The sequence below is a fragment of the Marmota flaviventris genome, chromosome 7 (assembly GCF_047511675.1).
Source record: "Marmota flaviventris isolate mMarFla1 chromosome 7, mMarFla1.hap1, whole genome shotgun sequence".
Taxonomy (NCBI): domain Eukaryota; kingdom Metazoa; phylum Chordata; class Mammalia; order Rodentia; family Sciuridae; genus Marmota; species Marmota flaviventris.
In genome coordinates, this window is record NC_092504.1 from 128,732,630 (window position 1) to 128,952,696 (window position 220,067).

General features: G+C 38.3%; 4 protein-coding genes, 1 long non-coding RNA gene and 1 other non-coding gene across 9 annotated transcripts; 3 read left to right on the top strand and 3 right to left on the bottom strand.

Annotated features, from left to right (window-relative positions):
- Positions 1-16,501: 16,501 nt before the first annotated feature.
- Rab33b (RAB33B, member RAS oncogene family) lies at positions 16,502-32,655 on the bottom strand. 2 transcript variants are annotated; one of them, XM_071614657.1, is made up of 3 exons: positions 32,495-32,655; positions 32,008-32,275; positions 16,502-18,882 (listed from the first exon to the last, which is right to left on the bottom strand). In XM_071614657.1, exons 2-3 carry the CDS (start codon positions 32,254-32,256, stop codon positions 18,442-18,444), a joined length of 690 nt encoding a protein of 229 aa, XP_071470758.1. In that variant the 5' UTR covers positions 32,257-32,275; positions 32,495-32,655; the 3' UTR covers positions 16,502-18,441. The 2 variants fall into 2 exon arrangements, with proteins under 2 accessions (XP_071470758.1, XP_027782598.1); XM_027926797.2 differs by lacking the exon at positions 32,495-32,655 and having other exon boundaries at positions 32,008-32,377.
- Positions 32,656-68,960: 36,305 nt separating this feature from the next.
- Positions 68,961-138,894, bottom strand: Naa15 (N-alpha-acetyltransferase 15, NatA auxiliary subunit). 3 transcript variants are annotated; one of them, XM_027926631.2, is made up of 20 exons: positions 138,592-138,894; positions 117,814-117,898; positions 115,691-115,795; positions 113,415-113,572; positions 111,985-112,119; positions 110,697-110,850; positions 105,264-105,383; positions 103,702-103,797; positions 103,459-103,565; positions 102,124-102,196; positions 99,374-99,543; positions 97,982-98,134; positions 97,299-97,427; positions 95,781-95,994; positions 90,207-90,400; positions 86,343-86,451; positions 83,619-83,717; positions 77,020-77,163; positions 73,715-73,812; positions 68,961-71,835 (listed from the first exon to the last, which is right to left on the bottom strand). In XM_027926631.2, exons 1-20 carry the CDS (start codon positions 138,643-138,645, stop codon positions 71,635-71,637), a joined length of 2,598 nt encoding a protein of 865 aa, XP_027782432.1. In that variant the 5' UTR covers positions 138,646-138,894; the 3' UTR covers positions 68,961-71,634. The 3 variants fall into 3 exon arrangements, 2 of the variants coding, with proteins under 2 accessions (XP_027782432.1, XP_071470759.1); XM_071614658.1 differs by lacking the exon at positions 138,592-138,894 and adding an exon at positions 117,039-117,128 and having other exon boundaries at positions 117,814-117,840; XR_011708034.1 differs by lacking the exons at positions 68,961-71,835; positions 73,715-73,812; positions 77,020-77,163; ... (3 more) ...; positions 95,781-95,994; positions 97,299-97,427 and adding an exon at positions 100,335-100,429 and having other exon boundaries at positions 98,049-98,134.
- A 5,692-nt stretch (positions 138,895-144,586) lies between these two features.
- Ndufc1 (NADH:ubiquinone oxidoreductase subunit C1) lies at positions 144,587-149,962 on the top strand. The gene is made up of 4 exons (XM_027926635.2): positions 144,587-144,696; positions 145,091-145,194; positions 148,273-148,355; positions 149,827-149,962. The coding sequence occupies exons 1-3, from the start codon at positions 144,630-144,632 to the stop codon at positions 148,330-148,332; spliced, it is 231 nt and encodes a 76-aa protein (XP_027782436.1). The 5' UTR covers positions 144,587-144,629; the 3' UTR covers positions 148,333-148,355; positions 149,827-149,962.
- Positions 149,963-158,810: 8,848 nt separating this feature from the next.
- Positions 158,811-174,101, top strand: Mgarp (mitochondria localized glutamic acid rich protein). Its single transcript, XM_027926736.2, has 4 exons — positions 158,811-158,938; positions 164,487-164,590; positions 171,548-171,641; positions 173,119-174,101. The coding sequence occupies exons 1-4, from the start codon at positions 158,857-158,859 to the stop codon at positions 173,547-173,549; spliced, it is 711 nt and encodes a 236-aa protein (XP_027782537.2). The 5' UTR covers positions 158,811-158,856; the 3' UTR covers positions 173,550-174,101.
- Positions 173,396-176,067, bottom strand: LOC139706541 (uncharacterized). Its single transcript, XR_011708158.1, has 3 exons — positions 176,034-176,067; positions 174,388-174,430; positions 173,396-173,569 (listed from the first exon to the last, which is right to left on the bottom strand). It is a non-coding gene; the product is annotated as an uncharacterized lncRNA (long non-coding RNA).
- Positions 176,068-184,082: 8,015 nt separating this feature from the next.
- Positions 184,083-184,188, top strand: LOC114085611 (U6 spliceosomal RNA). The gene has a single exon (XR_003581501.1). It is a non-coding gene; the product is annotated as a U6 spliceosomal RNA (small nuclear RNA).
- Positions 184,189-220,067: the final 35,879 nt, after the last annotated feature.

Sequence of the window (220,067 nt, forward strand, 5' to 3'; positions counted from 1 at the left end):
AGAATAGCACAGTTATTAATAATACCCAGCCTACATGATAAATTTTCCAGTAGTACTATAGAAAGAGATTCCAGGGGATTAGGCTCCACAGGTGTAGATTGGGCTATGCTGTCTTTAAATTTAGATTCTCGCCCCATGCTAAAACTAAATATTCAAGGACATGAATTTAATGGGCTACTGGATACAGGTGCAGACCTTAGCATCATATCTCGTCAAGAATGGCCACAACATTGGCCATTACAACAAGCCACTCAAATGCTTCGAGGCCTAGGAGTGGCAACTAATCCCAATAGAAGTGCAATGGTATTAGATTGGAAGGATCCTGAAGGATGCGAAGGAACTATACAGCCATATGTATTGGATCATCTTCCTATAAATTTATGGGGACGAGATGTCCTAGATCAATTAGGTTTGACATTAACAAATAACATCAATCCAAATGCGCCCACTATTAGGGCTAGACAAGGTTTCAGGAAAGAAAAAAGATTAGGAGAACAAGGCATAGCAGCACCCATTCAAATAGATCAGGGAATAAATAGACATGGACTGGGTTTTCAGAAGGGGTCACTGAGGCAATAAAAATTACTTGGAAATCAGATAGACCAGTATGGGTTCCTCAGTGGCCCCTGACTAAAGAAAAGATACAAGCAGCCCATGACCTGGTCAAACAACAATTAGCGGAGGGACATATACAACCTTCCGTATCTCCTTACAATACTCCCATTTTTGTCATTAAAAACAAATCTGGTAAATGGAGATTATTGCAAGATTTAAGAGCCATTAATAATGAGATGGTTATTATGGGACCTGCTCAATCGGGGATTCCTCAATTGTCTGCTTTGCCAAAAACCTGGTACGTTTTAGCTATAGATATTAAAGATTGTTTTTTTTCAATTCCAATTCATCCTGAGGATAGTCCACATTTTGCATTTACTATCCCTGCACTGAATCATGAAGGTCCTGATCAGAGATATGAATGGAAAGTACTCCCTCAAGGGATGGCTAACAGCCCAACTATGTGTCAAATTTATGTTAACAAAGCAATCCAGCCACTTAGAAATCAAAATCCTAAACTACAAATATTTCACTATATGGATGATGTATTGTTAGCACACAAAGATAAAAACACATTGCTAGAATGTTATGCCACACTTACAAATTTATTAAAAAATTATAATCTAGAGATAGCAATAGATAAAGTACAATTAAATTTTCCAATTAATTATTTAGGAGTTCTATTATCCTCAACCATGGTCCGTCCACCAAAAATTCAAATACGAGTAGATCAACTCCAATCACTTAACGACTTTCAAAAGTTATTAGGAGACATAAATTGGATAAGGCCTTATCTAGGCATACCAACAGGAGAGTTGGGACCTTTATTTGATATTCTAAAAGGTCCATCAGATCCAAATTCACCCCGCATGTTAACGCCTGCAGCAAGAAAGGCATTAAAAATTATTGAAACATATATGGAAAATATGCATTTGGATAGAATTGATATAACTTTGCCTTTATTATTTATTGTAATACCAACAAAAAATATTCCTACAGGAGTATTTTGGCAAGAAGGTCCATTATTGTGGATACATTTATCTTATTCTCCTAACACTATTCTTACTAGGTATCCTGAGGCTGTAGGACAATTAATACTCAAAGGAATAAAAGCAGCAAAGGGAGTGTTTGGAATTTCTCCCAATAAAATTATTACTCCATATACTATGGATCAAATTGATGAGTTAGCTAATGAGTTAAATACTTGGGCAATAATCATGTGTAAATCTAATGTTTCATTTGATAATCACTTCCCATCTAATCCTTTGTTGTCTTTTTGGTCTTCGCATCCTGTAGTTTTTCCAAAAATGACAAGAAAAACCCCTATCATGAATGCTCCAAATGTATTCACTGATGGGTCAAATAATGGTACAGCAGCAGTAGTTACCCCTGATCAAACTTTTACATTTTTAGTACCCAAACAATCAGCTCAAAAGGTAGAGCTTAATGCAGTTTTACAAGCTTTTGTGATGTTTAAAGATTCTGTATTTAATTTATTCTCTGATAGTCAGTATGTAGTTAATGCTATAGTATCCCTTGAAGATGCTGGCAGGATTTCCCCTTCCTCTACTGTTTTCTCTTTGTTTTCTGCTATACAAAGTCTAATCTGGGACAGAAAAGATCCATTCTTTATAGGACATATCAGAGCACATACAGGATTGCCTGGAGCCCTTAGTTTGGGCAACGATTTAGCAGATAAAACTACACATGACATACATATTTTCTCTACACTAGAAGAAGCTACACATTTTCATAAAAGGTTCCATGTCAATGCTAATACTTTACAAAAGCGTTTTAAAATAACTAAGGAACAAGCTAGACAAATAATAAAACAATGTCAAAATTGTGTGACCTTTTTACCACAAGTTAATCTTGGAGTCAATCCTAGAGGATTGATACCTAACCATATTTGGCAGATGGACGTCACACACTTGCCACAATTTGGAAAATTAAAATATTTGCATGTTACAGTTGATACTTCTTCCGGATTTTTGATGGGCTCCCTTCATTCCGGAGAAAAAACTAAAGATGTTATAGCTCATTGCTTACAAAATTTTGCCACTGTGGGCGTTCCAAAACAGTTAAAAACAGATAATGGTCCTGGTTATACTTCTACCTCTTTTAAACAATTTTGCTCATCATTTGGCATTACTCATATAACAGGAATTCCATACAATCCACAAGGACAAGGCATAGTTGAAAGAGCTCATCAAACTATTAAAATGTACTTACTAAAGCAAAAAGAGGGAATTGGAAAGGGGTATATGTCACCCAAAGATAAACTTAAAATAACCCTTTTTACTCTAAACTTTTTAAATTTGGATTCCTCAGGGCTTAGTGCTGCGGAAAGGCATATGTGTCCAAAAAATGTACATAAGCCTAAGGTACTTTGGAAGGATATTCTAACAGGACAATGGAAAGGTCCTGACCCAGTGATTGTCTGGAGTCGGGGTTCTGTTTGTGTTTTTCCACAGGGAGAACAGCAGCCGATTTGGATTCCAGAGAGATTAACTAAAACAATTTCTACAGACCAAAAGGAAGATGATTTGACTCAAATCCATAACAGCTGATATCCAGAACTCCAGTTTGGCTATTCTTACATCTACGACAGTGATTAACCAGGATGCTTTTTTCAATATTTATTTTATTATTTGCCTTTTCCCACATCATAAAGTTTTATTTTATTTTTGAGCTCATACAGACCTAGGTTAATGTTTTTCTGATCAGTTTTATTTTTTGACTGTAGAGTTTTTAAGCATTGCAATGGAGATTTCACCTAGGTAAAGCTTCAAGGCCTTTACTATTGTCTTAAGTGTTGTATGTTATGTGTGCACACTTCTGTTTTGTGTTGTATGTCTGTATGTGCGTATGTCCATATATCATATATGAGGAGCGCTCATGAATAAATGGATCCGAATTTTTTTATTCACGTGATTTTAATGGTTTAATTTAGATTGGGTAAACAGCTGTTGAAAATTGTTTTAATATGTGAACAAATAAGGAGGTTAACAGATCTGTTTGTTTACTTTCACCTTTCCTTCTCATTATATTTAATAATTCTGTTCAGGATAATGTAAATTGTTCAAAAAATTGTTTTCTTAGTGCCTGTTGGAATGTTACATAATTTTTTTCTTAGCATCATTGCCAGAATTCCTATCTTCATCCCAGTGCCGGTGAAGACAAAGATAAAACCAAACTACAGCTTCTTCGATAGTTATCACAGCAAACTGTAAAAACTGATGCATCAATGAATAATAACTCCACAAGTAATGCTCAATTAAGGAGTCGATTTACTTTGGGAGGAAATGGACATATTGACAGATTCCTCTGCTTTGAATTGCTTGCAGACCTTGCCTGGACTATGTATCACTTGTATGCATTGTGAACTATCTGTTGGTACAGCGAATTGTGGTAGTGCTGGAGTATTTTTGCTGATGGTGTCACCGGTGGTACAATTTTTCAAAGGAGCCCTCAATTGGCTTAGTGTCATGGCATTTTGCATCCTCCTCCCTTCTACTAGTGATGGTCTAAAATTTGGGGGCCAACAGAGGTGAGGCGAAGAACCTCACCCCCCCACTGGTGCAAAGGCCTCTCCACAAGTATGGCTGTATGCTGGACCGGTAGTCAGTGACGGGTATGATCCAATTGCAGTGGTACCAACCTAAGACAGGAGGCTGACGCCTAGAGGTCAGTTCATCCGATGACGGGTAAGGACCATATGTTGAATTGGACTGCCTAACAGGCACGGTCCCTAAGCCACATTGCTTGTTGTTTAATTAAACAAAAAGGGGGAGATGCTGAGAGCCACGGCTGAGTCTGTATGGCCCCTGGCATTTTGCCAACAGTATTGATTGACAGGCGAGGCATTACTATCCGCCTCTGCCGCAACTTTTGAGTTCTCGCACTATTTTGGAGTTCTCGTGGGGATTTCCGGGGATTCCCCGAGAGTTCCCATTGGTTGGGGAAGTGCAGGAGGAGGTATTTCCGGGAGAGATTTTCCGGCTGGGGGTTCCTGGACAAGCCTCGTGGTGCGTTCGGGAGGATTCCCCGGGAGCTGTGTGAAGTGTTTTCCTGCAGTTTAAAAATAAAGTTTGTTCCTGCTTAAGTGGCTCGTGATTTGTGCCCAGCCAGACTGCGGCATCTAGGGAGGCCTGGAGCAGGGGGAAGCTGCCTAATGTTCGTCCTCAAGCACAGGCCCTTGGCCCTGCCTCTTCCCGCACAGCCAGAGGGTGTGGCCACAGGGCCACAAAGAAGACTCACCTGCCCTCTGCCAAGGCTGGTGCACAGACCACCAACAAAAGTGGTGGTGTCAGTAGCCTTCTCACCCCCATCAGAAAAGTGTGTGAGTACTGATTGGTTACACCTCTGATTGGTTCATATGAAATTATAATCACAAACCACTAATCAAATTAAGTAGATCAAACACCACTTACAAAATAGAAATTAGAAGAAGATAAAGAATTTTTAAAATAATTTTTATTTCTTTTTCACTTAGTCCTAAAAAAAACCTGTTTATCACACACACACACACACACACTGAACTATTTTGCTGATATCTTAAAATCAAAGTCATGAATTAGATATGCTTCATCATTTTGAACACCTTGATTTAACGCTTCATGATAAAGCAAGGTGAAGTTCTATTTGTATATGGTGTTCATGTTGTTACTCGCATTTAATGTCTATCAAAGCTAAAAAAGAAATGACCTTAGAAAAGATCCTTAGATCCAAGTAGAATAAGGAAGAAGAAGGAGGAGGGAGAAGAAGAAAGAGAAAGGGGAGGGGGAGGAGGAGGAGGAAGAGGAGACGATTGCCCTGGCTTATTAAGACCCACTCCTGACGAGACACAGTGGCATATGCCCATGATCCTAACAATTTGGGAGTCTGAAGCAGGAGGATCACAAGTTCAAGGCCAGCCTGAGCAACTTAGGAAGGTCCTAAACAACTTAATGAAACCCTGTTTCAAAATCAAAAATAAAAAGGGCTAGGGATGTGGCTCAGTGGTTAAGCACTCCTGGGTTCAATCGCTGGTGCGGGGGGGTGGAGGTGGAGGACCTACTCCTGAGTTTTCAATTCCCACCAGCTTTGCAAAAGTTTTTACTGGAATTAATTTTCTTTTTTTTTTTAAAGGGTTTTTTTTTTTTTTAAGAGAGAGTGAGAGAGAATTTTTTTAATTTTCGGCAGACACAACATCTTTGTTTGTATGTGGTGCTGAGGATCGAACCCGGGCCGCACGCATGCCAGGCGAGTGCGCTACCGCTTGAGCCACATCCCCAGCCCTGGAATTAATTTCCTAAATTGGCTTCTCCCCTAGTTGTTCTTACAAACTAATTAGGTGTCATATTTATATTTGTAACAATTGGGTCCAAACCCTAGTTTAAATCTTAGTTTGAAAGAATTCTAAACAGTGTGGAAATTTCAGACTTTTAAAATTGGGATAATTTTTATAGGTGACATAGCTTTAGAAGCAAAGTCACATCAGATGGTAACATTTCCAGATATCCACCAGGAAGAGGTAGATTAAGTGTGTTTGCTTTTCTAAAAATAACTATTAAGGTAGTATACTCCTTTGTGTACATTCCAGACATTTGTCATTATAAATGTGATTAACAGCTAGCTTGGTAGCATACACCTGTAACCCAGCTATCTACTTGGGAGGTTGAGGCAGAAGGATGGCAAGTTCAAGTGTGACCTGGGCAATTGAGTGAGGCCCTGTCTCAAAATAAAAAATAGAAGCCAGGTGTGGTGGTAAACACCTGTAATCCCAGCAGCTAGGGAGGCTGAGGCAGGAGGTTGGAGAGTTCAAAGCCAGCCTCAGCAACAGTGAGGTGCTAAGCAACTCAGTGAAACCCTGTCTCTAAGTAAAATGCAAAATAGGACTTGGGATGGGCCTCAGTGGCCAAGTGCCCCTGAGTTCAATCCCCAGTAGCAAATAAATAAATAAATAATAGAAAGAGCTGGAGGCGGAGCTCAGTGGTAGAGCAGGCCTGAGTTCAATCCCCAGGGCCGCAAAAACAAACAAACAAAAATGTGGTCTATGATTCGAATCAGGTCTCTGTGAAAAAAAATGTGTGTGCATATTTAAATGTTTTTTAATTATTCTGCCAGAGATAAAAAGTAAACTATTGTGAATGCTACAACATATCTTCATGGTCACTCTGTGATGGCTTTTAAAAAAGTTCCTAAGTTTTCTGCCTGGTCTCCCACCCGAAAATATAATTTATGTCTTCTCCCCTGTAGCTCGGGGAGGTTTGGGGGACTGCTGCTGGGGATGGACAGAGTGACTTTTTATCTTTATATTTATTTTTTAGTTGTAGTTGAACACAGTATCTTTACTTATTTATTTATATGTGGTGTTAAGGATGGAACCCAGGGCCTTGCACATGCTAGGCAAGAGCTCTACCGCTGAGCCACAACCCCAGCCCTAGAGTGACTCTTTGAATGAGAAAAGGCCCTAGAGCTTTGCAGGTTGATCTTGGGCCACTTGCTCCAGTATCTCCAGGCACCATGTAGGAAGTTCAGCTGCCAGGTAGAGAGGGCCCAGGGAGAGAGAGAAGCCAGAGGAGCGCGGGCGGTGCTCCACCAGCTGTCACCGGAGACCCCACACCAGAGGACCCTGCTGATGGGCTCCCACAGTCCTCACCCTCCACAACAGCGAGAGACCATGAGTGATGGTGGTTTGATCTACTGAACTTTGGGGAAATTTGTCATGCACAAAGGATACCACACACATATTAACTCGTTTAATCCTCACAATAACCTACCAGTTGTTTTTGAAAATGAGGAGTCTGGAAACTGCACATGCGCAAGGCAAAGAGCTGGGCATAGCCCCAGGAGGAAGGCCAGCAGGAGGCAGGGCCAGCAGCCAGGGGTCCCTCAGGTCACTCATGCCAGGCTGAGACCCATATGGCCTCCTCAGCAAAACAAGCCTTGTTTGATAAATATTTGCATATTTATTTATGCATGAATATATATATGGGTAGGACAACTAGAAATCTGTACATAACTATATAAAAATGTTTGCAAATAAAACACAGAAATTTATCCATATATATGCAGCTACCTGCCTGCCTGTGTGTGTCACCATCCACAGGAAGATGAAAGCCATGTGTTCAGTGATTGATTCAGATGTCTGTGTACACAAGTAAAAGGAAAGTGTGTTTGTTTTCTAAAAGTGACTATTAAGATAGTATACTCCTTTGTGTATATTCCAGACATTTGTCATTATAAATGTGATATATAAAATATGTTAATATATTAATTTATGAATAAATATAAATAGTCCCCAAATAATAAAAATCAGGAATATTTATTAATTAATAAAAATGAAGAAACTGAAGTATTGAGCAGCCTAGCTGTCAGAAGCTCAGGTCTGACACCAGGGCTGTGCCTGTGGTGACCACTGCCTTCGGAAACAAGGGGACCAAGGCCCGTATTGGACACAGCAGGAGTGCTGGGTCCAGGAGAAGGACCAGATGTGGGAGATGGAGGAAAGAGAAACTCGAGGACATAGAACCTGGAGGTTTCCAGAGAACACAGGAAGAAAAATAAGTTTAATCAGTACAGCTGTGAGTTTAGATGTGGCCATGTTTATTTGGATGTTCCTCTGGTACCTCAAAAAGAGATGGCTTACATGAGGCTCAGATTCAAAAAGTCAGGGGTCAAAGTCAAGCTCAGAAATCCAGAGCTTTCTGAGGATGAGACCATAAAGGAAAAGTGTGTTCGGCCAGGAGAGAAGCACATGGACAAGGGCTTGGGGAGGGCCTCCTCCTTTAGCGTATGATGCACATTGCCCTCACCATCCAGTTCCCAGTGTTTCCCGAATCTATTTATTTTTACTCATTTTGTGGTCCTGGGGATTGGACCTAAGGCTGCTTTACCACTGAGCTAGATTCCCAGATTGGCCACCCCTTTTTTTATTGGGACAAGGTCTGGCTAAGTTACCCAAGCTAGCCTCAAACTTATAGTCCTCCTGCCTTCAGCCTCCTGAATTTCTGCAACTGCTGCAGAATTTCATGAACTGCTGCAGCCAGCCTGTTTCTGGAGTTTGGAAATGCATGCTAAATAGCATCTGTGGGATAATAGTCTCCAAGAAGCAAGCAACAGTTCTAATTTTACATTGGCATGAGAAGTTTTTGAAAATATAACAAACCCTCAATTGACAAGGATTTCCGATTCAGAAGTGATTCAAAAGCACATGGAAATGTGCGGTATGCTGCATTGGCCCGTGCAGGGCTTCGCAGGCATGAGCTAGTGCCATCTTCAGCAGCAGATGCTCTGAAGGCTCAGTGAAGCCTCTCGGTTTTCTTCTCCTTGGCTCTTCTGTCACAGAGACTGGAATGTTCCACTCCCCGAGACAGCTTCAGTTTGAGAGGTGGTCAAGTTCTGCCAGCAGGCCCGTCAATGGTGACAAGAGGGAGCACAGAGGGCGGCAGGGGAAGGGCCCTTCTTGACAGCATGATGTCGGAGGGCTTTGGTTATTCTGGGGCAGCTCTGGGGACATGTCAGTCCTGAGTGTCTCAGGCATTGAGGAAATGCAATGGTGACAGCACTTGTGACAGCTGACTTGCCTGGACATTTCTCCTGGCTGCTTTTGTTCTGTCTCTGTAGCAACTAAATCTTGGCCCAGGTCCTCCTAGAGATCATGCAAGCTACCCCAAACCTTCTCGGTTCTTTTCTTCTTAAACAAACCAGAAGAAATGCCTGCTCTACGTCTATTCCATCTCAGACTTTCCACAAACACCGCTGTGCAACCAGTATTAAAATTGTGTACCATCAATTTTATCTTGGACTGACAAATTTTAGCAATTTAAAGCTAAATGTACTTTCCTAAGGTCACTTAGATAAGGTATTCATTACACCCAAAGAACAGTGGCCTTGTACTTGACTTTCATTCACTGTCAGGGCTGTGATGATTGTCACTCAACATCTGGGAATGGGTGGTGTCCCTCCTGCTCCTCTTCAGCTCCTAGTATGTTGTCTAGGAATGAGACTCTCAGAGTGCTTTTCCCCCATATTTAGAACATGATGGAAAGGCACTGATTCTGGCTTCCCCAGAAATTCCCTCCCGGTGGACTGGCTCCCTGACCACACAGAAGCCTCTGGATGGGATTAGTGCCATCTTTATTCAAAAGCCTTAGGCACAAAGTCCCCGGGTCTCCTCCTAAAACATTCTTCTGGTTAGGATTGAGTTCAATTACCCGCACTCACTCCTCCCCACCCAACAACAGATATTGATTTGCTCATCGGAAGTCATGAGGTGAATAGCCCAAGCTGCAAGATGCCATCATAACCACAAGGCGATTCTAGTCTGGCTTCCATGTGAAAGGAAAGAAGGGAGCAGACAGAGGATATGGCCATCCTCTTCACAAAAAATAAAACTTTCCCAGGAAATCCCTAGCAAGTGCCTGCTTCCATCTCTTTGGTCAGAACCTGACAAGTGGCCATACCTAACTATAAAAGGGTCTCAGAAATGGGTGTTTAGTGGGCTAGGTGGCCATGCCAGCCACACTCAGGGTTCTGCTGATAAGAAAGAAGGATTCTGCTGTCATGAGTAACTAAAAAGAACCAATAACTAAAAATTTTTAAAAAGAAGGAAGGAAGAAAGGTGTTATGGGCTGAACTGTGGCCCTCCCGAAAAAGGTATGTTGGAGACCTAATCCTGGGCACCTCAGAATGCGACTTTATTTGGAAATAGGGTCTTTAAGGAGGTTATCGAGTTAAAGTGATGTCACTAAGGCGAGCCCTAATCCAATATGACTAAGGAAATCAGGACACAGAGACAGAGGCACAGAAAGCAACTCTGTCCATAAGCCAAGAACGCTCGAGTGAGTGAAGCTGGGAGGGCAGGTTGGAACAGAGTCTCTCTCAGAGCCCTCAGAAGACACTGACTCCGGGGGACATGGCCAGCCTCCGGAATTGGAGAACATATGTTTTTGTTATTTATGCCACCCAGTTTGTGGTACTCTGTTACTGCAGCCCCAGAACAAACATAAGAAGATAAATTGGGTAGGCAACCTGCAGTCTCTGACATATTTTTTTTTAAAGAGAGAGAGAGAATTTTTTTAATATTTATTTTTTTAGTTTTCAGCGGACACAACATCTTTGTTTGTATGTGGTGCTGAGGATCGAACCCGGGCCGCACACATGCCAGGAGAGTGCGCTACCGCTTGAGCCACATCCCCAGCCCTCTGACATATTTTTTAATACACTATTTTTAGAGCAGGTTTAAGTTCTCAGCAAAAATGAACAAAAACCAGAGTTCCCACATAAACCCTATCTTCACACACACACAACACAGCCTCCCCCACCAAGTGTGGTATGTAGCATAGCATCTACACTGACACATCATAATCATCCAGAGTCTATTAGAGTTTATGTTGGGTTCACTCCTGATGTACATTGCATGGATTTCAGTAAATGCATGAAGACACATGTCCATCAGTGGAGCATCATACTAAATTAGTTTTTCCTTTTTCCCCTAAAAATCCTCTGTGATCCACTATTCATACCTCTCTCCCCCTTACACTTGGCAGCCACTAATCTTTTCCCTGTCTCCATAGTTTGACTCTTTCTGGATTGTTAAAGAGTTGGAATGCCACAGTATTTTGCCTTTTCAGATTGGCTTCTTCTGCCTGGTAGTATGCATTCTTTTCATGGCTTGAGAGCTCATTTCTTTTTAGCACCATAGAAGTAATATTTGTGTCAGGCATGGTGGTGCACACCTGTAATCCCAGTGGCTTGGGAGGCTGAGGCAGGAGGATTGCAAGTTCAAAGCCAGCCTCAGCAACTTAGTGAGGCCCTAAGCAACTCAGTAAAACACTCTCAAAATAAAAAACAAAAAGGGCTGGGGATGTCGCTCAGTGGTTGAGCTCCTGGGTTCAATCCCTAGTACCAAAAAAAAAAAAAAAAAAAAGAAAAAGAAGAAGTAATATTTGGTTATCTTATATTTTCTGTTTCTTTTCTCGTTGTGTTCATGATTTTTTTCTTAAGCAATGGAGCATATTCTTAACTGCTTTAGCATCTTTGTGAGTTCCACCATCCCTATTATTTTTGAGTCTTTTTCTATGAACTATTTTTTTCTCCTGATTGTAGACCATGTTTTCCTACTTCATTGCAGGCTTATTAATTTTTCAATGGATGCTGGGCTTTTTTAATGTTACATTACTGCATGCTGGGTTTTGTTTTGTTTGTCTTCCTATATATAACATTGGAGTTTTGTTCTGACACAGACAAGTTATTTGGAATTAGAGTCTTTCAAGGTTTGCTTTTACATTTTGGTAGGGCAGGTCTTAAAGTAACCCCTCTACTAAGTCAATACCCTTCTAAGGATTCTACCTGATGCCCTCAAGTACAAAGTCTTTCATTCTGGTTGGTGGGAATGCAAACTATTGCCAACAGTGTATGAGATTGTAATAGTATTCTTCACTCCTTTCTGGTGGTTATTGACTGAGCACTGGGTAGGTCTCAGTCCACACCCAGCAAAGATGGGACCTTTCTGCAATTCTCTGGTACTCCCTCTGTATTCAACTCCCTGCTCTTCACCAGTCTTGTCTTGGTTTCTCTAAACTTCAACCTTGATCTTTGCAACTCAGCAAGACACCAAGGGCTTGACAAATCCCTGCCATCCTGCACCACGGTCCAGCAACTGCCTCTCAGGCAATCATAGAACTCACCTTACTTCTTTCACCTACTTTCTGGATTTCAAGACAGGCAATGCCTTTTGTTCAGTGTCTAAAAACTGGTGCTTCATACATTTTATCTAAAATCCTACCTGTTTAAGCCTAGGGCATCTGGTCCAATTTCTCCATCTTGACCAAAATATATAGATTTGAGATCCATTCTCAAAACACTTAATAGTCCCCCAATGTGGGGCACACCTGTTCCAGCGACTCAGGAGGCTGAGGCAGGAGGATCGCGAGTTCAAACCCAGTCTCATCAACTTAGTGAGGCCCTAAGCAACTCAGTGAGATTCTGTCACTAATAAAAATATAAAAAAGGGATGGGGATGTTGGTTAAATGCCCCTAGGTTCAATCCCTGGTACCACAAAAAAAAAAAAAAAAAGTTTCTCAAACACCAAAGGATGATTAAAAGAAAATATAAAAAATAAACTTCTCACTGGGGTTGTGGCTCAGTGGTAGTAAAGTGCTTGCCTGCATGTGTGAGGCACTCGGTTTGATTCTCAGCACTGCATACAGATAAAATAAAGGTCCATTGACACCTCAAAAAATATTAAAAAATAAAATAAATAAACCTCTCAAGAAATGAGCAATATTCATATGGAAATAATATCTCTAAAACGCTCTTGAGGAATACAAAAGAACACTGGAACAAACGGGAAGAGCTGTCATGATCTCCCTCTTTTCTTGCAGTGCAGGGCATCAGGCCCAGGGTTCCCTGCATGCTAAGCAAATGCTCTTCCACTGAGCTGCATCCTCAGCCTGGGCCATCATGCATCATGATTTTGAACAGAAAGTCTTAACAAGGTATTGATTGTCTTTAAATTAATCTCAAAATTGAACAGTAACCTAATGAAAACCCAGGATTATTCTATACTAGACTTCAGATCCCCAACTGATTTTAAAGTGCCGATGGAGGGCTGGAGAGTTTAGTGCTACAGCCCTGGCCTAGCATGTGGGAGGCCCTGGATGTAATCTCCAGCACTGGGGAAAATGTGCAAAAATCATGAAAATTTTGAAAAAGAAGAGTAAAAACTGGGAATGAACCTTACTGGATATTAAAACAATAAACTATAACTATTAAAACATATGACACATGAATAGGAGATTAATGAAATAGTATAGAAAATTCAGAAGTCCCTAAACATTGAGTAAGTGATCAAGTTGCAATCTCAAACTCAAAGAGGACAGGTTATTAAAAATAATAGGCCAAGTGGTAGGATAAGTAGCTGCCACCTGAAAAAAGTTAGATAGATAATTTATACCTTTCATTAAAATCAATTTTAGATAGATCAAAGATCAATATTATAAAGGAGAAATTGCCAGGCATGGTGGTGCACACCTATGATCCCAGTGACTTGGGAGGCTGAGGCAGGAGGATTGCAAGTTCAAAGCAGGGCTCAGCAGCTCAGTGAGGTCCTAAGCAACTTAGAGACACCCTGTCTAAATTTTTTTTTAAATGCTGGAGATGTAGTTCAGTGGTTAAGTGCCCCTGGATTCAATCTCTGATATGAGAGGGGGGTGGGATGGGGGGAAGAGATTGCTGGGTATGTAGCATATACCGGTACTGCAATCCCAGAAATTTGGGATGCTGAAGCAGGAAGATAGCAAGTTTGAGGCCAGCCTTAGCAACTTAGCAAGATCCTGTCTTAAAATAAATAAAAAGGGGTGGGATATGGCTCAGTGGTAGAATGCCCCTGGGTTCAATCCCCAGACTGCAAAAAAAAAGACAATAACAACAAAATCTAAAGCCATAAAAAGACTGCTAAGTTTCACTGCATTAAAATTATTTTCATGCTAAAACCATGATAATCAAGATCTGGAGTAGAGCTCAATGGTAGATTGCCTCTCTGGCTCATGCCAGGCCCTGGGTTCAACCCCCAGCACCACACACACACAGATGAGTTTTAAAAAATAAGTCCTATTACTGGCCATATTTTATTGAAACTGAAGCTCTTTAATTTCTGGCAATGAAGGATTAATAATGAGGAGCTAAAAAATAATAAGATGCCTTCCTATACTCTTGTTAATTCCATGGAATGAATGATCCAAAACAAAAATTGAATGTAATTCAAAGAACATTATGGAATTCCAAGAAAAATATAAAATATCTTCTATAACTAAATTACTTTTAAAAATAATAAAAATACCTAAAAGGCTTTAGAATCCAAAAGTCAGATCATTTTAAATAAATTCAAAAAATTTTTTAAAATATTATGATTACAAATAATAAGAACCAAACTCTGGATAAAGACAAATTAAAACAATAGTTTGTCCCAAAAAGTAAAACCAAAATCAGACATTATTAAAACATCTGACCTCAGACATGCATGCAATGGCTAGCTCTAGGAAAGAACACTAACTGGTTCATGGAAGTAAATACTTGACCTTGGCCTTTTAGATTTTATCCATCCTCAACTCCTGAGGAGTTCTTTTTATTTTTTAAATTTTTATTATGTATGCTCGGGATTGAACCGAGGACCTCAAACCTGAACAAGTGCTCTACAATGAGCAGCCCTCCACCTGGGATTTTAGCTGAAATATCTCAACTCTGGGTTCTTTTGAGTGTGTCCCAGTTAAAGCTCTTTCTTCCAGGCTATTATGGTAAGCTGACTGTCACCATGCCTTTATCCCCTGTGTCCTTCCCCCTGCTGCTGGAATTCCCAGTATAAAGATGATCTCACTCCCTTGCTAAATGCTTTCATTTTATACTTATGTAATAAGTATTAAAGTTCAAATGCTTTTGTGTGGCTGTAACGGCTATCTTCATTTTTCACTTCCTTCCCCCGCAATTACTTCTCCTCCACAATGTGGAAATGACTTCTCCTTTTCGGTTGTTGGTCTTGGGAGGGCACCTGGCTCTAGCCAGGCCCATTGAGTTCATCCTAGATATTTCAACGTGGCCTGGCAATCAGTTCATCGCTCTTGGGACAGCTGCAGCAAGCAGAAGTTCATACGCAATCAGTGGCCACATCTTCTGCCAAATAACCGGAAACATGCAGAAATCCAGCTGTAAGGAAGAATGAAGATGTACAGAGAAGCTGGGCTCAGAGTTAGGAACCTGAGTGCTCAATCCCAGCTCTCCTGAATTCAGGGAAAAACTTTATCAGACCATTACAATGTATTCTCCCTTGTGGGCTGATTTAAACTGTTTCCAAAACCTGCACTCAAATCAGCCCTCAACCACTGCACATGACACCTTAGCAGTTTAACCACATCCTATCAGCCAGCTTCATTTCCCAGTGTTCCGACCACACCACCACCCCAACTACTCAACCATTAGCCATTCTCTCCAAGTTCAGTTCCAAGAGTCTTCTGGTGCACCCACCTGGGATGCAGATTTCTCCTGTTACAAGACTGCCTCACATCTACCTCAAGGTGCAGCTACTATGTCCCCTTGGCTGCAAGGTTTTGGATTATCTGCTGTTTCCTTCATCTAAGTCCATTCTGTGCTCACTGTCCTTTGTATATGCTTCTTTGATTACATTTACCACACTGTATGGTAGAATTCCTACTTGCTTATATCCTATTTTGCAAGTTCTTACAGAACAGTCTTACAGGTCTATGTAACTCTACTTTTACCACCACTGGGGCACACATGGCAGATGCTTGATTAAACGTTTTCCACGATCAGCTTATTCCAAGTGAGTCAACCTTTGTCCCCCAGGGGCCTCAAAAAGACATGACCAACTCACTGACTCCACAGATGATTGAGAAAGCAGTCATTCACTAGTGTAATTGTTGGGACACAAGAGTAACTTGTGGATTAAAGTGACCAGGGGCAGCAGTCTCAACTTCAGAGGCCCCAAAGCCCCAGGCTCACTCTCCTCAAGGGCCTGAATTGCAGTCTTATACCTCGAACAGCTTCTGTCCTTGCACGTTTTTTTATAATTGCATCTATTCATTCTGCTGAATTCTTTTATGTCCAAATAGATGTCAACCACTTTTATAGCATTTTCTGCTTACAATTAAGACTTTTGACTACCCCTACCCACAATGCTTGGAACCAGAAGTATTTTGGATTTGGGAGTTTTTCTGGACTTTAGAATATCTGCATAGACTTTACTGCTGGTTGAACATCCCTAATCTGAAACACCAAAATGCTCCAAAATCCATACATTTTTGAATGGAAAAAGTTTTGGATTTGGGTTTTGCAGATTAGGCATTTTCAACCTGTGTACATATATTATCTGGAAAGTGAGGTGGGGGAGAGGGACTCTTAAAAAATTTTATATTCAACCCAGTAAACAAAGAAAACAAAACACCATTTCTTCATAACAAAGATGATTTATTGAACTTCATGGATAAATGTAACATACTTTTCTACAATAAAATTATTCAACTTTAGATTTCTTGAGGAAATATGTTATTAGCAATATACTTTTAAAGCATTGTTAACAACAAACTACATAAGATTCTGGGGTAGTTTCCTTTGGTGTTCTCAAAGATTTTTCTAAGACATACCTGATATATCAATTAGAAGTGAGAGTTAAAATAAATTCACAGACTTACAAAATGTGTGATTTGTGCTTAAAAAAATTTATAATTAGTTATTAGATAGTCACCATTTTGGAAGTGATTTCAACAGTCAATAAGATGTTTTATAAATATTTTGGAATATCTAAAAGCTTTATCCCCATTCAACTGATAACATACCAAAAATTAAAATATAAGTTGTTGCAAATGATACAAATATTTTAAAATTAATAAATTATTAAAGTGAAAAAATAAGTCCTTTCACAGAAGTATAAAGGACACTTAGTACTAACTTCTTACAAAAAAGAAAGTTGAATTACTTCTTTTTAAAATCATAATAACAGTACTGAAAAAACACAAATGTGCTTGGAAAGTCTATAAATTTTCTTCCCCCACTTTAGGAAATGTTCTGAAAAGCAACAGATTCCCTTCTTTAAAAAACTACTACAGCCATCACAACTACTCCAGCTGTTGTTTTACTATAAAAATAGTTACAAATCAATGTTAATTTAGATAAAGGTAAAAGGATTTTTATTTTTTAATTCCAGCATGATTAAGAAAAATGGATTAATCTTAAATACAAATAAAGCCAATTTGAGCCCTAATACTTAAAGCTGAATATTTATTATAATCACTACTTTCATTTAGTTTATTTATAGAATGATTTTGTTTTTTTTGTAACTAAATTATCCAGTTAGGATCACCCTAATGATTAAACAGAAAATCCTAAACTAGATTAGAGGACATGTTTAATTGGTTTTCCACATTGTGAAAATATTTTAAGTACAATCATCTTTTTGGCTTACTTTCATCTAAAATTATCAAGGGCAGCAAAGTGTCAGAATCAGTTTATGTGCACACTGCAGTTCAGTCCATGGCTTTTATTCCATTCACGTAAACAGCTTCATAGTCAAGCGTGCTATTTTCTATGTGCAAAGTCTTAAATTCAAAATTAAAATACTTAGGGCAAAAAATTTTGAAATATTCTTTCCATCACCGAGGGAACAGACGATATCTAACTTATTTTTTCACACTGAGGAGGAACTGTTTATTGTGACCATAAGTTTCAAACATTTTAAAAATTGATAACACAATACTATTACAGAAATACACACAGACTCAAATCAATTAGAGCAATGCCCTCGGAGCTACAATCCAAACGCAAGCTGAGTTCACCCAGCACTTAGTCATGAAGTTGCTCAGGGTGACGGGAAACAAGAAATACTAGCAACCCCTGTCACCAAAACCCCACCCCAAAGTTACAACTCCTCAGATGCTTTCAATTCATTTTTTGCTGCTTAAAGATGATAAAATAAAGTATAAAGCACCTTGTGAAGTCACAGCATTTGCCCTCACACCAGACTTACATCAGGAGGTGTATCCTGAACAGATTTTCTTTTTCAGTCCCAGGAGCGTGGGATGGAAGGGTTCCTGACTGGCACTTCCAGCATTGCTCCCTGGAGGCCTTTTCATGGGGCTCTCCATGGGAAGAGCTGGTATTCCTCCTAGCCTTGCTTCATTTTCAATCTCACTTCAAAACCAACTTTTCCCTTGTGTTGTCACAGTGACAAACTTGATTAAGTGGATACACAATACAAAAGTAAGCATGACACTGATAACAGTGAGGTGTCAGGATGATCCATTATATTTGAGATTAAATCTTAAGACTTATCACTGTCATTCTTCAAAAGCATTTTTAGTCAAAATGAGATAGTGCAATAAAGCTGTTATTTAGCACCAGCATGTCACTGCAGGCTTTGCTTCAGGTTTCAGGATAATTCCGTTATCAGGGGGTTGACTAAGCATTAATGGTTTGTGGCTCTTAAGCTTATGAGCCAAGGTCATAAATATAGCTTCCACATGGTCATTATCATTGGGGTTTTTAGCAGAGGTTTCAAACAAAGGCATACTGTGTGTGTCAGCAAATTTCTGTGCCAAGTCTGTGGGTACCTGAATGGCACTTCTCAAGTCACATTTATTTCCAACGAGAATCCGTGGTATATCATTTGCCAGCAAATGCTGTTTGCATTCCTCGATCCAAGATGGCAGGCTGTGAAAACTAGCCATGTTGGTCATGTCATACACGAAGACGACAGCGTGCACATTTCTGTAGTAGTGCTGTACCATGCTCTTCCTGAACCGCTCTTGTCCTGCCGTGTCCCACAACTGGATCTTAAAATGAAAAACAGAAAAAGAAAAACAGAAAGTCTGTCAAGAAATGTCCTCATTAATGCGTGGTCTCTGGGAACACCCGACTCACGATGCCTGACTGCTCTCTTCTGGAGCCGTCCAGTGTGGCCTCTGGGATCCAGACTGCACGACACTAGCAGAGTACCCCACAATTAAATCCCAGTACAAGTGGCAGGACAAGTATTTCCATTTGGCATTTTCTAAATTTCATTACATCAAATTTGCTCTGATAAAAATCATACCTCAAAAATTTATTTTAAAATGTTAAGAGAAAAATATATTGGGTTTTAACAAACACTTAACTCCTATAAATTTGGTTATTGTATGCTCCTCTGTACCTTTCCTAGTCTAACTTAAAATATTTAGACTTAAGAAACATGGTGATAAGAGGTCCAGCCCTCAAACCAACACACATACACATTCTGTAAGGTATGGGTCACTTAAAAATTTTAAAGTGCTAAAAACTCAACTTATCTAATTCTAAACATTTCTTTCAACAAAACTATCTCAGTATCTCCTAGTGGGAACACGGAAGGGATCCAGGGCAATGATGTCCATGGCCAAAGGTAAGCCATATCATGGTTCACGTGAAACAATGAATAAACAAGGTTAAATGACGAGGGCACCGGTCATGCAGATTCACTTAGATAACTTTATACTGAAAGATTTGCATGACATCTAGACAGAGTAAGCGCTGAAAGCCTGAACTAGTAATTTCTCACACAGTGATGTGGAAATAGAAGGAAACCACGTGAGGGGACACCGTACATGGCCAAAATGTAGATTAGAAGGTATGAACTCCTCAGAACTTGCCCGCTGGTATGAATGGTAAGTCCTTTTACTTTTGTTCCAGGCAAAAATAAAAGATACTATACAATCTTGATTTCCTGTGTTCTCCTAGCACTGGGAGTGGGGGTGATATAATTCTAGCCAATATGTAGATAGTCCTCTCATTATGGGTTTCCAGGAAAACTACTGCTTTTATGATTTAAAAAAAAGGGGGGGGCATTTGGGCCATGCATGGTGGTGCACACCTGTAATCGCAGCAACTTGGGAGGTTGAGGCAGGGAATCTCAAGCTTGAGGCCAGCCTCAGCAAATTAGTGAGACCCTGTCTAAAAATAAAAAAATAAAAAGGGCTGGGGATGTGGCTGAGTGGTTAAGTGCCCCTGGGTTCAAACCCCATTTTACCCCCTGCCAAAAAAAAAAAAGAAGAAGAAAGAGCATTTAGCACCGTCTCCTACTCCTCTCTTACCCTTTCCCTTTCTGCCTGGAATGGGATACAATGCCTGGAGATACAGCAGCCATCCTATGCCATGAAGCCAGACCCACAAGAAAGGCACAGCAGAAGCATAAAGCTAACACCCAGCTGGCGGGTGCCATCAGATGGACTGCCACCAGACCTCATATGGATAAACTGCACAGCTGAATTTCTCTTCCATGTGGCTGAATACCATCCAAGTAGTACTTCCTATATACCACTTGAAACCTATGCTCCTCACACTCACATAAATCAGAAAGCACAAAGTTTTCTTCAGTACTGCACAAGACCGTGTCTCAAGGTGAATCATCATAAAATACACATTTTGTGATATGAACAACATAATTAACAGATGGGTCATAAAGACTCAGTGTCACATAAATCATTAGCTGTTTACAAAGCACACTAACAACTAACATCAACAAATATTTACTCAACACCTAGACCAACCTGTAGGTTATGGCTACACTTTTAGGCCTTAGTGCCCTCAATGATAAAAGGAAAGCTAGTTCCAGACCTTACAAATGAATACTAAATACTAACTACATGACTTTGCAGAGAGCCAATAAAACAAATGTATAATTCTTTAAAAATACAACTTATGGGGCTGGGGCTGGGGCTCAGTGGTAGAGCACTTGCCTGGCATGTGTGAGGCACTGGGTTCAATTCTCAGCACCACATATAAATAAATAAAATAAAGGTCTATCAACAACTAAAAAAATATATAATTCATCTACTTTCCTTCCTTCCCTCCCTCCTTCTCTCCCTCCTTTCACGGCCTTGCACTTGCTAGGCAAATGCTCTACCTGCAAGCTACAATCTCAGCCTTTGTATTTAATTCTGCAACAGTCTCACTAAGTTGCTGAAGCTGGACTCAAACTTGCATTCCTCCTCCCTCAGGCTCCAGAGGAGCTGGGATTACAGGAGCATACCCCACACCCAGCTACAACTTTCCTTTTCTGAAAAAATTCACCTTTTTTTTTTTTTCACCCCAACTAGCATGCTAAGAATAAAAACACTCTATGTAGGGCTGGGGATGTGGCTCAAGCGGTAGCGCGCTCGCCTGGCATGCGTGCGGCCTGGGTTTGATCCTCAGCACCACATACAAACGAAGATGTTGTGTCCGCTGAAAACTAAAAATAAATAAATAAATATCAAAAAATTCTCTCTCTCTCTCTCTCTCTCTCACAAAAAAAAAAAAAAAAAAAAAAAACCAAACTCTAGTAAATGACCTAAATTGAACTAACTGATCATTGAAAAATTAAAAAAAAAAAAAACACTCTATGTACAATTAAACATGTTTCAAACTATAAGTCAGACTTTTCTTTGGCCAACTGATTTTCAACAAGAGTCTCAAAACAATTCAGTGGCAGTTAGGGGAGAATAGTTATTTGAACACAAGGGACAACAATCAAAAATGAGGTTGGATCTCTACCTCTAAGCATATGCAAAAACTTTCTCAAAATGGATCAAAGACCTAAATTGAAAAGCTAAATCTTTAAGATGTATAAGAAGAAAACATGGGGGTAAATCTTTGTAACCTTGGACTAGATATTGGTTTCTAGATATGATACATAAAGTATAAACCGCCAAAGTAAAGGCTAAATCAGACTTCATCAAAATTAAAAATGTTTGTGCTTCGAGTCACTATCAAGCAAGTGAAGACAATTCACAGAATATGAGAAAATATCTGCAAATCTATCTGAAATATCTGCAAATCTATCTGAAAAGGGTCTAGTAGCTCATACCTCAGTGATAAAAGATACATAAATAAAAATTTAAGAATCAAGATGTTTCTCCAAAAATACACAAATGGCCAACAAGCACTCGACATCATTAGTTATCAGGGAAATGCAAACCAAAACCACACTGGGGACCGCAGGTGCAGCCCAGTGACTGGGCACTTGTCTGGCATGCATGAGGCCCTGGGTTCAATTCCCAGCACCCAAAACAGTCTAAAACTTCAGAAATTAAAATCACAATTAAATACCACTCTACATGTACTAGGAGGGACATAATCAAAAAGACAATCACCAATGTTGACAATAATGTAGAAAAAGCAGAACTTTCACACTTTGATGAGGAGGACATATAATAGCACAGCCATTTTGGAAAGCAGTTTGGCAGATCCTCACTAGAGTAAAACAGCTTGTTATCCAGCCACAAAAAGGAGTAGTACTGACACATGCCATAATTAGGACGAACTCCCAAGAAGGCTAAGTGAAAACACAAGACATGTTCTGTAGGATTCAGTTTATGTGAACTATATATAATATATAGATTCAGGAAGACAGAGCACAGATGGGTGGTTGTCTGGGCTGGGGAAGGAGAGAGACCATCTACTGAGGTGGTGCCTGCACATCGTGTATATTCTAAATGTCACTGAATTGTTCGCCTGAAAATAGTTTCTTGTATGTTATTTGAATTTCACCCCAATAAATCAGGAGGAAAAAGGCTAAACAGAGACTTAACATATGATCCAACAATCCTACTTCCAAGTTTACACCCAAGAGAAATGGTTCACATAAAAATGTGAACAGAAATGTTCCCAGCAGCATTATTCATATTCATCAAGAGGCAGAAATAATCCAAATACCCACCAACTGATGAAGGAACAAAATGCGGTGTGACCACACTGTGGAACCTTACCTGGTCATTAACAGAAATAAAGTACTGGTACACGTGCAGCAAGGATGAATCTAGAAGACTTTCAAGGGGAAGAGGCTAGACATAGAAGGCCACAGATTCTAAGGTTCTGTCTACATGAAATGTCCAGTCTAGGCAAACTTCTGGGGTCAAGTAGATTTATGGTTGCCAGAGTGTGAGGGAAAAGGGATAGGGAAGGACTATTAATGGAATAAGACTTCTTTCTCTAGTGAAATGTTCTGAAATTAGACACTGAGATGGTTGTAGCCTTGTAAATACACTAAAAACACCATACACTAAAAACTGCATATTTTTAAAGTACTAGGTATTTTTTTTTTGGTTCAAAGGATTGAACCCAGAGTTGTTCTACCCGTGAGCTACATCAACAACCCTTTTTATTTTGAGATAGGGCCTCCACTCAGTTGCCCAGACTAGACTTGAACTTGTGATCCTCCTGCCTCAGCTTCCAAAGTAGCTGGGATTATAGGTGTGTGCCCCCACTAAAAAGGTGAATTTTGTGGTATGTTAATTATATCTCAAGTTTTAATGAAAAAAGAAACTTCAAGCTCTTTCTTTAGCATTTAGAAGGACATTGTGATTTTGATAACAAATCGAATGACCACATAAAAGCTATCCAAATAAACTGGAGCTGATTTTTCTCTTTAAATAACATTTCGCGTTGTTTGGGTATTCAAAATTCACTCAAATAATGAAGGACAATTCGCAAGGTTTTAAGTATACTCACCAGGGCTGGGATGGAGCTCAGTGATACAGCGCTTGGCTGGCATGCACGAGGACCTGGGTTCCACCCCAACACGACGCACACAAAAGTATACTCAGGTTAAAAACAAACAAAAAGCAGATAAAAAGAAAATATATACCCAAACACTAACAATGGCTGTATTTAAGGCAATTCCCCCTTTTAATTCCACCTTTCTGAGCACACATTTCTTTTAAAAAAACAAACTCAAACTTAAGAATTTTCACCCACAGAAACCCTTTTATTTGGGATACCGATGCGGTAGTTCTGCACCTCTACCATGGGCCCCGCTGGAAACCCTATGCATTCCAACCTACCAAGACTTTGAAGAAAGACAAGTATGACTAAAAACTTCAGCTGATGCGTCACTTGGCTTCCAGAGGCTGTTTAATCTTAAAACCAGGGCTAACATTATGGGTCCATTCCCCCCACGTTTGAGCAAAGAAATCTTTTTCACCCCCCTCAGGACTGGGGAGGCAACCCACTTGCTAGGCAAGTGCTCTACCATTGAGCTACACAACCAGCCCTTACTAAAACTTTTTTGTATTTTGAAACAGGGTCTCAATATAAGGAGAGCAACTAAGAACAGAATAGGGAGGAAGAGCATGAGAAGATCACCATTAAACAGGGTTGAGACGGGGTAGGGAAAGAGAGAGAGAAGGGAAATTGCATGGTAAAGGAAGGAGACCCTCATTGATATACAAAATTACATATAAGAGGAAGTGAGGGGAAAGGGGAAAAAAAACAAGAGAGAGAAATGAATTACAGTAGATGGGGTAGAGAGAGAAGATGGGAGGGGAGGGGAGGGGAGGGGTATAGTAGAGGATAGGAAGGGCAGCAGAATACAACAGACACTAGTATGGCAGTATGTAAAAAAGTGGATGTGGAAACGATGTGAATCTGCAATATGTATACGGGGTAAAAATGGGAGTTCATAATCTGCTTGAATCAAATGTATGAAATATGATATGTCAAGAGCTTTGTAATGTTTTGAACAACTAATAACAAAAAAAAATACATTGTCCAGGCTGGCCTTGAACTTTCGATCTTCCTGCCTGGCTGGGATAACAGGTGTGTGCCACACCCAGTTGGGAAGAGAAGCTTTACTATCCTTCTCCTCCCTGTATCACCAGTTACTGTCTCTCCCAACAATGGAAGGAGCGTTGGTAATCTACTAATTATTTCTCTGGGGCTTCACACATCAGGGTACCTTCCAGGGACTAGGCTAGATCCTTTACATGTATCGCTTTCCTATGTTCAGTGCCATGGAGTAACTACCCAACCTCGAAGCAAAGAAGAGGAAGCCAAGGTCTACCAAATTAAGAATTCACCCAAGGGGTTATAGCTCAGTGGTAGAGCACTTGCCTCTCATTCATGAGGCACTGGGTTCAATCCTCAGCACCACATAAAAATAAATAAATAAAGACATTGTGTCCATTAAGAACTAAAAAAAAAAAAAAATCCACCCAAGGTCACAGAACTACCAAGTCTTAAGGCCAAGATTCAAACCTGGGCTGCCTGATTCTACAGTGTGCTCAATGTTTCCGGAAGTCTAATGTCCATTCCTGCTTCTGTTAAAAGCACCTCATTCTCTCTAGGGAACCATCCCTTCCCTGCTTTCAATTCATGTGAGCCCCTGGCTCTTAGGTTAGGCATGTGACCTAGACCTGACTAGGCAGCACCGCACCCCTCACCATCACCGCCCTAGTTTAGGCAAACAGAGAAATTAACTTCTGCTACCACGCAGGCCTTTAGCACCAGACCTCAGCAATTTCCAGTCTGTCATTGTGAACCAAGGGGTCACAAATTAAGATTCTTCATAGGGTGCCCCAGCTGCTAATACTCCAGTTCACTGAATCCAAGGGACCAATTAGGTCTTCTAACCACCAACACATTTTAAGAGATAAAGTACTGATTTCTTTCTTTTTTTTCTTTTTTTTTTTTTTTTTTTTTGGTACCCAGGGATTATCCCAGGGGCATTGCATTATCCCCAGCACTTTTTTATATTTTATTAGAGATAGGATCTTGCTGAGTTGCTTAGGGCCTTGCTAAGTTGAACTTGTGATCCTCCTGCCTCAGCCCTCCAAGTCTTAACTTAATTCTTTTAAGGTACAAGTTGACTTCAAACTTCTATTCTCTACAGCTACATCGGGCATTTTGTTCTTATCTTTGCTCCACACTTCACCTTCATATCCATAATGATCTCCCTATGCTCCAACCCCATGGTCCTAGCAACCAATCAGACATTTTCACTTGAATATGCCACCAAACTCCTGGCTAAGACAGAGGCTTGGGCTGGGGTAGTGGCTCAGTGGTAGAGCATTCACCTAGCCCATTTGGGGCCCTGGGTTCGATCCTCAGCACCACATAAAACAATAAATAAATAAAATAAAGGTACTGTGTCCAACTACAACTAAAAATAAAAATAAAACAGGGGCTTATAAAATTCAAAGTTCCAGAAAACGCCCTTAGTCTCTAATTGTGCCACTTCCAGTCATCCAGACTCAACCTCATTGCTGTCATCAACAAAAGCCAGCTAGTTAAACCTTGAGCTTCATCTTCAAACTACTTTTTTTTAAATTTAGCTCTGTCTTTTCATGAGCTTCTCTTATCAGTTCAACTCTGCATTTCCAGAGCAGACTGCCAATGGGTCTCCTGTCTCTATACACTCAACACTTATCCAGGGTACCTACCTACTACGTGGTTTAGGTACGAGGCTAGACACGGAGTCCATGGGATAACTAGACATGGATCCCACCTCAAATCTAACGTAGCAAGGGAGTGACACACATATAACAGTGAGATGGAGGTCACTTACAGGGTCTACAGGGAGTGCACTTGAGAAGAGTGGAGGGGGTCCTTGATGGAGATCACAGACTTGAGTAAAGAAGAATGACATGTGGTCAATATGGGAAGGGGGATATTCCAAGCAGAGAGTGGGGGAAAGAAGAAACAGGGTCCAATATATCGTTTGCTCGACCATAGGATATGTGAAGGAAATAAGTGGGAAATAATCTTAGAAAAGCAGCGTGGAAGCCAGGCGCCACTGTGGCGTCCACCTGTATTCCAGGCTGCAGGGGAGACTGAGCAGGAGGATCTCAAGTTCAAGGCCAGCCTGGGCAATTTACCAAGATCCTGTTTCAAAAAACAAAACAACAACAATAGCAAATAGACCAATGAAGGAAGGCTTGTGCTATTTTAATAATTGGAATTTTATAACATGAGGCGGGGAAAATTTATCTCCCTGAATCCCACTAGTCTGGCATTTTAGGCAACAATGAACAAAATAGAAGCTGAAGAGTAGGTGTGGGAGCTCATCTGGCTTGCTGTGACAGTTCAGAGATCTGGAAAAAACACTTGAGCTAGGATTTTGAATACAGGAGAAATTATGCAGCTAGATAATCAATTGGATTTAGAAAGCAAAGGAGAGGGGCTAGGCCTCAGGAAGAAGAGCATGAACTGGGTGAACTCTGAATTTCATAAGTTTCATTTGTCAGGAAATCTTATTGTATTTCCCAACCAGATATCTAAACATCAGACTAGGGGTGTGGCTCAATGGTAGATTGAGAATATCCCCCTTCCCATATTGACCACATGTCATTCTTCTTTACTGTGTAGCATGCTTGAGGCCTTGTGTTCGACCCCCAGAACTAAAAAAAAAAGTAATAAAATTTGAAAATCTTTCTTAGATTACAGGCCACATAAAAACCAGCAGCAGACCATTTTTGCCCCTAAGCACAATTCAGGAACCCTGGCAATATTTTGTAATTCTTTATATTTAATTATAAAATGTCTTTTTTTTTTTTTGGCTAACTATTACTCATCAAATATTTGATTCACTAACAGGGGCAGAGGAGCCTGGTTTTTCCCCTTAAGTTAATATTAACATCTTGTATTTAACATGGCAAAATTTCCTTCCTACTTTTACAAATAAGGAAGCTATTGAAATGTTCAAGCAGGAGCTACTGACCCCAAATAGGAGGATTAATTAAATCTAAAAGCACGAGGCTTTTTATAATGTGTCTGCCATAGATGGGAGAAAGAAATATTGCTAGTCCGGATGGGGACAAAAGTAGGGAAAGAGCATATGGCTTACAGTTGGGAGATTCGATTTAAAAGTCAAATGCATCTTTATTTAAGGGATTACTTCTATAAATTCTATTCAACTCCCAAAATTCTGCAAACAAGACTTTCTACTTTCAATTATATATACATAGTGCCTAGAATTAGCTTAGTGAATACAAACTTTCATTTCATGAAGCATTTAAACTGAAAGGGCACTGCTTTAAGTCATGGGCTCTGAAAATTTTTCCAGTCCACAATTATGAAGACATTTTAACACAATATCTCACTTTAACCAAACAAAAAATATCTGGAATGTCATTGTATTAGTAAAGTAGTATAGAATTCTCTAGCTTAAGACCAAAAAATTTTAAGAAATGCCAGTCAGATCCGGTGTACAATATTCCAGGGAGACATGAACATGACATGAATATTTCATCAGTGCTTATGATTCACAGGTTAGCGAAATCAGGGAAGCAGCAGCAAATGGGATAAAGATTTTCTCTATCAATTTTCAGTTAAAAAAAAAAAAAAGGCACTAGTGAGCTGGGGTTGTGGCTCAGCAGTAGAGCGCTCACCTAGCATGTGTGAGGCCCTGGGTTCAATCCTCAGCACCACATAGAAATAAATAAAATAAAGGTATTGTCTCCACCTATAACTAAAAAATATATATATATTAGGGGCTGGGATTATGGCTCAGTGGTAGAGTGCTCCTCTATCACATGTGAGGCCCTGGGTTCAATCCTCAGCACCACATAAAAATAAATAAATAAAATAAAGGTATTGTTTTAAAAAAAATGGAGAATATGGCACATTAAGTGTATATTTAAAAAAAAAAATATATATATATATATATATATATATATATATAAAACAAAATAGGCACTAAAAAAGTTTTGTTCTTTCCAACATAGCTGCCATCTTTTTCTACTACAGAAGCCTCAGAATATTTCTGTAATCTTTTCACCCATAAAATCTCAAGTCTTGCTGGGCACAGTGGCACATGCCTGCAATCCCAGCTACTCAGGAGACTGAGGCAGGCAGATCCCAAGTCTGAGGACAGCCTCAGAAAATTAGGGAGGTCCTAAGCAATTTAGTGATACCCTGTTCAAAATAAAAAATAAAAAGAATTGAGGATGTAGCTCAGTGGTAAAATACCCCTAAATTCAATCCCCAGTAAAAATAAAACAAAATACCTTAATTCTTACAGATGAAGGCAACATACCAACACACAAAACAAACAAAACAAAAAGAACCAACACACAAAACAAAGTTCTCAGCTCCATCCTGCCCGTGGGTCTGGCCTACAGATACCTGCCAGCCCTCGGCCCTGTAGTTAAGTATTCAATAACTTTATACACTGGACATACTGTGTAGTTTTTTGGTATTAATAACTCTTAAAATTTGCACCTGATTCATCTGTGAGCAATTTGCCAGTCCAACTTTTGGGAGAATTTCTCTCCCCTTCAGCTGTCTACTCGTGCCCTCCTCTACCTCTAGTTTTCTTCTTTGGGCACTAACCCTAATTCCAACCCTAATGGTAACAAGCACAAAAAGTAATGTTCAAGACATCAGGAAAGGCAGTCTCTCTACAGACATCAACTATGAACCTGGTACTTCATATATGCTCTCATTTAATCCTCCTACCAGTCTGATAAAGTATTAGATCTTAATTTTTCAGATTCTGAGAAGTTAAGGAACCTGCTCAAGGACCAGGGTGACTAACTATCCCAGTGTGCCTGACACGGAGGAGGTTCCTTAGGGGTTCCTAATTTTAAAACCTGTACAGTCTCAGGCAGTTGATCATCCTACAAAGAACACATAGTCTATCTTAGTCCACTATGTGTTGCTTTTCTAAAGAATCTTGAGACTGAGTCATTTCTAAAGTATAGAGGTTTATACAGCTAGTACTTCTGGAGGCTGGGATGTACACACACGGAGCCCAGATCTGATGGGGGTCTTTCACTGCATTACAACAAGGTGGAGGGCACTGCATGGTTGAGGCAGAACAAGCCTGCTTTTACAACAAAGCCACTCCATGACAACCCATGAATCCATGAACGGACTAACCTCTACACCCATCAAACCATGAACATATTGACCCATCATGAGGACAGAGCCTTCATCACCCAATCACTTCCCAAAGAACCCATACTCACATATGCTAACATATGAATTTGGAGATTAAGTTTCCAACACATGAATCTGGGGGCCTGGGGGACATACTCAAACCATACTTTCTTTTCTTTTTCTTTTTTTTTTTTTTTTTTTTTTTTTTGGTGCTGGGGATTTAAATCAGGGGCATTTTTACCACAAGCTACATTCCCATCCCTTTTTATTTTTTATTATGAGACAAGGTTTCATAAGTTGCTGAGGCCCTCATTAATTTGCTAAGACTGGCCTCAAATTTGTGATCCTCCTGTCTCAGCCTCCCAAATCACTAGGATTACAAGTGTATGCCACCATGCCTAGTTCTTAACCTTTCATAGGTTCATATTTGAACCCAGGTTGATTTGGCTCCAAAGCCTGAGAACTTTCTCCAAGAACTCCTGTTACTCCCACTATAAACTCTCAAACTTCAGAAGCCACATTTTCTTCCCCACAGGCTTACTCTAATTTTGGTAAACGATTAGTCTCTCCTTATTCTGTTTTCCTCTACAATGCACTTTGTTTTTCTTTTTTTTTTTGCAGTGCTGGGAATTAAACCCAGGGCTTCATGCATGCTAGGCAAGCACTACTGGATAATAAAAAATTATTGTACAATTAAAAAGCAACAGACAGCCAGGGGTAATGGCACACGCCTGTAATCCCAGCTGCTCCAAGACTGAGACAGAAGTATCGCAAGTTCAAAGCCAGCCTCAGCAACTTAGCGAGGCTCTAAGCAACTTAGTGAGACCCTGTCTCAAAATTTAAAAAAAAAAGAAAAAAATTAAAGGGCTAGGGATGTGGCTCAGTGGTTGAGCACCCCTGGGTTTAATCCCTGGTTTAAACAAAACAAACAAACAAACAAAAGCAAAGGGGGCTACAGAAAGGTTGATTTCTTTTACCTCAGCCTATTTCTCCTTTACTATTATTAACAGTAAAAGCCCTTTGCGGGTGGGATAGGGCAGTAATTAGGGAACTGAAAAACCAATTGTGCTTGCCTCAAGGATATAAGGGCAAGATGACCCAAGAAAGCCTGTTCCCACCCATCTCCAAGTGGCCTGAGGTAAAGCTGACCACCAATTTAAAGCAGAAAGTAAAATCTATAGAGTAAGGAAGACAGGGCAGTTCCTGTGCTCCCTATGTCCTAAGGAGAGATATTAAGTGGTATTTAATGGGCGTTTGAAAGGAAGTGTGTCTAAGGTGTATACCCTCAGGAGGTCTCAGCCTTGTCATTGATCCTCAGGCACCAGTGCCCTCATTCCAACCCCTCAGGACCCTAGCCCTCCTCAGACCTAATACCATCTCTAATATTACTCAGTGACCCAGTATCAGGAGCCACCAGTAATGACTTAAAGGTAAAAAAGAATTGAGAGAGGATCTGGGTTGGCATTGAGATGCGGTTTCCAGCAGGGCACAGTGGCACAGGTCTCTAATCAATCCCAACTACCTGGCAGGCTGAGGCAGAAGGATCACAAGTTCAGGCTGGCCTGGACAACTTAGGGTAACACTCTCTCTATAAAAAGTGCTGGAGATGTAGCTCAGTGGTAGCAGAGTGCTTGCCTAGCATGCACCAGGCCCTGGGTTCCATCTCCAGCAATGTCAAAAAAAAAAAAAAAAAAAAGATACACTTTGGCACCCAACTAGGAATTACCATACACAGAATGTTTTTTGTGGGAAAATGGATTATTCCAAACAAATCATTGTCATACAGAAACTCCTGTAGCAAAACTGTGTGGAATTATCTAAGTACTTCCTCAAAGGCAACAGGCTTTACTTCCACAATACTTTGGGCAGTGCGTGAATGAATGCTCAATAAGTAACGTTTATATAATGGATTTCCTCTGCTTGATAAATTTCACTGCTTTTCCTTCGGTCGTATTTCACTGACTCCCACCCAGCATATGAGACACAGCCAATGAGTCAGTAAATACTCTCTACATTCTTGATACTCAGAGAGTGGTCCACGGACTCGCTGCATCTGCGTCATTTGGGGGGCTTATCAAATCAGAATGTGCATTTAAAAAAAAAAAAAAAACAAGATTCCCAGGCAAATCGCATGCACATCAAAGTTGGAGGAACATGCCTTAGAATTTTGCTGTATATAAATTCTTCCAATCTCTACATCAGCGTAAGAAAAAAAAAATTCTGCAGAGGGCCAGAAATCAGCCCACGGAGGGGTTGGGACACTTGTCACGCGGGGCGTCCTTCTCCCTGACAGTCCCCCATCCGCTCACCTTGATGCGCTCCCCATCAATCTCCACCGCTCGCTCTCGGAAATCCACCCCGATAGTGGCCTCGGTGCGGTCGGGGAAGCGGCCGGCGCAGAAGCGGTAGGTCAGGCACGTCTTGCCCACATTGGAGTCGCCGATCACGATGATCTTGAAGATGCGGGAGCGGGCCGGAGGCAGGCACCCCGAGCCCCCGGACACCGTGCAGCTGGAGGAGAAGCTTGCCTCGAGCGACGACTCCATCTCCGAAGCCATTCTCCCGACCCGCCCCCAACTGAGGCGGAGGAGAGGAGACGCAAAGAGGGCGAAGAATTACGCCACCGCCACGAGCACGCCCAGCCCTCTACCCCGACTGCGCAACGTCCCGGGTGCCGCCGCCGCCGGCCGCGCAGCGCGCTTGCGCACCTCCCGCCCCGCCTCGCACAGGTGTGGCGCCCGCCGCCGCCGCCGCCCCGCCCGCGCAGGCGCCCGCAGCGCGCGGCTCCGCCCCTACCGCGCTCGCGCCGCAGCCCGTCAGGCCCAGGGAGCGTGGGGCTGGAGCGGGGTAGGCCTTTTGCTTGAGGACGGCAGAACACAGCGCCTCCGGCCCCGCACCCGCCACGTCCGAGGTTGCCGCCCTCCGGAGGAAGCCGCGCGAGTCCTCTGGGGCGGGGAGAAGGGGACCGCCGCAAGGAAGGAGGTGCCGCCGGGCTCTCTCGCGAGAGGGCCGGGAGCCGCCTTGGCGGGGGCGTGCGCCTGCCCAGCGACTGGGAGGAAGTCGGCGGGCTCTGCGGGCGGCGGGCTCTGCGGGCGGCGGGCTCCGTGGCTTGCAGCTCGGGCCGCCCTCGGCCTCGCGGGCGCCTTCTTGTCAGTGAGCCGGCGAGGGCTGGCGCCCAGGGCCCGAGGCTTCGTCCGACGGCCACGTGCAGGTATCCGGGGATCCTGGCGCCCAGGTCCAAAGGTGGAGCAAGTCACCTGAGGGCCACTCGGGGGCCTGTGACCCCAGCCTGTCGGGTGAAAATAAAACCCATTGTGCCCCAGTTGTGTGTTAGCGTCTGGGCGGCGATGATGTAGTGGTTAAATACCAGCGCGCCCGGGTCGGCTGCCACCGGAGGGTGTTAATAGGTGAGACCGGCAGCCTTAAGGAATGGCCTAGAATTCTGCGGTGGAGACCTACTATACGTTGTCGTACAAAAGGTCCCAAAGGGCAGATAGACCGCTTTTTGTTAAGAGTGCTGCCTTGTTTTGCAATAACAAAACTATTTTACTTTCTGTTTTGAGCAGATGGTGATGTCGTTAAAAGTCAAGGACTATGAAAAGGAGGACAACAGAACTCTAGAATTGTAGGAAAGGAGATAAGCTGCTTATCCCATCAGATGAAATGAAAACGTAATCAGAGTGGTAGGATCTAAACATACCTAGAGTTGCCAGAAATTTACAAAAGCCTTAATATAATTTCTGTTGCTGAAGAAAAAAATGCAATCACTAATATACCACGTTATGTTAACCAGAAAAAAAGTTTACCCACCTCGTTTAACAAATAAGGCAATTGTGCTTACCTACTTTCCTGCTACAGAAACTAGAATATGGGCTGGAATATCGAAATTGTTTGTCTCTGAGGTTACTTCCACGAAGATTAATCCTCTAACCAGGTGTGGTGGTGCACACCTGTATCCCAGCGACTTTGGAGGCTGAAGCAGGAGTATCAAGTTCCAGGCCAGCCTGAGCAATTTAGCCAGACCCTGTCTCAAAATAAAGGACTGAGGATGTGGCTCAGTGGTAAAGCACCCGAGCATTCAATCTTCAGCACCACCACCCCAAAAAAAATTCATCCAGAAACAACTATTAGAGGACCTTGGAATATATTATCCCTCTATTCTATTCCTGTCAAAGGATGGAATCTAAAGATTTAAGTTGAATTCAAAGCTGTGAATAATCAGGGAATTTCGAAGGATGATTTATCAACATCATTGCACCCCAGGACCACCTCTCTTCTTTCTTTTTTGTATTCTTTCAATTTAGCTCCCGCTGAACTGTAACAAAATCCTTTCCATGATTATGCTTACATTTAAAAAACACTTTATTAGAGAAGTTTGGTGATACACACACACATATTTATCTGGAAATACATAGAAAGTTTCACAGATGTGCCTTGTGGGATTTTCTTCAAAACAGCCCTGGGGAGACTCGACACGGTGGCTATATGGATGAAACAAATGATGATTTTAAGTGTTTTGTTAAGAAGACAGGGAAGAGGAGATGGAGGAGGGTAACAGCAGCAGAGAAACCTGTGAGATGGGCAGGTAGGAAGTTTCTCCAAGGAAGTGATGTTCAGACAGATACTTGAGGAAAGAGTAGGCATTCACCAGAGTGAAGAGTCAACGATGACTGACCCTGGATAATGGGTACATGAAGAGTCATTATACTAGTCTTGGTTGTTTATTTATGTCTAAATAGGAAAAAAAAATAAAGAAAATCTTTACAGTATTTTTCCAAATCCTATTTATTCTTCACATCCATCTCTGTGCATTTCTCACTCATTATTTCAAGTTGAACATTCTCCTCTTTATTCTTATAAACTCTTAATACATTTTAATATTGTTCATTTAGCCTTAGAATACATCTTTGATAAGTTTCATTATTATATGCTGTGTCTTACTAAGTAGATTGTACTGACTGGAAGTTCATTGTTATTTAGCAAATGACCAAATAAATGAGTTAAGTGGGAAATTTCTTGTGTATGAATTCAGTTTGACCCCTTTATCAATTATACACAGTTCAGCACTGTTTAGACTGAAAAATTATTGTTGACACTCGGCGTTAGGATAATGCAATGTGATTACAGTGTATGCTATCTTGATTAACCCCAGAGGCTCCAGAATTGATCCTTGAGGAGATTCTAATATTGGGAAGAGTGGATGGGTTATGTTTTCCTACTTCCTGAGAGTTCATTTTGTCCTTGGAGTCTTATATAAAACACTTTATTTAATACCTTGTTACACAGCTGGGGAGAAATTAAGTTTGGTATGGCTTAAACTAGAACATTATAAATGGTTTAAGGTAAAGTGAGTGTGTACTTTTCTAAAAGAAGAATATTATATATTTAAAACAGAATAACATAAGGATAATCTTACAATCAAAACAGGGCTACTCAATGTCAGCATTTCTTTTCTAGAGATGCCCACCTCCCTGTGGTAGAGGCCATTTTTTAAATGGTCTCACCCAGCAATAACTTTTAGACAACTCTCTCAGTTCCAGTCTACACAGTACAACGGAAAAGTCCCTTGATTGTCTACCTAAGAGTTTTTCAATATTGATGGAATTGACATTTTAAGCCTTGTTGTAGATTCTTTCCTTTGCATTGTAGGGTGTGTATCAACTTCTTTGACGTCTATCCATAAATACCAGTAACATCCCACTGCCAGCTATAACAACCCAACTCTCCTCTCTAATGCCAAATTCTCGGGGGTACACAGATTCCCACTTCTGAGCCACTGGCCTACATAAGATCTCATCTTACAATTCTGAATTCTTGTCCATCCCAGGTGATAGTAAGAGTTCTCCCTTAAAAACAGAATTCTGTTACCCAGAGCATATCACTATGTTTAATAACCTAAACATCATGGAAGAGCTTTAATTTTACCACCTAAACAGTGAATACTTTCACTTTATAGGTGATCTCACAAAGTTTTAGAACTTTTTTTTTTTTTTTGTACCAGGGATTAAACTCAGGGGCACTTGACCACTGAGTCACATCCCCTGCCCTATTTTGTATTTTATTAGAGATAGGTTGTCACTTAGTTGCTTACAGCCTTTCTAAATTGCTGAGGCTGGCTTTGAACTTGTGATCCTCTTGCCTGTCTTAAGTCTCCCAAGCTGCTGGGATTACAGGCATGCGCCACTGTGCCTGGCACAGAATTCTTTAAGGCCTGGCTTCATAAGGGTCATTGTAGAGGTAGTGCAATTTGAACTGTATACTCAGTATTATGCTAGTAATTTGGGGAGGGGAAAGATGCAAAATAAAATGTGATTTTAGTTCATGAGGAATTTATAATCTAACTGTAGAAGCAAGTTAAACCACTAGTGAATATCAGAACAAACAAAGTGCTAAATTCTATTCTAGAGATGCTTGGCCTGACTTGAAGAATTCTACATAGGTGAAGAAGTATGCAGTAAGAAGGGTTGTAAATGGTTCTGCTCACCTGTAGGCAGACTAGGAGTTTGGATGATAGACCTCCTGAAGAGGACTATGTGCTAGAGATGCCTGTTCCTGTGGTAGAGGCATTCCTCACAAACCCAAACTCTCGATAAGGAGGCCTTGCAAGTATTTCATGTATATACAAAATTCTATTGTGATGGCCCCTGTTGTTTGCTCCTCTATCTCATTTTTATTTCTACCTTTAAAATGTTTCATTATTTAATATTTCTGTATTTGAAACCTCAGTAGACAAGCAATAGACGAATTTGAAAAGGACTTAAATTTAACAATATGAGATTTAACAAATTATTAAACTATAACTTGCAGATGAAGACACTTGTTTGTCCATGAAACAGTTGTGAAAACTGATTTTTAAAATTAAGCTCCACAGAGCATGAGAAGAAGATTAACATTAAACAGGGATGAGAGGTGGGAGGGAAAGGGAGAGAGAAGGGAAAAAGCATGGAAACGGAAGGAGACCCTCAGAGTTATACAAAAGTACATACAAGAGGAAGTGAGGGGAAAGGGAAAAATAATACAAGGGGGACAAATGAATGTCAGTAGAGGGGGCAGAGAGAGAAGAGGGGAGGGGAGGGGAGGGGGGATAGTAGAGGATAGGAAAGGCAGCAGAACACAACAGACACTAGTATGGCAATATGTAAATCAATGGATGTGTAACTGATGTGATTCTACAATCTGTATATGGGGTAAAAATGGGAGCTCATAACCCACTTGAATCAAAGTGTGAAATATGATATATCAAGAACTATGTAATGTTTTGAACAGCCAACAATAAAAAATTTTTTAAAAAAAAGGAAAAAATAAATAAATAAATAAATGTCCTCATCTTTTGGACTAACAAAAAAAAAATTAAGCTCCACAGAAGAATATCAATGCCATTACCAAGTCATAACACTTTCTAACACCAGATATATATATATCTTCTAAGGTGGGGGAAGGAAATCCATCTAAGAAATAATTCCAAGTCAAGGAGAAAATCACAACCATAACTGCAAATTTACAAGTTATTTACAAATTAACAACTATAAGAAAAAAAGCCCACCAAGGTAAAAATGAAACAAAATTCAGCCAAAGGATACTAGATGTAGCTTGATCCTTTATTAAAAAAAAAATAAAGAGGGGCTGAATTTGTGGCTTAGTGGTAGAGCATTTGCCTAGCATGTGTGAGACGGTTTAATTCTCAGTACCACATATAAATAAATGAATAAAATAAAGATCCACCAACATCTTAAAAAAATTTTAATAAATAAAGATCTTGAGCTGGGAATATAGCTCAGTTGGTACAGTGCTTGCCTAGCATGTAAAGGCCCTAGGTTCAATCCCCTGCATAAATAAAAAAAAATATTGATCTCAATAAAGGTAAATAAGTAGGTAATTATAAAAGCTAGTATTATTGTAATGACAATGAAAAATCTCTACCTTTTGTTTTATACATGATTTAAGAGACTAAGTACAATGGTCATTTCAAATTATTATTCCATCTAATGGATTGATCCACTGATTAAGTTACAGCTCTTATAATTGAATAATTTCACCCCTCAACATTTTGCACTAACACAGGAGTTTTTAGCTTCCAATTGGGTTTCCTTCCCCCATCTTAGGATTTTTTTTTTTTTTTTTTTTTTTTTTTTTTTTTGGTGGTCTGGTATTAGAAAGTGTTACTTGGCATTGATATTCTTCTGTGGAGCTTAATTTTAAGCTCATATCCATCTCACAACACAAAGTGAATTTAGTCCATCTCCCAAGAGTTCCCATAATCTTAACATTTCTAATATTGCCCAAAAGTTAGAATCCAAAGTGTCTTCTGAGACTCAAGGGAACCACTTGGCTGTGAGACCTTGTAAAGATCAAAAGCAAGTTATTTATATACAGTATATAATAGTATGCATTAAACATTTCCATTACAAAAGGGAAAAATCAGGGTATAGAGGAGATGGAACCAAAACTGGGCAAAAACTAGGTCCTGTAGCTCCATGTCTGGCATTGGGACACATAGTGTGAGATGTTATTTCCAAAGGGACTGGGATGCCCTGTCCCTATGGCTTTGCCAGTTGCAGTGTACGTTGCCTCTCTCTTAGGCTCTGTCCACAGTCAGTAGCTTTTCTGGACAAGTGTGCCACTTTACTGTCATCTCTTAATCCCAGGGGTCTCCATTCCAACTTTGGCTTCACCTTCACAGCTTCACACATCTCCTTCTAAGGGGCTTCCTTCAAGGACTCTTTTTTTTAAAAATATTTTTAGTTGTAGGTGGCCACATTACCTTTATTTTATTTATTTGTACATGGTGCTGAGGATCGAACCCAGGGCCTCACACATGCTAAGCGAGTGCTCTATCACTGAGCCACAATCCCAGCCCCCTCCTGCCGGGATTCTGACCCTGCTATATTTTTCCTGGCCTCATAGGTCTTCCTTTGAAATCAGTAGAAGTCTCCATGACCCCTTAACTCCAGCATCCTGCATTCCTTCAGAACCAGCACCATGTGGAAGATGCCAAACTTTGCTGCCAGCTTAAGCAGTAGCCTGGGCCCACTTCAACATTACTATAGCAGACTGTGAGTGCCTGAGTTGCTAAGCACAATGAACCAAATGAACCAATGGAACAATTTCCTAAGCAACCCTGTGTAACCACATCTTCCTTGACTCTAGTTTTACACTTACTTTTCTGGCCAAGCTTCAAATTTTTAAAATCCTTCCTCACTGTTTTTTGCTCCTGATTATCACACTAAAATTGACTAAAAACTGCCAGAAATGTCCATGATATCACCTGAACGCTGTGCTACCTTGAAATTTCCCCCACCCTATTAGTCCATTAGCTTTAAATTCAGCCTCAAAAAAAAAAAAAAAAAAAAAAAAAGTCTGAGAACATGAGCAAAATGCAGACAAGTTCTTTACCAGATTGTAACATGAATGGCCTCTAGACCAATTTCCAGTAGTCTCCCAGTTCCCCTCTGAAACCTCATGAGCACAGCCTTTACTGTCTGCATTCCTTCGGCATTCTGGTCTTCAGAGTTCATATCAGAATCATCCACTAAGCTCTGTTTACAACATTGTAAGGCTTCACTAGCCTACATCACCAAACTTTTCCAAATTCCTCCTGCAAACCAGACTTCTGAACCACATAGTGAAGAATAGGCACAGCAACAATCCCACTTCTTGGTACCAATTTCTATTTTAGTTTCAGATTTTCATCACTGTGACCAAAATACTGACAAGACAACTTAGAGGAGAATAAGTTTATTTTGGCTCATGGTTTCAGAGGTCTCAATTCATAATTGACCAGTTTCATCATTCTGGGCCCAAGGTGCAGCAGCACATCATGGTGGAAAGGCATAGCAGAGAAAAGGTACTCAATTCTTGGTGGCTAGGAAGCAGAAAGAAAAAAGGAAGGACCAGGGGACAAGATATAATACCCAAGACATGCCCCCAGTAACCCACTTCCTCCAGCCACATCCCAATAGTTACCATCCAATACACTAGTCCTCTCCCAAATATTAACCCACCAAATGGGTCAATCCACGGAATAGGTTACAACTCTCATAATCTAATCATTTTATCTCTGAACATCCCTGCATTAACACAGGAACTTTGGGGGGTGATACCTCATATCTAAACCACAACAGATAGAATAATTCTATATATTTTGTAACTAATAAAATGGTCTTTATATATATATCAAGAAAACCTTTGAATTTTCCATATAGTTCTCAGTTGTTGAAAGGTTTATCAAATAAAAACAGTGCATTGGTCTAGTCCCTAGAAACAAAGTAAGCAGGCAAACCATTGCCTTCATGGAAAGTCTGCATGGTAGTGGAAAAATAAAGAAATTACCAAAAATATAAATTTTGGACAATAATAAATTAAAGAAAACAAAGCAGGACATAAGGTTAAAAAGCATGATGAGAAAAGCTGTGATAAGAGAAGGCTTCATAAGGACCTAGCATTTATATAGAGATATGAATGAAATGAGTGAGCAAGTTATATACATGGCTTTTAAGAATAAGGGAAAGGGAATTACAAAGACCTTAAGGGAAAAAAAATACTTTCAAATAATTCAATTATACATATTTATTACTATTATTATTATTATTATTGGTACTGGGGATTTGAGTCAGCAATGCTTTAACACTAAGCTGCATTCACAAATTCTTTTTATTTTTTATTTTGAAAAAGGGTTTAAGTTGCTGAAGTTCTCACTAAGTTGTTAAGGCTGACCTTAAGTTTGTGATCCTCCTGCCTCAGCCTCTCTAGTCACCGAGATTACAGGTGTGCACCATCGTGCCTACTACTACTACTACTACTACTACTACTACTACTATTATTATTATTATTAAAGTGCTTGGGGTAAAACCCAGAGCATTGTACATACTGGGCAAGCATTCTTATCACTAAGTTATGCCCCCAGATCCATAGTTAAATTTTGAATCTACTTAGAATATTTTTTTCCTATTTCAAGTAGAATGTAGAAAACATCATTATACAGGTACAATTACCCTCTCTCCTTATGTTATAGTTGTCATCAATTCAATATACCCATGTGGAAAACCTCATAAGACAGTGTTATCATTTTGTTATCCATCCTATTAGAAGGATATGGGTTTTAGCATTTATACCAGTAAAGTATTTTAAAGAATTCAAGAATTTAGTATATTTACATATATTTGCCATTTCTGGTGGTCTACCTCTATTCCTTTTGTTTCAGTTTTCCTTCTGGTATCATTTCCCCCAATTCAAAAATTATCTTTAGCAATATTTCAGAACAGATCTGCTGGAAACAAATTCATTTTTCTTCATCTGAAAATGTCATTATTTCACCTAAATTCCTGATGGATATTTTCAATGAATATAGTATTTTAAAAAATGTTGTGCCACTTCCTTCCGGCTTATGTGGTTTCTAATGAGTGTTCTGTAGTGATTCAAATTGTCCTTTTCATATAGATAGTATATTGTATTTCTCTGGATGCTTTGAAGGTATTTTATTTTTCAGCATTTTGATTATGATAATGTTTGGGCATATATTTATATGTTCATCCTGTGTGGGGTTTGTTGAGTTTCTATTGGTTATGTTTTCCAAATTTAAGACCTTCTCATCCATCATTTATTCTAAAACTTTTTCTCTGGCAATTTTTTTTTTAAGTACCATGAATTGAACCCAGGGGTTTGATAGCCTTCCTTATTTATTTATTTATTTATTTATTTATTTTTTAGAGAGAAAGAGAGTACCGCTTGAGCCACATCCCCAGCCCCCTTCTTTATTATTTTATTTGTTAAATAAATAATTTATTTATAGTACTTGGGCACTCTATTACTGAGCTATAGCCCTAGTCCTATTTTTTTTTTCTATATATAGTTTTATAGTAGATGGACACAATACCTTTATTTAATTTTTATGTGGTGCTGAGGATCAAGCCCAGTGCCTCACATGTGCTAGCCAAGTGCTCCACCAACTGAACTATAACCCCAGCCCATATTTTTTCTGTATTTTTGAGACTGGCATCAAGTTTGCAATCCTCCTGCCTAAGACTCCCAAGTAGCTGGGATTATAGGTTGTTCTAGCAACCTCTTGTTAAACCTGTCCTACAGGTCCTGGAGATTCTGTTCATTGATTTTCAACCTTTTTTCCCCTCTATTGTTCAGATTGGTTAATTTACATTGACCTATTCTCACTTTCTATCATGTTCACTCAGCTATTGAGACCATCCAGTGAGTTTTTGAAAAATCCATTTGAGGGGCTGGGGATGTGGCTCAAGCGGTAGCACACTCTCCTGACATGCGCGGGGCGCTGGGTTCGATCCTCAACACCACATAAAAAAATAAATAAATAAAGATATTGTGTCCACCTAATACTAAAATATAAATATTTAAAAAATCCATTTGATTCTTTTTCTTTGCTGATAGCTCCTATTTTCCCATTGGTTTCAAAAGTGCTTTTGATTGCTTATAGGAGAATTTTTAAAAGAGAGTCAGGAACTTTGGCTGGTCTGAGATTTTAATAAATTATGCTGCCACAATTCCATAAATAAAGGAAGAAGACATGAGATTCCTGGATAAGGGATAAAGGACAATGCATTACTCATCCTATTAGAAGGATATGGGTTTTAGCATTTATACCAGTTTTTTGAGTCCCAGTTCCCACAGAGTGATGCAATTAGAGTTGAGTGACACCTATATATGTAGGGGGCTTTTGTAGGAGAATAACTCTGGGGTTAACTCTTTTTTTTTTTTTTTAAGAGAGAGAGAGAGAGAGAATTTTAATATTTATTTATTTATTTTTTTAGTTTCGGCGGACACACATCTTTGTATGTGGTGCTGAGGATCCAACCGGCCGCACGAATGCCAGGAGAGCGCGCTACCACTTGAGCCACATCCCCAGCCCCTGGGGTTAACTCTTAGCCTTATAAAGGGCCTGCAAACCTGCCGAGCCTCATCCTTGAGCTAGACATCACTTTTTCAATTTTTAAAATCCTAAACAGCTAATAAATCTTGAGTTCAGAGGAAGACATTGTCACTATCTTCCAAGGGTGATTGTTATACAAATATTCCTGAAAAAGACAGTCTAGGAAGAAAGAAAGATTAGCTATTAATGCCTTTACCTAGAAGATATGCAGAAACACAAGGGACAAATGAAGAATTTTCTTCTAATAAATGGTTGATTTAAAGCTTTCATTAGTTAATGTCCACCACCTGGGTTCTCTCAGTGTTGGCATCTCTTTTCCCTAGGTAAACTGAGATTTCCTGGTTCTCTGTATGTTTAGTAATTTGGGGTTATATTCTGAACATTTTAAGTATACTATTTTAAGACTTTGGGTCTTGTTTAAATTCTGTAGAGAATGGTGATATTTTTGTCTGGCAGGCAGTTAACCTGGGCAGCCAAGGTACAGGTTCAATCTAGTCTTCTTTGGGTAAGAAGAGGCATAATGGTATTATTACCTACCAAAAAAGAAAAAACAAAACAATGTCTATTAAATTCCAGGGAATAAACTAGAGAATAAACCTAGAGAGGCTTTCCTCTTTGCCTCTAGAGGAATTTTGCTTACCCTTCAAGGGCTGAGGTTGTGGCTCAGTGGCAGAGACGTGTGAGGCACTGGGTTTAATCCTCAGCATCACATAAAATAAACAAAGTAAATATATTGTGTCTGTAAATGTTTAAAAAAAAAAGATAATGAATAATCTTGTCAGGCACAGTGAATTATGCTTGTAATCCCACCAGTTGGGGAGTTTGAGGCTGGAAGATTAGGAGTTCAAATCCAGCCTTAGCAAAATAGCAAGGCCCTAAAACTCAGCAAGGCCCTGTCTCTAAATAAAAATTTAAAAAGGGCTGAGGCATTCTGCTGTCATATATAACAAATTAGGATATAAATAAATAAGGGGGCTGGGCATGGGCTGGGGTTGTGGCTCAGTGATAGAGCACTTGCCTATTGTGTGTGAGACACTGGGTTTGATCCTCAGTACCACATAAAAAGTAAAATAAAATAAAAGTAGTGTGTCCATCTATAATAATATATATATATATTTTTTTAAAAGGGCTGGGGATATGGCTCAGTGGTATATCATCCCTGTGTTAAATCGCCAGTTGTTCACCCCTCTTCCCACTGCCCTGCAAAAAAAAAGAGATTTTCTCTCCTGAGTGGGGATTGGGTAGTTTTCCAGCAGCTCTGACAGAACTTGGAGCCTATTAAATTCAGGATCCTTCTGTGATACTGCCCTCTGCACTTGCAGAAAATACCTGGTCCCCACCTAGTCACTTTGTGGGAATTGGGGCACAGGGACTGACCCCAGATATTGCTGTAAGAGCTTTTTGTTTTCAAAAACAAAATTTTTACGGCCTTAGCCCAGAGGGCTGGTGTCTTTGTCAGCATATGTATGCAAAATGGTGGCAGGCTGTTAGCTTCCAAGAAGGGTAATATCAGATACGTCACAGGACCACAGCTATGGTGTCAACAATATTGACAGCAGCAGCCTTGGAGAGGAGGACGGGACAAAACATGCTAAGCTTTTTTGTAATGATGAGTGACCAGGAGGCCAGCAGATAATCATCAGAAGAAAGAACGGATGAGATAGTCTAATAGTGTGCACCTCAAGGAAATGAGAATTTTTCAAGGAAGAAAACATGTTCTGAAATTGACAACGGGGAGTAAGCAGGACACCAACTTCATGTTGAGATCCTTTTGTAAGTGGGATATTGCAGCAGAGACAATATTATGAAAAAACTAGATTTTGATTAGATAAAGATGATGAAAGGAATGTTTAGAAAAGTTGTTAGCACATATTGGATTTGACTGAGGATGGTGCAGTGGAAGGATCAAAGTAGGTTAAGAGTAGTGAGACTAAATTAAAGCATTATGGTGTTCAGATTCTATATAATGGACTTGAGCTAGTGAGAGGTAAAGAGGCAGAAGGTATGATGGGGTCATTTCTAACTTGGGGGGTGGGGTACCAGGGGTTGCACTCAGCCACTGAGCTACATCCCTACTCCTATTTTGTATTTTATTTAGAGACAGGGTCTCACTGAGTTACTTAGTGACTCACTAAATTGCTGAGGCTGGCTTTGAACTTGCAATCTACCTGCCTCAGCGTCCTGAGCTGCTGGGTTTACAGGCATGCACCACCAAGCCTGGCTCTAATTTTTTTTAAAAAGGAAGTTCTCATAGTCTTCTGGGATTTTTCTCTTAAGGGAGTTTATAGCTTTTTTTTTTTTTTTTCCTTAGAAAAAAGGGGAGGAAGGCCTTTGAGTCTCCCTTTGAGTTACATCCCCAGTCCTTTGTAATTTTAAACTGGGTCTAAATTGCTGAGGCTGGCCTTGAACTTGGAATCATCCTGCCTCAGCATCCCCTGTATTCGGGATTACAGGCATGTGCCACCAGGCCTGGTAAATTTATAGATTTTAATTATAACCCTCAGAACTGTTCTGTTAGGTTATTTACAAAGGTGAAGCAGGTGCACAATGAATGCTGTGGACCTTGTAAAATCAGCTGGGGTTGTGGCTGGGAGCAACTCTGTATGGCTTATTTCAATCCAAGAACATTGGGAATCCTGGAGGCTTCCTCTGTAGATTAAATCGTGGGTGTTGCAGCTGGACAGTCAATCTTCCAGGAGCATGGAAGTCTCAATGGGAGTGGGAAAGGACTTGGTGATGTTTATAAACATCTACCTGGGAAACCCAAGAACAGCAAAAATCATTTGAGGTCTCTCCCCAAACTTCATCATATCAAAAGGGATTATCTGAATACATTATTTGAAATCATATTTTGCCTGGTCATTTGCCATCCTCTTCCCATACTCCTCCCAGCCTCTACCTTGGCAGTAATAATCAGCACCTGTTATGTATTTGTCCAAATAGGATTTCCTTTCAGTGGAATGTAAAGACCTTGAAAACAGACTTCTTCCTGCTTATTTCCAGGACTCAGAATAGTATCTGGCACATTGTACATACTCAATAAATTATTGATGAATTTATATATAAACTAAAGGATATTAGAACCATTAAGCACATTCAGTAATTTGGTAGAGCACAAAATCAGTAACTTTAAAATTAATAGTTTCTATATACTAACAAAGACTTTTAGAAAAATACAGGAAAAAATAATAACAAAAATATAAAATAACTAGAAATAAACTAATTGGAAACTAAATAGCATTCCAATATTACTGACAGAAGAATTGAATGAATGTAGAAACATACTATATTGCTTGATGGTAAGACATAATGCTGCATAACAGTGTAATGATGCAAATTCCCTTCAAGCTAATCCATAAATAATAGGATATCAATCAAAATTCCAATGGAATTTACAGAAAAACGTGAGGGGCAAAATTTGACAAAATTATTTAAAATGTGCATAGAATTTGCCAAGACATTCTTCTTCTGGAAACTTCCCTGAAAAACAGCTAGGCAAAGCTGTTTATCAAACCACTGTATGTAATGCCAAAACAATGGAAGTACTCAATACATGACAATTAGAGGGTGATTTCAACAAATTATGGTTTCAACACATAACTGTGGAATACCATGGAGCTTTTAAGAATGATTTTAAGGGACTGGAGTATATTCTGTGGTGGATAGAGTACATGCTCAATATGTGCAAGACTTGGCATTCAATGCCCAGTATTTAAAAAAATAATTATACAACTACATTAATTGACATAGAAGGTGCTCATCCTATATTGTTTTTAAAAAGAAAAAGCTGATTATAAAAACAGTATGGTTAATAGTATACTTCTAAAAAAATAACATGAAGAAAAAACTTGAAGAGCAGGTTTGTTATAGGTTAAAGCTTCGACATGGGGTTTCATAAACTGACTTCCAGACCACTCAAGAATAATAGAATCAAGCCTTTTTGAAGCACACTAGTGGCGACTGACCAGAACATAAAGCTGTTCCCCTGATCAGCTCCAAACAATTGCAAGGGTGCTCCTTATAAGCCTGAAAACTGCAAAAGGGATGTTTGGGAGTCTAGCCAATGCAAGCAAGCCAGGTTACAGAAGCAGGAGAGTGCAGTCAAGCGGTGGGAAGCCTAACCAATCACAGTTAGCCCAATCACCCCAGTTACAGAAACAGAGTCCTGATACCCTAGTTATAGAAACAATGCCCCATTAGGTAGTTCTGTGTTCTTAAAGGTTTCTCTAGCAAAAGGAAAAGAACATTTTGCCCCAGTCATGACCCTTCTACTTGGCATGGTTGTTTTACAGGATGAAGTCATAAAACAAAATGGAGTCACATTTGCTTCTACTATCACATTCCCCACTGGTTTTAGAAGGTTTGATATCAATCTTCCATATCATTAAGCCTCAGTTTTTTTCCATCCTTCTGTGTCTAAGGGACCACACTGGGCTCGCAAGACCATAAGTCTGACCTTACCTACATTTTTGTATATATAGTTTAGGAGGGTTTTTAAGAGACAGGGTCCTATAGTAATCCCAATCAGGAGAAGGACTAGGGGCCCAACTATGGCTGAAATGATGGTAGTTAACCAAGGGGACCATGAGAATAGGTTTTGGAACCAATTGCCTGAAGTTTCTAGTGCTTTCTCTCTTTCCTTTAACCTGTTTTTCACTAGTGCCAAACTGTCCTTTATTATCCCAGAATGGTTTGCATAGAAACAACAAGTTTCTCCTGGAGCCATACAAAGTCCTCCTTGTTTTAGAAAGAGAAGATCTAGACCTCATCTGTTTTGTAAGACTATTTCTGTCAGGGAGTCTAGTGAAACCACTAGTTTGGAGATTGACCTTTTTAGTTTTCCTAAATCTGTATTTATTAGATGGCTGAGGGACTTAAAATTTTTAGAGCCTGTGATAAGAGCTGTAGTTCCCAAAACAGTAGATCCAGCTATTTCCATACTAGCCAGGGGGAAATAAAATGGGGGCAGCCAGTCTATGTTGATAAATTAGTGGGGCCTGGCCTTCTAATAAGTCCAGGTGTTCTTTTCCTTTTACTCCATCAAAATAGTAGGTTACATAGTTCAGAGTTATCGACAGTTTGGAGATTTAGGCAAGGAGTTCGAAGTGGGACTCAGGAAGCACAATTTTTGGTGAACGGGGAGTTGTCCCACTTATAAGTTGGGTTGTGGAACAAGTGTCTCTTTCTGGGAGATCACCCAGGGTGATCTTGGGAATAGTTCCCCAGGTACATCTTCCTGAGCTAGACATATTGGCAAACATCTATATTGACCATAATTTCCCTCTAATGTTAGGGACCTCCTACTGCTGTAAGGGAAAAGGGTGATGACCATTCTTGATACTTTGAGCTGAGAGGGGGCGATGTGCAGTGGGCAAGCAGTTTGGAGTCCCTTTTTAGAAACTGAGAGGGTCAAGGAGTCCATGGTAAAAATCTGGCTCAGGAAAAACAGATTGTAAATTCACCTGGGGGTTGGCACTTCTATGAGAGAAACAAAAAGACATGAGTGCTGAAGTAAGATTAATACAAAATAGCAGTTGTAGCATCTGAAACCTGACCATGAATGACATGAAAATGATAAAAATTAACAATTGTTTACCAGAAGGTGGAAGACCTGAAAAACTGACCCCATAACAAGGCCTAACTATGCCTAATTAGGCCCCACTTTTAGGGAATATAAATCATTAACATTGTCAGAGTTATCAGGAATGTAGACACAACATTTAGGTAAGTTAGGTAATGTCATCTGATTTTTGTAAAATATCTTTATTGGTATGACCTCTGTGTTTAGTAGAGATCCCTTTATCTTTGTTATTTAGGGCTGGATAATTATACTAGCAAACATTGATTAAGTCTACCTGTGTAGGAATTTAGGAAGATCTGTAAGCCTTAAACTGACTAAAAACTTCTGGCAATGTTTATTGGTAGTTATCAGGCATTTTTGCCTAAGAATCTCTCTTTCGTTGTCTCCAGTCTTACTTATTTTGGGGGGTGTTAACACTAGTGTACATTTTAAGTTACATTAAAATAACTGTTTTTTTTTTTTTTTTTTTAATGCCCAGGAATGGCTGTGTTTTGGTTTTTAACTGTTTTTTTGCTGAGTGTTTAAGACCAAGCTGGTAAAACTGACCTTGTTTCTATCTATTGGTAAGTCAGCTGAGTTTCCTTGGAGGACATTCTTGGGGAACTTGTGAGCAACATTTTAGCTCTGTTAGTGTCTTCTGCATTAGGATGGGTCAAGGTCTTGCTGACCATATGGCTTCCCTTGGAAGCATCAGGCATGTCTCCCCTTTTTAATGACCCTCCTCTTTTGCAGTATGCACACCAATTGGCTTTCTGTTCTCTAGTGGTCTCATTAATCTCCCTTATTGGGAGTTTATGTGGCCCAGAGTTGTAAAGCTTTTCCCCCTGTCCTGGGTTCAGGCTGACTCGAGGGCCAGAGCCAAATATTGGTTTCTTTGGCCCCTTTATTTTAACCTTAATATTTAAGTTTGGCCTTAAACAATCCAGCAAGTCAGTTTTACCAGTTTTAAAGTAAGAATGCTGGGCTTTAACTTTAATGTTTATAACTTTACAGTTAATTTTTACATAACACAATATCTTTATTTTATTTATTAATTTATGTAATGCTGAAGATCTGCCTGAAGGCAGAAGATGACACCTTAGCATCTACTGTATGATCCAACAAAGCATCTTGCAGACCCAGAGACCCCATTAGATTTTGGATAAAAAAACTCTCTCCTGCCAGGTCCTCCTCTCTTGCTCTCTCCTTTTTCTCTCACTTTCCCTGTCTCTCATTCTCCCTCTCACTCTTCTCTCTTTCCCTCTCTCTCTCTCTCTCTCTCTCTCTTGCACTTTCCTTTCTCTCTCTCTCTCTCTCTCTCTCTCTCTCTCTCTCTCTCTCTCTCTCTTAATCAGAGACTGCCATAATAAAGGTCTCTTGGTTGCTCTGATTGTCGTGGTCACTTTTTTTTTTATTTTTTATTTTTTATTTTTTTTTTAATTTTTTATTGTTGGTTGTTCAAAACATTACATAGTTCTTGACATATCATATTTCACACTTTGATTCAAGTGGGTTATGAACTCCCATTTTTACCCCATATACAGATTGCAGAATCACATCAGTTACACATCCATTGACTTTTTTTTTTAGTTATAATAAAAATACAAAGTGAAATTAATAATTATAAAAACATATTTAGCTTGTATATACTTTTGAACCTTGGCTGAGTTATATATTATATTTTTTACTTGAGATCATAGTAACCTTTTTAATAAAATCAATCTTTGAATATAACTTTAAATCAACTCACATCTGGCCTACTTTGAAGTAATTTTGACAGCTGTAAGGTGGGAGGCAGAGCCTTATCTCAGGTAAGGTGGGGCTCTTTACAAATCTTAGGTAAAGTGTTTTAGTTCTAAAGCTGATCTTTGTCTCTCTTTTTAGATAACATTTTATGAAGTTTACATATATTGTTTCCTGACTCTGTATGAATGCAATATGACATACATCTGAAACATTAATTAAGGAAAGGCTGAGAACCCTTAACATTTTTTTTTTCCATGTGGAAAAGTGGCAAAATGTTTCATAATATTAATCTTTAAATAGATTAGGCTCTCATTACTTTTTAAAATATCTTTAAATTTTTATATTTTAGTGTAAAAGGTAACATAAGATTTGGTTAAATCCCCAATAAAATCTATTATCTTTATAAGTTTAAATTACCATTACAGACAACTTTAGTTTGGAGAACACCAGCTTGATAAAATGTTCCTTTAAATCTTTTACCTTAAAGACTTGTATACCTGAAAGATATGAACACATTTAATCTGAAAAGAAGAGTAATGTACCACACTTTTATTAATGTTTTTATATTAACCATGGTTAGCTTTTAAAGGAAAAGCTAGACTCTGTAAGGTAGGACAGTACTTTAAAATAACAGTTGCAGTTCAACCACAGATGTACAAACCTTAATTTTTCCAAGAATACTTGTTCTAGGGGAAGAAACTTACCAGACACAATGTAATTAATATTTTTAGAAGTTTTTGTCATTTTAACATATAAATATATCAGTACATTATTATTTGTCCTTAGGGAATAACCTTGAATCGTTTTAACTATTTGTGTTACATATATAACCAACTTAGTTACATATAAACCTTTTAATATTGTTTTTTATTTGTAGACCTTTATATTACTTAATTAGACCTTTTTGTTGTTTACTTAGATGTATTATAATTATACTTTACCACATAAAGACTTTTTACCTGGAAACATTTTTCATTAAGTATATTTTTATATCTAGTACCTTTTAATAATTTTTAATCCATTGATCCTTTTTTTTCTGTTTGTACCTTGAAATAACCCTTATAAATTAATCCATTTTAATAAGATGAAATATTTGTTATTTACAGTACTTTAATTGAAATACAGTTGAAACTTCTTGACTCCTTGTATATAGAATTATACCTGTTGGGACTTTGTAATTTATAGTAACCTTGTTTTTATGATAACACAAAATAATTTCAAATTTCTTTTTAGTTTACCAACTTATGAAAACACCAACATTGTTTAAGTATTTTTCCTTATGGAATTTAAGGAGCTAAGAGTACTTGATATTATATTTAACAGTTAGCATTTTAACTTTGTAAACCAATCAGATGTCTCTAACAAACACATCCATGATTAATTTCATATCGTTTAGATGAAATTTACGTATCTTTTTTTTAAACAAGGTATCAGACAAGTGCATTGAATAGTATAATGTAATCTATTTTTCCTGTTGAAAAAAAATCCTAGAGACAATGGATGTCAGACACTTTATAGACATTAACATTTTAACAGCTGTTTAACCATCTAGAAACAAAACTGTTCATTAGTAACATTAAAGACATTTGTACTTTTAACTATTTTTCCCAATTTGAATTGAACCTTTTAAATCATACTAACCAAAGGTATTTGGATCCATTTTTTTAAATTATAATTTATGAGCTCATATGTCAATTTTTTTTTGGTACCAAATATATGTAGACATGGCAATACATGTAGACGGACAGTACACCGGTGCACCCACACAAAGCAAACAGACAAACAAAAGCCTTATAGCTTATTTTTTTAAAAATCTATTAGATTGAGAGAGAGCCTTTATAAATTGGCCTTAGAATAAAGCAGAGTGTAATCAGAAAAACATATTAACCTAAGCGTATTGGATCAAAATTATAAATTTAACAAACATAGAATTTTAAAAGTTTTCTGACCTTTTTCCTGAGGTGGTCTTGATCATGAAAGCTGAAAAGAGTTGAGGGAACATAGACAAACAAAGGAGGCTTATTTCTCCCTGGAGGAACTTCCCAAAGACACAGCTTCATTGGTCTCCTTGGGAGAGTCTCCCAGGTTGGGGTCCCATTTTAAACTGGTTTTTCTAGTTTCTTGGATAGCGGCCACCAACTTTTAGCCTGACATTGAAAAATCTTTAGACCATTTTTTAATAGTTGGGAGTTATTCATGCTTGCAAATACTGAGAGACAAAAGCCAAATTTTCTAGACAAAATTATGCTTTTTGTTATACAATTTAGGAATAATAATTTTATAAAACACTTTAGTTTTAATCTGTCCTCTATAGAAACTGACATGATTTACCCAGTTGGCCACCTGGCCCAGCTCCTAAATTAAGATAATCTCTAGAATGCCTTTTTCTTTTTACCTTTAGCTTTTACTTTTGACAATTCTTTTAGTCCTGTTGGCAGCACTTTACATTTTAATGCAAGCTGTACTGAGCACAGTTAAAACCCTTTTAACCATTTTTTTTTCCCATTAGAAACAAACTGAGGTAGAAATTAACACAGAACACAAAGGGAATAAACAAAAACCAACCAACAGACAGAGTCCTGAAAATTGTTAAGAAAATAAGTTAAAGGGGTCCAGGTGGAGATCTCCGTAGCGCTTCCTTGTCCCATGATGTCGGTGGAGCCAGGGAGTCCTGATGAAAGAAGAGCGGTTATGAGAACAAGAAAAGGGCCAGACAGATAAACACAAGACAAATGGCTGGCAAACTGACACTGGATAAATAACAAACAGCAAGAAGACGCTGGAGAAACGACAAACAGCAGAACAGACACAGGACAAGCAACAATCGCTGAGGTCACACAGGGAGACCTCTAATGGGGCAGAGACGATGTCTCGTCCTGCCCCCAGATAGATGAGGCCTCGCAAGGAGGCCTCCAGTGGGCCCCAGATACAGACAGATGAGGTCACACAGGGAGACCTCCAGGGAGACAGTGACAACGTCTTGTCCAGTCCTGGGAAAGGTGTAAGCAACTTCGTCCAATCTGACCTTTTCCCCAGAAGAGCCGACTCACCAGAACTGACAGGCCAGCAGGCGGCTTTTCAGAGCATCTTAGGACAGATTGGAGTCGCCCTCGGAGTGAGGCTGAGGAACGTCTCTCAGGAGCTCCCCTCTACTCGGGGGGCCAAGGTCCAAAGGCCGTCGTTGAAGGCAAATTTGGCATGAGGGTAGGGAAGAAATGGATGCCGGACGAGCCCCCAAATGTTATAGTTAAAGCTTCGACCCAGGGTTTCATAAACTGACTTCCAGACCACTCAAGAATAATAGAATCAAGCCTTTATTGAAGCACACCGGTGGCAACTGACCAGAACATAAAGCTGTTCCCCTGATCAGCCCCAAACAATTACAAGGGTGCTCTTTATAAGCCTGAAAACTGCAAAAGGGATGTTTGGGAGTCTAGCCAATGCAAGCAAGCCAGGTTACAGAAGCAGGAGAGTGCAGTCAAGCGGTGGGAAGCCTAACCAATCACAGTTAGCCCAGTCACCCCAGTTACAGAAACAGAGCAGCCCCGTATTCTAGTTACAGAAACAATGCCCCATTAGGTAGTTCTGTGTTCTTAAAGGTTTCTCTAGCAAAAGGAAAAGAACATTTTGCCCCAGTCATGACCCTTCTACTTGGCATGGTTGTTTTACAGGATGAAGTCATAAAACAAAATGGAGTCACATTTGTTTCTACTATCACAGTTTAGTTGTTGTTTGCAGAGCTAGGAACTGAACTAAGGGCCTCACACATGCTAGGCAAGTGCTTTGCCACAAGCTATACTTAAGTTTTCCCAAAAGTAGGATGGCAGTTAAGCTCTTCACTCCTGCCATCTGGTGGCTACAACAGGAAAGTGTCTTATTTTTTTATATCACCTGAAGTAATAACACACATACCATAATTAATAACTTATATTGGACTGGCAGTGTAGCTTAGTGGTAGAACATGTATTTAACATGTATTTTACATGTGTGGCTCCACGTTCAATTTCCAAACCAAAACTAAGTAAAATTATTTTAAAAATCTTCAGACTGGGCACGGTGGCATATGCCTAAAAACTTGAGACTGAGATGGGAGGATCCCAAGTTTGAGGCCAGCCTCACAAACTTAGCAAGGCCCTCAGAAATTTAGTGAGATCCTCTCTCAAAATAAAATTTTAAAAAAGGGCTGGGGATGTGGCTCAGTAGTAAAGCACTCCTGGGTTAAATTCCCAATTCCAAATAAAATAATTTTCAGTATTACCTAGTTCTAGCCATCATTTTTTAGTTGAAGAATTAAAGGGCAAAACGTTTAACCACTTGTCTAAATTCACACTGTTAGTAAAGCTTAATAGTAGCACACATTGGTTGAGCCCTTTATGGGGGGTTGGTCAGTACTGGAAATTGAACCCAGGGGCATTTCACTACTGAGCTATATTCCCAATCCATTTTACTTTTTAAGATCCAGGTTGGCCTTGAACTTGTAATCCTCTTGCCTCAGCCTCCTGAGTCACTGATTACAGTTGTGTGCCACCATGCCCTGCTGGTTGAGCCCTTTTGCTCAGTATTTTGCATGGACTCTCTCATTTTATCTTCACAGGAGCATATGAGGTAGGCTCAGGTTTTATCCTCATTTAGCTGATGAGGATCCAGAGACTCAGAAACAGGAAGAGACTTATGCAAATTTGCATACTTGGGTAGATCAGGCATTTGGAACTGCTTCCTCTCTGGGACCTCCTCTACTCTGTTGTACAGACCCAGTCTCTGAATTGCCCTTGCCACTACACTCTATCGCCTCTTTCCGCAATATTTTGATGACAACTCTTAGCATATATGCCCTGCCTTTGTGTTATGTTCTTCATGTTTTAAAGTCAGTGTAAAATTTAAACATTTACTGCAGAAACTATAAGGAAACTAAATAACCTTACCCTAGCTCCCTGTGAGACCTTGTTAAAATAGAAACTGACTTACATTTACTAAGAACCTCTATAGACAGGCTTCCTTGGGTTCTTAGCTCGTTTACCTATGCTGTGTCCCCACCCTTGAATCTTCATCTATCAGAGCTTAGAGTTAATATCACCACTAAAGTTCTCTCTCCTAATTTTTGCCAAATTCTCAGGGAATATAGTCTCCAGATATGGATCTTTCCCTCTTTGTATATCATGTGGGGCTGGAAGTATAGCTCAGAGATAGAGTAAATGCTTAGCATTTACAAGGCCCTGTGTTCGATCCCTAGTACCAAGGGAGGGGGGAAGTATCTATGCTACTAAATGGAAAAGTTGTTTAGAAATCTTAAATAACTAGTTCCGGTTGCCTCTAAAGCCCTTGAAAACCCCAAAAGTCTCTTAGAACTGGCCATAAAACAAATACACATCTTTACATCATCTGCTTTTCAAAATTAAAACTGTTTTTTTTTCAAGTACAAGTTTAATTCAAAATACAATTTTTAAACTTTGTATTAATAAGACTGTTATTTCCTTTATTTCTCAGCTATATTTCTTGGTGGACTGTGTAAATTAGAGCTCAACTGTTAGTTGAGCCAAAATGTCATCTTCTATGATTGGTCTAAAGTGGATTAATCATCCTGTATGATGATCTTTCTGTGGTAAGTTAATGTACTGAAGCTGAAAATCTAATTCAGTTTGTGTGAAATGATCTCCCAGAACTTGACCACCAAGTGTATAAACTTTAAAAATGGAGTTCCTGATCCTAAGCCACAAAGTAGGCCCCAAACCTGTTGTCTGCCATAATATACAATTATATGAAGTAACCTATTAGCCATATGTAAAATCATGACTACTATAGGTCCCAAGGAAATACAATTGGCTTTGGTCTACGTCTATATCTTTTACACCATCTACATCTATGTCTACATCTTTTACATCATCTTTTTTTGGAGCGGGGAATACCAGGGATTGAACTCAGGGGCACTCAACCACTGAGTCGCATCCCCAGCCCAATTTTTCTATTTTATTAGAGACAGAGTCTCACTGAGTTACTTAGCGCCTCATGGTTGCTGAGGCTGGCTTTAAACTCTGGATCCTCCTGTCTCAGCTTCCCAAACTGCTGGAATTACAAGCATGCACCACAGCACCCGGCCTATATCATGTTTTGATGTAGGAAATTGTCTAATTGATTTTGTTGACGGAAATTATTAATCAAATTAAGGGCATGTACATCTTCACAATGCATTTCCATGTAAGATAAAACTTACCTATTTAATACTCAATGAGCATTACCTTTGTAGAAAGCCTTATGGTAGGGATAGCAAGAGACATAAAAAAACGAAATTCACTGGGTAAAGTGGTAAACACCTGTAATCCCACATTCATGGGAAGTTGAGGAAGGAGGATTTGCAAGCCAACCTGGACAATTTAGTTAGACCCTGTCTCAAAATTAAAAAGGGGGGATGTGGCTTAGTGGCAGAGAACTTGTCTGGCATATGCAAAGCCCTGGGCTTATTCCCAGTAAAGAAGAAGAAATTAAAAAACATGGTCCCTGGTCCCAATCTAGTTTGGAGAAAAGATCTCTACAAATAAAATGTTAAGTCACCACGAATAATATGAGCTGTCACAAACATCAGGTATTCTGATGTTTATGAAGTTATGTGAGTAGTAAGGTCAATAAAGCTGAATTTACAGGAGGGGAAGCATTGCTATGGGTTAAAATGTTTACAAATGCTTCTCAAAGAAATAAATATGGGGGCTGGGAAAGTGGCTCAGTGGTAAAGTGCTTGCCTAGCATGTGTGAGGCCCCTACTTTAATCCCCAGCACTGACCCCTCCCCCCCCCCAAAAAAAAGAAACATGTTGGGCCTTGGAAAGGAACAGGAATTGCATGGTGAATTCCCCACTGGAGGAGGGATGACTAGAAGCTCAGGCTTTAAAGGTTGGCTGGGAGGGGGTTTGTTCTAAATGGGCAAGAAATCAGATTGCAAAGGTAGCGAAGCCAGACTGGGCTTGTTGCCTGTAAGGTCAGAGTCAGATGCTATGTGCGCTATGAAGATTCACTTTAGGATGGATGAATTTCTTTATTCATATTAGATGCTCTCGGGGCTGAGGATATAGCTCAGTTGGTACAGTACTTGCCTTGCATGCTGGGTTCGATGCCCAGCACCAAAAAAAAAAAAACTTAAATGCTCTCACCATATTAAGAGTACAGAAAGCTGAAACATGGTGGAACACAATATCATGGTAAAAATCCTAATTTCAACGTTGGTACGGGGTTTTACATAAAGTTCACATGGCTGTAAATGTATTTAAGTGTTCAGTGAATTGCTCCCTTTGAAATCTTAGCACTGTTCTGTTGTATGCTAATAATAGAAATGCATATAATTTTTCCACTTCTTTAATTAGATTTATCCACTCTACAACAAATACTTACCAGGGTACCTTGGGAAGTTCTTTCCATGAAGAGTTCATAATAGTATAAAAATAAGATAAATGCTCAAAAGAAACTTACAAAACATGCAAAAATAACTAAAAGGAAGATGGAATGTCTTATAAAAAGATCACAGATAGGATCTTCATTAGTTAAAGAGGTCCTTAAAAATGGACACAATTTGCTTGGTGGGTAGAAGAGGAAAGGTGATTCAGCCAGAGCAAGAATCTTGGGCAAAGACCTGGTGGGGAAAGCAGGGGGAATATCTGCAGAGCCATGAAGAGCCCAGCTCTTGGCCTGTCTGTTCACAGATGTCTAGAAAGCAGATGTCCAGTTTTTAAATTATAAGAAGCTAATGTTCCATCTGAGAAAGACACTATACAACAATAAAAGTGGCTCTTTTTCTTGTCTTTTTAAGGTACTATTTTTTTAACAAACAGCCAATTGGTTCTCTTCACTACATAATTAGTAAGATAAACTCTGAAGTTTCCACTAACAACAACAAAACAGCACACAAGGCACATTAATATAAGCTGATACCAGCTTATTTGGGTAAGAAAGGTTTATTTAAATGTATAAGAGGAAAAAGTCCCAGTGCTGTCTGTAATTATTTATTCCAGTAAGAGGAGATAGTTTAAAAAAATTTTTTTTTCTAGAACATCTCCAGGGGAATACTATTCAAAAATTTTTAAAAAGGAATTAACCATTGCTATATACAACACAGACGAATCTCAGAATAATTACATGGAGTGAAAGAAACCAGACCTCCCCCAGACAAAACAGGAAATACTGTATGATCTCATTTATATGCAACTCTGGAAAATGCAACAAAGTCAGGGAGTAAGAAGAAAGGAGGCAGGGATTACAGAGGGATTTGGGGGATAATGGATTTGTTTACTACATTGATTCTGGTGATAATTTCATAAGTATGTATGTGTGTCAGGTACACAATAAAATGTTTAAAACTATACTTCCCCCGGAGGGCCATCAACTTCAACTCCTCTCCTTTTCTTCCCTTCCCTTCTTTCTTCACCTGGTCTTTTATGCCATTTTAGTCAAATCTAAGTAAAAGATTAGTATAAAGCTTTAAATTCTACATGTGTGTTTTTATTTATGGACCATATGAGACAATGATGGTAGTGAAGACAGAAGTATTTACATGACAAATTTAGTAATAAACTATTATAGATGAATGATTAAGAGCCTTGCATAAGGTAAAATGATATCCAATTTTTTATTCCTATAGACAGAAATTGTTCAACTCTATTAGGAAAAAATAAAATATTAGGGAATATTTAAGTTCTGAGTACAAAGAAAAGAATAAACAGTCTGATTAACTACCTCACACAATAATGTATAAGCAAGCAACTCATTACAAAGTCTAATTTTAATCCACTTCTTCATTTTGATGTAAACTGCAGAAACAACACTACCAATGTTGAATATGGAGTATATCATTAAAACATTTTGAACAGTGTTCAAATTTTTTCAGTTAGCCATTCAAGGATCACACAGAAGGCCCCAGCCAATTACATTTCCTTTCCAAAGATGTTGATTATGACTACCATAGTGCAGTCTATGTTGCCCTCAGGAATTCAGGCCTCAATCCAAGTAGGTGATGGGGATCCTATGACCACTCAGGATCAAGGCCTTCCCGTGCTAAACCATACACGCATGTGTGTGTGGACATACATACACACACACACACAAACAAAAATAAACTACTTGATCCCTGCCCTGAGATTAGTCTACTCAGGGAAACAGACAATTAATTTGAATATAGTATAGCAGATGCAATGAGAGCAGAAGCATACAATGAGCACCAGGAACATGGAGGATTTAGGGGAGACTAGTGGAAAGAAGTTTATCTAAAATGAAAACAGCAAGACTCGAGAACTGAGAAGGCTATAGAGGTAAGGACAGATCAGATTCTGCAGTACCCTGTAAGCTGTTTTATTCTAGAAGCAAATGGGAAGCTTTTGAAGGATTTTAAACCAGGGAATGAAGTAATTAGATTTGTATTTTAGAAATAATATTCTGGTTGCAGTTTGGAGAATAGATTAAAAGGAAATAAGATTAGAGACAAAAAGACAAATAGAGGTTGTTACTTTAGGCAAGAGATGATAATACTACTTAACTAGGATTATAAAAATGGAAATGGAGAGAAATGGGTGGATTTGAAAGATGTTTTGCGTATATAATAAATGTAACTTTCTAAAAGTTAACTCTGGGAAACACCAAAGAGAGCTTCCATGTTTCAGACTTGACAACTGAGTAGATGGTGGTACCCAGAAAGTTGAGGAGCAGGTTTTGAGGAAAGATTATAAAGCTGTTTTTACTGCTGTTGAGCTGGAGGCACTCATGGTATATCTGAGAACAGACATCTATTTATGTGATGTTCACTAAAGAGATGCTGAACTCCTCAGCACATAGATTATCATTGGCACCATAGGAGTAGGTGAAAGGCACAGATCTCTTTCAGCAAATGTGCTCACACTGAATATAGACCCACAGAGCGCAGATGCACAGAAGGAATAGCCAAGGAAGCTCCCTGTCTTCTGCTTCAGACAAGCAGGCAGGTAGAACGAGCTACTGTGCCCTTAAGCTCCTATTGTTTTCTATCTCTACTTTTGTTGAAACGCCCCTCAAGTGTTGTGGAATATGCTTATCTTTGTCCTACTAAAGGAACTTAAGGCAAGGATCATGTCATACTCATCTCTGGATTCTCAGGACTTACATAGTGCCTGATAGATGGTCTTTAGTAAGACTTTTATTAAATAATTAATGATGAGAAAATGTTCTACAGTACTTTGTGTTCTACACACTTCATATATAAGGTCTATTATACCCATGATTTTGTCATATATAAAGCACAGATACTGATCCTTAGGCTGAATAATATGCAGCTCTATGGAGAAAAGTCTTTGGGTTATGTCTTCGGTGTGCCATAATTGCCAGAGTGTAGGAAATCAACCGTATACCACAAGGCAGTTCAACAGAGACTAAGCTGAATACTATTACTTCGTGTTTTGTGGAACAGCCCTTGCAGGGACCCACCAATTACCCTACACCACAAACCTAGAGACACCCCCCACAAAGATAAGCTAAAGGTTCCAGGCACGGTTCAACCTTATCAGTTTTGCTCAAAACAACTTGGTCAAAAGCTGAGAAACTTTAGTCCTAACTTTTCAGTTCCATTATATTTGTCACTGCTTAGAAGGCAGAACCCTTGCCATCCTAAGGTTTCTCATTTCTTATCTTCACACTGCTCTCTACACCTAATAGTGCCATTTCCCCATTCTAGCATGGGCTTCGCAACCTATTCCACTATAAATAAACTCCATGATGCACTCAGTTTTTTGGATGAATGTCTTTCATTTCCTTGACTTCTTTCAAGGACAGTTTCCTTTATGGTTCCTTCAAATTCTGTGTGCCAGAAGGCTCAGAATTGGTATTGCCATTATGTATCTCTCTTCCAAACCATTTCATTCTCCTGTAAAATTCTTCAAAGCTCATTCTCTCCATCTGTCACCTTTACCTTGCTTTGTCCCTAGCTAACACCCACTAAGCTGCAGATCTTTCCCCCACAATAAATTAATCTGGAACACGTTATTTATTCCTTTAAGCCTCAATTTATTTAAATAATTATTACTAGACTTCACTCTTCATGTGACAAATCTATTAAACATCAGGCACCACAGGTCTAAAACCTTAGCCACAACTCCCAACTTTTTATAAAACTGATTGTGGGTGCTGGGTATGCCTAACCCTCAACCTCATCAGCACCTCCATTTATTTTTTTTTTCAAGGAAGTCAGACAATGCTTTATTCTTATTGCTGAAAATAATGTTTTGCAGAGAAGGAACTTATAAGCAAATGTACAGCTGAAAATTTTCCTTGCCATCAATATGGATTTCCTCTAAAATACTTGAGACTGCTTTGCAACTTCTTAGTACAAATTAAAATTTGTTGAACAGAGTTGCTCAGCATCAGAATGAAAACAGTTTGCCAAAAACAAAAAAAAAACCCACTTGTTTAAATGCTAATAAATAACTAAACAATGTGGTTTTCATTAACAACTAACAGCAACAAAGCAACATCTACCAGAACCACCTATTTTCACCAATGACTCACTGTTTTTTTCCTGCCATCACAAATGGATTGTTCGGGGATAAGTGTTGCATCAGAGCACTTTCAGGCACCCAGAAAGTAATTCTTAACAGAAATAAATACAAGAATGTGAGCAACTCAAATAAAAGAGCCCGTGTGGCTGGGCCTTTCATTTGCACTGTGTGACGACCATCCACAATTGTTAATTCATCACCTGGAAACATGGGCGCAAAACTAGACAGAGCAGATCCGACAGCCATCAAAACTTCAATAAACTACACTCAGTTTCTTGTGTAGCAATGTGCAGTAACACAAGCCGAGTCTGGGAAGAAGTCATCATGGTTGTCTGCTAAAAACCAAGAAAGAGACCAAAGTGCTTCAAATGCTCCACAGAGCACAGGGAGAATCCTCTTTGCCAGGTGCAGGACAGCCTGGGCTGCTGGCAAGCACATTCTGCTGTAGGCACTTAGCTGGAGGAGAGGATGCTGTCAGACAGTTTGTCACAGTATGGTGTGTCATCCACCTTGAGACTGCAATACTTCTGGTTCAGCTTTGTATCTTTTGAGGTGGCCAATTCACTTGTGGCTGGCGACCTTGTGGAGTGTGGCAGTTTCAACAAAGGCAGGCTGGGAACGAGCTCCTTCTGGCTCCCATTAGTGTTTGTGGCCCTCTTCCTTAATTGGAAGAAAAATTTTAGAGGAAGTCACCTTTTAAAACCAAGCTTGTTCATATGGATAGAGCAAAACCATCAGGAGAATGCAGTCAAAAGATATTCTTAGTTCATCCAGCGTTGCCTAACAAAGGCCCATGTTCTCTGCAGCTGGGATGAAACACACACTCATGATGGTAAGCAGCATGAAGGTGTCAAGGCCCTCTACTGGCTGAAAAGGCAGCAATGATAGAAAATGCTTCCTACAGGATGCCAAAGTAATTGTTGGTGTGGCATTGAAGTTTCATCAACATTCCCTTTTGAGAATATCGAACCCAGTCATCCTCAGCTGCTTCTTCACTTCAAGGATTTCTAGTTACTGCTCCTTCTTCTACTTCTCTGTTTGCAGTTCTTTCATTTCATTCTCCTCAACATCACTTTCTTCACTTATAGAAAGTGAAGTCACATCACAGGGAATATTTACTGGAGATTTTGTCACTTTCTTCAACACAAGGGGCTTTTTAAGACAAAGGTGACACTAAGCAACCTGTAGCACTTGGGGGGGGGGGCGCACTATGGTTTTTCTTGCCAATTTATCCTGTAATCTTCAACTTTCTTTAGCATCACAAAGCAAATGATCTTTGACTGCCCATCTATCCCAGCTTCAGTTTCACCCATTCTAATGAATCATATATTCTGGGATCTGTCTTTCCCAACAGTAACATGACAATCACGGAGTCACCTTGGTGGGTCTGGTTTGATGCGCAGTACTCTCTCCCTGAGGCCATGTTAAATTTCATGCCTGCACTCTTTTGCTCATCATAGCAAAGGACAAGTCTGGGTCAGGTGGAACAAGCACAGTGGGGGCCTCTTCCAGTTTATTCTTGGTCCCACTTTCTTCTGTTGTCTGGTTTACATCTTTTAATTGGCCTCTATCAATGCTTCCATTTGCCATCTATTTTTCATACTTATATTTCCTACTCACATTTCTATGTTCAGCCTGGCACTGATGCACTCAACTCCCTTCTGTTCTTGTCTTTCTCTTGTCATCTAACTCACAATTCGGAGTTAGTATTATCAATTATGTGGCCCTGTAAGCCATTCAGTTGAAGTTCCAGAAATGATCCTAAAATCACTTAACTTCTATGATTCCTAAGGATCAATTCTGTGATCAACCTGTTGATGGATGCTCAAGTCATGCCTTTGCAGGTAAATCATTTTTCACACATGGTAGAGAAGGGCACAGCTAACTCTCTTCCTATCTCACACATGATAGGAAAAGAGTTAAGCTGTGGCCTTCTCTATCTAGATGCCTATCGTACATATTAAAGTCCTGCACAAAGCCTAGGTAGATTATATAGGTAAAGCCACCCATATCTCCCTCTCTCCTCTAAGAGAACTAATGTCTTAAATTTTGTGTTTATGATTCCCAAGCCTATTTTTACTTTATATGAATATATATCTGTAGAATATATGATGTCAATTGTTCCTTTGGAGATCACCATTGTTTTGAAAGGTCATCATTTGGTGTGTGTGGGGGGGTGGCGGTACTGGGGATTGAACTTGGATTGAACCACTGAGCCACATCTCCAGCCCTATTTTGTATTTTATTTAAAGATAGTTCTGACTTGCTTAGTGCCTTGTTTTTGCTGAGGCTGGTTTTGCACTCACAATCCTCCTGCCTCAGTCTCCGGAGCTGCTGAAATCACAGGTGTGCACCACCATACCCCACTGGAAGGTCATCTTTGATTCACTTAATGCTAACTTAGTCATTTTAACAGCAGAACATATGAATATAGCATAATTTATCCTTTTTTAAAATGTTAACTTTTTTTTTCAAATTTCACTATAAACAATACTACATTAAATATTCTTGCACATGGCTCTCTGGAAAATATGCGAGGATGTTTTTAGGGCATATATCCAAGTGATATTGCTGGTTCATAGGATATGCATGTTTCATTCTTTTTAATGTATATTGCTGAATTCCTTCAGATATAATTTTATATTTAATTTGTATCAATTTATATTTTAAGGCAGCGCTTGAGAATTCCTACATTGTTTTACAACATCTTCACCAACAATTTGATATTGACTTTAAAAGTTTTACCAACTTTATAGGTGTGAATTACATGGTATTTTGATATTGACCCTACTGATGCCCATCATTGAAACACTTTTCCTCAACACCATTATCTTCTTTTCCTTTTTTTTTTTTTTTTTGTAGTACAAAGGATTGAGCCCAGGGGTGATTAATCAATGAGCCACATTCCCAGCCCTTCTTAAATTTTGAGACAGAGTCTTGTTAAGTTGCTGAGGCTTTGAACTTGTGATCCTTGTCTTGGGCTCCCCAAGCTGCTGGAATTACAGGTGTGGGCTACTGCACCTGGCTTTTGCCTAGTTTTTTGACTATGATTCGTATTTTTTTTTTTTTTTGGAGCAGTCTTGTCCAGCCCATACCACACACAACTCATTCTTCAACTCACGTACCTCTTCATTTTCAATCTAAGCTGAGCCTTAGCTGATGATATAAGCATCTTCATTTAGATGTCCCCAAAGCATCTAAAATTGTCTAAAATGGATCGAGAGATTCATTTTAGACAATTTTAGATTCCCCCTTAGTTTCTTCTTCCCACTTTGTTTCGAGGCAAAGCATTAAGCCAAAACTCTGGACAATGTCAACTCATTTCCTTCTTCATCTGTTAACCTCATCTGAGGAGTTAGCTTATGCAGTCCTACCTTCTTAAACAACTCCCATTTTCTTGCTTTTCATATTTGCAGTTGTTGTCCTAACTACTTTCTTTCTGGGGCATTCTATATTTTCTAGTTTTCAGAAGCAAACACTTTGCAGCTAATATACACCTGGGCTTAACTCCAGATGTTATCATTTATAAACTGTGATAAGTGGTAAGTTACTGTATTTCTTTGGCCCTTACATTTCCTTTTAATGGCAATACCACCTAACTCCTGTGGTGTTTTCCAAGAATTAAATTAAAGCTAAATGCCAAATGTCTGCCTGGCAAATAGTAAAGAGTTCAGAGAATGGATTATTTATTAGCCCAACTACAATGTCTCTAGATTAATCCTGGTGCCTCCTGTTCTGCTTCTTATCCATTGCTAGCAGCACCATTTCAAATGTGCACGGTCTTCAAATTCAACAACTGTCCTACATTTACAAAGATAAACCTAGCTTCTTTCACATATTCTCCCCCCACTCCAAGTACCGCTGATTCAACTCCACCACTGAGCTATATACACAAATCTTGTTTTTTAAATTTTGAAATAGGGTCTCACTAAATTGTTAGGCTGGCCTTAAACTTGCAATCCTCCTGTCTCAGTGCCACAATGCCAGGCTACATGCAGTCTCTACACTACCAGGCAAACACTCTCATCCTGAGTTCCACCTATCCTAGAATCATGGTTCCTTTCACAAGATTTATAATAGTGATTCATTCATTTATGGAAAATGCAGTCCTATAATCCCTATATGGGAACAAATGGGCACTTGATTCGGGGTTATGGAATATGGATATATAGAATAATATATCTATCTACCTGTTCTTATTTAATATTTACCTCCTGATTCTGTTTTGCTCTGGTATTCATTCACTTAAAAACTCAAGGTCCTATCTATGGCAATTATAATTAAAAAGTTGTTTGAATGGAGTCATTACCATACATCTAATAAAACTTGAGAGGTGATTTTTTTTTCTCTACTATTGTCTCTGGTACAATAGTAACAGCATGAAAAGCATGGACTTTGAAACTACAAAAGCTCTTAACAAAATTAAAACCTACATTCTGCCGCTTAATGTAAAGCAAGTCAAACTTTAATATCTTTGCACTTCCACAGTTATTTACCCTTTGATCCCTTGGGAGGGGCAATCCAATAGTGTAAAAATTTCGGTAGTTCTCAATTTTGGATCCCTGGGGACAGAAAATGTCAGAAGAAAAGGAAAGAGAAAAAGGAAGGCAAGCCAATCACCAACAGTGACTCCAGATCATATATATCAGAATCTTTGCTCGTGGGCCTGGGCATCATAGTTCCCTTAGGACTCTTAATTATAAGTGTCAAGTTTATGACTTAAAGGATTCAACCACCTAACCCAAATTGAGATCAGCTATGAATCGCAGGTATTGAGTGGCTCTAAGTGTTCAGATAGAAATAGTGGATTCGTACCTTGGGTCTCTTTCTTTGTAATGATTAAAAGCAGAGATACCAGGCTATTAAAAATGTATTCTACATAGATGGTGTTACCAGTGCCCTGTTATTTGAAAGAAGAAAAACAGTGATGATCCTCACATAACTTAATTTCAATGGGCATGATGTTACCTGGGTGGCTGGTTGCTAAAGAAATGAAGGATGAGTAGATTCACTGCCAACCAATGCCACAAAGAACAGACAACAGAAAATTAGAGGTTCTCTAGGCATCTGCTTCCTACAAGACCAGTCACAACCATTTGTCTGAAAAACTATAGGAGGGGAAAAAAATTACATGTGACAAATATATTCTTAACATAAATAAAGTATAATGGCTCAGAGTATTTTGAGGAAATTCCTTAAGTTCAACAGAGGGACAAGAGGACGATAAACAGAAATACTATATACCGATTACAGATAAGGATAAGAAAATTTGTGAGACTTTGTAGGTGACCTGAAAGTTAACAGTACTTTATTGCTATTTTCTACAATCTGTAGAGCAATAATATTCACAGCAAGCTTAACAAGGATTTAAATATCTACTATGCACTGTCCTAGTCACTATCTTTATATCAGGTACCCAGTGTAAATCCTTAGGATTTCATACAACACATTAAAAATGGATTTACATGAGTCCGAACCAAAGTATTAATAATTTCACTTCATATTATAATTGGTCATTTTTCTCAAATAAAAAGCATCCTAGCAGGTGAATGGAAAAATGCTATGTTAAATGGAATGTTTGAAAAAACAGCCTCTTAAAAAATTTTAAGCCATAAAAAATCACAAGTGAAGGAGTTGGCTCATTCTTAGAGGTCCTTTTTAATGAACTTCTGGACAAATATTAACTATACAACTATGCTAAATACATTTTTAAAAATACTTCTATTAATTTTTTTCACTAAATGAATGAAGAATTAGTATTTAGTATTCCAGAGTTCAGAACTAAGAAGGAATAATGTAGAAGAGAGGGATGTTATTACCTACTTCTTTAAATGGCCATCTTTTTATTTTAAAAGTTAAGCAGTATGACTATTTGAAGGCAAATAAGCAGTTCATAAGGAAAGATGAGAGGTGGTAATTATTAAATAAAATTTTAGAAGCACACTTTACCCATTTGTGGTGAGGCATTAAGCACACACCATGGACCCAAACTTGTAAATCAAAATCAAAGTAAACAGACTGCAAATTTATAAAAGCTCAAAGTTACAATCTACCTATGGTAATCTGGGCTTGGAATGTTAGGGAGGTTTGTCTTAATGCACAGAATATAAATTTAATTAATATACTGAAAGCAAGCCATAGATCCAGAATATACTCTAAAAATAGATTTTTTTCTAAAATAATTTGTACTTATTGAAGCCAAGTTAAATATTTAGCAGCAGTGGAAATGTGTATATCACAGAAAAATTTCAAGCATATTTTCATCATAATCAATTCTTTTCAGTTAAAAAGAATTATACCACTTGTATGGAATAACACAAGACACTTAAACTACAGAAAAAGACCTAATTTTTAAAACAGTATGGTCTGTTAGTTTGCTTATACTTTTGGTATAAGTAGCCTTGAAACAAAGTCTACGTTTTGTTTTTGGCCAAAAGAATTCTACAAAGGACGCTGAAGACTTCCAATCTTGTCTGTAGTTGTCTAGTTAGTAATAAGTTCTAATATTATCTGAGTTTTTTCTTTCTTCTGGCAATAGTACCAAAACTGACAGTACTTAAAGGCACCTAAATAAACCAACAGTGGGAAACTTCCACTTCTTTCTTATACTATTCCCTCTCCTTTGGCTCATTTTTAATGTAATCATAAAGAGATATGTCCTAATGCAAATACCAGTTTGCTCTGGAATTTGTATATCTAGACAGTATATAAAAGACACTCTTCTGTGCTGCTAAAAATAGAGCATTACTTTCTCCAGAACCTCCTCATACTACAAATATTTTATTTCAAGATCCATCTCATAGGTTGCATGCTGAAAGTTAAAAGTGCAATTTGATAAATAATTTTCCAAAAATGTTTTATTGCTACAGGTTGAGAGATTTTTGAATGTCAAAATTGAAACAAAATTTAATGTTTTGGCATCCCATGTTACAACACAGTCATAGCCATTACATGGGATCTTGTTTTTAATTTAGACTTAGTAGCAGATTCAGCAACAGTTATTAAGAAACAGAATATTAAGAAACCTTATCTTGGGGCTAGGGTTGTGGCTCAGAGGTAGAGTGTCTGCCTAGTACGCATGAGGTACTGGGTTCGATCCTCAGCACCACATTAAAAAAAAAAAAAGAAAGAAACCTTGCCTTAGAGAAAAAAAAAAAAGGCAGCAGCAGCATGAGCTGAAATAGGAAGACTACACTACTTTCCACCAGAAAGTTCTTTGAATTTTCCTAATTTCAGAATTCAAGGCTGGCAATTTTGAAAGACAAGTATATACTTACACAAGTATGTCTTGTATATTACCCATCTTTTTCATTTTTTAGCTTTTCCCACACATGGAACACATGGCAGCTGAAATATTCCTAGAAATTGCACAGAAGAGAGATTTCCCTGAATTTATTGTAACCTACCTGAATCTGGACCGCACTGTTCTGACCTCTTCATAGTCAGTTTTCGTTTCACAGCTCTAATAAGCAACATACCACAGAGTACATGCAAACACTGAAAAACAGGGCCTGATACAGCCCACAGGAAAGCTCTTCACTAACATCGGCACTACATTTAGTCATGCCATGAAAGATCATACTTTATTGTTGCGCATAATAAATACAGAAAAAATGGTGAAAATGTATGACTCAGAACTATCTAATTAAAGCTGAGTAGACTAACCTAAGTCAAGATTTTAGTCTTCCAATGAGAAATGACAAAGAGTAACTGAATATAAAGAAAAATGAAAAGAACTTTACTTTCCTATGTTAATACAGGTCAAGGGACCCTTTCTTATCAAAAGGGTTGATAACACCAGTTCTTAGCAATAAACATAAGGCACTTGTTTAGATTACAACATCACTGCAATTTTTTCCACTTGTTTTCTAACCCTGTTTTTCCCCCACAGTATCATTGGAAATTAATGAATGAGGCAAATATGAGATGATTTAGTTGATACTTCTTAGAGCAAGAGGGTACAGTACACAATATTTTAGGGGTGATGTCTGGACATAAAATGAACCCAGTCAAGGTCCTCTGACACCAGACAATGTATCCACTATCAAGTAAACCTGAAAGAAAATAAAAGATTTATTCAATAGTTTCCAGTAAAATCGGGTTGGAATACAATATACATGTTAGGAATTTAGCTCCCCATGGGTGGCATCTGCATTTAGAGTTCTGAGTACTTTTCATTCTAAGACAATCTACATCATTTGAACATTGTCAAGACATATAGATGAATTTCATTTCAATATACAGTAGAGTTTAAACAGAATTCACACACATACCCCCTACATATGGCTGGTGCCTCCTCCAAACACCTCATTAGTGGCAGAGGTAGCACTAGTGTTCTTTCCCAACAATAAGAACTTCTGTTGCCACTCATAGGAGAAGTTGAAAAAAAAAAAAAAAAGTTTTTATTTTTTTGCCATCTGTTAAGATGTTCCTGAGACAGGGCCAGTTAATAAAACAAAACAAAGCACTGGAGTTCTGTTTGTAATTTTCTTTTTATCACTAAACTGTTAGACTGGGATGTGGAATGCAGGTCATGTACTATGAAAGAATCAATGAAACAATTAGGATTTCTGAAAATTCCCTTTAGAGTATACACTCTATATACTAAAAGTACTACAAAAAGTTCAATTATATACACAGCTGATTCATTTTACTTAATCTTATTTGCTCAGATCTTGCAAATGCAATGAGAATATTGAGCCTGAGGCTAGTTCTCAGTGTACAGGTTTGACATGTTTAAGGCTCATTTTTCCCAAAGTAGTTTTGTTTTCCTTTCAGAGTATGAGTTACATTCATAGTACCTGCCACCATCCCACCCTCAATGAAGCCTTAATGTCGGGGCACATTACACTTCATTACGGAACTTCCCTGACACCAGCATCAGCCCATTCTAAAAGCGCCCACTGCACTAGCTTGACAGTGTGCTACATGGCCTCTGGCTTGCACCTCTGTTTCCACCTGTGTATTTTCACAGAAGCCCAACACAGATTAGTGGAAATATTCACACAACTGTTTTTCAAAACAATTTATTGCATCATATTTGGTACCTTATGTTTGACAACAAAAAAGAAATTACATCTGTAACTGCAGGAAAAAGAAGCTGGTCTGTTATTGGAAAAAAAAAATCTTGGGCCCTTTAAAAATTACAAAGTCTTGGGCTTGCCTGAAACAACTGAGCAAGAAATATATTCTTAGAAATGTAGGGCTTCAAGTATTACAAACCTGTGACACTGTGGAAAAATTCCAGAGGTATCTAAACTGCAGCACTTTTTTTTTCTGCATATCGTGAACAAGGCCTGCTGAGGTTTTAACTATTAGTCTCTTGATCAGTCATAGAATGGTAGTCAGGAGTTCTGTCTGTAACTTCAAGCCATGGTGGATTTTCTTTTTTCACTCTTGGGTGAAAAATTCATGCTTGCTAATTAGTTGGTGCCACATCACAGTGCATTTGGTTCTTGCATTACAGTTTTAACAAGTTTGGCCAAAACAATGCTAAAAGGTTTGCATTGTTATTTTAGTTCTTCAAGTTTTAGTTAAAATTGAGATTGTTCCAACTGGTTCCTTCAGTTAAAAACTGTGGTACAAGAACACCAAACTGATCATGTACAGTGAATTTTGGAAACACAACAAGCGTATTGAACACCTCCTAGGTTTCTTATAATCCTGCTTGGTATCTATATGTCCCAGTTTCTACAACATCAAGCATCTGTTGTAGATTTCTCCGTAAATAGTGATTCACATTGCATACTTCCTATGGTCAGAATCAACCCCGTAACAAAATCAGTCAGATGCTAAAGCCCCAACAACTCTTTGTGCTCAGTGAAAGAATCCAGTGCTAAAACAGCATTTATGCTGTCTGAGATATAGTAAAATCTCACAAGACAAATTTAAAGTAATATTTCTGCCACACACCTGCTTTGTTAGCTGTAATAGCCTCCAGATTTTATATAAATTAGTTTAAAAACATGGTGGGTAGGTAGGAATAGGATAAGGTATCTTTTTTTTAATCCCTCAATTTTAGCAGCTTTTAATTTTTTAAGAAACTGAACCTATGTCCTGTAATGTTAGATATTTTATATATACTTTTTCAGCAGGATAAAAAACGTAAAACACTATTTGAAGGCAAGACCATTTACTCCTCTCATTCTGTGTAAGTTAGAGCAATGCAGCAGGTGCGTGACAAAAATATTATACACTAGATATGGTCCAAAATCATCCATTTTCTTGTTTAATGATGTTCAAATTTCATTGGCCAGTTCTTCGGTTTCTGCAGAACTATCTCCATTAACTGTGATCTTCATATCCTCTTCATATCCAGGAGGCATAAAAGCCAAAGCATAAGGGAAAAGCTTATGACAACTTGCTCTATAAGCTTCAGCAGCTTCTTTACAGTCTCCTAGGCTACCAACACACAAGGCTTCTAATACCTCCATACAAGTCTAAAGAGAGAAGAAAGGTCATGTTATAACTTGTTCAAAAATGGACTTTTTTTGTGAATTCATGAGACATTTTGACATTAACTGATTTCTAAAATAAAAAAAATAATAATTATTATTTAAAAGGGGGGGCATACTAAAAAGGAAAAAATGTACTCCTGTGTACACATTCTATTAGAATGTTCTTCAAGGCCTTCAAAGTATTTCTTGCAAATTGCAGGGTTTATACAAAAAGCATAAACAGAGACAAATAAATGAACAAGGTCAGGACTAAGGTGAGGCAATGTATACAAGGTGCTGAATTTAAAGGAACACTCAGCAAGTGCATGACCCTTCACTTCATACCTACCCTAGCCCTCTGTATAAATGTCAAAATTTACAATGCCAATGCCAATTAACACATGAAAGCATTCTGAATATTTTGGAGGCTTATAGCCACCCAGGAAAATCAAACACTGGTTTCTCAACTTTGTATTCCAATTAAGGAGCATCTTAAGGAATATCCACAAACCAAGCACAAACCAAGAAAAATTGGGTTGATGAAAACAAAACAATGATTCTTTCAATCACCCCCTAAGTAAGTCTGTTTCTTATATTTTTAAATGATTCATGCTGAGTTGCATTTCTCATGTTTTCTTTCTTTTATTTTTTTTTAAAATTTTTTTAATATTTATTTTTTAGTTTTTAGCGGACACAACATCTTTATTTGTATGTGGTGCTGAGGATCAAACCCAGGCCACACGCATGCCAGGCAAGCACACTACCACTTGAGCCACATCCCCAGCCCCTTTCTTTATCTTTTCACTTAGAAAACACTACTTAGGGGGCTGGGGATGTGGCTCAAGTGGTAGCACGCTCGCCTGGCATGTGTGAGGCCGGGGTTTGATCCTCAGCACCACATACAAACAAAGATGTTGGGTCTGCCAAAAACTAAAAAGTAAATATTAAAAAATTCTCTCTCTTAAAAAAAGAAAACACTACTTAGGCCAGGCACAGTGGTGCACACCTGTAATCTCAGCGACTTGGGAGGCTGAGGCAGAAGGATAACAAGTTCGAGCCTAGTCAGAGCAAGCTAGTGAGACCCTGTCTGAAAATAAAAAAATAAAAAGGGCTGCAGATATAGCTCAGTGGTAGAGCACTTCTGGGTTCAATTCCCAGTACCCAAAAGGGGGGGGAGGCCTGGAAAACACTATTTAGTTTCTAGATAACATAGTACCCTATAAACTTTGCCAAGCTACCAGGTTCTTAAATCCAGGTTCTAATCTAAATGATGCATTAATTTGCAACCAAAAAGTTTAATTATTCCTTTTTATTTGTTATTAAATGAACATGAAACTATCATCAATAAAATTGTCTATCAGGCTGATTGTAACATGAGGCAGCTGTCCTTTGTTTTTAATTTAAACTAGAAATAACATTTTGCCATATCCTCATAATATATATTTTGTTCTATTTAAGTTTTTTAACTTAGTTCCTGGTAAATAAATCATAAGTAGGTAATAATCTTCACTGAGACCACTGCTAACTCAGAAAAGGCGAATTAGTTGAAACCCCCAAATAACTATAGAATCTCTCTATAACTTTACAAAAACATATCTCTAAAATAGTTATTCCAACTTATAGATGTAAAACTCATTATGAAATGTCAGGTACCCTGGTGCGTGCATGTGCGTGCGCACGCACGCACGCACGCGCACGCACGCACGCACACACACACACACACACACACTCTCTCCTAAATAAATTTAAGATAAGCTGTTTCTGATACAAATTCATAATGGTTTAGAGAATATTATACATAAATAAAGAAAACAATTATTTCTCTTGGTGACTAGAGAAAAGATAGTTAGGTTTTCTTACAAATTATTTCAAAACTCTTTACCTGGAGATTTCTGTTAGTGAGGGATTCATCAAGGGTTGTTGCCAATTCTATAGCTCGTTTCTGACTAGAAGGATCTAAATAATATACCATTTTGGCAGCTAAACGAGAGGAAAAAAGGAAATTTATTTTAAGGTAAAACCATTATCTTATCCTCTACTCAATCAAATATAAAATGCAGGATATAGGTGCACATAATGTATTATTACATATTAAAAATGGGAAGATACTGTAATTTAAAAAAAACAAAAATCCTGAGAAACAGTATAACAGTCCAGAGTAGGAGAAGAGATTATAATACATTAGCAATAAAACACTATGTATTTGGAAATGTGCACAAGGAGATAAAGAAATACAAATATTCTAATCATACTTGCCTTTATGTGGTGAAACCATGGAAAGTTTTCTTTCTAAAATAAATATAAGGATTTGGTGGTGAAGGGAATACTTCATAAAATACAAGTGGGAGAGGGAGGTGAAGAGAGGCTACCAAATCTCCATGGTGTGAGACAAAAGCTGAATTCAGGTTTCCACAAAGGCAATAATAGCTGCTAGGCTTCTTAGCCAGGAATTTAAAAAGCATACCACACTAAAGCACTATCCACAAAGTCCCATAAAGTCCCGACCTTGGTTCTTGGACACAGACCTTTTACCCTTAGATTTTGTGAACTATGAGATGATTTCAGGTTTATCATTGCTAAATTTGATACCTACATAAGCATGAGAAATGGGATGAGGGTCACATGGAGAGAATCTGAAGAGCACAATGAGGGAAGAATGAGAAGAAAGCAAGCTCCACCTCCATTGTTATGTACATGTTTATATTCAATTATATTTGTTTGTTTGTAATGCCAATGGTGAACTAGGAGAAACAACTGATCTTGATTTAAGTTTAATTCTATAAAAACAAGCAAATTTAAGTTGCCTGTTTTTATGGAATTAAAATGTAACAGGCCTCCTCCCAGGGGCTGTCATAAGGAGAGTTTTGTTCCTGAGCTATCCCTTCCACCACGATATTCTGCCTCACCTCCGCAACCATGAGCTAAAATAAACTTTTCCTCTTCTAAGTTATTGGGTTGTTTTGGCTTTTTTTAAAAAAATTTTTTTTTAGTGTTGATGGACCTTTATTTATTTATATGTGGTGCTGAGAATTGAACCCAGTGCCTCACACATGCTCAGCAAGTGCTCTACCACTGAGCTAAAACCCTAGCCCCTCTAAGTTGTTGTCACATATTTTGGTCACATAAATGAAAAGCTGACATTAACACAGAAATTGGTACAAAGAAGTAGGGTCATTGTTGTGACTAACCCATCAGTCTATGAAACTGCTTTGTAGGAACAATTTGAAAGTTTGGTGATGCAGGTGAGGGAAGCCATAGAATGCTGTAAGCACAGCTTAATGGGCAATTTTGGAGTGAGCTTTAAAGACCAGAATAGACATGCTCTTGAGGTTTCAGATGCACTAATTGTTAAATTTGGTGGAGGAAATTTCAAAGCAGCATAGCATGCAGGCAGTGGCATAGATACTGCTGAAGCTTTTAGCCATCTTCACTGTGAGAATTGGGAGCACAAAGCACAAAAGATTTGAAAGTCTTACAGTTTGGCTAGGAAAGATGTGAAACTGGTACCAAGGAAAATGTGATTGCTGAAGAGAATACCACCACTAAAGAGAAGCTAGGTACTTAGCACAGACTAACAGGAAAGATGTCTTGAGGGCATGTCAGGAATTGACAAGACTCAAGTGTGTATAAGTGAAAGCTTGTTTGGAATATGTTACACCCAGGCTTCCTGAAAAGTGGTTTCCCCAGGATTCAATTCACCATGTTCAGCCACCCACGCACCCAAAGGCTTCATTCAGCAGCAGTGGCCCAAGGAGGCCCAGATATTGCCTGAGCAGGTAGCAGACCTTGACATCATCCACATGCTGCTGGTTCTGCAGGAAGACAGGATGCTGCTACAAAGGGTCACAGAGGCTTCCCACTCAGATTCAAAGGAAGGCCTGGGGGCTCAGGCCAGTGTAGCAGAGGCAGAATCCCTTGTAGGCATCCTAACAGAGTGATGTGTGAGGCTTAGAAAAAAAAGCCAAAGCTGAGGTAAGGATCCCTGGGATTAAAAGAGACCAAGAAGGCTGGGATGTCTGCTGAAGAAAGTGAGCACAGGCCAAGAGAGAGGCCATATGTGCTACAATGAACCAGGCTACAGGGATGGGACTGTCCAAACCTTCTGGAGATCATATGTCACCACCATGTGTCCCAGATGCCAGATATGGAGCTACAGGACATCTGTGTTTCAGTCTTGCTTTGCCCTATCCCTTCTTTCTACACCTCTATGCCTTTCATTAGGAACAGAAATGTTTACTTTGTGCCACTATATATCAGATGCATGTAACTTTGCTTTCGATCTTACAGGGGCCCACAGACAAGAGTTTACCTTGAGTCTCAGAGGAAACATTGGACTTGGACTTCTGGGCAATGCTGAAACTGTTAAGACTATGGGAATTCCTAAAGATGAATTGAATATATTTTGCAATGTGAAATGGACATGAACTTTTGGGGCCCTGGAGCAGGATGTTAGTTTGAATCTGGGAATATCCCCTGCAAAAATCTCATGTTTTGAAAGCATGATCCCCAATGCAGAAATGTTCAGATGTGAATGATTAGATTATGAGAGCTGTGAGACCTCATAGGTGGATTAATCCATCTGATGAAGTAATAATTTCAATGGACTACTGGGTGTTAACTGTAGACTGGTGGAGTGTGGCTGAAAATAGCAGGTCACTGGGGGCATGATCTTGGAGATTATATTTTATTCCTGGCTCAGACCACACATGTTCTGTTGTGAGGTGACAACTTCCCTTCACCATGATGTTCTGCCTCAGCTCAGGCCCAGGGCAATGGAGCCAGCTGACCATGGACTGAGACCTCTGAAATCATGAACCCAATATAAACTTTTTCTCCTAAGTTGTTCTTGTTAGGTATTTTGTCAAAACAAGAAAAAGCTGACTACACAAATCTCTCTTCTTAATACCCAGCTAACTCTTACACCCCACACCCCCTTATAGATACAGCCAGATCTCACCTCCTCCTCACATCTACATCTCTTCAACAGGACTAACACCTGTGCATGCCTCTAACATTTTTCCATATGGAATTCTGTAAACATTACTATTAGGTCTAATAAAAATAAAACATGTTCTCTTTTTTTTAAAAAAAATGCATATTCCCTCTTCTAAGCTTAACTTATCATTGTTCCATTAAAATACTGAAGTTGTTTTAGAAAGCTGAAAAAAGACAAAGTAAGGTGATTACCTGATAATCTGTGAGGCAATGAATCAGAATTCCTTTTCAGAAAAGTTTCATTAAAATTCTTTGGATTCGTTGCTCCAAAAAGACGATTCATTTCTTGTTTTAATACTGTTCTAACTGTATCAGGTAAATCTTTACTTTCACACACTGTTGAATAAAGTAAAGTAAACTCTCTTAGCATTTAGATACTTTGATAAAGTTTTTAGTACTTAAATTATCTACTTGATGAGATCAATGAAACAGCCATTATACACAAATACCAACACCTACGGATAATTCAACATCTAAAGAGCTTACCTACAAAAATTTAAATGATATGTAGTATTATTTTCTTACTCTTTCCTTCCATATCCACGTAAATTTATCAATTAAAACAAAAATAAAAACATGGTTGACTTCAGTAACCTTTATCTCAAGGAACTATATGAACTGAGCTATTTATAAAAAGCTCTTTAAGAACCACCAAAGCATTTTCCTATAATAAATACCCTGGAGTCATCATATTCTCATTGGACTTTGGAAGTGAAAAAGTAGACCCCAATCTCTCTAGACTAAATCCAAGTTATGCTTTGTTTCATTGTTATTTTGGTACAGTCTGGAGCTTTATAGCTAGACAGACCTGGGTATGGATCTAGGCTTGAATAAGTCATAACCTCCCTGAATCTATTTACTGATATATAAAATGGGGAAACAGCTAACCTAGAAAAACTGCAGGAAGAAAAAGCTATGTATAAAAATGCTAATTGGTGTGTAATAAATTGTAATTACTATTTTTATCACAGTCTGAAAAGAATAAGTAGATTTTCATTATGGCTAAGAACTAATGTGGTGGCTTCCAAATTTTGACTTGCAATTATTTATCTGTACTGGGACAAATATACATTCCATATCCATAGTATGTGCAATACATGCTGGCATTTTCTGTAATGTCCTATTTGAGGTTTTCAAATGCTAGTAATGTTCCACTGATAACCGATCTCATTGTTCCACTAATGGATCATGACCCTAAAAGTTCTAACGCTAAACTCTGAGGGGGTAAACATCTAAGTTAACTATTCTACACAAAATTATTAATTGAATAATTCATTCATACGCCCTTTGTTGGTTAACAGCACCTTTTTCTATTGTACTATAGAACTGGATGGCTCAAATAAATGAGCTACTAAAAAGTTTAGTTTAATCTTCAATGCCACTGTACTTTCAAATTTGTTTTGGCAATTTATCAATACTTGTTTCTTAAGAAACAAGTTGTTTTTGTTTGTTTGTTTTTTAAAGGTTCTGAATTTATTAGACAGCAAGGAAATAACAGGTTTAGACTATACTACAAATAGAGCTCAAACTGCTCATAAATAGCAACTGGGCTTACTTGGGGGTAGAAAGAAGGGAAATTCTTCAGACTACTGCACAAGGACACAGACTCCTCACCCTAAACAAAGTATTAAAGAGTAAACAGGAAAATTTCTGGTAAGACAGAAAACAGAAAAATCCACATACTAAATAACATGTCCATAATGACTTAACACATCCCTTAGGGTTAAGCATGCATTTGTAGGAAGCAAACAATGCTTTCCATAGAAAGAAAAGTTGTCAAAATAGGTTAGGGCCAATTAAAATGAACATTACCTCAAAAATTACAGATCTTGTATAAAACACAAATTATTTCCAGGGACCTTGGTGGTATACCTAAAATGTTTTTGGAAACTACATAAATATAAAGGGGAGGGGCGCTTTATAATTTTTGTTACCTATATTAGTTTATTTCCCTCAGACTAATATCCCCAGAAAAACCAAAACTGCTAAGAATCCTACAAAAGTAAAAACAACCTATAAATACACATGTAACAAATCATATACACATAAACTTCCATTCTTACTAATAGTTGCTTATGAAACCATACTTCATTTACAATTTTACAAAAATTCACTTTTTAAAAAAAATTTTTTTTAGTTGTAGATGGACACAATACCTTTATTTATTTATCTTTATGTGGTGCTGAGGATCGAACCCAGTGCCTCACATATGCTAGGCAAGTGTTCTACCACTGAGCTACAACCCCAGCCCCACAAAAATTCATTTTTAAAAAATCATATAGATTTTAAGTGTAATTTCCAGGAAGATAGCAACAACCTCCCCCGCCCACCACCACCACCACTATAAGAAATGCCTTACGAAATTCCTTTATTTCTTTTCCCCTTGGTACTATGGACTCAACTTAGGAGTTCCCTACCACTGAGCTATATCCTCAGCCCTTTGCTTTTGTTTAACTGTTAAGTCAGGGCCTCACCAAGTTGCTCAGGCTGGCCTCAAAGTTAGAATCTTCTGCTTCGACCTCCCTAGTTGCTAGGACCACAGGCTTGCATCACCATTTCTGGCTGGCCCATGGAATTCTAAGAAAGGAGCAATATCTAGGCTAGGGCTGTAGCTCAGTGGCAGAGCTCCTGTCTTACACTTCTGAAGCACTGGGTTCCATCCCCATTGCCACATAAAAATAAATAAAGATACGGTGTCCATCTACGACTAAAAAAATATTAAAAAGAAAAAAAGAAAGGAGCAATGTCACATGGGACAGGTTTATTAGAGGACCTATTGCTGCTAAAGACTAGTGGGCAAACCAGGTGCAGTGGCGCAGTCCTGTAATCCCAGTGGCTCTGGAGGCTGAGACAGGAGAATTCAGAGTTCAAAGTAAGCCTTAGCAATAGCGAGATGCTAAGCAACTCAATGAAACCCTGTTTCTAAATAAAATACAAAATAGAACTGGGGATGTGGCTCTGTGGTTGAGTGACCACGAGTTCAATCTCTGTTCCAAAAAAAAGGAGTAAATAAGTCACATGAATCAAAGAACAATAACTGAGGAGAGGTTGGCTGGGGGTGAAACAACAAAATTTCTTCTAAGGGGTCTTTGATTTGGATCCTATTATATCTTAAAACTAAAACAGTGCTTGGTTCAAGCTATTAGTTTATCAGCAGACAGAATTAATTAAGTAATCATCAATGATTATAAGTTCCACTAAAAGGCAAATCTAAGCAAAAGGAGTTGCCTTAAGTTACCAGGCCAGCTGTCATTATTAAAAGTTTGAGCTGGGTGCAATGGTACACATATCTGTAATCCCAGGGCTCAGAGGCTGAGGCAAAGGATGCCGAGTTCAAAGCCAGCCTCAGCAAAAGTGAGGCGCTAAACAATTCAATGAGACCCTGTCTCTAAATAAAATATAAAATAGGGCTGGGGATGTGGCTTAGTGGTCAAGTGCCTATGAGTTCAAATCCCTAATAGCCGCCCCCCGCCAAAAAAAGTTTGGGTTGAAAAAATGCTCATATTTTCAAACCATGGGTTACTAGCTTGTAGGACAATCTACTAAATGATTACCACTGATATAGCAAAATAAATGAGAATATTAAACAGAATTAAATAAAATGATAAAAGATCAAAGGACATTTGAGATGATACACAAATACAGAAGAAAAGTAATCTTGGCAGATAAAAAATGAGGTGGTACAAATGAGAAAAAAAAGAGATATAAAGTTCATTGTGGAGCCAGATAGCCAAATAGTACTAATTTTTAAAGTATTTAAGAGAATATAAACCTGTTTTAAAAAAAAAAAAAAAACTAGACAAACTGAATATTAATATATAAACTTCTGTCTTTTACTTAGTACTGGTCAAAAATGTAATTAAAGTTGCTTAACTTTACAATAGTAAGCTGGCACATGCCTGTGATCCCAGTTTCAAGAGGTTGAGGCAGAAGGATCCCAAGTTTAAGGCCACCCTGAGCAACTTAGTAAGACCCTTGGTAATTTATCCAGATCCTAACTCAAAATAAAAAGAGCTAAGAAGGTAACTCAGTTGTAAAGCACTCCTGGGTTTGATCCCCAGTACCATAAATAGAAATATAAATAAATATTTGATAAAATATACATTCACTTCAAGAAAATTTTACAACTAATAAAATAGTTATGTACTCTGGTTTTTTTCTTCCATACTCCCCAGAAAACTGTGCTCATGTGTACAGTTATCTTTGTAAAGGAATTATAGCCAATACTTAACACGACAAATGTATTCCTGAAAAGTTGCCTCTAAATCAAAGTACTAAGTATATTACTTAAAGATATCTTAGGGCATAATAAAAATGCCCCTACTATCTTATATTCTATAATTTCACAAATATTCACTCTTCTTCTTAACAAAGGGAATGATAAACAGACTACCCAAATTCTTAAAGGTCTTTTAAGAGATAGCACATCTCTGTCACTACAAATAATCACTGCCTATATTCAAAATAAGGATTACTTTGTAAAGTCTCTTTGTAACAGTGACTTCAGCTGCACACCTAGAGCAATAACATAGCACAGATATGCAATAATTTTAACTACTTATTAATAATTCTAAGTCCATATGCATTTTAATTTTCTGAAATAATCTGTAGAAAGAGAAGTCATGTCAATCAACCTACACTACTACAAGCAAAATCATTTAAATGTGTAACATTTTGGGGGGAGTTGGGGTGGGTACAGGGGATTGAACTCAGGGGCACTCAACCACTGAACATCTCCAGCCCTATTTTGCATTTTATTTAAAGACAGGGTCTCACTGAGCCGCTCAGCACCTCGCTTTTGCTGAGGCTGGCTTTGAACTCACATTCCTCCTGCCTCAGCCAGTGGATTACAGGCATACACCACCATACTTGGCTAAATATGTAACTTTCAATGCATTATTTAAAAAGAAAGTCTCAAGCTTAGAAGGATTTCCATCCTATTAACTCTAACCTTAATTTCTGATTCATGATTTTAAGAATTTTGCTGTTGGGACTGCGGGGGTAGGGCAACAGTCCTGGGGATTGAACCCAAGGACCTTTTACCACTGAGTGAGCTATAATCCCAGCCCTTTTCATTTTTTATTTAAAGACAGTCTCACTAAATTGCCCAGGTTGACTTCAAACTTATGATTCTCCTGCTTCAGCCTCCCCTGTTGCTGGGATTATACATGTATGCCACCGTATCCAGCTTTAAAGTTCTTTATTAGCAACCCAAAAAGACTAAAAAGGAAGTGTCTTTATTTTCCCTAAAATACAGAAATTCTTTCATTTTCTAACATGTTATCTATAATATTATAACTGATAAATTTTTAAAATTGAGAACATTTTTGTAATTCCATTTCTAAAAAGGTTTTATTTTTTAAAACCATGAATATAATATTTTTTTAAAAAATTTAACCTTTACCTTATCTGTTTTTATGTGATGCTGAGGCTCAAACCCAGTGACTCACTTGTGCTAGGTAAGCGCTCTACCATTGAACTACAACCCCAGCCCCTCATAAATATAAATATAATTTTAATAAAGCTTTACTTCTGCTTGGAAGTCAAAATAAATTTAGCTCCTTTTAAAATTTGTGTTGGGGATGGTGGGGGTGCGGGAAGGGGTATTGTGTTGCTGGGGATTGAACCAGGGCTTTCGCAAGCTAAGCATCCAGTTCATCACTGACCTAGACCTCAGTCCAAATTCAGCATCTTTTTAAAATGTGATTGAAATGCTTGGTTTAATTTCATCACTTTTAAACAAATGTATGGAGCCGGGTATGAGAGAGCAAATTTAATATTATTTTCAAACTCTGTATATTGTTCTGTTCTCCTTTTTAGTTACTTAAAAACCAAAACCGAAATCCAAAAGGTTTTGAGCACTGACAAATTACCACAAATGGAAAATTTAGTATCTGTCTTGTCTGACAAGTCACAAAACACAATTGCACTAAAAATACTGTATAAAATTTTCTTCAGGCTAATATGAGTTGTATATGAAATACAAATAAATTTTATGTTAGACTTGGGCCCCGTCCCCAAGATACCTCAATTTATGTACAAGCAAATTCCTCAGAATGAAAAAAATCCAAAAACTGAAACCCTTATGGTCCTGAGCATTTCAGATAAAAGATACTTAACCACAGAGAAAGAACAAATGGCTATAGTCCCTATTTCATTACTAAGTAGTTATTTTACCTAGAATTAATTATTTAATCTTTTAGGGTTCCAGATTTCTTAAGTATAAAACAAGAGATAATGGGGGGGGGGGGGGAGAGCCTACTTTTGGGTTTATAAAATTCCATGGTTCTATTTCACACTAAAATGAATGTACTGATCTGACTGTCAAAATATTTCAAGGGCACAGATGATCATGTTTGAAGTAACAAAACAATCTATGACTTAATTGTGCTAAGGAAACCTAATTCTTACAAATTGAAGTCTTTAAGAGATAATAAGGAGAAAACTAATCAATTTAAAAGAGAACCTTCAATTTTAAAACAATTTAGTAAGGTACTTTATATAATGAAACATAATTTAACACTTCAACTTATGTGACTTTTTTTTTTTTTTAACAACCAAAATGAGTCTCAAATACCTGGGCTAAAAAACAATGTCCAAATCAGATAACATCTGTAGCTCTAAAATAAATGCCTTTATTACGAAGAAAAGTGCCCTGCTTTCCCCTCAGCTAACTTAATATACAAAACTTTTTAAATGACTGAATTTATGATAATCTTATACAGATTACTTACACAGAAAATATCAACTACTATAATCAAATATTTTAGTAATGGAAAATAAAAACATACCAGTACTAAAGAGTCGAATCATACACTCATGAAGCCAGGGATGACTAGAATCAATAGCAAACGCCCTTTTTACTGATTGTAGCATCAAAAGAAATTTTTCTGTAAAAAAGAAAAAGATATGTTTTGAACATCTGATAAATTGCCTCCTGTGGGGAGCCAAGACCTTACAAACTGAAAAAATGAATTTAGACTCCATCACAACTGAACTGACTAAAGCAAACAATTTTTCTTCAATTAGCAACATATTTTTCATACAATATTAAGAAAAAGGTTTTACAAAATAGAGAAAACCTTCACAGCATTTAGAAATATTTGAATTAATGCCATATAAACAAAGAAAGAAAATTTGAAGCTATTTCCCAATTTTCTTTAATCAAAATAATGTATGTACGTCCTTCTTTTGATCTATTAATTTATTAATGATTCCCCTTCTACCTGACTATTCCTTTCCTTTCCTGATTTCTCTGCCACCTCTATAGGTTAGAGATCACCTTGGTTATATTTTCAGTCAATTTCTAATTTTTCCCTATGAGGTGCCCATTCTCAACTTCTATCTTTCCCAAGCTTCAGTAGCCTTTCCACCTATTAAATGGAAATCTTCACTTGAATACTCCGCCTACTTTCATGTCGTCTTTATAATCATTTTTTTGTAGAGACTTCTTTAATTGGTACCATTTCCCAAAGTACAAAACTCCAAGTTCTTCTGACAATTCTTTTTCCGTTCCCCACAATACTCAGGAAGCTTAAAACACAGCCCTGCTCTGTCATTACACATTTCACACTACTACAGTGGATTCCAAATACTGGTTCCTTTTCTGAGGTCAGCACGCAGCCAAGAAACTGTGTGAGGGCTTTAGATTACCCCTCCCCACTTTAAGCAGAGCAGCTTTTGTACTTTATATTTTGGAGTTCCATCTGATAACCCCCAGCTTTTTTTTTTTTTTTTTGGTACCAGGGGTTGAACTCAGAGGTGCTTAACCCCTGAACCACATCCCCAGCCCTTTTTAATTTAGAGATAGGGTCTCATTAAGTTGCTTACGGCCTTGCTAAGTTGCTGAGACTATCCTCAAACTTGTTATCCTCCTGCCTTAGCCTCCTGAGTTGCTGGAATAATATGCATACTCCACTGTGCTCAGCACATCTAAGAACATTTATAAAGAGGAGAGCTGTATTAAATGTTAAAAGTTTGAATATTGCTATTTATTAAATTTATTTTCTAATTTATAATCACTATGAAAAATAGAAAATATAGTAAAAAATATATTTGGAAAATCAAAATTTTTATCAAGAGACCATATCTATTATCTTTTGATTTCTTCTCTGTTTCTTCCAATCAATAGTAAGTTTTCTATACCCTATTTCAAAACTGTATTATGCCTGGGCAAGTGGCACATGCCTGCAATCCCAACAACTCATCGAGACCCTGTCTCAAGATAAAATATAAAAAGAGCTGGGGATGTGACTCAGCGGTTAAACACCCCTGAGTTCAATCCTCAGGACAAAAAAAAAAAAATCTGTTATCATGTAGCAACTTTTCCCCAAGAACTTAATTAAAAAAAATTAAAATTAAAATTAAATGTCTAATAAATTGCCCAGGCTGGCCTCCAATTTCTGGGTTCAAGTGATCCTCTTGTGCCAGCCTTCCAAGTAGCAGGGACATAAAAAGGCATACCCTGTCAAGCCTGGCTTTTCAACAATTTACTTTTCTGATATAACAACCTCCTGTCTTCATTAACAAAAGTTCTTCTTCAAAATGCATCACCTTGAGATAAATTTAATTGCCGCAGTCTGGCTAGGCACAAAATCACGAGCCACTCAAGCAGGAACAAACTTTATTTTTTTAAACTGCCGCCAATGTTCTGTACGCCCCGGAAGAGAACCCCCAGAGGAAGTTCTTCCTCCGGAACTCCCTCCTACTGTACTTCCCCAACCAATGGGAACTCTCCAGGAGTCCTGTAGCAGGCCAAGGTGAACAGCAGGAGTCCAATATCCATATGAATGCAAATCTTAACATAATCATATCATCTCAATGGCTAGCTGGGGTCACCTTTCAACCAAAAATGCCATGCATCATATACTTGGCTGACTCTTAGCATTTAATAGCTTCTTCCAATGGAGTTTTTAATGAAGCAGTTGGATTACATCAATTCTGTACAATAAAACCCTATTATCTACTGTATATAGTCTCAGCATTCTGAGTCTAAAAACCAGGACCCTTATCTTTTACCTTGCTCCAAAGCTATATAGAAAACATCAACATATTCATACACTCCTGTGTTTTCTTAATGGGTACTCTTCCCTTCTATGTATCTTTCACTTTGAACACGATTCATCCTTTAAGATCCAACCCAAAATATCTTCTATTTATAACAATAGCTAATAACAGGTAACATTTATTTGATGCTTACTATGGGATAAACACTATTCTGAGCATTATATACAATAGCTGATTTTACCCAATCATCAGCTATTTCACTGAACCACATATTTGACCTTAAACCTAGTTTATCTATATTATCTATTGTTGATTTTAATGTCTTCGTAATGGTAACTATATCATTGTCATTCCCCACAACATCCTGCACATGGATGGCATTTCTGTAAGGATGCTACAATCATTTGTCCAAAAAAAGCCTACAAAGGTAAAGCTATCTGAAGTGTGTCTCTATACCTAAGAAAAACAGTGATCAGTTTTATCAGGGCCACAACAAGGTAAATGCTTACCTTTCCTAAAGTAAATTTCAAAGGCAAAAAGATGAGTTTCTATCTTGTTCTTCACCAAGTTCTTCAATGGTGTTAAGAATTTAATAGCTTCTTCCAATGGAGTTTCAACCTAACAAAAATAAAAGATATTATACAAATGTAAAAAAAGATTCTTGGAGAATGAGACTTTGTTCTGTTAAAAATATTGGGGTGGGGGGAGAACCTCACTTACCAATCACCCAGAAATATACGGTCATATTTTAACTTCCCATAATCTAAACAAAGGAGATTCTGAACTCTACAACTGTGTGTGTATGTGAGTACTAGGGATCAAACCCAGGGTCTCACGCATGCTAGCAAAGTATTCTACTTTAACTCTAGAACTCTTGCTGATTTTTAACTACAGATGTCATATTATCTCTGGATAGAAACTATCAAAAAATAAGTGGATAGGGCTGGGGTTGTAGCTCAGTGGTAGAGCGCTTGCCTAGCACGGGCGGGACCCAGGTTCCATCCTCAGCACCACATAAAAATAAAGGCATTGTGTTGTGTCCACCTACACATAAAAAAATAAATATTAAAAAAAAAAGAAGTGGATAAAATAGAAGAACCAGGGAAAAACAACAGCCAAAAGAAAAAAGACAATGGATGTAAAATAGCATCAAAAGAAAAGGAGTATGAAGAAAATTGTCAGCAACATTACAGAATAAGTAAATGTTCTTTATAATCAAGATATTCAGAAGAGTATACTATCCATGCTGTCTTGCTTTGTTTTACTACAAATTCTATAGAAAAATCACTTTATTTACATGCCATACTAATGGAGATGAAATCTAAAGACTTTATACAATTCTGCCCCTACCATCCATTACTAATCACATAAATGCCATGTTCATGTAATCATTACTAAGCAGGTGTAATATTTACCCCATGATCATGCTACTGTTATATTCCCAGACTGAGTATAGACAAGTTAATTCCTGCACACTGGGGTGGGATGGAGAACAATGTCATATTTATCAGACTAAATTCTTCTCTCAAAGAAGCAGTAACAATTTACTCTCAATGGAAAATGGATTTGCCATTATCTATCCAACAGGCTTCTGCCAATAGAATATCTGTGGTTTTACCAATATAAGTTCTCACCAAGGAAATTACTCCACAGAATTAAAACAAATTTAGCAATAAAGTAATCTCTCTGGGATTCACCCTGGCTTTTCATGTAGAGCAGTCAGCCTTATAGGACAGTAAGGCTATCCATTAAAACCCCAGCTACCATTGCTGAATGGTGTTATTTTGAAGGATACGTGTTCCAAACCAGAAACAAACTTCATATATGGAACTGTCTCTCTAATAACTACAGAGTCCAGAACCAAAGGGTAGAAGAGAAAATGTGGTCCTTATACATGTGCTTTTCTCGCACAGTTTTAAATATTTCGCTTCTTGGTCCCATGATACTATATTCTATTGGGTTTCAATTTGTGAAACACAGGGAAGAAAATGTTTCTTCCCTGGAAAGGCAAAGAATGAAAACTGAAAATGCCAATCAGTTCTAACAAATTTTTCATGTACGTGGGGGTACAGTCTGAAATGAGAGCCAGTATGTTAACCAGGATCATTTACTCTCAGGGTGATAGAACTACTATTAAAAATAGAAAACAGAGGCTGGGGTTGTGGCTCAGTGGTAGCACACTTGCCTGGCATTGGGTTCGAATCTTGGCACCACAAACAAATAAATAAAGGTCCATCAACAACTTTAAAATATTAAAAAAAAAAAAAAAAAGATGAAAAACAACAAGGAACAGAGGAAGGTAAATCTATACAAGCATCAGTATGTAGTAAAATCAAGCAATTGAGAGGGAGAAAACAAATTATGTCTGTAATTCTAATAAATAAGAACATATGTCTCCAAAGGACACCTGGCTGGGGTCTGTTGTTCCCACATACAGTCTCAGTTTCTGTGCGTCTTTCACAGGGAAGATTTCATCAGGTCAAATTTAATTGTTTAAATATACATACCCAATCACAACAAAACTATATTCCATCTTTAAACACACATATTAAGTGCAGGGTTATACATAAATGAAAACATACAAACAAGAATGAGCTTCTAAAATTGGTGCTTAAGAGGAAAAAAAGTAGTCAAAAGATTAAAAAAAGAAAAAAAAAAAAGGGCAGGGGCTGTAGTTCAGTGGTAGAAAGCTTGCCTAGCACTGGGTTTGATCCTCAAGTAAAATAAAGGCATTCTGTCCATCTACAACTATAAAAAATTTTTTTTAAAAAGATAAAAAATAATATTAGTTGCATATGTGTATGAAAACAGTGTCTTTAAGTACCAAAAATCACAATCACTATAGGAAGACTGCTGCACATAAGAACTGAGACAGATTTAACGAACAGCAGTTGTGCCTTCCTCCTGTTCAACTAGGGTCCCATGTTCACTGAGTCAAATATTGGATAGAGTTGCAAATGTTATGCATATTCTTCTATGTCACTCTTTGAAAAAAAAATAATAATTAAATAAATAAATAATACTGCACGCAGTTGCAAAGACTTAAATTCACCAAAGACTACAGTGTACTTGATTGGCAATTTAGGACATCTTTTGCAAAGACACTCTTCATCATATACAATTTTTAAATTTACAAAGTGACTTGAAATCCCATGTCAAGACATGTTGTACAGTAGTCTCTATTCACTACTCTCACAGCATAGCAACAAAATGTTTAAAATGATTAAACTCTACAAAGGAAGATGTAAAAAGGAACATAAGATGGGTAGTACATGAGAGAATTCAGAAATACCAACTACTGAGCTGGGGTTGTGGCTCAGCGGTAGAGCATTTGCCTAGTACAAGTGAGGCCCTGGGTTCGATCCTCAGCACCACATAAAACTCATTAACTAAATCCCTTCTCAATTCTTCCTTTCTTCTTTTTAAATGATATTTCTGCTGGGCTGGGGTGATGGCTCAGCAGTAGAATGCTCACCTAGCACGTGCAAAGTGCTGGGTTCAATCCTCAGCACCACATAAAAATAAATAAAACAAAGGTACTGTGTCCAATTACAACTAAAATAATAAATAAATAAATAGGTAGATAGATGAATGAATAATATAGCTGCTAACATAAAAATGCTTTCATTTTATTTTATATGTTATCATGAACCGGTGACACAATTTGCCACATGGAACAATACTGAAATATAGGACCAGATAAAAAAAGCTAAACCCAGATACAGCAAGCAATTTTTAAAATAGCCTACAATGCCACTCCTTGTTATGATAGCTTAGAGTAATCTGACACTGCTACCACAATGGGGTATGGATGCTATTAGGCTAATTTTCTCCAAAATGCCTGTTCTATGTGCATAACAGGCAAGAATACACTCCTTCCGAACAAAGCCATCAAAAACATATTCTATAGGTATTTTGTTCTGACATGCCTAGATACAAAAAAACTTTCATTTTACCACTTGTAAAGACCCTAGATGCTCTACATATATATTTTCTCACGTCCTAGTAAGGACTTATTGCCATTTTACAGATGAGAATACCATCAGAAAGATTTGATGAAGTATCCAAGGGCACACAGTAGAAGTATAAGAGCTGATATCTGGACCCAGATCACAATGACTCAAAAGTGATAACTTTTTCCACCATACCAACCACACTAATTACTCTGGACCTAGGTTCATTATTTCAAGTTTTAAAAATGAAATATGATTTTTAAAATATACATACATATATTTATTAATGAGAGAAAGTTAAAAAATGAACATGATTTTTGTCTCCAATATTGATAACATTGGGCAAATAAGACAGTATAAAAGTGACAACAGCTGGCCATCAAATTTCACTCAATTGTGAAAAAATCTATTACTAATTACCTTGGCCAGTTTCTCTGGGATAAGTTCTTCTTTTGGCCCTCCAATTTCCTCATCATCATCATCCTTCTTCTTTTTCTGATTTCTCTGCTGCTTTTCTTTTTCTGCATTTTTTTTCTCCTCTTCTATCTGGGCTTTTTTTTGAGCTCTTCTTTGTTTGTTACGTAGCTTCTTTAGCTCTTTATCAGACATGTTCGCTATAGGCAGTAAGTGTTAATGAAATTAAAAGCATGTTAATCAGACTAATAATTATCAACCTATACTTTTTACTATTCCCAAACTCCTATAAAAGAATGCAACACATGTAAATGTGCCTACATACACCTAGCCTTTTTATGGTTCCACGTAATATAGCAAAAACAGGTAACCTCTTCAGAATTTTTTTTTTAACTACATGGGTTATACATATAAACATGCAACAAGGCAAAGCACACCAGTTCCTCCAGCAATAATAAACTATTTGCAATTCTTGAACATAAAAGAGTTGTTGCAGCTATCTCTATGGCTTTATTATATTGTACTCTGCTATATTATACTCTGCTTTGTATTATATTTCATATATTCTGCTCATCACAATATCTTATACATTGTCTCTTTATAGATGTGGGCTCCTTGGGGACGAGATGCCACTTTACTCATACTCTATATATTCTCAAGGCCTAGCAGCAAGTTGAGCATACAGAAAACACTCAAAAGATTTGTTAAGACAGAATAAATGAATAACTTTATGATAACTTAAATTTTTACACTGAAAATTCATAATCTCTCTACAGGTACAAAGTTCAGAATGTCTCAAAGGAATAATAAAACACGGACAAATAAATATAGTAAAGTGAAAAATGTATATTGTTTAGATTTCATGCAACAAATGTGAAAACTACATGCTCAGTGTTTATTTGGTTAACACTTGTTAATACTGAAAAATTTCATTCCAAAAGATACTACACTGATTTCAAATTATGCCTACAAAATTCTTTCCTTCAAAATGCAGAGACTATGGGACTGGGGTTGTGGCTCACTGGTAGAGCACTTGCCTTGCATGGGTGAGGCACTGGGTTCAATTCTCAGCACTACATATAAATAAATAAAATAAAGGAACATCAACAACTAATAAATTCTTTTTTAAAAATTTTTTTAAATGCAGAGCCTATTTCCTTCCCCTCACTTGGACATAGGTTTTACAATAATGATTCACTTATAAGAAGAATGTACTAGAAATGAAGGTATGTAATAACCTCAGATTAAAAAAAAAAAGCACTGTAAATCTTCCTTGTTTGTGCATCACTCCAAGGAAGCCAGCTGCCATGTGGTAAGTAAGCCCAATCTACCTTATAGAAAGACACAGTGGCCAAGAACTGAAGACTACAAGAGTAAGCTAGGCTGGGAGCAGGTCTTCCAACCCAACTCAATCCTTAACTGCTCTGGCTAACATCTTGACTTCAATCTCCTTAATATTAGACCCTGATTCTTCAGAGCCATATGGCTAATGTGACTTCTGAATTCCTGAACCACAGAAACTGTCAGATGATAACCATGCCATATAAAATTTTTGACTAATGTATTTTGCAGCATTAGATAACCAAAGAGGATGCTGGTATGCAGAAGTAGAACAGTGCTATAACAAAAACCTAAAATGTGATAATAACTTTGGAACCAGGAAGCAGGGAAAAGTGGACTTAAATGAACTTCAATGAAAGTTTGAAGAGTTTTAGCCTATTAATAGAAGTCAGCTTTGAGGGGACTGCAGATAAACATTTAAAGTGTAAGTGGCAAAAAGTTTAGCAAATGTTGTAAAATAAACTGATGATCCAGCTAAGGTGATTTTTCAGGCAAAGTGTTAAATTGTAGCACCTGATTACAGTTCTGCTTAGAGTAAAATGCAAGATAAGAAAGCAACTAATGGAAGAATCAGGGTTTGCCGGTTTTGAAAATTTTCATAAAAATCTCTTCAGAAATGGCTACTAAGCAAAGATCAAATCCAAGTCATTGTCAGGAAAACACATGCCAAGAGAGAAAGTCAAAATATTGGCTATAAAATCTTTTAAGACCCAGAACTCAGAAAGTGGGTGCCTTAGAATAATAGTCAACCTGAAGAAAGTTCTCCAAAAAGTTTTTAAGGCATGACTCAACAGGAACCTCTCAATCAAACAAAGCTTGTAAGGAACTTGAAGATGCAAGGTATATGTGGATTCCAATAAAATTCACAAAAAGAGCTTTAATGGTCTTAAGAAAATTCCATAGACAGAAGCATACCAAAATTTGGTTGAAAAAAATAAAGAGTACAAAATCACACTGGCCTTTAAAAACTCAAAATTATAAGGGCAGGAAGCAAATGGAAAAAATATTCAGTTGCAAACAAATGTCACCTTTCAAGCAAAAGCAAGGATGACTAAGAAGGTGGAACCAAGAACACAGAGAGCAAGAGTTATATCCAAGAGCCATAGAAAATCAGTCCTCCGTCTTTAGTCTAATCAAGAAACTATTGATCTGTGCCCAGCTGGACTTGAGAATTGACATGAAACAGTAAATTCTGTGGGCCTTTTAAGAATGTGCACCATGGGAGTCCTGTGACTGTCCCAACATTTTGTACCAGGTATATAGCTGGTGATAACTGTCTCTTTAGTTCACAGAATTACATGTCAAGAACTATATTTGAAAAGCTATAGTAGAAAAGCTACATCAGCACTCTTACCTGATTCCTATGATAACATTCTAGATTTTAAACTAATGCTGCAATGGGATAACACTTCTAATGGCATTGGGAGGACTAACTATATTTTGCATATATATAATATATTCACAAATTCTTTAACAAGCACAGGTTATACTTGGTGACTCCCTGTCAACCAATTAGGGTGTAAAGGAAGTAACAAGATGAAAACAGAATGTTTTAAAGGTACTGTGGCTTCATGCTCTTCATTCTGTTGTGATGCTACCACCTCTTGAGGAACTCTAGAAACCTATGGAGAGACTACAAGACTAAAGAATGCCAACAACCCTGGGAGTGAGCTACCTAGGAAATGTACCTTTCTTTCAGTCCTAGTCAAGTCTTCATGAGACTGCAGGCGCAGCCCAACTTTTAGCTATAACTTCATAAGAGACCCTAAGCTAGAACCATTTAGATGCTTCTGAATTCCTGACTCACAGAAACAATTAAGATGCTAGATTTGGAGATAAATTTATTATCCAGCAATAAATAATATGCAACCACCAATAATAATTACATACCTATTGCTCTTTTTCCTGGTAAAAAAAAACATCCCTTAATAGTAAAAAAGGAATATTTCAAACAAGCAGCAAAAAATTACTTTCTGGAAACACAAGATTATGACCATATAAGAGCTGTCTTTTCAATGATGTATAGAATAACTGCAACAAGGGCAGTGGTGCGTGCCTATAATCCCAGCAGCTTGGAAGGCTGAGGTAGGAGTATCTCAAGTTCAAAGGCAGTCTCAGCAACTTAGGTCCTAAGCAACTCAGTGAGACCCTGTCTCAAAATAATAATTTTTTTTTTTTTTTAAAGGCTAGCGGGGCTGGGGATGTGGCTCAAGCGGTAGCACGCTCGCCTGGCATGCGTGCAGCCCGGGTTCGATCCTCAGCACCACATACAAAACAAAGATGTTGTGTTCGCCGAACAACTAAAAAATAAATATTAAAAAAATTCTCTCCCCCCCCTTTTAAAAAAAAAAAGGCTAGGGATTTAGTGGTTAGGTGCCCCTGGGGTTCAGTACCGGGCCCCAAAAATTTAAAAACTAAAACCAAAAGTAACTGCTATACCACTTGGATCCTTGCTACATGCTACCATACATAATGTAATATTCTCATGGATTAGAGTGTAAAATGTTTCTGTAGGTTCTGCATCTGCACTGCATGCAGAATCACCCAACCTCAAAACAAAAAATATTTGGGGGAGAAATTCTGTTGGTATTAAACATGTTCAGACATTTTTTTCTCACCAGTATTCCCTAAACAATACAACCATTTATATAGCACTTACAACATAGTAGGTATTATAAGCAATCTATAGATGATTTAAAGTGTATTGATAGATATGCATAGTAGGTTAACTGCAAATACTGTGCCATTTTATAAAATGGACTTGAGCATCTATTGATTTGGGTATCCAAAGAGGGTCCTGCAAACAATCCTCTGAGGGTACTGCAGGATGACTGCATGAGAAAACAGAGGTTTCAGTTTTGAAAAATGACATCACAGAGCAATATAAAAGGCAGAGCAAAAATTTAAATCTACTGACTCTGAAGTTAAGTTTTTTCTATTATGCTATACCAAGGGTCAGCAAACTTTTTCTGCAATGGGCAAGATGTTAAGTATTTCCAGCGTTACAAGTCATAGGTGTTATTATTTGCATCTGCAATAGCCCTGCAAAAGTCCGTGTTTTAGACGATGCAGCAAATTTCAGAGGTGTTAATGATGGGATCCTGAGGGATGTACCTCATCAGTAGATTAACTACTGGATGGGATCTATAATCAGGTGGGGTATGGCTGGAGAAAGTAGGTCACCAGGGGACATTAGGACTATATCTATCCCTGCCCTCTTCCTCTGTCTCCTACTCTTTCCCTTCTTTCTGGTTGCCATGAGCTGAGCAACTTTCCTTTGCCACACTCATCTGCCATGATGTTCTGTCTCATGATGGCCCCTGAGAAACAGAGTTGGCCAACTATGGACTGAGACCTTTGAAACTGAACCAAAATAAACCTTTTCTTCTCTAAAATTTTTTTGGGGGTGGGGGTGGTAACCTGGGATTGAACTCAGGGGCATGCGATCTGAGCCACATCCCCAGCACTATTTTGTATTTTATTTAGAGACAAGGTCTCACCGAGTTGCTTAGCGCCTCACTTTTGCTGAGGCTGGCTTTGAACTTGAGATCCTCTTTCCTTAGTCTCCCAAGCTGCTGGGATTACAGGCATGCACCACCATGTCCAGCTAAAAAAAACACTTTTTAATAATCAAAACAAGACTGCAACATGAATTTGAACTATTCTTTATTATCTGCTTTTTAAAAATAACTTTATTTTATTTATTTTTATATGGTGCTGAGGATCAAATCCAGGGCCTCACACGTGCTAGGCAAGCGCTCTACCACTGAGCCACAACCCCAGCCTCTATTATCTGCTTTTTATCTGCAGTGGCAGATAATAAAGAATAATGGTCTCAGTAGGTTAATTATAAATTACTATTAAAAAGAGGAATTACACTAACAGCCAACACTAACAGAGTCCCACACTAATTATGTAGTTAGAAATTTATAGTACTATAAAGTAATTAGCAGGGTAAAACAGATATTAAATGTGAAATTAAAACTTAAATGTTAAAGACTATTTATAATTAAATCCCTATTTATTTTGAAAGTATAAAAGTAAGCAGTATTTATCTTCTATTGCTTAGAGAAATTCACAAAATATCTATTGTTCTCTAACTGTGTAAAACATATTCCCAGAAGATGTTCAATAAAAAGCTGAGAAAAAACTATATTACTCAAGACACAAATAAATACACACACACACACACACACACACACACCAGAGCCAATAAAAAGAAGTCTTTGAATGTTATACCTGTGTCAGCTTCATGCTCCTTATTTTCATCTGTAAGGGGGTTGTCATGAAGCTTCAAATAGATCTCTATAGCAATTCTTGCTGCCTTGAAGTAAAACGGATGCTGTCGAAGTACATCTTCTAGTTTTAATAAGTCCACATATGATCTAAGGGTAATCTTCCTCATACAGTATGTATGAAAGTCAAACTGGTCGTCAGTGATTTCTATAAAATGCTAACAAAATTACCTTTTTATTATTACACTGAAGTATTGCAATGTCTAAGAAAACTATAAAGTCAAAGCCTTGGAATTACTTGTTTCTTTGGAATGAAAACTTAAGTCAAAAATATACAAAAAATTACAACCATTCAATATAAATATTTTGCATAAATAAAATATTTTACATATCAAATAAGCAAATATAGTTGGTCATCACCTAGCAAAGGATATGATATACAGCAAGCACTGATAACTGCTGAATAAAAGAAAAGCACAATGCTTTTATTTACACACACACACACACACACACACAATTTATTCCTGCCTTAATCAGATTTAAGTAAAGTCATTCTGACAAACCAACCATAACTGATTAATATGTAAGATGGGGGCTGGGGCTGTAGCTCAGTGGAAGAGTGCTTGCCTAGCATGCGTGAGGCACTGGGTTCGATCCTTAGCACCACATATAAATAAACAAATAAAATAATGGCATTCTGTCCATCTACAACTACAAAAAAATTTTTAAAAAGATGTAACTAAAAATATGATTATGTATATATATATAAAATGGTTCAGTACAGTAGACTCTCATTAGACAATTTAGAACAATCTGTAAAGGATTATTATATGTAGCATTTGGTAAAAATATTCTTTTCTGAGGGTATAAATCTGAACCCTATGTAGTTTAATGCTGGTATATAGGAGATAAATCAGCTAGCTAGTAAGCCAGACAATCAGCAACTTCCACCTTTCAACCAAGCAATGGGATTCTGTGCTTGACAATATTATAAATGTGAATTATATAAACTATTTTTATCTGTGAAAAACACACATAAAAACAAAAGCCTATTACTAGTGATAGAAATGAATATAAAGTGAAGAAGACTAAGAAAACAAAGACTTTGTCAAAAAATAAAGAACTGCACATGCTACAGACGTATTGTAAAAGGGTTGTGAAGCTTGGATATTATCAAGAATATACTGCTGGCCATCACAAATCAACCCCACAAAAAACGGGATTCTAGGATTAGTTAATGAGCTATTATGTACTACTGAAGCAGCAGCAGCAATTCCAAAGATAGATTAAAAACAAAACCTAAAAACAGCTAAGATACAATAACGTAAAATTTTTAAAAAGAGTTCTTACAAGAAAAATACCATACACAAGTTAGCTAAAAACAAAGCATATAATTCTTCTATTACAAAAACTGAAAACAGTGAATTACCTATTATGAATTATAATTAGAAGAGGAAAAAAACTAGATTTCCCAAAAAACTTTCAATGTCTGACAGAATAAAAAGATAAATAAGGTACTTACTCTCTCAATTTCATGACATTTCTTAAGTGCTTCACCAAATTTATTCATTGCTTTATATGCCTGGGCACATTCTGTCTGGAACCACATGCATTGCATTTCATTCAAATTCTCAACTGCTGATGTTCCTTCCTACATGAAAAATCACACATATCAAGACCATTTCTTACCAAATACACCATTCATCACAAGATTTAAAAAGGAAAAAGATAATCAACTGATATGAGTTCTTTCAAAACAATTTGCTGGATCTATACTCAAAATCTCAGGGTAAAAAGGAATAGTTCATATGTGAAAGAAAATGAAATTACTTTTTAATCACTAAAAATAATAGATTTTCAAATGATTAAATAAAAGGTTTAATTGTGCAGCAGAGATTAGCATAAGAAAAAGAACACCAGTACACAGCAAATATTCAATAGATACTAATTCTCTTAACCCCTAAAAAGTTTCTCTAGATATATACTAATATAAACCAGAATTTAAAAATCCATCATACAACTATGTAAAAAGAAAATGTTTTATACTGACATTGTTTTAAATGTCTTCTAATATAATAATCTAATTAAAATCTGGACTATTTTGCTGATGAAAATATTAAAAACAAAATTTATAAAGGAGACAGTATGAATATAAACTGGCTCAAGTCCTCTTTATTCATAAATAAGAACATAAGTTGTACAAACCCTTGTAAACTTTGAGCACATTTCTTCAGCCTCTTTAATCAGATTGGCTTTTAGCATATACTTTGCACACTTAGAGTTGATGAATCTATCTGCTGTGTCCAAGGCCTGAGCTTCATCCATCCACCTTGCAGCTTCTTTAATATTTCCAGCATGCTTACAAGGTACAAAAGCAAAATAGACCAATAAGTACACTCATTTTACTGTGCAGGTAATTTGTTACCTGTTGATAAGTAATGAAAATAAACAAATGAAGGAAAAAAACAAAAGATTTTCACGGCTCAAAAGATGCTATTCAATATACAAGCATGTTTTCCTCCATAATCTAAGTTCCAGTATCTTTCTGGCCATCTAAAATGCATGCTCTCTGACAGAGAGTCTGGTTTTAACTATTTTATTTACTGTTAGTCCCATTATATATATAGATCCTAGCACATAGCAATACTCAAAAATAGCTGTCAAAATCTAAGAATAAATATTAATAAAAGTCTTTAAACCAAATAAAAATTTATATATACCAACTTAAAAGTCCTAAGATGGAAATTAATAGCCAATTTCCACAACAAAGAAACCACAGATAAGCATTATTGTTTAGAACATTAATGGACATTCTCCCAATGATCCTGATTCTAATCCACCCAGCTAGTCCATTTGGCAAAGCCACAAAACCTGATGAACAAAACCTGGGCTTTAAAAGGGTTAGAAATACCATGTAATGGCAGAGTGCTTGCCTAGAGTGTGTAAGACCCTGTATTTGATTTCTAATACTGCCTACCCCCACCAAAATAGCAATTTACAATTAATTACTTAATTTCCTGCTAAATAAACTATTAGTTTATAACCACTCTCAAAAACTTTGATTTATGAAATTGTATTTGCAATAGAAAGAAGAACCAACTTTAAGGTGCTAATCATAATAAGACTGAAAATTCATAAGCAGAGCCCAGAAGGCAAATCAGAAAAGATAATATGTAGAATTCATAATAAAATCTTCACTGTTTCACTTCATTTATACATACCGAGGGGTGACCATAATTAACAGTTGCTGTAATCACATACTTTATTAGCAAATAAAATTACCCTTGGATTACATATACTTTTAATCCCCCAAACCAAGAGAATAAACCAGATGTGTGAATGAGAAATATATATACACACACATATGTAGTACATACCTATAAAATACATATGAATGGCCTTATGTATGTATATGTATATAGACATAGATGAAGGATCAAAAAAGCATGGCCACATTATAAACATAATCACACTAAGAAATAGACTTCTTATTCCATGTTTTGTATGATGTCATTTTTCTTACATTTAGAATCTATAAAATACAGAAAAAATTATGACTAATATCATTACCTTAAAGGAAAAAGGAAAGATTTTTACCTTATAGATTTTAGCTTTCACAAGAAAAAGTTCTATCAATGTAGGTGTACTTTCAATAGCAGTATTTATGTATTCCAGAGCAATAGATGGCTGACCAATTTTGTCATAATGTTGTGCCAAGTAGTACTGGACCCAAAGTAATGTTGTTGGTGGTTCCTCCTTTCCATCATCTTTAAAAAGTGAGGAATAGGGGAAGAGAATTCAAATGATTAGGTATTACACATGTTAAGAGTGCCCCCCTCAAAATGGTCCCTATATTCATAAGGAAAGAAGTTTGAAAGTAGTTTGTGTACAAAACTACATCATGGTATATAAAATCTTTGGAAGGGATCATGTTTTCTGTTCTACATCCTCACAATATTTTAGCACAATGCTTTGCATTTAAGAACTTTTCATAACAAATAAGGCTAATAAGATTAATCATATAACTAACTGCCTTAAGAAAGAAAAAAAAAAAAGAGTGAAGGGAGACAAAATTGTACTAGAACTAGAGAATGCAATGATCAGGATGCTCTTTTAAGGCAGGGTGGGGGGGGGAAATCAAAAGAAATTCCCCAGTAATATGAGGTTTAAAAAAACAAAAAAGACTACTTGAGTTTCTATCTAATGCATTTAACTGTATGTATGTTTGTGATGCAGTTATTTTGAATTTTGGTGGTATTCTTAGTAACCTAATATTATACTGAACATACAAAGATGAATTATTTAGTCTGAATAAAAATTATATCCAAAAATGAGATAACATGTTTAAAAAAACCTTATATTTTAGTTCATGATTTAATATACTCCCCCAAAAATGTGTGGGTTGTATATTTAAATTACACACTAAAATTTTTTTTAAACTCAAAATTTCTAAAACTTGGGAACTGTTATTTGCTTTCAAATAAAGCAATATACTGCTTATTTTCTTCCTACTAAAAGCAAGATGGCTCAGTGGACAAACAATAGGAGTGGAACTCACCAACTCCCGATCTGATAGATCTGCAACAAAAGTGCTGCATATTCTTGGGCATGTCATTGAACCTCTTCCACATTTGTAAAATATGTAGGAAATTGCTGATAATCAAAGGAACATCATGATGATTAACCAATGAAACCATGGTAACGCCTTTTAAAAAGTACTATTAAGATTAACCTGAGACTTAGAAACAATGACCAACTTATGCAATGCACACCCCAGGTTCCATATTGGGCTTTCACAGTATAGAAACCAGAGGTCCTGGAAAAACAATGATTCCAGATCTTCAGTGGCAGTGTACAAGATAAACTACAGTATCTTGTCACATCAAATAGCAAAAAAGCTACCAAAACTACCATGGCACGAGAAGGACAAAACCACTTGAGATTGGAAATATCAAGTGTGTTTAAAATCCACAAGTTCATAATTTTTAATTTTTATTTGCCATCTCCAAAAGATGCTACTGAACCAATTCACTCTTTTCCAAATTGGTACAGAACCAAAAAAAGAAGGTAGACGGTAGATGAGAAAAAAACGTTATTATCATGCTTTTCCTATACAATCTGAAATACTAGGTAAGCAGAAAAGAAATGAAACTTCTCTTTTAATCACAAGATATGCCTACTGATGGAAGAATACGCCACCTATAAAATAATCTTGGCTTGCCCCTCTGATGTTTAAAAAAAATAAAGATAAAAGCAAAACAACCATAATAGAATATCACATCTAATCAAACCTCAAGCCAGACCTATGTATTAGAAGGTTCTGCAGTAACAGAAATGTTTTATATCTGCCCTGTCCAATTTGGTAGGCAGTATCTATTGTACAGCACTTGAAATGTACTGTTACTGAGGAACTGAATTTTGTTTAATTTTTAAAAAGTGCAAATAGTCACTGTGGCTAATGGCTACCATATTAGACAACTCTATATCCAACCACCAACTTACAGAAAATTCAGAGGACAAAAGAACAATGTGCTAAAATGTAGGGGTACATTCAAAACCTAGACTAAGAAAACACAAAAAATTTATAGTAAATTATAAACCTTATCTGGATCTACATTCAGACAAACTTTAAAAAGTATGGAAAAAAGAAATATAATGGGAAATGTGAATATGGACTGGATAGTTTATGTAAATAAAGCATTAATTTCTTTTTTTTTTTTTCATAGTACTGGGGATTTACCCAGGGGTGCTTTGACACTAGCCCCGTTTTATTTTTTTTCTTTTGAGATAATTTGCCAAGGTTGGCCTTGAACTTGCAGTCCACCTGCCTCAGTCTCCAGAGCTGCTGGGATTATAAGCATGTGCCACAGCACCTGGGTGAAAGTATTAATTTTCAATCATGATAATAGTAATTACAGGATATTTTAAGTTCTTTATCTTTAAACATACTGAAATATTCACAAATGAAATGTGAGTTTCAGATTTATTTCAGAATATAAGAACAGAAGGAAGTAGGTAAGACTATAAATGAATAAGATGAATACATTTGGACATGAATTTAAAATTACTGAAGTTGAGTGATGTATAGAAAGGACATTTACATTATTACCTCTAGTTTTATTGAGGTTTTAAATTTTACATAAACTTTTCCCAATAAACTAATATGAATCTCTTCTAACAAAATATCGTTACACAATGTACAAATTAATGGTTCTTCATTATAGTAGGAAAAATATTGTAATGTACCATGTTTGCAACAAATAATTAATACTGACCTTCTGATTAAGAAGTTCATAATGTATTAAGAATTTCAAGGTGTTTTTAAAAGGCAAAGCTTAGGCACTTACCATTGGGGTTAAATAAACGGCAGCTTTTTAGAGAGGTTTCATAACCTACTACTAATTCTTCTATGATTGCCACCTAAAGTATAAACACATAAGCACACTTTAATAGAAAAAATACGTGGTTACCACTCATGAAAAATTTGCTATTTACTAATGAAGACTAAATAAACACACTCACCTTTATAAATATCTTACCCTCTGAGTAAAAATTTGAAAATGTAAGTAATATATTTGTGAGCTACACATTAAGCTCTAACTTTTTTAAAAAAACTTATTGGTAAACTCCTTTTCCCTGGTAGAAAATAAAGCATCAGCTGAACCAGAAATCAGGAAAGGCAACACTGTATATGATTTATATCTTGAATCATTTTTATCTCAAATCACATAAATAACACCCACGAGTAACATTTGTTCTTTAAGAATCAAGAATTAAACAGTATGTGAAAAGAGAAGTTTCCATAAGTAGATGGTTGTGTTCAACTGTCACTTTCATAATCCAGGAGAGAACATTAGTTGAAAGTGAAACAGAACACTGGGGCATCTGAGGCCCAGGAGAACAAGTGGCTATCCAGGTGTGATTTCTCCAGAGTCTGGACTGTTCTACCTTTTCCTGGCTTCCTGAGAGATCTTGAATATTCTTATTTCATTCATTCTCTTCTTTAAGCTGAACAAGGTTACATTTTTATGGACTTGATTTGTGCAAGGAAAAGAGAAAAATTAATAAAGCCCATAACTTCAGTCTTTCAATAAAGACTGGCAATGCAAGCTATAGTACATGGTTATTCATATTTAATTTGTTTCATTTCTCTGATTCTTTTCAATATATTTTGTTTTTAATCCAACTAACATGTTTTGCTTGCACTTGCAAGCAAATTAATGTAAATTAAGATTAAAACACCCTCTAAATAAGCATTTTGAATCTTACAACACAGTGCTGAAAAGAGTAAGTTAACTCACTGGGGACAGTAAATAACTCTTCTGACAATTTTTTTTCCTCTACCAAATAAAAATCAGAAAATTACTAAGCTAAAATAGGTTTTAAAAAAAAATCACTTCTGACTTCTGAAATAAATAAGGATTAGAGAAAATGTTGGAGAAATCACTATTTTATCAACTTTTTATAACCCACACTGATTCATGAACTTATTAGCAAAAACAAAGGAAAGAAAACAAGCACTGAGTTACCAAAGAGAAAAAGGAATTAAAAGGCACAGAGGCATTCAAACTGCAAACTAAGAAGACTGATAGCAGATTCACAACAGGGATAATCAAGACTCAATCATTGTAAATACTGAATAAAGACATGACACTAAAAGAAAACATTGTATTTTATTTTACCTTTTCTTTATCTTTGTATAAGGACCTCAAAGTATTGAAGACTGGTGGACAACCTTTGCTGAAATTCATCCTTAGGAACTTATCCAAACATTCTTTAAACTTTTCACCTTGGAAGAGAAAAATCCTGTTGGCTTACATTTGCCCAGAGACACAACTCTAACAAAGCATACCTTAATCTTCATTTACATACTCATGCTTAAAACCAACAGCATTTTCATGCCTTTGCCATTATTCTCAACTTACCAGATAAAAAGTTTAATGGCAGCCTTCTTGGCACCAGTCCCCTGGGATATTTAGTCCAGGCTTCCTCATATATTTTTAGCCGTTCTAACATATTAGCTGTGAAAAAGAAAACTTGATTTTGTATGTAATTATAAATTACACATTTTTATGGCAAATTTTAAGTTTCTCACAGTAATTAAAATATGTAACAAGACAATTTGAAGATGAGAAGAAAATTTATTTGTAATCTTGCCACCTAAATATATTATCATTTAAAAATATTTATATCCAGTAATTTATTTCATATCTTAAATACCTAGAACTATACAGTATAATTTTCTTTATCCCATTCTCACTTAGGTAAGCTTTCAAAATCTGAGCGCTTTACTTAGTACTGAAAAGGTTTCACTACTGTGTCCCCCTAACGTTGCTTCTCCACTGTTTATCTTCAACCCTCTAACTGCTCTCCTTTGATCTCTCCAGAGCTTTTGGACCAATCCCCTCTCTTACATTTCTCCCTATTTATTTTATGTTTTTTCGTCTACTCTCAGTGCAAACATAAATAGGCTTTCCTCAGTTTAATCTTTCATTTCACTACTTTTTCTCAGCTGTGACCTCTCTTATATTCAGCCTATTAAGATTTTTATTTCAATTAATAGGCTTTTCATTTCCTAGATTCCTAATGAGTACTTTCACATGACTATTCATGTTTCATGGCTGCAATGCCCTCTATTCATCTTAAATTCCTCCACCATCTCTACTCTCCCTTTTGTAGTCACTGTTAATTACTATCCAGTGCTGGTGTTCCCATGATAGTCTGAGAATCTTTGTTACAAAGTATCTGTAGTCAGGTTTCTCTTCTATACATCAATGGTAACAAGAATGGCTCACTTGAGGGAAATAGCTTCATATTATATCATTTTGCTAGGAATCCTGCCTATTTGTTTCTGGGCCTATCTCCACAAGTGGACACCATTTTGGGAAAGAGGAAGTTGGGGGAGAGGCCACAAACAGGGTTTCTGGAACCAAGTTTATCTGAGTGATGGAAATTTTATCTGTCTTTCTACAAAGGAACAATACTGCTCATTCAGCATGGCTATATGCATATGACACTGGGAGGCTCTTCTGTTGTAGCCACAGTTTACCACACAGATTATGCTTTCTTTGCATCTTTCCTTAAGGAAAACATCTCCATTTCTGTCAACTGAAATTTCCATTTCAGGGCTGAGTTTGTAGTTCAGTGGTGGAGCACTTGCCTAGCATGCAAGAGGCACTGGGTTCAATCCTCAGTACCACACAAAAACAAATAAATAAAAGTAAAGGCATTGTGTCCATCTACAACTAAAAATATATATATATTAAAAAAAAAAATTCCCTTTCATGATTTTGAGGCTACGGTGCATTTGTGAGTTCTTTAAAATTGAGATGTTTTCAATCAATTTGTAGCAGAAACAAGATTTTAGGACATGCTCAATTTGTCATATGAAATGGAAGTATGCAATGTACTTTTGAACCAACTCTTAACAGTTATTTTTCTAGTACGTTAACAAGAAGCAATTAAAACTTAGTATTAACAACTCTACCTGGCTTCAGTGCTTTTTCTAAGCCTTTGTAATAGGCCCAGTTCTCAGGATTTCGCTCTTGTAATCCTCTATAAACATCAGCAGCATCTTCCAAGCGACACAATTGCAACAGAAGTTCCCCTGATTATTTAAGGAAAAAAAAAAAAAAAGCTAAGAAAAATCTTCAAATTTTTTTTTGAACTTTTCCTCAAAATTTCTCTTAAAACCTTATTATAAATCAATGTTGAGAAATGGATAGATTTGTTATCCTTCTGGAAGTCCCATCTCCCTCCAAGAAGACTATTTATCATGTAATTTTATTATCTCCTTCTTAGAAGTCTACATTATTTAGAAATGCCATTTTTAAAAATAATGTTATTATATTTTTTACAACTTTATTTATTTTTATGTGGTGCTGAGGATCAAACCCAGTGCCTCACACATGCTAGGCTAGCGCTCTGAGCTACAATTCTAGCCCTAGAAATGCCATTTTCTTCAGATCCTCTATTTATTCAGGGAAGACTGTCCAAACTCAGGCCACATTCCCATGTTAACTGAACACCTATCACCAAACCACCATCTTCCTCAACTATTCCTAATATCTTAAGAAAAACTTTGAGGCTGTGGCTCAGGGGCAGAGCACATGCCTAGCATGTGTGAGGCACTGGGTTTGATGCTTGCACCATGTATAAGTAAATAAAATAAACGTCCATCTACAACTTTAAAAGAATTAAAAAAAAAAAAAAAAAAAAACTTTGACATCTAAATCAATAACCCAATTTAATACCCTGTCCTCATGATCCCTTAATCAACTACAAAACAATTCTATGGTAGCAATCCATAACAACCTGACCACACTCAAAATCACCTGGCCTAGCTGGAAGCAGTGGTACACACTTATAATCCCAGTGGACCAGGAGGCTGAGGCAAGAGGATTGCATGCTCAAGGCCAGCCTCATCAACTTAATGATGCCCTAAGCAACTTAGTGAGACCCTATCTCAAAATTAAAAAAAATAAAAATAAAAAATAAGTTAAAAGAAGGGAATGTGGTTCAGAGTGGTTATGCATCTCTGGGTTCAATCCCAGGTACCAAAAAAAGCCCCATTAGTCTTTATATTTTTATCTCTTCCAACAACCAAATAAGCATCCTGCTTTAAGCTTAACTATCTCTCTCTTATCTAATTTTACTCCAATCCCAAACCATTCCCTTTTCTTTAAGCATATTAGCAAATTATAGACTCAATGCTTGCCTTCCCCCAGCTATAATAAATCATTCCCTGAATAACATTAGCAGTAACAAGCATCAAAACTATCTCAAAACTAGGCTTCAATTATTTACTTCACACCACACTAAAGACTGGATAATTCCAAATGTTTGTTGAACAATTTCTCATGGAAGGAAGCAAGTTAGATGAATAAAGAGAGACAATAGTTGGAATGGAAATACATGAGCTCCAAAGTCACATGAACATCTGACACTACTCAGGATTGCTTTCCCATACTATTTATCAGCTTCCATTCACCAAAGGTATTATTTTCAAACTATTATTTCACCCTTCCATTCTTCACTTCCATCAGGTAATTAAAAACAAACTGAATATTCACTTTGCATTTTAAATGTTGTATATTAACTAATTAAATTCTCAGAACTTTATGAAGTAAGTTACTATTTTTTTCATCATTTTTAAAGCAGAGAACTTAAGTAAACCTGTGAAGGATATTTCAAAGAGTATTGGTAACCAGAATTTGAACCCAAGCAATTTAGCTAAAATAATTCATATCCCTAACATCCATACCAGTGGTTTTCAACCAGGGTACCTTTTGGCACTATCTAAAGAAATTTTGGTTGTCATACTGGGGTGATGGGTCTAAAGGGAAGAAGCTAGGGATGCTGCTAAATATCTATAATGCACACAAGCAATCTCCACCCCCAATAACTCAAGCTCATAATATCAACAATACAAGCTGGCAAAGTCTACTCTATATTAATCAAAGATCAACTTCACTGAAAACATAAAAAATAACCTGCAATTTTACTACTCTACATTGCATCCACCCTCATTTCCTCCCCATAAACTCCTCCCACCTTTTTAGTATGGAGGGAACTCTGAATTAATTATATAAGGAGTGGGGATATAGCTCAGCAGTAGAGTACTTGCCTAGTGTATTCGAGGCTCTGGGTTGAATCCTGAATTCCACACACGTGTGCATACGCATACATACACACACAAAGGAATTAACTATAAAACATTTTACCTATCTTTGCCCACTCATCAACTTCAGGAAGTTCCAAGTGATCTTTATCATCTCATTCTCTCCCCTCAATCACCACCACTAACAATAATGCCTTTGAAGCTAGAATAAGTCCACTTTCAGCTTCCTTCTCTTTATATACCTGTCCCAAAACCTAACAACATATATTTTGTGGAAAAGCTGAGTGCCTTGTTTCTCTTTCATGTAGAAAATGGAAGCAATGATAAGAAAACTCCCAAATACCTCTACTTCTACACGTGCTTGTCCATGTACAACCATCTTTGTTACTAGGGATAAACTATTCATACGTACTTTTATCTAAAGTTCATCTTTCAAATTATCTACAAGATCACATCCCCTCTACATTATCAAGTATTCTTTTGTTTCATTTCCCAATCAGCACAAATACATGCTACAAAAAAGAAACCTTTAGATCCTTACAATATTTCATCTACACCACCCCACTGTTTCCTATACAACAAATCCTTCTGAGTCACTTGTGCTTAACAATTTCAATTCCTCTACTCTCACTTTCATTTGAAAAGATCTGATATTTGGGCTTTTATTACCTTCCTCCCAAATGTTCAGATTATGTGTTTGTTAAGATCACTAACAAATTCCAAACTGCTAAAATCCATGGGTCAATTCTGAGTCAGAATCTAATTTGACCTATCTACTATTCTTCCTCAATAATAAAATTATTAACAGGAATGAAGAAAATATTATGCTTCAAATTACCTTGAAAACTATGAAGTATTTCTACTAAGAAACTGAGGTCCAAGCCTTGTTCCTGGTAACCAACAAAAAGAACTTGTGATCTATTTTTTCCAGACTTCTGATCTTTCCATCATGTCAGACTTCCTTTATTTTGTTTATTTATTTTTATATATGACAGCGGAATGCATTGCAATTCTTATTACACATATCGAGCACAATTTTTCATATCTCTGGTTATATACAATTCATGTCTTCATACCTGCACTTTGCATAATAATGATCATCACGGTCCATTGTCATTAATAACCCTATGCCCCTCCCTTCCCCTCCAACCCCTCTGCCCTATCTAGAGTTCGTCTATTCCTCCCATGCTCTCTCCCCCTATCCCACTATGAATCAGCCACTTTATATTAAAGAAAATATTTGGCATTTGGTTTTTTGGGATTGGCTAACTTCACTTAGTATTATATTCGCTAACTCCATCCATTTACCTGCAAATACCATGATTTTATTCTTTTATTGCTGAGTAATGTTCCATTGTATATATATATATGCTGAGTGATGTTCCATTGTGTGTATACACACACACACACACACACACACATATATATACAATGTTCCATTGTATATATATGTATATATATCCTTTCATCTACTGAAGGGCATCTAGGTTGGTTCCACAGTTTAGCTATTGTGAACTGTGCTGCTATAAACACTGATGTGGCTGTGTCCCTGTAGTATGCTGTTTTTAAGTCCTTCGGGTATACTAATCTCTAGGGTATATAAAGAACTCAAAAAGCTAAACATCAAAAAAACAAATAACCCAATTAATAAATGGGCCAAGGACCTGAACAGACACTTCTCAGATGATATATAATCAATCAACAAATATATTAAAAAATGTTAATTATCACTAGCAATTAGAGAAATGCAATCAAACCACTCTAAGATTTCACCTCACTCCAGTCAGAATGGCAGCTATTATGAAGACAAACAACAATGATTGTTGGTGAGGATGTGGGGAAAAAGGTACAGTCATACACTGCTAGTGGAGTCCCACCAGCCAACTGGTGCAGCCAATATGGAAAGCAGTATGGAGATTTCTTGGAAAATTGAGAATGGAACCACCATTTGATCCAGCTATCCCTCTCCTCGGTCTATACCCAAAAGACCTCCTCCCTTTATAACCCATAGAAAACTAACGGATGATCAATTCAAATTAAAGTGGGCTATCCTGGACCTACAGTTCACTCAGGAGCTTTAGATGTCCAGTTTTTCTTGCCAGGAGCATTACCCTCTGACAAAAGTTTACCTGTGAGCAAATAATGACTATACTTACTACGCACATAGATTCTATAGTTTTATAGTGTCTAACTTCAAAGTGAATCAAAGAAATGTGAAAACAGCAAGCATAAGTTCCCCCAAACAGCCAGGGCAAAGCAACACTTTAGATGGTATTCTTAAAAATTTATGGGGGTAGAAAGGATAGTAGAATTAGACATTATTGCTCTATGTGCCTATATGATTACATGACCTGTGTAACTCTACATCAAATACAACCAGAGAATGAGAAGTTACACTTCATTTATGTATGACGTGTCAAGATGCATTCTACCGCCATGTATAACTAATTAGAATAAAAAAAATTATTTTAAAATTTTTTAAAAAATATTTGTCTTTTCAATTACTTATTCTTCTATCATATTTTTCAATCATGTCTTCAACTTCTAAAAACGTGGGCCTCCTTTTTTTTCCTTGACCCTCTAATAAATAGCAGCATAGGAACCATTTATTCAGGGATTGACCCACCTCCATCACAAACTACACATATAAACCCAAACCTTGTTTCCTTTCCTTCCAGAATTAATGTTCTTTTTACTCCCTCAAAGACATTCATATTAACCATAAAGACACCCAGGAATGTTCTATATACATTTCAGTGAATACCAATTTTTCAATGTGTGTTACTGGCAATTAAGAAATCTGGCACACACCACCTCCACTGTAGTTTTGCTAATAAGCTGTTTCTAAGGTAGTTAATCCTGTATCTTATAATTGCTTCCTATGTTCTGTGTTTAAACCCTGTAATGATTTTGAATCTCTGTATTTATGAAAAGATACTTTAAGAGAGTGGAGCATGCCTGTGATACCAGCTATACCCCAATGAGGCTGGAAGATCAGTTAAGCTCAGGAGTTTGAAACTAGGTTGGCCACACAGGGAGACCCTGTCTCAAAAACATCAGTAAAACACAAAAATGGATGCTTTGTTGATTTATTTCATTCAACTAATTTTTAATTGCAATTTCCCCAATATTAACGATATCCATTAAGTATATATTTTACCACATACAAATTATTTAACGTACACAATCATTAGATTTTACATCATCAAAAAGTTGAACTACACTCAGCTATCAGCTGATGACTATTCAGCCTTGCTCTTCGACATAATATTAAAATAAATGATGTTCTTTTAAAAATACCTTTGGTTTCTTCTACAGCAAGTTTATCACAAATCTGCTTTTCATAGGTACAAAGATGTTCCAAGGCTTCTCTATAGAGACCTGCTTCCCGAAGAACTTGATTTTGATATAAAAGGAGTTCGCTATATTCATAATCCACTTTATCAGGGGATGTCTGTACATGGACATAAGGAATACTAACAGTAAGAATTTTGTTTTCCTATTAGAAAATAATTTGTATACTCAAAAATATAAAAAGTCAAAGGACAACAGCTATTTGATAAATCATATTTTTAAAAAATTACTCAAAATATCTGTCTATGAAGCAATTAAGTAAACAGAAACAATATTAGTTTATAATAAATTGAATAAAAAGAACAATCTATTAGTTCTTATGTACATTAAATAAATATGGAAGAGGGGAAAGATCTTAACAAGAAATGCCTAATAATAAATCTAGGTAAGAGAGTAATTGATTCAGGTAATAATCATAACCAATAAATGATAAAATTAGTGATGAAAGTTTGATGAGAAAAAGCTATTCAGTTTCAAATTGTTTAATAAATTCAAACAGAGGATAAAACTCAACTTTATAGTTGCAGGTACCACCTTAACATAGAAATCAAATGGAAAAAAGAGCCGTCATGTGTCTCTCAATCTGATCAACAGAGAAGGATTCATTATTATGTCTAAAGTTTCCTACCAAAAATGCATAATTATTTCTAATGAGAAAATATTTTTTAAAAACCCCAAAGTAAGGAACATTCTACAAAAGCACTGCCTGTACTCTTCAAAAATATCAATGTCATGAAATACTAAGAACATTTTTAAAACTATTTCAGATTAAAGAGACTGAAGAAAAATGATAACTAGATGCCAGATATGATTCCAAAGTGGGAATGAGGAAAAAACTGGTAGAAAGAATACAAAAAGACAAGCAGTAAATTTTCAATATGGGCTATAACTTAGATAATAACAATTAATGTCCAACCATCTCTGCATAAGTACCTACAGAACTGATAATTACAGAGTTATTCCTGGGAAAGGCACACTGAAGCACTGAGGGATAATTGTAATTATCTGTAATTACTCTCAAATGTTTAAGGAAGAAAATGCAAATAGAGATGCAGGTCAGAGATTTAAAAGTAAATTCATCAAATATTAGCATTAGATAATGTGAATGAACTTCTATATAAAGTTCTTTGAATTATACCTGCAACTTTTCTCTAAGTATAAAACTATTTCAAAATAAAAACAATTCTTTCAGTTATATTTAGAATCAGACTAGTGACTGTTTTCTTGTTATTACCTGTTGGGTTTTCCTAAATTCTTCTAAAATCTTTGCTGCCATTTCATAATCTTCTAATAAATGGTAAGCAATAGCATAACCAATCCATGATGCTCTCTGTGCAGGCCGAAGCTGAAGTAACTGATACCGTGTTTCCTTCAAGGGGAAAAAAGTTTTTCTTAGGTTTACAGTTCAGATAGATGCACCTTTAAAAGACCACATGAATTTACCCCACAACACTATGTATTTTGCTACAAAATGCTAGAAATGGTGATAGAAAATAGTTTGAAACATCCATATTGTATAGCTTTGAACTAAGCACTATGAAGCCTCCAGGCTATGACTTTTTTTAAAAAAAGAGCCACACACAGTGGCACACACTTATAATCTCAGCTATTTGGGAGACTGAGGCACAAGAATCACAAATTCAAAGCTAGCCTCAGCAATTTAGTGAGATCCTGTCACAAAATTTTTTAAAAAGGGTTAAGGATGTGGATCAGTAATAAAGTGCCCTTGGGTTCAATCTCCAGTACCAGATTAAAAAAACAAAAAAAATTAAAGACCAGATATCCTTTTTTATTTCCAAATCTATCCACTTCAAGAACTAAGACAGGATAATAACAATAGTACAAAGGAAAAAAATTATTCAAAAATTCTTCAGAGGGCTGGGGATGTGGCTCAAGCAGTAGCGCACTCGCCTGGCATGCGTGCGGCCTGGGTTCGATCCTCAGCACCACATACAAAGATGCTGTGTCCGCCGAAAACTAAAAAATAAATATTAAAAAATTCTCTCTCTCTCCCTCTCTCTTTTAAAAAAAAAATTCTTCAGAAAATAAAGTTCCCAACTACTAAATGAAGATATATAGAGAGAAAGCTCAGCAGGTACAACAACAAAAAAAGAAAAGAAAAAAAAAAAGAAAGAGTTAGGAACAAACTAAATTCAAGACTAACTTAAGGGCTAAAACTAAAACTAAAGCATGACATGGTGGTGTGTAACTCGGGAGGCTAGACCAAGAGGACTTCCCCACATACAATCCAAGAAAAGTAAATTCAAACTACAAAAAAAGGTTATTCTCAAGGAACGTAAAAAGAGAAGGAAAACAAAGTTTGTTTTCCAGGAAATGTGGAAAGGCAGCTGAGGATGTTGCTTAGCATGCATGAGGCCCTGGATTCAATCCCCAGCACAACAAAAAAGGAAAGGAGTGGGGTGCAAAATAGTAAGTATGAGTTAAGAGTTACAACATGTTAGTACCAGTCAAAGGACTGGACTTATTTTTTTAATGAATTGATTAAATCAGCCTGACAAGAAAATAAAGTCAGATTTTAAGATGTACCTGTTCTAAATTGGGGGGGGGGGGGGTCGATTTAAATTCTTTTCAAAAATGAAGTCCTTAAAGTTCTAAAGAACAGTATTTTCCTCTTAGAATAAAAAAATTCTGTAGTTTACTTACCCTGTAACCCTCAAGATCTCGCATTTGAATCTGTAGTAAGGAAAGGTCCCTCAAGATTTGAAGATTGTCTTTATCCCATTTTAGTGCATTTCTGTAACACTTAATGGCTTCATCATACTTCTTGTCTGACCTCTGAAGAAGGCCATAAACATGCCAACCTAAAGAACTCAGTTAAGGATACAAACTACAATTCAAGAAACAGTGTTCCAAATGATTCTCGAAGAAACTTGGAAACCTACAACCACTGGTAAAAATTAACTTGAAAAAAGGTGCAGAGAAGAATACAAAGATAAAAGGGAGTTAATACAATGGAAAGGAGTACAGCATTTGGAACCAGAGGAAAGTAGGCCTACCCTGCCTTATTATCACTCACCTTGCACAAGTTAATTTCTATAAGTTTGCTTATTAAAAAATGTAAATGGATATAATAAGAGTGGAGCACAGTAGTGATGACTAAATGTGATAACTATAAGGGTTCAGTATCTGGTACAAACTCAATGAATACATATAATAAATAAAGGAATTATCTTTATTATTAAAAGGAAAAAGAAGCCAGGCCTCCATGGTATATAATTATACAATATCACGTAGATTTTTCTTTGGCTAACAAATGATATACTTAGCACAGTAAAAAGTTCCTAAAAGTCAACCACATATAATATTAAATCATTCATTCATTTAATAATTATTAAGAAGTCTTAATAATTAGGGTGTAGGTGAACAAAACACTTGAAATTTTGCTAAATATTTTAGCTATTAAAATTGTTAAGCTCACAAAATAGGTACAAAAATATTTGCCAAAGTTTATTTAAAATATAACACACAATTTTTCTCCATCTTCCCTCATCCATTTCTTATATATATATGTAAATTTTTTTTTAGTTGTATATGGACATAATATCTTTATTTATTTATTTTTATGTGGTGCTGAGGATCGATCCCAGTGCCTCACACATGCCAGGCAAGTGCTCTACCACTGAGCCACAACCCCAGCCACCCTCATCCATTTCTATTTGATCCCAAAGATCACATTTTCCTTAATGAAATAAAATTTGTTTTGCATTTCATCACTATCTTTATAGCATCACAATGAGGTGGGTGAAATTATCCCCATTTTGCACATGAGGAAACTGAACCCTAATATCACACAGAAAGCATAGTTGCATTTCAAATCTACATGAAGTACATTATAGTCCAAGCCTGTATTCCAAAGCCTGGGCTTTGAACTATATGCTACTGTGTCTAATATTACTTATTATACACACACTCTCTCTTTTATTTTTCTCTAAAATTATGATCATGATAAAGCTGCATGGTGCCTTAGTCCAGTCAGACTGCTATAATAATATAGCTAGACACAGTAATCTATAAACAACAAGACACTTATTGTTCATAGTTATGGAGGCCATGAAGTCCGAGATAAAGCAAATTCAGCATTTGGTGAGGCTTGTTCTCACTTCATAAACAGCTCCTTCTAGCTGTGTCATCACATGACCAAAGAGTTTCTGCTGGCCTCTTTTATAAGGGCACTAATCCCATATTTGAAGGCTCCACTCTCTTGACCTTTTCACCTTCCAAACCATTACACTGGTAGTTAGATTTCAATTATGAATCTGGGGAGACACAAACATTCAACAATTTCTCCTCCCCCTTTTTTAAGGGTAGGAAGAGCTTTCATAGACATTTTTAAATGCAAATCCCATTTATATGTGAGACAGATATACTGTTAAAACACAGTGGGTCCAGATGAACACGTTGGTACACTCTTGTAATCCAAGCAACTCAAGAGGATGAGGCATGAGGATCTCAAATTCAAAACCAGCCTCAGCAACTTAGCAAGGCCCAGTTTCAAAAACAGAAAATAAAACAAAACTCAAAAAAAGCCAGGCACAAAATGTTGCACACATATAATCCCAGCAGCTCAGGAGGATCATAAGATCAAAGCCAGCATTAGCTACTTAGCAAAGCCCCAACTAACTTAGTGAGACCCTGCTTCACAAATAAAAAAATAAATAAAAGGAGATGGGGGGGGATGTGGCTCAGTGGTTAAGTGCACCAAATTCAATTCCTAGTACCAAAAAAAAAAAAAAAAAAAAGGGCAAAAAAAATCATGACAGGTCTGTTAAAATGTTCCCTGAATGAAGGCAGTTGCTATTAACTCAATTTCAGAGAGAAAAATCTCTTCTGGAATTGCATAGTAAGAAGAAACTAGACCAAACTGCTGCCTTAGCTCAAAACACCCCATTTAGTCCTGAAATATATTTCAAAAAGGATACATACATGACTCTTCAAGTCATTTCTCAGACCTCTGCGAACCAATTCATAAGCTTCTTCCTTTTTTCCCAAGCAGTTCAACGTTAATCCTTTCATAGCCAGGGTTTCTATTTTTAATAACAAAAGGGGGGGGGGGAGTAAAAAATGTGAAAGAAATTAAACATTAGAAATAAAAATAGTCAGCAATAAAACATAATCATACCCTCAAAAAAAATGCTATGTTATGCTAACAATTAAAAAATTGAAGGAGATTACTGACACATTTCCAGAATTAAAATTTTAAATCCACAAACCAAATAAGCAAAGACTTCTAAATTAATTCTTGGAGACTCTCCTATAGTTTTCTTTCTTTCTTCTTTTTTTAAGATTAAAAACATACATAATGCATGTACATCTGACCAGAAAGATGACCTAGTAATTTATATACTGACAACATGTAATCACTCTTACTACTATTTGTTCTCAGGGGAATTCCATGGGATGACCTTTAAACTATGAAAAGCTATCTTAAAAATAGACTTTATTTCTATGAACCTAATTATGCAAAGGTTAAATTTACTCTTCTGATTAAAACATAAATACATAAGTTACCTACATTTCTGATTTTCATAAATTTCTTTTAAAACGATTTTTTTAGGATTACTAAATATATGAGTAAAAGATGTCCAAAACCTGCCATTCGCAGTCAACAGATTCAAAGAGAGAACTGTGGCAAGTATTACGTTTCCAGAATAGATTTCTAATTTTATACTGTATATCCTATGAAGTGTAAAGGTATAAAAAAATGTTAATTGTCGCATGCCTGTAATCCCAGAAGCTCAGGAAGCTGAGGCAGGAGGATCACAAGTTAAAGCCCGCCTCAGCAAAAAGTGAGGAGTTAAGCAAAAACAAAGCACTAAGCAAATCAGTGAGACCCTATCTCTAAATAAAATATAAAATGGGGCTGGGTATGTGGCTCAGTGGCTGAGTGCCCCTGAGTCTAATCCCCAGTAATCCACCTCCCCCCCCCAAAAAAAGTTAATTGTCATTTATTTACCTAATTTTAAGACAAAATTTACAATTTATAGAGAATTTAGTGAGAAATAAAAGATAAGGACTAAAGGTATAATCAAAAGGAAGATTCAACAAATACAGTTTTAAAATATTTTCACTGAAATTATGACACTTCACATGCACCTGATTTCAAAATATGTTAAAATACAGGGAGCTGCAGTTTAAAAATAATCAAACAGTGTGAGGGAAATTGTACTTTTAACAATGAAATATGGTACTTTTCTATAGTATCACTATGTTACTACTAAAATGGCCACATTACCAGTATGCATACTTTAAAAATGAATATAAAACAACCTGATATCCAGCTGACAAGGAAAAGGAGATGCATTTAGATACTTTTATCAGCATTGCTTTCCATCCAAACAACTGCAGTAAAAGTAAACACTGAAATGCAGTGAAGGAGAAAGTACAGTAAATGTAGGCAAGACTAAAGAGAGCTAACAGAGAATTATTATGCCCCTCCCCTCTTCAATACTAGCACACTACCAAATTCATCATGGATGAGCTTTCCAAGGTCTGCACTGGCCACATCTGCAAAAGCTTATTTTTCCTTTGCCTCCTCATAGCCACACACTTCTCCAGTTGCTCTACAAATATCTACTCATCTACTTTCATACTGGGAAACTAGTAAACCACCCCAACTTTATATTAAATGTCTTAAACATGACTCACTTTTGAAAATCTAAGACACAATCTAAATATCAAAAAGATAGTTCATGAGTGAAGACCAAAAAGGTCACTTTCTGAATAAGCTTATTGATAAGGAATAAAATTTAGAACTTCATGAAAGTTCTAAAGTAAAATTTTCTTATAACATAATTTTACGTAAATAAGCAGATTGCCCTTTTGGTCCTTCTATCTTTCCTATATAACTAATATCAAATTAGGAATAAATCAGAATTCAAGTAGAATGTGCTATCCATTAAATTAAAAATTTAGTATTGAATTTTATTTTCTCACAGGAATGAAAAATAGGATTCATTTTCTCTGGAAAATAAAAGCAGCTGAATAAAAGAGCCCAATAAGAAGCTAGAAAGACACGCAGTAAAAACATAGTATTTGCTCTTACCTCCATGCTCTGCAAATTTGGGATTAGAGAGGATTTGTTTACAGAACTTCAATCCATTTCTATACTGTTTATGTTCATAACATCTCTGTCAAAAATAAATAAATAAATAATGTGAGTTTACCAAGAAATGCAAAATGCAAAACCTTTAAATTCAATGTTAAATTTTTAATTGTTAAGTGTATTAAATGTTATTTCCATATTCTTGTAAGTTCCACTAAAATGCCACTAAATATATAAAAACCTCAAATACAGAAAGTAAAAGTCGTTGAGACATAAAATAGATTCAAGTATCATAAGCTAACTCAAAAAAAAAAAAAAAACAAAAAATCTAACAACTGAGTGTCATAGAAAAGTGAAAATAATAAAAGATATAGGTATCATATTTTTAAACATTTTCTTTTTATAAAGAAATGAAGTCTTTTAAGCTTAAAGTGCTAAAGAAGTACATACAAAATATCTAGAATAAAAGACTCAAGCTACGGCATATAACAGTGACATTTCAAAGCCTTGGAATAAAAAGATACTAAAAGCTTTGGCAGGGGTGGGGCAACAAATAAGTCACATAAAAAGGGTATATAATCAGAATGACACTGAACTCTTTATTCCATTGTTGTACTCATTTTGGTGGTGCTAGGGACTGAACCGAGGGACTCAAACATGCAGAGCATGTATGCTGAGCCATACCCCTAGCTCTTTTATTTCACATAAATGAAATATTGTTAACAAACAAGAGAACAAATACACAGCCTTCAAAATCAGAATGAAAATTAAGTCTCAATAATCCCAATCACTCAGGAGGCTAAAGAGAGGAGGATCACAAATTCAAGGTCAAGTCTCAGCAATTTATTGAGGCCCTAAGCAACTTAGCAAGATCCTGCTTCATTTAAAAAAAAAAAAAACTGGGCTCAATCCTCAATACCATATGGGGAAAGAAAAAAAAAAAAAAACAAAACACATCCCATACCCAGCCAAATTACTATTAATTAGATATATAAGTAAAATGACATTTTAAAGTATTTTCAGAAAGCTAAGCTTTCATCCTCATATACTCTTAAGAAGCTTTTTTCTTAAATAATTTTTTAGTTGTTGATGGACTTTTATTTTTCATTATTTGTATGTGCTGCTGAGAATCGAACCCAGTGCCTCACCCATGCTAAGCAAGCGTTGTACACTGAGCTACAACCCAGCCTGCTTTTAAAAAGGAATTCAAACAAAATTTAAAAAGACAAGACTAAGTACATAAGGACTCTAATACACAAATAAGAACTATAGCAACTTCAAATTGGATCAAGAAACTAAAAGATTCCCATAGGTTTCTACTAAGAGCAAAAATGCACCTGTTGTGCTTGATAACATGGAAAACTATTATAAGAACAAGACAAAAACATTCGGGAAAAATGAGCAACAAGTCTATACAAAATCAAGCAACTGACTAAATGGAAAGGTATTGACTCCAAGGAAAACAAACACTGGTATATAAAAGGATATGCAGGGGCAGGGGACGTGGCCTAGCATGTGTGAAGCACTGGGTTCGATTCTCAGCACCACATGTAAATATTAATAAAATAAAGATCCATCAATGTCTAAATTTTTTTTTTTAAAAAAAAAGGATATGCAGATTTAGTGAGATGTCTGACCTAATAGTGAACAATATATGCAATGTAAGTATTCAGTACTGGTTTATCAAAACTTTTGATGTAACTATGAAGGAGAAATGAGAAAAAAGAAGTAGACAAATGTGTCAATGATTTTTATTAATCAATAGTAAATAAACATCTTTAGAGCTACATATCAAGAAATAATGATATTGGGCTGGGGCTATAGCTCAGTGGTAAAGAGCCTGCCTTGCCATTAGAGCAGATTATGCTAAGTCAAGCTAGCCAATCCCTAAAAAACAAATGCCAAATGTCTTCTTTGATATAAGGAGAGTAACTAAGATCAGAGTAGGGACGAAGAGCAGGAGAAGAAGATTAACATTTAACAGGGATGAGAGGTGGGAGGGAAAGGGAGAGAGAAGGGAAATTGCACGGTAATGGAAGGAGACCCTCAGGGTTATACAGTGGAGGGGGTAGAGAGAGAGGAGGGGAGGGGAGGGGAGAGGTGGGGAGGGGGGAGGGGGGAGGATGGGAAAGGCAGTGGAGCACAACAGACACTAGTATGGCAATTTGTAAATCAATGGATGTGTAACTGATGTGATTCTGCAATCTGTGTATGGGGTGAAGGTGGGAGTTCATAACCCACTTGAATCAAAGTGTGGAATATGATATGTCAAGAAATTTGTAATGTTTTGAACAACCCACAATAAAAAATTAAAAAAAAAAAAAAAGAGCCTGCCTTGCGTGTGGTGAGGCACTGGCTTTGATTCTCAGAACCACATAAAAACTACAACTAAATATTAAAAAAAAAAAAAAAAGAAGAAAGAAAGAAAGATAGAAGATATATATATATTACTAAGCAACAAGGGGGAAAAACAGAAAATAAAGAGCTTAAGTTGCTTGATTCTGGACTGGAAATGCAAGGGGGCAGAGGAAAATAAGGGAAATATTTTTCATCATAAACCTTTTACAGTTAATTTACACAGGTATCAAAATATGGTTTCAATGCCAGGCATGGTGGTGCACCCCTGTAATCCCAGCTTCTCAGGAAGCTAAACCAAAGGATCGCAAGTTCAAAATAAGCCTCAGCAATTCAGCAATGCTCTAAGGAACTTGGAGAGACACTGCCTCAAAATAAAAAGTAAAAAGGGGTAGTGATGTTCAGTGTTTAAACAACCCTCAGCTAAATCTCTAGTGCCAAAAAAAAAAGTTTTTATAAAAATATTTTAAAGAATTCTATTTTTCAGGAAAAAAATATGTATTTCAAAGATAACTGATGCCAGAATTCACCACTACAAATTTAAACAAATTTACTCATAACTTCTTGAGCAATATACTCAAATCTGGGAGATAGTTAATGCAAGTATAAAATAGAAAATATACAGAAACAAAACAGTGAAAATGTGAACTTTTACATTCAGCATGAAGAAATCATTGATTATACTCATGCTACAGCAAACTAGAGTGAGATGTATTCACTATCTCTACTTTGATATTTTGCATCTCAAACCTAATTACAACACAACTAGTTTTCTTCCCTAAAAGGTATTCTTTTTATTAAGTCTTTGCCATCTCAGTAGATGCCTTCACCTCAATTCACTCATCTAGCTGGTTAAGCAAAACTAAATAAATATCTTTGGTATTTCTCCTTCCCTCATATTTCTGTTCTCTAGTAAGAACTGTCATCTCCAGCTTCTGTGCAATAGCTTCCTAACCAGTGTGCATATTTTCTCTGCCCTCCAACATTCTAGGAGATGAGAAGAGGGAACGACAGCAGGAGTAACTTGGGAGCTATCATTAATCACAAGTGGTCAAAAAAACAAAATAAAATAAAATATAAGACCAATAAACAATATTTAGGATTCCTCTCTATTTAATAGCAGAAAGCCCAAGAACAATTTGCTTTTCTTATAATAATAAAATGCATTGAAAGAAGCTGTGATAAAGACTAAGCTGATTAAAAGGTATTTTTTTTTTAGTTTTTCCTATTTCTGAAAACTACATATGTACAAAGAGCCTAAGTGTTATTGTGCATAAAACCACCATGAATGTATGAAAAATTATTTCCCTAAAAACATAGAAAGCTTTCTAAGATCTAGAACAAGATAAAATGGCCATTTTCACCACTTCTATTTAACACATACTGGAAGTTCTAGCCAGAGCAAATAGGCAAACAAAATTGGAAAAGAATAAGTCAAATTGTCATGGTTTACAGATAACAAAATCTTACATGAAGAAAACTCCCAAGGGCACCAAATAACTTTTAGAACTAATAAATTCAACAAACTTACAGGATACAAAATCAATGCACAAAAATCAGTACTGCTATATGCCAATAGCCAATGGTCTGAAATAGAAATCAAGCAAATCCACTTATAATAGTTACCAAAAATAATAATACATTTAACCAAAGAAGTGAAAGATCTCTACAATGAAACACTGATGAAAGAAAGTAAAGCAGACACCAAAAAATGGAATACCTGATGTTCATAAATTGGAATAAATAATGTTAAAATGTCCATATTTGGTCTGGGGTTGTGGCTCAGCGGTAGAGCACTCGCCTAGCACATGCGAGACCCTGGGTTTGATCCTCAGCACCACATAAAAATAAATAAGTGAAATAAAGGTATTTTGTGCAACTATAACTAAAAAATAAACATTAAAAAAAATCCATATTTGAGGCAGGAAGATCGCAAGTTCTCAGCAAAAGCGAGATGCTAAGAAACTCAGTGAGACCCTGTCTTTAAATAAAATACAAAATAGGGCTGGGGATGTGGCTCAGTGGTCAAGTGCCCTTGAGTTCAATATCCAGTACCAAACCAAAAATATATATGTATTATATATATAACAGTCTTCAAAGAACTAGAAAAAAAAAAAAATCCTGAAATTTGTATGGAACCATGAAAAACCCTGAATAGCCAAAGCAATCTTAAGCAAAATTAACACAGGAGGAGGCATTAACATTGCCTGACTTCAAAATATACTACAAAACTAAAATAAAACAATTTGGCATTGGCATATAAACAGACACAGACCAATGAAACAGGATAAAGAGCCTAGATATTAACACACATATCTACAAATAATTTTCAACAAAGATACTAAGGATATATAGTGGAGAAAGGATGGTCATCTCCATAAATGGAGCTGGAAAAACAGGATATACACATGCAGAAAAAGTAGACCCATATCTGTCACCAGATTCAAAAAGCAACTCAAAATGGGCTGAAGACTTATAAAGCCTCTAGAAGAAAACAGAAAATGCTTCAAGGCATTTGAATGGGCAAGGATTTTTTGGCAACACCAAAAGCACAGGAAACAAAAACAAAAGTAGATACATGAGGTTGCTTCAAACGAAAAATCTTCTGCACAGTAAAGGAAACAAGAGCATGAAGGACAACCTACAGAATGGGATAAAATATCTGAAAATTATACATCTGACATGAGCTAACATCCGGAATATGTAAGGAACTCCAACAACTCAATAGGAAGAAGAAGAAAAAAAAGAAAAGAAAATTATCTCATTAAAAAACGGTCACCTTGGGCTAGGGTTGTGGCTCAGTGGTAGCGCCCTTGCCTAGGATGTGTGACGCACTGGGTTCAATTTTCAGCACCACATACAAATAAATAAAAGGTCCATCAACTACTAAAAAATATTAAAAAAAAAAAGGTCACCAGGGCTGGGGTTGTGGCTCAGTGGTAGAGGGCTAACCTAACATGCATGAGGCACTGCATAAAAATAAAGTTATTGTGTCCACCTAAAACTAAAAACTAAATATTTTTTAAAAAACGGTCATCGGACATTTCTCAAAAGACATTAAAAAAAAAAAAAGCCATACAAATGGCCAACAGGTACATGAAAAAATGCTCAACATCACTAATCATCAGGGAAACGCAAATCAAGACCACAATGATATATCACCTCACTCCAGTAAGAATGGTTCTGATCAAATAAAGTAAATATAACAAATGCTGGGAAAGATGTAGAGAAAAGGGAATCCTCACCCACTGCTAATGGAAATGTAAATAAGTATAGCATTATGGAAAATAGTATGAGGTTCCTTAAAATATTAAAAAACAGAACTGCCAAATGACACAGAAATCCACTCCCAACAGAAATGAAAGCAGTGTATAAACAGATACATGCACTCCCAATGTTTAAAGCAGCACTATTCATAATAGCCAAGAAATGGGGGGAAAAAACTATCCATCAATTGAGATTCTAATATGTTAGGCCAGTGCTATAAAGCTGTTTATGAAATAGTTGCTAAGATTTAAACTCTAGACAATATTGCCCATTAGAATTTTTGTGATGTTGATTTTCTTTAATATTAAATACAGCTTTCCATCATTTTATTTCAGCTAATACCAAAAAAAAAAAAGTATTTCCCTGAAACTGTCTAAAAGAAATGCAGTATCAAATCAAGATAAATGATAAAAATTCAGCTTGGTTGAAATGATGCCTGGGATTTCTTCAACATAATCAAGGGAGGTAGGGGTCACAGACAGAAAAGAGAATGAACCAAAAATTGGTAACTGTCAATGTAAGGAGATATGATCATTATATTATTCTCTACTTTTTTTTTGTTTGAAATTGTGTCTGTAAAATGTGGACATTAACAACCTTGCATGGGTTGGTCAAGATTTAAATGCAAATGTACATAAAAAACCCGAGTAAGCACGCAGTAAAAATATTTAAATAAAGCACTATATTATTAACTAAAGCTTATAACTTTAGACCCAACCAGCTTCAATGATTATAGAGAAATCTGAAGCAGAAACTAAATTAAAACAGAAGAGAACAAGAGCTGATGGTAATGTTCTATATCTCAAAATGAAAGCAGTTGCACAGATGTATGCATTTGTTACAAATGATAGGACATATACCCATGACTTCATGCATTTCACTGTGGATAAATGACACTTCAATTTAAAAAAAAATTTTTTTTAATGTTTTTTGCAAACAGACTAAAAAAAAAACACATTGTCTCTCTCCTAAAATTCTTTTAGTTGGAGCTTCTGTTTATAGATAATACTATATTTTTGATATCTTATGATTTATGGCAAACTACCACAACTATGGGACAAAAATTCTTTATATTGTATTTTAAAATAAGTTTGTTTATTTTAACAGTGTAAAAATGAAATAAAATAAGATCCACCAAGGTAATACTTAACAAATCAAGGCTATTTTATAATATCCCTTAAACTAAAGGAACTTCAAATGTCATCTGGTATAAGTAGTCAAACAGCTCATGTCTGGTGCCAACTATTTTCTTTATTTTTATTTTTATTTTATTTTTAGGTACAGGTGGATACAGATCTTTATTTTATTTGAATGTAATGCTGAGGATCAAACCCAGTGCCTCACACATGCTAGGTGAGCCCTCTACCTCTGAGCCACAACCCCAGGCCCCAACTGACTATCTTTTAACTACCAAAATGGTTTTACATAAATGGACCCAAGCTCCACCAACCTTTAAGCTGATAACTTATGGAACTGGAATCAGTTTAGTTTGCAAGCTAAACATCTTTTTCCTTTAGTTATTCCTTATATGAAAGTTTTAAGTCCCTCTGACATTCTGATCAGTCTGAGGTTAACATAATATTGTTCTCATATTTCTATATTTTTAAAAAAGTAGTAAAGTTAAAAAAAATTGGATGCATTTTCATCACTGTGACCAAAATACCTGACAAACAACTCGAACAATAAAAAGTTTATTTTGGGCTCACAGTTTCAGAGGTTCTGTCACAGTGGGCCAACTCCACAGGTGAGGCAGAGCTTGATGGTAGAAGTATGTGATAGAGGAGCACTGCTCCAATCCTGGCAGCCAGAAAGCAGAGAAAGGGGAAAGAGGTGCAGGGAAAATGAACCCTTCCAGGGCAGTCCTCAGTGACCCACCTCCTCCAGCCACGCCCCACCTACCCACAGTTTCCACCCAGTTTGTCCATTCAAACTTGGATGGACTGATGAGGTTACAGTTCTCATAATTCATCTCACCTCTGCATATTACTGCATTAACACAGGAGATTTTGGAGACACTTCATATCCAAACCATAGCCCTGGAGGACTGAAATAACTTGTCCACTTTATTTTTCCAAATACACCTTTTTAAAAAATATATTTATTTTTTAATTGTAGTCGTCAATACTTTATTTTTTTATGTGGTGCTGAGAATTGAACCCAAGGCCTCGCACACGCTAGGCAAGCGCTCTACTGCAGAGTCACAACCCCAGCCCAGATACACCTTTTTTTAAAGACATTTATTTTTTAATTGTAGGTGGACACAATACCTTTATTTTATTTGGTGCTGAGGACGGAACCCAGTGCCTCAGGTGTGCTGGGCAAGCGCTCTTTCCTCCGAGCCACAACCCCAGCCCTCCAAATAAACCTTTTTTTAAAAAAATGTGTCATCAGTATTTCACAAAACAATGGACATCTTAATATTTTAAAACAAATACAGAGTGTCAGAATAAAATAGACAAAAAAAGGTCTGACAGAATTTGACATCAACACTTCTGTGAAGGATTGGCCATTAGGGAGTCATTCATTGGCATATATTTCTGGATATTTTGGGCCCAGAAGTGAAAATTATATACAGTCTTCCTAGCAGCAGAACTGAAGGTAATAATCACTATCTGCTTTCAGAATACTATACTGTTAATGTATCATAAAATGTGCAGCTTTTATTGGCTCTTTCATTTTTTCAGCATTAAATTATGTCATTTGAAAAACAAAAATTGAAGGGGAATTTAGGATTCCAGCTTATGAGCAGATTTCTGCAAAACTCAAGTATATTCATATGACTCAGTCAGCTATGAAATAGAACTTCATAATTATTTCAATGATAAATTTTCCCAATGGAGACTGGAGAATGATGAAATGGCCATAGGGGCACAGAAACAGAAATATACAGTTATTAAAAAAAAATAAATAAGATTAAAAAAAAAAAAAGAATATAGACGGGCTGGGGATATAGCTCAGTTGACAGAGTGCTTGCCTTGCATGCACAAACCCCGGGGTTCAATCCCTAGCACCACATGCACACATACAAAATTGGCAAATCTTACTGTATGTTAACTGTACCTCAATAAAATTGACATAAAAATTGCTGTAAATGAATACACATTTTAAAAAGAATATAGAAAACAGTTTAAATGTGTAAGAATTTAAAAAATATTTCCATTAGCTGGGGTTGTGGCTCAGTGGTAGAGCACTCGACTAGCACGTGCAAGGCACTGGGTTCAATCCTCAGCACCACATAAAAATAAATAAAACAAAGGTATTGTGTCCAACTACAACTAAAAAAAAATTCCATGAGCATTCTTGAGATAATAAGCATTCTTCAACAAAGAAACCAATAAGAAAACTTCAACAAAAGGTCTATTGGGCAGGGGGGCGGGCTGGGGTTATGGCTCAGTGGTACAGTGCTTGCCTAGCATGTGTGAGGGCCTGTAATCCCAGCTGCTCAAGAGGGTAAGGCAGGAGGATCTCAAGTTCAAGCCAGCCTCAGCAACTTGGCAAGACCCCAATCAACCTAGTGAGACCCTGTCTCTAAATAAAATACAAAAAGGGCTGGGGATGTGGCTCAGTGGTTAAGTGCCCCTGGCTTCAATCCCCAGTATGGGGGGGGGCGGGGAACAGGGCTGGGGTTGTAAGCACTGGGTTCGATCCTCAGCACCACATATAAATAAATAAGTAAATGAAACTCATCAAGTAAAAATAACTGTAAAGTTATTTTTACATGGAAAAGGGGAAAGTAGAATAAGGTCATTCATTGCCCCACACATAAAAAAATGAGACTCAACAGCTTCAATTAAAGCATACACGGGGCACTGTGGCAAAGGCCTATAATCCAGCAACTCTGGAGGCTGAGAGAGGAGGGTCGCCAAGTTTTGAGGCCAGCCTCAGCAACTTAGCAAGACGCTGCCTCAAAATAAAAAGTGCTGGAGATGTAGCTCAGAAGTAAAATACCCCTGGTTTAAATCCCTAGCACTATTAAAAAAAAAATTTAAAGAAGAAAAAAAGAAACTGACAAACCAAAAGCAAAAGCCTAAATAAGAAAAAAGAGGGAGGAACACCCCTGGGCTTGTTTTCCAAAGAAAAGTATTTCAAGAAACAAAGCTTAAACCTCCTTCCTTAGGTGTGTTACAAAGCTCTTCAAAAAGTAACTCAGTGAGGCTTGTGAATGGAAATATGTATTGCCCAAGTCAACATTCTGCTTTAAACAATAATAAATGCAGTTAAGTTTTTAAAAAAAAGAAAGAAAAAAAGACTTAAGATTGTTAATTTTTAAGGCATAAATATAAAGATAACTAAAATGTAGGCTGAGGGTATAGCTCAACAGTAGTGAGTGTGAGGCCCCGAGTTTAATTCCCAGGGGGTGGGGGAAATATATTTTTTCCATATCAAAAAATAACAAAAATAGAGCAAATAGAAATATCACAACGTTAAGGGCTGGGGTTGTGGCTCAAGAGTAGAACGCTCATCTGACATGTGAGAGGTCCCGAGTTCAATCCTTAGCACCACATAAAAATAAATAAATAAAATAAAGGTATTGTGTCCAACTACAACTAAAAAATAAATATTTTTCAAAAAGATGCACAGTTAAATATAAGATCAATTCACTGAAAAAGTTGAAGTTCACAATAATATACTAAAAGTACCATTTACCAGGTATTTTCATTACTTTAAAAATGTATTGTTTCTGGGCCAGGATTGTGGCTCAGTGGTAGTGTGTATGCCTAGCATACGTGAGGCACTGGGATCAATCCCCGGCACCACATAAAAATAAACAAATAAAAGTATTTTGTCCATGTATAACTAAAACAAAAAACTTTTTTTAAAAGTATTGTTTCCCTACCCTATCCCCCCATTTAATAACTGGTCTTAAAGAGAATAAATGATAACCAAGAGCAGTGGCACACATCTGTATTCCCAGCAATTCAGGAAACTGAATCAGGAGGGTAGAAAGTTGGAGACAATCCGGGCAACTTAGCAAGACCCTGTCACAAATTTCAAAAAAAGGGGGGGGGGGGGCAGGGCTGGTGATATAGTTGAGTGGCAGAGCACCCCTAGGCTCAATCCCTAGATTCATACACCAGGCTTCCTCCATTAAGTATCAAAACTGATTCAAAACACAAATTGGAGAAATGTGCAATATTTTATTTCCTTGTTTTTTTTTTTAATGGTATCTTTTTTTTTTAATTTTTTTTTTAATATTTATTTTTTAGTTTTTGGCGGACACAACATCTTTGTTTGTATGTGGTGCTGAGGATCGAACCCGGGCCGCACGCATGCCAGGAGAGTGTGCTACCGCTTGAGCCACATCCCCAGCCCCTATTTCCTTGGTTTTAAAACATTAATCTCACCACAAAAATATTTAGAGTGAATTAGCTTGTATCAAAAGGTCCTTTAACAAAGGATACATTGGAAGAAGTTTAAGTCACCCTGGATATCCTTCTTCAGTGGCAGTGTAAATAGTATGACCCTTCACAGAAACTATGTACAAAAAGACCAGGGGCTCTAGCTTAGTTACTAACCACATGGGGAGAAGAGCTACCCAAACACAGGCAAGGTGATCTTTATAATACTAAGGTAATGAACAGTAAATTCTGTAGTAATGCTTGTTTTCAAAATACACATTGGGGGCTGGGGATGTGGCTCAAGCGGTAGCGGGCTCGCCTGGCATGCGTGTGGCCTGGGTTCGATCCTCAGCACCACATACAAACAAAGATGCTGCGTCCGCCAAAAAAACTAAAAAATAAACATTAAAACACACACTCTCTCAAAAAAAAAATATTTAAAAAAAGAATATAAATTCAATAAAGCTGCTTAAAAAAAAAAAACACACATTGGCTCCAACATGGTTTATTAGGGGCCACTCTTTAAATTTCATGCTTGCTTCTATAGAACTTCACATGCCAGAACACTAGGTGAAAACAGAAAAAAGCGCCCAGCTGAAACAAGTCCTGTAAGCAGGCAAAGCACACAGGCACATACATCAAACACCTACCAGCTGCCTCAGTTCACCTTGTGTGTTGGGAGCCACCTTAAGCCACATCCACCCACCTCTGATGTTACCATTGGTCAGATTTCAGATAATCTTCCTTCTACCACTTCTCAACAATTCACAAACTCCAATCCTTCAGACCCCACTTATGCAAGCAAGTTTTTGGTGTTTTGTAGAGAAAGTGCAACATTTACATAGTAGTATTAACGCATTTGTTAACCATTAACATGTAAAACTATGCAACCATTTTTATTATGTTCTTATCTTTGCTTTTAACCTCACTAACAATATTTTTGAATATTTTTGAATGCTATGCCCTACTCCATTTCCTCCATTTTATTCATAATTATTAAATATCTTCTTCATGATTTTGCAAAGTACAGAGACTTTTAGAAACTTAAATGCCCCCCACCCGAAAACAAACAAACAAACAAAAAACAAGGAAGAGGGGAAAAAAAGAACCTATGTCCTGATACAACAGAACTAACTGTATATAAAACAATTAGAAATATCCTTTTAAAAAATGCAGTCCTGGGGCTGGGGTTGTGGCTCAGCGGTAGAGCACTTGCCTAGCATGTGTGAGGCACCAGGTTGGATTCTCAGTACCACACACAAATATATGAATAAAATAAAGGTTCATCAATGTCAAAAAAAAAAAAAAGCAGTCCTAGGCTGGGCTTGTGGCTCAGTGGCAGAGCGCTTGCCTCTGCACATGTGAGGCACTGGGTTCGATCCTCAGCACCATATAAAAATAAATAAAATAAAGATATTGTGTTCATGTATAACTTAAGAAAAATTATACAAACAAACAAAGATAATGAGTACTCTTCCCAGACACAGTGGGTTACGCTTGTAATCCACCAGCTCAGGAGGCTAAGGCAGGAGGATCAGAAGTTCAAATCCAGCCTTAACAAAATAGTGAGGCCATAAGCAACTCAGCAAGGCCTTGTCTCTAAATATAATATAAAAAGAGCTGGGATTGTGGCTCAGTGGTAGAGCACTTGCCCAGCATATGTGAGACATGCAATCCTAAGCACTGGCTATACTTACTATAATTTCCTTAAAGGAATATCACAGATTTATATCAGCTAACATGCAAAGCCTAGCATAAAATGTACCTCAAAATATTCACTAAAATACTAGTTTTTCATTCTTAAAGATTTTGATCAGTCTTCAAGCACAGATAATCAAATGTGATCTTGTAATCCCCAATAAGCTCTCTCTAAAAAATAAATATTATCATTTTAATTATAAAAAATCATCTTGGAACCTATGTTTCTCAATTTTCAAATCTATTTAGCACCTGAATAAAACTGTCTTTGCTTTTATTTTAATCTTTAAAAAAAAAAAAAATCATCCTGGAGGGTCTGGGGATGTGGCTCAGTGGTAGAGCACTTGCCTCACATGCACAAGGCAATGAGTTCAATCTCCAGCATCACAAAAAAAAACAAAACAAAACAAAAAACACTGCTTTAACTGGAACAATAATCATGTATGAAAGTAGACAACCAATCCTAAAAGTTAGGCTTTTTTTCTCTTATGTTTATAATTTTTAAAACAAACTCTCATGTCTCCTTTAATGTAATCAGAGAAAAACCTCAATAAGATTAATTTCCCCAGGAGAGCTCTGAGAAATTTCAACTTATCTCAACTAAAGATATGTTCATATACTAGCCTAAGAAAATCTCAGTAGAGTGTTATCAGATAAAAACATTGGCCTTTCCAGCAATTATTTCTACACAGGAATTTTTATGCACTTTATAAACAATTTTTTTTTTCCCCCAGTACTGGAGATTGAACCCTGGGCCTCAAAAAACTAGGCAAGTGCTCTACCACTATGTTACAGCTCCAACCTTTTTGGCTTTTCTGAGACAGAGTTTCACTAAGTTGCCTAGGCTGGCCTTGAACTTGCAATCCTCCTGCCTCAGCCTCCAGGTAGCTGGGATTACAGGTGTGCACCTGCTTATCAAATTAAAAACTTAGGACATAAATTGTATTGCTCCCTTATCTCGAAGGGGGAAAAAAACACATGCAACAAGATAGACTAGTATTTTTTAAAGTCACAACTTGAATCTAAGTTTGTAAGCTTGCATCATAAAAGAACTTAAATGTTTTAAGTGTACAGCTGACATTCAAAGGAAATCCCCAAAAGTCAAGAATGTCACCACAGCATCCAATTCCCTCCACACCTCAATATTTATATAAAACTATCTCTTTAAGATTCTTCTTCACTTGCACTTCTCAATATTAGAACTGGCAAACGACATTCTTTCCAGAACCATTTTCACTTAGAATCTAAATTTTTCTCTCTTCAACAGAGATAATGCCCGTAAATAGAAAGCAAAGTTGTATGTACTCATGAATGCTGATGGCTGGCTAACGATCACTGATGAATTAAATTAAGCACCTTGCTTTCTTTCCCACACTGAATTCCCAACATACCTTGCCAAATTCTAAGAATTCAACTGAGAAACACTCATAATGCAACCCTAATCTACAAAAATTTCCCAATATTGTATACCCCCGTTTCATAGTTATCATATACAATGGTCCTCAACCCTAACCTTGTAAGAATCAGCTGTAGAGTTTTAGGAGCAAGTGACTGAGCCTTACCAACTGGAGATTCTAAGTCAGCAGGCTCCCTCCTCACACCAAACTCATATAATGTCCTGATACCATTTTTTTCCTCCAATGCTAAAACAACCAAAAAAGAAACAATAAAATTTTCCTCTAGCTTTGCTTTTCTGAGAGAAGGCTGCTTAAACAAACCAGGTACCATTATTCATTCACAAATGAAACCTCCAAGATCTTATCAAGGATAATATAGGTTCTGCCCCATATCCTATAATTACCTCAAATAATAATGTACTCTACAATGCCAAGGGCCAGCTTAACTCCTTTCTCCAAAAATATTTACCCAAGCACACGTCCTTAACCTTTCTCTTGCCCTGTAATCATTATTTCAACACTCATTTCATGCAACAATATTTATTAACATTTACTATATGTATTAATATTTACTATTAACATTTATTAATATTTGCTACATTTCAATTTACTGTGGATCACTTTAACCACTGTTAAGTACAGTGATTAGTAAAACAAAGTTCCTATCCTCATAAAATCCACTCTTAAATTTTTGTTAAATGGTGATAAATGATATTGGAGAAAAATAAAGCAAGGACAAAAGAAATAAGTAAGAAAGTACTCCTGGTCAACAAAGACCTCTAAATAACACTTGGAGGACACCTGAGCGCAGTCCTAAAAGAAACAGGAGAAATGAGCCATGTAGTTAACTGGGGGAGAAAATTCAAACAAAAGCCCCTTGCACATGATTCTTTATATGACCTGATTTTCTATGTCCAAAAATGCTTTTGTGAACAAAGAAGATATACTTGAATTGATGCTGTCAGACTGCATTGTCAGAGGCAGAAATATTAAAGGAAATGAGAACACACACTAAAGAGAGAGATCCCTCCACTTAAAGCAGGTTGGTCAGCAGCCCTCCAGCATGCCTCTTAGGAAACTGTCCCTTAGCCAGTGCTTCAATGCAATAGTTGGGATGGCCATTCTATTATCATCAAAAAAATAGTTTGTATGAGGCCCAAATGACCCAGAAGGACTATAAGGTTTTGAAATACCTATAGAATGGAACATTAAATTCAGTTCCCTATTAAGTTATCATCCTCTTTCCTAAAAATATAGTGCAGTCACTCTTTACTTCACTAAAACACCCTAACTCCCCCCAAATAATCTGCCAAATAATGTACTTTTAACCTGCTTTAAAAAAAAAAAAGAGAGAGGAGAGAGAATTTTAATATTTATTTTTTTTTAGTTTTTGGAGGACACAACATCTTTGTTTGTACGTGGTGCTGAGGATCGAACCCGGGCCGCATGCATGCGCGCTACCGCTTGAGCCACATCCCCAGCCCCTTAACCTGCTCTCTTAACGCAAAAGAATCATTTTCTTTAAAAAATTTCAGGTTTCTGGGGCTGGTGCTCAGTGGTAGCGCACTTGCCTGGCACTAGGTTCGATTTTGAGCATCGTGTATAAATAAAGGTCTACCAACAACTAAAAAATATATAAAAAATAAATAAAAATAAATTTTAAAAAATTTCAGGTTTCTAACACCATACACATTTTAAACATAAACTTTGTCAATATAAAACTTTAAAAATGTATTTATTGTTCACTCATACTACACCTCATTCCAGAAAGGATTACAGCAAAAGTGTCAAAGTAAAGAAACAAACAAAAGAGTAAATTTACCACATCATCAAAAGGTTTTTCCTCTCACTAGATTTTTACAGGCTTCTTAAAAAATTGTGATTATGGGCTGGGGATATGGCTCAAGCGGTAGCGCGCTCGCCTGGCATGCGTGCGGCCCGGGTTCGATCCTTAGCACCACATACAAACAAAGATGTTGTGTCCGCCGATAACTAAAAAAAAAATAAATATTAAAATTCATTCTCTCTTAAAAAAAAAAATTGTGATTATAAGAATATACCTATAATCCCAGAGACTCAAGAAGCGGAGGCAAGAGGATCACAAGTTCCAGGTCAGCACCAGAAATTTAGTGAGACCCTGCCTTAAAAAAAAAAAAAAAAAAAGAACTGGGGATATAGCTCAGTGATAAAGCACCCCTGGATTCAATCCCCAGTACCACCAAAAGAAAAAAAAAAAAAGCGATTTTAAAAAAAATAACAAAATGATTTTTTTAAACAACAAAGTATATTTACATCATAGCAAGATTACATTTAGTTTTCTCATATTACTCATTTTATAAATTGTCTTTATTTTTTAATTGACATGATTATAATATTTATGGTAAACAAAGTAATATTCTTCAGATCATGGTAACAGGTATATCCATAAGCTCAAACATTTATCATTTCTTCATGCTGGGAATATTCAAAATCCTCTACTAGCTATTTGGAAACACACGATTAATTGTGCCAATCAAGGTTACCCTACTGTGCTGTAGAACATTATAAGTCATTTCTCCTCTCCAAATGGACCTCTATATCTATTAACCAACATCTTTCCACCCCTCCTCCCACTCTGGAAAACTTTAAAACACAAATTTATTCTAGTTTCTGGCTGGGTGTGTGACTCAGTGGTAGGGCACTTTGCCTAGCATGCACTAGGCCCTGGGTTCAATCTCCAGCAGGACAGAAAGAAAACAAAACAAAAAGAAATTTATTCTAGTTTAAACTTTTCGTTACTATGTACAGAAGGGAATTTCACAGCAGGTAAAAAATTGTTTCTATTTTTTGTTTTTTCTTTGTCATATTCTAAACACAGGCAATACAAGCAAAACTGTATCAAAACCAATTTCAAAACAACTATCTGTATTTGGATGCAAAACTAAAATTCTATCACAAGGAAATTTAATTTAAATCACCTTGCCGAGTTTGATCTCCAGTATCACACACATGCACAAAGTTAAAAAAATAAATCAGCTGTCCTTTCATGTGCACATGGAAACCTACTTGGTAAGAATTCCTAACGTGAGCTTTTTCAGCAACTAAAACTTATCTGCTTTAACTGTAAAAACAACCCTTTTTCCAAAAATCATATGAAATAATTTACCTATAATATGTGCAAACCTAACAATTACAACTCTTTGCCTACAAAAGAACCCTTCCCTCCCCTTATACTGCTACCCAAAATATCCAAACACTAATACAAACATAAAACACTAATACAAATATACAAACACTGGGGGAAAAAACCCAAAAGTCTGATTCCCGACTCCAAAACTAGCTACTTGCTTAATAAAAATGCCCATTTTAAGAGTATGAAGAATAGCCGGGTGCAGTAGCAGGCATCTATAATCCCTTAAGAATGGGGAAGGTAAGGCAGGAAGATCACAGATACAAGGCCAGCAACACCCTGTCTCAAAAATAAAGAAGAAAACTTCTGGTAAACACAATTCTTTAAACAAAACCTTACACAATATATATATATCGTATTAAATTAACAAATTATAGACAAGAAACATTATGCAGAGGTTTTTTTGACTAACTTCTATCAATGCTTACTCAGAAGTAGAATAGGGCCAAATGTGCAACAAAATTTAATTTTAGATATCAACTAAGCCAGGCAAATCTACTGCAGAAACTGAAATTTTTGCAAACTGTGTAAACAAGGCTTCCACTGAAAAATTAAGGCCAAAACATTTTCATTATTTTTAAATTGAAGCTTCACATTTTTAGAAAGCATAAGCTAACTTCATTTCCTCCATAAATTTACAAATATAGTACAACAAATTATGTAAAACCTCAAAAACTGAATGGTGCCAGAATGATTTAACAGTTACCAACTTACTAACATTTGACTTAACCATTCAAGTATGTCCACCTTCATCACAGAAGGAAAGGAAAAAAGGCTTAAAATAAAGAGCTAACTTACTATAAAAGTTGAGCAAGCTGAAGTAATTTGGGAAAAAAATACTATCCTTTTGTTTAATATTTTCTTCACTCTTAATATAAGAGAAGGATAAGGACATTATTTCTCTTCACTATTTTATTTCGTGATTTTCATATTTCTTTTCCTACACTTTGTCACAATAAATAAATCGTTGAGCACTGTGATTGTAGCAATGAAATTAAAGATTTGTTCCACCATCACTACGACTAAAGAAAACTGTCTAAAATGCTTAATCAAGAATTGCTAGACTAGAGCCAGGTGCGATGGCGCACACCTGTAATCCCAAAGACTCAGGAGGCTGAGGCAGGAGGATTGCAAGTTCAAGACCAGCTTCAGCAACCTAGCAAGTTCTTAAGCAGCTTAGTGAGACCCTGTCTCAAAATAAAAAAGGGTTGGGGATATAGTTCAATGGTAAATTACCCATGGGTTAAATCTCCAGTACCAAAAAAAGAAAAAACAAAAAAAGAACTGCAGAACTGGGAACATAGCTCAGTGGTACAGTACTTCCCTGGAATGTATGAAGCCCTGGATTCAATCTGCAGTATTGGGGAGCAGAGGAAGAACTGCTCTTCCACACATAAACAAACTGTGGTAAATCCATATAATGGAATACTACTTAGCAATAAAAAGGGACAGACCACTGATACAAGCAACAACTTATATAAATTATATGAATTAGGGAAAAGTAAAGGGTATTTAAAAAACAAAAATAAAGGAAAGGGGGGATATTAAGATAAATTGCAATAAAACTATGTTTAACCCTACCAACACATCAATCAGCCTTTTAAAAGGTTTTTTAAAAGGTTTAAAAAATAAGGGCTGGGAGTGTAGTTCAGTGGAAGAACACATGCTTAGAAAGCCACAGGCTCTGGGGTTCAATCCCCAGTACCTCAATGTGTGTGTGTATATGTGTGTGTGTGTGTGCGTGCGTGTGTGTGTGTATGTGTGCGTGTGTGTATGTGTGCGTGTGTGTGTGTATGTGTGTGTGTGTTATATTCATCCTAAAACTATGCCACTTACACTTCAATCACTTTTGTTGAGGGGTACCATGGAGTGAACCCAGAGGTGCTTAACCAATGAGCCACATCCTCAGCCCTTTTTAGTATTTTATTTAGAGATACAGTCTCACGGAGTTGCTTAGGGCCTTGCTAAATTGCTGAGGCTGGCTTCTTGAGATCCTCCTACCTCAGCCTGACATTACAGAACTGCCCAACCACTCTGGGCTTCCAATTAGTATGCTCCCCCTTTACTAAATACTTGAATTTTTTAGTTGTATTTGAACACAATACCCTTACTTTACTTATTTATTTTTATGTGCGGCTGAGGATCAAACTCAGGGCCTCGCACGTGCTAGGCAAATGCTCTATGGCTGAGCCACAATCCCAGCCCCTCCAATTAGTCTTAAAAACAAAATGCTAATACAGATCTCAGGGTAATTGAAACTTTCTAATGTTTTAAACATGAACTGAAATCTGACATATGGATTCTTTTGGAAAAAAATCAGTTTGATTATTTCTAGAAAAACTGGAATTTCACTTTCCAACAAGTGAAATAATTATAATTCCAAAAGGTGAACGCTTTCACACACCCTCCAAATTTTTAAGACTTAAGTTTGGCAAGTACAGTTAATTCTTTCCTAAAGTAATATTTGCACGAAAGGGACAACCCACACACTAAATGCCACCAAAAAAAAAAAAAAAAATGTGATACAATGTATTAATTATAGCTCCAAGGTTACAGGGCATATTTTACAATGTAAACAGTCACTACAAATATCAACGCATTCAGTTTTTTAAGAGTGCAATCTGCATACATTTGAAACATAGAGAATGAAGTTGAGCCAGCGTCAACAAGATCCAACTTAAAAGTTCTTGTGTTTCCTTTTCTGTGTTAAGTTTTGGCATCAGTGTTAAGACATTTTAGAGAGTTAAGAAAATCTGTCCAGAACGTCTCAACTAAAGGCTCTCAACTTTTCACTTCCTACCAGACCGCCCCCTCGCCATGGGCCCCACCTCCCGAGGAGGGTGATGGGGTGGGGCTGTTTCCCGCTAGGAAACTAAGAAATAAATGCTCTTCCCTACTCCAGAAAGAAGGGAACCAGGGAGGCCGTAAGGAGCTTCAGACTCAGATATGCAACGAACTTCGAGGAGGTAGCTGCCTGGAAGCTTTCTCCCCTCCACTGTCCTCCCTTCTCCCTCCCCTCCTCCTAGGTCGTGCAGTGACCCCGGGCCGGGCGGGGACAGGTGAATCCCAGGAGGGGAGAAAGAGGGAGGGACTGCCGACCGAGAGGGAACCGCGTTCAGGCAATGAATGAGTCGTGCCGCATCCGCACCACCTGTTCCTTCCAAGGGTGCCACTTCGGCCTGCCGGCAGTATTCCTGCACCAACCGGGCCGCTACCGCTGCCCGTGCTGCCCGCTTCCCTGCTAGAGGCCAGGCCTCTCCTCCCTCCGCTCGGGAAGAGTGAAAGCCAACCGTCTAGAAGCCGGGAGGTCGGGGCCTAGTCCGGAACCAGGGCCTCGGAAGCGCGGGGACGGGAGGGGGAAGCCTGTGGTCCCTGGCGCGCGGGCCGAAGTGGGAGCCACAGGGAGGGGACGCAGAGCATTCGGCCTCGCGAGTACTACGAAGGCGGGGTCCCGAGCGGGGGTGGCTGGGCGCCCGCCGGGCCAAAGCTCGGGCTGACAGGCCCGGCTGCCGGCTAAATCCTTCCCCCTGATTGCCGGGAGCCTCACACTTACCAAAATCCGCTTGAAAAGCGCGTTCTCCTTGGGCGGGAGGCTCACGGCCGGCATCGTTCCGGCTCCTCCCGAGGCTCCCGCCACCACCCGGCTCGGTCAGTCTGTTTGTCCGACCGCCTCCGATGCCTAGCCACTTCAGCCCCGAATACCCCGATCCGCCGCCACCACCAGGCCTCGGGTGTTGCCGCGTCGCCCTACCCGGACACCTCCTCCTCCTCGTTGTCTTTTTTCCTTTCTCACTTAACGCTGCCGCCGCCTCCCTCCCCCCACGGGTCTCCGTCGGCGGTTCACGTGGTAACTGAACAGACCGACAGAGGCAGCCAAAATGGCGGACGCGGAGGGCTTTCCCACCCGGGTCACGCCTCCTAGCACGCAGGCGCGGTGACCTTCTGTCCCACCCTCGCTGTCCCGGAGCTTGCCGGGAACCTGGAGGCTGGCCGGCCTGCGGAGGTGGAGGGGTTCTGGGCGGGCCCCCGGCGTCCTTCCCGTGGGCAGCTCCTGGGAGGCGCCCTGGGGAGGTCCGAGAGCGCGGCCGGCTACGCTTCCGACCGCCTCCTCATCGAAAATCGCCTTTCTGCTCCTTCTTGCTAGACTGGCCTTCATTCATTGAGTAGCCGCTCCCACACCGTGTGGTCGTGCTTTAAGCCTGCAGGGCTAAGCTGCAGGTGTAGGTGTTCGAGAAGCGCTGTGGGTCATGACCGAAGTCATTAAGGAGCAGAGGAGGAGAGGGAATGAATAGCCTTCACCGCGGTGGAGACTAGTGAACACACCTGGAGACGAAGGGGTCTAATCGAGTTTGAAAAGCATGAAAGAGCCTGACGTATTAAATGGGCCTGGCTGCGGTATCGGTGATTTGGGTTAATATTTCTTAAGATGAGCCTGGAAAGTTCGCTACCCAGATCTGAAGTGACCTATTTGTACTGGTCAAAGGAGCTCTGCAGGCTGAAGCGTATGATTTATCTCATTGTTGAGGCCAAACAATGCAGGGTTTGAGTCACCTTGTATGAGTCACCTTGGTGTAGTGGAGGGGTTCAGGATCACTGACCCTACTGGAACTGGTTTCGAGCTCCTGTTTAATATTGTGACTATTGACTTGCCCATCATCACAAATCATCAAACTTTAGACATTGAAGACAAGACTTCAGACTAGCAAGACAAGACTAGCAAGACTACTAGAGGCAACTGCTCCAGTAGGCAAGGTCAGTCTAGACTCTAACAAGACCCCTTCCGCATATGAGACATTTCGTTAACAAAAAAAATAAAAATAAAAAAAGTGGAGCTTTTTAAAAGCGTCATTCCACTGATGCTCTAAAAATTTTCAAGAGCCATTTTGCCCTTGATTATCTCTCCACATCCTGAATTCGATCTCTAGCGTTCTTTGCATTATGAGTCATTAAACAAGATGTGCAGTGGGTTTACCCTTTTAAATTTGTTTACACAAATACTTAACAGTTTTCAAATTGCTCTTCTTTACCCTTCCCTGGAAAGTGTGAGTTAAGACGTTTCCCAGTGGAAAAATCTTGAGACTAAAATTTAGGTGTTGGTTGCCCACTGTGTTGGTTGCTCTCTTTTCATAAGTAAGGTTTTAGCAGTTAAATCCTGGAAATTCCTTGAATTCGGTAATCTCTCTTCAAAAGTTTGAGGAAATCATATCTACAGGAATTTGAAAAGTAGCCAGATTTTTAGACTTTTTTGGGGGGAGGGCAGGGTATTAAATATAGGGGCACTTCACAATTACCACTGAGCTTATTTTCATTTTTTATTTTGAGACAGGGTTTCACTAAATTGCCAAATGTGGCCTCCAACTTTCAATCTTCCTGCTTCAGCCTCTCACATCACTGGGATTACAGGTTTACACACCATGCCCTGCTTAACCTTAACCTTTTTTTAAAATAACATATAAAATTAAGTTTAATTTATAAAAATCAATTGTTATTTAGTAATAATGAAAAGTTCACTCCCTCCAGTGGACTTTCAACAATCTGAACTATTAAAAAATAGAAAAAGCGTCTTTTTTTTGTTTTTCATTTAGTCATTAACTTGAGTTTCCAAATCTCTGGCCTCATTCAAAAATCCCTACAGCAATATTATTTGCTATAGATTTTTAAATTTTTTTCTATATATAATATTCTATTTTTCTCCTCAGGGGAAGCACATTTCTGGTCTTTGAAACACAGTGGTTTCCACCAGAAACTGAATACCTACTTAAATAAGCCAGCAATAATAGCTTGGCAAATGTTAATTCTTTTTGGCTAGTAACAAATAGTTTTTGTTTTGTTGGTACTGAGAATTGAACCCAGGGACCCTTAACCCCTGAGCCACATCCCTATATATATATATATATATATATATATATATATATATATATATATATAAAATTTTTTTAATGTTTAATTTTTTGTTTTTGGACACAATACCTTTAATTTATATGTGGTGATGAGGATTGAACCCAGGGCCTCGCACTTGCTAGGCGAGCGCTCTATCACTGAGCCATGACCCCAGCCCCTTTTTTTATATTTTTATTTAGAGATAGAGTCTGGCTAAATTGTTTAGGCCCTTACTACATTGCTGAGGCTGGTTTTGAACGATCCTCCTGCCTCAGCCCTCCCAGCCACTGGGATAACAGGGATGCGCCTCCAAACCCAGTTTAAATAGCTTTCTCTCCTCCTCCAATACTAGGGTTCTTGGGATCAGGGGCTTCTGCATTCTAGGTAAGTGCCCTAACGCTTCTTTCTTCTTTCTTCCCCGCCCCCCCCCCCCCAGACAGTATCTCACTAAGTTACCCAAGCTGGCCTTGAAGTTGCCATTCTTCTGCCTCAGCCTCCCAAGTAGCTGAGATTACAGGCACACACTCCCAGGCCCAACTTAAATAGCAGTTTTTAAGGTTCAGTGGATATTAGTCTGATTTCAAGTTAAAATGCACCTACAGGAGCTGGGGTTGTGGCTCAGTGGTACAGCACTTGCCTAGTATCTGTGAGCACTGGATTAGATTCTCAATACCGCATATAAATAAATGAATAAAATAAAAATCCATTGACAACTAAAAAAATAAGAATTTTTTTTTTTAAATGCCCCTACAGGGCTGGGATTGTGGCTCAGCGGTACAGCGCTTGCCTAGCATGAGCAGGACCCGGGTTCAATCCTCAGCACCACATAAAAATAAAGGCATTATGTTGTGTCCATCTAGACATAAAAAATAATATATATATATATATATATAGCACCTACAATTCACAGCCATCTGACCACACAGTGACTTGATAGCCTGAACACAACAATAAAATAATCTACTCTTATCACCACCATTTGACAAATAGAGATTTCATTTGAGTTATGCTGTGAATGATAGCTGTGCTTCCAAGTTTTCATAAACAAGGCTCTGTATGTTGCAGCTGCTGCTATAGCATCTTAACATATATTTCCATTTCACTGTGATCAAAATGTTTCCTCTAGGGTTGAAGATACAGCTCAGTGGTAGAGCTTTTTCCTAGCATTCATAAGGCTGTGGGTTCCATCACCAGCAGTACACACACACACAAGCTTCCCCCCAAAATAACCAAAAATAGATAAAATCATTTGGCTTCCAGACTTTACTTCTACAAAAGGGATATATAGAATAAAAATTCTCCACCTTCATATATGTACGATGTTCTCTATTGAGACTTTTACATCTAGATAACTAAATATTTATATTTTATAGAAAAATCACACAAAATAGATTTTATGTGTTTAACAAGTGTTAAACAAATTTAACAAATGTTAACATTTTGCTATTGCCTTTGATTTTTTTTTTTTTTCTTTAATAGAAATTTATAGATAGAGGGGCTGGGGTTGTGGATCAGCGGTAGAATGCTCGCCTAGCATGTGTGAGATGCTGGGTTTGATCCTCAGCACCACATAAAAATAAATAAATAAAGGTATTGGGTCCAACTACAACTAAAAAATAAATATTTTAAAAAATAAATTAAAAAAACTTACAGATAGAAGAGGAAGTCCATCTCTCTCCAGGTCCTAAATTTGATCTATACAATTCTTATGTACCATAAGTCAGTAAACATGTAGTGGTGTTTTGCATTTTATGTATTTTCAACTCAATCTTCTTTAACCCTCCCTGGGAGATATGAGCTGAGTAATACTTCTCCTAATGGAAAAATATTGGACTAAAATTTTGCCTTTCTAGATGCTAACTCAAATCTCTGTGTTAACCCTAGGTCATGAATAAGATTTTAGCATTCAAATTCAGGAAATGGTTTAAATGAATGTAATGAAACAACTTCTACCAAAATATAATAGCTATTAACTCCTAGCTGGAAATGCTTCATCAAGATTCTTTTCAGATGGAATTTCACCTACAGCTGCCTACTCCAAGTGTAGGGTTCCATCAGCTCTAACATGATGTGAGCAGTGTACTTCTACTTCATCACTTTCCCAAAATACACACTAGTAAAAGGATACAGGGACCAAAGCTCTGAAAAAGAATGGAACAGCCTTTCTTAGAACAGATACTGATATTAGTAATTTGCTCACTGGTTCTAAATACTCTGACTAAATGTGGCTTTTGTTTCAACTTGTTGGAGACTGACAAAAGCTTCGTCAGGACAAGTTTCTAAGGGGTGGTGTAGAAAGGATATACAACTGACAGATTGCTGAGTGGACAAGAAGCCAAGAAACTGAGAGCCAACAACTGTCTCAGCACATTAGTTGGGTGGTTTGCTTACTGGAGCATGAGTCCAGGAGGCTCAAACTAGGTTACAAACTCTCTAAAGTGACTCACAATTTAGCAACCTATTCAATCATCATTTACATTTTTAAAATGGGCTAGAAATAGTAACAACTATTTTACTCTTCGGTTAACAGTTTTTTGGTTTTTTTGTTTTTTAAATCTTAAATGATATTGGTAAAAATACATAGAAGGAAAAAATTGCAAACATTTTGCTTTTAAAATGAATCTAAATGGCATTGGGTTTAAAGAAATAGCTTTAAAGGTTAAAATGTATCATCTATTACCTATACATATTTTTACATGGTTTTTAGACATCACATTGAACTCAGAATTGAATACACAAAAGTCCCGCTAGGTTATGCAAGATCAGACCATTGATCAGAAAAATGCCTTTAAACAAAATGTTGTTTCCTATTCACACTTTCTAAGCTTCCCAGCGACCTACAGGCTAGTTTTTATGTTCTAGATGTAAAACTGAAATACAGGGGCTGGCTCAAGAGGTAGCGCGCTCGCCTGGCATGCGTGCGGCTGAAGGAGGGTTCGATCCTCAGCACCACATACAAACAAAACAAAGATGTTGGCCGAAAACTAATCTCTCTCTCTCTCCCCTCTCTCTCTCTCTCTCCCCCCCCCCTCTCTCTCAAAAAAAAAAAAAAAAAGACGGTGGTTTAGTACAGGCCTATTAGGTGGGCTAAGAGGATCACAGAGCTGGAGTCAGAGCACCTGGAACTCATCCCACCTCTGCCAGCTGTGTGATCTAGGGTTGGTAAGGGCACTTTCACTTGTACCAGAACTGTCTCCACCTCTCAGTGTTCAGTATGACCTTGAGTGTAAACACATTTAGGAACTGTTGTTTAGGTCTTCGAATGCAAGGTACGAAATATTGCCTTGGATGAGCCCTCTTCTGTGAGCTAATCTGTAAATTGATGATAATCACCGGATCCCGGTGAAGAAGAAAAGACCCAAGGAACGTAGGCCATGCGATGCGTGAATGCACCGGGCTTGAAACACCTCAGCGCGACACTTCGTTTTACTTTCTGGCTCACCTAGGAACAGTTTCGTCAACTTTGGGGTGGGGAGGTGACTAGAAACCCTCCGAAGACCAAAGACGGGGTAAGCTACCTGCCTCCGCCCCTTTAACCATTTTCTTCCTAACCCCACTTTAAAGACAAAAGACGGAGGCCAGAGGCGCCGGGAACCTTGGCCAACTGGGCTCCTTCGCGCCGCACCGAGCTCTAGCGCTCCCGCCGCCAGGGGGCGCTGCGGCCGCGCAGGCTCGCCGGGGGCGGGGCGAAGGCGGAGCCTGTCCGTAGACATGGCGCCGTCCGCGCTGCTGCGCCACTTCTCGCGGCTGCTGGCCCCCGCCAGGCTCCCGAGCGGCGGTGAGTGTCCCTTCTCCTGCCGGCCCCCTCGACCCTCAGCCTTCCCCTGCCCAGGGCGGTCCTGACCTCCGCGGGCAGCAGACGGCGGCGACCCGCGCTCGGCCTAGTGACCTTCGCCGGCCACGGTCCGGAACCCACCTGGGTCCTCTCGGTCCTCGTCTCGCACTCTGCAGGCTGAGTCCCGCACACACCAGGAGGGGACCCTCGGGTGGTGCCTCTGCGGCCCTCCGCGGGTCTGAGTCGCCGCCCTTCGGCGAGGCTCGGGGGCGTCCTTCAGGACCCGTTTCCTGGGCCGTTGAATGGGGGGATCGAAGGAAGAATTCACCCGGTTACGCGTAACTGCTAGTTCCTTTGTCGGCCCGCGGTCAGTTAGACGGCCTGTGTTCCCTTTCAGCTTGTGCACGGTCCAAGTTCTACCTGCGGGACCCGCCGAACGACCAGCCGGACTGGCTGAAAGTCGGGCTGACCTTGGGTACCACCGTCTTCCTGTGGTTCTACGTGAGTACTTAGTCCCCAACACGCGTCCCGACCCAGCCGAGGGCAGTGAGACCGAATGTTGAAGACGTAATGTGTGGAGACAGAATTCCCCTACAGTATGATATTCGTGTATCCCTAATAACCTATTTCTCCCTAAAGGGAATCCAAAAAAAAAAAAAAAAAGACTTAAAAGAAATTAAGATTTCAGCAGTATGGAAAAAGTATGATAAGGTTGAAATTTCTGTCATCTATTTTTATGTAGCATAGTCTTGTGAAGAACAGCAGTTATACCAATACATTATTTCTTAATTAGTTTTGAAGCTCGTTAGGGTTTTATGAAGGCACCTCTTTTCAATGACATAGGGACACATAGGCAGTAAACAAGTTTACAAATTAAATTTCATTAGACTTCCAAAACATTAGAGTTTTAAAAAGTGTAGGTCTTATCAGGGACTGTCTGTAATCCCAGCGGCTCAGGAGGCTGAGACAGGAGGATCTGGAGTTCAAAGCTAGCCTCAGCAAAAGTGAGGAGCTAAGTAACTCAGTGAGACTCTGTCTCTAAATAAAAAATACAAAATAGGGCTGGGGATGTGGCTCAGTGGTTGAGTGTCCCAGTGCAAAAAAAAAAAAAAGTCTCTCTCTTTTTTTTTTTTTTTTTTTTGCCATGCTGGGGATGGAACCCAGGGCCTCTTGTATGCTAGGCAAGCCCTCTACTACTGTGCCCCAAGCCCCAAAACATTAGGAATTAATCAGTGTTTATATAAATATTTTGCTGAAAATTGTACTTAGTGTATAGCAGGGTGTTTTCTTGTGCTTTACTTGTAAACTTTCCTTTAATCATTATTAAGTGATACATATTGTTGACTCTTTTACAGGTGAAGAAATTTAGAAACATTAGTTTGCTGAACCCAGTTTCACCTTACTGCAGAACTTTGCTACACCATTGTAAAACATTGCTTCTCTAGAGATAAAATTATTTTTTTTAAGTTGACTGAAAAAAAAGGTGTTATGGATATAGCTCAGTTGGTAGAGTGCTTCCCTCCAATGTACAAGGCCCTGGGTTCAATCCCCAGCACCAGGATGGATGAATGGATAGATAGATAGAAAGAATGAATGAATAAAAGTATCTGCTATATTGGTTTTTGTTTTTAATTTGGTACTTAGGATTGCACCCAGGAGCTTAATCATTAAGCCACACCCCCAGCCCTTTTTATTTTTCTTTGAAGACAAGGTTTCACCAAGTTTCTTAAGGCCTGAGAAATGCTGGGGCTGGCTTTGAACTTGGGATTCTCCTGCCTCAGCCTCCCAGGTCACTGAAATTACAGGCATGTACCACCACACTTAATCTCTTATTTGGGATTTTCTCTTCAAAGTGGTTTAGATCAGCTGGGTGCAGTGGCACATGCTTGTAATCCTAGCTACTCGGGAGGCTGAGGCAGGAGGATCCCAAGTGTAAAAGCCTGTCTTTAAAAAAAAAAAAGGGTGGGGGGCTAGCAATACAGCTCAGTGTTAGAGCAACCCTAGGTTCAATCCCCTGTACCAAAAAAAAAAAAAAGCCAAAATAAATAAAGTGGTTCAGATCTTTGAATAGGAAGGGGTAGGAGATGTTGAAAGTCACAACTTAATGGTAACTACTCTTTTTCAATAATTTTTGTAAGGGAATGTTTTCCCTTTTTTGGTGAGGGGGACAAGGGGCCTTAATTTTAGAGACAAGATCTCCCCTAGTTGTTGAGACTGGCCTCAACTAACTTGGGATCCTCCTGCCTCAGTCTCCCGAGTAGCTGGGATTATGGGTATACACAACCATACCAAATTTATAATGAAAATTTATGTGTTCTTTTTTTTAAGAGAGAGAGGAGAGAAAATTTTAGTGTTTATATTTTAGTTTTCGGCGGACACACATCTTTGTTTGTATGTGGTGCTGAGGATCGAACCCGGGCCGCACACATGCCAGGCGAGCGCGCTACCGCTTGAGCCACATCCCCAGCCCTTTATGCATTCTTAGTTTAACGTGTTTCCTAAAAGCAAGCTTCATTGCTGTTTAGAACACTAATGATCGAAACTGGATCTTTGCTTGTCATAAAGGTCCTGTATCAGATGCATATTCTATCAGTGATTCTAAGAAAGTAACTGTCCTCTGACATCTAATTAATCCACAGATAGTTGAGGGATGAAGTTGGTATGTCATCCCAGTATCAAACCTCTATGGTTAGAAGTGTAACACACACCCACCAGCCTGAATCTGTAATATCCGAGTTCTACTGTGCCCCGTTGATTTTGTCCCTCTGTGGTAAGGCTCTCCATTATATTTATTACCCACCAAGTGAAATTTCACACAAGTTCAATTTTAATGTGTAAGGGTTGTCTTTTTATATTTAGTATGTCAGATTATGGGCAACAAATATATTCCATTCATGGTTTTTGGACTTTTGAATCTCTTTAGTTTTTTTTTTTGTGTGTGTGTGTGTGGGGGGTGGGGAGGTTACTGGAGATTGAGCTTGGGACCACTTGACCACTGAGCCACCTCCCAAGCCCTATATTGTATTTTATTTAGAGACAGGGTCTCAGTTGCTTAGTTCCTCGCTTTTACTGAGGCTGGCTTTGAACTCCCAATCCTCCTATCTCAGCTTCCCAAGCTTCTGGGATTACAGGAGTGGGCCACCATGTTCCACTTCTTAGCTTTTTATTTCTCTCTAGAATAGTAATTAATCTACCCTGTTCCTCTTAAAAAAACATAAGCATCTGGGGCTGGGGTTGTGGCTCAGTGGCAGAGTGTTTGCCTCATACCTGTGAGGCACTGGGATCCATCATCAGCACCACATAAAAATAAACAAAATAAAGATATTGTGGTAAGTGTGTGTGTGTGTGTGTGTGTATAAAATATTTATTTCTTAACTTTAGGTAGACACAATATCTTTATTTTTATGTGGTGCTGAGGATCGAACCCAGCACCTCACGCATGCCAGGCGAGTGCGCTAGTACTTGAGCCATATCCCCAGCCCCTAAAAAAATTTTTTTTTAAAAAGTAAGCATCATTAGTTAATTCCCCATCTCTTTGCCAGAAAGACTACATTTCTAATTTTAACTGTTAACTTGTAGCTCATCAAACAACATGATGAAGATGTTTTAGAGTATAAAAGAAGAAATTCTTTGGAGTAAATTCTTTTGGAGATACTAATATAGTAAGTATACATTTATATAGTATACATTTATATATATATAAGTATACATTTATATACATATAAATACATATATATATAAGTATACATTTATATATATATAGGTGATGAGAGTATGCAACTTAATTTGACCTCTTTTTAAATACAGTAGTTTTGTTTTGTCTTTTAGGCTTATACTTTGTAGTGCCAGATTTCTGTCTGTGACACATTTATGAATTTTTATACCTTGGCTTCAGCAACTTTTGGCATAATGATTTTTTAAATTGTTTTTAAGATGTTGATGAACCTTTATTTTATTCATTTATTTATATGCAGTGCTGAGAATCTAACCCAGTGCCTTCACACATGCTAGGCAAGTGCTCTACCACTGAGCCACAATGCCAGCTTCGAGCATAATCATTTTTTAATCATTAATTTACTGTCTTCAAAGACAGTTATGCTTAAGAATGAAACCAAAATTATATATTTTTTAATCTAATAGTTCTTTACTCTTTGCTTTCAAAGCATTTATGACAAATTATCATAATTTGTTTGTATATTTTTTAATATGTTTGGCATATCCCGCACTAAATTCCATGAAAGCAGGAACACTGTTTTATTAATGGTAATGTACTCTGCAGCTTGCTGAATGCCCATCTAATCTAAAATCTAGAATGGGTGACTCTAGATTTTGGATTTTTTTTTTTTTAATAGTTGTAGATGGACAGCATTCCTTTATTTTATTTTACTTTTTTCATGCAGTGCTAAGTATTGAAATCAGTGCCTCATATGTGCTAGGTAAGTGCTCTACCACTAAGCCACAGCCCCAGCCCTGGAATTTTTTTCTGCATGACCCTTTCATTATCTCTGTCCAACTAACACCTAGTTGGATAATTTCTGATAAGATCTAGCTATGAACAAGATATACTGTGCATGATTCAAGAGAATTTGATTAAAATAGATAACTTTTATCTGCTGAAAAATAAATATAGTGATCAAAAAATACAGTTTTCCATATTTAACAACTCAATGTCAGTGCTTTAGGGTTGACTATCTTTTGCTTCTTTGTTTTCTATAAATAACACCTTGCCTAGTGGGCTGGGGTTGTCGGCTCATGGTAGAGTGCTTGCCTTGCACGTGAGATACTGGGTTTGATTCTCAGCACCACATAAAAACAAATAAACAAAATAAAGGTATTGTGCCCATCTACAACTTATATACATATGTATATATATAAAATAATACCTTGCCTATTTCACTGTTCCGATCAGCCAATCAAGAGATGAAAATAAGTCATTTAAATTAAAAACAGATGACTTTTGTTATTTCATGGTTCAAACCATATTTTTGTTAAAATTTAAAATAAAGTACTAATATTCTTTGTAGATACGTTTTCTAGACTTTCCCCAGTTCACTAAGATGAATTATTTAGTCTAATTTTAATATTTTTTTCTGGTAAATGCTACAGTTGAATTCTTTTTCCTCTTTGTTGTAGGTATGTTCCATATAATGATTATAGAAGATCTTCTGGATTCACCAATCTATTGAGTTTCAAATGTCAGAGAAAGTTAAATGTGAATATATATGAAGTCAGAATTTGTGTTTTGCTTGATTAAATGAAAATACTTCTATGTTCTGCAAATAATACATATTATGACAACTTGTAAAAAAAAACGTGTAAGGTACATTATTAGAAATTCTTAAATATGGAAGACCATCTTATAACAAGGTCAGTGATATTTTAAAAAATTCATAAGAGGACTTGTTCTTGGGGCTGGGGTTGTGGCTCAGTGGTAGAGTGCTCACCTAGCATGCATGAGGCGCACTGTGTTCGATCCTCAGAACCACATAAATGTAAAATAAAGATATTTTGTCCACCTAAAACTAAAAAATAAATATTAAAAAAAAGACTTGTTCTAGAGATGAATTCAATAATCCCTGCTGATGAATTTACTTCTTATGAACTTTTAATTTCTGATTAAAACACTTATTCTTTAGTATGTCAAGGAGACAGGACTACTTTATTACTCAAAATACAAAAGGTCCTAAATGTTTTTTTCTTCTAGAGAAGCCATTTTGGTAAGTCAGAAAGTAAAGATGAATTCTTTTATCAGTAGTTCTTCTAACTTCATTTCCTTGAATTTAAATGATTTTTATTTGGGTGAAATTTGTTGTCTTTTTTTTTTTTTCTTAAATATTTTTTTAGTTGTAGATGGACACAATATCTTTGTTTATTTATTTTTTATGTGGTGTTGGGGATTGAACCCAGGGTCTCATGCATGTGAGGCAACCGTTCTACCACTGAGCTACAACCCCAGCCCCCACTTTTTTTAAATATTTATTTTTTAGTTGTAGTTGGACACAATACCTTTATTTTATTTATTTTTATGTGGTGCTGAGGATCAAACCCAGGGCCTCTTACATGCTAGGCGAGCACTCTACCGCTGAGCCACAACCCTGGCCCCCTGTTGTCCTTTTCTAATAATATGACTTTTATCCAATGATTTAGCAAACTCTAGATTCTTTTTCTTTTTTTTTTTTTCTTCTTTTAATAGTCTTTAAGTTGTAGGTGAACACAATACCTTTATTTTATTTATCTTTGTGTGGTGCTGAAGATCAAACCCAGGGCCTCACACATGCGAGATGAGTCCTCTACTGCTTAGCCCCAGCCCCAATTCCTAGATTGTCCGTAAAAAGAAGGAAGAGGGTCAGTTGTGGTAGCGCATGCCTGTAATCCCAGTAGCTTGATAGGCTGAAGCAGGAGGATCTGGAGTTCAAAGCCAGCCTCAGCCACTTAGGGAAGCACCAAGCAACTTAGTGAGATCCTGTCTCTAAATAAAATATTAAAAAGGGCTGGGGATGTTGCTCAATGGTTAAGTGCCCCTGAGTTCAATCCCTGGTATTCATTATTTGCATCTTCTTTTTGAAGTTAAGTAGAAAAGTCTATTACTTTTTAACTGGTATTATATGTATTTTGGGCTTTGGCCAACACTCATTCTGGAGGACTCAACCCAGTATCTTTGGAAGTCATTCTGAATTCAAAGTTACTTTATTTCAGAATAATTATTTAATATATATTCGATGAATAGATATTGATAATAGAGACTATTACTTTGTGTCAGTTTGGTTTCCTGTTAAAATTGGAGGTGCCTTAGAGATTACATAGACAAATTTCATGCAGCTATAGTAACCAGAGGTGCAAAGTGCACTGTCCAACATCTGTGGTTAGCAGAGTAATGAATCAATCAAGATGTTTATCTCATAGCAAGAACAGGTGTATGTGTCAGATTGTATGGCAAAGGGGAGTTCATTGCAGTGGAATTAAGATTTCTGGGCTGAGGATGTAGCTCAAGTGGTAGCGCGCTCGCCTGGCATGCGTGCGGCCCGGGTTCGATCCTCAGCACTACATACAACCAAAGATGTTGTGTCCGCTGAAAACTAAAAAATAAATAAATAAATACATATTTTTAAAAAACGATTTCTAATCAACTAGCCCTAAGATGAGACTACCCTGTATTGTCTAGTTGGGCCCACTAATCACAAGAATTCTTATAAAGGGAATAGGAAGGAAAGCAAGAGAGTATTTCAGAGTGATGCAGTATGAGGATTCAATCTGCCATTGCTGGTTTTGAAGGTGGAAGGAGGCCAAGAGCCAAAGACTACCAAGAAAACAAATTCTCAGGGCTGGGGCTGGGGCTGGGGCTCAGTGGCAGAGTACTTGCCTGTCATGTGTGGGGCACTGGGTTTGATGCTCAGCACCACATACAAAAATAAGCAAATAAAATAAAGTCATGCTGTCCATCTGCAACTACCAAAAAAAAAATTTTTTTTTTTAAATCTCTCCTACAATTTACAAAAAGGAATGATCCTGTTAACACCAAATTTGTTTCAGCCCAGTGAGACACCTATAAAGCAGCAAGATAATAAATCTTCATTATTTCAGGTCACAGACTTTGTTACAGCAGCAATAGGAAACTGATACTATCACATACAAATTGAGGCTAAGAGGTCAGGTAACAACTCGAAATTAAGAGCATTTTCCACACAGCACTTAGAAATTCATATCTCCAAAGGGATTAAAAATGTTAATGAGACTTGAAATTTTGGAAACTGATGGTCTTATTTGAAAATAAAATATACCTTTAATAAACGGTAGCTTTGGGCTGGGGTTGTGGCTCAGTGGTGAAGTGCTTGCCTAGTTAATTGTTTGAAATTGTTTATAAAAGCTTCTATATGTCAGGTCTGGAGAATGTAGCTACTCTTGGTGGATCTTCCTCTTGGTGGTGCCTCTGTAACTCTAGGGGGAGCCTTTATGAAGACCAGGCTGTCCAAGAATACAATGGCAGAATGCTCTGTGCTATCTAGTACAGCAGCCACCAGTCCCATGTGGCTGATGAGCATTTGGAATGTTGCATGTATCTACATTTTTAATTTAAATACAAGTGATGGTACCTACTGTGTTAAACAGCAGTTCCTAGAATCCTTAAACAAATAGTTTAAGAATTTATCATCACTACAAAATGGTGCTGGTTTAAAAAAAAAAAAAAGTGCTTCCTAAATTAAATAATTGAAGCCTAAGTTGGACTTTAAAAAGCAAAAAATTCTGAAGCTACACATCCCCAAACAGGAATGCACCCAGGACACAAATGTTATCACAACTTAGCCTTAGCTGTGCTAACTGAGCATCTGCTTATCTCCTTTGCACCAGCCTACCACCCACGTTGTGAAGAGAAGCCCACGGGAGATAGCTCCTGGGATTGTATCAGGAGAGTTGCTAGTCTGAGCAAGAATCCTTCTGATTCTAAATTCCCGAAAGAATCTACAAATTAACTGTGATCAAAGGATGATTGTTAGTAATAACACAAAAAGAACTAAGGATGCAAACAAAATCATACCAAGTACACTCAAGATTTTTATCAGATTAATATCAAGTTCAGATTCAGCATTTATGAGGTAAATCATTTGAATTTTTTTATTGCTATGGGAAAAAAACAGGCTGTATGAATTAAATTTCTAGTATTTGAAGTTGTTATGGGTTGAACTATATCCGTTAAGTTATGTTGAAGTCCTAATCCTTAGTGCCTCAGGAGAGTGATTTTATTTAGAAATAGGGTTATTGCAGATGTAAGTTCAGTTCAGGGCTGGGTCTGTAGCTCAGTGGTAGAACGCTTGCCTAGCACATGTAAGGCACAGGGTTCAATCAGCACCACATAAAAATAAATAAAAGGGGCTGGGGACGTGGCTCAAGCAGTAGCGTGCTCGCCTGGCATGTGCACGGCCCTGGGTTCGATCCTCAGCACCACGTACAAATAAAGATGTTGTGTCCGCCGAAAATCAAAAAATAAATAAATAAATTTTAAAAAATAAATAAAAGGTATTTTGTCCATCTACAATTTAAAAAATTTTTAAAAGATGAGTTCATACTGGAGTAGATTGGGCCTTAAATACTAGGAGTATTTAAAAGGAGGGACAATTGATCATAGTGATATACCTGTAGTCCCAGCTGCTAAAGAGGCTGAGGCGGGAAGATCACTTGACCCCACAAGTTTGAGACCAGTGTGGGCAATATAGGGAGACCTGTCTCAAAAAAAGAGTAGAAAGACACACAGAGTCAAGCACAGTGGTACGTGCCTTTAATCTCAGCAACTTCAGTGGCTTAGGCAGGAGTATCACACATTTAGGCCAGCCTTGGGAACTTAAGGAAGACCTAAGCAAATTAGGGAGATCCGCGTCTCAAAAATAAAAGTGATGGGGGATGTGACTCAGTGATAAAGCATTCCTGGGTTCAATCCTCAATAACAACAAAAAAGAAAGCCATGGAGGCAGACCTTGGAGTGATGCATCTACAAGCCAGGGTTCAGGCAAACAGCAAGATCTAGAAGATGCAAGAAAGGATTCCCCCTAGGAGGAGGTTTCAGAGGGGGCATGCCCTGCCAACACCTTGATTTCAGCTTTCTAGCCTCTAGAGCTGTGAGACTAGATTTCTGGTTTTGTTGTTTTGTTTTTTTAATTTTTTAAAAAAATATTTTTTAGTTGTTGATGGACCTTTATTTTATTTATTGTTATATGGTGCTGAGAATTGAACCCAGGGCCTCACAGATGCGAGGCAAGCACTCTACCACTGAGCCACGACCCCAGCCCTAGATTTCTGTTTTAAGCCACCTCAGTTTATAGTAATTTGTTTATAATATCCTTAGGAAAGAAAAGACTACAGAAATGTTAGGGGATCTCATGTTTATTTTTCTACCAAAGGGAAAATGAATAGATGAGAGTACTGAGCATCCTCCAAAAATAGTTTAAGAATTTATCATCACAATTTCCTTTTCTCCTTCATTTTATCCAAATGGTTTAGGATAGAGTGCTTATCAGGACTTTCTTAATTGCTTGCCAATTTGTCTTCCTAGCTACTCTTATAAATTATTTCACTTTCTATCAGTATCAATCTGTTAGAAATACAGATTGTGCTAGGTATTTGCTACAATCGCAGCTGTTTGGGTGGCTGAGGCAGGAGGATCACAGGTTCAAGACTAGCCCCAGCAATTTAGCAAGACCCTATCTCAAAATAAAAAATAAAAAGGGTTGGTGATGTAGCTCTGTGGTAGAGTGGCCCTGGGTTCAGTTTCCAACACAAAAAATAATCAAACAGTTTGCAACCTAAGAATTAACTATTAAGGAAAAAGCGGCTTCTAGCTTTCTTTGGAATCTAAGAAATAATTTAGTCTCTCAAAATTGTTTTTTAGTTACATAACACTTAAACCCTGAAGGTATAATTAATATTGTCAGGACTTTCACAATAAGTTTTCAAAATTAGTACCATCCTGTCAACAATCCAAGGTTAGATGGAGGTCATATGAAGTAAGCCAAGTTATCTCCAACTGTAGATTTTTGTTTTCCAACCAGACCAGAAAAATGCCAAGGATGTGCTCAGGGGCAGCATTGTGAATAATGTGACCCAAGGCTGGGAAACTTGCCTGAGCTTTACATAGCAAAGAACTAAGGTTAAAGTTCTCAGGGGTTAAGGAAAAACAACTGAAAATTAACAGTGAATTTGACAACCAAAGGGCAATGTCCTCTCTGGGGAAATGTTTCATCAAGATATGAAAAGAATTTGCCACCCAAGTAGAAAGCCATATAAGCTATAGGAACAAAAGAGTAAGTAATTCCCTTGAACCTGAGAGGCAGGAGCCTTTATCTAAGAAAAGAATCTAAAGAAATGACAGTAATTTCATCATAGTTCGTCTCCCAGCTGGATTGCCACATCCAACCTAGAGGGCAAAACTTCCCACTGGACCTCACTACCTGGTAAGTAAAGGTGGAAGACAATGAGTTCCCTCATATGCCACACTGAGAGGCAGAAGAGCATAGCAAGAGAGCCTTGGAAACCTGAGCTTTGCTTAGGCTGGAAGTCAGGATCTAGTGTTGCCTCCTCCAACTAGCTAAGCACATTTCATGCCTAACTGCTTTAGAGCACTTACCAACCCTATCAGTAAAGGAATTATCCACATTTTATTCAGATCAGATATTTGATTCCCAAATTTGTGCTCTTGGCCACAGTTTAACAACTACCTCAAAGTTTTCTTTTCATATGTAATGTAAGGATAATCAACATTCCCCCCACCTATTCCTTAGCATTGGTAAATAGAGTGACAATGCTTTGGGAGAAAAACAATTGGGGAGAGCTGTACTGGGGATTGAACCTATGGGCATTCAACCTCTGAGCTATATCCCTAGCTTTTTTATTTTTTGAGACAGGGTCTTCCTAATTGCTGAGGCTGGCTTTGTACTCATGATCCTCCTGCCTCAGTTTTCTGAGTTGATGGGATTAGTTGCCCAGTGCATTGTTTAAACCAATTTGACTTTGGCCAAAACTCTTTAAATTATCTTTATTATTGATACCTAGTCAGAGATTTCATTGACCCCATTGATGGTGAGCTTGACAGCAGCTCAAGAGAAAAGACGTTGATACTGTGTCTCTTTAACCTTAAGCCATAGTCTCTGTAAGTAATAACAATTTGTCTTGTTCAGACTGGTCCCACAATGTTGCCCATACTGGCCTTGAACTCACAATCCTCTAGCCTCCTGAGTAGCTGGGATTACAGGTGTGTATCACCACACTCAACAATTTACTATTTAATTCTGAAAGCCTTAGAACTGGAATTGTTTATAAATATTGTTTATAAGTGTTTGCTCAGAAAGAATACCATTTAGGGGAGCTTTAGGATTTAAGGCTTACAATATACAGTATTAAATACAATAAGTGCATCCATTCATTCATTAAAATGCATTTACTAGCTGGCCAGGTAGCACACCTACAATCCCGGCAGCTCCAGAGGCTGAGGCAGGAAGATCAGGAGTTCAAAGCCAACTTCAGCAACAGCGAGCCACTAAGCAACTCAGTGAAACCCTGTCTCTAACTAAAATAAAAAAAAAAGATCTGGGGAGTAGCTCAGTGGTTGAGGGCCCCTGAGTTCAATCCCCAGTACCCTAAATAAATAAATAAAAGGATTCTTTTTTTTTCTGTCTCTGATAACCATCCCATCCCTAAGTACACCAAGGAATGAAGTAGCTGTGGTGGTAAACAAATGCAGTTTGATTTATCAGTCTGTCGTTGTTCATTAAACATTCCACACCACCAGCAATGTAGAGAAGCGTTTCTTGGTTTGCTAAAGATTATGCACTTGGTGCTGGTCAAATATAACAAGTATGTTAATCTATGGTTTTCTATTCTCAACTTCTTGGTGTTTTCTATTCTCAACTTCTGGGTATATACCCCTTTTGCTGCTTTTAGCTGAACTTGACCCTTAACTTACTACAGATGACCTAATTGCTCTTGTTAAAGGTTTAATCACTAGGGATAGTTAAGAGCTCTTTTTGTTTTGTTTTGTTTTGTTTCCTTCTTTTTCTTTCTCTCCCTCCCTCCCTCTCTCTCTCTCTCTCTCTCTCTCTCTCTCTCTCTCTTTTAATGTAGTGCTGGGGCTAGAACCAGGGCCTTGAGCATTCTAAGCCTGTTTTCTACCATTGATTTACAACCCCAGCCTATAACTATTCCCCCAGCCTATAACTACTCCACGTATTAAATTTTTTTAAAGGGGTGGGGCTGGGGTTGTGGTTCAGCGGTAGAGTGCTTGCCTAGCACATACGAGGCCCTGGGTTGGATCTTCAGCACCACATATAAATAAATGAATAACTTTTTAAAAAAATGGTTTGTACTCCTCTTGTGAGGATGTTAATATTATTAGAATGAATGGTTCAGGACTATAACGTCTGAAAAATGTTTATTTACATAGCAAAGGAAGACTATTTTGCCTGTTACATGACTTCCAGAACTTGGAGCTAGAAGTATTAAATTCAGGTCTTTTTTTTTTTTTTTTTTTTTTTAACTCACGACCATCAGTAAATTCTTGAACATTGTTTCCCCACCAGCTGATGTTGTCATTTGCTAAAGGAAATAACTGCCACCTCTCTGAGAGTTGGAGTGAAAATTAAAGGAGATATGTGAAAGTGCTTTATAAACTGTCAAATATCAAACACATGAAGGATTATAAGAGTAAAAAATAGTGCTCTCCAAAGATTAATCATTTTGAAAACGTTATAAACATAAATTATTGGTTTCCATATTCAAACCATAACAAATTCTTGTAGTCACAATGAGGTGAGTAATTAAAATTTGGGGAAAGATAATAATTTAGCATTTTTAATAGATGTGAAAATACTATTTTCACTTCCCACAGAGGAATATACAACATTTTGGGGTTTTTTGTTTTCCACTGGTACTGGGAATGAACTCGGGGGGCACTTTACCACCAAGCTATATCCCCAATCGCGATCCCCGTCCCCGCCCGCCTTTTTTCTTTCTTTTTCTTTCTTTTTTTTTTTTTTTTTTCTTTGATAAATCGCCAAGGCTGGCTTCGAAGATATGATCCTCCTCTCTCAGCCTCCTTAGTCGTGGGATTACAGGTCTGCGCCACCGCGCCGCGCTAGTGTTTTTGATGTTTGTATTTAAAGTCGTCTTAACAATGATTTGCCTAGAAATCCAGCCATTGCCTGGGGATTTTCTTAGGATTAATGGAAGTTAGGGCTACCCCTCCCCTCACTCTACCTGTAAAAAATTACCGCTGCCTTTTCCTCCGAGTGCGAGAGAAACTGGGTTCAGATTCCATCCAGCATAATAAACCATGTCAGTGTTGAATCCGATGAGATTCTCCAAACATTTCCAGTCCACTCTGCAGGAGTTACATTCAGTGGAACAGAAGGGTCAGGCAGGTGACAACTTCTAGGTTCCCGATTCCTTTTCCGAGATGCAGTCTTCAGCTTCCCCGACACCGGGAAAGCAGTCCAGCTGCAGGCTGGGCGGGGGTGGACTGTGCAGACCCAAGCCCTGGGAGGTGGACCCCGGCCTGCCAGGCGGGGCTGGGCCTGGGTCGGCGCCCCTCCCCGGGGCGGGGCGCTCGAGGCTCACAGCCTCGCGGAGTCTGGGCAGTCTGCGCCAGGCAATCTAGGCTGCCGCGCCGCCAACCCAGGCGAGATGTATCTCCGCAGGGTGGTCTCAAAGACCTTGGCGCTGCCGTTGAGGGCTCCCCCGAACCCGGCGCCGCTCGGGAAGGACGGTGAGTGCGGGAAGCCCCTGGATCCTCCTGCACCCAGTCCGCCAAACTCGTCCCGGAGCAGCAGAAGGCTGGGTTGGGGGTGCAGGGGAATAAGGGAAAGTTTGGAGGGGACGAGGCTCCAAAGTTCTCGGATGCTTGGGCATTAGGGAACCTTTCAGCGTGGCCTCTGAATCCGGACTAGGATTTCTGGTTCAAATGTGGACCTCGAGAAAGTGATCTAACCTGTTTTCATCATCCGTTCAGTGGAAACAGTGATAATTGTGAGTTTTTAAAAAGTGCCGGCGAACATACTCGTAGCTTACTACTTGTATTGTTATAGGGATCGTTTCGCTCCCGATCTCAGGAGGAAGCAGGATTGGGTGGGAAGGTGGACTCCGCCGCGAGCCAGGCGGCGCGCGGGAGCGAGTGCGGAGAAGTAAGACGTGCGTAAAAGCTAAGTCACCAAACCTGGCCGGGCTCGAGAGCCTGAACCCCGCGAGCAGCCTGGCCTCAGCGTCCCCCCCCCCCCCCCAGAGGAAGAGCGCTTCGGTCGCTTTCCTAAACTAGGTTGCAGATAGGCCTGCGGCTATCCAACTGTTTGGCTCTGGGGTTCAGATATTTTTCATCTTTGGCTTTAGGGATGCGTGAGAAAAGCATGCGATTCTAAAGGGGAGGTTGCAAGGTGGAAGTTGATTAAATAATTATTGACATAAACCGGACGTAACGGCACACGCCCATCATCCCAGAGACGCAGAAAACTGAAGCAGGGGGTGGCAAGTTCACAGCCAGCCTCAGCAATTTAGCGAGGCCCTGAGCAACTTTGGCAGACTCTGCCTCAAAATAAAAATAAAAAGGGCTGGGGATGTAGCTGAGTGGTAAAGTGCCCCTGGGTTCCGTCCCTGGTACCCCACCCCCCTACAGAGCCTGGAACATAGTAGGTGCTTGACTAGTGAGCAAGCAAGAATCTTCTTTTCACCCTGGCTGCCCGGGGCTCTGGGACAAGATTTGCAGTCCGACGCCCGCCGCCCTTTCCTGGTCCTCAGGCACCTTCCCCGTCGCTGATTGAGGGACGGGGGTTAGACAATCTCATGGAAAGGTCTGGATTCTTTCTTCACTTCGACCCTCCTCCCGAAGCTCCCGAGGCGGCTTTAGCCCGGAGTGTGGATTCGAGGCAGAAAGAGTCTGCGGAAAATTCCATGCGGCCGGTTTGTTGTTGTTGTTGTTTTGTTTTTGCGTTTTTCTGTTGTCTTGTTTTTGTTTTTCGGCTTAAATTAGGCGTGTGTTGGTGGAGGAGAGAAGGAGGAAGAAGGTCTACCCAACTAGCTTTATTTTTCTTTTAAAATGCAAGTGCGGGGAAGATGCCCCACAAGCTTCGCTGATCATTATACCTACTACGAGCTATTTTCTCCCATTGGTGAAATGGGGCACAATACCCTTATTTTACACTTCTGAAGATAACGGGCTGTTTTGATGGGGAAGTGAGGAGAAAAATGAGCACCGCCCTCCCGACCTTGACCGTGGCCTTTCAGGTTTTCCCAACCAAACCTCACAAATATACACACCGGTTTTTTGGTAGCTGGTAGAATTCAGAGTGACTTTCTTTCCAAAATGGGGCAAAATAGAAGTAATTGAAAATTCCAAATATATAGTTAGCCATATTGGTAGTAAGAGTCTTTATCTCATCTAATTACTATTTTCTAAGTACTGATTTGTGTTTTAAGAACTATCATGGGTGGAAACCTATTTGTCTTCGGTTATGGACATTAATTAGCCTTTTATTGGTACTTTCTACTTCGATTTTTTAAAAATGAAAGAAATTTTAACTGTCTCATTAAATTTTTTCTCTTCTTTTTGCCTTTAAAAATATAACTTCTTCATGAATAAATCATTTAGATTTATAATAGTTCATTGGGGAAAGACCAGAAAGGCAAAATCTAAACTAAGTCATCTATAATCTTACCACTCAGGGAACATTATTATCTATTTTTCATAGAGTTTTCCAGATCTTTTTTCCCCCTGTGTATTTTTCCTGGAAACAAATCTGGGTAGTTTCATACATAGTATTTTGCTATGAATGTTCATTTAATATGTTGTAAACATTTTCTGCTGGAAGTAAATATTCTTCTGCAAAAGTTATAGATTATTTGTTTCACATTTTATGAAGGTACTAAAACTTGTCTGATTAATTCTATTGAATATTTCCCATTTCTTTGTTATTTCAAATAAATTTTCAAGTATTTGTCTTCTTAAACCCCTGATAATTTTCTTTATGTCTTTCTATTTAAAAAAAATATATTTTTAAGCTAGAGATGTAGCTCAGTGGTAGAGCACTTGTTTAGAATTCATGAGGTCCTGGATTCAATCCCCAATACCAAAAATAAAAAAAAATTAACACATTATTAAAAATAAAGAAATCTTTTTGAGTCCTAGGGGTATAACTCAATGGTAGAGCATTTGCCTAGCATGCACAGAGCCCTGAGTCTGAACAGAGACATATGGGATTCTTTTCATTGTTCAGGCTAGCCCCAAATTCCTAAACTCAAGCAATCCTCCTGCCTCAACCTCCTCAGCGGATGGGACTACAAAACACTTCACTTGCCAGCTCACAGATATATTTTCAAGCCAACAACAATCTAGCACAAGCCAAAGCCATAATCTTTTTATTAGTCCCTTGGGCACATTTATATGGAAATGTTTTTCTCCAATATGGTTTTTTTTTTTTTTTTTTGATGCTGGGGATTGAACGTAGGGGTGCTTAACCACTGAGCTATATCTCCAGCCCTTTTTATTTTTTTTTATTTTGAGACAGGGTCTCCATAAGTAGCTAAAGTTAGCCTTGAACTTGTGAGTTGCTGGGAATACAGGCCTTTGCCACCACACATGACCCAAGATGGTCATTTAAATCCAAACAAAGAACACAAACAGGAAGTCATTGTGATTTTGCTACTGTGAAGCTTATAACCCGTAGAGATGTCTTAAGGTTTTCCCTGTACAATTTGGTCTCTCTTGGTCCCTGCGCCCGAGCACTCTCCATTAGGCCACCTCAAATTATTTTGCACTTTCCCAGTTGCCCAATCTCTTGCTTTGCTGTGTTGTGCCTCCTGCCTCCCCATGTCTCCTTTTATTTATCAGAGGAAGGCCCACTTCAAAACTCAGGTGGTGTCTCTTCAATTGTAACAGCTACCTTGAGCCCGCTAGCTCAGTTTTCTTAGCATTTTCATCTGCTTAACATCTATAGCAACTTTAGTCCTACTCTATCGCAATTATTTGTCTGCAGTTATTTGTCTGTACAAGTGTTCCCTCCTTCTAGACTCTGAGCTACTCTTGTTCATAGTTGTGTCCTTGATGCTTCTGACAATTCCTAAGAATTCCAAAGTGCTCAAGTGTATTTGTTGAATGAATACAGAAATGTCTCTATCTCTTCACCTTTAAAATAAAGAATTTGAGCTACATGAAGTTTAAGCTCCTTCCAGCTTTAAGTCCACTGAAAAACTTTCAATTCCAGACCATTAGTGCATATACAAATTCTAGCACTAAAGAATAAATATTTTTAAAAAACATTTTTAAATTGTAGATGGACAAAATACCTGCGTTTTATTGATTTATTTGTATATGGTACTGAGGATCAAACCCAGTGCCTCACACATGCTCCACCACTGACCTACAACTCCAGCCCCCAAATTAAATTTTAAATATAAAAATAGGCCTGGCGCAGTGGCACACGCCTGTAATCCCAGCGGCTGGGGAGGCTGAGACAGGAGGATTGCGAGTTCAAAGCCAGCCTCAGCAACGGGCAAAGTGCTAATCAACTCAGTAAGACCCTGTCTCTAAATAAAATACAAACTAGGGCTGGGTAAAAGAGAATAAAATCATAGCATTTGCAGGTAAATTAATGGAGTTGGAGAATATCATGCTAAGTGAAGTAAGCCAATCCCCCCAAAACCAAAGGCCAAATGTCTTCTCTAATATGTGGATGCTGATCCATAATAGGGGTGGGGGGAAGCATGGGAGGAATGGAGGAACTTTAGATATGGCAAAGGGGAGGGAGGGGAAGGAAGGGGGAATGAATGGACATCAAAAAAAAAAAAAAAAAAGTAATGGACATCATTACCCTAAGTACATGTATGAAGACATGAATGTTATGACTCTACCTTGTGTACAACAAGAGACATGAAAAATTGTGCCCTGTGTGTATTTTGAATTGAAATGCATTCTGCTGTCATGTATAACAAATTAGAATAAATAAGTACATTTTAAAAAATAGTACTGGAAAAAAAATAGGACTGGGGATGTGGCTCAGTGGTTGAGTGCCCCTGGGTTCAATCTCCAGTATTCCCCCCCCAAAAAAAATTATTAGTTTTACAGAATTTCACTTCTATTTCAGATATGATCTTATTGCAACATTTGGCTTAAGAAAAGCTTTTATCTGGGTTGGGGCTTTAGCTCAGTGGTGGAGAACTTGCCTCGTACCTGTGAAGCACTGGGTTCTATCAATAGCACCACATAAAAATAATACATAAAATAAAGGTATTGTGTCCCTCTACAACTAAAACCAAACAAACAAGCAAAAAGCTTTTTTGTTTTGTTTTGTTTTTTTAACCCATGGATGCTCAACCACTGAGCCACATCCCCAGCCTTTTTATATTTTATTTAGAAAACAGGGTCTCCCTGAGTTGCTTAGGGCCTCACTAAGTCACTAAGGCTGGCCTTGAACTTATGATCTTCCTGCCTCAGCCTCCCAAGCTGCTGGGCTTACAGGTGTGTACTACCGCACCCAGCTGGCTCTCTTTGCTTTCTGTGGTATTAGAAAAATCCAGATTTCTTTCTGTATCCACATTTCTATTATAGATTTATAAAAAATGTTGGATTTTTACTTATGGGGGGGGCAGTACTGGGATTGAACTCAGGGTCACTTGACCACTGAGCCACATCCCCAGCCTTATTTTGTATTTTATTTATTTAAAGACAGGTTCTCACTGGGTTGCTTAGCACCTCGCTTTTGCCGAGGCTGGCTTTAACTTGTGATCCTCCTGCCTGCCTTAGTCTCCCAAGCCACTGGGATTACCGGTGTGCACCACCGTGCCCAGCTTGGATTTTTAAATTAATGTTTTATTTAATATACATAAATTGAATTGAATTGAATTTTATGAAGTTTTAGGTATGAATACGTTTACTTTTTTGAAAAATAATCATTTCCACTCTCTCTTCCTTTCCCCTATAGTTGAATGTGTACAGTAAATGGATTTCTTTGCTAATATGCTTGTCATTTTGCTGTTAAGATTATTTAGTACTCCTGTCACTTCTCCTTACCCACACCTGCATCCCTTCTAAGAAAAGCATGATGCTTAACATCAAGATGACAGGCTTCACAAGTACTTATCAAATTAGATTGGGAAAATGTCAAGTGGAATTATTACCTGCCTTGTGATACCGTATTCCCTTAAGCTAAAATCATTTGCTGATAATAGATTCTAGGTTCACTGAGGAGAAACATCTTTAAAAGATGAAATTATTTTACATAGTTGTGCTTAAATGGCGATGCTAACTGTGTTTAAACTTATTTTCCTAGCATCTCTTCGCTGGATGTCATCTAACAAATTCCCTGGAACATCTGGATCCAATATGATTTATTATCTGGTTGTAGGTGTCACAGTCAGTGCTGGTGGCTATTATGTAAGTGTTTAACTGTAGTGTTCAGAAATTCATATATTTTACAACTTGTAAAGCTCAAAGCAATGTTGCAATCAGGACATGCGATATTAAATATACAACAGAGAAATAGGTTTAAATGTCATTAAGCATACACATTTGAAAAATACTCTATAGTCATTATAAATATAAAATTTCCATAAAAATGTATTAACTAAATTATTATCATTTTTTTTATATTACTGGGGGTTGAACCCAGGGGTGCTGTAGAATTGAGCAACATCCCCAACCCTTTTAATTTTTTTATTTTGGGGCAGGGTCACTAATTTCATCGAGCCTATTGGTACACCTGGGATTAAAAACAGTGTTATTATAAATGCTAATAATAATAGTTGACAATTGAGTATTTATCATTTGCCAAACTCATAAATCCTTTAATAGCTTCAATTATAGATACTAGATACTATTATTAATAATAGATACTATTATTCCTGTTTAACAAGAATTGTTTTGGGCCGGGGCAGTGGCCAACACTTGTAATCCTAGCAACTTGGGAGGCTGAAAACAGGAGGATGGCAAATTCAAGGGCAGCCTCAGCAACTTAGCTAGGCTCTCAACAATTTAGTAAGACCCTGTCTCAAAATAAAAATAAAAAGGGCTAGAGATGTCACTCAGGAGTAAAGTGCCCCTGGGTTAAATCCTTAGTACCAAAAAGAAAATGTTTTGAAGATATACTCATTTTATTTTTTTAATTTAATTTTTACTTATTTTTTAGTAGTGCTGAGGATGGAACCAGGGCCTCGCCATGTTAACTAAAGCTTTCTCCCACTAGTTACTCCTCCAGTCCAACTAACTTTAAGAATAATAGACTTTTATTTATTAGATTTATAGAAAAATGAGCAAGGAGTTGTGGGTTTAGCTCAATGACAGAACACTTGCCTAGTATGTATAAAGCCCTGGGTTCCATCCCCAGCACCAAAAAAAAAAAAAAAAAAAAGCAGAAAGTGTTGAAAAATTCCCTAACCTTCTCTTCCTTTCCCCTATTCACATTTTGCTCTGGTGTGGTACATCTGTTACAATTAAGGAGCCAATATTGATACATGATTATTAACTCAAGTCCAGAAATTACATTAGGGTTCACTTTATTTATTGTACCAGGAATTGAACCTAAGCGTGCTTAACCACTGAGCCACATCTCCAGCCCTTTTTATTATTTATTTATTTATTTATTTATGGTACCAGGGATTAAACTCAGGGTCATTCCACCAGCCTTATTTTGTATTTTATTTAGAGACAGGGTCTCATTGAGTTGCTTAGCATCTCACTTTTGTTGAGGCTGGCTTTGAACTCACGATCCTCCTGCCTCAGCCTCCTGAGCTGCTGGGATTACAAACATGTGCCACCAAGCCCAGTTTATTTTTTTATTCTGAGACAGAGTCTTACTAAATTGCTTGGAGCCTTGCTAAGTTGATGAGTCTGGCTTTGAACTTGTGATCCTCCTTCCCCAGCCTCCCATACTGCTGGGATTACAGAAGTGTACTGCCGCAACCAGTTTAGGATTCAGTCTTTACATTGTATGTCCTGTGGGTTTTGACAAATATATAATGACTCTACCACCTTTGGCAGTGTCATGCATACTAGTTTCACTTCCTTAAAAATCTTGTATTCCACTTATCCATCCCTTTCTCCTTCCTTCCAAAATTTTTACTGTTTCTATAATTTCTGTTTTCTTTTTACATAGTTTTATTTTAAAAAGTCATATTCACATGCCAGGCACGGTGGCGCATGCCTGTAATCCCAGTACCCCCCCCCCCCAAAAAAAAGTCATATTCATAATTTGTTAAAAATTCAGAAGAAGCATATGTAAAATTCTATCTATATTTTCCTCCCCAGTCCTCCATCCACACCTTCCAGGATTCACTGGAAGACAAAAGTCTTGGTTTTTTGTTTGTTTGTTTGTTTTTAGTGCTAGGGCCTGCACATGCTAAGTACATGCTCTTATCACTGAGATACATCTCTGGTCCCAGGATAAAGCTTTTAAGTGTAGTTCTGGAGCTAAAACAACAGAACATTTGAATTAAATAAGGTAAGCCTATTGAATCCTTTCCCATTTTGTCATAAATTTTCTAAATCAAAAATCTAACAAATAAAAAAATCTGATGTTTATTGTGAAGAAAAATAGAATAAGCATAAATTCTTCAGAAATCCTTAAAGTATGCAATCACTATATTTTGGGTTGACCCTACAGAGATTTGCATAAGGGATTTTTAGTCATAGTTAGGAGCCATTTTTATAGGACTATGTAGGATAGCCAAACCAAAATTTTAACCTTCAGATTTTTTAATATTTATTTTTTAGCTGTAGTTGGACACAGTACCTTTGTTTTATTTATTTTTATGTGGTGCTGAGAATTGAACCCAGGACCTCGCATATGCTAGATGAGCACTCTACCGCTGAGCCACAACCCCAGCCCCCCCCCCCCCTTTTTTTTTTTAATACTGTGGGCTGAACTCAGGGATGCTTTACCACTGAGCTATGTTCCCAGTCTTTTTTTTTGAGACAAGGTCTTGCTAAGTTTCTTAGGGCCTCACTAAGTTGCTAAGGCTGACCTCAAACTTGTGATCCTCCTGCCTCAGCCTCCTGAGTAGCTCGGATTACGGGCTTTTGTACCACCATACCAGACTAAACTTCAGAATTGTGACAGCCTCAATTAGTCAGGAAACTTCAAACATGTCATTGGTATCTGCCAGCTTTCACTCAAACCCATATTCCTTTTCTTCTATCATATTTCTGCTGCTTGATGTTGAGTTCATTGCCTAGGCCACTCTAGTTGAATGTAAACCCTGAAAAAACAAATTAGGACTAGGCCATGTGATGGATGACCTGGGAATTTGGAAGACTAAATTTCATCTGGGTATCACAATTCTACTAATTATATGAATTGGTGCCAGATATGAGCCTCTTTAGTCTGCTAATTCTTTCTTTGCAAAAGGAATCTTAAACTGAGCCGGGTGTGGTAGTATACAACTGTGATCCCAGTGGCTCAGGAGACTAAGGCAGGAGGATTGCAAGTTCAAAGCCAGCCTCAGCAAAAGCGAGGTGCTAAGCAACTCAGTGAGACCCTGTCTCTAAATAAAATACAAAAAAAAAAAAAAAATAGGTCTGAGGCTGGGGCTGGGGCTCAGTAGTAGAGCACTTGCCTAGCATGAGTGAGGCACTGGGTTCGATTCTCAGCACTGCATATAAATAAATGAATAAAATAAAGGTCCATCAACATCTAAAAATTATTTGTAAAAAATAGGGCTGGTGATGTGGCTTAGTGGTCTAGGCCCTTAAATTCAATCTCCAGTACCCTCCCCCACCAAAAAATATGAATCTTAAACTGAAAGGTTATAGGGCTGGGGATGTATCTCAGTTGGCAAAGTGCTTGCCTCGCAAAAAAACAAAAACAAAAACAAAAAAAAACCCTGAAAGGTTATCAACTGAATAGTCCTGAGAGCCCTCTGCAGCCTCATTCTCTCAAAATGGAATGAAAATTGAACAAGATGATGATCTATGTCCCCTTTCGTATCTGAGATTATGTAGGTTTTTTTAGTTGTTAATAGATCTTTTATTTTATTCATTTATTGATATGCAGTGCTGAGAATCAAAGCCAGTGCCCTCACTTATGCTAATCAAGCGTTCTACCACTGAGCCACAACCCCAGCCCTAGTTTTATTTATTTATTTACTTTAATATTTATTTTTAAATTTTAGTTGGACACAATATCTTTATTTTACATTTATGTGGTGCTGAGGATTGAACCCAGTGCCTCATGCATGCTAGGCAAGCCCTCTACCTCTGAGCCACAACCCCAACCCCCTATTTATTTTTTAACAGAAAGTCAGAGATACTTTATTTTTACTTCAAAATCCAAAGGCTGAGTATAGCAGAGTTGTAAAAATGGAATCCCACTAAGTCTGATTCACGCGAATACTAATGTTTAATGAGGTTCTTTCATTTGAATATCAAACCTTAAAAGCCTTAATTCCCAAGAATCTTAGGCTACTTTTAGGAATCACAGAATGTGAAGCACTGCAAAATCTGTATTCTAGTCCTCCCTTCTCTTTCACTTTTCCTGCACTAAAATGATTCTGTAGCAGGGTTTTGCAAATTGATCTGTGGATGCTCAGTAGCCAAGAGCACTTTTCCATTTCCAAGGAAAATGTTCTACTGTTAGGGCTCCTTAGATATAAAATAGGCCCAGATCAGTTCAATTTTCTGAGGGTCCAAGGGTATTTCTAACAAGAACACCAGCTGGGCATGATTGTGCACACCTGTAATCCCAGTAACTTTAGAGACTGGGACAGGAATATCACAAATTCAAGGCCATTAGCAATTTAGCGAGACCCTTAGCAATACAGTAAGACCCTTTCTGAAAGTAAAAAGGACTAGGGATGTGGGGTGCAGTGGCATCTGCCTGTGATCCCAGTGGCTCTGGAGGCTGAGGCAGGAGGATCGCAAATTCAAAGCCAGCCTCAGGAGCCTGGAGTTGTAGCTAAGGGGTAGAGCACTTACCTACCACTTGAGGTACTGGGTTCAATTCTTAGCACCACATAAAAATAAATAAATATAAAGGTATTGTGTCCATCTACAATTTAAAAAATATTAACACAAAACAAAAAAACAACATCAGCAATTTAGAGAGGCCCTAAGCAACTTACAGAGACCTTGTCTCTAAATAAAATATAAAAAAATGGATGATGTTTGTATTAATTAATAAAAATAAAATGCTAGCTTCCTGATTATTAAAATTTAGAAAATATATATGAATATACAACTTTTAAAAATTCGTCATTCTACCACTAAGAGTTAAATCACTACCAAAAAAGCTGAGACAATACAAATAATATTATCTAAATAATAAGATTTTCATTTTTATTTATTAATTTATTGTTGGTGCTGAGGATTAAATCCAGGCCTTAATGTACTAAGTACATACTCTACCATTCTTGTACCCCAGCACTAATATTCTTTTTTCTTTTTTTGTTTTGTTTTTGTTTTTTGGAGTACCAGGGATTGAACCCAGGGGCCCTTTACCACCGAGCCACATCCCCAGCCCTTTTTATATTTTATTTAGAAACAGGGTTTTCTGAGTTGTCTAGGGCCTGCTACATTGTTGAGGCTGGTTTTGAACTCATGATCCTCCTGTCTCAGCTTCCCAAGTTGCTGGGATACAGGCATGCATCAGATTTTCTTCTTTCCTCTGCTTCTTTCTTTTTTTCTTTTTCTTTCTTTCCTTCTTCTTTCTTTCTTTTTTTGTTTTTGTTTTTTGTTTGTTTTGTTTTGTTTTTTGAGAAGGGATCTCACTATGTTCAGGCTAGGCTGGCCTCAAACCCTTGATCCTCCTGACTCAGTCTCCCAAGTAGCTGGGATTACGGGCATGCACCACTATTCCTGGTTAGATTTTTATTTTTAGAATATCATTGCCTAATGTGAAGACAGGCCAAAGAAGACTCGTGAATATGAAATGAAAGAAAGCCTGCACATTTTGTCTATAATTAAGATAACTTTCTGCCCCATATTATTTCTCCACTAACTTACAGTCAGCTAGTGTTGCTTTTTATGACTCACCTTAGCCTACCTAAGAAATCTTCTTTAGGATGTAGCTGTGTGGTGTGTCATTTGGGAGATTTTTTTTAAAAAAAATTCATTGTGAGACAAGTAAGATTCACATGCAGTTCTCTCTACCTTTTACCTCATTTTCCCCAATGATAATCTTTTTGCTATAATGCAACATCACCATCAGGAAAGTGACATTTATACCACTCATCCTTCTTAATCCAATTTCACTAGTTTTACATGCACCCATTAAATTCTATGCAGTTTTATCCTGTCTAGATGGATAGATTTGTCACCACTGCCCAGATGCAGGATAGTTCCAATACTATAAGTATCTTTCATGCTACCTTTTTATAATTCTCTCCCTTCTGCCCTCCCTTTCTCCTAACCCCTGGCAACCACTAATCTCTTCTCTATTTTTGTCATTTCAAGAATGCTATCTAAATGGATCCACAGGTATGGAACCTTTTGAGAGTGGCCTTTTTCCCACTCAGTGTAATTGCCTGGAGATTCATTGGAACTGTCACTTGTACCCACTGTTCATTCCTTTTTGCTGCTGAGTTGTGTTCCTTGTTACAGAAAGACCACAGCTGGTTTAATAGTTCATCCTTTGTATACCATCTGAGCTGATTCTCATTATTTGACCATTATAAATGAAACCACCACGAATACTTGTATGTGAGTTTCTGCATGAACCTGGATTTACCTTTGTCCATGATAAGTTCTGGAGGATGTTTGTAAATGTCTGTGAGGCTGTTTTGGTTCTGTCATAATTTATGTTTTCTTTGTCTTGATCTTCTTGTTTCCTGTGCATGCTTTCAGCTGTCTTTGACTCATGTTAGAGCATGTTCCTTTCCTTTCCTTTTTTAAGCATTCCACTTAATGACAAAAGTGTCCAAAGGAGAAGTAAAAGAGTAAATGGTAAAGTTGGTTTCCCTTCTTGGCTGCACTGGGATTGTAGCTTAAACTTCTTATGGTAATTACATGGAGAACTGTGTGTACCTTTGAACTTGGCAAGAGTTTAAGAAATAAACTAAGGCTGGGCATGGTGGTGCATACCTGTAATCTCAGGAACTCAGGAGGCTGAAAAGGAGGATCGCAAGTTCAAAGCCAGCCTCAGCAATTTGGCAAGGCCCTAAGCAATTTAATGAGATTCTGTCTCAAAATAAAAAGGGCTGGGGCTGGGGTCTGCGGATATAGCTCAGTTGGTAGAGTGCTTCCTAGCATGCACAAGGCCCTGGGTTCAATCCCCAGCATGATTGAAAAAAAAAAAAAAGGAGGAGGGTGTTGTGGATGTAGCTCAATGACAAAGTACCCCTGAGTTCAGTCCCCAGTACCCCCACAAAAAGGAAGTAAAATTAAGGACACATTTTCTTTCAGACTTACAAGACAGTCACGTCAAAGCAAGCCAAACACACAGAACATATAACAAATTTGAATGAAAAAACAAAAGCAGAGTTACATCCACCTCAAGGTAAGGGGACTTTCTTAATTATTTTATTTATTTATTTGTTTATTTTTGAGACACTGATTCCCATCCTCTTAGTCTAGCAATGAACTAGACTATTTGCCTTTGTCTTCTTGGCTAACTTAATCCAGAATGGCTCTTCGTAGGAATTCATTCAGGAAGGAAAAGCCCAACCAAAATCTAAAGAATATTCTTAGGCGTTTTGGATGAGTGCATTTGATAAATGAACATTTTGCATTTATGCTGCTGACCGTGGCTTTGACTTCTTTGTGTGGTAATATTATTTCTCTCCTACTCAGACATCCATTCATGCGGGCATAATTTTAGAATCTGTCTCTCTCAGCAGCTTGACCTTTCGTTTCCCTCATTTTTTTTTTTTTAAATCATAAGGTTAATTTTTGTTTCTGTTTTGACTAAGACCTCCTTGTGTCTTTGCTTTTGAAAGTGTACTGGCCATTAGAGTTGGGTACACTGAGCCCCTCCGTTGATAAAAATGTCAACCCTGGGGACAGAAACTTGACATTTTCACCCTTATGTCTATTTTTTGCCTACAACTACTTACTTTTAAAAAAAAATTTTTAGATACAGATGGACATAATACCTTTTCTTAATTAATTTATTTTTATGTGGTACTGAGGACTAAACCCAGTGCTCACATATGGGAGGCAAACACTCTACCACTGAGCCGCAATCGCAGCCCCTTCAACTACTTACTTTAAAATAGTTTTTTTCCATCTCAATGTTAATGCCATTATCAATTGCCATGGTCACTATTTAGGGACAGAGATACTGGCTACTCATGAATCAGTTTACCCTTTTCATCATGACAACAATAAGAGACGGAATATCACTGATAAATGTTATTGAATAGAATCATGAGAAGTCTGTTTATAATAATATTATCATTACAAATATTATTATTAATATTATTAATACAGCATCTGTGTAACACTTTATTGGCTTGAAGGCCCATTTTATATAGATTATTTTAGTTAATCTTCACAATAGCCTTGTGAAGTAAATATTATCAGTATTCTTATTTTACAGATGATTAAGCTGAAGTTGAGAGAAGATTAGTGGTTTCCTCAGGGTCGTCAGCTAGCACCTTGGCCACTCTTCCATACCGAAATGGTGGTTATTTGTTAGTGTTTGAATAAGTAATATATGCACAGTTTTTAAGTTCAAAAGAGTTTATAAGAAAGCATATCTCTCATCTTCCCTCCCAAAAGGCAACTGATATTATCAGTTTCTTTGAATCCCTGTGACAGTCTTTGCAAATACAGCCCTCTGGCTATATAACACCCCTTTTTGTCCATACTGTATACATTGTTCTTTCCTTGATTTTTCCTTTTAAGTCCACTTGGAAGACCATTAAATATCAGCACATGTAGATTTGACTCAGTTTTTTAAATGATTGCACAGTGTACAATTGAGTCCCATGTTCTTTAAATTAACACTCTGCTTAATGGACTAAATCTTAAAGGTGAAAAAGAGAATGTGGCAGAAGCTGAGAAAGCGAGTTCAGAAGCTCTGGAAGTTTCTGTTGTGCAAGCTGAGGTGGTAGGTGCTGAAGACATTGCAGAGGCTGCAGTTGGGGACGTAGAAGAGTCCACGGGTCCCAGTGGTGTGGAGGCCACTAAGGAGGAGGTGACGGCTGTGGGTGCTGAAACGGAGCCCAAGGTTACAAGTGCACAGATGAGTGACACCACAGAGGACGGTTCTGAAATGACCCCAGAGGCTACGAATGTAGCAGCAGGTGAAGGCATTTCCACCTGTAACAATCAAGGTATTCCAGAGAATGACTGCTCCCAGGAATGTGCTGAGCCGGAAGGAACTTCTCCAGCTGATTCCCAGTCCTCTGCTGGGCATTTGCAGGAAGAAGCTGATGCTGGTTCCCAGGCTGCCTCAGGCTAATCTCCTGCCAGTAGCCGGTTCTGCAAAAAACAAAAAACGTAATAGTGTGTCTAATAGCTGCCTTTGTATTTTTAGTAATTTTGGTTTTGAAAAGACATCTTCCTAAAACACTTTGATGATCCCTGAAGATTTTTGGTATCTTCTGGTAGAGTTTTGAGAGATTTCCAATTTTACATTTCTTAATTATTTTCTACTCTCTAAAATTAGATCATGACATTGCAGTAAAGAGTTTATAGTTTTAGCTGGGTACAGTGGCACACGCCTGTGATCCTAGCAGCTTCAGAGGCTGAGGCAAGGAGGCTTACAAGATCCAGGCCAGCATCAGCAACTTAGTGAGATCCTGACTTAAAAGAAAAATTTAAAAGGGCTGGGGATGTGGCTCAGTGATTGAGCACCCCTGGGTTCTATTCCTGGTACCAAAACCAAAAAACAAAAAACAGCTGAAATAGTTTTACCTTGAATTTAAATTTTGCATTATAGAAATTATCTCTATATCTTGTTTTCACTTTAATTTTGCTCTTTTTGCTCTGCTTTTACCTTTATTATGTAGAACTGGATTATCAAGCTCAATTTGAACTCATTTAAATAAAATTAGAAAATCTTTAGTGTTTCTATTTTTATTCACTAATACTTATATAGGTATAAATAATACACTGTATTATATATTAACATATACACATGAAGAAATTAAGCTTTCATAATATGATTGAAGAAGGGACATATTTGTGGAGAACTGTGCCTATGATAATGTATATGCCTTCCCCCCTCTCTATTAATATATAACAGGCTGTGCAGATATTTCCTGGTTCAATTCAAACAATATTTTTTGAGGACTTACACTTTGTGCTGGGAGTCATTCATTCATTCATTCATCTGAGCACCTACAACCAACAGAGGCACTGTTTTAAATCTTCCTCACTATATATTGTAGAGTAGGACTAGATAGTAAACAAGATAAATAAGGAAACTGTAAGAATGTTAGAAACTGGCAAGTGCCTAAGGTAAAAGTAATGAAGAAAAAAAGGATTATAAGTACTGGTTTGGGGTGGAAGTTGTCATTTAAAAAAAATTAATTTTTTTAGTTTTTGATGGACACGATACCTTTATTTTATTTATTCATTTATTTTTTATGTGGTGCTGAGGATCCAACCCAGGGCCTCTCACGTGGTAGCCAAGCGCTCTACTGCTGAGCCATTACCCCAGCCCCAAAGTTGTCATTTAAATAGAGCAGCCAGAGCAAGTCTTACTAGGAAGGTGTGTTTTAAGTAAAGATCAGAAGACTACATCAGGGACCTCATCACCAGGACCTCGGCAGGGAAGATCATTCCACGTGAGGGAATGGACATGTGCAAAGGATCTGCAGCAGGAGCATGCTGAAGAATTTGAGGAATTGCAAAGTGACCCGTGTGGCTGAGGTGGAGTGACAGGGAGAATAGTTGGAGATGATCTCAGAGGGAAGGAGATGGGGGCGCGGATGAGCTAGGTCATGTGGAGTTATGCAAGATTTTGGATATTGGAAATCAATAAATTGGGAAATCATAGTAAGTTGGGAAATCATAGTGGACACTGCCAGTGCTCTGTCTGGATCCCCTTAACTGGGTGCATTTACCCCCAGCTGTTATGTTACTCCCCACCCCTACCCACCCTTCACCCCAGGCAGCTCATCACCAAAGACTGACAAGCGCTGTGGTACTAAAGGTGGGGCCAACTCTGCAGTACAACTCAGAGCTCCCCATGGTCAGGTTGAAGCTAGTCTCCAGCTGAGATCACATCCTCCTTGAGCACCACCCCCCCACACCCTGTGGCATACATCCTTTCTTCCTATCTGTTCTACTGAGAGCATTCCTACATAAACCACTTGGCCAAGAATCCGTTTCCAGGGAGCTTCACTTAGCATAACTGGATATGGTCCTGGGAGGCAGATGTCAGAAAGGCCCCTGGAGTTGTCACTCTCCATCTGGATGCAATGAGGATCCCTCACTGGTGGTCAGTGCAGGATTGCTGGTCCCTGGCAATCTGCAGCAATGTGATTACTAAGCTTTTCAACAATGGTAAACTGAGGCAGGATATAGGTGAAATGTTATTACTGAATAGCCTAACATCCCAGAGAGCTGAGAGGTATAGAAAAACATAACCATAAGCACTTAATCATGTTTTTTTTTTTTTTAAGAGAGAGGTGAGAGAGAGAGAGAGAGAATTTTTAATATTTATTTTTTAGTTTTTGGCGGATACAACATCTTTGTATGTGGTGCTGAGGATCGAACCCAGGCCGCACGCATGCCAGGCGAGCGCACTACCGCTTGAGCCACATCCCCAGCCCCACTTAATCATGTTTTGAGGTATAGGATGGTACCTTGATTTGTCCCAATATCAGCTCTGCATTGGATTCCCAAGTTCAAGGCCTATGGCACAACTGAAGGGATGCTGCTTTACTGGACACTCTGAAGATGGGGCAGAAGCACTCCCAGCTCTGCCCTCACTGACCTGATGCACACAGCACACACACAGGCATTCTTCCCACTGTTCTGGTTTGGAGAGTTTCTACTGCAAATAACAGAAGCCAGTTCAAAACGGATTAAACAACAGAGAGTTCTTATATAACCAGATATCCAGGGTGGGTTTATTCTTCCGTGACTCAATCAAGAACCAGGTCATGTATAACTAAAAAGAACAACAACAAAAAAAAAAATAAATAAATAAAGGAAAGAAAGAACAGGGAAAAAAAAAACAGGTCATCTGTGATCCTTCTCTACGATCAAGAATGTTCAGGCTTTAACCTTGGCCAACTTTCCTCATCATCACAAAATGAATCACCACATTCAAGGTATTTTATTCTGCAAAAAAAGAAGAAGAAGAAGCTTCTTCATCTTAAAAAAAAAAAAAAAGCTTAAATACAGTCTTTTTTAGTGGTCAGTGGACCTTTATTTATTTATTTATTTATTTATTTATTTATTTATTTATTTATATGCAGTGCTGAGAATGAAACCAAACCCAGTGCCTACACATGCTAGGCAAGTGCTCTACCTCTGAGCCACAACCCCAGACCCCAGTCTTTTATTTTTTAACATTTTTTAAAAATTCAGTTAGTTAGTTAGTTAGTTAGTTGTAGATGAGCACAAGACCTTTGCTTTATTTATTCATTTATTTTTTATGTGGTGCTGAGGATTGAACTCAGTGCCTCACGCGTGCCAGACAAGCACGCTATCCCTGAGCCACAACCCCAGCCCTTAACATTTCTGTTGTACAAAATTTCAAACAAAAGTAGAGAGAACAGGATAGTGAGTCTTCATGTGCCCTAAACCATGAAGTCGGAGTAGTGTGTTCAACAGTGAAATGTAGTTAAAAGATCATAAGGCAACAAAACTTGACTTTGACTTGGTTACTCTTTTTTTTTTTTAAGCTTTAGCACTATTACTTTTTCACATTTCTCAACAGGGTTGAAGAAAAAAACTAGCTATGCCTAGCAGACCAGAATTTGTCTGGCTTAGCCTCCTGGCCAATCTGAAATTCTTCTCTGAACTGATAAATGCCAAAATGTGACTGCATACAAACAAATTTTTTTTCTTTTAAAAATTCAGTATTGGGCTGGGTTGTGGCTCAGAGGTAGAGTGCTTGCCTAGCATACCTGAGGCACTGGGTCCGATCCTCAGCACCACATAAAAATAAAATATATTGTGTCCACCTATAACTAAAAAATAAATATTTTTTTAAATTCAATATTTATTTAATAACTTTTTTTTTCTTGGTACAGGAAACTGAACTCAGGGGTGCTTAAGCTCTGAGGCACATCCCCAGTCCTTTTTATTTTTTAGCTAAATTGCTGAGACTGGCTATGACCTTGCAATCCTCTGCTTCAGCTTCTTGAGTCACTGGGATTGTAGGCATGCACCACCATGCCCAGCCTAAAACCATCTTTTGAAGTAGTAGCTATCAAGTCCAAACTCAACTTGTCTAATGAAACTTTTTTCAAATTTAACAACCAAGGTAGGAAAAGTTGAACAACAGCATCCCACAAGCAATATCTTTATCATTAGAATTTTGACTGATTTTAATAACAATACACTGAAAAAGTCGGAGCAGGACAAATAGAGGTCTAGAATGTGAAGCATATTGCAAAAGATAAAAATTGCTAGTGGAGTCAGATAGGCAAGATATTTCTCTTTAATGCAAGCAAGGGATACAAAGGAAGAATAAGTTTGAAAAATGCAACAGCGCTCACCTAGCATGGGCGGGACCCAGGTTTGATCCTCAGCACCACATAAAGATGAGTGCATTGTGTTGTGTCCATCTACACTTATAAAAAATAAATATTAAAAAAATGTTTTAAAAAAAGAAAATAATACAGTCTTAAGTAATGGGGACAGTCTTGAGTAATGGATCTGAGACAATTATTTTTGTCCATTTTTTCTTTTTAAATAAGAAACTTCTATCACAAAGTACAGTATATTCCACAACCAGCTTTTGAGAATTCAAGCTGAATTCAGGGAAGATTGGATTCTGAATAAGTTAGTTTCTGGGACAACTGTTTGTCCTGTCATAGCATCCATTGATATACAGCTACCTGTCCATTTTAATAAAGCACACTACATAACGTTTTTCCTCAGTTAAAATAAAGAAATTTCTAGAAAAATATTATTTAACCTTTAGGGTATTTTTGTGAACAAGTTGGAAGAATTTTGAATTTCTCAGATATATTATAATTCCAAATAATCATTGCTCAATTAAAAATCAACCTAATATAAAACTTTTTATTTCTGAGATTTTTTTTCTGTTTTTTTTTTCTTTTATTGGTGCATTATAATTACACATAATAGTGAGATTCATTATGCTGTATTTCTGCACGTACATAACATCACTGGAGCAATCTCATTCCCCAGTACCTTCCCTCCCTGATCCACTTGCTTTACTTCACTGATTTCCCTTCTATTATTATTATTATTATTATCATTATTTTAATTAGTGCATTATAATTTTACATAAAATCAGGATTCATTGTGGTGTACACATACATGGACACACCATAGTTGGTAGATTTCTCCCCAGTAGTTCCCCAACCCTCCCCTCCTCCTCCCTCTCCATCCCTCTCCTCCACTCTATTGGTTTCCCTTTTATTTTCATGAAATCCCTTTCTTATTTCTGTTTTGAAATAGCTTTTTAGATGTTGATGAATCTTTATTTTATTCATTTATTTATTTGCGGTGCTGAGAATCGAACGCAGTACCTCACATATGCTAGGTAAGCATTCTGCCCCTGAGCCACAATCCCAGCCCCCTTTCTTGTTTCTCTCTTCCTCTCTCCCCCCCCCCCTCTCTCCCTCTCTCCCTCTCCATCTATTCCTCTCTCCGCTCCCTCTTCCTGAGTGCATGCTTCCCCTTATGACAGAATACATCTTACCCTAGACATTCCGAGTCTGGATTATTTCACTTAGCATGATGGTCTCCAGATCCATCCATTTACTGACAAATGTCATAATTTCATTCTTCTTTATGGCTGAGTAATATTCCATTGTATACATTGTATACATATACCACATTTTCTTTATCCATTCATCTGTTGACAGGCACCTGGGCTGTTGTGAATTGCACTGCTATAAACGTTGGTGTGCACGTATCACTACAATATGGGGATTATTTCTTATGGATGAGGATTTCCAGAGGAAAAGAGGATGAAAAATAAATCAACATTTTCCTTTATCAAACGACATGAACATGAGAAGATTTTAGACACTATTACCACACACCCCGCCTTTAAGAATGAGAGCAACTCTTAGCATATACAAAAGGCTTTCATTCACAACTAGGAAAAGGAATCTTCCATTGGAGTAGAAGGTTCTATGAAGTCCATGGTTACATCCATTATTTCTCATGCAGAAACCAAATAGAACGACCACTGAACCTAACTTTTAAATTCACCTTGAGATGAAATTGTAATTAACTAATTTGATTATGCAGTGATTTTTATTCTGTAAGGTGAATAAAATAACAGGTGTTACAAAGCCATATGAGGTTATTGAAGTCACATAAAATTTCAATAAAGAAAATAAATGACATTTTTCAAAAGAACTCAAGTAGTAGGAAAATGTTCTGGAATTTACCTTCATCACATCTCCCAACCCTCATCTGCATCTCCAGATTTTCAGTTCAAACCCTCACACCTATAGCATCTAAGCGAGTCTCCCCACTATTCAGCCCCCAGAGCTATCTTCTGAAATGCTGAGTTGATCATGTTACCCCCCCCCCCACTAGCCTACTGGTTTCTGATTGAGGACATTTAAATTTGTTATAACTTTACAGTCAAAATTCTTATTCCATAGTATGGCATTTAAGGCTCCACAATCATGCTCATTCTGCTCTCTCCAAGCTTATTGTCTGTACTTATTCCAATTTTCCTGTAGCCTCTAGCCACCTTCCTTCCCCATGAGTCAAGACATTCTGAAAGACTTAATGGCATTATTTCTTGAACTTGCTTGAACCATTTTATGCCTAAAGATCATATATAGTCCACTCCACCTGCAAAGATACCCCATCCCTCCACCAATTCAACTCCTTTGTGTGTGTATGCTGAAGATTGAACCCAAGGGTACTTTTCCTCTGAGCCACATCCCCAGATCTTTTATTTCTTATTTTGAGACAGAGTCTCACTAAGTTGCTGACGATGGCTTTGAACTTGCATACCACTGCCCTCCAAATTGCTGGGATGACAGGTGTGCACCACTGCACTTGGCCAACTCAACTTCCTTCTAATTACTCAATTAACCATTAACTGCTTAGCAAATCTTTTCCTCTCAACAGTAAGCAGATCACACCTTCCTTTGTGCCATTCCACACCTGAATCTGCATTTCTCATTCTGTTTTGCAATTACTTGTTTATATTTCAGGATCTCCCACTAGAATGGGAAATTGCCTTACAACAAAGACTGTACTAGGACCCTCAATAAAATGTTTGTTGAATTAATTTATGAGGCTCAGGGGGTTAATTACCTGCTTTATAGAGTTCCAACCATGTGAAATTGCTGGTATTTGATCATCTATTCCTACGAAAACCCAGTAATTTCACAGGATTCAACCAAAATACATTCAGAGAGCTAAAACTTGAGAAAACATCAGATTTGGTTAATGTCATTGAAATAATTATAACTCATAATACAAACACAGAATTTTCTCAGATTATTAGAAACTTAAATTTTCAAATAAAATTTTTTGCATAAAGAAATGAGCCCACATTTTTCCTTTTCAGCGCAAATACCCCTTGTTATTCTAAATGGGATATCCATAACATTTGTACTTTCAAAAGGGAACCATAATTATTGATCTAGACTATTGCCCTTCAAATCTTCATCAATAGGTACTGGGGTTGTGGCTCAGGGGTAGAGGGCTTGCCTAGCATACATGAGGCACTGGGTTCGATCCTTAGCAACACACAGAAATAAAATAAAGATATTGTGTCCACCTAAACTAAAAAATAAATTTAAAAAAATCTTCATCAATAAACTAGACAGGGCAAATGCAGGGTCTGGGCTCAGCAGGGCTCTAGTTTTGTGGTTTAGACCAAGCATCGTCGCGTTAGTCAGTTTACGTGAGAACTGCGGTTGCAGGCAGATTCCAGTGCAATTACATGTGCCCCCTCTCATTATTTTCGCTTCACTGTTCCTGAAGAGACTGTATTGAACCCGACTCTTCATATCAGAGCGACCAGCTTTCTCCTAGAATCAAAGTCCAACAGAAACACCCCATCTCAAATTATCCCCTAAAACTCATTGGAGAATCAAGTCGGTATAATAAAGTTGATATGAAAACTTATGTAAGTTCTTGGAAAGACACCTCTGGTTCACTTTAAAAGAGTTATTTATGAGAACAACTGGGTTCCTAGTACCATCATCATTCTTTTTTACCTATTGGCTATTTTGCTTATGGTAATATTTCCTGCTTCTTCCTGAAACTCAATTTCCTGTTTCCTTATAACTCTGTTAATTGGAAGAATTTCTCAAACTCATCTCAGTACTGAAAATTGGCCATCATCTGGATTGTGTGCAATTTCTTTGTGTGGAAGAGTTCTGTCTAATCAAGTCCCCATAGTTTGAAAATCAATATAAATATATAGTTTAAAATATGTGGGGAGGGAGGAGGGGGGAGGGGGAGCCTGGCATGGTGGGACATGCTTATTATCCCAGCTACTTGGGAGGCTGAGGCAGGAGGATTTCAAGTTACTGGCAAGCCTCAGCAAATTAGCAAGGCCCAAAGCAATTTAGCAAGACCCTGTCCCAAAATAAAAAATAAAGGGCTGGGGATGTGTCTCAAGTAGTAGCACGCTCACCTGGCATGCGCGGGGCACTGGATTCGATCCTCAGCACCACATAAAAGTAAAATAAAGATGTTGTGTCCACCGAAAACTAAAAAAATAAATATTAAAAAATTCTCTCTCAAAAAAAAATAATTAAATAAAATAAAAAATAAAAAAGGGCTAAAGATGTGGCTCAGTGGCAACACACCCCTGGTTCAATGCCTGATATTAAAAAAAAAAAAAAAAAAAAGTGTAGAAACTCTAGAAAGAAGCCAGGACAGTTCTGCTCCCATGAAGCCAGGGGCTAGGGGCTCAAGGCACCAAGGCCAGAGTGAGGAAGTCTGCACCCTTCTGTGCCCTGGTAGTTGAGGAGGAGTAATCCCTCTGATGCTAAAGATGAAAGGCTGGGGCTGCCCTGCTTCTGGGAGGCCTTGCTGGGAATTACCTGAGCTCAGAGAAGACAGAGTCTACCTTATGGAGCTTCCAGGGCTCTGGTGGATGAAGTAGAGTGGAAAATTGCCCCCCTCACTTCCCAAAAGACTTTCAGATGGGACTTTGCAGATAGATCCAGTTGGCAGCCAGTCAGTTTTGGAGGTGCCTTTGCCTGCTCAGAGGCCCAGCTCACAGAGTGGCTAGAGGAGGTAGGTGACTGGGTGAAGGCTGTGGGGAAAGCCCAGCAAGATGGCACACACCTGTAATCTCAGTTGAGGCAGGAGGATGGCAAGTTCAAGGCCAGCCTCAGCAAATTAGCGAGGCCCGAAGCCACTTAGTGAGATCCTGCCTTAAAATAAAAAAATAAAAAGGGCTGGGGATGTGGCTCAGTGGATAAGCACTCTTGGGTTCAATCCTTGGTACCAAAACAAAATGTGAAGGGAAGCTTCATGTGAAGCTGAAACAGCAGAAGAGAATCTGGGATAGAGTCCAGAACCTTCCCTGGGAGTAGTTATCTGTCCACCCAGAATCCTGAGGTGAGGAAAGTTAGGAGTTCACTGTTGGTGCTCCTCCTTAGGCTCTGTGTACACACTTAATTTCTGCTCAGACATGACTCACCAATACCTGTGGCTTGTCCAGTGGCATTATCATCAAGTTCCATGTCCTCAGAGAATCCCGAGCAGCCTTCAATAGAGTCCCTGTGCCTGTCCATCTTGGAAAAGCAGATCTTGAATTCCCAGGGTGGGCTGATGTAAAAGTAATGTCACACTCACTTTGGGAACTTGTGTCTTTTTCACAGCTGTCATTGGGACAGGAGGTTTCATTCCACTGCTCTGGAAGGGAATGACCGTTAAGAGTTTTGCTATTATTTTTCTCTTCGGTCCTCTGACCTCCTTGCTGGGGTGCAAGTCTGTAATACCCTCCCGAATAAGGTTGAAGGTGATGACTGAGGTTCCAAAACTTTCCACCAGTTGACTCTGTCTTAACACCCTTCATTGTTCATCATTTATTTGCTGATTTGATGTGATCTTTACTGTTCAGAGAGTTTGATATCATGCACTGACACATAACTGCCACAGCTGAAGCTGGGAAACATTCATTCTTCTCTGTACTTGGCTCCTTTTGATGAATTTCTGTAGATGTGATTGATTGGCAGGTTAGGGCCTTGTGAGAAGGAGTCCAGACTTACAAATTAGAACCCTATTTAATCTAGTTATCTTTCCTCTATTTCAAAAATAAAACCTGCAGTCACAACTATAAGACCTCCACAAATACATGCCATTTGTCAAAGGGCTACTTGGCAGACGTGGTTCTTACAGCACAAACTCATTACTACCACTAGAAAAACATGTCAGAGTTAATACCTGACTTGTGAATAAATAGTTGAAATAGAATACTGCTCCATATCTAAATCTCTGGGTTATGTAAAAACCTAAAATGTGCTGGGTTCGGTGGCCCATGTCTGTAATCCCAGTAGCTCAGGAGGCTGAGACAGGAGAATCACAAGTTCAAAGCCAGCTTCAGCAAAAACAAGGCATTAAGCAACTCAGTGAGACCCTGTTTTTAAATAAAATACAAAATAGGGCTGGGGTTGTGGCTCAAGTCAAATGCCCCTGAGTTCAATTCCTGGTACCCACCCCCCAAAAAAAAGAACCCAAAATGTCTTATTAACCTTCCTCAAAAGCATACAGAAAAGGGCCAGGACACAGAAGCACTTAAAATTAGGTAATGATGACTAAAGAAATATAGGTTTATATTTGTTATTTATTCAGAGTTTACCCATATTGCCTTCAAACAGTATTGGCAATAATACAATAAATTGTGCTCACTTCGGCAGCACATATACTAAAATTGGAACGATACAGAGAAATTAGCATGGCCCCTGCACAAGGATGACATGCAAATTCGTGAAGCATTCCATATTTTTAAATTACATATCTTGAAAAAAAATACAATAAATCATACTCACGCTGTATAAAAACAGATAGAGGGAAAGATAAAACTAAGAGGAAAAAGGTAGCAATAATTACAGATGCTTGAGTATTTTTATTAAATATATAATCTTCTAGTACTTTCAACCTTCCACTCAAAACTTAACCACTCACTATGGTGACTTTAGTTGCAATTTTGATTTTAAAAGAATATGAATATTGCCAGGCGTGGTGGTGCACGACTGTAATCTCAGTAGCTCAGGAGGCTGAGGCAGGAGGATGTCAAGTTGCAGACCAGCCTCAGCACTTTCTTGAGGCTCTAAGAAACTTAGTGAGACCTATCTCAAAATACAAAATAAAAAGGGATAGGGATATGGCTCAGTGGTTAAGTGCCCATGGGTTCAATCCCTAGTACTAATTAATGAATTAGTTGATTAATTAGGTTTCTTTAAATGGAAAATAAATACAGTAATGATAATTTGTTCAAGATGAGAATGAGTCCCACATTACTATATTTCAAAATTTTAGGACTTGGTAAAAGTCACACAGAGAATCTTTTCTGTCTCTCCCTGAGTCCCAGAGAAAGAACTTCTGTGGGAGACTCAGAAGATAGAAACAAATGGTGTTTTCAGGAAGCCATTTCTGGTTCCCTGTTGCATCCTTCACATCCAGAGAAGGTCAAGCCAGCTCCGCAGTCCCTGGGGGCAGAGCCGCAGTGACAGCAAAAGCCCTGTTTCCTGCGTGGTCAGAAAACAGACGGAGGAAGCAACTGGTTGTCCCTCCTGTCCTGTGGGCTGCTGGGACACAGAAATTCAGAGAGGCTCCAGGTGTGTTCCCATGTAGGAGCCACAGAGGTGTCTAGAGAGGATGGTATGGACGCCATATAATAGCTGCTTTTTCTTTTTTGGGTTTTTCAGAATCAGACATTATTTGCTTTTTTCCCCATTGGCAAACTTTAATTAAAAAAAAATTCCATTCCTCTGAACAGTTTGAAAATATTCCATTATCTTCCAGGCATTTTCTCAAAGTAATTTCCTGTTTTACTTTCAGAAATGTAAAATATGGAATGGGGATAAAGAAGGATCTCCCTGACTTTAGGAATAGTAATACCTGCATAAGGCCCTAGCTAAAACATCCCGAGAAAAACATATGCTTGCCCTCTTCATCACTTATTTAAAAAGATCAGGCTACAAAGTAAATAGCTGTTGACTTGCTTGCCATGCAATTAGGGATGGTAGAGAGTTCCAGCTCCATTTTGAGGTGGCCTGGGTTATAGGACCATGTATTTTCCTTTAATTTCCTTCCAGAATTTGTTTCTGGCTCTGTAATTTGCTCAAAGACTGATAGAGGGGATGGAGGTATAGCTCAGTTACAGAGCATTGGCCTAGCACGTGCAAGGCCCTGGGTTCAATCCCCGGCACCACGCACAGAAGGAAGGAAGGAAGGAAGGAAGGAAGGAGAGAAAGCCTGATGGCCATGCTGCCCTGCATGTGTATTTCTCTGTCAAATTTAAGAACAATTTTTTTTTTTCTCCTTAGTCATAGGTTTTGCAGATTGGAGACTAGATTCTCCATTTTCATGGTCAAGAAAGAATTAGGGCTGGGCATGGTGGTGCATGCCTGTAATCCCAGCAACTCGGGAGACTGAGGCAGGAGGATCGTGAGCTCAAAGCCAGCCTCAGCAGTTTAGTGAGGCCCTGAGTGATTCAGTAAAAATAAATAAAATACAAAAAAGGACTGGGGATGTGGCTCAGTGGTTAAGTGTCCCTGAGTTCTATCCCCAGGACAAAAAAAAAAAAAAATTAAGAATGTCCCATCCTGATTCCAGAAGGTATGAGAGTGTCCGGATTCTTTAATACACTCAGCATCTGGTTACAATTTCCTGTTAATCCTATTCCCTGCCACACAACTGAAAATGGAAATAAAGGTGACAATCTTTATTTATTTTTTTTTATAGCATAAAAAGAGGACCCTAGTGAATTTGAAGTGTCTTTCTGGAAAAAAGAAAGCAAGCTGAAGGGTGCCTCTTAGTTTTAGTGACCACTGGCAAATTTTGTGGCATCAAGGTTTACAATTAATGGAGTTTTCGAAGCACTTTCTTTTATTTGGTTGAATCAATTCTCTACTTTTCAAGACTCCAAATAATATTTATTTATTTATTTATTTATACTGGGACTTGAGCCCGGGGTGATTTACCACTGAGCCACACATCCCCAATCCTCTTTATTTTTTACTTTGAGACAGATTCTTACTAAGTCACTTGAACTCATGATCCTACTGGCTCAGCCTTCCAAGTTGCTGGCATTACAGATGTGCATCACCATGCCTGGCTCCAAATAATATTTATTTAGTGAACACTTGTTGAACTGTCTATTGTGGTAATTACATGATTAAACTGAGAAGCCTACATTCTAGTTGGAGACAAACCAGGTAATGTATTAATTATGCAGAAATGTGAAAGGTGCTATTGGAGTTTGCATGAGTGGGGACATGAACTGTGGTCACAGAGGGCTTCCAGGTGAAGGGAAAGACTCATCTGAGCTTTGATGGCTGAGTACTGTGACCTCAATGAGGAAGTGGGGCTTGCTTAGGTCATCAAATTTCTAGATAAAGGAGGAGTCAAGGTGAGCATTCAGAGTCTAAGGTGTTTGGGGGCTGTGGGGGGGATTCCTGAAACTAATTCCTGAATTAGTCCACTAGTTTAATTAGGGCACATACCACAGGTTACCAGGCAATTCATGTTGATTGAGTGTAGGTGCTGTGCAGAGTTCTAACACCTTGGATACAACCATACTGATCATGGAGGAGGGACCTGTTTGGACAGACCATGCCTTTCTGGTCTTATTACAGTTACTGCTGCCTTCTGATATCTAACTCATTTCCATATTTTCACATGAACTAGATTTTTTTTTTAAACATGAAATCATCTTTATTGCTCAGAGTTAATCGGCAGTGTCGGGGAGCAAAAGCCAGCACTACTACCAAAGGCCTGGAAGCTTCCTAACTGGCTTTTCAACAGCACCCACACAGCTCTTCAGGTTTCACTTAGGTCTTAACACAGAGGGGATCCAGGCCTTAACAAACCGGGGAACACAGAGGATGTAATCATTCCAACCAGAACTTCTTTATAGACTTTAAGCCTTTTTTCCCCCCCTCTGTGGTGCTGGGCATTGAACCCAGGGCCTTGTGCATGTGAAGCAAGCAATCTACCAACTGAGCTATATCCCCAGCCCTTCCAACCAAAACTTCTATGACATGTTGGGCTCATGCAGATAATTTTATGACTGTATTGCATCACCAGAATAACAGGGATAGCAGAGATTTTTGAGCACTGGCCTTCTCCTCCTGCCGAGATTCCATCATAAGTTTTGTTTGCAAGATGGCCATCTATTTCCTAAATTCACTTTGTTCACCAGCAAGAACTTTTCCATGATTCTCCTCTAGGTCCAGCAGATCTCCAATAATTGCTCACATAACTTTCTAAAGACTTTCATTTTCTGGTTCTGAACAAGTTGAGATTGTTGGAAAGCCTTTCATTGTTGTTGAAATACACTAGATAGTTTTCCTCCTGTTCCTTGACTTTCTTCACATCTAGGTTCCACATCTGAATCATAGTCGCAAACTGCTGACATTATTCTTCATAAAGCTCCTCCCTTTGCTCATGCTGGATTTTCAGAACATGCTCAATTTTCTACTGAATGGTTTTGACAGAAGCACTGATACTCATTTCAACATTTTTTCTCTTTGCCTGAAGAAGCTTCTAGATGTCCCCTTGAAACTTTGCCAAGTTCATTCCCCATGTCTTGCTCATGTCGTCCTGTGAAAGAACTGTCCTTCCAACTGTCATCAACTCCTGAACTGCTCAGGACATGTCCTTCACCAGTGCCTTGGCAGTGCTCCCCAAGTCGAGTGCAGTACCCACAGCAGCCCCTCGCTGCACTCGACTCTGGAACCTTGACAGGGCAGGGACACACTCACACCTCTGCCCAGGGGCTCCCTGAGATCCACACTGTCAGGCCACATGCAGTTCTTAACTCCCGAGGACCCCTCACCCAGCCACATGACCTAGGACTAGATTTTTTTTAAAATATGGATATTATATAATCAGAATCAGAACACCAGCACCTGGAACCTACTCTTATGCCATTATTGTTGTTGTTGATATTATTATTATTAATGAGCAGAATGCCTTTATTAATTTTTATGTGATACTAAGGATCGAACCCAGTGCCTCACATGCTAGGCAAGCGCTCTGCTACTGAGCTACAGCCCTAGTCCCTCTTATGCCATGATTTTTTTGACTAATCTTAGTCTCAACGAACCTATCTGGATTGCACTGTATTCCTTTTCAAACACACACACACACACACACACACACACAAATTCCCTTTTAGGCAATAAAATGATAATTATGACATTATGGGGCATTTTCTTGGTTCAGAGAGAGAGGGAGAAAGGCATTTTATTTTACTTTTTAAACTTGAATTTTCATTTTTCAGTAAGGATAATATATCTACAACCTATCAAATCCTAGATATGGCCTATTTAAGTGGTAATTTTTAAAATTATTATTATTATTATTATTATTATTATTATTATTATTATTATTATTTGGGGGAGTACTGGGGATTGAACTCCAAGGGACTCGACCACTGAGCCACATCTGCAGCCCTATTTTGTATTTTATTTAGAGACAGAGTCTCACTGAGTTGCTTAGTGCCTTGCTGTTGCTGAGGCTGACTTTTTAACTCATGATCCTCCTGCCTCAGTCTCCCAAGCCACTAGGATTACAGGTGTGTGCAAACGTACCTGGCTTAAATCATTATTTTAAAGAATATTTCCTGACATTCTCCCACATCCAAAAAACAAGCAGCAAGCAAACAAACCAAAATCCTCCAACTTTAAGCAAGATTACAACTGTATTTTGATACCACATAGAAACTGGGCATGGGCTCTGTCCAGAGCACTCCATCTATTTGCTGAACAGTCACCCTTTGGGACCAGAGTCATGACTCCAGGTGGGCACACCGGGAGCAGAGAGTCTGTTGGATCACAACTGGTCATGGAATGATAGACATCCTCCCCCTCCCCCTCCCACTCCCCCTCTCCCTCCCCCTCACTCTCACCCTCTTGACGTCCAGAACAAGCTAGTGAAAAGTTTTTCCACTTATGGATTAATCACGCTTATCTTGTTGATCACTGCTTAAACTTTGCCTGTCCTTCCCTGTGGCCCCTGGGGAGTTCTGCCTTCTTGCAGGAGAGCTGTGTGGTGCTGAAACCCAGACAGAGACACAGGCCATACATTTATCATTTCTCAAGTATTAACTGAGTGCCTGCCACAGGCCAGGCATGCAGACACCCAACGAGACCAAATTCCTAGTGTTCCAGGGGCTGATATTCTAAGATTGATTTCTGTCAGCCCTGGTGTCCTGCTTTCCGTGTCTGGGGCTACTGATGCAAGACTCTGCGGCTGGGGCTCAGTGTTTCTTCCAGGCACTGTGCTCCAGTGTCACTCTTAGCAGTGGCCCTCCCAGTACAGTTCTTCTCACTCATGTCACGCAGGCGTTTCCTTCAAAGCATCACGTAGTACAGGTGGCCTCTGTATACACGGGTTCCAAGTCTGCAAACTCAAGCTCCTGCGAGAAAATATTGAGGAAAACATTTGTATCAGTACAGAACAGGCACAGACTTCTTTTTCTCGTCATTGTTCCCTAGGCCATACGATATAACAACTATTTATGCAGCATTTACATTGTATTAGATAGTAGATGTAAGTAGAAGTGATTTAAAGTATTTAGGAGGAGCCCTGTAGGTTATATGCAAATCCTACACTACATAAGGAACTTGAACATCTGCAGATATTTTTTCAATGGAAAATAAAGAAAGTGACAAAGACAAAAAAATTTATTTTATCTCACAGTACCCACAGGTCATGATGCTTATAGCACCGTTGTATACTTAGAGCTTAGGATACATTTTAGCTTCCTATCTTTAAAAAGTTTTTAATTAGAGGGCTGGAGTTGTGGCGTAGTGGTAGAGTGCTCGCCTAGCATGCATGAGGCACTGGGTTCAGTCCTCAGCACCACATAAAAATAAAATATAGATATTGAATCCACCTAAAACCAATATATATATACACACACACACACACACATATATTATATATAAACTTTTTAATTAAATTTAAATTTTTTAAAATTTATTACTAAGAATCATTCAGAAAGACATACAGCATAAAACTGTTCCCAGTTTAGCTGGTTGCTGTGGTGCACGCCTGTGATCCCAGTGACTTGGGAGGCTGAGACAGGAGGATGGCAAGTTCAAGATCAGCCTCAGCAACTTAGCAAGGCCTAAGCAATTTAGTGAGACACTGTTTCAAAATAAAAAAAGGTGCTCAGTGGTTAAGCACCTCTGGATTCAATCCCCAGTATCCCCCAAAAAAGTTCCCAGTTTCCCCTCACGATAGCACTTCTGAGAATTAATCAGTACTAGAAATATTTTTCTAGGTATTTCTATGTATAAATAAACATATTTTCAATCTTTTTGAGGGATGATATATAGTTCAGTGGTAGGGCTTTTGCCTAGCATGTGCAAGGCCCTAGGTTGGATGCCCAGCACCACAAAACAAACAAAAAAGTCCAAAAACTATTGTTTTGAATTGATGGGTTTTGTGGGCTTGATTTATTAAATGTTATATTTCTTTTTTAAAATATATTTTTAGTTGTTGACATTTCTTTTTTACAACAACTTTGTTGATGTTTATTTTGTATACCATATAATTCAATATTTTAAGTCTATAATTCAGTGATCTTTTGTACATTTATTTTACATGTGCAACCATCACCATAAATCAGTTCCAGAACATTCCCATCACTCAGTGAGATTCCCTCAAGCACATCAACTCCTAACCTCAGCTCCCTGGAGCCCCGTCCCCGACAACTTCTAATCTGCTTTTAGATTCCTATCTTTATAGCTTTGCCTTTTATGAACACTTCATATAAATGACATGGCACAATATATGATTTTTTGTGCCTACTTTCTTTTCCTCTGCATGATACAGTTATTTTTCAAAAGAAACTGGAGAGAAATGTTTATGGATGGTAAGTGAATTTTATCTGAAAATAATCTTTTGCAAAAAAAAAAAAAGAACTTTTATATTCTGCTCATGTTAGGGAAGGAACGAACACTTCTTATCGGCCATTGAGAACTGTGGAAGACAGCTAAGTCTTTTGACATTCTACTCTTCCCCCTAGTGGTCAGGACAAAATTGCTAAAATAATAGATTTTTAACTTTCTCACCACCATGCCCAATCTGCCTACAGTTAAAAAAAAAAAAATAAGCTGGTAAGGTGACTATGTTAATGACTTTCTACAATGTAAACACAGATCAAAACACTGCACTGTACCCCATAAATACACACAATTAATATTCATCAGCTAAACATACATATATTGAATATATTGATTAATTTGTGTATTTATTGTACCAGGGATGGAACACAGGGGCATTTTACCACTGAACTACACCCCAGTATTTTTATCTTTATTTATTTACATTTTTGAGACTGGGTCTTGCTAAGTTGCCCAGGCTGGTCTTAAACTTGCCTTCCTCCTGCCTCAGTCTCTAGAGTCAGTGGGATTTCAGGCCCTTGCTACTGACCCCTACTAAAAGAATATTAAAAAAAAAAAAAAAAAACACCTATACTGTGTTTGTCAGAATGCATTCCAGATTCTTCAAACACTGCTAAATGAGAAGTATCATACTTGAGATTATCATGTAAAAGATATTTCCCTTTTTTTAAGAGAGAGAGAGAGATAATTTTTTAATATTTATTTTTCAGTTTTCGGTGGACACATCTCTATTGTATTTGTATGTGGTGCTGAGGATCGAACCCAGTGCCCCGCGCATGCCAGGCGAGCACGCTACCGCTTGAGCCACATCCCCAGCCCTTCCTTTTTTTTTTTTTATTGGGAACTGTCACTGTGGCCAAAATACCTGACAAGAACTACTTAGAGGAGGCAAAGTTTATTTTGAACTTATGATTTCAGAGGTCTCATCCATGGTCCTCCAACTTCATAGCTTTGGGCCCCAGTTGAGACAGGCCTCCTGCTCATGGCAGAGAAAAAGACAGAGAGGTGCTGGGATAAAATATAAAACTTAGAGGCAGGCACGCCTCAGTGACCGACCCGCTACAGCCGTGCCCAATCTGCCTACAGTAACCACCCAGTCATCAATTCAAATTATTAATCATCAAATGAATCCATTGAGTATTAATCATTTCGCCTCCTGTATTAACACAAGAGCCTTTGTGGGGAACACCTCATATCAAAACCATAACAGAAGCTTTTTATAAAGCAAATTTCTTGGGAGGCATAATTTATTCTCTTCAATTGTCCCACCACCAAATCTGCCTTTCACGTAGAGTCGTTTAATATAGTGATCAGACACTAAAGAATGCTTTCAAATGACCCAAATTTGATTTTTTTTTTTTTTGGTACCAGACATTGAAACTAGGGATGCTTAATCACTGAGCCACATTCCCCAGTCCTTTTTTATTTTTTATTGTGAAACAAGTTCTCACTAAGTTGCCTAGGACCTTGCTAAATTGCTGAGGCTGGCCTCAAACTTGCCATCCTTCTGCCTCAGCCTTCCAAGTCTCTGGGATCACAGGCGAGGGCCACCATACCCAGCTCAACTTCAAATCTTAACTCTGCTGCTCGCTAGCAATGGGCCCTTGGGCAAGATACCCACACTGTGGGTGAGTTTCTTTTTTTGTGAGATGAGGATGATAATAATACCTGTCTCATGGGATTGTCGTAAAGATTCATATGCAGTAAATTAACCAGTTCTGGCACAAAGCAGGTGTTGGATGAATTTTACATATCCTCTGTCTCCACCTTTTCTGCCTTTTTTCCTATTTCAACAAAAGCCTGAACCCGCCCTTCCTGGTGCTCTGCTGTTATTCTGTGACCCCCTTCCTAAGAATATTGGTAATTTCTCCACATTTCTCCTTTTTGTATCTTTTTCCTCTTTACTCTTCCAGAATCCCCCAACTGCCTCTCAAGTTCCAGACACCATTGTGCACTGGTCACAATGGAGACTATTCACTGTGGTCTTCTGATGGGTCACCCTGCTTCTACCCCTACAGTGTACTGTCATGCAACAACCTGAGTATTTAAAAAATATTTGTATTTTAAAAACACAAGCCGGAGTTTGTTTCTGCCCAAAACTAATATTTTGTGGGAGTCATTTGAATGCCATATGTGATGGGTACAGGAAAACTTTTCCACTCAACAATTGCTCTCTCCCCTTCAAGGGCATAGGTTGGATAGCCCTCACTTTTCCAGGTGCACCCCTGACCTCCACCTCCTTAATTTTGGAACCAGTCCTGACCAAGACAGGTAATTCATGAAGAACATGTTTTCACCCACAGGTGGCGCCGGGGCTTAACTCCACTGTTGTTAGTCCTGCTCCAGCTCTTCCCCACTTCCTGGGCAAGCTCTGGAACCCTCGTACCTACCTCCTGAGTGGCATCCTTCTTGGCCACCTGCTTTGCATGCCCACGACATATTTGTCTAGATTTGCCACAGTGTTTCCTTGAGACACAGGATCTTCTACAAGAAATAAAATAAATCTTTCCTGCTGCTAACTCTGGATCCAGATGCTCACAGTATGCTTAAGTTTTACCACTTTCCAAGGAGCTGGGCTTGGCCTTCATTCCTCATAGCTGATCTGCAGTCCTATTGGAGGCCAGATGGGCGACCCAACACTGCCACTTACCACTCACCCGACTCTGATTAACCTCTCCCTGTTAGGACTTCTGCTGAATGACCCCCCTGCCAGATTAGAACTCCTTGGATATTGTGGAAAGTAAGGACACTTTTACCTCCCTGATTTAGACATACAAAAGTGTCAAATTCTCAGGCAGCAGATTTGATTTCTTTTGTCACAATAGCAGAGAACAGGTCTATTCTTGCTCTCATCCCTGTCCTTCCACAAGCATTCATAGGCAGTAAATTAACCAGGATGAGCTCCATCCATCCACCCCTCACCCCAAGAGACTATGAGTTTCCCAGGCTAAGTCAAGTAAGGAGCACAAGAATTTAAATGGAGGCCCACACACCATATGCCTGCATAGGTATAAGTTATGAATCAAGTTGCTTAATAAAGTCTATTCTATCCTCCTGCCTTGAAAAAATATACCTTCAGAACAATATAACTGAAGTATGTACAAAGTCAATGTTTTTCATATGATGAAATATTGGCAAAATATTCAAGAGAAATGATTTTAATTATTATTGCACTTGTCTGTGTGTTCTATTGATGAGTGATATAGTAAAGGCAATCATAATTCATAAATTTCTATTTTTTTTTTTCACTTCAGTAAGTCACAGAAATCTTGTGATCAAGATTTTCACAAACAGTGGGGCTGAGGTTGTGGCTCAGTGGTAGAGCGCTCACCTGGCAAGTGCAAGGCACTGGGTTCGATCCTCACCACCACATAAAAATAAAAACAAATAAAAATAAAGGTATTGTGTCCAACTACAACTAAAAAAAAAAAAAAAAAAAAAGATTTTCACAAACAGATATATTCAAATGATAGCCATGATCTAGATTAAAAAGTATAATGCAACTATATTCCAAAAGTATAAAATTTGAGTATATTTTAATAAAAAATATAAATTAAATGTAAAAAATTACTTAGAGTTATTTCCAAAGCAGCTATTTTTCTTGTAAAATACTTAAAATTATTAAAGCTGAAAAAGAAACTACAAATTATAATTAATGAGTTCTATGTTCAGCACTCTTTTTTTTTTTTTGGTACCAGGATTTGGTGCTTATTAACCCTTTAGCAACCCAGCCCTTTTTATTTTTTATCTGGAGACAGGGTCTTGCTAAATTCTTAGGGTCTCACTAAGTTGCTGAGGCTGGCTTTGAACTTGTGATCCTCCTGCTTCAGCCTCCTGAGTCACTTACATTTTAAAGCTGAAGTTTAGATCTTACTTCTAAAAAACATGTGATTGTCTAATTAAATGTTTCTTTAAAAGTAAATATTCACATTTTAAACATTCAATATTGTGTTAGTGAGCTTACTGTTACTATAACAAATACCTGAGATAGTCAGCTTATAAAGAAAAAAGCTTTATTTTGGTTCCCAGTTTTGGAGGTCTGAATCCATAGTTGAGTAGTCCCATTGCTTTGGGTGAAGCAGCACATCATGGTGGGAGCATATGACAGAAAACAACTGCTTTTATCATATTCAGGAAGGAAAAGAAGAAGAGGAAGGACTAGAGTCCCACTATTCCCTTAAAGGGCATGCCTCCAGCCGCCTAAAAACCTCACACTGGGCCTCAATTCTTGAAGACTCCCCATCTTCTAAAGGCCCCAGTCAATACTTGATGACTTGTCCCCATCCCACCCTGGGGACCAATCCTTTAACACATAGGCCTTTGGGGGACATTCAAGGTCCAAATTATAGGGGCTGGGGCTGGGGCTCAGTGGTAGAGCACTAGCGTCAAATGTGTGAGGCACTGGGTTCGATTCTCAGCACCACATATCAATCAATAAATAAAAAGGTCCATCAACAACTAAAGTAAATCAATAAATTAAAAAAAATGTTTAAAAATCCAAATGATAGGAAATATCTAATTTTTTGTCTAAAAATTGATATCACAGTTACCATATTTTATCTAAAACTAGGCAGGTGTCAATCTCTAAGATGGCCTTGAATTGTCCTTGCCTCCTGGCATTCATACTGGTATGTCAAATCATGGCTGGTCTGTATGACCCATAGAATATGGTGGAAAAGATGCTGCAGGACTTCTATATCTAGGTCATAGGACTCACTGAAACTTCTGCCTTGATCAAGTGTAGCCTGCCCTGGGGGAAGCTGGCAGGCATGGCGTGAGGGCATTCAGCTGCTCAGGAGAGAGTTTAACATAGCAAGGACTATGTTGAGGCCTTCCACCAACAGTCAGCACACTCTTGCCAGATATATGAGTGAGCCATTTTGGAACTGGATTCTCCAGCCCCAGTCAAATCCTTGATGACTATAGATCAAGGTCTATATCTGACAAAAACCTCATAAAATATTGAGAATAAGAACAGTTCAGCCAAGCCACTCCTGAATTTGTAATCAACAGAAATGGTGACAGATGATAAATTATTATTGATATTCTAAGATATTAAACGATGAGGCTGGAGTTGTGGCTCAGTTGCTGAGTACTTGCCTAGCATCCTATTTTCACCACATGAAAATAAACAAATAAAATAAAGACATGCTATCCATGTACAACTACAAAAGAAAATTTTAAAAAAGATATTAAACTATGAGATAATTTTACAATAGAGCCTTAGATAATGAGTGCAACACAGCATATACAAATGTAAGAGTAAAATGATTTGGGTTTTATTGCAAAAATGTTCCTCACCTGCCATGTACAACTTTTGAAAATAAAATACCAATTCATATGTAATCCCAGAATGACAAATTGGAATGTAAGCAAAGGCAAGAAGAAATACATTTTTGGTCCTATCATGTGTTAGTCAGCTTTTCATTGCTATAATGAAATGCCTGAGACAGGCTAACTTATTTAGCTGACGGTTTTGGAGGCTAAAAGTACAAATGATGTAGTGTAGGCTCTGACAAGCAAGCGCTGTCTCTTGGATATATCACCTCATGGTGAATAACAATGGTAGACATGCACACAGAAGCAGTGGTCACATCTTGAGCCAGGAAGCAGAGAGCACTAGATAGGAGCAGGTTCGTTCTTTTTACAATGCTTTTTTTGAGAATTACCTTAATCTCTTTTGAAGGCACACCCCTTAAGGACAGAGGGCTTGGAAGAAGGGCTGAGCAGGTCAGGCCCTTCCTCCTTTCCTTTGAGTGTTGCCTGCCCACAGGCTGCATGAAGTCTGTTCTGCTTTGCCATGTGATTGTGCAGTACTGCCTGCGAAGAGAGGGAAGTTCAAGGCAGGTGCAATATTAGCCCACTCAGCTAACACACTAATCGGCATCCTTTGACTCCTATGGTGGCAGTAAAGCTGAAATTTCTGTTCTTTTCTGCCTTACTTTTTCATCTTTCTCTTAATTGATCTGTGTTTAAACAGAAAACAGGATGTCATTCATCGGGCCCCCCTAAATCCTAGCTCATGATCATACTGTCTGGATGTTGTGTTTCCTTCATAGATTTGCCCATGGTGGGGTGGGGCAAATGCCCTTTAGCTAATTGCCCAACACACATGAAGCCATGGTCTCCCTGGGGGCTCAGGGAAAGTGCAAAGTGGAAAATAACTTGCGATAATAGCTTCATCACAGGTCTTCTCTGGGGTTCTCTGGACAAGTTAACTTCCTGCCTGGCCCTGGCTCTACTGTGATGAGTCTGGGCACATTCTGTTCCCTGCAAAAACCTGGTCACCACTATAATCTCTAGCAGCCAGTGTTTTAGAACTCAGATCTCACAGAATCCCCAGTCCCTGTTGAGTGCCACACAGGGAAGTGGCCTTGTCTCCTCTGAGCCACAGTTCCCTGTGAACACATAGTTCAGATGTGGTGTCCCCCAAGAGCTCACGTGTGAGAGACAATGCAAGAGGATTGGAGGAGAAATGATTGGGTTATAGCTTTAACCTAATCAATGAAATAATCCCTCATGGGATTAACTGAGTGGTAACTGGAGTCAGGTGGGGGCGTGGCTATGGGCCATATATTTTGCATCCAGAGAGTGGACTCTCTCTCTCTCTCTCTCTCTCCTCTCTGATCACCATGTGAGCTGCATCCCTCTGCCACACTCTTCCACCATGATGCATGATGCTCAGCCTCACTTTGAGCCCCAAGAAATGAAGCCAGCTGTCTATGGACTAAGACCTCTGAAACTGTGAGCCCTCCAATAAACTTTTCCTCCTTTAAAATTGTTCTGATCAGGTCTTTTAGTCCCAGCAGAGAAAAAGACTAAAACACCCTGTCCAAGTCCTCAGTTCTTATCCTAGAACTCACTACTTCTTTCCAAGTTCAATAACAGTGGGAACATAGTTTTCTTTCAGGAAAAAAAAAATTCTCTTCTACATATAGGGGGGAATTCTGGCCCTATGCTTCCTTTTTTTTTTTTTTTTTGTGCTAGGGATTGAACCCAGGACCTTACTCATGATGTGAGGCAAGTGCTCTATCAACTGAGCTATATCCCCAGCCCCTCCATAGTTCTTATGATGCAGCACAAAAATACATTTACCTAAATAGGTAGTATTAAATAATATCACAAGGGAGAACCAACTGATGATATATTCCACACACCTAGTCCTGTTCCTTTCTCAACCTTTCCTTCTGCTTAAAGAATCTTGTGTACTCTTCTCTTATTGAACTCTGTCTCTCCTACAAACAGCTATTCCGTAATAACACACAGGACTCTCTGCAGGAGCATGCAACAATCTGGTGGCCTAATAGTCTGAGAAAATTTAGCAGATCATTAGTGAATTATATCATAATTAATCACTGTCTCAGTCAGTTTGGATTTTGCTTAGTCCGTTTTCTGTTGCTATAACAAAACATCAGAGACTGGGTAACTTATAAAGAATAGATGTTTATTTGGTTCATGGTTTTCTCCTAAAGATCCTAGCTCCAGATACAGTCACCCTAGAGTTAGGGACTCGGCATACAACTTTTGGGAGTCCATAATCCAATCCATAGCAAGGAGCTTTGAAAAAAATTACACAATATTCTGTGAAAAAAAATTAGGATATAAATCAATAAAATGGGGTTTTCATTTCTGGCAGTATTGCCAGCTGAATATCCCCCCAAACTCATATGATATCTAGAAATTTTATGGAAAATATAATAAATGTTCTTTTAAATGGATAGCTAAACTTTCATAAAAGAAAGATCTCTGAGGGAAAGAATGTTGGATGTTGTGTTTCCTTCATAGATTTATCCAAGGTGGTGTGGGGGCAGAGAAGGAGGTAGAGAAAAAGAGTGAGAATATTAATAATTGATAATTAGTTGAGGTGTATGCAGGTGTTCTTTGAAATATTCTTTCACTTCACTGTGGCTTGAAACATTAAGCCAGGCACAGTGGTACATGCCTATAATACCAGTGACTCAGGAGGCTGAGGTAGGAGGATTGCAAGTTCCAGGTGAACCTTAGTAATTTAGCAAGGACTTAAGCTACTTGGTTAGATCCCATATTAAAATAAAAAGACCTGGAGATATATCTCAGTGATAAAATGCCTCTGGGTTCAATACATATTACCCCCCTCCCCAAAAATAAATTTTCAAGTTGAAAAAATCTAAGTAGCTGGATGCAGTGGCACATGCTTGTAATCCCAATGACTTGGGAGTCTGCAGCAGGAGGATCTCAAGTTAGAGGCCAGCTTCAGCAATTCAGTGAGATGCTCAACAACGTGGGGAGACTCTGTCCAAAATAAAATAAAATATAAATTAATAAAATTGCAGATGTAACTCAGTGGTGAAGCATCCCTGAGTTTAATCCCCAATATGCCCCCCCCCCCCCCAATCAAAGTAATGGCTAGATGTGATGGCTCACCTGTCATTCCAGATGCTGGGTAGCCTGAAGCAGGAAGATCACAAGTTCTAGACCAGTCAGGACATCTTACCAAGACCCCATCTCAAATAGATATAAAGGGTTGGGGGTGTAGCTCAGTGGTAGAGTGCCCCTGGGTTCAACTCCCAGTACCCCCCCCAAAAAAAATACAATAGCAAGATTCAAAATTCTGAACATGAAATCACGAAAGACCGGAGGAAGGATGAAGGGAATGGACAAAGTTAAAGAGTTTCCAGGCCCTAACATTCTGCAGGAGGCAAGCAATACGCATTTACTTTCTTTCTATTTTTTTTTTTTATTAATATTTATTTACTTGTAGATGAAAACACAGTATCTTTATTTATTTTTGTGTGGTACTGAGGATCAAACCCAGTGCCTCACACAAGTGAAGCAAGTGCTTTACCACTGAGCTACAGGCCCAGCCCCTCTATTTTTTTTTTAAATAGTTTTTTAGTTATAGGTGGACACAATACCTTTATTTTATTTATTTATATGTGGTGCTGAGGATCGAACCCAGGGCCACACTTTACCGTACTAGGCAAGCGCTCTACCGCTAGCCACAACCCCAGCACCCAATACCCATTTACATTCTACAGATATCAATAGAGAGCTGTATGTATCTTCAATTTCTTTTTATGTGTGACTTCATAATTTTAATGTGTTATTAATCCTAAAGACATTAGACACTCTCATTTAAATATTTCCGAAAGTCTGAGAGATATATGCACAAAAAGGCCAGGTGCGGCGGGGCTGCCTGTAATCCCAGTGGCTCAGGAGGCTGAGGCAGGAGCATCGCGATTTCAAAGCCAGCCTCAGCAAAAGCAAGGTGCTAAGCAACTCAGTGAGACCCTTTCTCTAAATAAAATACAAAATGGGGCTGGAGATGTGGCTCCGGGGTTGAGTGTCTCTGAGTTCAATACCCAGTCTCCCCCAACAACAACAACAACAACAAAAAAGATATATGCACAAGAACATTTATCCTGGGCTGAGGCTGTAGCTCAGTGGTAGAGCGTTGGCCTTGCATGAGTGAGGCACTGGGTTTAATCCTCAGCACCACATAAAAATAAATAAAGATACTGTGTCCATCTACAACTAAAAAAAAATTAAAAATAAAACATTTATCCCAACATTGCTGTACACAAATGCTCCTTGACTTATGGTGAGGGTCGTATCCTGATAAACTCACTGTGAATTGAAAATATCACAAGTTCCAAAATGCATGTTATACACCTGACCTACCAGACATCCTGGTTCAGCACACTGTAGAGGATTCAGTTGCTTATCTTTTTGAGTTTTTGTTTGGGTTGGTTGTGGTTTGGTACTAGGCATTGAACCCAGGCCTGCTCTACCTCTCAACTACATCCCCAACCCTTTTTACTTTCTTTTCTTTTCTTTCTTTCTTTATTACGGGGAATTGAACCCAGGGGTGCTCTACCACTGAGCCACATCCTCAGCCCTTTTTATTTTGAGACCAAGTTGCTGAGGCTGGCCTCTAACTTGAGATCCTCCTGTCTCAGTCTCTTGCATCTCTGGGATTTAAAAAGTGGCTTATCTTTTTGATCTTGTGACTGACTGGGAGCTGCTAATGGTTGCCACTGCTGGCACAGTGAGCTGGTGGTATTTTACCATATATGGCTCTAGTTTGGATCTGAAAAGTCCTTCAAATGCTCATGTGTTCAAGACTTAGTCCCCAGCAAGGTGCTATTGGGAAGTGGTGGACACTTTAAGAAGTGGAGCCTAGTGAGTGTCTTCCAGTCATTGGGGCTACTGTCCTTGAAGGGGGCAAGGAGACCCCTTTCTTTTCCTCTCTTTCCTTCCCACTGTGAAGTAATGGTCTTGGTCCACCAAGTGCTCCTGCAATGATGTGCTGCATCTTCACAGACCCAAAGCAACAGGTCCCATCCCTCATGTACTGAAACCTCCAAAACTATGACCCCAAATAAAACATTTTTCTCAATAAGTTGATTATATCAGGCAGTATGTTACAGTAATGGAAAGCGAATACATCTGGGAAAATGTAAAAATTCAAAATTTAAAGTATAGTTTCTACTGAATGCATATCACTTTGGTATCATCATAAAGTCAAAAAATTGTAAGTCCAAGTATCATAAGTTGGGGACCATCTGTATTAGTAGCTTCACACTGGAAACAGCATTTTTGAGAACTAAGTATGATTTGTGTATTCAGAGTTACACTATGCAATCAACTATGATGGAGATGTTGCTCCATATTTATTGACTTGGGATGATTTCATGTGTGGTTGAGTCAAGTGGTCCCAGAATATAAATGTGAACTCATTTATATAAAAATAATTTTCATATATCTGTGATTAGGATGATGCCTGTCTCTGGGTGATGACTGTAGATGACTTTTACTTTGTACTTTATGCTCTTCTGTATTTGAATTTGTTAAAACGGGCATGCATTAGTTTCTATAAAGTAAAAACATTAAAGCTGTTCTTTTTTTTTTTTTTTTGTACCAGGGACTGAACCTGGAGCACTTAACCACCAAGCCACATCCCCAGCCCTGTTTGTTTTATTTTGAGTAGGACCTCTATAAATTGCTGAGGCTGGCTTTGAACTTGAGATCTTCCTGCCTCAGCCTCCAGGGATTATAGGTGTGCACCACCTCATCTGGCAGAGCTATTCTTCAATATAAATGCTAAAATAAATTCAAAAAATTTTTTTTGCTGTCTCCATTTCCATGTGGGCTTTTCTCATTAGCAAAGAGGTCTATGAAACCATGGTAGTTAGAAGGAAAGGGATGGGGAGCAATGACCAGAGTCCAGCTGCGGAATTTCCTATTGTAAGCAGTGGAGCTTCTGAGGTCTTCAGTGGGACTTTAGTATATGGGGAGAAGTCTATTGTCTCTACCTTGTCTGGAAGTAAGGACTATATGACCCATTCCTCTCTGTCATGGAGATCTCTGAAAACGGTCATATTTCCCTGTCTATTTGAGTGAAAAAAAAAAAATGTTCAGCTGCCACTGGGAATTAGCAAAGTAACTGTGACTGAATGAGTACCAGATGCTGCGGAGTCCCTATGAAGGAACTCTGAATGCCTGTGATCAAGATGGCTCCCCTTCACGTTTTTCAATATTTAATCCAGTTCATCTGCCAGAGTACTTTGTAGTATCTTCTCAGAAACTCATTTCCAACTTCTTTAAGCCTTTCACTAAGGATCTACTTCCATCAGTGTTTTAGCAAAGTATATAAATTCACATGTCAGCTTCTCCTGAATCATGAGGTATGGGTGCCTCCCAGGCCTGCAGATGCACCAAGGTCTCTGGGTCATGGAACCCACAGGAAGGGAAATGAATCTGAGAGTCAGTAAAGTACTTAACACTGAAATGTGTATCTAGACCCAAAAGTTGCTTAATCAAACCTCCTACTTATACAGTTATGAACATTTTCCCGACTCTGAAGATTCAATTTCAAAATAATCTAGATTTTTTTAAAGATTATTATTATTATTTTTTTTTTGGTACCAGGGATTGAACCCAGGGACACTTAATTACTGACCACATCCCAGTTCTTTTTTGTATTTTATTTAGAGACAGGGTCTCACAGAGTTGCTTAGGGCCTCACTAAATTGCTGAGGTTGGCTTGAACTCATGATCCTCCTGCCTCAGCCTCCCCAGCTGCTGGGATTACAGGCGTGTGCCACTGCATCCTGCAGGTTAAAGTCTTAATGAGGGTGCAAACCTTCTCAAACGCTGCAAGCGCCAGTATAAATTTGCACCATCTTTTTGAAAGGCAAGTGGACGAAAGGTGTTTCTCTGGACTGAATTGTCCCCACCTCATTCCTATATGGAGTCCCTAACTCTCAATGTTAGCCTGGCTCTCCAGCCACCAACTGTCCAGCCAGCCCACTGGCCCATATCCAGAAGCAGCAGGGGAGTGGCGAAGCAGCAGAATGGCAGCCAGGTGGGTGAAAGTACAGGCAGCAAGCGCTGGCCCATGGCCATGGCAGCAGGCAGCCTCCCACTGGGGCGTGGCAGGCCTGAGGCATGGCGGCCAGGGCCCAGCCAGGACAAGCTGGTCCATTCCCCCCGGGGCAGCGGGGCCTGCACACAGTGTGGATGCCCACTGCAGAAGCGTACCCTGCCCAGCACTGCAGCCACAACTTCACAACCTCCCACTTCCTGATGTGCCTCAAGAAAATGGAACATGAAAATGGAAATTCAGACTCAAGAACTGTCCAAGCTGGCGCCGTAGCCCACACCTGTAATCCCAGCAGCTCAGTAGACTGAGCAGGAGGATCGAGATTTCAAAGCCAGGCTCAGCAACTTAGCAAGACCCTAAGTAACTCAGTGAGACCCTGTCTCTAAATAAAATACTACATAGGGCTGGGGGTGTGGCTCAGTGGTTGAGTGGCCCTGGGTTCAAACTCCCCCCAAAATTGAACAATAGTGTTAGTATGTTTCCAAGTCCTAATTAGCATAAATTTGGACCAATAGCAGTGAACCAAGTGCTATATAAACCCCTGGACTAGCACACCTGGAGGGAGAAACCCTGCTATTGGTCCCCTATCACACTGCAAGAGTTCATTCCTGCTCTTCAGTCAATCCTACTATTACACTCACCCATCCTGGTCTGTGGAGTTCATTCTTAGAATTCACAAGACAAGAACTCAAGAAGAAGACGGTGAGCTGCTGGGGTCTGCTGCAATGCTCGAGGGCATGGCCCACCGTTAAGAGCTGAGACATTTCTGGCTGCAGAGGCCTGCAGCTTGTGCAGACCCAGCTGCCAGCACAAGCAGTGAATTGGGTTTTACCTCAAAACTCTGGTTTCAGGTGACTACATTTGGAGAGAGTTTTTTCCCCCCAGTACTAGGGATTGAACTGAGGGCCTGGTACATGCCAGATAAGTGCTCTGCCACATAGCTGCTTCTCTTTGGGTTTTATTTTGAGACAGAGTCTTACTAAGTTGTCCAGCCTGGCCTTGAACTTGTGACCCTTCTGATTAAGACTTTGAGTGACTGGGCAGATACTCCACACTTGGCTGGAGTACTCAACCCCCGCTCCCCATGTCTCTCTCTCTCTCTCTCTCTCTCCTCCTTCCTCTTTCTCCCCCTGCACCCAGAAGAAAGACCATGTAAGGGCACAAGAAGGCAGATGTCTTCAAGCCTGGAAGGGAGCCCTCGTTAGGAACCAAATTTTAGGTTAAGAGCATGCTGCTGATCCCAGAGAATTGGTTTGTATTCACAATAATGAACCAGAGTGTTCAAGGATGGTCAGTCAGGCAGCTGAGCCCTACAGCTTTAGCCTCTCTCCAGCTCCTAAATGCGATACCCATTTCTGAAATATTTATATTTTCCACTCCCAAAATAGAAATATCTTTTAAAAAACGATTTTAAAACCATCTATATCTATATGTATATCTATATATGTAATGTTCCCCTGCAAAAAAATTTAAATAATTCAATAGTATGTGAACTAAAAAGAGACTGGGGTTCCTCTCTACTCTCCATTTTAGTATGCTTACATATTAATGATACATCCTTCCCACAGTGTGGAATAATATGATTCTTCACTAAATAATGTAATTCGATGTCTTCCAATGTTCAAATGTGAATTGGTATCTGAAATGTACATATCATAAAGTCTACCATTTTAGCTTTTTTTAAAGTAGACATTTCACTAAATACATTCATAATGTTCTGCAGCCATCACTAAAATAAATTTATTTTTAAATAGCATATGTTATCTCCTCCTCCTTCTTCTTCTTTCTTTCTTTCTTTTTTTTTTTTTTTTTTTTTTGGTACCAGGGATTAAATTCAGTGGCACTCCACCACTGAGCCACTTCCCCAGCCCTATTTTGTATTTTATTTAGAGATAGGGTCTCACCAAGTTGCTTAGTGCCTTGCTTTTGCTGAGGCTGGCTTTGAACTCGAAATCCTCCTGCCTCAGCCTCCCAAGCCGCTGGGATCTTAGGTGTGCACCACTGTGCGTGGCCATATGTTATATTTTCTTTCTTTTTTAAAAATATATTTTCAAATAATAGATTTCTATAATTTTTTTCCATAATTTTCAGTACCTCTACATTTAAAGCAAAAAGTCTAAAAGTCAATCTAAACAAACCAAAACAAACCAACTTATATACTGGTTTGACTTAATGGCTTTTCAGCTTCTTAACAGTGCAAAAGTGATGTGCACTCAGGAGAAAACATACATCAAATTTTGAATTTAATCTTTTTTTCAGGGTGGTGATATGCAGTACCATACTCTCTCTCTAAGCTGGGCAGAGGCAGCTCCCAGTGATCCGATGGGAAAACAATTAATATTGTACAGGGTACTGCATTGCTAAGCTATGACTTTTGGTATGTAAGGTGCATGTTTTAGTCAATTTTTTCATCACCGTGACCAAAGACCTGACAAGAAAAAATAGAGGAGGAGAAGTTTATTTTGGCTCACAGTTTCAGAGGTTCAGTCCATGGTCAGCTCTCCACAGCTCTAAGCCCAAGATGAGGGATGGTGGAAGGGCATGGCAGAGGGAAGCAGCTCAGAACACTGTGACCAGGAAGCAGAGAGAGCTGTGCTCACCAGGGACAAAATATAAACTACAAAGACAAGCCCTACTCCTGTCATTAACTTCCGCCAGCAACATCCTACCTACCTGTAGTTAATCCATATCTGTGGATTAATCCACCAATTAGCTTATGCCTCTTGTAATCTAATCATTTCACCCCTGTATATTCCTGCATTGTCTCATACAGACTACTAAACCATAGTAGTGTATTAAATTCATTTTTGGCTTATGATACTTTAGAGCTGTAATGGGTTTATGAGGATGCAACCTCCCTGTAAGTCAAGGAGCATCTGTACAGATAGACTATTATCCCTGTCTTGCAGACGTTGTGGCCACTCTATGTTGGAAACTGGAGGGAGAGAGATATGAACAGGAGTTCTTTAGTGTTGGCTCAAATATTTATGAATATGTGACCTTAGGCAAGTTATTGAATCTCTTGAATCTTATCAGTTAGCTTCTTTTTCCCTGCATTCTAGCAATTTCTCTACTCTGGCAAGCATAGAACTATATAAGTTGTTTAAAGAAAGACTTGCTAAGCTTGAATAATTTAAGAGATGGCAAGAGAACTGCCTGTCCAAACCATCTTTTCCCTTGACTGGATATATTGCTTCAGATTCTACCTGACAGCCCACTTAGAGAGCCAGCCTCGTGCTGTGTGGTCTGTGCGGTGTCACAAGGTGCCGGGGCTTAGAAGGGCTCTGGGCTTGCTTTAATGCTCTGTTGTTGTTGTCTTGAAATTTGTAATGATTTAAAAATTATTATACAAAAGTTCCTGTTGTATGAGGGATTGAACCCAAGACCTCAAGTATGTTAGGGCAAGCGTTCTACCACTGAGCTACATCCTCAGAACTTTTTATTTGATTTTGAGACAGTGTCTTGCCAAGTTGTCCAGGTTGGCTTTGAACTTGGGATCCTCCTGTTGGGATCACAGGCATGAACCACTGCATCCAGTTCTGCATTTTCATTTTATATTAGGCCCCACAAGTTAGGTAGTCAATCCTTTGGGTGAAAGTATTGTCCTCAGAAGGCCCTTATTTTAGAAGCAAATAATTTACCTAAAAAACATTTATTAATGCCAGTTATCACAGTAGCATTTTGTCACATAAATTAAGGCATTAAATGATTAATTAAGACAGAGTTCTAAAGGATTGAAGCAGAAAATCTCTTTGAGTTTCAGTGTGGTAAATTAGCCTGTATAGGTCCAGAGCATGGAGAGACGTGAAGACAATGGATTCCAGAGGACTTGATATATTTTGTTGCCAGAAAGTAAAAATAAATGGGTGAATAGGTGAAGAGGGCTGGGTGTAACTCAGTGGTAAAATGCTTACCTAGCATACATAAGGCCTGGGTTCCATCCCTAGCACCGAGAAAGAAAAGATAGCTCAATAAATAAATAAATGGAAGGTGCTAAGGGACAAATGGAAGCAATACATAACTCAAATTCGGAGACATAAGGCTTATACACAAGATGTACATTTGCAGCTCCCTCCTCAAGTAGAAACCCCATCCCTGCTTCCTGTCTGAGCTCCGCCAGCTTCTGGCCTGCACTTGAGGTGGAAGCAGGCTACTTCCCGCCTCAAAGCACCCTGAGGCAGGACTGGAGCACTAGCTGCAGCCACAACATAAGGCACTGCTGGGGGCTGCTGGCCTGCAGCACTCTGCCCGAGGGGGATACTGCACAATAGATTGACAAGTCAGCCACACCCAGCAAAATTTCTCTTTGGATGTACCAAAAAGAAGGTGAGTCATTTTAGCTAAGTCGCAGGCATGAATAAGGTCCCAGTTCCCATGACAGCTTTTTTTTTTTTTTTTAAAGAGAGAGAGAATTTTTAATATTTATTTTTTAGTTTTTGGCGGACACAACATCTTTGTTTGTATGTGGTGCTGAGGATCGAACCCGGGCCGCACGCATGCCAGGCGAGCGCGCCACATCCCCAGCCCAATAACAGCTTCTTTAAAATATCATTAAGCAGGATGCAGCTGGAAGAGCCTCTGTCCAGAGCTCCTTGCCTTTCTGCAAACCCCAGTTCCTACATCTCCTTGCATCACACCCCATCACTGGAGGTGATCTGTGTGTGTTCCTTTGATCTTAAGTTAATTCAGAATATAATACTGTTATAACAAACAACCCAAAGTGTACTGAGAGGTGAATGAGTAAGCAAAATATGATGTATGCACACAACAGAATATTATTCAGCCTTAAAAAGGAAGGAAATACTCTCACATGTTGCAACATGGATGTATTTTGAGGTCATTATGCTAAGTGAAGCCAGTCATTAGAAGTACTGCATAATTCCACTCATTATGAGCCACTAGAGTAATCAAATTCTTAGAAGCAGAAAATGGAAGGTTGTTGTCATGGGCGAGGGAGGAATAAATAGGGAGTTGTTATTTAATGGGGATGGAACTTTGGTTTTACAAGTTTAAAGTTTTGAAAATTTGTTTCACAACAATGTGAATCTATTTAACACTACTGAAATTATATAATGATTAAAAATTGTTAAGACTGTAAATTTTATATTTGTATAAAAATTTGTCATGATTTAAAAATTTAAAAATTATTTTTTAAAAGCGTACACACCATTCACTCAGGGACAATTTGATTCATTATGCTAAAACTTTTCTCCTTGTACATTTCAATCCTGGTGGCTTCTAAGGTCTCTTAAGCCCTCCAGGATTGTTACATTGGTCACATGAATGCTAAACTTTTATAACAAACAGCCCTTTTACTAGGCAAAACATCTCTTTAGATTCCTAAATGGTTTCATTTGCAAATCAAAAACAGCCTGTTTAATTTTATACTTGGTTAGTTACACCCTTGGTTGGCAAGTTAAAAAGCACATTCTCATGTTTTATCATGTGATCATTACAAAAATCTTGAGGAAGATAGGGCAAGTATTATTCTTTTCATTTCACGGATGTCAAAATTAAGGCTTATAGAATACATGTGACTTGCTACGAGTCACACATCCAGTTAGCAGCAAATCTGATTATTGGAACAGATCTCCTAACTCCCGAGAGTGAACTAAATCACTGTAAAAGTAATGAATTATAGTACGTATTGGTTAACATTCCTTCTAAAAACCTTAGATTTTATATTTTAGTAAAAGTAAAAGTCAGAATTTCATGAGAAAGCAAACTTCAGAGCCAGGCAGGTTCTAATGCGGGAAGTTAGGGGTTGGGTTGGTATGAGGGAGTGGTGAGCCTTTCTCAGAAATGCCCTTGGGCAGGAAAGGGAAATTTTTTCTTCAGATGGTGGCTGTCACTTGAGATGGCCGTCCAGATGCTAAGCAAGGACCTTATAAGCATAAAGTAGAAGAGCCTCTGTCCAGAGCTCCTCGCCTTTCTGCAAACCTGTCACATACATACTCCACTCTATTCAGATCATGACTGGGTAGGAAGGAAGAAAATGACATCTCAGAAGCATCTGGGACAGAGCACTCAAAATGAGAATGGAGGTGCCATCGAGGCCATGCGGTGAATGGCCGCTCCACATGGCCTCTTGCCTTCACTTCTTCCTCCATTACCCAAACTCAAACGGACCAAACTGAGGCCCAGACTCCCAGAGCTGATGCTCTGCACTGAGATGTGAGGGCCTATTAGCAGTCACTTCACAGACTTGGACATATAAAGGGTCCTTGACTCTGGACCACTATAAAACTATGCCGCCACCAATTGTGAGAAATAGCAAGTTCAGTGGTCCATTTTTAGAATATACTATTTAGCCTTAATTGGAATGTAAGATCCAATTGTAGCCATTTTAATTAAGCCCCTCCCTTTGCTCACCCCAATTTTAAAATTAGCTAAATCCTGTACATTGGTAACCCCCAGATCTTCCAATCAGGGCAAGAGCAAGCTCTGCCCTAGGGATAAAAACACCTGCCTGCCCAGGTGTCCTTGCCGGTCAGGTTTCCCAGCACTTCCTTCTCACAGAAGTAAAGTTTGCCAGCCAGCCCACTTCCCAGCACCTGCTGGATTTCTTACAGCACATGGGTGTTCCTAACACAATGGAACCAGCCTGATGATTTGGTCTCACGATCTAAAAAGCAGTTCCCCATAGATATGATTCTCGTGGATCCTCCCGCACTCCCAGGGTTACCATGTGGTCAGGGGCACCCCCAGCCACAGCTTTCACAGCTATGGCTGATCCCTACTGTCCACCAAGTCTATAGGTGGTCTTTTATTAGGGTCCTGGGCTTTGAGAAAAACCACCCAGGGTGATTGGGAGTTGTTCCTGGTGAGACCTCTTGGCCTTGGGTTAATCTTTGAGGCTTCTGTCCCTACTTAGTGATCGATAGATAGTCACTTCCTGGGACCTGTAGATGGTTTAGGTCGACTGGAGACAGGGGTCTTACCTGGAATGTCTGGTGGTGGGTGCAGAGAGGGCATTTGGCAGAATGGAGGACCACAATGGAATCTAGATTGGGGCCTGGGGACGCTCAGAGACCTTGAAGAGGGAACCCGAAATGTGAAGGGAAAGCGAGGAACAAGAGGCAGGTAAGTGACAAATGAAAGAAGGAGACCAGGCAGAGATCCACACGAGAGTTTATTTGTCAGCGCTGATAAACAAAGGCCATGTCTCTATAGGAGAGAGGCTATCTAACAGGCTTGGGTTCTGGGACTTTTATGGGGCAGGCTCAGGTTCAGAGCCGGGAGGGTTCTAAGGCCGGTATTTAGGGGTTGGGTTGGAGTGAGGCAGTGGTGAGCCTTTCTCAGAAATGCCCTCGGGCAGGAAAGGGAAACTTTTTCTTCAGATGGTGGCTGTCAATTAAAATACTAAGCAAGGACCTCACAGGCAGAATCACAGACTTGGGGCAGGAGTTCCTAGTGTTTCTCCTTTGCTAGCAAAGCAAACTTTCTTTTTCCCCCCTTTTTCTCAAAACAGTGTTCTTGTTATTGGATGGGCATCAGGGACAAGGATAGAGCTTTTGGCAACTTGTAGTGTTCTGTTCCCAGCAGGTAAAAAGAGAAGTCTGTGGGGCTGCCATGAAGGACACGGTACAGATTTAAATATGCATTCTCTTTTGTCAGAACAGATTAAAAATTTCAACGTGAGTGTAACAAGATGGAAAATATACCTTGCCTAGTGAGAAAGCAAGCAAACTTGTTTTTGTTGACCTCTAAAAGAACATTGATATTCTCTAAATCAGAAATATTGGGAATTTAAAAGGGCAAAGCACTGGAAAAGGAAAATAAGACAAATCTAACATTCAGACACCACCAGAGTAATGAAAAAGGAGTCCTTTGGAATCCTCCTTAGGTTTGCTCCCAGCAGTTTTTCAGGCTGCTTGGGAATGCCCAGCCTGGATGTGCACTTTAAGTTTTGAACAGAAGAGGGCACTAAGTCAGAGAGCTTAGTCCACCTAGTTGACCCGGGAAGGGAGAAGGGGAGGGGGAGGAGGAGATGGACATCTGGGGAGAAGGAGGGAGAAAACTAGTGGGACTGAGGGGCAGATGGATGATTGTCAGGGATTCTTAATCAAACCCATTTTCAATTTGAAAAGGCCAACTTCAAGTCAGGAAGGAAGTGGATATTCATGTGATTTCTCTTGCTCAAAAACAACTGAGATTTAATGTGAAGCATTAGGTTTGAGAATTTGTGAACATTGCTTTGAAGAAGTTGACTTGAAAGGACAGAGTGTAAACCTGAAGGGTAAACAAAGGAAACCAGTAACTGAAAAGGTCTTTCCTGTGTGTTTATTTTCTAAATGAACAGCCAAAGGTTTGCGTCTTAGCACTTCTTCCCATTTAGATTTTTTAAAGTATGAAAGTTGGTAAATTTTATTCCAGAAGGAAAAAGGTCATAGTTTACTGGATTTTTCCACATTAGAAAATTACTTTTCAAATATCTATTTCAAATATTTTGGATCAATTATTATAAGTCTGGCTAAATCTATGAAGAAAAACTTCATAAGTTGGCATTGGGACAAATTTTCGGGTCTTAGATTTCAAAATAAATATTTCAATATCCCATTGAAAGGATAATGCCTTGAGATTTTCCTCTCAGGGAAGAACTGAGCACATTGTCCCTCACCCCAGGATATCTGGAAAGGGCCAGGCTCCTCCTGCTGTTCCTTCAGAGCAGCACTTTCCACGTGAAATAAAGCAGCAACCACGTGGGCAGTTTTGAGTGAATTAGAAATCACATTTTAAAAAGGAAAAAGGAAAGAAATGAAATTAATTTTATTAAAATATGTATTTTACTCAATTATCTAAAATGTTATTGTCAATGGGTCTTAAAATTAAAAATTATAAATGAGCTATTTTACCTTTTTTTTTTTTTTTTTTTTGACCAAATCCTTGAAATCTGGAGTGTTTTATTCTCATAGAACATCTCCATCTGGATAAGCCACGCTGAAGGTGCTCAAAAGCCACATGTGACTCTTGGCTAGTAAAAGACATAAGTCCAGAACTCATTATTTTTTGGTCATGGAAAAATATGTATTCAATCAGTTACACGGCAAATTGAATCTTGTATCTAAAATGCAGGGCTGGGGATGTAGCTTATCGATAGAGTGCTGGCTTAACATGAGAGGCCTGGGTTCAGTCCTCAGTACTGCAAAAAAAACCAAACAAATTCATCAATAAATAACAATAAAAAATAAAATGCACTGTCATTGATAAGTCTAATTTGACCTTAACTTTTTAAATTTTTTAGTTGTAGTTGGACACCGTACTTTCATTTATTTATTTTTAATACCTTTATTTTGTTCATTTATTTTTACGTGGGTGCTGAGGATTGAACTCAGGGCCTTGCCCGTGCTAGGCGAGCACTGCTAAGCCACAACCCCAGCCCTTGACCTTAACTTTTAAAAATTATTGAAAAGTTACTAAAACCACTGAATATCTTTAATCTCTTCACTCAGAATGTTTACATGTTTCCCCCCTTGGATAGAAGAACAAGAGCTAAATGTTTCTATGTGTAAGTGCATGTGTGGCAGGGGGTTCTGGGGTATGAACCCAGGGCTTGCGTGTGCTAAATATCTGTTTCTATCACTGTGCTCCACTCTCAGCCCTATTTTTTTCATTGTCAACAAAATTATCAAACTACTTTTGGGCACTAGGGAAGTCATTGCCCAGTGCCTGTCTTTAAGATTTTTTTTTTCTTTCTTATAGTTGTAGATGGACAGTGTGCCTTATTTTATTTATTTCTTATGTGGTGCTAAGGATCAAACCCAGTGCCTCACACATGCTAGGTAAACACTCTGCCACTGAGCTACAGCCCCAGGTCAAGAATTTTTTTTTTAATATATTTTTAATTGTTGATAGACCTTTATTTTATTTCTTTATCTGCGGTGCTGAGAATCAAAACCAGTGCCTCACGCATGCCAGGCAAGTGCTTTACCACTGAGCCCCAGCCCCAACCCTAGCCCCAGCCTCTGTCTTTAAGAATTTTGCAGACACAAAACTCTATATCACTGAGGGTGAAAATCTGAGAGGAGAGAGGCTGGTATCTTAGCAAAAGCAGTTGTTTCCTAATCTAGTAACAAAAGTTAGGGAAAATACAAGAGATTAGCATTAATCTTGTATATTTTAAATTATATTTTAATCATATATATATATTTAATATTTATATTTTTAGTTTTAGGTGGACACAATATTTTTATTTTGTTTTTATGTGGTGCTGAGAATCGAACCCAGTGCCTCACGTGAACGTGCTACCACTTGAGCCACATCCCCAGCCCTATATTTTAATTATATTGACAGTGCTATTATAAAATTTACATTTCTCTATTAATATAATGCTGCAAATTATCTTTTGCTTGTTGTGGTTTTTCTCATTCTTAAGTAAATAAATACAAGTGGAACTAGAATATTTAGAATAAAAAAGTTTAATAATATAATTTTCTTTTTGTAAATTCAATTCCATTTTTCATTTCAACTACAATTTTATATTCAGAATTGAGTGATTTGTATGTGAATGATACAGGATTCACTCTTATTTGAAAAATATATTTTCTGAGTTATATGAATTTAACTTTCCTAGTTTTTCAACTATAAGTTTTGCCATCTCATGTTGCTCCGTACAGATGACTGTTATATGAATCCATTCAACCCAGAGTTCTGAAGTAAAATAAGAAATGGCTCAACATGCTTATTTTCTGAGGATACTTTAATTGTTCCTTCCAATTGCCCTCCATCCTGATTCTTTAGTTTGGACACATTTAAAGGTCAAGATCACATATTTTTCTCACAGCAGGGATATCTGGATTAAGTATGGACTTGCACTCATTAAGAGCACTGCTCTGGCTTGAACTGGACCTCCTGGACTTACATCTAAAAACCAAAAGAGTCAGTCTAGGATCAAATAATTTACTGTGCTCTTCATCTGCCATATTGTAGTATCTCTCATTTCAAAAATACTGGCTATTTCAAGGACTTGCTTTCTTTGTCAATGTTTGTATTTACCAATAATTTTTGGGGGGCGATAATTTTTGGGGGGTGTGAGGGAATATTAAGGATTGAACCCAGGGGCACTTAACCAATGAGCCACATTCCCAGGCCTTTTTTGTATTTTATTTAGAGACTGGGTCTCGATAAGTTGCTGAGGCTGGCTTTGAACTCATGATCCTCCTGCCTCAGCCTCTAGAACAACTGGAATTACAGGTACACATCACCATGCCCAGCTCACCAATAATTTTTTATATTTGTTATTTCAATTAAAAGAAAGAAAGAAAGAACACTAGCTGAAGATTGTTCTCCATAAGAAGGGTATCCTAGTCTTCCTCCAGAAATTTCTTTGCCCTTTACTCGAATGTGCCTAAAATCTTGCATACAATACAATAATAAAGTGCTCTTTAGGGACTGGGGCTATAGCTCTGTAGCAGAGCACTTGCCTGGCATGTGTGAGGCACTGGGTTCGATCCTTAGCACCACATAAAAATGAAACAGGTAAAATAAAGGCATACTGTCCATCTACAACTACAAAGAAAGAGAAGTGCTCTTTAAAAAGTCAAGCTAAGGGCTGGGGTTGTGCCTCAGTGGTAGAGTGCTCACTTAGCACGCGTGAGGCACTGGGTTGGATCCTTAGCACCACATAAAAATAAATTAAAGATATTGTGTCCACCTACAACTTAAAAAAAAAAAAAAGTCAAGTTATATGCTGCTGTGGTTTGAATGTGCCCCGCAAAGTCCTTGCATTGGAAACTTAATGCTCAGTGCAGCTGTGCTGGAAGGTGGGGCCTGATGGGAGATGTTTAGGTCTTGAGAGCTCCACCCTCACCACTAGACTAATGCCATTATAAGAATGTGTTCAGCTTCTTACAGAAGCTCTCTTTGCCCAGGGGATGCTGTCCCCCATGCCATGACACAGCATTTGGGCAGCTCCTCCAGCTGTGCTTCCCAGTGTTCAGAACTGTGAGCCAAGTAAACTTTTATTGTCTATGATAACCCATTCTGTGGTATTCTTTTTTTTTTTAATATTTTTTTTGTAGTTGATAGACCTTTATTTTATTTATTTATACACGGTGCTGAGAATTGAACCCAGTTCCTCACACATGGCTGGCGATGTCTACTGCTAAGCCCCAGCCCCAGGCCCATTTGGTATTCTTGTATAGCAGACACCACCCCTACCCCCCACTCCCACTCCCCCATGTTTGGGGAGAACTGACCCATTCTCACTCTATCCATGAGGTCCATGGCACTGTGAGGTCCTGGGCCTGCAACATCTCCGCTGAAGCAAGTGGAGTTGCAAGAAGAATCCTGAACTACCAGGAGAAGCAGAGAAAAACAGGGGAGGGGGAGCTTCCTGAAGGGAGAGGTTTTTTTATGGTTGTCCTTATCTGTCCAGTGGTTTGGTTTGTTAAAGAAAAATATATTCAATGACACTTGTTGAAATGGCAAGGCAGCTTTTATTTGGGACTGTCATAGTTTGGATCTGGAATGGCCCCTGCAAAGCTCATGTTTGAAAGCATGATCCCTAATGAGTAAGGTGCAGAAGTGGGGTTTTTATGTGATTAGGATGCTGACCTCATCAGTGGATGAATCCATTTGGTGGATTAATACATTGCTAGCTGAATAGACTACTGGGTACTAAGTATAGCAGGTTGGGCCTGGCTGGAGGAAGGAGGTCACTAGGGTTTTGCCCTGGGGGACTCCTTACTTTCTCCTTCTGCTTCCTGGTTGCATGAGCTGAGCTGATTCCTCTTCCACACCCTTACGCCATGATGTTCTGCTTCATTTGGTCCCAGAGCAATGGAATTGGCCATCTATAAACTGAGACCTCTGAAAACATGAACACCAAATAAACTTTTCCTCATCTAAAATTGTTCTTGTTAGGTCTTTTGGTCACAGAGATGAAAAATCTGACTAAAACACCAGGTGTGGTGGTATACATTTGTAACCCCAGTGACTTGGGAGGCTGAGGCAGGAGAATCACAAGTTTGAGCTAGCCTCGGCAACTTAGTGAGATCTTGTCTAAAAATAAAATAAAAAACAGGGCTGGGGATGTAACTCAGAGGTAAAGCATCCCTGAGGTCCTGAGTTAAATCCCTAGGACTACAAAAAGAAAAAAAAAAAAAGAAAGAAAGAATGCTGATAATCCTGATAAGCTGGCAAGGGAGATAAGTCAGTGGTAAAGTGTGCTTGCCTAGTGTGTGCAAGGCCTTGGGCTTTATCCCCAGCATAGGGAAAAAAAATCCTGATATTTCAATGGGCAAGATATAAAATTATTCCTTGTTTTTCTTTCTTTCTTTCCCTCCCCTAAAGGTACACATCCGGTTTTATGACTGTCACCATTAATTCATTCTTGGCATATGCTATTCACACTGGGAATAGTACTATGAATGATCTCTGCATTTAGAGAGGTTAGAGATCAATTGACTAATATTTTTGGTACTGGGGATTAAACTCAGGGGTGCTTAACCATTGAGCCACATCCCCAGCCCCCCCCCCCCTTTTTTTTTTAAATTTTGAGACAAGTTCTCATGAAATTCATAATAAGAAAAAAAAAGCAATCTTATTTAAAAATAAATCAGCTCTTCAAATAAGAATGGACAAAATTTGTACTTTGTTCAAGAGTCCTTAATTTCTGGGTAGGCCAAGATTTTAGGTGTTACGATAGAGTAAAACAATCTCTCTGTCTATTGCTGTGCTTGGGATCAAACCCAGGGCCTCGGGAATGCTAGGCAAGCTCTCTACCACTTAGCTACATCCCCAGCCCCATCTCTCTTTTAAGGCACTTTCCCACATTTTGCTCAAAATTATCAACACAGCAAGGAATTTTCCTTCTGGCGTAATAGTGAAAGTGGTCTGGTTGGTTTTGTCAGGCAACATTCTCTAGTTTTACTTAGAACATAAAATCTTGATTTTGGCTTTTCCCCAGGTTGTTTCAATTTTCATAATTTGGAAATAAGCTACTTTTATCCTAGTCCTACTACTAACGTAAACCAGGTGGGCCTGGGGCCTTCCCACCTCTCAGAGACTTAGGTAGATTCACAGTGCCATCACCCATTTCCCACTCAGAGATTTCTTTGAATCCCTCAGGCCTCCTCCCTTGAGTCCCTCAATGCTTCTGCTGAAGGTTAAGATGGTTGTTAGATGCTCTGTTTTCTGTGGTTTCCACTACAGTTCCATGGCCACCAACCACTTTGTGAGATTGGTAACATGGTGGACCTGGAATGTTTGTGGGGTTGCTGGATGGGCTGCGTTCCACAGTGTTCAGCTACCTTTTCACTTCAAGGACTCCACCTGCACCCCTCCCTTCTCTAGCATAATCAACAAGTTGTTCCCTTTGTTTTGTACTGAGTGATTCTTAGAGCTTCAGCTTCCAAGCTGAGGAATTATGAAATTTTTTCAACTAAGGTATGTGTGTCTCAATCCTAAGAGAAATCATCACATCAGTTGCTAGGAAAATAAAAATTTTTGAATTTGTTAAACTAAGAAAGAGGATATTTGATACCTACAGGGGTTAACTGAGCTTTATCTGCCTGTTCCATTGTCCCATTGATTGGAAAGGTTGTTTCAATGGTGGGGCTGCCAAGAGTCTCTCTCTCTCTCTCTCTCCATGTGGACATTTTGAAAGTTGTATGTGTGAAAGAGGAAGCTCTTCCTAAATAGGCACATGACTGGAAAATAAGTCATCCCTAATAATGAAGCTTTTAACTAATAGACCATAGCTATATTAACTTTCTAAGCATGTTAATGATCCATCACTAATTTTTTTATGTCAGTTGGTATCATTTAAAAGGTAAAAGATTGGGCTGTGGGTGTAGCTCAGTGTTAAAGCACTTTGCTTATCATGTGTGAGGCCTTTACCCTGCCCTTTATACCACATAAAGACTTATAAAATAATAGTTATAATAATAATAGTAATAATAATAATAAAAGAAATGTAGTTAAAATTTAGAATTCTATGTTTTGGGGAGCCCTGGCATCATTTCCAAGATTATTTCAAACCATAGATCATTAATTATTCACTTTAAAGATCTTTTTTTTTTTTTTTTAATAGCAAAGGTGTACCTAGTAAAACTCAGGAAAGCCAAAGTCAACACTTATTCCAAGTAATTTGCAGTTGACTTTGGTATTTGAATAATTCTGTATACAGAAAATTACTCCATGCCACCTGAGGGAGTTTTCACAATGAAGAAATTTATAGAAGACAGAACATCCTAAGGGGGCAGCCAAGTCACTCAGGTATCATGAGAATACATTGCTTTTATTTATTTAATCAATTTATTTGGGTACCAGGGATTGAACTCAGGGGCACTCAACCATTGAGCCACATCCCCAGCCCTATTTTGCATTTTATTTAGAGGCAGGGTCTCACTGAGTTGCTTAGTGCTTTGCTTTTGCTGAGGCTGGCTTTGAACTCCCCATCCTCCTGCCTCAGCCTCCGGAGCCACTGGGATTTCAGGCATGTGCCATCATGCCCACTTTCATTCTTTTGTGAACTTGCAAAATTTAAAATCAATGTAATTCATTATTTTTTGGGACACATATATTGTTTTTTTTAATATTTATTTTTTAGTTTTAGGTGGACACAACATTTTATTTTTTATTTTTATGTGGTGCTGAGAATAGAACCCAGTGCCTCATGCATGCTAGGCGAGCATACACTACCCCTTGAGCCATATCCCCAGCCCCTGTATATATTGTTACAATAATTCTTTTTTTTTTTTTTTAGTAATTTCTATGTACAAGACACTATTTGAGTCACTGCAGGACACAGAGTTGTATAGGATAATATCCCTATCCCCAAGGAACTTACAATAGGGAGGACACAATAGGGGCGACACCTTTACCACCACCATTTATAGAGCATTTGCTCTAATAGGCACTATTCTAAGAATTACTACAAGTATATGAAAGAAGTACTATTGTTAGCTTCATTTTACATATGAGAAAATGGAAATATAGGTAGGACAAGTAATAATATTAGTTAATATTTATTAAGCACCAATGTATGCACTATTCTAAGTGTTATATGAATATAAACTCATTTAATTTTCATTAAGAAAGTAGTAAAAAAGTAATACTATTTTACAGATTAACTGATTGAATCCTTATAATAAACTTATTAATTAGGCCTTATGATTATTTCTTTTTACAAACTAGAGATGATAGAAAAATAGGTATATAAACAGCCAAGTTCATATATCTTGTAAGTGATGGAGCCAAGAACTGAACAACATAGTTCACAGTCTGCATCTTAATTGGTCTTAAATCTACTTTATCTATGATAAATTTCATTATACATGCTTTTAGAATATATGAATTCAACTGTATGCACCGAGAGATGGGGAGAAGAGTCTAAATCGATAGGGCATTTCCCTTTTCATTCCAACTCAGTGAGCAC

Bases quoted from the DNA above. Each gene is read 5' to 3' on its own strand.
- Rab33b (XM_071614657.1), bottom strand. From the start codon at position 32,256: ATGGCTTCGGAGATGGAGTCGTCGCTCGAGGCAAGCTTCTCCTCCAGC. The intron at 18,883-32,007 runs GTGAGCGGATGG...TTTCATTTTAAG, and splicing joins TTGATGGGGAGCGCATCAAG to ATCCAGTTGTGGGACACGGC.
- Naa15 (XM_027926631.2), bottom strand. From the start codon at position 138,645: ATGCCGGCCGTGAGCCTCCCGCCCAAGGAGAACGCGCTTTTCAAGCGG. The intron at 103,566-103,701 runs GTAAGTTGAGAA...TTCTCTTCCAAG, and splicing joins GCCATTAAACTTTTTATCTG to GTGAAAAGTTTAAAGAATGT. The intron at 102,197-103,458 runs GTAAAATAAAAT...TTTATACTTTAG, and splicing joins TATACAAAGATAAAGAAAAG to GTGGCAATCATAGAAGAATT.
- Ndufc1 (XM_027926635.2), top strand. From the start codon at position 144,630: ATGGCGCCGTCCGCGCTGCTGCGCCACTTCTCGCGGCTGCTGGCCCCC. The intron at 144,697-145,090 runs GTGAGTGTCCCT...GTTCCCTTTCAG, and splicing joins CGCCAGGCTCCCGAGCGGCG to CTTGTGCACGGTCCAAGTTC. The intron at 145,195-148,272 runs GTGAGTACTTAG...GTTAACTTGTAG, and splicing joins CCGTCTTCCTGTGGTTCTAC to CTCATCAAACAACATGATGA.
- Mgarp (XM_027926736.2), top strand. From the start codon at position 158,857: ATGTATCTCCGCAGGGTGGTCTCAAAGACCTTGGCGCTGCCGTTGAGG. The intron at 158,939-164,486 runs GTGAGTGCGGGA...TTATTTTCCTAG, and splicing joins GGCGCCGCTCGGGAAGGACG to CATCTCTTCGCTGGATGTCA. The intron at 164,591-171,547 runs GTAAGTGTTTAA...ATTTTCTTTCAG, and splicing joins TCAGTGCTGGTGGCTATTAT to ACTTACAAGACAGTCACGTC.